Source organism: Eubalaena glacialis, chromosome 3 (assembly GCF_028564815.1).
Source record: "Eubalaena glacialis isolate mEubGla1 chromosome 3, mEubGla1.1.hap2.+ XY, whole genome shotgun sequence".
Classification (NCBI taxonomy): domain Eukaryota; kingdom Metazoa; phylum Chordata; class Mammalia; order Artiodactyla; family Balaenidae; genus Eubalaena; species Eubalaena glacialis.
In genome coordinates this window covers 111,212,339-111,500,696 of record NC_083718.1, presented here as the reverse complement: position 1 = coordinate 111,500,696, position 288,358 = coordinate 111,212,339, and the positions used below count along the sequence as shown (strand labels likewise).

The following is a 288,358-nucleotide window of genomic DNA, read 5'->3' as shown; positions in this document are numbered from 1 at the left end:
CTCAGCCCACCAAACTTCTCACCTTTGAGATGCTACTGAGACTCTGTCAAGTTTGCGATAAGCAGGCAACTCAGTTTTACCTTTTCAAAAGGTAGTTTTGGCTGTATTTTTGGAGAGCCAGAGTTTAACAAAGGATACGCTGAGAAATAGCACCTGTTTTCTGAGTCTACTAGGATATTCATGCCCTTACCAGAAAGGCTTCTTTTCCTTTACATCTTTTTTCTCTTCACATTTACCTAATTTGTGGCGTTTTGTGTATTCCTGTACACCATCCCCAGGGTGTGGAAGGAGGAAGGTATTGTAGCTGATGCTGTCAGTGTCCCACCTGGATCCCCGGGACCACAGGTCCTGCCAAACACCAACTGCTAGAATCTGCATTTGTGCCTGAGGGTTCTCCCCACTCCCAATTTAGATCTGGGGAAGGCTGCATAATCCGTGCTTCCTTCAGCAGCCAGGGATGCTAAGAAGTAACACATCTCCAGCGTGAGCGCTCAACCAGGGCCTCTGAATTTAGCGCATAAATATCCCAGCTCCCTGGCCCTTGGGTGGAGTACGTTTTCAGGCATGTGTTTTACACCTTGTCTCAGAGTTTCCCCTCAGGATTAAGCTTTAGTGGCTTACTGTGGTAGCTGACTACTTGGCTTCCTTTCCTTCCCTGGATCTCTTTCCCACTTCCCTTTGAGTGTTACCTCTACTTCCCAAATAAACTATTTCCACTTGAATCTTTGCCTCAGGGTCTTCTTCTGGGAGAATCCAAACTAAAACAGGTATCAATAAACACAAAGGAATATAAACCAGTAAAATGTCTTACACATTACAATATTCAAATAAATGTTTATTACATTAAAGAGACAACATTGCAAAATATATTCACAGTGCTTAGCTCAGAGCTGGGCACATAGTAGGTATTCAACAAATGCTTGGAGAGAAAGAAAAAGAGCCTAGTCAAGCATAGGTTAGATGATCACCTGGTGGGAATATTATAGAGGCGGTTGAAGAATCATTAGCTAAGTAGACAAGACAACCTTTAAGGACCATGCAGATTTATTTCCTTGGCTGTGACTGTTGACACAGTGGTGGTGGGAGCCTCCTGGGTGCTAAGAATGGGGGCTAGCCTGGGCTTCTCCGTTAGCCTCTCATTTCCCTATTGAATTTCTTTGGTCCCATAAAATTTAAACAGCTTTATTGAGATATAATTTATATTTTATAATATTCACCCCTTTAAAATGTAAAATTCAGTAGTTTTTAGTGTATTCACAAAGTTGTACAACTATTACCACGATTCATTTCCAGAATCTTTTCTTCACCACTTCCCCGCAAAAACGTGTACCTGTTACCAGTCACCCCCATTCCTCACTTCCCCAGCCCCCGGCAAACACTATTCTCTTTGCTCTTTCTGTGGATTTGTCTATTCTGTACAGTATGTATAAATGAAATCATATAATATGTGCTCTTTTGTGACTGTATTCTGTACAGTATGTATAAGTGAAATCACATAATATGTGCTCTTTTGTGACTGGCTTCTTTCACTTGGCATAATGTTTTCAAGGTTCATCTATGTTGTAGCATGAATCAGTATTTCACCTTTTTTTTATTGCCAAATAGTATTCCATTGCATGGATATACCATATTTTGTTTATCCATTCATCGGTTGATTGAAATTTGGGCTATTTCTACTTTCTGGCTATAATACTGCTCTGAACATTCCTGTGTAAGAGTTTGTGTGATCAAATATTTTCATATATATACACCTAGGAGTGGAATTGCTGGGTCATATGGTAACTCTGTGTTGAACTTTCTGAGGAACTGCTAAACTGTTTTTCAAAGGAACTGCACTATTTTACATTCCCACCATCAATAAAGGAGGGTTCCAATTTCCCTCGTCCTCATTATTCTTGTTATTGTCTTTTATATTATTGTCATCCTAATGTGCATGAAGTGGCATCTTATTACAGTTTTGATTATATTTCCCTAATGACTAATGATGTTGAACATCTTTTCATGTGCTTATTGAACATTTATGTATCTTCTTATGAGACATGTCTATTCAAATCCTTGGCCAAATTTTAAATTGTGGTTTTATATGTTCTGGATATTAGACCCTTATCAGATATATGATTTACAAATATTTTCTCCCATTCTTTGGCTTGTCTTTTTACTTTCTTCATAGTGTCTTTGAAGCATAAAAGTTTTCAATTTTGATGAAGTCCGACTTGTCGATTTTTTGCCTTTGGTTGCTTGTGCTATTGGTGTCACATATAAGAAACCATTACCCAATCCAAGGTCATGAAAATTTACATCTATGTTTTCTTCTAAGAGTTTTATAATGTTAGTTCTTATATTTAGGTTTTTGGTCATTTTGAGTTAATTTTTGTACATGGTATGAGCTAGGAGTCCAATTTCATTCTCTTGCATGTGGATATCCACTCGTCCCAGTACCATTTGTTAAAAGACTATTCTTTAACACTCCCACTTACCATTGTAACAAGAAGAATAAAATACCTAGGAATAAACCTACCTAGGGAGACAAAAGACCTGTATGCAGAAAACTATAAGACACTGATGAAAGAAATTAAAGATGATACAAACAGATGGAGAGATATACCATGTTCTTGGATTGGAGGAATCAATATTGTGAAAATGACTATATTCCCCAAAGCAATCTACAGATTCAATGCAATTCCTATCAAATTACCAGTGGCATTTTTTACAGAACTAGAACAAAAAATCTTAAAATTTGTATGGAGACACTAAAGACCCTGAACAGCCAATGCAGTTTCGAGGGGAAAAAATGGAGCTGGAGGAATCAGACTCCCTGACTTCAGACTATACTACAAAGCTACAGTAATCAAGACAATATGGTACTGGCACAAAAACAGAAACATAGATCAATGGAACGAGATAGAAAGCCCAGAGATAAACCCACGCACTTATGGTCAACTAATCTATGACAAAGGAGGCAAGGATATACAATGGAGAAAAGACAGTCTCTTCAATAAGTGGTGCTGGGAAAACTGGACAGCTACATGTAAAAGAATGAAATTAGAACATTCCCTAACACCATACACAAAAATAAACTCAAAATGGATTTGAGACCTAAATGTAAGACCGGACACTATAAAACTCTTAGAGGAAAACATAGGAAGAACACTCTTTGACATAAATCACAGCAAGACCTTTTTTGACCCACCTCCTAGAGTAATGGAAATAAAAACAAAAATAAAGAAATGGGACATAATGAAACTTCAAAGCTTTTGCACAGCAAAGGAAACCATAAACAAGATGAAAAGACAACCCTCAGAATGGGAGAAAATATTTGCAAACGAATCAACAGACAAAGGATTAATCTCCAAAATATATAAACAGCTCATGCAGCTCAATATTAAAAAAACAAACAACCCAATCCAAAAATGGGCAGAAGACCTAAATAGACATTTCTCCAAAGACATACAGATGGCCAAGAAGTACATGAAAAGCTGCTTAACATCACTAATTATTAGAGAAATGCACATCAAAACTACAATGAGGTATCACCTCACACCGGTTAGAATGGGCATCATCAGAAAATCTACAAACAACAAATGCTGGAGAGGGTGTGGAGAAAAGGGAACCCTCTTGCACTGTTGGTGGTAATGTAAATTGATATGGCCACTATGGAGAACAGTATGGAGGTTCTTTAAAAAACTAAAAATAGAATTACCATATGACCCAGCAATCCCACTACTGGGCATATATCCAGAGAAAACCATAAGTCAAAAAGACACATGCACCCCAATGTTCATTGCAGCACTATTTACAATAGCCAGGTCATGGAAGCAACCTAAATGCCCATCAACAGATGAATGGATAAAGAAGATGTGGTACATATATACAATGGAATATTACTCAGCCATAAAAAGGAACGAAATTGAGTCATTTGTTGAGACGTGGATGGATCTAGAGACTGTCATACAGAGTGAAGTAAGTCAGAAAGAGAAAAACAAATATCGTATATTAACGCATGTATGTGGAACCTAGAAAAATGGTACAGATGAGCCGGTTTGCGGGGCAGAAGTTGAGACACAGATGTAGAGAACAGACATATGGACACCAAGGGGGGAAAACAGCGGTGGGGTGGGGATGGTGGTGTGCTGAATTGGGCAATTGGGATTGACATGTATACACTGATGTGTATAAAATTGATGACTAATAAGAACCTGCAGTATAAACAAACAAACAAAACAACTAATACTAAACTTTCATTGGGTTATTTGTATGGAAATATGTTAATATAAATGTTTCAGACATTACATGAAATTTCTAAAAATCTTATATGTTCTGGTATAATGTTATAAGTCATAATCCTAGTTATTACTTTAAAATGTATATCTCAGAAATAACTAATTTTCTTGTCAACTGCATTATTATGAACTTTCATCAAATCTTTAACCAGGGTCATTTTTAAGTCTTTTGTCATTTACAGACAGTTCTGGGTGTACTCTGATGCTTTTGTGAATATGTTCCTATAAAAGGGTTTCATCTTCAGGAAATTCATGGAAAAGACTCTGACAAGTACAGGTTTCTGGTACCTGACTGTACTGCTGAACTGAATGAATAAGCATTTTCAGAACTCTAATGAAAAACTGATGAGCTCATAAAAGTGCTAACAAAAGATCAAGATGAAAAAAAAAAATTAATTACATGGGACTGAGTGAACTGATGAGGATGAGTATAATTTTTGTGACTTTCTGTTTGAATTTAAAAAAAGAAAAAATCCCACAAGGACTCAGAGGCAAAGAATATACAAATCAATTTTCATTGCAAAGTAAAGGAGCTGTTACAGTGGAGGATTACTGGACTGAATGTCAATATTATGACATAGTATGAGTGTGTTTCATGTTTGGTAATTGCAATCATCGTTGCTTTTGTTGTGGTCATCCATGTACAATGCTTGGTGTCAGTCTATTTATCTCTTGTAAAAATAAAATACAGTGTGTGTGGAAAAAAAAAAAAAAAAAAAGACACATGCACCCCAATGTTTATTGCAGCACTATTTACAATAGCCAGGTCATGGAAACAACCTAAATGCCCATCGACAGATGAATGGATAAAGAAGAAGTGGTACATATATACAATGGAATATTACTCAGCCATAAAAAGGAATGAAATTGGGTCATTTGTAGAGACGTTGATGGATCTAGAGACTGTCATACAGAGTGAAGTAAGTCAGAAAGAGAAAAACAAATATCGTATATTAAGGCACATATGTGGAACCTAGAAAAATGGTACAGATGAACCGGTTTGCAGGGCAGAAATTAAGACACAGATGTAGAGAACAAACGTATGGACACCAAGGGGGAAAAGCAGTGGGGGGTTGGGGGTGGTGTTGTGATGAATTGGGCGATTGGGATTGACATGTATACACTGATGTATATAAAATTGATGACTAACAAGGACCTGCTGTGTAAAAAAGTAAATAAAATAAAATTCTAAAATTAAAAAAAAAAGACTATTCTTTCCCCTATTGAATTGTCTTGACATCCTTGTCAAAATCAATTGGCCGTAAATGTAAGAGTTTACTTCTATACTTTCAATTCTATTCCACGAATCTATATGTCTATCCTCATTCTAGTACTACACTGTCTTGATTACTGTAGCTTTGCAGTTTTGAAATCACGAAGTATGTCTTCTAACTTTATCCTTCTTTTTCAAGATGGTTTTGGGTATCCTGGGTCCCTTGCATTTCCATATGAGTTTTAGTATGTTCATCAATTTCTGTAAAAAAAGCCAGGTGGGATGTTGCTAGGGATTGTGTTGGATCTGTAAATCAATTTGGGAAGTGTGACCATCTTAACGATATTAATCCACTTCACAAACATGGGATGTCTTTCCATGTATTTAGATCTTCAATTTTCTTCAACAATGTTTTAAAATTTTCAGTCTTGCAATTCTTTTGCTAACTTGTTCCTAAGTATTTTATTCTTTTTGATGCTATTATAACTAGAATTGTTTCTTAATTTCATTTTTGATTTTTCATTGTTAGTGTATAAAAATGCAATGGATTTTTTATGATCCCACAAAATTTTAAAGTCTGTGTTTTTCCCTTCAAAATCAGGAATCATCATTTTCAATAAATATTCTCTGCATCCTAAGGCATGAGATTCTTTGAGGCCTGCTACAGAGCACTCAAAGCTTGCTGCTGTTTTTGAGACAAAACAGGGGAAAAAAAATATCTGGTGTTGGGAAGTGAAGTGTGTATGGTTTCCTTAGCATAGATAAGGCAGGTTTATAGGGAGTCACGGACTTTAAAAAATGAGAAGTCTTTGAGCATCAAACATAGATCTGAGGGTGCTACAAATAGGTTATAAAATGAAATATTAAGATCCAAGAGCTGGTGGTATAATAAGGGCAAAAGAAATGCATGTTAAAAACAACAACACATAAAAACCCTCTCAGAAAAAATGAGTATATGCCTTCTAGTACCAGCTTTGGACATTGGCTATGAAATTTAGAGCTTGGAGGGATCGTAGAATCATCCAGTCCGCTCCTCTGAATTTACAGATGAGAAAACTGGGTCTAGAAAAGTGAAGTAGTGTGGGGTACTATAAGGGAGGAAAAAGCCAAGGGTTTGGAAACAAATGACCAAAGTCATCACTCCTAGGAGACCTTAGGAGGGGTTACTTAGTCTCTGTCAACTTCAGTTCTTCCTCTGTAAAAGGGGAAAAAATGCTTGCATTTTAGGGTGGTTTTAAGGACAATTATTCAATGAGTTGTAGTCTTTCCCAGAACCATGTGCCAGGCTCTGTGCTTGGTGCTGAGGACAGAGTGGAGAACAAGAGACACAGCCCGTGACCACCAGAAGAGCAGATTTAGGGTGAAGATGAAACGAGATAACACAAGCACAAGGCTCAGCATTGTGTTTCTCTGTCTCATTCCAAGTTCCAGTTAAATTTCCCAAGGGCCGGGGGCTTAGTGCCTTCATTTTTGAGTCCTGAGTGCCGAGTACAGTACCTGACACACTGAAGGTGCTCAGTAAGTGTTTGTTGAACGAAATAAAATTTTTTCTTCTTACCCCTAGGCAAAGGAGAACTTTAGACACAAAAGGGGAGAACAACATTTGCCAGGCGAGAAAGCAGAGCATTTCAGGAGGAGGTGACGACCAGCATGGAGCTTGGCGTAAGACCAGATCCTGGGCCAAAAGAAAAGGCAAATATTATCAGTTGAGCCAGGGATTATTTTATTTTATTTTTAAAAGAAAGCTTTTCTCTTGATAAGTTAAAGTGAAAACAAACAACAACAAAAAAACCTCTCTGGTCCCTTTTCCCTTCTAGTGACATCCACATACAAATGTCTTTTCTCACCAAATAAATCAGTTATTCTTAGCCAGCAAGGCTAAGTTTTAAAATAGAAGTAAATGCAATTTATGTCAATATTACTCTGAGGGAAAAATAAAAGCATTTCTGTGCATACCATTACAAGTTTGAGCCCACCCAAACTGGGATGGTAAGAAGGATGAGGGCAATATATTGTAATTACAGGGAGAAGGGAATAACTTCAGGCTCTGGATCAGGAATTCAGGCCCGTGGGCATCACTGTAGATTTCTGCATGGGGAGGACCCCTCATTCTTCCTTCTGGGTCCACAATAGCTTGAGGCATGCAGTCCTGCTGGGAGGGGGGAGAGGGAGCAGGAACCAGGCAGGGACCACCAGAGCAGCTGATTCCCGTGAGCCATGTGTCAGGCATTAGATAGAGCCAGCCAGCTCCCTGGTCTCTCCTTGCCTCACTAAACCTGCCCTCTTCAGACCTTATGAAAGAAAGCAAAAGAGTTGGTGTTGAAAAAAATAGGTGGAAAGCTAAAGGGCTGGATTTGGAGTCTAGTTCTGCTTCTCATTGGGGTACAGTCTTGATGGGGGCACCTCAACTCTCTGAATTTCAGTTCCCTCATTTGTAAAATGAGAAGTTGGCCCTAGATCAGGCATGGTAAATACCCAAGAGGCATGATGCTCCTTTACTGCATCTCATCCACGCCAGACATTGCTAATCGATCTCCCATCACTTCCTTTCCCACCCAACTGCCTGAGACTCCTTCACAGACATGCTACAGGCAGCCAACACCAAGCACTGGAACAAGTGCAGGATACAACCTACTTTCCGTCCTCCACCAGACAGTTGGGTAAGGCCTTTTTACCCTGCCATTATGTGATTCTAAATCATTTTCTGTAGGCTTGCTCAGACTTCCTACTAAACTTGTCATAAGGGAGAAAATGATGATTCCATGAAGTCAAGAAACAGCCCATGGTGGCTCTACACAAATGCAAGTGTTGTGAATACCAGTATTTATGTGAGTCCTCCCGACAAAGCTGTCACACAGTCAGGGCTTTCAAGTTGCTGAGGGAACTCCCTGCTGAGCTTGGTCCAAGATGGTCCCTGGGGATGGAGTAGGGCAGACAGGGAGAAGGAATTTGAAAGGTTTTTTTTCTGAAATATAAACTTCTATTTCTATGCCAGGATTAATTCCATTCCATACAAGAATGGCTAGGGCAGTGTTGCTAGGAAATTAGCAGCTGTTTGTCTGGATGATTTTGGACAGGAATGTGTCACTTGTGCAATGCAAACAGGGAAGGGCTTTGAAGTGTGAGAAACTGGTGTCTGTCCAGTGCTGTTTAAGGAAACACAGCGCAGGGCATTTTAGACGGAGCCAAGGTGGAGAATCTTTCCCAGTGTGATCTAATTCCCTGGGGCAATGAGCACTGCCCCAGGGTCTCCTTCCATCTGCCCATCTGGTCAGTGCTCATCCTCACAACTGCTGCCTAGCTTTCGACCCTGAGCCTGTCTGCTGGGCACCTGGGGCCAGAGTGACCACTGAGCTGGAAGATGACTCCTCTTTAGTAATGAGCCCTGGAAGGCTAACTCACCCCCAAAGAATCCAGCCTTTGGAACTGTAAAGTGGAGCCCTCAAGAATACCCCGACCCTCTGATGATTCCACTATATAAAGTTTAAAGACAGGCAAAGATAATCTATTTTATTAGAGATCAGAATAGTACAGACCTTTAGGGGAGAGGGAAGGAGGAGTGATTGGGAAGTATCTTAAGGAAGCCTTCTGAGGTTCTGGTTATATTGTAAATGTTGGGCACACTTATATTTTCACTTTGCAATAACTCACTGAATTGTACACTCATGACTTTTCTATGTGTATGCTATACTTCAATAACTTTTAAGTATCTAAAAAAAAAAAAGAGAGAATACCCTGACCCATCTCTAGCCTCACCTCACTCCTGCCACTCTGCATTCTCCTTCCCTGGTTTATTTTTGTCTATAACACTCACCTCTAGTTAACATCCATTTCGTTTTCAGGATTTATTAATTAGAGTCTCTCTCTCCTTTCTAGCATGGACGCTCCATGAGGGCATGGATTTTTGTCTGTTTTGTTCACAGCTATCTCTTCAGTACCTAGAACAGTCTCTGGAACATAAGAGGCACCCAATAAATATTTGTTAAATGACCAAATGCACTCATCTATTCAATATTTTATTCAACCAGAAAAATGGATTTGTTTCATCTAAGAAAATTTTTATAGAATACCTTCTGAATGCCTGGAATTATTCCCTGGGTTTGGGGTTGAGGTCTGGGAGAAGTTTGAGGAGAAAAACAAAGCAAAACAATGCAAGTGCTCTCTTCATTGTTTATATATGTCTCAAATCACCCTTTTGAGGTAAGTAGGCTTATCTTGGTTTTTTCAGAGGAAGAAATGGAGGTTCATAGAGAGTAATTTTCCCAAACCACAAAGCCACTAAGTGGTAAAGGCTGGACCTTTTATAAAATATACAAATGCCGCCTACAGCAGCTGTCACTGGCCCTCCTTTCTTCTCTTATTGTCTCTCCAGTTAGCTGCTTTCCAGAGTGGCAAAGATGTTCTAACACTAAGGTTTTGACACAACTCCCTCAGAGAACAGAATTCTGTGTAAACAACTGCAAACTTCTTTTTTAAAAAATCTGCCTTGGTTTGAGATTTCTACTACTATAAGCTCTAAAAAGCAGAGTGATGCATCATGACACTCACAGGATGACAGAATGTGCCTGGAGAGGGGACATTTAAGTTTAGAATCGAATTTCCCAAGCAACGACAAAGGTTCTGGAACCTCCCAGAATATACTCGGTAGGATTCCCACTGGATTTGCAATCTCATTTTTAGGGAATTCCTGGTTTGCACTATAAGTGAAAATCGAATCCATTTCCCATCAAGTTTAGGCTTAGAGATTCTTAGTGATATACTCTCCTTTCCAGGCCCCCAGGAATTTAGCCTTCTAATCCCCAAACTGCAGACTGGGAACACTTTGAAATTCTTATGATTGAGAAACTGAGGGCTCTAAATAAACCCCTCAGCAGTCAGGAAACATCCTGTGGGTCGGTTAGTCGTCATGAGATCTCTCTGAAGGAAGTTTAACTCCTAGTTCCAAGAAAATGCCTGTTTATCTTTTTATATTACAAGATCACTGGATGTCCGGGGTGTCAACTGAAAAAAAATGTCCAACCTAAAAGTTGACAATTATGTTTTATCTGGGGCATTACTGAGAACTATAGCCCGGGATGGCAGCCTCTCAGATAGCCCTAAGGGACTGTTCCAAAGAGGTAAGGGAGGAGCCAGGATATATAGGAGTTTTTGCTAGAAACAAAAACAAACAAACAAAATCCCTGTGTAGTCGAACATCAAAAGATTACTGCTAATCACAAAAAAACCCAGACATCTCAAGTTAATGATTTTAGTGCTTTTCTGTGTATGAGAAGATACAAAAGTCTGGGCTCATTGAAATGATTCCTTCCATATGCATCTTAACTAGGGCCAGTATCCAGTTTTTCTCCATCCTAAATTCCCCTCAGAATGCACTATCAGGTCAGCTGCAGTGGCTGATGGCTTTATGGCCACAACATCCTTTGTTTACTGAAATGGCAGGCGACATTCTTTGTCCACAGGGACAGTGGTGCCACTCATCATGTACAGGAGGGTAAGGCAGGCCAGTGGGTTTCACTGCAAGTAATTATCTTTCTAGAAAGTATTTAAATAATAAAATTTCTTCCAATAGAGTTTCTCCTATACCTTATTTATGTTAGTTTATTTTCTTTAGCTACTCACTTAGTTTGTGAAATATCAATCATTTTGAAACTTTTTAAGCTGTTAATTTCCTTTGCTATGCTCTCAGGCAAAAACCACATCTGTTGCAGAAAGAGCCTACATTTTGCTCATACTCTGATAAAATATGCACTTCTTTAGGCTTGATAGGAAGGAGTCAACAACATTGTTGTAAATACCATCATGTCCTGGTATCCCCAGCCTGGGGACCCAAAACCTGGCAGGACCAGAAAGTGACAGATGAAAAGATGCTGAACATCATTAGGAAAATACAAATCAACACCACAATGAGATACCACTTCACACACACTAGGATGGCTAAAATAAAAGAGACATTATACAGAAAAGTGTTGGTGAGGATGTGGAGAAATTGAAACTCTCACACATTGCTAGTGGGAGTGTAAAATGGTGACGTTGCTTTGGAAAACAGTTATTAAAAAAATTTGACATTGAGTTACCATACGGACCAGGCTACTCTACTCCTAGGTATATACTCGAGAGAAATGAAAGCATCAGTCTACACAAATATGTGTACACAAATTTCATTGCAGCATGATTCATAATAGCCAAAAAAGTGAAACAACCTAAATGCCTATTGACTGATGAACGGATAAACTAAAGTGATATACCCATACAATAGAATGTTACTTAGCTAGGAAAAACAAAACAAAACTATTGATACATGCTACAAAATGGATGAACCTTGAAAGCAGGCTAAATGAAAGAAGCCTATCACAAAAGGCCATACATTGTGAGATTCCATCTACATGAAATGTCCAGAAGAGGCAAATCCATAGGAACAGAAAGGAGATTAGTGGTTGCCAGGGGCTGGGAGAAGAGACTGGGGAATGACTGCTAATGGGTATATTTTTCTTTCTCAGTGGATAGTGATGAAAATATTCTGGAATTAGGTAGTGCAGATGATTGCACAACTGTGCCAATATACTAAACAGCACTGAATTGCACACTTTAAAATGTTGAATTTTATGGTATGTGAATTATATCTCAATTAAATAATCTAGTGGTGGGAGATATATCAAAAGAAAGTAATAGGGAAAAATCAATAGTACTGTTAAATTACTCTCTTTGTGTCCATTGCAAGAGCTCAGTGGATTCTTTTCCAAACACAGCACACTGAGAGTATTAAATTATGAATCAGGGACGAGTACATTATTCTTTACTCCCATTTTTCTCTCTGTAGTACATCACACCTTGCCCTGTTCCTGGATGCCCATTTTTGCCTTATAGTCCAGGGTTTCTTAAAGTGTCAAGTTGTTCCCGTTGCATCAAAAATCTCTCGTAGTGCTTGTGAAAAATTCACAAAAATTCAGTGGGGCTCACTGAAACAGAAACTTTATGTGTATGACTCTGGACTTGGCATTTTTAACAAGTCATCTAGCTATAAAGACAATACTATTATTAATAATAGCTTTTACCTATAGAATACTATGTGCAGGCACTATTCCAAGTACTTTACATTAATTAACTCATTTATTCCTCAGTACAATCTATGATTGGGTACTCTTATTATCCCCATCTTACAGATGAATAAACTGAGGTACAAAGAGATGAAGAAACTTTCCCAAAGGCACATAACTAGTAACTAATAGAGTCTGGAGTCAAATGCAGGCAGTCTGGCTTCAGATTTCAAGCTCTTAATCACTTCACAATACTGTCTGCTATGGTTAGAATGTTTGTGTCCCCCCAAATTCATATGTTGAAATCCTAACCCCCAGATGTGATGGTATTAGGAGTTGGGGCCTTTGGGAGGTGCTTAGGTCATGAGGGTGGAGCCACATGACTGGGATTAGTGCCTTTATAAAAGAGGTTCCAGAGGGATCCCTAGCCCCTTCTACCATGTGAAGACAGAGAGAAGGTACCAGCTATGAACCAGGAAGAGAGCTCTCAACAGAACATGACCATGCTGACACCTTGATCTTGGACTTCCCTTCCCAGCCTCCAGAACCGTGAGAAATAAATTTATGGTGTTTATAAGCTACCAGATATGTGGTATTTTGTTATTGCAGCCCAAGTGAACTAAGATACCACCTCTTCTCCCCACTGATTGTTATGCTTAAATTTGAGACTCACTGTTACAGTTATTAAATACATCACTTTCATCTGCAAAGTAAATATCTATATTTCTACCTTTGATGTGAACATTTACAAAAATAAATTTTCTTAAAGGGAATGCCAAACTGGGTTGTTAGATTGTAAATTTGGAAACAGGGACATGAGAGGCTATAGCCTTGGACAAGGGGCCATGCCCACCCCTCCTGCCCCCTCATTAATTAACTCCAGTGAAGCCAACTGCCCAGAGAAGAGGCCTGGCTCCTGCAGAAGAAACCTGGCCTGGATTCCATTCCCAAAGCCTGAGCCAACCTTCCCCCACGGGGTTTCTGACTCAGAGACAAGGAGAGGAGCCTTGCCTGAGGGTGTCATTGTTCTTGTCACAGAGCTGGGTCAGGCCTGTTTGGAAGCCCTGGCCAGCTCTGGGCTGCCTACTGATGGCCCTGACCACTTCAGGCTGGAACTGGGTCCGCAGCTTCTGGCTGGCCAGAGTTACCCACCATGTGCCCAAGGGCCATGGTTGTTTCCACATCATGTGGGACGTTCTGTGGCAGCTCTCTGGGGGGCCTGCAGTGTGGCATAGTGGAAAAAGCACAGGTACAGGGTCTGGATCTGCCCCTGGGGCGGGCACGTTGGTCCTGCAGGCTCTCTCTGACATAGATCCTTCACCTATAAAGAGAGATCATCGTTCCCAGATGACTGGTCACAATGACATCGGTGACACTGCTTCCTATGGCGTTATGTTAGCATCATCACTCACTCCCAGCCTGGCCTCCCTCATCCAAAAAGGGTTGGTGTCCACTCACTCATTCAACAAATATTAATTGAATGAATGTGTGACTTCCTTTGTAGACAACTTGCAGAATTGCAGACTGGCTAACAGGCATCTCAAATTTAACGTCATCTTATAGTCAGAGTCATAGAGGAACTCTTCATTTCTCCCCCCCAACCTGGCCCTCTTCCAGTTTGCCCCATCTCGTAACCAGTGCCCACATCCATTCAGTTGCTCAAGCCAAAACCTAGGAGTCATCCTTGACTTTCCTCCTCTTTCATGCCGTCCGTCAGCCAGGCCTTCAAACGATACCAGAGTCCCTCCCCCACTTGTACCATTTCTGTCCTCATTCCCTGTGACACCGCCCTCCGGCTCGCCCCTGGCCATGCCAGTCTCCCTGCTCCTCTACAGGCCGTGCTACACTCAGTAGTCAGGATAAACCACAGCCCACCACCGCTCCCCTGCTGGGAAATAAAACCCAATGTTCTTGCCAAGCCAGCAAGACTCAACCTGGACCTCCCAGCCCCTTGCCCACCTCTCTAACCTTGTCCCCTGCATGGTTCCCCCTTGCACTGCATTCCCGCCACACCAGCTCTCTACTCTCTGTCATCCTGAGGCAGCCTAGCTCGTTCCCATCTCGGGCCTTGGCACTGGCTGCTCCCTCGGCCTGGAACTCTCCTTCCTCCTCCGAACATTGAGTGTCTCTTTCTCATCACCTTGGTTTCAGTTCAAAGAACATGTCCTCAGTGAAACCACCGTTCCTGTCCTGAATTACCCTCTCCTCCTTTATCCGTTCTAGTTTCTTCACAGCCCCTGCTGCAATTTGAATTTATCTGGTGTGTTTACTTACATGTCAAGTTGTGTCATTTTCCTCAACGGTGACAGAAGCTTCTCGGGGCCAGAGGCTGGCTGGTTATCCCCAGCTCCTAAAGCCCACACATAACGGGCTCTCAATAAGGATTTCTTAAATGGATGACATGATGTCACTGCTACAGCACTGGTTTCAATGTATTTGACTTGTTCTAAGAAGAATATAAGGAGGTTTATAGAGTTGAAAATAACAAGATTTGTTAAATATGGCCTGGGAAATTAGGTTTAAAAAAGGAGGGTGGGATGCTTTGGTGAACTCTTATCTTTGCAGTGCCCCAGGGCTCTGTCCTTGGGTGCCCCTGCTCTACCTGCATTCACCCCAGTGGGCATCTCCTCCAGTGTCCTGGCTCCAAGCACCGTCAGATTGTTTACATCCAGCCAGAACTCAAGCTCGCTCATCCTCACTTGGTGTCTAACCAGCCCCTCAATCCTGGCATGTCCAAATCTACTGCCCCATATTCTACTACCTGGGAGGGCATGGAGCTCAAGACAGCTCCAGCCTTCCAACAACTTCAGAGTCACCCTTAACTCTTCCCTTTCTTTCATACCCTCATTGCATCTGTCAACAAGTCCTATTAGCTCTACCTACAAAATATATCCAGAAGACGACCCTTTCTCACCTGCTCCTACTACCAAGCTGGCTCAAGGCACCATCACCTCTGAATCCTTGTAATTGTCTCCTAATTGGTCTCCTGCTTCTACTCTTGTCTCCTTTGTCTGATCTCAACTCATTAGTTAGAGTGACTTTTTTTTAACCTTTGTCTCTCCTCTGCTCAAATCCCTCGAATGGCTTCTCATCTGATGCAGTGTAAGGTCCAGGTACCTCACAGCCTTCCAAAGCCCAACATGGTCCTGCTTCTGGATCTGTCTGACCATGTCACTACCCCACCCACTGGCCCCACTCCAGCCACACCGGCCTTCTTGCTGTTTCTTCAATATGCCAGGCACATTCCTGTCTCAGGGATTTTGCACTTGCTATTCCTTCCGTGTGAATGTTCTTCCCCCAGGGATCCACACAGCACACTCCCTTGCCTCCTCAGGCTTTGCTCAAGTGGCATCTTCTCAGAAAATCCTTCCCAGATCTCTACTCTATTTATCATTCATCTCCTCCCACTCTCTTCCCCTTCCCTGATTTATTTTCTACTTCTTTATCACCATCTAATATAATATTACATATATGTAACGCAGATATAACATTACATATGTGCACGTATGTAATTTGTTTATCATGTATTCCCCTCACTGGAATGTAAGCTTCCTGGGGGTAGGAACTTTTGTCTGTTTTATTCAGGGTGGTATCTAGAAGAGTGCTTTTGGCATATAGAGAAATTTGCAGGTAATCTATGAGATGGGGCTTTCCTGGAATATTGGGGATGCTGTACCAATACAGCTTTGGAAGTTCCACTGTGGTCCATGTAAATGGCACTCCTTGGAGTCATGTAGTGTACGGCCTGCACAACCGTATGAGGCATCCCTGTTTATGAGGCTGCTTATGTGTAGAGCCATAGGTTTTAGCCAGCAGCCAAAGCAGAGGAAGGTTTGCCACGTTTATGAAGGTTCCAGTGCCAGAAAAGGACACATAACATCTCACTCACTGCAGAAATAGACTAAAGGAGCAGCACTGGGCAGGACCAAGATGCTCGGGAAGAAAGAACTTGAAGTTTGATCTAACACAGAGAACAGCCACAGAGAATGTTAGTCTGAAAATTTTTAAAGCAGGTGAAACAAAATATATCCTCCCTTGCCAACCCATACCCACTATGAAATATCTCAGCAGGCCTCCCATTGACCAGTTCACTTGAGCAGTGTGGTTTTCCCTTCAATGCACAAATTGTAAAATCAACACCATGGTAGATGAGTGAATTACACTGCTCTTTGAGATTGGGATTAGCCATAAACTAGTTAAATAGGGGCAGTTACCACAACTAACCACTGCAGCAAGTTTTTCCACTACGAAATCTGATTCTATAAACTTAACGCAGAATAGAAATATTCGCTCCACTGGGCACCCCAGTCAGCTCTTGCACCCAAGGCTCTTAACTTGCACACGACAGGAGAATCCACATTTCTGTGTCCATGTGTAAGAAGCACATTTCTTGAATTTTTGTGGTGAGTCAAGGATTTTTATGAGAGTTAATTTTCACACACCCCCAATACACATTTTTTCTTTCATTTATTGGAAGATATGAAGAAACTGGATGGTAATTAAGCTGAAAAATATGTAGCGGTGATGACTAAGCAAACACCTCAGCTTTCATGATTGTGGCTGGCTGAAGATTCCAGTAATGCATTCACTCGGGGCAAACCCTCCCGGAGAGCCTACCATGTGCCAACACCATGGGAAGAAATGTCAAGAAGACATGACCCTTGACCTCAAGGGGCTCCCAATCTGGTGGGGGAGTCACAGCTTTCTCACCTGCAGAGTTATCCAGCCCTGCAAGGCAGTGTGTGCAGTGTCCACTGAGGAGAACTGACCGTGTGTGATCCCTGTGGACAAGAGGGATCCAGGGCCTCCAAGAAAGGTGGGCTCTGAGCTGGTCTTAAAGAAGAGCAGGATGTGGAAAATTAAGGTTTCACAGAGCAGAGCTGCTCACTAGCCTCCTACCTCTAGCTTATGACCACTGTTAATAAGAGAGAAGTTAAATTTGAACACATTTGGGCCACTGTATTTTGGGGTCTCTTTGTTACAGCAGCTTAGCCAATAAGCCTAACTGATACATCTGTGGAACAGTTCTTGAGCTTAGCTCCTCTGAACACATCCAGCCCAGTATGACTCCATCAGCAAGAAGGAAGGAAGGGAGCCAACAGCTCCTTGGCTACATCAATTCTAACCTCCCACTGACCTGGCCAAGCAGGAGCTTTCACTTTCTTCTAGCAATAAAGAAGCAGAGGTGCAAAGGTTTTCCAAGGTCACACACAGCTAGGAGGCAGCAAAGACGAAGAACCCAGATAGTTCTGACGCTCTCTAGGATTCACGCATAATCAACTGTAGGCAGGAAGAGCCTCAAAGGACTGTATCAGGTATGCCCCAAGTATTTCTTCACTCAAGAGGGCAACATACAGAATCCCCGATGTTCTACTGAATCCAAAGAGTTTAGCAGTCTTTTAGCACTAGAAAAGAACTTGGAAAATTTCCAGTTTAACCACTCATTTTACAGATGAAGAAACTGAGGCCTGGAGGGGTTAAGTGGTTTGTCCAAAATTCCATGTGCCTACATAGTTCATGGCCCTATTCAGCATAGCACACCGTGAACCTTATGTCCATGGCTTCAGGGACAAAAGGCAAATTAGGGTATGTGTTTTCTTGAAGACCTTCTTCGAGTCTCTCTGAGCTCAAGAAGCAGACAATGACGGAAGGTGCCCTGCATGGATGGGGGAGGACACGGGCAAAAAGGAGCCTCGGTTACTGTGGTCCAGAGCTGATGCTTGACCGAATTCTAAAGTAGGTCAACCTTGTTCTTATCCCTAAGTTTCCCTTTCTGGGCCCTTTGCTCTCCCCCAGGTACTGACAGGTGACAGCTTGGTAGTAATGTAAGCTGTATCCTGGGGTATGTATGTTCATTTAGGGTCTCTCTCCAACCATCAGTGAAAAACTTTGTCTTCGTCAGAGAGACTTCAGGCCCAGCCAGCAAGCAGGCACAGGGCGTTGCGAGAGGAGGAGGGAGGAGGGTTGCTGGGAAAATCTGATATGCATAATAAGGAGGCCATCTCTGCAAGCAGCCTTGGACCCTGAGGATTGTGTCCAAGCTGGTCTGCGTGCTGGAGCTCAGCACCGCCTTTCAGAAAACATGTTCCGGTGATGAAATAAGAGCTCTCATATCTGTTTAGGGAGCTCGCTGCATTTCTGAAAAGCTCCCGACTTGAGCAGGCTGAGTCAGGAGTGGGCATGTTTGTTAGATAAACCCAGAGAGTTATTGATTTCTCAAGACTTTGTAAACTGATCCTGTGTGGGAGTATTTCCCTTTCCATATATGGATCATTAGGGAAGACTGGACACAGATCAGGAATTCAATTTCTAACCAAACAAATTTCTGCCCACGCAGACAACTCAACTCGTTTTAGTACAGGCAACATCTAATAAATAAAATATTTTCTTCATCTTCGAGACTGATTTGTCATTGGAACCTAGGTGAGGGTCTACATGGGTCCTTTAAGTGTCCCTGTCTGGGCTGCTGTAATCCAACAAGGTAACTTTTTAAAAGCACCACATTAAAAAAAAAAAAAAAAAAAGGGCACCACATACACAGGAGAGCCTTTAAACCTAGATATTCCCATTAGCTGTTTGCACTACCCCAGGGATGAAGACTGTGGATCATGTTATTATTCCCACTTGCTAGATGTGGAAACTGAGGCCCAGAATGATGAAGAACTGGTCCAAATTCACACAGCAAGAAACAAACCATCCCCTTCCATTGCCTTTTCCCACTTTCATACAGGACGTGATTTCTTGGGAGATAAGTCTGAAATGTCACAGGTTAAAAGAGAGAATGGAGAAACCATCAAGGACCCATAGATAGTGCGTTCATTTGTTCATTCATTTAAAAACTTTTACTGAGTGCCAGCTGTGCGTCAGGCACCGTTCTCAGTTATGGGGATGCAGCAGTGAATAAAGCAGATAAGAATCCCACAGCTATTCTAGTCTTGTTCTTTGACTCTTGTCCCTTTCTGGGTAATAACACCTGGCATTTACTGAGAGCTTAACAGTTGACAATGCGCTTTCCTGTACCAGCTCCTAAGACCTTCACAACCATCGTCAGAGAGGCTAGGTGTGTTACCTGCAGGCACATGCAAAGCTGGGATTCTGATCCAGCTCTTCTGACAGCAGTGCAGCAGTGCCCTTGCAGGTCTTCTGTACTTTCTTCTTAAACAACTAGTCAAGGGTCACAGCTGCTAGAGGGGGCACCAAGGAGCCTCCGAGCTACTCCACCACTTCCCCTGCACAGTACGAGTGGTGGGGAAGAGGGTCCCCCAAGCAATTTGTCAGTTCACAGTTTGCAAAGCCAAAGGACCTGACCATAGATGGAGAAAGGATACAGGAGTTAATGCCCTTGTGACCTGTACATCATGTGGGGAAAGACCGGAGAGGGGCTGACTGGGAGGAGGGGCCACAGGAGATGGAGATGGGGGCTTTGCAGTATTAGGCTGGGGCATGTGCACGTCCACAATTCATATTTATTTGCCCAAAAAAGCAGCACTTGGCCTCCTGTGAGCGGTGAGCTTTCAGGGAGGCAGTGTCCCTCTAGACCCAGGGTGGGCTTAGCCTGAAGGAGGCAGGAAGTAGGAATTGAGAGGCACACTTTTTTTTAGGGGCCTCCTTACTGTTTTCCATAGTGGCTGCACCAATTTACATTCCCACCAAAAGTGTGTGAGGGTTCCCCTTTCTGCACATCCTTACCAACACTTGTTATCTCTTGTCTCTTTGATGATAGCCATTCGAACAGGTGTGAGGTGATATTGCCTTGTGGTTTTTGCATTTCCCTGATGATTAACAATGTTGAGAATCTTTCCATGTGTCTGTCGGCCATCTGTACTCTTCTTTGGAAAAATGTCTGTTCAGGTCCTCTGCCCACTTTTTAATTGGCTTGTTTGTGTTTTTGATGTTGAGTTGTATGAGTTTTTTGCATATTTTGAACATTAACCCCTTATCAAATATATCATTTGCAAATATCTTCTCCCATTCAGTAGGCTGCCTTTCCGTTTTGTTGATAGTTTCCTTTGCTGTGCAAATGCTTTTTAGTTTGATCTAGTCGCATTTGTTTATTTTTGCTTTCTGTTTCCCTTGCCTGAGGAAACATATCCAAAAAAACATGACTAAGACAAATGTCAAAGAGCTTACTGCCTGTGTTTTCTTCTAGGAGTTTTATGGTTTCAGGTCTTACATTTAAGTCTTTAATCCGTTTGGGGTTTATTTTTATATTTGGTGGTACATGAACTTTTAAAGGCAATATTGCCAATTTTCTGTCCAGAAAAGTTGCACCAAATTTACCTTCCATAAGCAGGAGTTAAAAGTAAAGATTTGGGGACCTTTGTAACTTTCCCATGCCTGTTATTCTTATTTGCTCCTATGGTGATTAACAATAAAACCCATAAAAAGACAAGGAGGCCCAAGAAGGATGTCAGGGAACCACAAAGAGGACATTGAGAAGTTGGTCCATGTTCCCAGGCTGTGGAAAGGAACAACAGGAAATTGGATAGATGATAAAAGCTTTAAAAACATCCTGAGGGATGGAAGAAAGGCAAATGTTGGGGGGACCCATGGAGGTACCGCCCAGTGTGTGTTTTGACTCCTGAACTAAACAGAAGGCTCCCGGGGCAGGTCAGTAGCTCTGCTTCCTTTGCACTGATATCTGAGCACACAGTGGGGCTCACTCACACGGGACTGGAGGAGCGTCTGGAGAGCGGATTTTAAAAATGGACACCTGCAAGAGGAAGGGAGAGTGGAACTGCTGGGTCTGGTCAGCTCCAGGGGCAGCTAGGCGAGGTGTCGGGTGGAGGAATCCTAGATGCCTGCAGATAACCAGCCAGCCCTCAGCAACCTTGGGATCATTCTCAACGAAGCATAGAAAGATGATGATCCAGACCTTCCGGAGCGTGTCACCTAATCCGCTTTCCATCAAGCCATCAACCAGCTTTCACTGAGCAGCCGTTGAACACAGCCCAGCACTAATGCAGGGTCACAGATGAAGTGGAAGCAGTACACCTGCCTGTGAGGAACTTGCGGTCTTGGTGGGGACGCAAGACCAGCGTGACCAGGAAAGCACCACAATCCACTCAAAAGACCATGGCAAGCGAGCGTCGGACTGTGCACTGGGAGCGAGGTGGTGCGGTGGGCGTCCCGAGGACAGAGGAGGGGTCGGCAGGACGGAGGGCTTCAGAGAGGAGGTGAGCCTCGAGCTTCGGCAATCCCAGGGTGGCCACCTTACGTCCTTGCTCCTGTGATCCTTCTGAGAGGAGGAAAAGCGTCATCTGGCACTTTCTGGATCCCCTGTTCCTCCCAGCAGCCGCCTGCTCCAGCATCAAGGCTCAAGGGCTACCGTGAAGGGAAAGGGAAGAAAGGAACGGACAGCAGTGGGAGAGTAAAAGCACACTCCTGCCCCTCCCGCCGGCCAGCGTTGGTGTCTGGGCCCTGCTGCAAAACAGGCTCTGCAGGCTGACTTGCCTTTAGGGGAAGGAGTATGCCTTTTTAGAGTCCCTAGGATCAGGCAAAAAAAACCCCCCAAAAAACCCAACAAGGCTACAGGGTCTATCAACATCCCATAGTTGGATAGCTGAGACGCTGGCATATTTACCCTGTTTAATCACCGCCCCACCCCTCCGAGGAAAAAAGCTGATTTCAACCCCTTGAGTTGAGAGAGAAAAAAAAATAGCGGTAACCTCTCTGCGGGACTGATGATAACTCGCTCCTTATAAGGAGCAAACAAACAAAGAGTCCAGCTCAACGCTCAAGAATGCGGGCCTCCGCGTGTGTTCTTCCTCACGTTACCTGGCGATGGGGCTCCACACCTGAGCGCAGCATTTCCGGGACAGCAGAACAGGGGGTCTCTCTTCTCACCAAGCCAAGAGGGTACTAATTGCTAGAGATAATCCTAACTCTAAAGCTTCTGAGTCAGCGCTGCACTTGGATTTAATGGGGCTAATGAGTTGTTTAAAGAAAAAAAATTTTTTTTTACTAATTGAGAAACAAACTTCCTAACAGCTATATAAACACCTGCCTCACAGTGGGTTATTATTTAACCCCTAGTAAAAGAAGGGTCAAAATCTGCATAGCTCAAAGTCCGCATTCCTCCAGGAGCTAACAGAGTAATCAAACCATCATAATTTTAGCTATTCTTTACTTACAATGTCTCCTCTACGTCAGATGCTTCATTTATGATCTGTTAGTTCCTATAGTAATCCAGGAATCATGCCACTTTACCAAAAAAAAAGGATGTTGAAGCTGGAGGAGAGGTTATGTCACTCGCCTGAGTTCACACAGCTAGCACGTGGAAACAGGGAGATTTGAACCCGAATCTTTCTGACTCCAGAGCCCACAGAGTTCTTTCAACGGGAGCCATAAATGTCTAATGCCCACGGAAGACCAGGGCCCTCTGGGCTTTGAAGTGTGAAGGAGTTTGGTCACTCCAACTTGTCCTGTTCCTCGTGAGGATTTCTCAGACCTTCAAGGAATACTTGAATGTTGTGTTGCTTTTCATTCCCATCCTGTTTCGCTCAGAAAAACAAGGAACCTAAGTCAAATCCCTGGGTGCTGTTTCTGCTCGACTGGAAGAGCCAGGCCAGCAGGGTGGTGCAGGCCTTTGTGTGAGATGCTCCCAGGCTGGGCCTCCTTCTCCCTAGCCTCTGGCTGCCCTCCCCACGCACCCAGGCTGTGTCTCTCTGGCTCCCAGAGCTAATCAGCTGGGCCAAATTCATCCCATATTTAGTGGGGCTGCCCAGACATTCTGACCCCCCACCCCTATTATTCATTCAAACGAATGTTTCATACCCATTATATATCCAAGCACAGTCCTAAGGTCTTGGGGGATAAGAAAGAGATGTCCCTGCCCTCTGGGAGCTGGCATTCAGGAATGTGGAGTCAATAACCAACTAGTTACTCAATTACTTGCTTACCTCCAATTCTGCAAAGATTGAAAAGTTGCTAAGACAGAGCATACCTGGGTCGGGGTTGGGGGTCCTGACCGGAAATGGGGAATCAGAAAAAGCTTCCCCCAGGAAGAAGACAAGATGGCTGGATGCAGAGAAAGGGCCAGAGGTACAGTATGAGGCCAGAGAGGTAAACAAGGTCCCATCTTGAGGGCCCTTTATAGATCTGGACTATCTTTGGAACGATGAGACTCCTTTGTAGGGCGTAGGTGATGAATTATATGTGTCTATAAGTCAGGGAAGAAGGGAATGACACCTATGCCAACAAACTTTATAAATCAAGTTGAGAACTAACAACTGCCTTTTTGGATCTTGGTTTTTCTAAAACAGTAAATTTGTCGTAAGTTAAGGACTGTCAATTAAAGGACTTGTGGTAAATGTTTCTTCTTGACAATGATGATTTAAGCCCAAGCAATCCTCTCAAGAGGATGTATTCACCCACCCCTGCCAGCAGTCTGAATCTGGAAGGGTCATCCTGCATAGCCGTATTCGGAGGTAGGCCCCTCAAGGCCTATTCAGAGAGGTGGATTTGGGGGCAGGGGGTTGGGCGAGAGAGACAAAGGCAAAGAGTAGATTGGTTCTGGGATCTCAAGGATGATCCCCTCCATCAGGGCTGTCCATGTGGGCTTGCTCTCCTGGGTTCTGGGAAAGCACTGAGGGACCCCCCAAACAGCATTCTCAAAGTCTGCCCTGATGTCCCCACTGAAGACTGAGGCCTTTGGTCCTTAAGCCTTTTTCCATGTGTACAGTGAAGCCTTGCCCCAGAGGATCCACTGAGGTTTCTTCTCACCCTCATAGTCTGTGATCTAATCACTTTATAGAGACATGCCTTCCCCAGCTGCCTCCCTAGGACAGTGTTTCATGGGGGACAACTCTGAGAGCTAGCTGGGCCCCAGAGAGGGACGGAAGGAAAAGGGGGAGAGGTGGGATATCAACAAGGACTTTTTGATCAATCGATTGGTGGGAAGGCAGCAAGACAGGACGCAACCTATGGCAACAGTACGATTCTACCCAGAGACAGTTCTGCCTTTGAGAGCTTGACTTGTCCACTTGTTCAGAAGTCACGAAGACTTAAACACACGTACATGCGCGCGCAGGCGCACGCACACACACACATTCCATACATGTCCTCTTTAGGGGAATGTTAACATTCCTTTAAAGTGTTTTTCTTAAAATTATATTTGGAGACCACATTTTTTCAACTTGTGAGACTATATCTACAAAATCGCAATAAATTGTGATTTGTTTTTAAAAAAACCTTCTTCATACCATAACCAAATTTACTGTTAGCAATCAAAACACAGCAACTTGCAGCATTAGCAGCCTGGTTGCAATGCGTGTTGTGTCAAAGCCCTTTTCCTAGCATTTCGTACATTACCATACCTCTGCAAATTTTCCACTGAGCTTGTCCTCTCTGAAAAGTGGGGATTTCCGGGGACGTGTTCTTTATACAAGCGTATTGTTGGCCGTGTGTAGTGCTACTATCACGCATAGAAAAGAATGTGAGAATAAAAGAGATAATGTCTGAAATGAAAAAAAAGTGGGAATTTCTAAACCATGTAATCAAATGTTGCCAATTCTGCTTTCCAGCTATCATGATTGATAACAAATTATCAAAAGGCCATAATTATGTGCGGCCTGGGCAATGGCCACATCCAAGAAAAACACGTCTCCAGATATCTCCAGCTCTGTGGTTTCCAGTCCAAAGCTTTGTAGACTCTCTGCCTCATGATGGGGCCCTGTTGCCAAAGGAGTAGGAGGAAACGTTTCCTTGTCTGGTCGAGTGGCTTGTGCCCTGGCTGGAACATTAGGGAACCGTTCTAGTCCAGCCAACTCTTCTCATTAATAGCTGTGTGCTTTGGCCCAGTCTCCTAGCCCTCTGGAGTTGCTATTTCTTATCTCTAAAATGACAGCAACAACTCAACAACCTTTGACTGAGGACAGACTGTATGTTGGGCTGGACGGTATGTGTTAAGATATAGCTATCCAATATTAAAAAAACAAACAACCCAACCCAAAAACGGGCAGAAGACCTAAATAGACATTTCCCCAAAGAAGATATACAGATTGCCAACAAACACATGAAAAGATGCTCAACATCACTAATCATTGGACAAATGCAAATCAAAACTACAATGAGGTATCACCTCACACCGGTCAGAATGGCCATCATCAAAAAATCTACAAACAATAAATGCTGGAGAGGGTGTGGAGAAACGGGAACCCTCTTGCACTGTTGGTGGGAATGTAAATTGATACAGCCACTATGGAGAACAGCATGGAGGTTCCTTAAAAAACTAAAAATAGAACTCCCATACGACCCAGCAATCCCACTACTGGGCATATACCCTGAGAAAACCATAATTCAAAAAGACACATGCACCCCAATGTTCATTGCAACACTATTTACAGTAGCCAGGACATGGAAGCAATCTAAGTGTCCATCGACAGATGAATGTTTAAAGAAGATATGGCACATATATACAATGGAATATTACTCAGCCATAAAAAGAAATGAAATTGAGTTATTTGTAGTGAGGTGGATGGACCTAGATTCTGTCATACAGAATGAAGTAAGTCAGAAAGAGAAAAACAAATACCGTATGCTAACACATATATATGGAATCTAAAAAAAAAAAAAAAAAAAAGGTTCTGAAGAACCTAGGGGCAGGACAGGAATAAAGACGCAGACGTATGTAGAGAATGGACTTGAGGACATGGGGAAGGGGAAGAGGAAGCTGGGACGAAGTGAGAGAGTGGCATGGACATATATACACTACCAAATGTAAAATAGATAGCTAGTGGGAAGCAGCCGCATAGCACAGGGAGATCAGCTCGGTGCTTTGTGTCCACCTAGAGGGGTGGGATAGGGAGGGTGGGAGGGAGACGCAAGAGGGCGGAGATATGGGGATATATGTATATGTATAGCTGATTCACTTTGTTAGAAAGCAGAAACTAATACACCATAGTAAAGCAGTTATACTCCAATAGAGATGTTAAAAAAAAAGAAGATATAGCTATCACTTCAAGGGGAGTGAAGTAGTGGACACAAAACACTGGGTGAGTGCTGAGGGTGAGGTAACTCTGAATAATAGAGCATCCCTATTTACCCAGTGAGCATTTAAGATAAGATTTGGTTGATGAGAATACAAAAATGTGTCAGGATATAAATGAAATAGACACGTCTTTGTACAACAGTTCATGCGTTGTTTTAATTACATATACATACTTAAAATCACGATATGTGTTAATTTATAAATAGTGATTAAGAGGTTAATAGTTTAAATCATATATTAAAAAATCACAACAGGGTTATAACGTAGAAATATTGCTTTTACCGACTCACAATGCAGTACTTTTGATCTAACTCTTCCAACGCACCTTTGACATTAGCATCTTGGTCTTCACTAGTTGTGGAGGGAGAAGGAAGATGACAAGCCACATTATTGAGAGGCCAGCAAACCGTTACAAACAAGGAAGTCTACTTCAGGATCTGAAGTCGGTTGTTCTGCTCGGATGTAACCCCCTCCACAGCTTCCTTGTGCCTTCAGGAGAGTCTGTTTCACAAGCATTCACACAGGTTGGTAGGAGCAGCTTTCTTAGGGGAAACCAAGGGAAGGGGCTGCGTTCCACAGGGTCACTGTGATGTAAAACCAGGACAGCAGCTACAGAACAGGGAGCAGAGTCAGACATGGAACTAATTCAGGGGAAGCAGGAACTCAGAGACAAGGCTGCCCATGAACAAGCCTCCATAGAATTTGCAGATATCTTTGGGGGTGACTTGTACTTTCCACCGGTCTTGGAATGGGTATTTGAGCCAAACTTGATGAGTCTTAAAGGACAAGGTGGGATTCTTTGGGTGTTGTGCACATGGCACATACTGGACAAACTCAAGCAGTTTGTCCCAGCATCTTCAGGGCAGCCCTGCTGGAATCTGAGGAGTGTCTGCCCCTAAAGCAGTACACTCTGTACTGTGTAAGCCTGGAGATAACCAGCACCTTCCCCTGTAGCCTGGCTCTCTCCCAGAGCAGTTCCACCACCAGCAGGCAGAATTCTTCAGTACAGTAATCCTTTTTCCTTTGCCCTGGGTCTCCAGTCTTCCTCAGGCTTTGCATCAATCCTGTCCCCCTGAGATGGAAGCAGTCAGATGGTGGGCCTCCCTGCCATCTGCAGGGGTGTCCAGACACCTACCCTCTACCTTCAAGACACAGAGAAAGAGTCCCAGAGAAGTTTAATTGCAGGTCCCAGAATCAGAGGGAGCCTTTTCCTACTAATCACGGCATCCTCCCCCGGCCCAATCCTAACTCCCGTTTTCCAGAGACCAGCTGGTCAAAAGAAGACTGTGGGACTTCTTTAGGGTGTTTACCTCTCTCCTCCGCCAGAGACAGTATCTGGCTTCTCTGTATCACCCCGATGTGTGATTCTTAAACAGGGTCTCTTCTTTCTCCAGACATTCAGGTGGGATTATAAAATAGAAGTTGCTGTGGTCACGGCCATAGAACCCTCGGCCTTAGACCTGGGCTTTGTCTCTCCTCCAGTTTCTCCTCTTTATCACTGCTTCCCTGGGGAATGTTTAATAGAAAAGAGCCAGGACCCCGCACGCTCAAAGGCTCTGATGTGTCTTGACTCTCAAAGCCTTTGCAGGCTCCCCTAGCTGTCAATTTGCCCTTTTTAGGATCCTATAAGATTTCTGCCTCCTAGGTCTTCTGATCTGCCCCCTCTACTCTTCTGGGGACATTCCCCATTCCCTGGCTTTCCCCACTGGAACCCTTTTTGACAGAACTGTTGGCTTGAGTTGTTGCTAAGCCTCTGGGAACATGAAGACAAACATAGTGAAAAAACCCTAGGTTTTAACTCCCCCCTTACCCTACCCTCCACCATCAACTTAATCTCTACATGCCCAGTGGCTGGGGTGTTTGTAAAGTGTCCCCAGAGCCTGGTTTTGGCCTCTGACACATTTCTCTGCCCTTTGGGGAACTCCCCTTTCTCACTACCTCTTTAGACTCTGCAGATTTCACTGTGGTTCTATTCAGAGTCCTACTTTGCATATCACTAGCTAAGTTGCACTGGGCACATTGTGTGTGCCAGGCACCATGCTAAGCACTTCACGTTCATTGTCTCACCTACGGTAGGAACTATTATTATTCTCTCGCTTTACAGAAGTGGAAACCGAGGCACTTGAGAGGTTAGATAACTTTCCTACATGGCTAGAAAGTGACAGAATCATGATTAAAACACAGCTAACTCCAGAGCCTATGCTCTTTATGTCTATGCTATACTGCATCTTACTGGGCCTTAGTATGTCTGCCAGCTATTTCCTTTACCAAAGAAAAGAACTACCTACTTCCTGCCCACCAAGTGAGTAGATGGGTATATGTGGCTGACTGTCCTTGGCCTGACACATGTAATGGGTATCAAGAAACATTTGGTGGATGGATGGATGGATGAATGGATGGGGGGCAGGTGAAAGGATGGGTAGAGAGATGGGTGGGTAAGTGCATGATGGGTGGATTGCCACGTGATTTAGGATCTTTTGTGCAGAAAAACATTTTGGAACACAAGGAACTCAGATAATCCGGAGCTATACACTCTCTGGATGTTTTGTTGCTTCTTTTCTCCAAATCCTACTGTTTGCTGTTCTGTTTGCAAGAGGAGGGCTTTCTGTCGGTACCTAATCCCACAGAACAAATAGAGCAGCTGTGCTCTGCTAACAGTTATTTCTGCTGCATTTATTTTCTTAGATGCTTCCTGCTAACTTTGGAATTCAAAATAGATTTGCTCAGGGAGGCTCGGTTTCTAGTAAGTAAGTCTGCTGTTCCCTGATCCTAGTGGGGTCCCGCGGCCCAAGCCTGACTCAGGCTGTGGGATTTGTTGTTTATGTTGAGAAGTCTGAGGCACTGTTGTACAGAAACAAGGAAATCCACCTCTCCCAACTCACTGCTGCAAAACAGAGGCTAAGACTGGACATAGCCTGACCTTTTAACCCAAAACAAGTTCATGAAAAAGGTGAGCTTGCAGGAGGGGGACAAACTTACCCATCAAGCCCTCTCCCCCCTTCACTTCCTGTTCCCCCACCATCATGTAACCCAGCAGGACCATATGACGCCTTCCCAGGACAGACCCCTCCCCAGATCCTCAGCTGTAGCTCCTCTCTGAAGTACCCAGATAGAATTTCATGCATATTTCCTGAGTTTTTCAGATGCTAGAAACCACCACCAAATGGAAGAAATTAACTACTCGATGATCATGAGCACATAGCCCCCAGACTTTCTGGCGCCTAAGGATTGATCACCGTCAACCAATCAGAAAATTGTGCTCGAACTGATCACATACCCTGGGACATCTCTCCATCACCTGACCTTTAAAAATGCTTTGTGGGGTACTTCCCTGGTGGTCCAGTGGTTAACACACCGCGCTTCCATTGCAGGGGGCACGGGTTCGATCCCTGCTTGGGAAACTAAGATTCCCGCATGCTGCGCGGCCAAAAATTAGAAAGAAAAAATGCTTTGTGAAAACCCTTTGAGGAGTTTGGAGTTTTTTAAGCATAAGTAACCCATTCTCCTTGCATGGCCCTGCAATAAACCTTCCTCTGCTCCGAACTTCAACGTTTTGGCTTGTTTGGCCTCACTGTGTGTCAGGTACACGAACTTGCGTTTGGTAACAATCATTCCAACCCTCATACAACTTCCAGACCTCTCTTCTTGTTCCCTTGGTTCCAGATGACAAACTCACTCTTGCTAAGGTATAGTGACCTACTACATTCCTTTCCCATTAGAAAGAAGTTCCTCAAGAAAAGCAATGTCAAACTCAAAGGTGGAGCTGCTCAAATTGCACCGAGCAAGTGATACCCCCGGGCCTGTCATTCAGGCTAGCTTGTTCATTTGTGATATTAGTTTTATGTATTTGTTTATTAATATTATTCAATCACATGGATCTGGAGAACAGCTCAAGGCCAAGTTCTTTTCTCATTTCTCTAGTATGTCCAGAGAGGCTCGTCCTGTCCTACTCAGGATGAGGGTCTAGGGCACAAACGTGCTAAATGCTCTCACCAGCCTCAGGCCCCTCAGTCTATGTGTCACTGAAGCGGATGTAACTTACCAGAAGTGGCCAGCCCTGTCCCTTACATGGGGTCTATGTGCCCCTTCAGAGTGACCAAGAGGCCCCAGCCATGAGGCCTGGGCTGCAGCGTGCCTCTGGCAGAACCCCACCTTCACCTTCAGGTACTTGCAGTACAGGGAGGAAAAGTTACCTCCACGCAAAGTTCTCAAGATGTTGACTACTCTGTATATTTTGGCATGGGCATAAGAAAAGAAGCAAAGAAAAATTATATTTGCTTTTCTTTGGTCTCACTCTAAACTTTTCAATAAACTCTACATGCCCAGCTCTAATCTCTTTGTCTGATTGTGAGCTAAGTCTACAGCTAAACTCCATGAACTTTCTGCATGAATCAAAAGTGCTCCAAATCCTTTTCGTCACTGAGAGGACAATGAGAAATTTAGTTGTCATATCTAATCAGCCTATTTAATGTGAAAACAAATTAAATCTTTATGCCTCGTGAACTGTGAACAAACCTACCCATTACAGGTGTGTCCCAGGTCCTGACAATCATTCATGCTGGGGCCCCAGGCTCCTTTTTAATTCACGTGGGAAAATGATTAGAAAGGAGGGAAGGTGCGTTCCCGGCAGGAGAAACTAGTCAGTGTGGTGCCTGTGTGAAGACTGGAGAAAGGAAGCCTGTCCTCCAGGTGGGCGCAGCGGCTCCTGGGCACACAGCTCAGCAAGCAGAGCGCAGGCTGATTTCAGGCCCCGCTCGGCCCCTTGGAGGATGTGAGGCAGCCCCAGCCCCTGACCACAGAGCTTTGCTGGGACGGTCTCTGCCCTGTTCTGGAGAGGGTTACTGGTAGCTTAGATCTTGGAATGCTTGCTTCAGATTTGCCCACTGTAGACCCGAGAACAGCCACCATGTCGGAGATGGAGCGGTGAGGGTGACTGGAGTTCACGGGCTGGCCAATGGCTGCATCACCCGCTGTGTACTGAGGCACTCGTCACCCATGCCCACTCAGCAAAAAGAGCATTGAATCTCAACCCATGCAAACTGCAAACTTTTCTGAAATCTTCCGTTCGAAGCAGCTCTTAGGTATGTAAAACATAATTGACAGAAACTCAAAGTCAGAAGCATCTTTGAGAGGCCACCTGGGTCATTCCTCAGCCTTTAGGCAAAACCACCTCCAAACTATCCTAGCTCTCTTGGCAGCTGATGGAAAGTTTGTAGGTTTAAGCCTTCCTCGCATAAAGATTTCTTATGGACTCTGACGTCTTCCTGAATGCTTGTATTTTTATTTTTAATTATACTATGGAATAGAAGAAAAATCCTCTGTAAAGTCGGACATCAGCACCTCGCCACCACCACTATCATCCGCCTCCTCTTCCTCTTTGGTCTGTTCCCTAGGAGACCACTCTGAGAAATAGATAAACAAGCAAGAAGGTGTTTGAGGTGAGTGCTCAGGTCCCACACCTGTAAGGGAGTAAAGGAAACAGGACCGGGCAGAGGTAGAGGCCAGACTGCAGTGCAGTTGTCGCAGTGGTCACCTCAGCCTCAGCCTCAGCTTAACCCAGCAGGAAGTGCTTCTCTCCCCAACATCAAGGTATCAGTCTCAGGAAAGGTCTGTGATTGGTGCAGGTTGGGTCCTATGACCACTCCTTGGTTCAAGATTGGCCTGTCCTCCATCACGTGGCCACCAAAAGGAGGGTGATGGAAAAGTTTGCTAGAAAGACAACGTCGATAGCTACCACACACCCCTAAAGCTATGCACCTTCCAAAATTGCCCAAAAGATGAGGGAAAATGTACATAAGTGCCTAAGAGGAGACACTCAATAAATGGTCATTACTGGTTCCTCCATCGGCATCAACAGTACTAATACAAACAACCTTTCTTCTAAAGTCTCGGAGCAAACAGGTGCTGATAAAATCCGCGTTGGCTCCAGCCTCAGCCCCAAATTTGAACTCATCCTGAACTTTTATGAAGAACTGAGACTGTTTAGCAAATATTTTCCTCCGGCGTAGCTCATCTTTGTGAGTCCTTGAACTTCCTGAGCCAGAATGGGCCTGGATCACCAGAACCATCATAAGGATGCTTATCTCCCTGATGGCTTAAATGGTCTGAAAGTATTTCCCAAAGAAGACAGTCACCAGTGTTTTTCTGACCTTTTTGTAGAGCCAGAGCATTTGGATGAAGTGGGGAAATTCCTGTCTGTGACCTGTTGGCTTCTTGCAGGGTCTCTTTCCTAATGATGGGTCTTGTATGTCCTTCCCAACCCTCAAAATCGTAAGCTTCTCCAGAGCCTCGTGATGAGTTAAGGACAAAGTTCTGGGCCCTTGGTGGCAAGCCCACCAGCCCTACTCCCCTGTTCCAGCGCTGCACTGCAGCCAACTGGGTGTAACTGGATGTCCAGACGCTTCCCGAACCCCAGGCACCCTGCCCTCTGCATCCTTAACATGCTGTTCCCACTGCGGAGAACATTCTCTTCCCACTTCCTACCCGTATAACCCACCCCTCAAAATTCCACCCATTTTTCAAGGTCCACCTCAGTGCTATCTCCTCCAGGAAGAATTTCCTACCCCTTCAACCATCTGTGGTCTTGACTACATTTTAATCTCTGTATGGAATATCTATTGTGCCTTACGCTGTGTTGCCTTAAATGATAAGCTTCATAATTCAGTTAAAAGACATTTATCAAGAACGTACTGTGTGCTGTGCCAGACGCTGGAGATAGAGATGCATGAGAAAAAGTTAACTCAGCCAACATGGGGCTCTTAGCAGCCCAGGTAGTACCTATTTCAACTGATGAATTTCCAGGATTTTAAAATTTATTGCCTTCTCCTAGTTCATTCTTCAGCTAATCCGTTCACTACCTGCTCAGAGTTTGATGTCCTACCTGCTCACTACCTGCTCAGATGTCCTCAACTACAAAGTAAAAGCTTTGGGCTACAAGGTCACTGAAGATCTTTTCTCACTCAACAATGAATCTCTTTTACATGCTGGAGCCACCTTGTCATCACTTCAATGGCCACTTTGCTCCTTTATTATCATCCAGCAATACAGTGTCCCTCTGAGCTCAGAGAACTGGGGGCAGAAGTTTGGAATTAATACGTCATTAGCATATTTTTATTAGCTGCACATGGTCAGCACGTCGGTCAAATTGATAATGAGCCATACCCTCTATCTAGAGTGTAATCTCATCTGTAAAATGGGATGGTTGGAGTGAGCCCCTTCCAACTCTGATGTTCCATGATTTATAATTATTCTTTCTCTTGCTCCCGCAAAGAGCATATCATGTTCTACAAGGATCTGGCCGCCAAGCCACCTGGCAGTGAGAAACAAATACTCAGCTACTCCCAGCCTCACCCCAGGGTGAGCTGAATTTTGAGGAGGAGGCTGCGACTGAGCCCAGAGGCTTGAATTTTAGTCACTGGCCCCCATTCTTAGCATAAGTTGTTGTGGGAACCAGGTGAACAAATTTAATCTCTGGAGAGGAAAGGGCAACCTCCGACGCTACTTGATGGAAAAGCTCACCCTCCTCACCTCACGTGCCAGCTCCCTTCCCCTGCTTGCTGCTTCTGGTCCCAGCCACGTGCCCGTGTGTGGAATGAACTTCAGTCTGCGGGCACCACATCGACCTTCCCCAGACTCAGCACGCTTGTTGGCCAGGTACCCATCACTCAAAGAATTTGATGTAAGAGGAAAAATTCAGTCAGCTAATTCAAATTTTCCCAAATAGAGGAGCAGCTTTTGTAACTGACCTCCTCCTAGCCCACTACATTAACCACGCTTTCCACCTTCCTACAAAACATGCTGGTGGATGCCCCACACTCGGAGGCTGCACCATGCCCTTTGCTCCCACCAGCTGAGCTCTGGGCTCACCAAGAATCTCAGCCGTGCTTGTCTCCCAGTCTGTTTATGGTAGCAGTCCTTGTAATTGCAGTGAGGCGATTTACTCAAATGCTATATAAATCAATTAAATACAAGTGCAAAACAGAGAGCTGTTGGTTATATAAAAGCCAAAGCGTTTAGCTTATAAGGAGTAAACTAAGTTAAATTCCTAAAGATATTTGCAGTCAGTTTTGGCTTGTGGAAAAAATTTTGGTGTTTGGTGAAAATAATAAATATATAGAAAGATTCAGCACTCAGATTGCTCTGTAGTGTCTATATCTTCTTGTTCCACTTTGAAGAAACCAGAATAAAAAATTGTAGATGAGGCACTATGGCTGGAATCTATGTAAGAGAAACAACACAAACGCCACTCAACAGACCCCATACTCAAAAAGAAAAAAAAAACCTTTACCCAATATCAAAACATTGGCTAATATTGTAGGTTGTAAGTTAAAATACAATACATAAGATATGCTCAAATCAGTTACTTTTCACCTATCAGACCTAATAAGATTTCAACCAAACATAGGTGAACAGTGTTCAGTCTGGGACCCAAATATTTGATCAAGTTTTTCATTTTACAGTTAACATTCAGTTCTTAGGGTGTCTCCATTGTTTTTATCACTATTATCATAAAAAATTTCAAGCATGTATAAAAGTAGAGAGAAAAGCAAATTTCCATATTCCATCATCCAAATTTTGCTATCCATGCTTCATCTATTTCTTTTTTTTCCTTTCTGATATATTTTAAAGAAAATTTTAGCTATTGTGTCATTTTATCCCTACTTTAGTAGTTATCTCTTTAAAATGTGAACATTTTCTTGTCTAACCACAACACAATCATCATGCCTAACATAATTAACAACAATTCTTTGCTGTCATCTGATCCTTTGTACGTACCCAGTTTTCTCAGAATGCCCCCCAAATGTCTTTTTACTGTCAGTTTGTTTAAATCATGATACAAAAACAACACCCACATTACATTTGGTTGTTATGTCTCATGTGTTTTTAAATTTAGAACAATATTCCCTCACATTTTTTTTTTCTTTCTGCTATTAACTTGTTGAAGAATCCAGGCTTTTTTAAAGAGAGATGTGGAAAGTTCAAAGAAGAGCAATTGACAAGGGGTTAGTGGTGAGGAATCTCAAAAAATGACAGAAAGAACCCCCAGTTTTCAGGGTGGTCAAGGAGTTGATGCTGTCATGGCTCAGAGAAAAGTTTCCACTCCTCTGGGAGCCAAGAGCAGGAGACTGGGTTGAAAGAAAAAAATGTTTAAAGTTCTAAAACAGATTTAATCTCTCAAAAACAAAAGGTCAAGCTATCAAAGAAATGCAAATCAAAGCCACAATGAAATAGCACTTCACACCCAGAAAAAGACAATAAACAATGGCTGTTGAGGTTGTAGAGAAATTAAAACCCTCACAAATTGCTGGAAAGAATGCAAAATGGTACATTGAAATTGTGCCTTGGGAAACAGTCTGGCAGTTCCTCAGAAGACTAAACAGAGTTTGCCATGTGACCTAGCAATTCCACTCCTAAAGTATATACCCAAGCGAACAGAAAACACATGTCCACACAAAAACTTGTCCATGAATGTTCATAGCAGATTATTCACAATAGCTCAAAGGTGGAAAGAACCCAAATGTCCATGATGAATGGCTAAATTAACGTGGTACATCCACACGATGGAATGTTTTTCACCATAAAAACGAGTGAAGCGCTTTTACACGCTACAACGTGGATGAACCTGAAAACTAGTATGCTAAGTGAAAGAAGCCAGCCTGAAAAAACACATACTATATGATTTCCATTTATATGAAATGTTCAGAATCAACAAGTCTATAGAGATAGGAAGCAGATTAGTGGTTGCCTAGGTCTAGGGGGTTGGGGAAGATTAGAGGGGGTGATGGCTAAGGCGTGTGGGATTGCTTTTGGGGATGATGAAAATATTCGGAATTAGAGAGTGGTGATAGCTGCACAGCCCTGTGAATATATGAAAAGCCACTGAATTGTACACTTTAAAGAGTGAATTGTATGGTAGATGAATTATATCTCAATAACGCTGTTAAAACACACACACACAAAGGTTCAGGGGTTGGTTATCAGCCGGCTTTGAGCAAGTACAAGGACCCAGCCTGGGAGAGACCCACCTCCACAGAAGGCAGGCGGCCACCTGCTTCACTGCTGCTGGAAAGTGTGACTCCGCCCACGCGGCCATCAAGGCAGCGCTCACACGGCCTCCCTGCCGGCCCCTGCAGTCCTCTGGAGTGGATCGGTCCCGGGTTATGAACTAGGCAACCTCTTGACCCTGGTTTCAGTAATACCATGAACGGAAACCCAAGAGGAACGTAAAGGAGATTCATTTTCACTTTCGCCCACCTGATTTCCCTCCAGGCTGACCGTTTCCTCTCAGGCCTGTGCACGTCCTTGGAAAACAGCAAGACCAGATGCAGGTCCAGGTGCTAAACACTCAGCAGAGGAGAGAGCGGGGAGAGGCTGCAGGTCAGCCGGACCTCCATGGCAGCCTCCTTAACCCCCCGAGAAAGCGGGAAGAACCCAGCCCGGAGGCCGAAAGCAGGCTTCCCAGGCAGCGGGGTGAAGATAAGATTTCGTTTCCACGTGGTTTTGGGATGGGGCTCCGGGTGACTGGTGGGACTGTTGAGCAACATCCAGCATGAAGCTATGGCCAAGGAACAGCGGGAGATTGATACGGAGGTCTCCTTGCCTGACTCTGAAATTTTCTCCAGGCTGTTTAAACTGCTGCTCTTGTCAGATGTGGACATCTGCCCGGCCCACACATCTCCAATTACCCCTCCGGCCACAGGATCCTTTGCCCATTCTGGCAAAGACACGGGCCTCAGGAGAAACATTTGGACCCACGGAAATTGCAGAGGACGTGGGTCTGCTGACACGCCTCTGGGTCTGCTGTTAATAGGGAAAGCTCCACTGATGGAAGGGCGCCGTGGGTGGGCCAGATTCCCACGAGGCCCTGAGCATCCTCCTGGCCACCCGCAGGCCTTACAGGCCCCTCCCTTCTTGCTCCCATTGCTCCCAATTCCTGGTTCCACTCAGAGGAAAAGAGGCCACAGGCCACGGCCCTTCTTAGCAGCTCCAAGAAAACAGGTCAATAAACAGAGAGAAGACAGACATCAAAAGAAAGAGTGCAACTTACAAAGCACATGTTTCCAGGGAGAAGAATCCAGAGAAAACATTAGATGGTTGTCTGGAGCCCTCACCCTAGAAGCTAAAGAAGTGCCCTCTTTCACCCTGGGGGACCTGACACTCCATCCCCTTGTTGCTCTCGTTTCCAGCCCTGTGAACCCAGGAACCATCCTCCATGCCGAGCAGCCAGGAGCTGGTCTCTCTGTACATCTTGCTGCCAACATCTGTCCTCTGTCCCCTCCATCTCACCTTCTTCCTTCCCACGCAGTACCCAGACCCTGCAGCCAGGCAGGTGGGAGTTAGAATCCTTGCTGGGCGACCATGGGAAAGTCTCTTGACCAGTGTACTTCCCATTTATGTCTGCATGTCCTGGGGGTAATAATAGCACTCCCCTCCTGCAGCTGTGGTGAGCGTTGATGAGAAAATGTGTGCACCCAGCCCAGAGCAAGTGCAGGAGATACTTAAAAATTTTCTTTTTTCTCTTCTCCTTCCCTCTTTTCATTCTTTCCACAATCTTTCCTTCCTTCTCCTGAAGTTAAGTCTTCCAGGCTCAAACCTCCATCTCAGCTTCAGTGGTAAGCTGTGTGTGTCCCATTCCCAGCTGGTTTGCAGGCTGCTGTGCAACACACTTCTGAACCCCAGTGAGGGATCTGATCCTCACTCAGTTCCCAGCTCTGCCCAGCTCTGGAGCACACTGCACTGCTCTCTCAGGCCAGCCGCCACACAGGAAAGGGGTCCTGGCAGGATTTAGCCCGTCATCACTGGCAGCCCCACAGTGTGACCCGCAGTAACTTCTGCATTAGATGACACTCACCGTGTCAGGTAACGAAACAAGGGTCTCCCTTAGCTGCCGCCTTTCCAGAGCTTGAGCACCATCTTCCAGAGCAGGCAGGTTCCTGTGAGGGATGCAGCTCTAGTTTGCTTCCTTTTCGACTCATTTGGGCCTGCAGCTTATTCGGGCAACAGCACTGTGCACCTGTGAGGTGTCCTGTGACTGCTCTATGGACCCATTTTTGTCCCTGTGAAGCACCTGAGTAAGCAGGAAGGGGTTGGGGGAAGGGAGGGTCCTTTGGTCAATTCTAGAACTCCATAAAGAATCCAATCCCTCACTTTGGAGCCCACACATCACAGTGTACCAGCCAGGCCTTGTAACTACCTCCTGAGTAAGAAGCAGCGTCCTGTGGAGAGGGTGGTAATCCCTTCCCAGGTGCCTAGAGAAAGCCTTGGCTCTGGAAGGAGCTACTCACCAGGTAGGTTTCATGCATCAAGGCTGCTGCCTGTCACCATGATGGCTCCTGACTACATGGCACTCTCTGGCCAGCTGGTGGGAGGCAGCGTGCCCTGCCTTCGCCCCACTCCTGCAGTGAGTGATGGAGGTCACCGGTATCAGTCAGGGTTCTGCAGAGTACCAGAACCAATAGGATGGATGGATGGATGGATGGATGGATGGATGGATGGATGGAGAGAGAGACAGACAGATGATAGAGTAGGGGCGGAAAAAGAATTCTTTTCCTTCTACCCTTCAAAATTCTCAGCTGGGGTCCCTGTAACAAAACAGATTAACAAGAGAAAGACAGAAGTTTATTAACATGTATATCTCATGTATACATGGGAGACACCCAGAAACTCTAAAAGAAGTATCGTAGAATTCAGGCTTAAATACCATCTTCAGCTAAATCAAAGGTGTGGGGAGGCCAATTATGAGGGAGATCAGTAAAAGTATGATAAAGAAAAGCAAAGTTTGTTATACAGATTTGAATCGATGTCTTCGCCATTGATGTCTCTGATAATTCAGTCATCCTTCTCTTTCAGGTACAGAGAAGGAAACACCCTCATAAACTGAAATGTTTTCAAAATAAATGCAAATTTCCCTTACCGAAGAGTAACTTCTAGTCTGTTTTTTATAGCTTCTCCTGTGTTTACTATTCCTCAAAATAATCTCTATTTCAAGAGCATGTTTTGGGGTGGCCTAGTATGGTCTCCTACAAAAGGGAGATAGAAAGACATTTATTTATAAGGAATTAGCTCCTGAGATTATGGAGGCTGACAAGTCCCAAGATCTGCAGGATGAGTCAGCAGTCTGGAGACTCAGGAGAGGCGATGGTGTAATTCCAGTCCAAAGGCTGGCAGCCTCAAGACCCAGGAAGAGCCAATGTTTCAGTTCAAGTCTAAAGGCAGGAAAAAAAAATTAATATCCTAGTCTGAAGGCAGTCAGACAGGAAAGAATTTTCTCTTACCTGGAGGAGGGTCAGCTATCCAGGCCTTCAACTGATTGGATAGGGTCCACCCACATTAGGGAGGGCAATCTGCTTTACTCATTTACTGATTTAAATGTTAAGCTCACCCAAAATGCCTTCATAGAAACACCAAGAAGAATGTTTGGCCAGTATCTAGGTACCCTGTGGCCCAGTCAAGGTGACACATAAAATTAACCATCACACACCATTTTCCTGAGCTTCTAGAGCAGCTTTCCTCAAAATATGTGCTGCATGGAGTCCAGTCTTAAGAAATACTCCACCAAAAGAGAGAGAGAGGGAGAGGGAGAGAAAGAGAGAGAGAAACACCATATGGTCAAATATGTTTAGAAAATATAATACAATATATTTCTTCCTACTCTTGCCCCACTTCCTCTTGGGGAGTCTTACAGTGTAGTAGCAGATAAAGAAAACTGAGAGGTCCTGTAATTAAGACAACTGTTTAAATGCGTTTGACCCACTAGCTCCCAGAACAATGGAACACAGGTTTTTTGTTGTTGTTGCTGTTTTTTAAGATTTTTTGATGTGGACCATTTTTAAAGTCTTTATTGACTTGTTACAATATTGCTTCTATTTTATGTTTTGTTTTTTTGGCCCTGAGGCATGTGGGATCTTGGCTCCCTGACCAGGGATCAAACTCTCACCCCCTGCATTGGAAAGCAAAGTCTTAACCACTGGACCACCAGGGAAGTCCCTGGGACACAGTGTAAGAAATGCTGCTTCAAGAATGGTTTTGAGACCTGGCTGGACATCCACATCACATGGGGAGCTTTGAAAATGCCAGGTCCCATTCTCTGACTGGAGGGGGACCTGGCAGTCCTCATTCCTAAACACTCCCTGGACTCTTCTGGGTCCTGCCTGTGGATTGGGCCGGGGTGGGGGAGCGGGAGCCGCTCCATTTGGCAGTCATCCCATTCACTTAGATGTGTCCAGGGAAGGGGAGCCACTGCCAGTTAGACAGAACTCCCCCTCTTTGGCCTGACTCCCTACTTTGGTGAGGGCAGCGTGGGGACTAATCCTTCCTGGAATCACCCCTATTTTCCTCCTAAAGCAATGTGAGAAGGCTCTACCTGTTTTAAGCCCCAGGGAGGCAGCAGGATTAAGGAGAATAATAAATTAAGGGGCTGGGTACACATCCAAGGTGTTGTACACAGCAGTGGGTCTAAGGCCTGGCCTGGCCCTCTGGGTCCTGTCCAGCCCCCAAAGCCTCTTTCTGTCCTGGGCACAAAGTTGCATTTAGCTGTCTCACATGCTAAATTGTTTCACTTCTCTGTGACTGCCATCACTGTTCCCTCTACTTTTTTACTTAATGCCCACCTTCCTTTACTTGGATAACTCTTTCTCCAAAGTGTAGCCCAGGTACTGTCTTCTAGAAGTTTACTCACATACCAGGTTGGGCCCAGTGCTCCTGTAATGCTGCACAAGATCCCATTTTAGCATTTAGCGCGTATGTGCTAAAATGATGTGTTTATTAGTCCACACCTTCCCAGATCCTAACCCTACTCACTCTACTTTAAAATTGAAGGTGTGTGTGTGAAAAATCTGAGGTTCCATTTCATGAACATTTTGGCTAAAAACTGGTGTTCTTAATCTAAACTATCCCTAATTCCCTAATTCCTAAGTAGCACTTGCTGAGTACCTACAAATTCATGATTTCCAAACAAACAACTCACTCTTCTCTCCTCCTCTTTGTGAAGGGTTAGAACACTTCCACTAGGCCTTCAACTCTTTAAAGTCAGACGATATGCTTTAAACGTCTTTGAATCCCCAGAGCCTATATATTATAGGCTTTCAGTAAATGGTGGAAGTTAACTGAACGGTTGATAACCTCTTAGAAAACAGATTTCATTTATGTGATTCATTATCTTCATGATTCCATACCCAGAAACCTAAGCCAATGACTTTTCTTCTTTGCCAGACTTCTATATTAAGGACTCAGAGATTTCTAACTCTTCACCAGGGGGAAGAGAGGACAGCCAGCTGTCAGGAAATCATGAATTTGTAAGAACTCAGCAAGTTCCTGGAAGGAATTAGGGACAGGCAGGGCATTTGGGAGTAAGAAATGACACTAGTTTGTAGCCAAAATCTTCGTGAAATGAGACCTCATATTTTGCCAAAATAAGTAAATGAATGAAAAAATTTTTAATTTAAAAAAGTAGATAAAAGATAAATAGGCATCTGGAAACATTTGGTGTGCCAAAAATTATAATTCTTGAAGGCTTACCACCAATGTTTCAAATCTAGGGCTCAGAATCCTGATTTTAAGAATTCCAGTTATAGAGTTCTGGCAACAATTCTCAGAACTAAATTTGGTATCAATCAGCTCCACCTCTTTCTACCTCCAATAGGATGTGGTGAAATTCTGCTTAATTTGTATCCATAGCCAAGATGCCTTTTAGAATATTTTTGCTGGGAGAGAGGGGGGGTGGAGAGGAGATGCTGGATGCTTCTAACATCACCTGATGATGGTCAGAAACTCTTTGGGTATGAAAACATTGGGTGATTGTATTAGAATGTTTTTGGCTCTCACACAACAAGGAAAATTTCTTATTTTGCATAACAAAAAGCCCTGCAATAGGATGGCCCCCAAGTTAGTGACATCATCAAGAACCCAGCTTCTCTCCACGTTTCTGCTTTACCATCCTTAGTGCAAATCCACTGGCTTATCCTTAGGTTATCAACTTGTGGTTATAAAATGGCAGCCACTGCTATAAGTATCACTTAAAAACACAAAAATGTCACATAAAAGAAATATCCCTGTCTCTCTTTTAAGGAGCTAATCTTCTCAAATCCCTTCAGCAGACTCCTCTCATTTCTTATTGGTTGGAATTGTATCACATGTTCAGGCTTAAACTATCCCTAGTAAGAGGAACAGGGTCATTCGATGTGGCTTAACTTCATCAAGACCCAGCCTCTGGAAGCGGGGGATGGTCCCAGCCCCCCTGGAAGCACAAGTGCCTCACTAAGGAGGGGATACCGAATGGAACTGGGGTTCAGTTAGGAGGGAGGGTGGGTACCATGCCCATGGGGGGACCTAACAGTGCCCACTGCAGACATCTAGCCACATGCCTGAGAAAGTGCAGCAGGTTTAAAGACCCTGGTAGGACGGAAGGTGATGGGCAAGTCAATAAACTCAGGGCAGGATGTTTTTTCAGGGATGCTGCCGCCTGGTCCTCATTCTCCACACAGATATGGGGAGCTCTGTTCTAGGAGACTGGGGGGAAAACAGACAAAGGCAAACCTAGTGGATGCCCTTTCAGTACATGCTTGCATATGTAACATAATGTTATATTTTTATCTGTATAAATATCTTAAAGTATGGACCTAAAAGATGTATGTATTTTACCTGTGTAAGTATCTTAAAAGTATGGAGTTAAAAAGATGGAAGGGATAGAATTCTCAAGTCAAGCAATCGGGTGTTCTCTAGTTGTGCTGTATACTTTCCTGTGTTCCCTGGGAATGGCCTTCTACAAACTCTGACTCATTAGATGACTATGTTTCAGATGACTGTACTAATTCTTAGTTGAGAACATATGGTCCCCGTACCTATGAGGAAGCCAAGAGCTTTCAGGTGAAGTTTCCACATCATCATAAACTATCTCCAGGTGAAAAGATATGTTTGCCTTTCTGGGTCCCACCTAGTCCTGCTGCCGCCCATGGCTGGAGGACTGTTATTTCATGAAGTCTAGACTTGTTATCCCAGCCCAGGCACACACCTGCTCACCTGTGACTCAACCACCAGAGAGCCGCCCGACAGCCACTTGGCCTCCCACTCCAGCCCGCTCTTTGAGAGTCACTTACAGCCCCCTTTTGCCCGTTCTTGTCCCTTCTATCACCCTGAAGTTGGACTTACCGACTTTATGTTACAATTTTTAGAGTGGGTTTCTATAATATTTAGGTACAGGTAATTTTCCAGAAATGCAAGTTATTAAGACAGATGAGTGATCTCGCCAGCCCAATTGCCAGTCCTTTCATGAGTAAAGGCAACATTTTCTCAACCAAGGGGCTATTGGCTGGGCTTAAGAGGGCAGCAAGCCAACTTTACCTTGAAAGGGTCAAAAATGAAACATCTTAGATGCATGTTGCTAAGGGGGACATTATTGTTCATTGGAGCCCTCCTGATGTCATTTGTTAAATAAATGAATGGGTCCACCAGTAGCAGGTGGCCTGTCTGTCTACTGGTAGCATGTGGCCTGCTGGGTTAAAGCTCTGCTTATAGCCGGCTACCCTTCCTTCAAGGCACTAATAGGGCCTCTCCTTCTACAGAAAGGTCCTATTCTTCCAGGGAGGCAGTACCATTTAGAAGTTAAGGGCTCTATGCTAGAGTTCCTGCATTCAAATCCTGGTTCTGCCACTTACCTGCTGTGGGATCTTAGGGAAGTTATTTCACGTCTCTGTGAACGTGTCCTCATCTGCAGGATGGTACAATAAGGGTGTCTACTTCATATGCGTGTTGTGACTGTGACATGTAAAGTAATTGGTATATAGCAAGTGTTCAATAAATGTCAGCTATTATTATTTTTAAAATGTTTATGCCCTTTAACCCAGAAATTCTGCTTCTAGGAATTCATTCTAAGAAAGTAAATCATGGACTTATACAAAAAAACTACCCTTCAGCATTTTCTTATAATAGCAAAATCTAGGTACGGCCTAAGTATCCAAGGACAGGGAATTGGTTGACTAAATTATAATATGCTTATAAAATGAAACATTATTCAATAATTAAATACCAATGTATCTCTGGATATGACATGGAATGATGTTCATGAAATATGATTAATATGTGATAAAAACAAAAATATAAAATAATATGCATAGTAGATACATAGTAGATACAGTGTATTAAAGTGTTTATAAAAACAATGAGCATATTATGTATGCCAGGAAAAGAGTATACCAAGATGTTAATAGTAGGATTTAGTAGTTATGTTAATAGTAGATTTAGTAGTTTAGTAGGATTTAATAGTTAGGATTTTAATCTATTTTTTCTTATCTACACTTTCAGTTTTTCTATAATTACAAGTAATCCATATAAAATTCAAAGAATTCCAAACCGTCTTGTATTATTCCTGTCCTGAGCTTGGCTGACTGACCTGAACCCGGGTGCCTGCTCAGCAAAGTAGAGTGAGGCTGTAAGAGTAGGTCCCTGGTCAAGGGCAGCTCACCCTTGGGTGGGTCCAGTGACCCACGAGGTGTGAGGGCCTCTGCCCAACAGGGGCACAGGGAACATCAGGCAGAGCAGCCCTCGTGGGATCTGGACAAGAGAGTGGGCAATGGGGTGGGCAGCCTGGCAGGTGAGGAGAACAAACCAGGGCCTCCGAGATGGGCCAGAGGCTCTGTAGGAGAGGGAAACCATGGGAGAAAAGGAAAGGAGGGGGTTCCCAGTGCTGCCCTTGGCTCCTGATGCCTTACTGGTTCTTGGACCTATTTTAGTCCACAGGTGTCCTTAAAATCAACCCCAATTTCTGAGAGTATGTTTTTTTAATTATTAATTTTATTTATTTATTTTTTGGCTGCGTTGGGTCTTCGTTGCTGCGCGCAGGCTTTCTCTAGTAGCGGCGAGCGGGGGCTACTCCTAGTTGCAGTGTGCGGGCTTCTCATAGCGGTGGCTTCTCTTGTTGTGGAGCGCGGGCTTCAGTAGTTGTGGCTCGCAGGCTCCAGAGCACAGGCTCAGTAGTTGCGGCACACGGGCTTTGTTGCTCCACAGCATGTGGGATCCTCCCGGACCAGGGCTCGAACCTGTGTCCCCTGCATTGGCAGGAGGATTCTTAACCGCTGCGCCACCAGGGAAGTCCCCTGAGAGTATTTTTGAGTGAGTCTCTGTGTCTCACGGCAAAACTACCTGAACGGCCAGGGCTCCCAGCGCTGTCTTCCCAAACGGATCATGTGTTTCTTTAGAGTAAGCAGCTTGTTCTCCACACCGTGCTCATGCTCATGTAGCTCAAGACTGGGCAGAGTTTAGTTTTTCATTTAATGCTTCATTTTTTCGTTTCTACACTCAACAAATATGTAATGCGTATTTATGATGTGCTAGGTATGCTTCTGAGCACTGAGGATATAACAATAAACAAAATAGACCAAAAGGGGCTTCCCTGGTGGCGCAGTGGTTAGGAATCCGCCTGCCAATGCAGGGGACACGGGTTCGTGACCCGGTCCAGGAGGATCCCACATGCCACAGAGCGGCTAGGCCCGTGAGCCACAACTACTGAGCCTGCGCGTCTGGAGCCTGTGCTCCGCAGCGGGAGAGGCCGTGACAGTGAGAGGTCCGCGCACCGCGATGAAGAGTGGCCCCCGCTCGCCGCAACTGGAGAAAGCCCTTGCACAGAAATGAAGAACCAACACAGCCAAAAATAAATAAATAAATAAATAAATTTATTAAAAAAAAAAAAATAGACCAAAAAAATCCCTGCCCCATGGATTGGCAAAATATAATAAATAAAATATATAGTATGTTAGGTCATGACAAGTGCTCATGGAAAGATAAAAGAAGAGAGGGAGCACCAGGGTGGAGGGATGGTAGGCAGAAGGAGTTGCAATTGTAAATAACACAGTCAGAGAAGAAAGAAACATGGGAACAGAGTCCTAAAGGAAATGAGGAGGCATGTCATGTAATTATTTGGGGGAAAAGCATTCCAGGCAGAGAGAACAGCAAGTGTAAATGCCCTGAGGCAGAGAGAGTCTGGTGTGTTTGAGAAAGAGCAATGACACCAATGTGGCTGGAGCAGAGCGAGCAATGGGGACAGCAAGGGTGTCCATGGGAAACGGGCCCATGCCTAAAACAGGATGAGATCGGGGGGCAAGGGAGGTGCAAGAAATGCAGAGGTTGTTTCTGGAAGGGACGTGCTGAGGTGAAGCCTTGACCTCCAACCTAAGACCTGAAAGTGAAGTCTGAGCCCTTGCTTTGGGTCCTATCTTTAGGTAGGAGAGGAGGTCAGCGAGGGAAGGGAGGGGCCAGATCGCATGGCCGGATCACGGAGGGCATGGAAGGACTGTGGCTTCTACTCTTAGTAACGTGGGGAGACACGGGAAGCTTTTGAGCAGAGTAGACGCATATGTGACTTGGGTTGTAACAGATGATCCAGGCTGCTGCATGGAAAATGGCCTGCAGGGAGGCCAGGAAGCGGGCTTTTGTGGCAACCAGGGGAGAGATGATGGGAGTGCAGATGAGGGTGGTAGTAACAGCCATGGTGAGAAGAGGCAAGACCACATTCCAGATGTGATTTGAAGTTGGAACACTGCAGCAGACATGATATCCTAGAGAGATACGGCCCAAACCGAAGGCTCTGGCTCCAGTTCCAGGTTTAGGTTGGAGGTCAACATGTCCCTCCCAGGAACAACCACTAACTGTTCTTGCACAACATGACTCATTTCGGTTTTAGACAATAAGGCGTTTTCATGGGATGAAATCTTGGATGAATCTTCTTTCTTAAACGACTCCCAACTTTCCTCCCTTCTGACTGTTCACCACCAAATGTCTGAAATAATTGAAAGAACCACATTGTCCTTTTTGAGATCTTATCAAGTCTTTGGCAAGTTCAGATGAAATAGCAAAATTCTCCTTTAAAATTAATCTACACTTTTTCTTTGAAGATGAAAAACAGATTTCCTGTAGCCTGGGAAGCGAGCAGGACAGGGAGACAGTAAGGAATGCTCAAGGCCAATGTTCCTGGAGTAAAGTTGCCCTTGGGTTGAAAGTTGAGAAGAACCTCGGGGGAGTGATCAAGATACCTTCTGTGTCATGAATCACTGCCGAAAAACATCAAACAGCGCCCTGTGGCCTCCAAGACTTGACATGCTTCCAAATATAGCTAATAAGTTACTGGGAAGAATCTTAGCCCCTTGATAAACATCTCACTGAGGCTGAACAACATAACTGCTGTGAAATTAATAACCAGCTCTCCTCCCTCACCTTCACCCCCCACCAACTGAACACTGTTCATCAAAGAGAGACCAGACAGTTTTGAAACATATATTGACCCTGTCTTTCTAGCTATGACCAAAGCATTCTAAGGATGAATTAATAACAGGGAGAAAATTATGCTCGAAATCATGCCAGGAATAGGGCTGTTGAGTTTCTGAGTCAACCAGAACCAGAGCTAATGTCTGCCCATGTGTGTGGTTTAATTGCTCAAGGTCATTTTCAAGGACCTGTACCAGAGGCTGACGAGCTTTGCTGGAATTACTGGAATTTTTTCAGGCTCTGTCGTGTCGGCCTACTTCATGTAGGAGTCAGATGAAATGCCAGTGGTCCGACAGCCTAAACTCCAAGTAACATATTTTCTACCCTGCCTGTGTTCACTAGTTTTCCCTAAAGTGCGTTGACTTTGGGGTTAAATGATCTGGTGTTGAAATTTAACTTTACTATTTCTAGCTGTATGGCCTTTAACAAGAGGCTTAATTAACATCATTCAACACATATTTATTGAACACCTACTGTGTTCCAGGTACTGTAAACACTGATGAGTATACAGTTCTTTGAGCCTTGGTTTTCTCATATGTGGATGCCACTAACATCCCCTCCTTTGAGAATAAGCTTAGTAGAGAGCAGGGTTAGTGAGAGGATTAAGTGAGATGTTTGCTAAGGAAACAGCACAGAGTAGGTACACAGTGAATGATATTCATTATTGTAATTTTAAGAAAACATTCAGGTTTTACAACGGAGTAAGGAACATTTTCTCAACTGGCAGATAAGAAAACCTGGTCCTCTTTGAGAAGGTAATCAGAAGTCCGCTCCAGAACTTCACACTCTTTTGAAATAGTCTTTCACTGGTCCGTGCCTATGTTTCCATGATGATTAATTTTATGTCAGCTTGATTGGGCCACGCAGTGCCCAGATATTTGGTCAGACATTATTTTCGGTGTTTCTGTGAGGGTATAAACCAAGTAAAGCAGATTGCCCTCTTTCGTGCTTGTGGGCCCATCCTGTCAGTTGAAGCTCTGAATAGAACAAGAAGGCCGATCTTCCTCTGAGTAGGAGAGAAACCTTTCCTGCCTGAATGCTTTCAGAATAGGACACCAGTTTTTTTCCTGCCTTCAGACTTGAACTGAAACATCGGCTCTTGCAGGGTCTTGAGCCTGCCAGCCTTTGGACACAAGCTACACCATCAGCTCTCCTGGTTCTCAGGCTTTTGGACTTGGACTGAAGCTAAACCCCCAGCTCTCCTGGGCTTCCAGCTTGCAGACTCATTCAGCAGATCAAGGGACTTGCCAGCCTCATAGGTGCAAGGCTGTAAGAGCTTATTAATTCATGTATGGCGTGGTATAGAACACGGAAACAATAAGAAGTTACTACCCCCATTAATTAAATTTGCCTTTAAATTTTTTTCCAGTTTACCATTTTCAAGATAGCCTTAGCTTTTAAAAAAATCATCTCTTGGACTTCCCTGGTGGCACAGTGGTTGAGAATCCACCTGCCAATGCAGGGGACACGGGTTCGAGCCCTGGTCCAGGAAGATCCCACATGCCAAGGAGCAACTAAGCCCGTGCGCCTACAACTACTGAGCCTGTGCTCTAGAGCTCACGAGCCACAACTACTGAAGTCTGCGTGCCTAGAGCCCGTGCTCCCACTACAAGAGAAGCCCCCACAATGAGAAGCCCACGCACTGCAACAAAGAGTAGCCTCTGCTCGCTGCAACTACAGAAAGCCCGCGCACAGCAGCAAAGACCCAACACAGCCAAAAATAAATAAATAAAATAAACTTATTAAAAAAAAAATCTCTTTGTTTCCAGAAAGTGGATAAAAATATCTTACTATTCTAGATTAAATAAATCTCTCCACAGCTAAGCATGTATCAGGGAACTGCATTCCCTTTGTTTCAGCCTCTTTAAACATACCCACCTTTAACAAATGTGTGGATTAAGCATTGCACATGGTATAATGTTTCAGTATATTTTAGCTATGAATTGCCCAACACTTTATCAGGAAAGTAAATAGCACTGGGATTAAAAAACTTTAAGCAATCTGGGTAAGCAGAACTTTCATTGTACAGGATCGTTTTGCTCACACAGCATTGCTTATACATCATGTACGATTCTGGGGTCCGTACATCGAGTCCTGGCTTCAGTTTCCTGGTGTCAAGGACACAGTCCCCCTTGCATGGCCCAGGTTCATCACCAGTGGGAAGAACACTGTCTTGTTTTTCTTCTCTTCAATAACACCTAAACTCACATCCCACGGGACCTGTAGAAGCTGTGTCTCAGCTCAAAGCAAAGGACAGTGACGTCTCCCACACACCTGCTGAAAACCCATCTGGATCAAGGTGAGGGGAAGCCCTCCTCAACCTTCCCAAGGACTCCCTCCACCTCCCCTCCAACCCCGTCGTCAGTCCCTGATCCCAGTCTGACTTCAGGGGGTCCCAACCTGGGCCAGTCCTGGAAGAAGGGTTGCTTTTCCCTGGGGGAGCATCGAGAAGGCTAGCTGAGGCCCAGATGGCCCTGACCCAAGAGAACACACAGTACCCACAGTCGTCTTTCGATGACCTTTGCTCAGGGAGGAGGCAGGATGTGAAAAGTCCCCCAATCCTTCCTCTTTGGCTCTACGATGTGTTATCTTATTAATTCCAGATATTTTTCCTAATATTAGTTGTTTGATCTAATGTAAGAGTGAGTCTGTGTTCGCTGAACACACAGTAGACAAGGGGAAATAATCTAGAAAAGAGTAAGAAAACAGAATATTTGGAATTAAATACATTTTTTGCCTGGATGATTCTCACAGTTCATAATCCACCATGATGGCATACATATTGGAAAGGAACAAATAAAACTATCCTTATTTTCAGACGACATATGGCCTATGCAGAAAATCCCAAAGAATCTTTTTTAAAAAGCCCAAAACAAAAATGAAGCAAGCAAACAAACAAAACCCATCTAGCACTAAAGGCTTAGCTAGGTTGCAGGATACAAGGTCAACATTCAAAAATCAATAGTATTTCTATATACTGTCAATGACCATGTGGAAGCCAAAATTAAAAACATAATACCAGGAGATAGGGCAAGATGGCGGAAGAGTAAGACGCGGAGATCACCTTCCTTTCCACAGATACATTAGAAATACATCTACACGTGGAACTGCTCCTACAGAACAACCACTGAACGCTGGCAGAAGACATCAGACCTCCCAAAAGCCATGTGGATGAAAGGCTCTTGGTGCTCCAGCCAGGCATCAGGGCTGTGCCTCTGAGGTGGGAGAGCCAACTTCAGGACACTGGTCCACAAGAGATCTCCCAGCTCCATGTAATACCAAATGGTGAAAATCTTTCAGAGACCTCCATCTCAACATCAAGACCCAGCTTTACTCAACAACCAGCAAGCTACAATGCTGGACACCCTATGCCAAACAACTAGCAAGACAGGAACACAGCCCCATCCATTAGCAGAGAGGCTGCCTAAAATCATAATAAGGCCACAGACACCCCAAAACACACCACCAGACGTGGACGTGCCCACCAGAAAGACAAGATCCAGCCTCATCCACCAGGACACAGGCACTAGTTCCCTCCACCAGGAAGCCTACACAACCCACTGAACCAACCTTAGCCACTGGGGACAGATACCAAAAACAATGGGAACTACGAACCTGCAGCCTGAGAAAAGGAGACCCCAAACACAGTAAGATAAACAAAATGAGAAGACAGAAAAACACACAGCAGATGAAGGAGCAGGGTCAAAACACACCAGACCTAACAAATGAAGAGGAAATAGGTAATCTACCTGAAAAAGAATTCAGAATAATGATAGTAAGGATGATCCAAAATCTTGGAAATAGAATAGACAAAATGCAAGAAACATTTAACAAGGATGTAGAAGAACTAAAGAGGAACCAAGCAACAATGAAAAACACAATAAATGAAATTAAAAATACTCTAGATGGAATCAATAGCAGAATAACTGAGGCAGAAGAACGGATAAGTGACCTGGAAGATAAAATGGTGGAAATAACTACTGCAGAGCAGAATAAAGAAAAAAGAATGAAAAGAACTGAGGACAGTCTCAGAGACCTCTGGGACAACATTAAACGCACCAACATTCAAATTATAGGGGTCCCAGAAGAAGAAGAGAAAAAGAAAGGGACTGAGAAAATATTTGAAGAGATTATAGTTGAAAACTTCCCTAATATGGGAAAGGAAATAGTTAATCAAGTCTTGGAAGCACAGAGAGTCCCATACAGGATAAATCCAAGGAGAAACATGCCAAGACACATATTAATCAAACTATCTAAAATTAAATATAAAGAAAACATATTAAAAGCAGCAAGGGAAAAACAACAAATAACACACAAGGGAATCCCCATAAGGTTAACAGCTGATCTTTCAGCAGAAACTCTGCAAGCCAGAAGGGAGTGGCAGGATATACTTAAAGTGATGAAGGAGAAAAACCTACAACCAAGATTACTCTACCCAGCAAGGATCTCATTCAGATTTGATGGAGAAATTAAAACCTTTACAGACAAGCAAAAACTGAGAGAGTTCAGCACCACCAAACCAGCTTTACAACAAATGCTAAAGGAACTTCTCTAGGCAAGAAACACAAGAGAAGGAAAACACCTACAATAACAAACCCAAAACATTTAAGAAAATGGGAATAGGAACATACATATCGATAATTACCTTAAATGTAAATGGATTAAATGCTCCCACCAAAAGACACAGACTGGCTGAATGGATACAAAAACAAGACCCATATATATGCTGTCTACAAGAGACCCACTTCAGACCTAGAGACACATACAGACTGAAAGTGAGGGGATGGAAAAAGATATTCCATGCAAATGGAAATCAAAAGAAAGCTGGAGTAGCAATCCTCATATCAGACAAAATAGACTTTAAAATAAAGACTATTACAAGAGACAAAGAAGGACACTATATAATGATCAAGGGATCGATCCAAGAGGAAGGTATAACAATTGTAAATATTTATGCACCCAACATAGGAGCACCTCAATACATAAGGCAAATACTAACAGCCATAAAAGGGGAAATCGACAGCAACACAATCATAGTAGGGGACTTTAACACCCCACTTTCACCAATGGACAGATCATCCAAAATGAAAATAAATAAGGAAACACAAGCTTTAAATGATACATTAAACAAGATGGACTTAATTGATATTTATAGGACATTCCACCCAAAAACAACAGAATACACATTTTTCTCAAGTGCTCATGGAACATTCTCCAGGATAGATCATATCTTGGGTCACAAATCAAGCCTTGGTAAATTTAAGAAAATTGAAATCGTATCAAGTATCTTTTCTGACCACAACGCTATGAGACTAGATATCAATTACAGGAAAAGATCTGTAAAAAATACAAACACATGGAGGCTACACAATACACTACTTAATAATGAAGTGATCACTGAAGAAATCAAAGGGGAAATCAAAAAATACCTAGAAACAAATGACAATGGAGACACGACGACCCAAAACCTATGGGATGCAGCAAAAGCAGTGCTAAGAGGGAAGTTTATAGCAATACAAGCCTACATCAAGAAACAGGAAACATCTCGAATAAACAATCTAACCTTGCACCTAAAGCAATTAGAGAAAGAAGAACAAAAAAACCCCAAAGCTAGCAGAAGGAAAGAAATCATAAAAATCAGATCAGAAATAAATGAAAAAAAATGAAGGAAACAATAGCAAAAATCAATGAAACTAAAAGCTGGTTCTTTGAGAAGATAAACAAAATTGATAAACCATTAGCCAGACTCATCAAGAGAAAAAGGGAGAAGACTCAAATCAATAGAATTAGAAATGAAAAAGGAGAAGTAACCACTGACACTGCAGAAATACAAACGATCATGAGAGATTACTACAAGCAACTCTATGCCAATAAAATGGACAACCTGGAAGAAATGGACAGATTCTTAGAAATGCACAACCTGCCGAGACTGAACCAGGAAGAAATAGAAAATATGAACAGACCAATCACAAGCACTGAAATTGAAACTGTGATTAAAAATCTTCCAGCACACAAAAGCCCAGGACCAGATGGCTTCACAGGCGAATTCTATCAAACATTTAGAGAAGAGCTAACACCTATCCTTCTCAAACTCTTCCAAAATATTGCAGAGGGAGGAACACTCCCAAACTCATTCTACGAGGCCACCATCACCCTGATACCAAAACCAGACAAAGATGTCACAAAGAAAGAAAACTACAGGCCAATATCCCTGATGAACATAGATGCAAAAATCCTCAACAAAATACTAGCAAACAGAATCCAACAGCACATTAAAAGGATCATACACCATGATCAAGTGGGGTTTATTCCAGGAATGCAAGGATTCTTCAATATACGCAAATCAATCAACGTGATACATCATATTAACAAATTGAAGGAGAAAAACCATATGATCATCTCAATAGATGCAGAGAAAGCTTATGACAAAATTCAACACCCATTTATGATAAAAGCCCTGCAGAAAGTAGGCATAGAGGGAACTTTCCTCAACATAATAAAGGCCATATATGACAAACCCACAGCCAACATTGTCCTCAATGGTGAAAAACTGAAACCATTTCCTCTAAGATCAGGAACAAGACAAGGTTGCCCACTCTCACCACTATTATTCAACATAGTTTTGGAAGTGTTAGCCACAGCAATCAGAGAAGAAAAAGAAATAAAAGCAATCTGAATCAGAAAAGAAGAAGTAAAACTGTCACTGTTTGCAGATGACATGATAGTATACATAGAGAATCCTAAAGATGCTACCAGAAAACTACTAGAGCTAATCAATGAATTTGGTAAAGTAGCAGGATACAAAATTAATGCACAGAAATCTCTTGCATTCCTATACACTAATGATGAAAAATCTGAAAGTGAAATTAAGAAAACACTCCCGTTTACCATTGCAACAAGAAGAATAAAATATCTAGGAATAAACCTACCTAAGGAGACAAAAGACCTGTATGCAGAAAATTATAGGACACTGATGAAAGAAATTAAAGATGATACAAACAGATGGAGAGATATACCATGTTCTTGGATTGGAAGAATCAACATTGTGAAAATGACTCTACTACCCAAAGCAATCTACAGATTCAAGGCAATCCCTATCAAACTACCACTGGCATTTTTCACAGAACTAGAACAAAAAATTTCACAATTTGTATGGAAACACAAAAGACCCCGAATAGCCAAAGCAATCTTGAGAACGAAAAATGGAGCTGGAGGAATCAGGCTCCCTGACTTCAGACTATATTACAAAGCTACAGTAATCAAGACAGTTTGGTACTGGCACAAAAACAGAAATATAGATCAATGGAACAGGATAGAAAGCCCAGAGATAAACCCACGCACATATGGTCACCGTATCTTTGATAAAGGAGGCAAGCATATACAGTGGAGAAAAGACAGCCTCTTCAATAAGTGGTGCTGGGAAAATTGGACAGGTACATGTAAAAGTATGAAATTAGAACACTCCCTGACACCATACACAAAAATAAACTCAAAATGGATTAAAGACCTAAGTGTAAGGCCAGACACTATCAAACTCTTAGAGGAAAACATAGGCAGAACACTCTATGACATAAATCACAGCAAGATCCTTTTTGACCCACCTCCTATAGAAATGGAAATAAAAACAAAAATAAACAAATGGGACCTAATGAAACTTAAAAGCTTTTGCACAGCAAAGGAAACCATAAACAAGACCAAAAGACAACACTCAGAATGGGAGAAAATATTTGCAAATGAAGCAACTGACAAAGGATTAATCTTCAAGATTTACAAGCAGCTCATGCAGCTCAATAACAAAAAAACAAACAACCCAATCCAAAAATGGGCAGAAAACCTAAATAGACATTTCTCCAAAGAAGACATACAGATTGCCAACAGACACATGAAAGAATGCTCAACATCATTAATCATTAGAGAAATGCAAATCAAAACTACAATGAGGTATCATCTCACACCGGTCAGAATGGCCATCATCAAAAAATCTAGAAACAATAAATGCTGGAGAGGGTGTGGAGAAAAGGGAACACTCTTGCACTGTTGGTGGGAATGTAAATTGATACAGCCACTATGGAGAACAGTATGGAGGTTCCTTAAAAAACTAAAAATAGAACTACCATACGACCCAGCAATCCCACTACTGGGCATATACCCTGAGAAAACCATAATTCAGAAAGAGTCATGTACCAAAATATTCATTGCAGCTCTGTTTACAATAGCCAGGACATGGAAGCAACCTAGGTGTCCATCATCAGATGAATGGATAAAGAAGATGTGGCACATATATACAATGGAATATTACTCAGCCATAATAAGAAATGAAATGGAGGTATTTGTAATGAGGTGGATGGAGTTAGAGTCTGTCATACAGAGTGAAGTAAGTCAGAAAGAGAAAAACAAATACAGTATGCTAACACATATATATGGAATCTAAGGGGAAAAAAAAAAGGTCATGAAGAACCTAGTGGCAAGATGGGAATAAAGACACAGACCTACTAGAGAATGGACTTGAGGATATGGGGAGGGGGAGGGGTGAGATGTGACGGGGTGAGAGAGTGTCATGGACATATATACACTACCAAATGTAAAATAGATAGCTAGTGGAAAGCAGCCGCATAGCACAGGGAGATCAGCTCGGTGCTTAGTGACCACCTAGAGGGGTGGGATAGGGAGGGTGAGAGGGAGGGAGATGCAAGAGGGAAGAGATATGCGAACATATGTATATGTATAACTGATTCACTTTGTTATAAAGCAGAAACTAACACACCATTGTAAAGCAATTATACTCCAATAAAGATGTTTAAAAAAAAACATAATACCGTTTATACTATCCCTCTAAATAAAATATATAGGCATAATTATAACAAAAGATGTACAGGACTTGTTTGCTGAAGACTACAAAACCCTGATGAAAGAAATTAAGGAAGATGTAAATAAATGGAAAAACATACCGTGTTCACAGCTTTGAAGACCCAACCCAGTAAAGATGTCAATTCCCCCCAAATTGATCTATAGGTTTAACACAATTTCTGTCAAAACCCCAGCAAAATTTGTGTAGGTTTTGACAAGATTATTATAGATATATGTGGAAAGGCAAAGGAATTAGAATAGCTGAAACAATTTTTGAAAAGAAGAATAAAGAGGAAGGAATCACTCTACCCAATTTTAAGATTTACTATATAACTACAGTAATCAAGACAATGTGTATTATGGAGGAATAAATACCCAGACCAATAAAACAAAATAGATAAGCCAGAGATAAATCCACACCAGTACAGCCAACTGATTTTTTTTCCAATGGATATTTTTATTATTTATTTAATAGATCACCAACTTCATCTCCCCCCCTACCAACAATTGGCATTTCATTTTGTTTCCATGCTGAGTGGTGAAACAATGACAAAGCTAATCAGAATAAGCTACTTCATAAAGAGAACTAAGCTAACACAGCTCACTTTCTTTTAACAGGCATAATATAAATATACACACTCTAGAATGTACAATGGTTTAGTCTCTAAGAAATTCAAATGGGAACTTGAAGAATGTAGGCAAATCCAGGGTGCAGTAAAGGTGAGTTGAGATGCCATACAACTATTTAAGGGTTCCTGGTGCTATATCTCTTGGCCACTAGCCAAATCTTGATATGGGGGAAGATATTAGCTAATGCCAAGTGGAGATGCAGGAAGCACTAAGTTGACTTAGGGGCTATGCACAGGAACCAAAAGGCAGGAAAGTACTAAACATTGCTGAGAGCATCCACCACCCCAGGAAGGGCTTTACCTTCCAGGAGCTCTAAACTGGCACCACCTCCGGTGCTCACATGGCTGACTTTATCCTCCGTGTTTCATTTGGCACAGCAAGTAGCAGTGTCTCCCCCACCTATGATGGTGATGCAGCCCCTGGAAGTGGCTTTCACCACCTCATCCATGAGGGCTTTGGTTCCTCGGGCAAAAGCTTCCCATTCAAATACGCCCACAGGTCCATTCCACATGATCTGCTTAGCCCGACCAACAGCCTCAGCATACTTTTTGCTGCTCTCAGGACCGCAGTCCAAGCCCATCCAGCCAGCAGGTATGCCAGAGGGCACAGTGGCTTGGCCAGTCTTGGCATTCTCATCAAACTTATCAGCAGTGACAAAGTCAACAGGCAAGGTAATCTTCACACCATTCTTCTCAGCTTTGGATATCAGGTCTTTGATGATCTTGGATCCCTCTTCGTCAAACAGAGAAGTGTCAATCTCCATGTTGCTGAGCACATTAAGGAAGGTAAAGGCCATTCCACCACCAATAATCATCTCACTGACTTTGTCCAGCATATTATTGATCAGCTGGACCTTGTCTGCAACTTTAGCTCCGCCCAACTTTAGATGGCCAGGAAGGGTCGCTCTGGGCTCTCCAAGGCCTTGGCAAAGTAGTTCAGCTCCTTCTTCATCAAAAAACCTCCAGCCTTCTCTGGCAGATTTACTCCCACCATGGAGCTGTGGGCTCGGTGAGCAGTGCCAAAAGCATCATTGACATAGACATCTCCTAGCTTGGAAAGCGAAGCTCGGAAGGCTTCTATTTTGGCTGGTTCAGCTTTAACCTTGTTCCCAGAAGCATCTTTTCCCTTCCCTTCTTCCTCCACATGAAAGCGAAGGTTCTCCAGCAGGATGACAGACCCAGCAGCTGTGTCAGCACAAGCTTTCTTCACTTCTGGGCCCACGCAGTCCTTCAAGAACAAAACATCCTTGCCTAGCAGAGATTTGAGTTCTACAGCAACTGGTTGCCAGGAGTACTTGTCAGGCATGGGGACACCAACAGGCAGGCCCAGGTCAGCCAACTGATTTTTGACAAAGGAGCAAAAGATACTCAATGGAGAAAGGATAGTTTTTTTAAAACAGAAAACGCTGGAACAATTCAATATTTATAGGCAAAAAAAAAAAAACTTCAAACCAAACCTCACACCTTATACAAAATTAACTGAAAAATGATCATAGATTTAAATGTAAAATTATAAAACTTTTAGAAGAAAACAGAAAACCTTCAAACCTAGGGAAAAAAGAGTTTTAAACATGACACTACAAGCACAGTCCATAAAAGAAAAAATTAAGTTGTACTTCATCAAAATTAAAATCTTTTTTTCTGCGAAAGACCCTGTAAAGAGGATGAAAAGACATGCTATAGACAAGTAGAAAATATTTGCAAACCGCACATGTGGCAAAGAGCTCATGTCTAGAACACCAAAAACTTTCAAAACTCAACACTAGCCATGGGTTGGGAGGTGGGGGGTGGTGACTATAAAGGTGTAGCACCAGGGATATCTTTGTGGTGACAGAACTGTTCTGTATCTTGACTGTGATGGTTGCTACGTGAATTTACACATGTGAAACGATTTTGTAGACTCATATGTAAAACAAAGGAAATCTGAACAAGGTCTGTGCCTTTTACTAATGTCAGTTTCCTGGCTGTGATATTGTCCTGTAGTTATGTAAGTATTACCACTGGGGGAAATTGGGTGACGGTACACACAACCTCTCTGTACTATTTTTTGCAACTTTCTTCGAGTCTATAATTATTTTCAAATAAAAAGTCTTTAAAAATGGTTGCCTGGATGGTCCTTACTGGATGATAATCCTCAGGATAACTGACTTTCTTCTCCCACTGTAGACAACAGATCTTCCCAGGGACGGACTGAGGCTTCTACCTCTTTGTGACTTCCAATATGCTGACCACAGATGCGTTCAATATGTTTCTAAATGACGGCTGTCCTTGACCTCCTTTGGTTCCCTCCTCCTACTGGGATGTCTGCCCCCGTGCCTTTACTTACAACTGCCTGAGGTTTCCATCAGCCAGGCCCTGATGAGCCCCACTTGTTCCAGATTCTTCATATCCCACCAGTGACAGCAGGCTAGTCCGAATGAATATTCCATTCTGTACTATTCTACACCTTCCAAGGGAGGGAAGTTCTTTGAGGTGGGACCTCCTTCTGTCATGTGCACCCCTATATCTCCATCCTCTAGAATAGTGCCCAGAATAGTAGGGACTCAGAAAATATTTATGGACTGAGGGACTGACTATCCATTAAACAAATACAAAAATGAAAAGAGCAGAAACAATCTTGCATGCCAAATTAAATACAAATAGGGCTCTCCCCAGGAAGGAGGCAGCAACCTCCTTTACAAGCATGTGTCTTATTCAAGGCCACCTAACACACATTCAAGGGCCACCTTGTCTGCAGCAATTGCTCCCTCAGGATTCCTACAAATACTGCAAAGAAGGGGCACTGTGCAGTGCCCTCTGTTAATTCTGTTCAAAAGCATTTACTGAGGCATACTGCCTGCAACGGGGATTCAGAGGTGAGCAAAGCCTGCTTCCTGCTCTGAAGAAGTTCCTGGTACAGTTGGGGGAGACAGACACGCAAACAGATCATTCCAATAGGTGAGCCCAGGGTGCTAGGACACTGAGCAGAGTGGAATCCCAATCTAGCCCAGGGGTGACAGGGAAGGTTCCCCAAGGCATAAGACAGATGGGATATGGGCAGATAATCACTCCTGAGAGCATAGTCTCTGTCAGGCTCTGGGCTAAACACCTCGGTGAGCCCTCTACTACACCAAAAGGAAAGTTTATTCTTTCTACTCACCTGAATCTGGAGAACAAGTAGCATTAGGCAGCTAAGAGGACGGGAAAGGGTGCTCCCAGGCCAAGACAGCATCATGAGAAAAGGCAGGGAGGTGTGCTCCACCGGATGTCCAGGGGCCCGCCAGCACAAATCACTTGTATCACTGGGTGACAACTTGACTGTGATTAAGGAGGGAAAGGAACCAGAAGTAGTTGACAGGAGCCAGACCCTGGAAAGCTTCATTTGCTGCTCCCACGAATGCCGATGGCCTTCAGACTGGGCTCTGTGGAAGCCTGGCAATCGCAGGGCTAGGCCACGGTTGCTGCAAATGTTTGGTTCAAATTTCATTCAGAATGTTTTTAGGAGAATGTTGTAGCAGATGCTGTTGGTGCCCTGCCCATATCTCCTGCTCCTTAACATTTCAGGGCACACCTGCACACTCTAAAGGGCCAGCTCTTGCATTTCTTTGATTGAGAGTTTTCTCTGACCACCAGGGTCCACTGTGCCTGGCCGCATGGCTGGTTGCCCACACCCCACAGCCCTCAAACAATGCAGTTGGTTATAAATTACTAGCCTCATTTCCCCACAGGAGAAATAATACTGGGCCACGTGTCCAATGCTGGCTCCCAGAGTTCCCCGGTGGCATTACGCTCTGTTTGTTCATGGTGGAATTTACTCGATGATCTTCCCTTTATTGGCTGCCTTCCCTCCCCATTCTCATGCCCCCAGCCCCTGCAGGAGTTTCCTGGGAGCTCTTCCCAGATAAATAGCTTCATTTAAATCCTTGTGTCAAGGTCTGTTTCTAGGGTAGCACAAATTAAGACACACTCCCCCACACACAGAGAATGTCTCTGTTAGGATTCAAAGAAACTGGTAACAGTGAAGAAAAATACTGGGGAGAACGATACTGGTCGAGGATGAGGTGGAGGGAGATTTATTTGTCACTAAATATCCTTCTTTTACCTTTTGGCTTTTGGATTCTGTCCATGGATTTTTCTATTTTTTTTAAAAAGCTACCCAAAATATGTACTTTAAATCATTAAAAAATCAACTGTAATTTTATATCAACATAGTCACATGTGCTTTATATCAAATGCTAACATATTAGAGACCACAAATGCACTAATTCATGTCTCCGGGCAAATGCTCTTGATACAGTGAGAATTGATCTTTTCTTCTGATTTGGTTCATGATTTTGAATATTTAATAAAGGTGTCACTGATTAGAAAGACTGTAACTCTGTATGGGTGATTTCTTAAAATCCAGGTCTGTGTATGCCCTCTTGCATCAATTTGTACAGATACAGGACCATGGTAAACTGAATAGCCAAATGCAGGCTGACAAAACCTAGGTGATCACATTCACTCCCCACTACGTAATGGTTAGCGGTGCAGTCAGGATAATACTGCATGAGCACCTATCTTAAATTTGAGCTACTTCTGATGTGAATTTTACATTTAACATAAGCAATGAAAGCAGTTAGATATTGTTAATGATTCAATATTAGACTCAACATTTTCTCCTACTCTGTATTCAAGATCTTGGATTTGTTTAATTAAGAGCATCCCGAGATGGCAAGGCAAGATATGCAAAAATAAAATGTAAAGATGTTGCTAGTTTTATTACTTATATCTTGAGCCAAACTTTCTCAACACTGGGCAACAGAAACAAATACAGGAATAAATCGGATGCTGAGGCTGATCTAAAACTGCAAGTGCACCATAATCAAAAAGTCTACAAATAATAAATGTTGGAGAGGGTGTGGAGAGAAGGGAACCCTCCTACACTGTAAGTGGGAATGTAAAGTGGTGCAGCCACTATGGAGACCAGTATGGAGGTTCCTTAAAAAACTAGAAATAGAGTTGCCATATGATCCAGCAGTCCTACTCCTGGGCATATATCCAGAAAAGATGAAAACTCTAACTTGAAAAGATACATGCACCTCAATGTTCATTGCAGCACTATTTATAATAGCCAAGACATGGAAGCAACCTAAATGTCCATTGACAGATGAATGGATAAAGATGTGGTACATATATACAATGGAATATTAGTCAGCCATAAAAAAGAATGAAATAATGCCACTTGCAGCAACATGGATGGACCTGGAGATTATCATACTAAATGAAGTAAGTCAGACAGAGAAAGACAAAGTATATGATATCACTTATAGATGGAATCTAAAAAAATGATACACGTGAACTTATTTACAAAACAGAAATAGACTCACAGACACAGAAAACAAACTTATGGTTACCAAAGGGGAAAAGGGCGGGGGAGGGATAAATTAGGAGTTTGGGATTAACAGATACACACTACTATAGATAAAACAAGGACCTACTGTATAGCATAGGAAACTATATTCAATACCTTGTAATAACCTATAAAGGGAAAGAATCTGAAAAAGACCATATATATATATATATATATATATATATATATATATATATATATATATATATATGAATCACTTTGCTGTACACCTGAAACTAAACTAACATTGTAAATCATCTATACTAAAATAATTAATGAATTAAAAAATAAAAACTGCAAGTGCATCCATGACCATAAATGTCAAATGTTTATGCTTTTGAAAACAGCCTCATTATTCAGAGTGGCTGGCTTTAGAGCAAGGAAATGTTATAAACATATGCCTGTAAAGTACATGTCTACCAATAAAATAACTTCCCATCTTTCTTCTACTGGTGTTCAATGCAATATTTTACTTGAAAAACAAGTTACATTTCCAGATGCTTGGACCTCTGTTGTGGATAACAGTGACCAGTGGAGGCTCCTGGCTAGACCAGGGCTGTGGTCAGATGCGTGTGTTTCAGGCAGGCCACCCCAAAGGCCGGATGGAGAGGGGGTTTCAGGGAGTGAGCCTGAGGTCCTCTGCATCCTGGAAAACCACCTGGGAGGTAGCGGAAAGTCAGGCTGGAGACTGATTTGGCATTGAAAGCTTGACAGAGGGTGGTGATGTCTCGGGTGTGGGTGGGACAGTCCAGGGAAAACGCATTGAATAAGAAGAGAAATAGTCAAGTGTAAGGCCTGAGAAGCAATGCCATGGTGCCACCGACCCGTCTCCCCACAGGCATAAGCACTGACTTCACAGCCAGACCAAAATCACCTCCAGGAGTAGGATTTTGGATTCAACCTCCTTGAATAAGGAGGCCCTAAAATAAAACTGCATATATAGCAGCTGTGCTATAAATGCTTCTTGGTTGATTTATTCCAAAAGACAAAGGATTGTATTACAACAAGAGTCCCATTCAAACAAATTAATCAAAATTTCCATATCATATCCAGACTTGCTTAAATGTGTCTACCTAGACAAAGATAGCAATTGGCACTTTAAAGAAAAATTATTATGATTTTTTTTTAATTGGGAAGGGTCTACATACACCAGCTACTTTTAAATGGGATCTTTTCTCATCAATGAATGAAAGAGAGAAAAAAGAGAGGGAGGGAAGGAGGGAGGGAGGAAGGAAGGGAGGGAGGGAGGGAGGAAGGAAGGAAGGAGGGAAGGGAGGGAGGGAGGGAGGGAGGGAGGGAGGAAGGAAGGAAGGAGGGAAGGAAGGGAGGGAGGGAGGGAGGGAGGGCATAGTTCGTATTTAACCAGGCCCCTCAGAAGCCACATCACGTAGAGGAACATAATGACTACTCCCCCGAACATCTTGGTTTCTTTCCCCACAGCTAATAGTTCATAACTGGACTCTGAATAATTCCTTTCTTCTCTCTCCCCGCCTGCTCCACTCCTGTCCGCAACCCCTTCCTGGTTTCCAAAGCAGAGCCTGGGCCTCCCTGGGTGGTGCTCACCAGCCAGCTTAAGAGAGTCCCCCAGCTCATCTTCTGGGACCCAGCCCCGTGCAGCTACGCCCTGAAGGGTCACAGTGGGGGGCCTGGGGGAGGACCCCGGCCTCCTTTCATGTTGAGTGTGCACTTGCCCTCCTGGTTTCTTTTCCTGGATGGGGATGGAACCACAAAATCAGAGAAATGTCCTCTGCGGAGACGTGATTCCTGTCCTTCCCCTCCTAGGGGGACATCCCTGCCACCCTCACTGTCACTGTGATCCCTGCTGGCTGGACTCTGACCCATGTGGCTAGGCTGGGGACACGGAGGTCCCTCAGGTCCTCTCTCTGTCGCCATTGCTATCTGTGCAAACACTGGTTGAGATGGATGTCACAGGAAGCTTGGACCAGGAAAGAAGTCACAGAAGGGCAATGCTGTAGGGGAGGAAGAGAGGGAGGAGGGTGCTGCCTTGGGGTGAGTGGGGCCCTCCGGAGCCATCCCAAGCACAGGCCTCGGGTCCACAGCTCCACCATCGGGGAGTTAAGGAACCTAAGCTTCAGGGACCCTCGCTTGCATTTCCAAAACCCTGTGCTTAATTTCATATTTGTAATTTCATATTTTTCCTTAAAGAAGGCATTCCCACATTATGAAGACTTCAAGGACCCCCAAACCAGAGCCAGCCCTTGCCACCAGCTGATTTTGAACCACTTTTCTCCTGCTGCCACCTGCCAGGATTGCTCTCCGCACCTGGCCACTGCTAGTTTCCCAAATCACTACTTCCCCCACTCACTGGGTTCTAGGCACTGGTCTCCTGATTCCTTGAACACACCAGGCGGTGGCCAAGGCATCAGGGCCTTTGCACTGGCTGCTCCCCCTTCGTGGAATGTTTCCCAGCTCCCCTCCCAGGTGCTCACCTCCTTGGTGTTGACTCAGGTGGTACATTCTCTGTGGACCTCCCTGTGGAACCTGCTGCTTCCTTCCCCCTGCACTCACCCTTACCTCTTTACCCTGCCAATTTTCCACGTCATTTGTCATCTGTTTACACACTTCAGAATCTAGTTATTTACTTTTTCTGTCCCCCCTACCCTCCCCACACTAGAATGGAAGTTCCATGAAGGAAGGGAAATTCAACATTGGTTTTGTTCATTGGTGAGTTCCTAGCACCTAGTACATAGTACATAGTAGTCACTTGGTTAATATTTGTCTTATAAATGCATTCAGTTGCAGAGCCTGAGGCAAGGACCCTGCCTGCTGTAGTTGGGGGCTGGCTCTGGCCAAATGAGAGAAGGTTGCTTCTCAGAGGTGACTTGGCTTTATGGGCTGGGCCAGGGCCCGGGCCCACAAGCTGAGGCCATGGGCACCAGTACATCCTGAGCCTGCCTGTCTGCTGCAGGAGGCATCGTCTGGCCCTGGACAGTGCTGCCACCTAAGAATGAGTGTTCCCCAGAAACGGTGAGGCTAGGATGGGGAGGGGCTGGAGCATGTGTGTCTCACTGGGGCTGGGAACCGGGGGACTTTCAGGAGCGTGTCCACTCCTACAAAAGTACAGCCAGTTATCAATAGAGCAAAGTGCAAAGATGTTTATTCAGAGCTGGCGCTAATTTCCTGCCTTCGCACATCTGGCAGACACCGGCTGGCCTGACTGCGGGGGGTGCAGTGGTGAAGCTCCCAGGAATGAGGGCCTTGTGTCATTTTAACCCCCGCCCCGAGGACACATCACTGAGTGGTATTTGATCCTGGCGCCGGGAAAAGGGCGTGTGTCTATGAGGTACAGGGAGTGGGTGACACCAAGATGTCCGCGGAGCCCATGATCCCCAGTCAGCTAGTCAGGACCCCCTCCCCCTGCAGACAATGCTGATGACACGATCCGGGTTTTATATAGCAGTTTAGGGTTGCCAAAGCTTTTGTCATAGCCTCTTTCATTTCGTGCTCATCCAAACCTGGAAGAAAGACAGACCAGGAAACATCATCCTGTTTTCCACAGGAAGACCGTGAGGCTGAGTAGTGAAGGGGTGCGGGGGTCACAGAGTCAGCACACGTCAAGACCGGACAGGCTGCACCCTGTCCTGTGTGCTCAGCAACAGGGGCCTCTGACACTCCGGGTTTAACACTGGTGGCAACTATTTCCCAAAACCTCCAAGCCACCTGAGTGCAGAGACTTATCCCTGGGGCTGCATGAGGGGTGAGTCACTCCACAGGCAGAAGAGCGACACTGGCCTCTCAGCACCCAGAGCACACCCGCCAGCTATTCTCTAATCCCTAATGGGCCACGGTGATTACCAAAAAAGAACAAAAACAAAACCACTGTTTCTTTTTGAAAAATGGTCATCAACTGAGAGTCAGTAAAAATTGAAGAGGCAATCATGGGGTGAGGGTGGGGGTGGTAATTTCATGATCAGGAGAAGCATGGCTGTGATGGCAGGAGCATTTGCAGCTGTCTTCTCTTCCGCACTTGCCAGGGGTCAGACCTGGTGCTACGTGCTTGACACATGTATCTCATTTACGCCTCCCAACTGCTCCGTGACTGGGTAATATTGTTATTACCATTTAACAGATAAGGAAACTGAGGCCTAGAGATGCATTCCGTGCTTAAAGCCTTACAAGTGTTAAGTGGTGGAGCCCAGACTCAAATTTTGAGTCTGTGGCAAAGCCTGTGTTCTCAAAGTCTACATCGTATGCATTGTATGGCCCCTCCATGCAAATGTCTTCTAGCAGCTGTGTGGGCTCCCACACTTCTGAAGTCACCCACAGATGACAGCAGTCTCAGACTGCATCCTGTCTCTTCTCTCAATTCATTCTGTCTGTCTCTGTCTCTCTGTCTCACTCTGTCTCTGTCTGTCTCTGTCTTTCTCCTCCCCTCCCCTCTCCCCACTCTTCCCCCTCTTATCTCAGGGCCTTCTTCTCCTACCTTCTCTTTCTTGGGCTGACTGGGAAAAATCAAAATTCTCTCTCCTGATCATGCAGAATAATCCATTCATTCAACAGATGGTTTGGGGTGACTGTTTTGTGCCAGGCCCTGTTCTAGACACTGGGCACATGGCAGTGAACAAAACTGAGGTGAATCCCTGACTAAATGACGTGATCGTGCTTGTGGAGAGATGGACAGAAAACACATACGCGAGGGCAAGTCAGGCAGGCGCTGCTGAGGGGGAAATAAGGCAAGGGGAGGTGGAAGGTCGGGATGGGGCCATGTTTTGAGATGTGGGGATGAGGGGAGGCCTCCCTGAAGACAAGGCATCTGAGCCAAGGCCAGAGTCCAGTGAGGGGGGAGTCATGTGACTGACAAACATCCCCAGTGACGGGAATGAGCTTGGCATTGTCACCAGATTTGGCAAAAAAAGAAAAGAGAAAGAAAGCAAAAGTTGGACACTCTGTTAAATTTAAATTTCAGATAAACAAGAAGTAATTTAACTTGGGACATACTTATACTAAAAAATCATTTGTTGTTTATCTGAGACTGAAATGTAACAGGGAAACCTGTATTTTATCTGGCAACCCTAGCCTTGGATGTTTAAGGAGCAGCAAGAGACCAGTGTGGCCAGAGAGGAGACAGCAAGGCGAGGATGGAGGAAGGTGACGGAGGGGGAAACTGGTAGAGGGGAGGGTGGTTGGTATTTCATGCCCAGAGAAGCCATCCAGATATGCTTCCAGATTTTCCAGTGCAATTTTCTCCCAGCTGTTCAAGAGAAAAACGTGTGCTAAGAGCTGTGAAAGAGGAGATGGGAGAGAACGCATCGCAGGGGGAATTAATCTAGCCTGTGTCATAAAGATGTTTATGTCTGCAGCACCTGTTCTCCAAAGAAGGTGAAACCCCGGGAAACCCCCAGCATCAACGTGATGTTGGTCTTTTACCCAGCACAGAAGCTGGATCCCAAGCAGACTAACTGAAGGGGACGGCATGGGGTGTGAACCGGGAGCCCAGAGATGAAGTAGTAGAAGGTCTGGGGCCTCCCCACCTCTCCTCATGATGGGCTACGGTGGGGAGGTGGAGTTGCAGGTCGGCCAGGCCTCCTGGGCCCCTGGTGGCTGTGGGCAGCCGGGAGTCGAGTACTTGCCATTGGCGGGAGCAGCTGATTTGGGTATCTGAGCTGGGAGGAAACCTTTGGGACTGATCTGAGCTGTAAGTATTAAGGCTGAAAAACAGAAAACACCCTTTGAGGTTAAAATGTAAATAACCCAAGGGGCCTCATCCTGGCTGACTCTGGGATGTAGAGAGCAGCCAGATAGATCAGAGTAGACATTTCAGGGAAATTCCACTATAAACCCAAATACCTACTTCACAGATCACCTTGAGAATTAAATGAGGTGATGGATGTAAAGCACTGGGCTTGGTACCTGTGACATTAAATATTCGATGTCCCTTCTCCTTTCTAACAAAAGGAGTTACCTCCCTTCCCAAGTCCTGGGACCTGCGTGGACCTGGAGGGCCTCACAAAAATAAAAAACAGTGAAACTAATGTTGGATCCCGGGCAGCCTTGAAGCTCAGCACCACATCTGGATCTCTTCCCTTTCCTGTAAATAATCCTCATGTGACCCCATGAGATTAAAGAACATGGCATACAGCAGCTGCCTAATACGTTTTGCTCAGTGAATAGCATGGAAATAAATGGCCTCCTTCTTAAGGTTCTCCTGTAGTTGGATTTCTCACATTCAAACCATCAGAAGAGGAAGTAGAGCCGCCTGAGTGGGGCTATTAGAGAATTAAGAGCAAGCTGTCCCCACCCTTCCCAGTTCAGGGACGTTGCTTCACCGCCCCAGTGAAACGCAGGCCAGGGAAGCCACGGCGCCGCAGTTGCCTTATAAGGACATTCACCAAGCCTGCCAGGTGTGTCATCCCGAAGTCCAAGAGGAGGCCGATGACAGCCCCAGTGAGCCAAGGCCTGGGTGAGTGAAGCAGACTCAGAAAGCCACATGGGTGGCAAGTGAGAGTTTTCTCACTTCCCTCCCCCCTTACATGTTTCCATATGTTTTAAATTATTATCTCATTTACCTTGGCAATTGAGAAAAGGATTTCTGAGTTTAAAAAAAAAAAGGGTCTCATAAGCTATCACTTCAGTAGTGAAGGAAAGTCTCTCTCTACTTTTTTGGAAGGCGTGGAGAACAGGGGCGTGGCAATGAAATAAAGAAAATGAAGGTCTGTGGAGAGATCCCCTTGAGAACTAACACACAGCAGCGCCTCCAAGACAAGACAATATCCATAGTGATAGAGAGCCTCACCACAAGGGCGGCCACAGGGAGACCCAGGCTCCTCCTGTTGTCTCCCAGCAAAGACCAGCCAGCGATGGGTGGCCTCGGAGAAAAGTGGGCCTTTTGAAATATACTAAGGGGAACAAAGGAGCAGTAGGCCTGACCAGAGGTGGCATACAGTCGTAGTTAAGAGATTGGATTTTGAAATCATACAGATCTTGACTTTACCACTTTAGCTGGGTGAACTTGAGCAAGTTAATTAATCTTTCTAAGTCTTACTTGCCCCTTGTGAAGTATCTGTTCATTTAACAAACATCTACAAAGCATTCCAATGCTTTACATTAACTCATCGAATTTTCATAAACAGCCTGTGAAGTAGACCCTATTATTATCCCCATTTTCCAGATGAGGAAAGTAACCTGCCCAAGGTCACACAGGCAGTCATTGGCAGAACAAGAATTTGACCCCAGATAGTTGGGCTCCTGGGCCTGTGCCTTAAAGCCCTAAGCTCTGCTGCTGAGAGTTTATTCAGCACCTGGGGTTGGGGAGCGGGGAGTTCTGGAGGATTCAGTGGACCTGGTAATGTAAGAGTTCTCACCACAGTGCCCTGCGCATGGTAAATGCCCAGTGAATGTGACCTATTATTACCCCCGCTGTTAATCTCCCCGTTAAGTAGTGGGAGATTACCCAGAGCAGACTCTGAGAGGAAGATTCTAAGGGCAGGTGGTTTAGTAAGACCGGCCCTGGAAGAAACTGATAGGAGAGTGAGAGAAGCAGGCCATGGAAAGGGAAGGACCCAAGGTTGTGAGATTTCAGGCGGAGTCTCACAAGGGAAAGACTTGTGAGTTTGTCCCCATCAAGGCAAGGAGCTGGACTTCATGCTCACAAACTCTGTCAGCCCCTGGCTAAGGGGGGCCCTGAGGAAATGGAAACTCCCAGGCACCTCTGGGCTCTGCACCTGTGGGCAAAGCAGTGTAGTTACCAGGTGGCAGTCTTCCAAAGAGAGTGGCTGGTGTGGGACCATTAGAAGAAAAGCAGCCCCCCAACTCACCACTGCAGTTGGTCCCTAGGTTGGAACTGATATTCATCATCTCCTTCCTCCACCATTCTTTCTAGATTGCCCCCACTCTCTACCAGCACTTCTACTGGTCTAGGTGGCTTGTTTGCTGAAATGGACAGACTTTTATCCCTGAAGAGTCTGAACCCTTGGTTACCATGCTCTTATCAGTTTGTAGCTGTAATAATTGCCCGTCTACCGCTAAAACTGGGCACCAAGATATGGTCCCAATAAATCCTCTAATTTCCAGACCTATTCCTTCCTGTCCCCATGACGCAGCAGCAACCCTACCTCCTCATGAAGATCAGTGTCATCTGCTCTGCCGTGATGGGTATATACGTTGTTCTCATTTCTGTAACCATGGTGATTCCATTTCACGGGCCCATTGTGCTGGCACTGGGAAGGCTGAGAGCAGGTCACGTCATCCTGTCCAGCTGATTGTTGAGTCCCTGATTCTGTAGTAGATTCTCTCTGGTGGGCATTCATAGATGATGTAACAATCCCTACACTTTGGGCCCCCTCTGTATGCTCTTCTCCCATATCATCACCTCATCCCCAATCTTCCAGTCTTGCTCCATCCAAACCCCTGACCCACCAGCCGAACCACTTGCCACAGCTCAGGACTCACAGCATAGTCTTAGCTAAAGCCATTTCTCTCTCTTCACAAACTGGAAGACTAGTACAGTGCCTGCAGCTCTGCCCATGGGGAGGATTTTCTCCTGCCCTCCTATTCTTTTCAGAGTCCCCTGAGTGGAGCTGTAACGCAGAACAGTCTGTTTTCAGCTCACACCAACAGACCCAGTCAACCCCTCCATGAGTTAGGCCTGGATTTTCTTTTCTTCCTTTGCCAACTGGTCATAGGAAACCCCTGGCCATCGGCATGAGCTTAGAGAGAGGCATCAATGCAACATAAGCAGGTGATATGTGAGACTGTTCAACTTGGTCAGTTAGTGTGCTCCTGCCCTCTGGACCTGCCCAGGCCCACTCCTAGCTGCACCATGATCACTTTAAGATGAATTATGCTGGGCTTCTCCAGCCTTATGACTCGGTGGGAATGACAGCCCTCAGTCCATGATAGGTAGCTCTGGATGCACATGTATTTGATGACTTCTGGCAAGATGCTCAGTCTCTTCCCAGGTTCAGTAGCCTGCCAAGAGCTTCCATTCAAAAAGTGCATAATTTCTTGCAACAGATAGCATGTCCTTGCTCCAGAGCCTAGAGATCTGCACTGCAACTCCCCCAATGCAACTCGTCAGAGACACCACATGGTGCTCTCATTTATCACAAGACTCCTCCAGCACTATGGGATTTTCCAGTTCACATAGTATAAGCAGGACAGCTTATACTACAGCCTGGACCTGCTGCAGAGCCCCCTCTTGCTCTGAGACCCAATCAAAATTGCCAGCAACATGAGTCCTCTGATAAATGGGATGGAGCATTTGTCCCAAGTGCAATAGATATTGCCTCCAGCACCTGAAGGACTTCCGAAGAGCTGCTTCTTTCATGGTTGTAAGAGGTGCAGATGCATTCACTGGTCCTTTACCTTGGAGAGAATGTTCAGCATAGTCCAGAACACTGGAGCCTAAAAACTTTACCAGTATGGCTGGCCCCTGGAATCTCTGTAGGGTTTATTTCCAACATTCTAGAACACATGTATCCTCCCAGGACATCCAGAGATGCCACTTTCAGTTTACCAGGTCCAATCAACATAAAGACATCAACATGGTGGACCAAAGGGCAAAGCACTTACAGTTTCCTAAGAAGGAAAAAGGATGAAGTTCCAGGAGCCACTGTTAGATGAGCATGTCATCAACGCCAAGGAAAAGTGTAAACTTGTATTAGTTAACCTTTTGTGATTAGGTAGAAAAGAAATTAGTGATCAATAGGAACCGGCAAGGGTTCTCTAAGACCAAGTCAGGCCAAGAGCACATGGGGAAGAGCAAAATAAAAACCGGAAATCAGTTCACTTTGTCTTGGTAATGAGTAAATAAAATAAAATGATGATTGAGAGTATAGGTAGAAGAGAGAAAACGAATGGATAAAATGTTTATTATTTGCTGATTTCATATACCCACACAATTCTTAACCACTGATAGTTGGAAATTAAATGTAATTTGTTCCCCTTTACTGGCACAGGAATGGACTGTGAAAATGTTATCTTGTGTTTCTTAGGAGTTAGTGAAAGCTGGGGTCAAAAACGCAGGACAAATTCCATACGATGCAAGGCTCTGCCATCAGGGGCTAATCCACCAAACCAAGATGCCTCATGATGAAAAATTATCCCATATGGCAACGTGTTCCCCAAATGCCAGCAGAGATAAATCTCTCATATTGCTCTTTCAATCAACAAGAAGAAAAACTTTCCCCCTAACTGGCATTACCTATGGTTTTTGCTGTTTCAAGAATAATATACTCACTGCTCACTGTAAAATCTTCAAAATATGAAATAGAGAGTGGAAGTCACTAAAAAGTCTAACTTGATCCAGTGATAATTACTGTTAATGGCTTAATACTACTCTTTCACTATTTTCTTGCTGAATGAAAGAATGAAAGGAAGGGTGGATGGGTAGATGGATAAAATGCTTTATAACCTGCCTCTTTCACTTGATATATTGCGCGCATTTTTCCTTGTAGAAACACATATCTAGAGATTTGCTTCTCTTCTAACAAGTGCATAATATTCCATTATATGGCTCTACCATGATTTATTTAACCATATCATTATGATAAAAGCTTGACTTATTTGCATTTTTAACTATTCTATTATTAATGTTGCAATTACTATTCTTTCACATAAACTTGGTACCCTTATCTGATTTTTCCTAGAGGACAGAGTCCTGGGATTGTTGGGTCAAAGATCATGTAAATTCTAAATTTTGAATTATTATTGCTTAACTGCCCTCAGGAAGGGTTCTACAAATTTACACTCCTGCCAACAGTGCAAGTCGCTGTTTTCCCCACCTCCTGCAAACAGTAGCTTTCATTTTATACATGGAGATTAAGCCTCTGCCACATGTTTCATGGCCATTGGTATTGTTTCTTTTGTAAATTCTTTTGTAAATTGTCTATCATCTTTGGTCAACTTTTCTCTTAGGGAATTTGTCTTTTTATTATTGATTCATAAGTGCAAAATACTCATTAGGAACATAATCTTTGTAATATGGGGAGATATTTTTAGAAAGCTATTTTAATGAAATAAATATTCCTGGCTAATGGGGAAAGACATAATATTGTGATTTAATAATTGGCCATTCATATACCGAGATCGTCCTCTGCCCTATGCATAGAAGATATGCACTGCACAGAAGGTACAAAGAAGATGCAGACAGATGCATCTTCCCCGAACTCGGGTTGCTGATTTTTTAAAGTAAGAGATAAACCAAGTGATAAATAAATAAATAGATGCCACATAGTATGAAATGTCATAAGAGAGTTACAGGCAAGGTTCACTGAGGGCCCAACAGGCTCTGGTCTGGAAGAGCAGTAAAGGCTCGAGCTTTCTTCCCTGGTTATCCTGGTTATCTTCTGTCATTGTCATAGGCTATTTGTATTTTTCTTTTCTTTTTTTTTTTTTTTTTCTTGTTTTCAGCACAGCATTTTTTTAATGGAAGTATAGTTGATTTACAATGTTGTGTTAGATTCAGGTATACAGCAAAGTGATTCAGTTATATATGTATATATGTATATATTCTTTTTCAGATTCTTTTCCCCTATAGGTTATTTTCTTACTGATTTGTAAGCAGGTTACTCTGATGTACTATCTTTAGAAACAGCATCTTGGACTCTGCTGGGATGTTCTGAATTCAGAAACATGGTAGAGTGCGGGTGTTGGGAGAGGTGGTAATTTCCATTTAACAACTTCACCTCGTCCATCTCCTGTTCCTGTCAGAGAACGCACAGGCCTGGAGGGAGGTTCCCGTGAGAGCCAAGCCTCAGATCACTGGAGTGATACACCAGGCCCAACTCAGGAATGGCGCTTTACACTGAATGAGTTTAGGCTGAATCCCCAAAGCAACTGGCAGGCTTCGAGGAGCTTTAAGGAGGGGAGTTACCCCTCCTTTTTGTGCTGTGGAAGCACTTTAGCTGCTGTGTGTAGGGTGGGTTCAAGGGGAGCAAACTGGAAGGCAGGGGGACCCCTGAGAGCTGCTATAGGACAGAGATGCAGGGCCTGAACTGAGGTTCACACATGGAGTGGAAAGACATGGAGGGAACTGGTGACTATTTGCACATGGAGGATGGTGAGGGTGAGTGATGGTGCCATTCACTGAGTTAGAAGGCGGATGGGGAGAAGCAAGTTTGGGAGGAGTTTAGTTGAGAAGAGGTACCCGTGGGACTCTGAATGACGACACCCAGGAGGCAGCCACATTCGCGAGTCCAGAGCCTATGGCCAGCTCCCAGCTGGAACTCTAAGGCTGGGATTAACAGATACACACTACCGTATATAAAATAGATAACTAACAAGGACCTACTGTATAGCACAGGGAACTCTACTCAATATTTTAGAATAACCTATAAGGGAAAAGAATCTGAAAAAGAATATATAATACATATATACATACTGTGCTACACACCTGAAACACAACATTATAAATCAACTATACTTCAATCAAAATATAAAATTTTAAAATTAAAAAGTAAAGTTGTGAGCCATCAGCCCGCTGCTAGACACTGAAATCTTGGAAAGGTATTACCCCTTGCAGCAGTAGAATGAGCAGCAGAGGGGCGCAGAACCGTAGGGAGGAAACCAACAGAGGAGGAGACACAGTGGGAGACAAGAATCCTGGGATAGATGCCGCCTCGCCACAGGCTCTGAGATGCCGCAGTATGAGTCAACACAAACCCAAGATTCATTCTTCAGCCCAAGCTCAACATTTTAAAATATTGTCTCCAGGGCTTCCATTCCCTGGTGTCATGGCCCCAATTCAGTCAAACTGTGTTTCTCACAACTAGTTCTTTATGCTTGAAGTAACCAGCCTCAGGGTGTGTGGTGTCTCTGTCACCAGGTTCATTCACTGACTTTTGCACAATCCCAACTAGCCCTCTCTTTCTGGGGCTCTGCCTGCTCACCATACATCCTCTTCAGCCCATGCATAGCCCTGTGGAGAAATATTTCAACATAAGGAAGCATGTTATGTGGAGGAAGAAAAAACACACCCTCTAAGTGTAGATGCTTTTGCTGAAATGAGGCACGTCCACCAGCTGCACAGGGCTCCCGGCTGGGGGTGGGGCAGCTAGGGCCGACTGGGAGCCAGACGGTAATGACTTGTCCGCCAGGCAAGTGTTTCTGACCCTTGCCTGACAGAGAAGTAATTTTTAGCAGTGGTTAAGGAGGATTTGCTCTTCCTTTAAGATGATCCATTTTTCCACTAGGCAAGACTTGTTCAGCTGCCCTCCCAGAGCCCTTACTTACACCCTGGTCTGAATCACACTTTGGAAAGTTAATTATTCACCATCTTGTATCATCAGTTGTGTCCCCAAATATAAGTTCCCTGAGGAGGCCAGAGGCCATGATATTACTTCTCGTGGAGTCCCCAGGTGCCCAGGGCTGGCCAGCATCTGCGGGAGGCCTCCATGAAGGGCAGTGAATCAGGGAATGGGAACACTGGGGCCCATAGGCCTGCTCCTCATAAGCAGGGAAACTGAAACCCACAGAGGTTCAGCAGTGTGCCCACATAGCCAGCGGAGCAGAACCAGGACTGCTGAGCAAGGAAGTGAGGTGAAGCAGGGCAGTGACTGGTCAAGAGCACGGCCCTGGCCAGGCCTCCTGCACTTATTAGCCATGTGAGCGGGAGCGAGTTACCCGCCTCTGTCTCCTCTTCTATAAAACAGAGACAGCAGGAGAGCTCAGGGCTGGTATGAAGACTGAGTGGGCAGATCCAGGGAAAGCAAAGAAAACCATCTCAGTTCAGTGAAGTATTTGGGACTTCTAAGTATTTAGTACAAGTTTGCTGAATAATGACATTTTCAATCTAACTCTACCCACAGTGCAGTTGGGAGCTGGGGCTTCTTGTTCCCCAAGCACAGGGCTGTTCTCTCTGGAGACAGAGGCCCACAAGGCTCTGGACACTGTCCAGGCTGCACTGAAACTGAAGCATCTATTGTCGGGGCAGTGACCTACGGCCAGGCCCCACAGCCGGGAGTGGAAGTGTGAAGTCACGCAACCAGAGGCAGAATGGAGACGGAGTCTGCACTGCACCGCGAAGGAAGCAGCATGAGGTCCACAAGAACCACACTGGGTGCCGGGTGGTGGGAGAGGAGGGACAGGTTGCCTCACTCCCCAGAGCCCCTCCTACTCCTTGGACCCATGCTGTGTTCTCTTGTAATAGGGAAGAACAGATCTGACTCCATATTGATCTGTTTCTTTTACTTTAACCTCTGTATTCTATTGCTTTTGCTGCAAGTAAAGCATGTTGCTTATAGCCTGAAATATACAGGATGGCCCATTCTCAAGGCTCTGACCTTTAAAGGTGTAACACTTTTCCATTCATATAGAGATGAAAAGTTGCAGAACAGAGAATAACATTTGTCTTGCTGGAGGTTTACAGGAACATTGTGACATGACCTACCTGGGCAGCTGCAAGAACAAAGGATTTCCACACCAAGAAGTCTGCAGCAACCAGCCACACCCCCTCCCCTTTTAGTATAAAAGAAGCCTGAATTCTAACTCGGGTAAGATGGTTCTTTGGGACATGAGTCCACCATCTTCTCGGTCTGCTGGCTTTCCGAATAAAGTCACTACTCCTTGTCCCAACAATTTGATCTACTGGCCTCTCTTGCAACGAGCAGTATGAGCTTAGACTCAGTAACACTCCCAGTTACACCTCTCTGCTGAGTGTTAATTGCCGTGATCTGTTTATGCCACCCCTGTGTGCTCTTGTCCTCACGTCCCAGCCCATCACGACAGGCTCCTCCTATGTCCAGAACTTCAGCCACTGGCACATCCTTTTCCCCTTCAATCATCATTGCTGCTGTCATCATATAGGCTTTGTACCTATCTGTTTGGTTGTTTATTTGTTGGTTGGTTTTAGAGTATGATTCGTTAGCACAGAGTTCAAAAACTAGCAAACTAGACCATATCTGCTAAGGCATGTATATTTAGGTGACAGTACTACAAAGAGCACCCATACTACCCAAGGCAATGTTCCAAGCACTACACACATATTAACTCATATTTAATCTTTTAAACAACCTCATCAGCTTGCATTCTCTCATGATCCTTATGTCACAGATGAAGACAGTGGGCACAGAGAGATAAAGTATTCTGCCCAAGGATACGCAGCAAGTGAGTAGAGGAACCGAGAAGTGAATGAACACCTTCTGCCTCCAGAATCCATGTTCTTACCACTGCACTATGCTGCCTTGTAAAAAAAACAAAACAAACACACAAAAAACATGGGAATGATTGTTCCAGAAGTCAGCATAGTAATTACCTTCAGGGGGAGGCAAGGGATAGAAATCAGAAAGAGATGAAGGGGAGATGGCAGTGGTCCCCTCATGTCCTAGGTGGTGGTTACCTAGGATTCACTTTGTAATTACTTGTTGAGCTTCAGGTGTCTCTCACACAACATATACTACTGAGGGCTAGAGGGAGGAGCGCACTAAGCCTTGAAGTTGTGGTTTCTGCTTAACGTGGGTGAAAGCGGGAGGCTACACCTCAGGGTTTGACTTCTCAGCCTGTTCCGCCCCACGGTGCAGTGGGGTCCCCGGCTTCATGTTGTCGGCTCTGTGGCACCACAGTGCCTCCTGGGCACCGAAGAAGCCGGAGTGCCTGAGGGGCTCACATCACTGGAATAACCGCTATCCTGGGCTCCCTCATCCCTGGGGCCTGGACCTGAGGGACCTCCAAACTTCCTGGGAAGTCTTCCAGAATAATCCACCAGGAAGGCCAGAGCAAGGCACAGCCCAAGGCAGAAAGGGCCAGAGCCATGGTGGGTCCGGAGGGAAAGGGCAGGGCCCTCAGTCCTCCACGCGCTCATCCTGCCCGACTGTGACCTCCCAGGCCTTGACCCTCTTCTCCACACCATCTGAGACACCCCAGGGCAGAGCACCCCTCAGACCTCTGCTTCCATCACTCTTCTCACCTACTCTTCACTGGCTGGTGACAAAGAGCCATTGTCCACTGCTGCCCAGAACGAGGCTCCAGCTCTTTCATGGGATTTTCAAGTAGTGAGGCACGGGACTCAGGAGTCCCACCCTAATCCGGTCTGAAGTACGTGGGACCCTGCCAAGTTACAGTGTTCTTCTCCTGGCCCCTCGATCCTCGCAGGGGGGCGCCCACGGTGTCATTCCTCTCGGGAGTAATGACCTGTGGCTTTGGAGAGAGTCTGTGTCTGCAATTCTTCTGCATTCTGGCACTGGTATGCTGATGATGACACCAGAATTCCCCTTCTACTCCCTAATCATCCTTCAAAGTCCACCTTGCTTCCTGGCTCCCCCTCACGGGGTTCATCCCCGAGAAATCGGCAAGGTCAGCAGAGCCCCCTCCCCTCACCCCGCACTCTGCTCACTCCCTCTGGGTCAGTACGCTCACTCCCAGCTCAGCGGTTCTCACACAGCCCTGTCTCCTGACTGCTTAACACTCTTTCCTCTGCTAATACTCAGTAAAGGCTTTACGGCCGGTTTGCAATATGGCAGACACAATGTCAAACTCTTCTATAAATTCTCTCATCTAATCCCCATTTAAACACAGCTCCTGGCACATGGGAGGGGGTCCATAAATATTTCTTGACTGGATGCATCCTCACAAAAATCTTTTGTGGGAGGTACTATTAATCTCTCCATTTCATAGATGAGAAAATTAAGGCTTAGAGATGGTAAATAACCAGTCCAAGGTCACAATGACTAGTGTCAGAGCTGGGATTCCAAGGGCTTGTTTATTCCTAGGCCTTATACACTCAGCCAGTTGATCTTCTGCAGTTTATTCTTTCATTTAACAAATATTTCAGTTTTTACTATGCACCAGCAACCATTCCAGGTTCAGTGATGCAGCAGATAAAACAGAGAACATTTCTGCCTTACAGAGTTTACATTCAAATGAGGGACACAGACATTAAATGTGATAAATAAGTAACATTTACAGTATGATTAATAGTGGTAAGAGCTGGTGAAAAAAATAAAGAAGGGAAGGAAAGAGTGGGGTGTCATTTTAGATGGAGTGAGCAGGAAGTCTTCACAGAGAAGGGGTAGTTGAGTAAAGACCTGAAGGAGGTGAGGGAGATAGCTCCTCAGAAATCCAAGGGAAGAGTACCAGGTGCAAAGGCCCTGAGGCAAGGAGGATTCCTGGTGAGTCCCAGGAACAGCAAGGAGCTCAGTGTGGTTAAAGCAGAGTCACTGAGGGAGAGGGCAGTGGAGCTCAGAGTAGCAGGGCCAGGTCGCATAGGACCTTAGGCCATTGTACAGAGTGGAGTGAGTGCCGTGGCATTCACTGGAAGACTGTGAGGGGAGGCATGCCATGTTCTTTTAACGAGGTTATTCTGCCTGTTGATTGAGACTTGAGAAAAAGCAAGGCAAATGCATCAGCAAAAAAACTAGCTAGAAGGCTGCAGCGATAATCCAGACAGGATATTATAGTGGTTGGATTAGGAGGTGGCAGTAGAGGTGGTAGGAGACGGTTGATTCGGGATACATTTTGTAGATGGTGCCAACAGGATTCCAGACCCCTGTATCCACTTGCCTGCTGGACACCTGAAAGTTCCCTAGCACCTCAGACTCATCAGGTCTGAAATTGAACACATTATCTTCCCCCAAGATATCTTCATTCCTCCTACACTTCCATCTCTGGTAATATCACTCCAACTGGACAGTGGTCCAGCCAGAAACCTGGGCATCACCCTCGATTCCTCCCTCTGCCCACCTCTCACATGCAATCGGTCACCCTGTCCCATCCAGTCTGCTCTCTCCTCCTTCATTCCCACGTCCTCTGCCTCATTCAGTGCCGCGTCCCTCTGGCCTGGACTCTCTCAAGTTTCCCTCCTCCGGCCTGGGCTCAGCAAACTCTACACGGCACCAGATGGATCATTATGGGAAGCAGACCATATCTGTTTAAAACTTTTCTAAGACTCTCTGTTGCCTGTTGAATAAAGTCCAAATTCTCTGGCTCAAAGCTGTCTAAAAGAAATATATTGCGAGCTACACATGTAGTTTGGCTTTCTCTAGTAGCTGCATTTTTAAAAGTAAAAAAGAGAACAGATGAAATTAATTGTAAATATGTGATTAACCCAATATATCCAAATATTATCATTTTAATATGTAATCAACACAAATATATTAATTATATATATTCATATATCTATTAATTATATATAATATATATATTTACTAAGTCTTTGAAATCCAGTGTATAATTTACACTTACAGCACATCCCAATTTGGACCAGACACATTTCAAGCACTCTGTAGCAACTTGTGGGTACCAAACTGGACAGTGCAGCTCCAGCCAAAGCCCTCTCTCATGGTCTTTTCTACCACTTCTCCTGTCTCATCCCTGTTCCCATTCCACCTTACCCTGACACTTGTTCCTTGTGGTCTAGCAGATCTTACCAACCTAGAGTACCCCAAACACACGTGCTGTTTCCTGACTCCCTGCCCTTGTACATAAATACAGTGGTGCACAGCAGCAGGCCTGTACCCGCTCTCAAGAGCCAATTTTGCACATCTCTTCCCCACGTGCCATTCAGTGAGCCATATTGGTAGCGTGACATTGGCCATCGTGGGAGTATTTATGCCACAGAGACTGGCAAACACTGTAAACCAGGCTTTTGGGGAGGATGGAGACCACCTGCTAAACATATCACTGCCTATCACTGCACATAATACTCACCCCTCCATAATCCTCTTCTCCCACACCTAGTTCATCTGATAAACATTTCATCCAGTTAGCTGTCTGTGTAGGTTTGCCCTCCTACTAGTCTTCAAGTTTGAAACAAGAGCCTAGTTTTCTGTATGCAATTAGTACATGAGGTCCTCCCTCCTCCTCTGTTTTTTCCCTGAATACCCTATCATAATTATCACTGTATATAAGAGACCATAAAAAGAAGAAGTTTAAAGTATAAGTTTAAAAATGAAACCCATCTGGGTATGAATCCTGCCTCCTCCTCTTACTGGTGATGTAGCCTCAGTCAAGGTACTTATTTATAACGAACACTGGTTTCCATACCTGAAAAGAGGTTTAAAAACACATCATCACAAGATTATTGTGATGATTAAATTATACAAATTGCTTAGTCCATTAGCTGGCACATACCAGACACTCAAAAATATTTAGATATTAGTAAGTCTTTCAGTATTTATCATTTGTATAAAGTAGTTGCTCAAAACACTTTTGTTAAAATAAATGTTGAATGAAATTTCAGAAATTCCTCAAGTCCAATTCAGAGAGTGTATGAGTCAGAATTCCAGCTGGAAACAGACGGCACATACACTCAAAGGGCTGACTAAGGGAGGGTTTGTTAAAGGACTCTTTACAAAGGTCTGAGCAGGGTTGAGGAAAGTCCAGTGTTGGCAACAGTCTGTTACCACCTGTAGGCATGAAGGTGTGATGGGGGACCATGTCCCTGAACCCGGTGAGAACTGTAGCTGGAGGAAAGGCCACCCAACGGGAGCTATAGCCTCAGTGAAGGAACCTAGCAGGTGTCAAACCATCAGGACGGGGGTTGAAGAGATACTCCACCTCGATTTTCTCCAGCTTATTTGGAGGACGCCCTGCCAGTGCTTCCCACTGGCTGAACCCAAGTCAAGCCAAGGGCAAGCAGTACTCACACAGCTCCTGAAGGTCAGCCTCTTGGGCAATGAGCTGATGAGGAAGATGGAAGATGGGCTGGAGGCCCAAAGGGAGACTCGAGAGCAGAGCCTTCAAGTGGGACTGAACCTCCTTCAGCCTGCAGGTGTCAAGTCTTGCTTACATACCAGAGATAATAATCATTGAGACTGGGCCTTGAAGGATAGAATCAGATAACAAGCATTCATATGGGCCAATTTTGGTTACTTTATCTACAAGTTTGTTCTCTTAAATGTAAGAAAGCTGATTTCATTCTGTAATCCTCTACTTGGTTGGCACCTAACAATTCTTAGAGTCAGGAAGTCCATTCCTATGTCTTACTTAAAATATTCCCACCACGACAGAAATATATTGTATTTTAAACAGTTCTCTGTAGAGAGGGGAAAGAACTGGTATGCAGATGGATAAATAGATAGCCTTAATTAAATCACCACTATAGTGTTTTTACCTTTACAATTGATCATCATAGTTCTTTTCATTTTTCTCCTATGGTCCTCTTTTCTGACTTTCTAGTGGGTCTGTAGAAATGACCTGTTGAGTATCCTGCTGATGTCAGAAGAACTGTTAAAATGCCGGTTGTGATTATCTTTGCTGTTGTTGTAGGCCTGGATGATTTTCCTGGAAAGGCCTGGAGGGAGGCTGTAATCATCTCCTGGCTTTATTGTGGGGCCTCTTCAGCTTCTCCACAAGTCCCTTATTCTGGACAAAATGGTTATGGCCAGACCAATTCTACTTCCCTATCTGTCCTAAAATTTGGTGTTCTGAGTCTTCCCTTCCCAGCTAACACTTTCTAAAAGTACTGGCTGACATGAAAAGAAATGACATTGAGTTATTTGTAGTGAGGTGGATGGACCTAGAGTCTATCATACAGAGTGAACTAAGTCAGAAAGAGAAAAACAAATACCGTATGCTAACACATATATGGAATCTAAAAAAAAAAAAAAAAAGGTTCTGAAGAACCTAGGGGCAGGACAGGAATAAAGATGCAGATGTAGAGAATGGACTTGAGGACACAGGGAGGGGGAAGGGTAAGCTGGGACGAAGTGAGAGAGTGGCATGGACATATATACACTACCAAATGTAAAATAGCTAGCTAGTGGGAAGCAGCTGCATAGCACAGGGAGATCAGCTGGGTGCTTTGTGACCACATAGAGGGGTGGGCTAGGGAGGGTGGGAGGGAGACACAAGAGGGAGGGGATATGGGGATATATGTATATGTATAGCTGATTCACTTTGTTATACAGCAGCAACTAACACACCATTGTAAAGCAATTATACTCCAATAAAGATGTTAAAAAATAAAATAAAATAAAAGTAGTGGCTGAAGCCCATTCCACAGGAAAGAGGTCCCAGGAAGGGGTAAGCAGTGAGGGATCCAGACTCAACCAACATTCTGATTCCTCCAGTAGAACGTAAGCCCCATGAAGACAGGAGCCACGTCTACCTGTTCACCGGTGTCCCCAGTGCCTAGCCTGCTGCCTGGCACATAGCAAGTGCCTAATGTTTTTACAGAATGAATAAATGAATGAATGCACACTATGTGCCAAACTCTCATGTACAAAATATTGGAGATATTATTTTTCACATGTGAAAACTGAGAGGCCAATGTTATTTATGTCAGCAGTGGGCAAGGCCTCAACCCCAGACCTTCTGGCTTTTGTAGTCAAACGCACCCCACTGCTTCCCATCCAAGATGCCTCCCTTCAAACAAGCCACTTTGCTTTACCTTTGCTGTTCCCTAGCCCAAGCTCAGCTTTTCAGTAATAAGCCTGGACCACAGGGGTTGCCATGATCAAGAGCTCCTCTCCCCACAGCTAATTAACCCATATGTGTTACTGTCTCTTTAATGTTTGCCTTGACCCAGGATCTTCCCCTTCTGATCTTAGGATCTGCAGCCACTTTGGGGGAGATTCTGAGTATATCCCAGAGGTTTCTCTCTTTTTTTCTTTTTTTTTTCTTTTAAAGAGACAACCTTTATTTTAAGGATTTTTACACTGAAGACTTCAAAAAGTGGTAGGTTTTTGGAACTTATTGACCTGTATTTAAAAGGAACTGTTGACAAAGATTCACCAGAAATAATCTGAACAAGCGGGAAAATAGTTAATACTGCTGAAACCTACTAAAATAATTCCAGGATATATGGTTTATCTGACATAACGTTACCTCTAAATACTGTCACTGATATGAAACTGACTGCTTCTTACTTTTCTAAACACACAGTGGTATAATTAACAATATTCAATCACTTCTGTTCTTTCCCGAATATATAAAAATTAAAATACCAATTAAAAAACTAATACATTCTTTTCTTTAAATGTTTCTTATAGATACAATTTCAATATTTTCATTCAATAGTGCTGTGGTTTAAGAGATTTTTCATTCACAAGTCAAACAACAATCCACCCAAAGGGAACTGATAGTCTGCAGGCTCATAGTGCAAATAAAGAGTTCGGGAATGCAGCAACTGACATTCCTAAAATACAAAACAGATAAAATTCTTAGAAGATACATGCAATAAGCTCTACTAAGCAGCTGGCCACAGAACTAGAACATTTGATAATTTTCCCAGTGATTTCAATGGGACTCCAGATGTTTCCAAATTCAGCTTGAACTCTTATCTTAGGCTTTGTATTTTGCTTTTCCAGTTTCGCTAATGACAAACATGATTCAAATCCCTGAAGTATTTATTATAGTCAAGGGCATATCCTACAACAAACTTGTCTGGAATTTCAAATCCAACAAAGTCTGGTCTATATCCAACACTTTGAGGGGTCCTTTTCACCAGCAAGCTTGCAACCTTGACCATCTTTGGATTATGCTGCTTGGCCAAGGAAAGCAAGGTTTGCGTTGTTTTGTCAGTGTCAATTATATCTTCAACAATCAAGATATTCTTACCAGTTAAAGTTGAGAGATCATCTCCACCAATTACTTTTATGTCACCTGTTGACTAGTCATTACAGTAGCTTTTCAGTCTGATAAAATCTACAGTCATAGGTATAGATCTATCACTATTTCTGTTCAGTGCTTTGATGTAATCCAGCAGGTCAGCAAAGAATTTATAGCCCTCCTTGAGCACACAGAGGGCCACGATGTGACGGCCTCCCATCTCCTTCATCACATCTTGAGCTAGCCGTTCGGTCCTGTCTATAATTAGTCCATGAGGAATAAATACCTTTTCCAAATCCTCAGCATAATGATTAGGTATACAAAATAAATCTAAGTCATAACCTGGTTCATCACCACTAATCACGATGCTGGGGCTGTGGTCGCCATAACGGAGCCGGCTGGCGTGTGGGCTGAGGGCAGTCTCCAGTGGTTTCTCTTTGAGTAAACTATTGTTGAGATACAGTAAGTCCCCCACATGTGAACATTCAAGTTGCGAACATTCAAGTTGCGAACTTTCAAAGATGCGAATATGCGTTTGCATGTCCAATCAGGTAAGCTAGTTCACGTGTCTGGCATACATTGTCACGTGCGTGCATCCTCCACAAGGGGTTGTGCTTTTGTGCACTTTACTGTCATCTATGACAAGAAAAAAAGAGCTACTACCCAGACATCACTGGATCATTTTTTCAAGAGGGTAGATAGAATTGATCCAGCAAGGAACCAGAACCTGTGCCATCAATGTCAGGCGTGAGTGAAATACAGCTTGCCCTCGGTCTCCTATTGCTGACAATCCTTCAGCTCTACCATCTCCCACCTCCTCTCCCTCCTCCGGTCAGTAACTCTTATTGCCTGTTCACTCAATGCCAGCCAGCCCCTGTATGCCAGCTGTTGTACTGTACTACTGTACTTTTCAAGGTACTGTACTGTAAGATTAAAAATGTTTTCTTTATTTTTTGTGTGTGTTTGTTTTTTATGTATTATTTGTGTGAAAAGTATTATAAACCTATTGTAGTACAGTACCACATAGCCGATTGTGTTAGCTGGGTACCTAGGCTAACTTTGCTGGACTTACAAACAAATTGGACTTAGGAACATGTTCTAGGCATGGAACTCGTTCGTATGTGGGGTACTTAATGTATTAGAAACCCTGGCTGCCCCAGAGCCACCACCTGCCAGTAGTGAGCTCCACGACCCAGTGGTGGTCTGGCAGCTCCTGGGGCATCCCTGGTCGCGGTGGAAGCCTGTCTAGTTTCAGGCTGCCCCAGGGTACCCACATCAAGCTGTAACCTGGCTCCAGACTGAGTTTCCCTTCAGTTTTTCCCTCCAGTCATCCCCACGGACTCCTGGACATCCCTGGATTAAGGGCCCCAGGGAATGGTGAGGACAGTGTCTTGTTTGGGTCACCCTCCCCTCTTCCCCCACGATGCAGTGCCTCACTATCCAGGACATCTCCTCCTGGAGACAAACACAGCCAAAACTACCAGCTCTGGGACTTCTGTTGCCTCTGCTTGCCCTGGCTGTGTTCTCTCTGGCAGAGCCAGCTGTGGAGCTAGCAAAGCCCTGAGTGAAAGACACGCTTGATCTTTTTGCAGTCCCTTCTCCTCCACTTATAGGTATACCTTTTACAAAACTTGAACTCTTGTGTGTGGGCCTTGGGACAGTGTCACATTTCAGAAGCACAGGACAATAGCCAAAATAGATTAAAAGGAATTTCTTTGCTCATCCCTCATGCAAGTCATTATGGAAGCTAGACAAAGATAGGAACTCATAAACATTTACTACATTTTCGTTTCCATCTCCTTTGCTCAGAGTTGCTCTGAGAGGCTCTCCTCCTATCCCTGAAGAAAACTTCTCTACTCTCTGCCTCCACCTCCATTCTCCTCCTCCCCCAGGACTGGGTTATATAGCTTGACTTAGCTTCTCTCCCAGCAACAAGGATCCTTCCTCTTTGGAAGTGGGGGAGAAGTCAGGAGTGTACAATTAAAGAATTCTTTTTACATGTTGGGAAAGAGGGAGTAGTGAGTACTTACACAGAAATCAGCTCTGGTCCATCACTTAGTTTTCAGAATAGGCATAGCCTCATGATTTTATTCTTAGTCACTAACCACTAGAAACATGTTTCCTACTGATCTTATGATGTTTAAAGTGTCATGTGAACGATTACCATCCCAGCTTGGTAACTGAGCCGACTGGCTGGTGAAAAGCAACAGCTCTGTGCTTGAGACTGGCTCATGAACAGATCTCTGATGAGTTCTAGTTGGTCAGTTTTATCTGGTAGAGGTAGGGAAGGCTGCAACTGCATCATGGCTCTACCTTGTGTGGCAGAGCCTGTTCACCCATTCATTCATTCACTCATTCATTTATTCAACCAACCAAGATTTTTCTGTGCAGCCATTACTAGTCCAGCTCTGTGCTACATGCAGAAGAGAAAGACGAATAAGTCTCAACCTTCACCTTCAAGGAGCACACCTCAAACTGGGGAGACAATCATGTGACCTCATCAATCATAACACAGTTTGGTGGTATAATAGCAGACAGAGAAGCAGGGACCAAAGGGTCACCGGGACAGAACAACTAACTCTGACGTGGGATAGAGATGGATCAGTCTAAGAAGCCTTCTCAGAGGAGGTGATAATTGAGCTGGGTCAAAAGAAAAAGAAGAAGCACTTCAGATGAAGAATGAAGTACAAGCATCTCAGGAAGAAGGCACAGAACAGGCAATGCCACAGTTACATGAAAGGGGATCCTAAGTTTGGGCAAGAATGAAAAGCTTAGAATAGCTGGACACAGAGTAGTGGGAAGGATACTGGGAAGTAGGTGGGGGCAGAATGTGAAGGACCTTGGAAAGTTTTAAAAAAATATTGGAGGAAAATAGAAAAAATTAAAAATTACCTATACTCCCCATCCTTTATTAATGTTATAGAAAGTACAACACAATGGAAATTTTCTCTTTGCCCATCCAAAATCACCATACCAAGGAAACCTCTGCTAATAGTTTAATAAATGTCCTCCCTTTTTCCTAAATTTATGCAGGAATTTTTATGTATACAAATTTAAATCACATTTTAAAAGATCCTATACGTATTGACCTGCATTTTTCCCCCAGTTAGTAACATAGGAGGTATGTTTACAGATCAATTTATACAGAACTATTTTGTTATTTTTAATAGGTAATGAGGAACCAGTGAAGGACTCTAAGTTTGGGGGTGAGTGGGTCAGATCTGTTTTATGTGGAGGCTGGATGAGAGAGAAGAGGCCAGGAAGCCCACTCAGGAAGGGTAAGGATGAGAACCCCACTGAAAAGGCCACAAGGATGAGATGTAAGAGAGGTTTCTGAGGTAAAATAAGCAGGTTGCAGTGACCAGTGTTGGCTGGGTTGTGAGAAAGTCTTGGTGAAGTTTCATTTTGTTGTACGTAATAGAAGCTACTCGAAGTAGCTTCAGAAGAAACATTTTAAAAGGAGGATTCAAGGGCAAGAGCTACAACCAGGCCTGAGGGGGCTTGGAATCCAGAAATAGAAAACTATCATGGGTCAAGATCACTGTCTACTCTTTCTAGAGCGAGAGTTTCTCATTCCAGTTTCTCTCTGAAGGTCCACCTCATCCTCTGTGTGTCTGCTTCTCTGTGCACTTGTGCCTAGCTGCACTAGGAGGGTCTGCAGAGCAGGCTGTACTACAGACAGACCAGGGGTGTGTGTGTGTGTGTGTGTGTGTGTGTGTGTGTGTGTGTATGTGTGCACACACTTTCAGAATTACCTGGACAATTTCAACACAGAGCAAAGGTGAATAACCTATAGTAGTGGGACTTGTTCTGTGTCTCTGAGGCCCATTTCCAAATTCCCAGGAAAGGTTGTGATTGGCCCAGCCAGGTCAGGTGTTCGCTCTGGTCCAATCAACTGTGTTCATGGTGGAGCGCCAGGCAGAATAACCAGGACGGTAACTCAGCCTCAGGGACAAGGAAGTGGAGGGGGAGGCAGGAGAGCCCATGGCTTCAAGATTTTGTGGTTCCACACGACACAGGCAAATCAGATTTCACGTTTACCTCTTGCTCCTTCCCCTGGGGACAAAGCCTTTGCCTGAGTGAATAGAGTACTTTGTGTCACTAGCACGGGTGCCATTACACCGTCTCTGCTTGAAAGGACAAAGGGAATGACTTAGTCCCTCGGCTTCCGCCGCTGGGGCCGCCGGGCCGCCCTCCTCCACGGGAGCAGTGCAGCCTGAGTGCGCGGGGCTCAGGGCCGGCTAAGCAAGGCCCGGTGGCACAAAGTACGTCTCCCCGTAAGTAGAAGCGGAAGCAAACAGCTGTGAAATGATGCTTCATTGCAATCAGCTTCTTGCTTGTGATTAGGATGAATAACTGTGGGTAAACTGTGGCTTCATATTTCCCTCTGGGTTTGGGGGAGGAAGCGAGTCGGGCAAGAGCTGACCAGTGGCAGGCAAGCCTCTAGAGCCTGGAGCTTGCTGTGCTTTCCCCGCTATTTACCGCTATTTACCGGCGTCGTCAGGCCGCTCCTCCCACTCACCTAAGCCTTCTCCCTAGATGGAGAACTCCTCACCCCCGCTTGCTTCCCGGGGAGGAAGGGGTACTTGGCGACGTGTGAGGGGACTTCCTAGCCCAACCGCAAGTGATTTCTGTTTCCTGCTCCTCCAACTCAAAGTCAGACTCCTCCCCGGGGGCGTGGGTCCTAAAATAATTACAAACCTCAAGAACAGCCCACGCTCGGGTGGGTTTGAGGCCAGGAGCCTCTTTGTTTTTCTGTCCTGCAAGGTCTTATCTTGCCTTTTAATATCCTACTCTTGACTTTTCAACCGTGTTTCTATACTTCCGCCAACTCCGTAATTTATGGATGTGTTTGAGTGATTTTCTTCAGGTTTGATTTTACATCTCTGGAAAAGCTAAGGGGGTTATATTTTTATGCCAAGACAGAGGACTTGCTTGAGACTCAGGAGGCCTTAAGACAAGCCCCAGATCTGCCAATTACTAGTTTTGTAACCTCTGGCAGATGACTTCAGTTCCCTCGCCCATTCTCCCATGGCTATGTTTATACTTCTATTATTATATGTATCACTTCTCTGTGCTCCCTAGGAGATTCTGAACTTCTCAAGACTAAGCTTTTATCTGTCTGGGTAACAACCACAATACCTAGTACAGTGCCTGACACATAGCAGATGTCCAAAAAAACTAAAATGTAACCTCTGGAAGTCTATAAAATTGGGATAATTATACCAAATTATAAACATTAAATAAGGCAATTCATGTGATTTATAAACTATAAAGAATAATAATACATATTCTAAAAGTTATAACAATGCCATTATAAAATTTGTACAGCTTTTAAAAATATGGTTCTATTAAATTAGTCTTACTTCATATTTGAAAAGCTTAGGGTAAGGGACTGATGAGGAAAAGCTAAGATTTCTCATTTACAGTGACTTTATTAATCACATGACTTATTCTGTCTCTAGCATAAGCCTCTGTTCTCACATGTGGTGTTTTTTGTTTTGTTTTGTTTTGTTTTTATTCAGTGAGTTACGTTGTTTAATGGTTGATACATTTGGTATAAAGGATGATAACTCTAACCCAGGGTTTCTCAACCTCTGCACTATTGACATTTTGAACCAAATAATTCTTTGTTGGGGGTTGGGAGCTGTCCTGTGCATTGTAGGATATTTAGCAGCACTGCAGCTCCCCTCAACCCACCAGATGCCAGTATCACCCTCCGCCCCACCAAGGTAACAACCAAAAAAGTCAAATGTCCCCTGGAAGGAGATAGGGGGCAAAATTGCCCCCATCTCTTCTATTGCTCTGAAGTTTTGACTCATGCTTTTTTTCTCTTGCATCTTTAAGTATTAACTTTCTCAATATTTGAAATGCATGAACTCAGGTCTCTTAAGTGCTGCAAAATAAGACCAGTCTGAGTCCTACTCAAAGCATTTTTCACTGACTTGGATTTGAAGGTACTCATGTCCTTCAACACATTCGATTAGCCAGAGAGAATTTCCTAGCTTGCCAGAGAAATTCCCTCTTTCTCCCTTATTCTTCTTCCATACTCGGGGTTGGTACAGCCTTAATATCTATCCCTTACACCAAGACTTTGAAGACCAATCCTACAATTCCATCACCTTTTCTTCTAAGGAGCAAGTAGGCTTCTTACCCCTAGGGCCTGTGATGGCCTGACTTCTCAGAGTTCCCCCAAGCAGACACATAATCAAGGCCCCTCTGTGAGCCTCACTGCACTTGAGGGACCCTAGGTCTATAGCATGTATACATTTGGGTGTGGACACTTTATATTACCACCAAGAACAAGTCTCTCCTAAGTGATCTACACCTATCTTCCTTTTTACACGTGTATCTTTGCTCCTCACCTCCCTCCCTTCCTCTGCATTTGGTGTCTTTGTGGACTTACCCCAATTCACAGGCAATGACGTAACTTTTCCATCCCCCTGATGGCTGGGGCCAGTGTCACAGTCCTCTCATTGCAGACGAGATGCTTGCTTTCCTCCGCATCTCCTGTCTACCCTCCTTTGAAGAGCACAGCCTATGGTTTTATCTGACATTCATTTTCTCCAAAGTGCAAAAGCTGTTATTAATAGTCTCCACTTGTTTGCCTATGAACCTGATAAGCATGAATTTACCAAGTACAAATGCTCTGATCACCTGTGATGCTGGCACTCACTTAACAAATGCCTCTCTCCCACACAGAAAGGATGCTGTCTCATGAATTGAAAATGACCCTGCGTACCATGCACACAGTTTTCATTCCTCCTTGAGAAACCATGTTCTTGTGGACAAAAAAGAATGAGACTCTGTCATCTGATTGCATTATGCCTGCATTGGATGCTCAGCATCTGGCACATAACAACACTTTTACAGTTGTTTTTGGCAAGAGAGTTTGCTAACTCAAAATTATCTTTACAAAGTAGTATAACCAGCTAGTTTTAAAGTTAATTTGTGAAGATGAGTTACATCTTAGAAGACAGGAGAGTAGCTAATTAGGAACTCATCTGAAGAGGAAATTTTGAAAGGCTGTTTATTGCATCCAGTATGTCTCAAAATAATTCTCTACACATTGACAACCACCATCAACACCACTGCTTTGAGCTCCTACTTAGTGCCTGATGTACATTATGTCATTTAAACCTCACAACAACCTGGTGAGGTTTTCTTGGAGACAACTATCCCCATCTCACAGATTAGGAAACTAAAACTCAGAGATGTCGTGTGAACATGACCAAAGGCACACAGTCATTAAGTAGCGAACTTAGGATCCAATCCAAAGCCCAACAAAGTGAGATGTTGGATATCACTATTCAGTATAGGGATTTCTACAAAACTCTGAAGCAGAGTAAAGAGCTTCTTGTCTAATCCCAACAAGTATCACACTAAGAAGTCCTAAAAACATCTCACAGAGTAGTATGAAAAAATAAAGATTAGGAATCAGATCTGGATCTTAATCCATACTCTTTACTACTTTCTAGTGGAATCATCATGGACAATTGCCTTATCATTGCTGAGCATCAGTTTCCTCATCAAAAACAGAGATTAAGGGTTTCTGTGAGTAATTATGTGTTAACTCTTATGCTCTACAAAAATGTAGTTTGACCATAGGTATTTCCCAGGAGCCTCATCACCAAATCACGGGAAGAACCTGGCTTCCCTACTCAAGTTGGACGGCCATTGCCAAGGCTGTCCAAAGGCAACGGTGTTCTCTTTCCCATAACATCAGCGATGACACAGGGAGAGTGAGCATGTCAGGCCACGGGGACTGCCTCTCTAATAGGCTGACCACATCTGGAACACAAACAGAGCCTCTTCTGAGCAACCACAAGGAGAGGCCAGGCAGACTCAAGGGTATGCCTCCAAGTGGCTGGCCAGTGTCCATGGGCTTTAGAACACTGTGGTTAGCCTCAGACTCTGCCAGAAGGGACAAGTCCCAGCTCCCAAGTTAGTCGCTTCCACAACAGTAAACCAAGATGAGTCATGTGAGGATGGAGAAACCTCTAGAGACAGCCTTCCATGTGAGGATCACTATAAAGAATTAAAGCTGGAGACGGGAGAACTCTAAGAACCTGGGCGGCTGATGTTTCCATCTTACTGAGTCAATATGTGAGATGTGGCAGGACGTGAGCATGTGTGTGTACCTGTTCACACTCGTGTTCAATAAAGGAGAACCTCTGTGTATCCTTCTGCCTCCTCTTGGTTTGCCAGCTGCCACTCAACAGCATCCTTGTGGATTGGAGACTTATTACACAATATTATTACTTGAGGGAGAGTCTGGTTCTTTTTAATATTACAAAATTGCTCTTTCAAAAGTTTGGACCAGGGCTTCCCTGGTGGCGCAGCGGTTGGGAGTCTGCCTGCCAATGCAGGGGACACGGGTTCGGGCCCTGGTCCGGGAGGATCCCACATGCCGCGGAGCAACTGGGCCCGTGAGCCACAATTGCTGAGCCTGCGCGTCTGCAGCCTGTGCTCCGCAACAAGAGAGGCCGCGATAGTGAGGGGCCCGCGCGCCGCGATGAAGAGTGGCCCCCACTTGCCGCAGCTGGAGAAAGCCCTCGCACAGAAACGAAGACCCAACACAGCCATAAGTAAATAAATAAATAAATAAAATTTAAAAAAAAAAAAAAAGTTTGGACCAATTCATTCTCACTCTTGCAGAGTATAAGAGGGTCTATTTTCTTCACCAATTTCAACACTTGGTAATAGTATTATTATTTCCAATTTTAAAGTAATACTGACACATGATGAAAATTACATTTAAATAGTATATAACACTGTGAAAAATCTCCTTCTCCCCCTCCTTACACTGTTCCACTCCCTATGCTAACCAACTTTAGCCAATTCTGATTTTAGTTATTGTGGTGGTCGCCACAAAATACTAAATAATATGCTTATGCCTCAGTTTCTTGATTTATCAACTCTCTACAGTATTTACTGACTCCTGAACAGAGATTTGTGTTAACTTATCCTCTCACTGTCTCTTTTCACCTTCATAATTTTAGACAGTGTTCCCCTTGATTTGTCACTATGCAACTGAAGAAACAGTCCCTCTACTCTTTCCCCCACCCTTTCTCCCCACATCCTTCACCTCCTGTCTTCTGCCATCACTGCTCCATTCCTTTTTACATTTATTGGGTTTGCAATAGTTATATTCTATTCTGAAACCAAAATTAAGCCTGTCATACTTTGTCTAAAAATTTATTCTAAAAATTGAAGATCAATAGGCAGCTTTTATAATTCTGTAAATATATAAAAATTATTTACTGAAGAATCAAGTAAGGAAGAAAATAATCCTAAACCACTCAAGAGAATGTTCAAAAGTCAAAATCAAATGAATACTCTTTCCTTAACCTAATCAGTTTCTCACAACTATGCCTTAATTTAGGTTGCTTCTTATTTGGATTAAGAGTTTCCCTCTGATTTTTGTTTTTCCTGGGGTTTCTATTTGCTTTTCTTTTTTAACTAATTGACAGTAGAAATATATATGATCATTACCATATGATGATCATCCAATTTATTAAACATATCATTTTTGAATGGTTTAATGTTGCCTCATTGTCTTCCAGGTATGCACCACAGTTGCTGCCATGTTTTTTTCATTTTAATTACAAACTTATTTATTTCTAATATGTTTTAATCCCATGACTTCCTCTTTGTTGTATTCCTCTTTCATCTTATTGGAGTGTACACACAAGTAATCTTTCAATGCTGTGGTCTGAATGTTTGTGTCTGCTCAAACTCATATGCTGAAATCCTAATTCCCAATGTGATGGTATTAGGAGGTGGGGCCTTTAAGAGGTGGAGCCCTCATGAAGAGAATAGTGCCCTTATAAAAGAGGCTCCTGCGAGCTTGCTTGCCCCTTCTACCATGTGAGGAAGTCGGCAGTCTGCAACCCAGAAAAGGGCCTTCAAGAGCACCCAACCATGCTGGCACCATGATCTTGGACTTCCAGCCTCCAGAACTGTGAAAAATAAATTTCTGTTGTTTATAAGGTACCCAGCCTCTGGTATTTTGTTATAGCATCCTGAATGGACTAAGAGACCAGATAAACATTTGTCTTTGTTTTGTCTATAAACAAAATTAATTCTGAAAATTGAAAATCAATTATCAGTTTTTGTATTATTATAATTGTATAAATATTATTAACTGAAGGTTTGAGTAGTGTGGTTCTAAAAAAGCTCTTTATTTGTCCCAATGCTTGGTGAAGAGTTTGGTTAGGTTGATAACTCTAGACAGAAAATCATATTCCCTTGACACTATGAAGGCATTGCTCTACTAGGTTACTCTTCTGGCACCCAAAATTACTGACAAGAAGGCCAAGGCCATGTTAGTTCTTATTCCTTTATGTTACCCCATCTTTACTCCCTGGAATCACTAAGAATCTTCTCTTTATATTGCATGTCCTAAGTTTTAACACAATGTATATGGGTCCTTAAAATTTTTTTTTTTTTTTTTTGGCTCAATCTCCAGTGGCTCCTTCCAATTTGAAAACTCTTGCCTTTCCTTTGATAATCTTTCTCCCTTGTGTTCTCTGTTCTTTCTGGAATTCCTGCCAGAAAGATGTTGGACTTCCTGAATTGATCCTCCATGTCTTTTAATTTTTCCCTCATATTTTCCATCTCTCTCCTTCTAGTCTACATTCTGGAATATTTCCTCAACTTTTCTTCCAGCCCTTCTGTTGAAATGATTAATTTTCAAGGACTCTGGCTGTCCTTGCTTATCCGTTCACATTCACGAGTATATGTCAATAAGTGGAGCACATGGACTTTCACTGCTCACTTTAGGTAACGGGGTAGAAATCAGGCTGATGGGATGCTCCCCACACCCTGTATGCCCCCTTCTTGGGGCCAAAACAAGGAAAACCTCACCCTGGAGGGCCAACCCTCACTCAAGGAGCCCTAGACCTCCCCAGACAAACTGCTGAATTTCCCTGAAGAGCAGACTCATCTCTGAAGGCAACCAATACATGTTGCAGCTGCTCTGCATCTGTGGTGGGGATATGGTGGGAGTGAGGGTGGGCAACTGGCTCAGCTGCTCCACAGATCATCGTGCAAATAGTCAACCTGATTGCCAGTCTGCTTTCCACCTCTACTTTCCCTTTCTGTCAGCTCAGAGCTTTGCACATCTTCCAGAGCCCCCAGGAAGATGGCTCCCCTTCCCAGAAATCGGCTCTCTCTCCATTGCAGCATTCTCCCACACCTCAGATACTGCTTCCCCCGTTTCTGGGTTATTTGACAATTCAATCTCATTTGCTTTCTATCTTCCAGAGAATTATCAAAAACTCTGCTGATGTCCCCACCTACTGTACTCTGCACCGCTATGGATGTATTCCCTTTTACACATCTCTACTGCCATTTCAATAGGCCTCTGTGCAGGACGGAAGGAAACATGTGGGTCCACTTCACCCTCTGAACTGGGAACCCAAAGCGGTACTGTTAAACGTTTAAAATTTTTTCTTGGAGGCAAAAAAGCATATATCATCTTTAACCTGTCCTTCTGTAACTTTTAGTGAGGTTAAGTATCTCTCATATTTGATTGGCCATTTAAACTCCTGTGGACAGCCTGTTTTTACGATGAATGGTTCTAGACATCATTCAAGTCCAGCAGAAGTTTTACTTCAGCTCCTTGCACAGACCATTTTAGGTTGCAAAGACATGCCACTTGTGAACTCTCAATCCTGTGAGTACTAACTCATAATTCTTTTAAAAAAAAATTCTTTTTTTGATGCGGACCATTTTTAAAGTCTTCATTGAATTTGTTACAATATTGCTTCTTTTTATTTTATGTTTTGGTTTTTTTGGCCCCGAGGCATATGGGATCTTAGCTCCCCATCCAGGGATTGAACCCACACCCCGTGCCTTGGAAGGCAAAGTCTTAACCACTGGACTGCCAGGGAAGTCCCACTCATAACTCTTTATGAATTATTAATCCACAACAATAGAACTGTCAGTTTAAAAATCTTGATAGTCTTCTTTCTCTAACTTTCCCTCCTGCTCCTCCTTCCTCACTTCATTGAGAAATTGAGGGCGAAGAGGAAAGGCTGCACCACACTGTGTATTCTCTCCTTGAGTCAGGTTCCATCCTGCGACCTACTTGAATTGTGACCCTCACAATTTCTCTGCTCTCAGAGTTGACCCACATGAGACCTGTGGTTGGAGCCACCTCTGTTTGCCCAGAACAATCCTCTGGAACATGGCGGGCTGGCAGCCCTGCCCGATATTCCACTTCCCAGCAGGACATAAATGTGAGATGGAAGGTTCTGTGAGTGGCAGCTGGTGGACACACTGGCAGGTACCAGTGCCCACTCTGTCAGCAGTCCAGGGGCTCTCACCTTGGCTTCTATAAGCTGAACTCTCTCCATCCCCTGCAGCTCAGAACCATACTCATGGCAGCTTATTTCAATAACTTGAGCACTCTTTGAACAAAGTATTTTACTTGGGGGCATGCATCAAACCCTTCCTGAAAATTAATCCTTGAAAAGTCATAATGATGCTGAGAAAACTTGAAGTCATATATGTGCCTCTTAGGAGTTTTATTTTAAGTTAAGACAAGGAGTTTTAGTACATTCATGCAGCAAACTGGGAAGATCTGGGGAATTCAGAGCTCATGTTCCCGCACCCCCAGCCTGGCAGGGGCCACTGGGGATGTGAGTCTATTTACGGCAGAAAGCCTGTGCAGCAAGAGTTTGAGAATGACTCTTCTCCCATTTACTGCAGAGGTGCACGAACTTCTGAATTTAGGAGGCAGAAAGAGGAACAGGAGGGAGTGGCTTTTAATGAAGGATGAAGGGTGCCTTCTCTCAAAAATTCTAGAGAGCCACCATTGTATCTCAAACCATAGTGTCACAGAAAGAAATGCTACCTAACGAGACTCAAAGAATGGGACTCAAACAGGAAAATCCCTATGAAACCATGGGTCCCTGCAAGGGATCCTCTTTTGCAAGCCCCAAAGGCAAAGGACTCTGCACACAATGGATATTTGTTAGTCTGCTGGGGCTGGCATAACAGAACACACAGGCTGGGCGGCTTAACAGCAGACATTTATTTGTCCCAGTTCTGGAGGTTCGAAATCTAAAATGAAGGTGCTAGCACGATTTGTTTTTGGTGAGGGCTCTCTTCTTGGCTTGCAGAACTTCTTTGTGTGTCTTCATACGACCTTTTCTCTGTGTGTATATGTGGAGAAAAAGAAATCTCTCATGTCTCTTCCTCTTCTTATAAGAATACCAGTCCTGGGCTTCCCTGGTGGTGCAGTGGCTAAGAATCCGCCTGCCAATGCAGGAGACACAGTTTCGAGCCCTGGTCCGGGAAGATCCCACATGCCGTGGAGCAACAAAGCCCGCGAGCCACAACTACTGAAGCCTGTGCGCCTAGAGCCCGTGCTCCACAACAAGAGAAGCCACAGCAATGAGAAGCCCGCGCACTGCAATGAAGAGTAGCCCCCCGCTTGCCACAACCAGAAAAAGCCCGCACCCAGCAACGAAGACCCAACGCAACCAAAAATAAATAAACAAATAAATAAATTTATTAAAAAAAAAAAAGAATACCAGTCCTATCTGATTAAGGTCCCACCTTTATGACCTCTTTTAACCTTAATTATTTCCTTATAAGCTCCTATCTCCAAATACAGTCACATTGGGGGTTATTTAACCTACAAATTTGGGCAAGGACCACAATTTAATCCACAACCGTATTGAATAAACACCTATGGTTAATTAATTAACTATTGATCTATCTGTCTGCCTTCTCAGATATGTGGAGCCCCTCCTTTTACCCACATCCTTCTTAGTCTTCCTCAAGGCAAATGCCATTGCCAATATGCTGGCACTACCCAGGTCATCAAGGGTGTAGTTTTTACAATGTCCCTATGAGGTGACAGGGCCTCGTTCATCCATTAATCAACAAACACCCACATGTCCACGACCAGACACCTCCATCCCCACCCTGCCTGCACACTGGGTTCTCCTGGCCCCTTCTCTCTATTTCTGTCCCTCTGACACTCTCTCTCTAGCCCATGGAGTGCGAGAGCCTGAGATCTGTATTCACTATTAGGGGGAAATAGGAGACCCCACTTCAGTCTAGCTTTAGACCTCTGCTCTGAGGGGAGGGGAGTGTGGGTGGGAGAGAGTAGAGTGAGTCTTGTGCAGCACCCACAAAAAATAGCAGTACTTTCTTTCCCATTTGCTATCATCCCCCCCACCCCTCTATCATACACACACACACACACACACACACACACACACACACACACACAGCAAGAAAGGCATCACTGACAAGGAGAATATGGACATTCCCAGGACCTCTGTCAAAATGTCATCAAAATCTAATCTACATCTTTAATGAGGACCATGAGTTTGTTGTTCTAAAAGTCTGCATGTTCCATCATATAAACATAAGGAAGCTCTGGTTTCAAGCTATAAATATATTTGCTCACCGCCCGAGCATGTAACGGAATGACTGTGCTGCATGAACAGACCAGAGCTGTACAAGAATGATCCCCCCGAGCATACGTGACCTAGAGTGATTCCTCAAGATGTCATTTCCCTTCTCGAGTAGTCCCAGGTCATGTGTTGTATTCAGGGCTGTCCTCGCATTCTCCTGACTCCCTAGGACATCGCAGCTCAACATCTTTCTTTGTTCACTGTCCAGGGGACCTATCTAGCTTGTTCATTTCCTCCCTAAATCTGTTGACTCTCCAGAATATCCCTAACAAACACATTTACAGTTTGCAAAGTCTTTTCACATGTCATCATTTAATTCTCACAGATACTCTGTGAGGTGACAGAGACTCAGTCACTCATTCATTCAACAGACACTGACGGATGGTTCGGCACCATGCCAGGCACTGGGGAGACTGGGGTGGCTGAGGCATACTGCCCACACAAGAGGAGCTCACAGAACCCTGGGGGAAATAGGCAGCACCACTCAGTATGCTAGCTGTCTGGGAGGAGGTGCCTCAAGACAGTGCATTCTAACTCAGGTGGACCAGGGAGGCTTCCTGGGGGAGAATATGGATCTCACTCCTGATTGGGGGGGAGCAGATAGGGGTTGGGCAGGAAAGGAAGGGGGCCAAAGGAATGCCAGGCAAGGGAGCAGGACATTCAAGTTATAAAAGAGCAAGTCTGGCCCATTTGTGGCACTCTGAGTAGTTGAATGTAGTTTGAGATAGAATGTAAAATGGGGTAGGGAAGGTGGGCAGGGAAGGAATCAAGAGAGGAACTCAGGGGCCAGATCACAATATTTCGGGACATGTTAAGGAGTTTGGATTTTTACCCTAAGGGGAATAAATAGGTAATCACGAAGGGTGTGAAGTCAAAGAGGCACATGATGAGATTTGCAGTTTAGAAAAAGTAATTGGGCGGTGGCCAGACTGAGGGTGAGGCAGGAGGATACTGACATGGTCTGGGAGAGATAGACGCTGAGATTTCAATTCAGGGCAGTGGCAGTGGGGCTGGGGAGGAGGGATGGATTCAAGAGATATTTAAGGGTATGGGATAGGGAGGGTGGGAGGGAGATGCAAGAGGGAGGGGATATGGGGATATATACATACAGCTGATTCACTTTGTTATACAGCAGAAACTAACACAACATTGTAAAGCAATTATACTCCAATAAAGATGTTAAAAAAAAAAGAGAGAGATTTAAGAGGACTATACAGTACTTGTGACTGGATGAATGTGGGAGGTCTGGGAGAAGCTAAGGCAAACATCCAGCTTTCTCTGGGGGCCCATCGGTGGGCGACATTGTCATTCACCTAAGTGTGACTAGGAGGAGGAGCGGGTCTGGAAGGAAAGGTGAGCAGATAGATTGATGCTAAACTCCGGGGGCCTGTGAATCCCAAATAGAGACGTTCAGGGAAGTTTGGATTCAGGCCTCATGAATTCAGAGGAGGGGGCTGGGTTGGAGATCTGGATTTGGGAGATATTGGCATATTAGCAGTAGCTGCTATAACAGGAGTATGTGAGGTCACCCAGCGGGTGGATGCAGAAGCCTGATGTCATTTTTTCACCAGAGCTGTTCCAGGTTTTGCTCAAAACCCACCAAACCCCACCTTTAGCAGGAGCTAACATAAGTCTTTAAGTTAAAGGGTCCAGAGATTTAAAAAAAAAAGGAAGCTACAAAACAAACAAACAAAAAGAAAACAGATGGAACCAGCTGGGACAAAGATGGCGACAAATCTAACCTCCAGCAGGCCCTGAGTCTTATTGCACACTGATTTACTACATTAGCATATTAAATGACACACCTACCGGTGGCCAAGACCAGACATTAAGAAAATAAAAGGGGGTGGCACCCTGCTTCCTGGGAAAAAGCCCTGTCCCTTCCCCGGTAGACTAATGCATATGCCTCCCCATCATTAGCCTCACTCCTCCTCCCTGTCTTTACTCTGTAAAATTAAATCCCTCTCACCACATGGGTGAGAAGTTGTTCTGTGAACTTAGGTCCCGCTTCTCCATTCTTTGGCCACTGAATGAAGTTTGTGCTGTGTTGATCTCAGCTTAGGTCGTTATTCGGCTGCTCAAACCCAAAAGGAAAAAGAAGCCTCCCTCACTGGGGCAGAGAGCCTTGGCCAGGCTAGGGCCTGAGTAGGGTCCGTAAGACTTAATTTGTTAACAGTCTGACAAATGAGGAAACTGAGGTTGGCCCAAGATCTCTCAGTGGGTACATGGTATTGATGGGCCTGCAGCCAAGTCTTTTGACTCCAAGCCCAGCGCACTTCCTGCCACTCCAAAGCCTCTGAGGGAGGCCTGGAAATGAGCACAGGCTGCACCTGGGGCCAGCAGGTTTTACTTCTGTGGTTTTCCTGCTTTATCAGTAGGAAGCAGCCCTAAGCAGCAGCCCCAGGTGGGAGAAGTCTTCGCGATGTTGCTCTCAGGAGACTGGGAAGATAGTCCAAGTCCTCGTCCCATTAATACTCTTGTATATGGTAAGGCAGAAAATGCACACATTAGTCATCATGTTCACACTCTCATTTGATTCTTACATCTGCCCTACAGGACCCCTCTCTGCCCTGTCTCCTTCCCTAGACTCTGCCCCATCAGGTCCTTTGCTTCTCCTTCCTTCTCCATCAAAATTTGCTTGTCTTAGATCCCATTCTATCTCCACCCTAGAATCTAGGTTCTCAGCTAGCCTATGTGATCAAGCCATTCCTGCTAAGACGGGTACTAATAGGTTAGTGAGATATCCATCCCATGGTACTCGCTCCTTTTAACCAGAATTTCTGGAGACATGTAAGTAGCATTATTAAAGGCAAGAATTTCAAGCAACTTGGCAGATTATTGAGGAAGGGACAGGAGCGTGAGCAGGAGAGGAAGCAGGGAGAAAGTTAGGAGCTAGATCACCATGGGTATATTTCATAGCACATTAAGGTATTTGGATTTGAGTTCATTCAACATGGCAAAGCAGGAGTCTGCTAGTCTACAAGCCCCTTTTTATCGTTACAGTTGACATTCTATTTCACCACTGGGCAAAATAATAGATGTGCCCTTGCCCTTGACTGTACACACACACACCCCCCACACCACAAGCATCTCTCGCCTTCTGGTCTGAAAAACAACAGAAGCAGAGACAGGGTAGATTTCAAATCAAGGCTACAAGTTCGAAATCTTCTTTCTGAAGTGCTGTGAGTGCTCTCATTGGTAGATCCAGTGCTGGGCCAGCCTAGAAACCCACTCAGAGCAGTGTTTACTAAGAGGTGAGTTGAAAAGAAATCCTCCAGGTGAGGGATTTTTTTTTTTTCCCGCTCTCAGCAAAATATAATTTGCTATTTTCAAGTCAACGAAAAGGGGAGGAAAAACACGACTGAAAGGTCTTTTAAAGGAAGTACAAACTTGGACAGACTAAGAACCACTTACAAAACAGCCTGTCCTGCTGTCCTGTTCCAGCCTTGCAAGACTCCAGCCACAGTGACTCCAGGGTCATAGAAAGAAGAAGCCCGCAGGGTGGGGATTTGGGGAGGAGTGGTGTCAGCACTTGGCTTGGAGCAGCGGCTTATGTCCAGAGTCTAAGATCCTACAGCAGGCCCCAGGGCATGCTGCCTGTCTGGGTAGCAATCAGCTGCCAGCTCCTCTGACATACCTCCTACGAGGAGCCCTGGGCAGCAGGTGGCCAGGCAGCCCAGCCAGCCTCCCAGCTGCAGACAGGAAATGCCAGCACACTGGGAATTACGGGCAGCGGAGTTCACTAAATCACATGCTCTCCAGCTGGAATGGAATTGTAAGGTTGTCCCGTCGCACTCCCACCAGTCGGCATCTGAATTTCCTCCAAAACATTCCCATCAAGTGCGCCTTAAGCCAGAGCTTGACTAGCCCCCATGGTAGGACACTCATCTTTCAAGGAAGGCCACTTTATCTTTGGACAGTTCAGGCTGGAGTGGCAGTTTTGCCAACACTGAGTCTAAGCGCCTCCTTAACTTTAGCTAATGGGTGTGAGGTGATCCTCTGCAGTCACACAGAATATGTTCCTGCCTGTTCCAAGTGGCAGATGTTTGACTGTCTGAACACCTGGGTCTGCTATCATGCAGATCAGACCGGTAAAAACTAAAGAAATTTCAATAAAGTATAGACTTTAGTTAATAATATTTTTAAATTAATGGAACAAAAAGAAAAACGATGGGAAAAAAACCACTGAAACCCAAAGTTGGTTCATTGAGAAGATCAATAAAATTGAAAAAACTCTAGCCAGACTGATAAGGATAAAAGAAGACACAAATTGTCAATGTCACAAATGAGAGAGCAGTATAGCTACAGATTCTACAGATATTTAAAGAAATAAGAGCACATGAACATTATGCCAATAAATTCAACAACTTATACGAAATAGACAAATACTTCGAAAGACACACACTACTAAATCTCACTCAAGAAAATATAGATAACTGCTATATCTATTAAAGAAATAAAATTTACACTCAAAAACCTTGCCATAAATAACAAACCAAAACCAAAAAAAAAAAAAAAAAAAAAAAACCCTTCAGGAAGAGATGGTTTTACTGGAAATTCTACCAAATATTTAAGGAAGAAATAATACCAATTCTACACAAACTCTTCCAGAAAATTGAAGAGGGAAATCTTCCCAACTCATTCTATTAGGCCACCACTACTTTGATATAAAAACTAAACAATTTTAAAAGAAAACTACAGATCTATAACTCTCATAGTCATAGATGCAAAAATTAGTAACAAGTATTTAACAAGTCAAGACCTAGAATATATTGGAAAAAAATCTACTATGACCAAATGGAGTTTACCTCAGGAATGCAGGATGGTTTACTATTTGAATACTAATTAGTGTAATTCTTCATATTAACAGACTCCAAAAGAAAAACTATGATCAACTCAATAACTTCTCAGTAATAAGATAAACGATGTCTGAGGATCTAATGTATAACATGGTGACTATAGTTGATAACACTGTATTGTATAATTGAAATTTGCTTAGAACTTAAATGTTCTCACCAATGCCAACAACAAAAAAAAGATAAATTATAAAAAGATAAATATGTGAGGTGATGGACGTGTTAATTAGCTTAATGTAGGAATCCTTTCACAATGTATACATATAGCAAATCATTACAATGTACACTTTAAATAGCTTACAATTTTATTTGTCAACTTTACCTCAATAAAACTGAAACAAAAAGGATAAAAAGAAACAACAGAGTGAATGGTTAAACAAACTGTGGTGTATCCATAGGGTAGAATACTACTTAGTAATGAAACAGAATGAACTATTGATATACTCAGCTTGTATAAATCTCCAAGAAATTATGCTGTGTGAAAAAAAGCCAATCTCAAAGATTATATACTGTGTGATTCCATACATATGACATTCGTGAAATGAGAAAACTATAGAAATGAAGAACAAATTAGTGGTTGCCAGGGATCAGAGATGAGTTGTCAGGCAGGAGGTAGGTGTGGCTATAAAAGGGCAACAGAGAGATCCTTACGGTGATGGAATGATTCTATATCTTGACTGTATTGAGGTCAATATCCTGACTGTGATATTGTACTACAGATGTTACCATTGGGAGAAACTGGATAAAGGATACACTGGGTTTCTCTGTATTATTTCTTACAACTGCAGGTGAACCTACAACTATCTCAAAATGAGAAGTTTGATTAAGAAACAAAACATTTAAAAATCTGTTTATGCACAATGAAGAATTAGGTATTAAAATGAAAATCAATATTATTTATAATAACATTAAAAATGTTAAACACTTTGAGATAGATCTGACAAAAGCTGGGTAAGGCACACAAAGAAAACTATAAAACACTGCTTATAAAAATTAAAGAAGATCTAAATAAAGACAGAGATAAACTGTGTTCATAGATTGGAAGACTCAATGTTGTTAATTCATTAATCTTCCTCAAATTTATCTATAGATTCAATGCAATCCTAATCCAAATCTCAACAGGCACTTTTTAGAAAATCACAGACTGATTTAAAAATCCATGTGGAAATGTGATGGTCCTTATATTAGTTTGCTAGGGCTGCCATAATAAATATCACAGACTAGGTGGCTTAAATAAGAGAAATTTATTTTTTCACAGTTCTGGAGGCAGGGTTGTTTCTTCTGGGGTCTCTCTCCTTGGCTTGTAGAAGATGGCCATCTTCTCCCTATGTGTTCACAGGGTCTTCCCTCTATTTATACCTGTGTTCTTCTCTTCTTATAAGGACATCAGTCATAGTGGATTAGGGCCAACCCGTATGACCTCATTTTACCTTAATCACTTCTTTAAAGGCCCTACTTCCAAATACACTCATATTCTGAGATACCTGGGGTTAGGATTTCAACATATGAATTTTGTTGGGGATATAATCCTCTAAACACTCAGCCTGTGACAGACCTAAATAAACTAAAACGGCTCAACTCTGAAGAAGAAAATCAAAGTTGGAGAAATTACACTACCTGACTTTACGACATTACAAAGCTGCAGTATCCAAGACAGTGTGGTACTGGTGTAAAGATAGACAACTCGATCAATGGAGCAGTACAGAAAGTTCAGAAATGGACTCACATGTAATGGTCAGTTGATTTTCAACAAAAGTGTAACATAGAGACAGTTCATGGAGAAAAAATAGTCTTTTCTACAAATGGTGCCAGAACAAATTGGTTATACATACACACAAAAAAAAACTGAACTTCAAAACATAACTTTTACAACTAACCAAAATTAACTTAAAGTGGATCATAAGCCTAAATGTAAAACCTGAAACTGTAAAACTTCTAGAAAAAAAATTAGGGGAGAAAAACTTTGTGACCTTTGGTTGGGCAGAAGTTTCTTATAACATCAAAAGTGTGATCCATGAAAGAAAAAACAAATAATCGAAACTTAAAACTCAGAACTCTTAAAAGACAAAATTAGGAGCTCTTCAAAAGACACTGTTAAGAAAGTAAAAAGATAAGCCACAGGCTGGAAGAAAATATTTGCCAATAACATATCTGATAAAGGACTTGTATCTACACTATATAAGGAATTCTCAAAACTCAATTAAAGGAAGACAACACAATTTTTAAAAATCAACAAAAGATCTTAACAGGAACTTCACCAAAAAAAAACAACAACAACAACAACACAGATGACAAACATATGAAAAGACATTCAACATAATTAGTCATTAGGGAAATGCAAAGTAAAACCACAATGAGATATCACTATAAACCTACTAGCATGTTTACGGTTAAAAGGACTGATCAAATGTTGGCAAGAATGTAGAAGAGCTAGAACTCTCATATACTGCTGGTGAAATGTAAAATGGTACAACCATTTCGGAAAATAGTTTGGAAGTTTCTTATAAAGTTAAATGTATAACTACCATATTCTCCAGTCATTCTCTTCCTAGATGTTTACCCAAGATAAATGAAAGTATATGCCCATAAGAGACTTGTGCACAAACATACACAGCAGTTTTATTTGTAATAGCCAAAACCTGGGAACAATCCGAGTCCATCAGCAGGTGAACGCATAAACATATTGTGATATAGCCACACAACTAAATACTACTCAGCAATAAAAAGGAATGAACTATTGATAAATGCAACAGCATGATGAATCTCAAAATCATTATAAAAAGAAAGTAAAAGAAGCTAGACAAGAAAGAGCTGGAATTTGTATTAAATTCTTGGAAATACAACTAATCTATAGTAACTGAGAGCAGATTGGTCGTTTCCCGGGGACAGAGCAGCAGGAAGGGCAGGGCAGGAGGGAGAGGTGACAAAGGGGCATGAAGAAAGTTTGGGGCACGATGGATACGTTCATTGTCTTGATTTTGGTGGTAGTTTCACAGGCATATACATATGTTAAAACTTGTCAGATTGTATACTGTAAATATATACAGTTTATTGTATACCGTATTTTTTTTAAAAAACCTTTTAAAAAATATACGCACTCCCAAGACCCAGAATCAGAATCTTCAGGGGTGAGACACAGGAATCTAATATACGACATGGATTTGAAACTACTGAGATTGGATACAATAGGAGGTAAGCAAACAGAATCGAAGCAAATAGGAGGGACTAGAGCGTAATGAGATGTGATGGTTCGGGCCTTGAAATTCTTGCTAAAAAGTTTTATGGTGACTTGCAACACAAATACGTATGATTTCTGAGAAGGGAAGTGACATAATCAAAACAAAGCTGCCATAAACTTGAAGCTTGAAGAAGGTTCAGAAGTGGTGGTTCCTGCGTGTTCACAGAACAGTGATGACTGGTTGACCCCTTGTGAGTTTCAAGAATGCCAAAGGCTAGTCAATGTTTTCTTTGCCACCTTAATAGATAATTTATTTGCATCATATGATTCTATAACTCTGAATGGTGACTTTTCTAAATAATTTTATGTTAGATGTTCTTTATGTTGGTTAATATATTCCTGGTCTCTACATTTCAAATATTCTGCCACACATGCAGAGAAGATTTGAGGTTTTATCCTGTCATGATTTTTAAAGAGATGTTAGGAGGTGACTGTCTAGCCCGTGACCCCTTCCCTGAGAACTGTCACCCTGTCCACAGCAATGCACACTTTTCAGCAGCTAGGCTTGTGCTGTAGGACCTTGTTCATCAGGCTGGGCCAGAGACCACAGGCAGTTGGAACTGGGATAGAAAGACAAGATCTGGCTGTCTCTGGTCCCCTGCACTGAGCACAGACCATTTGGGTGCTGTGGGGTGGCTGAAACAGTCAAGGTCAGCCTGCAGAGAGAAAAGGCAGCTGATAGAGAGAGAGGCAGAAGCAGGGAACAAAGCAGGGCTCTCAGGACTCAGTAAGTCTCAGTCACTTTCTGTCTTGGGTGACCCAAGATGCCCCCATAACCTACCAATACACCCTTTTTTCTGGCAAAGCTGTTTTAAGTGGCATTCTGTTACCAGCCACCTCTAGAGATTTGTCCTTGATAGTTCTACAACCCAAACCCACTTATTCCTGCTACATTCAGTATGCTTATTTTAAATTAACAAAGGAATTTAGCACAGCTATTTCCAGTGGTGAATCCATGTCCATGGCTTTGTACAACAGTGATGCTGACTTTTCTGGGTTAGGAGGAAACAACTGACCAAGGAGAGACTGAGCTAGGTTTTTAGTATGGGGGATGGAAGGAGGCACACCTCCCCATCTCCAGGCAGTGACGCAAAGATTGGAGCTCACAGTAAAACGTCTCCTGCTGTTGGGTCCCCACTTGAAAATTCTTTCTTACCTCTCCTCCACATTCTTCAGACCTTAACTTGACCCATTTTCTGAAGAGATCAGGGAACAGTTGTCATTGGTCTCTTTCACACTCTCATTAAGGTGCTGGTCAACCTTCTTTCTGAGCTAAACAACCCCATTTCCCTCATCTTCACCACCTGTCACCCAGATTGTTCTCCTATTCCCTCTTCCATTCCCAGTTGTTCCCACCTTGCCCAATTCCCACACTGGAGTTGGATGTAGATAAATGTAGATAAATCTTCTCTTTCCACCTCCCAAGTGTTTCCTTAGTCTCTTTTCTTCCCTCCCTTCCATTCTCTCTGGCACTTCCAAAGTTCAGGGCCTCAACAACTCTGACCTGCATTTTGTAGCTAATACCTCTGCTCTCTCCTGTCTTCCTGCATCCTGCATAGAACTGCCGACAGACTCCCTCCTTGACCAATTCCTTTTTCTAAGACCTGGCCATGATCATACCGCTCTTTTTCTTGACTGCCTTCCCTTCCTCCTTGCATATGAAAGAAAGCACAAACTCTGTAGTCTCCCATCCAGTCTACATCTTCCACTAGCTGGCCCAACTGATCTCCCATGAAACTGCCTTTGGGCTTCCTATGGTCCAATAAAGCATGCCGATTGCCTGACATGATGCCCTGAACCTGTATACATTTTACAGCTTCCTCACGCCCTCTGCCCAAACTTTCTTTCCCTTTCTCAGCTTTTCAAAGTCCTACTTATTCTATTTTTTCTTCCAAAGCCTAACTCAATGTGCCTTCCTTTGCAATTCTCCCCAGTCAGAAGGTATTACTCTGTGCTTAACGGTCACACGGTTTATACTTCTGTTTATAGTTTAGAAAACTCTTTAAGATTCAACTTGTAGTCCTTGAATATGGACCTGTCCTCCCTGCTAGAAAGCAATATCTTTGTGGACAAAGCTGGACCTTACCCCTTCCAGTAAGTTCCAGGCCCCTAAGTCAATGCAGGGCATGCAGTGTGTGATCTGTGAAGGAATATTAGTTGATCAAGTTTGCAAAAATATGTGCCCACAGGCAAGCAGTGGGCCCACAAGTTTCATCTGGTCATGTGACCACTGTCTCAGAAGATGCATGAGCTCAAATGACTCAGCAAAAATTTACTGACGGGAAATAAGAGCTTCAGAAGCAGACGCTATTAATACTGATCTAAAACACATGTGTCTGGAGCCCCAGCTCAGGTTTTCCATAACACATGCCAAGGGTCTGCAGCCTAATACTGTGCCCCCGAGGGGCTGATGAACAACAGGCTCCCTCCCTGCCTCACTGAGGGCACTGAAGAGGCCTGCAGAGCTTTGAGCCTGCACACGGAGTTGTGCCTCCCTTATCCAAAAAATCTATCTGCCTGGATTTTCCAGATCGTGGAAATTTGTCCCTATAGACACCCAAACTTTTCAAATTAAAATTCATTTTGATAAACAGTTTCCAAAAGGAAGAACATAATCCCACTTTCCCCCCTTCTTAAGCTTTCATGAATGTTATTTGATCACTTCTGGCTAGCTCTGGGTTGACATCAGATCTATCAGTTCCTATTTTTCCCACAGGATTGCCCAACCAACGACTGCCATTATACCAGCAGATAATAATACTACAACAACAGCAGCAGCTACCATTTATGAGCGCTTCCTACGTGCACAGCACACTGAGAGGCACTCTGCATACATTATCTTACTTCGGCTTCACAACAGCCCTAAGAGGTAGATGTTATTTTCGGGTGTGAAAAACTGAAGAGCAGGGACGTTAAGGCACTTACCCACGGTTACATGGCGAGTGAAATGATGGAGACAGGCCCTAATCCAGGTGGTCGGCTCCAGAGCCCGCACGTGGCAAACCCTTACTCTGCTGCTTCCCTCGGCACAAGTTGGCCAGAAATAACGTGACTGACTTGTCTGGGGCTATCCTGGTTTTAGCACTGAAAACCCTCCATCCGGGAAAAACCACAATAGTTGGTCACCCTCACTTGAGAGCAAGAAAACACTCACCATAACACTTGGCTCTTGGAGACCAGATGTTCCACTGTCAGTGGTCCATCCCTAGCCGCTGAGGACAGGGAAAGAACCGTTAACCAAGCAAGTCAAACCAGTAGGGCCAGACAGACACAGGGGCTCCCAAGACAGTTATAATGTCACTCTCCTTGAAAGCAGATTTTGTTCAACACAGTGAAGGTTAGAAAATTCTATGAATAAAAATCATATACTTCTTTCTTCACATTCAAAACAAGAGAATGGCTACTTACACTTATTGTGGGCGATTTTCTAAGCTAGACTGTTTATGAGGTATGTTAAAGAGCTTATCGTTTAGGCAATAAAAGATTTTTTTAAAACCTTCATTTCCAGGAAACAGCATCTTAGGAGCCACGCATTATTTAGCTTCACAGGTCAGCTGACGGAAATGTGACTCCAGTCTTGACCTGTGGACACAAGCAGGAGGAGGCTGAGGCCGGCCTGCAGTTGTGCCCCGCTGCCTGCATGGAGGCATCACAAAACTGAATGCTTCATTGAGAAGACCCTTCCTTGCAACAAGGAACCTCTTACTTCCACTGAAAAGCTGTAAGTGAAAGCCTGAGTTAACTGACATCACATTTCTAGTTTATTCCACTTGGGTTTTAGTACTCCTTCAAAACCAGTATCCTAGGCAATGTCCGTACCACTCCTGGGGCCTCCTCCCTAATCTGCCTGGTCCACTGGCCTGAGAAAAGTGGATAGGCTTTGTGACCACCTTTTCCTCAAAGACCTTTTCCCAATATTTTGTGGCTGGGAAAGCTGAGGTCAACAGCAATCTGGCCTCCAGAATGGTGGGGTTGCTGTATTTCGAGGGTGTTGCTTCCACAGAATTCTAAGTGCTCCTTTGAGACTCCAAGGTTAACTTCCTGGCAAAACAAAGTGGAGTGACCTTCTGCCCTGTTTCTTGTATCTACACAAGCCAGGACATTATCTTGGCAGGAACACTTAATATTTTAGGGAAAGAGAAGAGGCAGAGGAAAGCTGACCACCCTAATGGCAAGATCGGTGCTGCCCTCTCTCCTGGAGCCCCTTGGCTTGTCTTGGACTTGCTATGCAGCAGTGTCCAGCGGGGACTGGACACAGAGCCATGCCCTTGGGGGTGCCCTTGAGCCTCCCCAGAGGGATTCCCAAGCTCCAAGCAGGCAGTGGGTGTTTGTTGGGGGAGCTGGGTTTACTCTTCAATGAGCTAAATGACTCCTTTAGGAATTAGAAACCAAATAGTTTGAGGCTGCCAGAAAAGATGACAAATTTGCTTTTCCTTAACGAAACCAAAAACTGTTCCTTGGAAAATTATAAAGGCGTTTTTAAAGGACATTGGGGTTCACATTTCTGTTCATTTTATTTTTCATTTTCTTCTTAAATTTAACTTAATTTAGCTATTTAGGAAATTGCTTATTAAAACCAAAAGATCAAGATGTTTTTCTCCCTTACAGCCAAATGTGATCTGTTTTCCTTCATGGGAAGAAGTTTTCTTTCATAGCATCTTCAGGAGGGACGTGGTCACCTCTCCTCGGTGATCTAGTGCTGCTTTGGCTCAATCTCCATAAATACTATTATTTAGTTTGTGCTTTTCCCAACTTCCACCTACCTGGCCCATTTATGGGCTTTTAAACCTTCCAGGAAATTTCTGTAAATTGCCACTGACACAATATTGAGAGCCTGTACGAACACCTTTGTACTGTGGCGGGATTCTAGGTGGACTCAGCTATGGCCCAGAGCAAAATTAGACCCTGAAACACACTGCAGAAGTCTATCTTCCCCGAGGGTGGTAAAGGGGTACCCCAACTTATGTTCTGTTCGATGACCTCAGTGTCCACGTAGAAAAACCTGCTCAGACCATTTGATTTATGGGACTATAGGAAAAACATGCTAACCAAAGAGGACAGACTCAGAAATGGTCAGGCGTTTTCAAAGTAATAAAATCTGATTTCAAACTAAGTAAGCTATAATTTCAGTTATTTGTGCAAGGTGTTAAGCCCCAAAGTATTGATGACATCTTGAAATTAAAAAAAAAAATACTGAAGTTATGGCCCCTTCCAAATGGACGTACAGAGAAAAAGCTATAAAACCCTTCTTCTCTGGCCCTTTACATTCAGTTTAAGGCAAGTTAGATACAGTTATGCTCATCGTTCAGATTCCGTATTCTCAAATTTGCATACTCGCTGAAATTTATTTGTAATCTCAAAATGAATACTCTCTGTCCTTCTGCGGTCATTAGCAGACACGCGCAGAGGAGAAGAAAAGCTGAGTCACCCAATGCACGTATCTCTAGCTAAGGTCTGAGCAAGGAGAGGCGGACAGAACAGGGGGCTGCTCTACGCTCTCTTACTGTAAACAAGCCTTCTTTTCACGGTCTATTTAGTGTCACGTTTTTCACGTTTTCGTGCCTTTTTTTGGTGATTCCACTGTTTAAGGTGACTCCCAAGCACGTGCTGAAGTGCTGTCTAGTGTTCCTAATCAGAAGACAGGCTGTGATGGAGAAAATGTGTGTTAGATAAGCTTCGTTCAGGCATGAGGTGTAGTGCTGTTGACCATGAGGTTAATGTTAATGAATCAGCAGTATATCATAAATAAGGTGTCTTTAAACAGAAACACATAATAGATGGTTATATATTGCTTGGATGATGAAACTTGTGATCAGAGGCTCGCAGGAATCTAACCCTGTATTTCTACCAGGAGTGATGGTTCAGTATTCACTAATTCGATGTTCACAACAACTTTATAGAACATAACTACCACGAATAATGAGAATCGACTAATTCCTCAAGCTTATAACTGCCCTTTTAAGGGAATTTAACTTATATAGTATCCCTTTGTTGCTAATGTCTGTTCACCCTCACTTATTAGGTATCTATTGTGTGGAGAACATCATGATAGGACCTTAGAGGGTCCAGAGATGACCAAAGCTAACATCTCTGCCCCCCAGAAGCTTCTGATCCAGCAGAAGAGAGAAGAATTTGGATTGATGGAGCCTAACAGCCTGAGTTAGGAATACAATCACAATCTTCAAAACTGAAAAATCTGGTTCATTGCCCCCTCCTTCAGCGCTTTTCTCACCTGGCTTCCAGGACGCCACACTACATCCCTGGCCTATCCCTATCAGTCTCATTTGCCCCACTTTTCCTTCACTGCTAAATGTCAGGTGTCCTAGAACTCGATTCTTGGATCACATTCTTTTCTGTCTACACTCACTTCTTTGGTCATATTATCTGGCTTTCTGATTTTAAATATTAACTATACATTGGTGACAACCCCTGACCTCTAAATTCACAGATCCACCTACCTGCCTGACTTCTCCATTTGAAAGTCCAAGGGGCATGTCAAACAAAATTATCTCAAACTCCTGATATCAGCTTCTGATCTCAAACCACCCCAACCTGCTCCTTCTATAGTTTTCTTTATGTCAAATAAATGGCCACTCCATCCGTGGCGAAATTTATTTTCTAAAACCAAATCCTGCGACAAGATATCTACTCCTGCGTGCTCTTCCTACTCCCCCATCAAGAGAGGGAGTCTATTTCCCTCTGTCTGACTCTTGGCAGAACTCTGTAACCGTCTTTTTTTTTTTTTTTTTTAAATTTATTTATTTATGGCTGTGTTGGGTCTTCGTTTCTGTGCGAGGGCTTTCTCTAGTTGTGGCAAGCGGGGGCCACTCTTCATCGCGGTGCGCGGGCCTCTCACTATCGCGGCCTCTCTTGTTGCGGAGCACAGGCTCCAGACGCGCAGGCTCAGTAGTTGTGGCTCACGGGCTTAGTTGCTCCGCAGCATGTGGGATCTTCCCAGACCAGGGCTCGAACCCGTGTCCCCTGCATTAGCAGGCATATTCTCAACCACTGCGCCACCAGGGAAGCCCTCTGTAACCGTCTTGATGCAATAAATATGGCAGAAGTGACACAGACTGCCATGGTGAGGTCATAAAAGTTGATACAGCTTCTACCTGGCTTGCTCTCTTTTTGGGGCCACTCACCCTTGGACCTTTGCAACCCAGCAACTATGTTGTGAGGAAGCCAAGCAGCCACATGGAAAGGCCACACAGGGGTGACCCAACCTCAGCTCACAATCAGCATCAATCACTGCACATGTGAGCAAGCAAACTTTCAGATGATTTCAGCCCCCAACTTCAAGCTGCCTCAGCTGACTCAAGTGAGCAGAGACAAACTGTTGCCTCAGAGCCCAGCTCAAATTGCAGATTTGGGAGCAAAATAAATGTTGCTATTGTTTATTCCGCTAAGATTGGCTTGTTATGCAGCAACAAAAACCTAAAACACTGTTCTTCGCGCTGCCCAGTCCCGAAACTTTGGAGTCACCCTTGCCACCTCTCTGTCTCTTGTAGCCCAATTCCAATCTGTCAAAAAATTCTAACAAAACATGTCCAGGATCTGACCTCTTCTTAACCACCTCCATTGCTATCAAATTTTCACCATCGTTCCTCATATGAGTTATTTCAATAGCTTCCCAACTAGTCACCCTGCTTCCAGGCTTGCCCCTCTTCAATCTAATCCTCGACACAGCAGCTAAAGTGATCCTGTTAAAGTGTAAGTCGGATCATGTTAACTCTCTAATCAAAAGCTCAGATGGCTTCCCATAACACTATACAATTTGCTGCCCCCTCCATAACCTTTCCGTCCTCATTTCCTACGGTCCTCAGTCCCCGGGTCCCACTGGCTCCTTCATGCTCCTCACACACACATGTCTGTTCCCACATGGGCCTTTGCACATCCTTCACTTCCCCACCTCCTTCAAGTCTTTACTCAAATGTCACTTTTTGGGGGAGGCCTTCTCCCACCACTCTATCCTCCTTCCCTGCTTTATTTTTCTCCATCGTACTCCTCGCCACTCACATCAGTTTAATTATTCATCTGGTTTCTCACTTGCCACCACATTCCACCACCTCCCTCACACACAGAGACCCACAGAACACAGAGGAAACTGTTAGCTCCACGGTGACAGGGATTTCTATTTACTCACTATATTGCATCCCTAGTGTCTTAAACAGTACCTGGTACCTGGTTGGCACATTGAAGGCCATTGATAAACATCTGTTGAATAAATGAATGGGATTAAATGCTTTGGTTGAAGTCATATCATCTAAGCAGCTTTGGGAGAATCTGAACCCAATTCTTTTGCTCTGGCTTTTATACCAAGTAATATAGTTTCAGCTACAATAATAGAATAAATCAATAAAGAAAATGTACTATCTTATGAAACAAGACATTCAGAAATGTTTCTAAGGTTTATTATTTCAGCAGCACAATTATGGTATCAAGGACCTAGGTTTTTTCTATCTTTCCTCTTCACATTATCTTTAATGTATGTTATGGACTGAATGTTTGTGTTCCCCTAAGATTCATAAGTTGAAACCATAACCTCCAATGTGGGGTTCTCGTGATGGGATTAATGCCCTTATAAAAAGAGGGGGAGACATGGGATCTTTCCCTCTTTGTGCACCTACCAAGGAAAGACCATTTGAGGGCATAACCAGGAATAGGGCCCTCACCAAGGACCTGACCGTGGTAGCACCCTGATCTTGGACTTCTAGCCTCCAGAACTGGAAGAAATAAATATTTGTTGTTTAAGTCACCCAGCCTATGGTATTTGTTATGGTAGCCAAAGTAGACTAAGACAGTGCAGCAGATTGTATTTCACAAAGATGGCCACACCTATATATTTCTCCAGATCTAGGCAGGGGATTGTGACCATCCCAATCCAAAGAGTAAGGCAGAAGTGATGCTATATGAGGCTAGGTCACAGAAAGGATTCAGCTTCCCCTTGGCGCTCTCTCTTTCAGGATGCTTGTCTGGGAACCATGTTGTGAGGAAGCTCAGGCCACACGGAGAAGCTGACATGGGGAGGAACTGAGCCTCCCCTCCAGCAGACAGCACTATCCCAGCCATATGAGTGAGGCATCTTGGAAGTGGGTCCTCCAGCCCCAGGCAAGTCTTTGGATAATTACAGCTGTAGCCAACATTAATTGCAACCTCATGAGAAACACCAAAGCCAGGACCTCTCCCAAATTCCTGGCTCACAGAAACCACTGGAAAGTAATAAATGATTGTTGTTGTTTTAAGCCACTAAATTTCGGGGTAATTTGTTAGGGAGCATTACATAACTAATAACATTCAACATGTTGGCTTTCGTCCTTCATAGTTAAGGCAAAGCTGCTATAGCTCCTGATATCACATCATCATGTCAGAAAATGTGGCAATATTCTAGGAGCAGAATTCAATTAATCTTACAATAATTATCGAGCAACCAGAATCTTCTAAATTCAAATTTGGACACAGGAAGCTCACCAAGAGCTACCGAACTGTCTGGTTTTTTATACTCTTTTCAAGCAAGGGCTATTCTAAAATATTTTAGACAAGCCACATATCTTTACAACTAGCAATCTCGCTATTGAAACCCCACTGGTAGCATCCATTATGCCAATTAAAAAGCCACTGCTTTCATCAATGGAAACCTATTTCTATGCCAACTGGTAAAGCAACTGCTATTGATCAGAGATAAAGATCATGGAAGCTCTTATAGTAGCTGCTTCTGGAATACAGGCCTCCTAATTAGAATGCTGGCTTGCCACCTTAGGGTGTGAATTCCCGATTAGGGCAAATGATTGTACCTAGAGTATAATGTAAACTACATGCATGAGAGCACACTGGCTGTGACGAAATATTTTAAAATATATTTCAGACCTTACAACACCCAGTGTGGCTCTTTTTTCTCAAGTTCATTCCTACATCCCCTCTTAAGCATCCCCTGCAAGTCTCTACATTAGTTTTCACTCACTTCTAAGGAACCAGATCCACCCAAACACAGGAATGGGTTTCTTTTCTGATACTCCCTCTAGAAGGAGCTGCAGATACCCTGTCTAGGCTCTTATATCAGCTAAATGCAAGCCCATTTCCCAAGCAAGGCAGTAATCCTTGTAGGCAGTTCAGTCCAAACCTATATTCAAGAAGGACATACGCTGTATTTCTTTAACTGCCTCATCACTTGCAATCAGAGTCAGTGATCCTCATTATGGGTACAGGTAGGATTTGATCCCTTGGAGCCAACCACATTAAGGCCAGGACCGTGTTACTCCTTAATGGCTGTCTTCTGGTTTTCACAGGAGACATTGAAAAATTCCCACCAGGTACCTACGTTTCCCTCAGTCTCCATCTGGGGGTGGACAGGAAATGTCCTCTTCTCCCAGTGGCAGAGGTCAGCTGAGGTTTATCAAGCCATGTGGATGCCTTGGCGTTGCTAAGGAACATGGAGAGGACAAAAAGCTGAGCCGGCAACAGCAGGGGCTGTGAGGAGTAACCCCGGGAGACAGCCTGTATTCCAGCCCCACTTCATGGTCTTAGACCTGCTCCTTAACTTTTCTTGGCCCCTACATTTCCTCATCTATAAAACAAATGTTCTCTAGATCCTTCTTCGCTGGATAGGCTAGTTCTAGCTACATTGACTATTACTTCTGGACAAACCTGGCAGTGCTCCCTTCTTAGTTGTTCCCATTATTATTTCCTCCCTCTTTCCCCTCCATCTCTCCCTCTCTTCCCCTATCCTCCCCTCCTTTCCCTGTCTTTTTTTCTTTCCACATGTATAGAGTATCTACTATGACCTCAGAACAGCCGCTGTCCTCTAGGAACTCATCATCTGGTAAAATACATATCAATAATAATTACTATTATTTCAGTGAGAATAAATACTAAAATGCACTAATATTTACTGAGCTCTCACCATGTGCCAGATATCATGCTATGTGCTTTTCATGCATCAGCTTCTTTAATTGAATTCTCACAGCACCTCTCTGTGGAAGGAACTGTTATTCCCCTTTGACTTTCAGAGAAGTCAAATGATGTACCTCAAGTCTGTCTTGCCCGACAGAACTTTTTGAACAAATGAAAAACCACAGTGCAACATGACAAGTGCTATCTTAGTGGTATGTACAAAAGCAGAAAAGCTGACAAGAAAGAGAGAAAAAGGATCTCCCCCTACGTGAATCTGGAAAGAAGGTACACGAATGGTACCTTCGAAGAGGGACCACTGAAGAATGAGAGGGACTTTACCTGATGGAGAAGGACCTGAGTGCCAGATTAGATTAACTCATAACTTAGAAAATGATAAGGAAGAAATAAAAAATGTCGCTGTCATCTAATAATATCACAATAACGGAAATTACTGGGGTTTTCTTTAGGCTAAATATTAACACAGATGTTGCACCATTTTTTTGGCCAAAAAAAATAACCACTTCATTATTTCAATTCTTGCCTCATTTCCTCCTTTATTCTAAGTAATGCTGCCTATTTGTTGAAAGGATATGAGCCTTCTCTCTTAGGTTCCTGCCTGCCCTTCTCCCAGTTTCCAGGCCATTTGTTTGTTAGTCACGTGATTATTTTCCAGTGCTAAGCGCTTGAGCATACTTTACTTCTTAAGAAACATTCTAGAGCAGGTCAGGGAAACCCCTTCACTTTCTAGGAACACTGCAGCTACGTGAAGACCTTAGGTGACCGGTTCTTCATTGAAATTCTGGCTTTGACTTACACCCAGTCACACATTTCAAGTCAGAAAGTGTGGAAATGTGACTTTTTTGCTGCTCAGCACTCATGCCCTTTTCTTAGATGAAGGGAACTCAGTTTTTCTTGGAGAACCACTTCTCCCCCAGTCTCAGGCCAAGGGCTTGAGAGTAGTTACCTGCCCCAGGCCTAGCTGATCAAGGTCACAGTCATACCACCTGACTCATGCTGAGCCAGTGAGCATCACCAGCCTTGGAACTGTCACCGGTCCTCCTGGGAAAGAGAAAAATTCTTCCCACTTTGGTAACAAGCTGGTGGGATATGAACGTGGCATCACCAGCGCTTATCTTTGTCACCGCTTGGGCAGAGCCAACCTGAAAATGAAGCTAACCCAGTGTCATCTTTCTGCTCAGGCTGGTTAATGCCCTTCATGGCTTTCTCCCTCCCCACACAAGAGGCTACAAGTGTCACTGCAACTGGTCACTAGCAGAGGAGCCCCTGATAGGGGACACAGTGACCACTGATACTGCCTTTATTGAAGAGGTCAGTGCTGTCCCTCACCCTACCTTGATTCCCCACATCCTGGTAGAGATTGCATAACCTCTCCTACTACTTAAAAACCTCTCTCTTGCTTAGTGCGTTACAACACTGTCCTTATGCCCTGCCAAGACCTGCTAGCCCCTTCTTCATGTTCCAGGAAGTACATCTGAGCAGTCAGTCTGGAATTCTCTCCGAGCTGATATCAGCCCCTCCATCAGCAGGGTGGCACAGTCTTATAGCCAGAAGGCCTTAGACTCTGCACCTTCCCCTGAGGCCCCAGGGTCCTCATGCAGAAGAACAAGGTGCCAGGCTTCTGCCTGGATATCTGTGGCCTCAGCACAGATGTCATCTGAGACTGCCTGCTTCTCACAAACCCCAACCTCCAGGAGAACAAGTCGGGGTGCCTGAATGAGCCTACATGGAGAATATCCCTTCAAATCTGCATCATTATGCAATAATGCTATTTGCTGTGTGTGATAGCCCAGCCATCTCTCAGAGCTGATCAACCAGCCTCATGTCAAACCTTATGATCTTCTGTGATGTTACCCTGATTTTCTCTGGTTCATCTGCATCTTACTGAAACTCGTGACTGCTGGTGGCCACCGGGATGTTTCTGAGTCACACTCTGCTCAGCCAGAACATCTAAGATATTAACATACCTGGAAGGACCTCTCCCTGGCCCATTGAAGATCCTCTGGTCTTCTTGGGACACTTAGGAAAATGTCACAACTGCAAAGTGGTCTACAAAGTCCAAGTCTACATTCCTGATACCACACCAACGCTTCCTGCCAGGAGCAAACCACAAGAATAAAGGCCATCGGGTTTCCCAGCAATGCCTTATTTGTGGACATATTGCTAAACAGCCACAGCTGAACCAGAGTTTCAGGCAGGTTTCAACTAAGATTGGTTTGTATTTCCCAAGGTCACTTATAAGCCAATTCTTGGGACTCAGATGCGTTTTCAGTGGAAACAGTGTGACAGACTGTGCAAAGGCCTCAGGTCAAGCCATAAGTGCCTACAGTAACTGTGGTGCCAAGAGTGCTATTTCAACTCTTTCCAGTCACTATTAATTCTATAACTTCTTAAAAAGTGCATGTCAAGCTCCCATGCAGGGTTCTCAGACATGTTTCCCAGCCCTCACATCTTGGCAGCCTAAGAGAATTACCTCCACTGAGCAAACATTCATTCATTCCTACAGATGTTTATCTGTTTTGCACCAGGCACAGCTCTTGGTGCTACAGATACAACAATGAACAAAATGCACCCCCCAGATATTCCAAAATGGGAAAACAAGGTCACCTGCTGCTATACCGGCCAGCATAATGGAGGAAGGGCCACCTAGCCGTTTCTTCAAAAATGACTAGGGTGCCCCAAAGGTAAATTTCCATTTCTACCCTTGAATGCAGAAATGCAGACTCTCAAAGTACCAGTTTTCTACCTTAACAATGTTTAGAACTAGTCTTCTTTTTTTTTTTTAAACAAAATGTCCCAATAATTTAATGGCAGATCTAGAAGATAGCATTTATAGCTATTCCGGGACTCTCCAACAAAAAGCTTTTCCTGGATGCACAGACATTCATAATACTGATCACGCTCAGTCGACAGCTCTGGCTTGTACACGTGGTCACGACGCCCTTCGTACAGCAGAGGAGAGCACGACAGGGTGCCCGGGAGGCATCTGGACAGCACACAGCAAAAGGAAAGGCTGAACTCCCCCCCACAGAACCCCATTAAAAAAAAAGTTTGTCTATTACAAAGTCACGTTTTCCATTTTTTCCGCTTTTTTTTTTCCAGCGATGCTGGAGGGTGTCTAGCGGAATCCGTCCTCCAGGAATGAGTGCAAAAGGGGAGCGCGAGGCTCAGGGACGTCCCCTCAGTGAGCAGATGAAAGGGCCAGCCGGAGACCTCCCATCCGTTTTGGACAAACACACACATACAGAAAAGGATGATTGCCAGCTTGTGTACTTTCACAATGTGATTTTTGTATTTCGAAAGCTTGAATTGTCCTTGATGCTGTCGGTGTGGGTTTTGTATTCCGTAATGGTGTTGGGAGGTAGGTTAAGCACTCGCCGAAGCGTATCCCGGATGCGGGCTGTGGTGGCTTGGTCACTGGCAGTCTTATTCCATACTGAAATAATGTCCTCCCAAAACCGGACAGAGACCACAGCCCCACAGATCTCCTCCCCAACCATGAACTGTTCCCCCAACATGGCCAGGATGAGAGTCTCCCAACAACGGGATGCCAAGCCCTTCCGCAGCTGAATAATCCACTTGCCACCATTTCTATTTGCATCATCCTTCCACATGGGTTTAATTCCTTCTTTGAAGAGATGGAAGTCACTGTGGCCTGTCAGGTCCCCGGGACGTACCATGTGGCTGTAAAACCTCCAGAACTGCTCCACAGAGGCAAAGATGCCAATCTGTTTGATATTCTGTTCGTAGCTCTGTGAGCTGGTGGGACGGCCAGGGGTTCTCCTGGAGTACCAGAAAGTGTAGTTATACTGCAGGGGGTGCTCTGCTGGCCCAGGGACAACAGCCTTCCTCTTGCTGCTGCTCTGACTCTTGTCTCGTTCCATTTTTTCCTTCTCACCATCTTTCCGTGTGCTGTTTTCTTCATTCTGATCCTGGTCCCCACTGTCGTCATCTTTCAATGCGTCGAACTTGTTGTTCATCCTCTCGCCGCCGCCGTCGCCACTGCCTCACTTAGATCTAGTCTTTACATCCCTTTTTCACCTTTGGCTGTTGACCCTTAAATAAACTAGAAGCAAATCATCGAACTAAGAAATATTCCTTCTTCTTCCATGTGTCAGAGAAGATCCTGGGAGATACACAGAGTCTCAGTGAGCTTGACTGGCTTGAGGGCTTCAGGTTCCTTGGGAATTATGAAAGGGCAAGGGTGGGGAAGGGGAAGAGCAGGGTGGGGAAGGGGAAGAGCAGGGAGGGATGGCGACGCTCCTCACACCAGTGGAACCACCAGACCAGGGGATTTCCAGCTAGTCCAGATAGTAAGAAGGAAATGGCATCCTTCTTCTTCCCCACTGCTCTGGGAAAACCTTCTGGGTAGAATCATCTGGACTCTAGCTCTCTAACCTTTGCTCACTTCCTTATATAACTGAGCATCCCTCTAGAAAACTAACTGCAGAATGGAGTTTGCATATTTACCCAGCTCTTTACTCTCTCTCATTTATTCACTCAGAGCACTCAAAGTGTTCCTAAATTTAAAGGAATATTGATAATTTTCAAGTGCTCATTGCTCCTTATAAAGTGGTCCTATGGGTACATCCTCCCACCACGTTTAATGGGGTTTTTTTGCAATTGGTTTTAAAAACAAAACCAAAAAAACCAACCTATTTCCTTACAGAGAGAAAAACAAACTCCAAGAATAACAAATCTCTGTGACACTTTGTAGCTTCTCCTGTTTCCTTCTTAATAGGTTTATTTATATGGATTACAACTTGCATTGACCTTTTTTGGTTTTTTGATTTGCAAAATATCCACAATAAAAACCAGTGACTTCCCAATGGCATCATTAGATCATGAGCTTCCTTAGAACAGAGAGTGTCTTTAGTTCTATTGAGGAGTGTATGATGAAGGGCAAACAAAAAGTAATAACAAAATAAAATCCACCAGTTATACAGATAGCGCTCAAACACTGGCCCAGGCTTTCACGACCAGGGTGTCACATTTTTCTGTTGACCTGACACCAGAAAAAGCAAAGCAATCTTCTGAAGACATGGACAAAATGTTTCTAGAATATGTCTGTTTAAGATTATGGGAGGGGAAAATTATACTTGTTTTATTTGGCAATAATAATTCGACCTAGACGTGTGTAGAGGATAAAAAAATTCCTTCTCCATAACTTTTATTCCCATAGAGAGTGAATTCTCAAAGGTCACTAGAATGAGTTCAGAGACTTGGTGCTGGTAAATAGCATCCCTCTTCCTCCCCGGAGCAAGTGCAGCTGTGTTCCAAACCCCAGCACCAGAAACTTGAGACCATGTGCCAACCCATCACACCAGAGTCCAGCCCATCCTCATTGCTGCAGCTCATGGTGACAAACATTGAGAGGGCAAGTGGAAGTGGCTGGATCTCCTCTGCTTCTTTTTCACCCTTCCATGGGGTAGGATATGGAGGTGAGAACGTGAACAAGTGTTCTGCTGTCCCCGTTAGGAGTCTGAGCGTGGAGAACAGAAGCCCAGCATCTGGCAGGAGATGGCGGCTCAGTGGCCTTTATCCCTGGGAGCCCTCCTGCCATGTCTTCAGACATTTCTGGATTGGAGGGCTTATAGTCAGCCAATTTGATTCCACGTTCTGCAACACTCTACCTTATGACTTTGGACAAGCAACTGAGTCTCACTCTTCTCATTCATAAAATTGGGAATAATATAATTTCACCACTTAGGGCTGAGCACTGAATGAGTTAATAGGAACACCATAACTGACACATAGAAAGCAGGCCACAGTGGTAGCTAATATTCCAAGGGATGTTACTTGGATTTTACTTATGTGAAACTACAAAGCCTGTACTTTCTTCCCCACCTTAGAGATGATGCTTTTCCATTTAAGCCCAAAAGATCCAGAGACTTTACAGTAGTGGTGATGCCCTGTACTCAGCATGATGGCCAGTAGGGGAATTCCAGCCTCTGTGTGAAGTGTTGTGCTAGACCCTGAAAACAAGTTTGGTTTGTTTTTTCTGTTCAAGAATGAATGATATCACTGCCCCATTCCTTGAAAACCGAATGTGGAAGTCATGGAGGATGCCTTGCAGTGTTTTCCCACACACTTCTAGTGCATTTCCTGCAAGCTGACATGACAACCCACAGCAAATCAAAAGTTAGGCTACACTTTTCCTAAGTATCATCTGCATAAAGACCACTGTGCTATGGTTACAAAGCCACGAAGGGTTGGGGGAAAGAAGGTAATAAAATACCCAGGGCTGAACATGAGCATGGAGGCAGTGTGGGCTAGTGGACTGAGCACTAAGCTGGACGTCAAAAAGCCTGGGTTCTGGGTCCATCCCTTCACTAATAACTGTGTGCTCTCAGGCATAACGTCTCTGGGCCTTTGAGCTCAATGCATGATGCAGGGTGGGCTAAATCATCCCGAAGGTCCCTTCCAGTCTGTGGTTCCAGTGAAGGAGGAGCCCGGAGACATGAAAATATGTGAGATAAATAGCAGATCCACTTCTCACTGCACCCCAAATCCTGAGAAGGCTAGACTAGAGCAAAGGGATCATTGATCGGGTAGGAAATTTAAGTGACCACTTTCCCCAATTAGTTTTCAGTCCTTAAACTCTCCACTTTCCTCAGCTTATCAGAGGGAACTACTGATGAGAACATTAGTTCACTGGGACAGAAACCTGAGCTGCTGGTGAGAGTTGGACACCCCGGAAATGTGGTAACTTGTAGGAGCCTCAATAAGAAAATGGGCTACTCATTAGTTTATGGTGACGATGGTGGTACAAAACCCTGTATCAGCCTGAGTTAGAAAGAAGGCTTTACCTCCCAGGTGGGAGCAAAATGATCTCACGGAGATCCATGCCTTATGGTCTTTTCACCTGTGAGTAAAACCCTGCCCATGCATCATTTTACAAGAAGAATCAGTGTCAACATAAGCAGACCAGCCTTGAGGGAAACAAAGCAACCTCCTGTGCTGAGGAACAGGCTGATCTGAGGGTGTGTCTCTCCCAGGCCTACTGCCCAGTGGTCCACCCTAAAGGTAAACTGGCCCAAACTGTCTAAGGCCGTGCTCCTTCACAAGCCAGCCAGAGGGCAAGCGTGCAACCCACTGGACTTTTCCACAGAGGTCTCAGACATCAGCGTCCAGAGGAGGCCAGCCAACCTACCCATTTCAGCCCCTTCTAATTCTGAAATTCTGGGAAACCCCAAGGTTTAGCCCACTCACCTCTCCCAGGCCCTGGGCACCCCATCCTAGTTCCCACCTCTGTTGACAGGGATTTGGCAAGAGGTCTTTCCATTTCCAAAAACTGAATCATAAATATAGCAATACAGTGCTCTTTTGGGATCCCTGTTAAGGAAGTAGCTGGAAATGGAGTGCCTTCTCATCCCCCCACTGGCATCAGCTGGCCAGGAGTGTGGTTTCTCAGAATCACACTGGGTAACCACTCTTGCAGACACTCCAAGGTGAGAAAGCATTGTCACCTGGAACAAACAGTAACCACTAATCCATATACACACCCTAAGAAAACATGCAGAGATGGATTCCAGACTTGCTGGGAGTTCTCACACCTTTGTGGCTTTCATCATCCTGTCCTCTTCACCTAGAACAGTGGTCCCCAACCTTTTTGGCACCAGGGACCAGTTTCGTGGAAGACAATTTTTCCACCGATGGGGTGGGGGGAGATGGTTTCGGGATGATTCAAGCGCATTGATTTATTATGGTCTCTGTGCAGTCAAACCTCTCTGCTAATGATAATCTGTAGTTGCAGCTGCTCCCCAGCGCTAGCATCACTGCCTCAGCTCCACCTCAGATCATCATCAGGCATTAGATTCTCATAAGGAGTGCACAACCTAGATCCCTCACATGCGAGGTTCACAGTAGGGTTCACGCTCCTATGAGAATCTAATGCCGCTGCTGATCTGACAGGAGGCGGAGCTCAGGCGGTAATGTGAGCGATGGGGAGCAGCTGTAAATACAGATGAAGCTTTGCTCGCTCGCCTGCCCATCGCTCACCTCCTGCTGTGCAGCCCGGTTCCCAACAGGCCACGGACTGGTACTGGTCCGTGGCCCGGGAGTTGGGGACTCCTGACCTTGAACATCTTCTTTTGCTTCCTAATTTGCATTTGTCCTTCAAGACTTACTAGAGATCCTTAGGCCTCTCCCTGAGCACCTGGTCTGCTTCCAGGACATACACACACACACACACACACATACACACACACACACGGTGTCCTCATTACCACACGCCTCAGTGTCTGCACGCTGGATAGCCTCTGAGTGGACTCCCATTGCCTGGCTTGGGGCATGGAAAAGAGAGCACAACAGAAGATTTTAGACAAATGATCCAAGACCAATGGTGGCCTTCAAAGGGCTTCTACTTCAGGAGTTCCTTGAGATAGTTTCTGATCTGATTTTCCTTCGTAACACAGCAATGTCCCAACTTCTGTTTGGGGTATAAATTAAGAATTTTATTGGGTCTTGTGAAAGATAACATCTCCTTCCAATTAATACATGGGTGGGGAAAGAGAAGAAATTGGCCGTGGCATTGTGGAGCCTCTGGGAGAGTGCTCTCCAGCACACCAGACTGGAACCTCCATGGGGACAGCAGCATTTCCCAAGCATCAGCATTTCCCAAGCATCAGCATTTCCCAACTTTTAGAAGGGCAACTGATCCTTGAGAAAGGATATATTACTCCCATTTAATTAATTGGCAATTGAGGCAAAAAGTGGCCAAGTGTCACAACTGTGCAGAATTGCTATGAGAAAGACTGTTTTTCATTCATTACTTTAGAACCTATTTGGCGAGGGCCTCCACTGTGCCAGGCAATTTGCTAGCACACAGGTGTTGAACAAAACAGATTTGGTATCTGTCTTCAAGAAATGGAGCATGGGATGGGACTTCCCTGGTTGTCCAGTGGTTAAGACTTCACCTTCCAATGCAGGGAGTGTGGGTTCAATCCCTGGTCGGGGAGCTAAGATCCCACATGCTTCTGGGCCAAAAAACCAAAACATAAAACAGAAGCAGTACTGTCACAAATTCAATATAGACTTTAAAAATGGTCCACATCAAAAAAGAAAATCTAGGGGGCTTCCCTGGTGGCGCAGTGGTTGAGAGTCTGCCTGCCAATGCAGGGGACACGGGTTCGAGCCCTGGTCTGGGAAGATCCCACATGCCGCGGAGCAAGTGGGCCCGTGAGCCACAATTACTGAGCCTGCGCGTCTGGAGCCTGTGCTCCGCAACAAGAGAGGCCGCGATAGTGAGAGGCCCGCGCACCGCGATGAAGAGTGGCCCCCGCTTGCCACAACTAGAGAAAGCCCTCGCACAGAAACGAAGACCCAACACAGCCATAAATAAATAAATTAATTAATTTTTAAAAAAAAAAGAAAATCTAAAAAAGAAAAAAAAGAAAAAAGAAATGGAGGGTGGAAGAGGGATAAATTGAGAGATTGGGATTGACATATACACACTACTATACATATAATAGATAACTAATAAGGACCTACTGTATATCACAGGGAACTCTACTCAACACTCTGTAGTGGCCTACGTGGGAAAAGAATCTAAAAAAGAGTGGATATATGTGTATGTATAACTGATTCACTTTGCTATACACCTGAAACTGAAAAAACTATACTCCAAAAAAAAAGAAATGGGTGTGGAAGGATTGACGTTGAACAAATAAGTATATACATTGAACCCATGAACAACACAGGGGTTAGGGGCGCTGACCCACCACGAAGCCAAAAATCTGTGTATAACTTATAGTCAGCCCTCCATATACATGATTCCTTCTTATCCACCGTTCCACATCCTCGGATTCAACCAACCGCAGATTGTATAGTACTATAGTATTTACTACTGAAAAAGATCCGTGTATAAGTGGACCTGCGCAGTTCAAACCATGTAGTTCAAGAGTCAACTGCCTGGTGCATGGCGTGCTAAGAGGAAAAGCATAGGACACCAGAGAAGTTATGTAAAGGGGGAGGGGCTCTGATTGGCTGGCATTTATTAAGAACTCACTGTGTGTCAGGATTCTGCGATGTTCAGACTTGGCTCGTGTGACCATAGTCCTCAAGAACCAGCTCAGGGCACAGACTCAAGATTCTCCCACAGGGAAGGTCCTATGGCTTCTCTGCAGCCCCAGTTTCCCCACCTGTCAGAAATAGAAATAATAACACCTTTACTACCTGCTTCACATCTGAATGTGAAAAATCAATGTTCAAGCACTTGTCTTTTTAAAATACAGGGTGAAATTAATACTTGAATAAAATCTTTTACAGAAATGAGCAGTTATTTCCTTGCATTCAGATTTATACTCAACAAGCAGAACTCATTTCCTCAACCATGCCAACTCTAATTTTTATACTGTAACTTTTTTAAACTATGGCACTGCTAACAGGTAAAACCACGTGGACGCTATGCATGCTTCCTGAGGGGATGCAGCGTAGGAAGGCCACCTTTCCTCCCTTCCCCAAGCCTTCTCTGAGGTCTGAGAGACAGAGCTTCCTGTCTGAGACCAGCTGAGGGAGCCATTGGCCTTGTGTTAATTTGAGCGCTTCTCCTCCTCTCGGGTCCACCTCACTAGGAGAGGAGACAGCGTGAGAACTACACAGAGAATGAGCTAGAAACTGGGAATCCTCCGGAGCTGAGGGAGAGGCAAAGTGAGGCCTCCACTCCAGCCCCTCCCCACCTACACCCTGACTGCAGCCCTGCACAATCACCTCCATGTGAGTCAGGGAAGGAGGGAGGAGTTGCCTGTCCTCATGCTCATGTGACTGAAATGAGGTCCTGCTAGACAGGACAGAGCATGGCAGGCCTCTGTGGGCCGCCTCTCAGGAGGCTCAGTGCCCCAGGGCCAGGAGCTGCAGGGGGCCAGGAGGGCTGCCCTGGTGGCTGGGACTGTGTGGCAATAAAGTAGAGTTTGGTTCCAGCTCTGCCTCTCCCCCCAGGTCTGACTTTTCTCCAGCACAGCCTCCTTCCTGCCTGGGGCAGCTGGGAGCTCAGCTCCAGCCTCTGCCCACAAGATGGAGGGAAAAGGAGACCCAGCTAGTGTTCTTGTGGCACTGGTGCAGGAGACCAGAAGGGCTTCCTCTAGAGAAGAAGCTGCACGGGAGAGGCGTCTGTAGAGCAGCAGGTCTGAGGCTGGCCTCCTCCCTGATGGGGGGAGAGCATGGCCGGTGTGACTCCCAGGGCCCAACATACCTGCAGCCCCATTTGATCTGCATTGCCTTTAGGCAGGTAAGGCACCTGAGCTGCCTGTCACCTCACAGGTGGTGATGGACTCAGCCAACTGAGCATGTTTGCTGTTACACTGCTGCCTCCCCACGGCCTGGGGCCTCCTGCTACAGAGAAGGGAGAAAATGATTCCCTGAATGCTCCTTCCATGGCTGTATGACCTGCCTTCTCCCCATCCCCTCCAAAATTTGAGAAACTAGTTCTCAAAAGCCCTGAACTGTGAATGACTGACAAGCCCATCTCCCAGCATACTTGTGATTTAAAGGAACAGTGCCTTGATACAAAGGAATAGCTTCCATAGTAGACCATCAGGCAAGAGATCCATGGAAGAGGTGTTTGAGGGCCCATGGTGAAGGACTTTACTCCTTTTCCACCAGGTGGCAAGCTCCTCCTCCCAGGGTGGGTGGGCTACATCTGCTCAACCCTGTGTCTGTGGTGCTCAGCAAAGTGCCTGGTGCATGGCAGGTTCTCCATAAGGTATCTGATGATGGATGAATGAATGGATGGATGGATGCATGGCCACCCCCAAACCTCCCAGTAAATGAACCACTCATTGGCTTATTCAAATTTTACTAAGAACCAAGCCTGCACCAGGCAATAAGCAAGCACTAGGGATATTGCTGTGGACTAGACAGACATAGCCTTGGCCTCACAGAGCCTAGAGTCTAACAAAGGAGATTACCATTAAACAAACAGTTTATGGTTGACACTATGTGTGCTATTAAGGCTGATGGTAACAACTGCCAGTTCTGACCATTTAGGTATCCAGCTACTAATCTGTAATCTAATTTTACAAACTGGCCATTAAATTTATAAAATTCTAGTTTTGCTTTTGTTTTTTTTTAATTCTAGTTTTTTAAAATCCACTTTAATGTTGTTTAAACACAAACCTATGTTATAATTTTTTTTTTAATTCAAAAGATTTATATTTAAGGTCCACAAAGGAAAGCCAAGGCACATAAATTAAAGCTCTAGGGAATTAGGTTTAAGTTCCAACAAACTAAGAAATTTCCACCAACTTATCCAAAGATTAGTATTTTAAAGTTCAAAATAACTTCTACAGTGATATTATAATTATATAAAAATTGCGGACTTGAGAAGAAGATGGCGGAAAAGTAAGACACGGAGATCACCTTCCTTCCCACAGATACATTAGAAATACATCTACACGTGGAACTGCTCCTACAGAACACCCACTGAACGCTGGCAGAAGACGTCAGACCTCCCAAAAGGCAAGAAACTCCCCACATACTTGGGTAGGGCAAAAGAAAGAAGAAATAACAGAGACAAAAGAATAGGGACGGGACCTGCACCAGTGGGAGGGAGCCGTGAAGGAGGAAAGGTTTCCACGCACTAGGAAGCCCCTTTGCGGGCAGAGACTGCGGGTGGCGGAGGGGGGAAGCTTCGGAGCCACGGAGGAGAGCGCAGCCACAGGGGTGCGGAGGGCAAAGCGGAGAGATTCCCGCACAGAGGCTCGGCGCCGACCAGCACTCACCAGCCCGAGAGGCTTGTCTGCTCAGCCGCCGGGACGGGCGGGGGCTGGGAGCTGGGGCTCGGGCTTCGGTCGGATCGCAGGGAGAGGACTGGGGTTGGCGGTGTGAACACAGCCTGAAGGGGTTAGCGCACCACAGCTGGCTGGGAGGGAGTCTGGGAAAAAGTCTGCAGCTGCCGAAGAGGCAAGAGACTTTTTCGTGTCTCTTTGCTTCGCGGCTCGCAAGGAGAGGGGATTCAGAGCGCCGCCTAAACGAACTCCAGAGACGGGCGCGAGCCGCGGCGATCAGCGCGGACACCAGAGACGGGCATGAGACGTTAAGGCTGCTGCTGCCGCCACCAAGAAGCCTGTGTGCAAGCACAGGTCACTCTCCACACTGCCCCTCCCGGGAGCCTGTGCAGCCCGCCACGGCCAGGCTCCCGTGATCCGGGGACAACTTCCCCAGGAGAACGCACGGTGCGCCTCAGGCTGGTGCAACGTCCCGTTGGCCTCTGCCGCCGCAAGCTCGCCCCGCATCTGTACCCCTCCCTCCCCCCGGCCTGAGTGAGCCAGAGCCCCCGAAGCAGCTGCTCCTTTAACCCCGTTCTGTCTGGGCGGGGAACAGACGACCTCAGGCGACCTACACGCAGAGGCGGGTCCAAATCCAAAGCGGAACCCCGGGAGCTGTACGAACAAAGAAGAGAAAGGGAAATCTCTCCCAGCAGCCTCAGAAGCAGCGGATTAAAGCTCCACAAACAACTTGATGTGCCTGCATCTGTTGAATACCTGAATAGACAACGAATCATCCCAAATTCAGGAGGTGGACTTTGGGAGCAGGATATATTAATTTTTCCCCTTTTCCTTTTTTTGTGAGTGTATATGTATATGCTTCTGGGTGAGATTTTGTCTGTATAGCTTGGCTTTATAATAGCTTTATTTTACTTCACTTTCTTTCTTTCTTTCTTTCTTTCTTTCTATTTTTTCTCCCTTCTACTCTGAGCCGTGTGGATGAAAGGCTCTTGGTGCTCCAGCCAGGCATCAGGGCTGTGTCTCTGAGGTGGGAGAGCTAACTTCAGGACACTTGTCCACAAGAGACCTCCCAGCTCCACGTAATACCAAACGGCGAAAATCTCTCAGAGATCTCCATCTCAACATCAAGACCCAGCTTCACTCAACGACCAGCAAGCTACAGTGCTGGACACCCTATGCCAAACAACTAGCAAAACAGGAACACAGCCCCATCCATTAGCAGAGAGGCTGCCTAAAATCATAATAAGGCCACAGACACCCCAAAACACACCACCAGACGTGGACGTGCCCACCAGAAAGACAAGATCCAGCCTCATCCACCAGGACACAGGCACTAGTTCCCTCCACCAGGAAGCCTACACAACCCACTGAACCAACCTTAGCCACTGGGGACAGATACCAAAAACAATGGGAACTACGAACCTGCAGCCTGAGAAAAGGAGACCCCAAACACAGTAAGATAAACAAAATGAGAAGACAGAAAAACACACAGCAGGTGAAGGAGCAGGGTCAAAACACACCAGACCTAACAAATGAAGAGGAAATAGGTAGTCTACCTGAAAAAGAATTCAGAATAATGATAGTAAGGATGATCCAAAATCTTGGAAATAGAATAGACAAAATGCAAGAAACATTTAACAAGGACGTAGAAGAACTAAAGAGGAACCAAGCAACGATGAAAAGCACAATAAATGAAATTAAAAATACTCTAGATGGGATCAATAGCAGAATAACTGAGGCAGAAGAACGGATAAGTGACCTGGAAGATAAAATGGTGGAAATAACTACTGCAGAGCAGAATAAAGAAAAAAGAATGAAAAGAACTGAGGACAGTCTCAGAGACCTCTGGGACAACATTAAATGCACCAACATTCGAATTATAGGGGTTCCAGAAGAAGAAGAGAAAAAGAAAGGGACTGAGAAAATATTTGAAGAGATTATAGTTGAAAACTTCCCTAATATGGGAAAGGAAATAGTTAATCAAGTCCTGGAAGCACAGAGAGTCCCATACAGGATAAATCCAAGGAGAAACACACCAAGACACATATTAATCAAACTACCAAAAATTAAATATAAAGAAAACATATTAAAAGCAGCAAGGGAAAAACAACAAATAACACACAAGGGAATCCCCATAAGGTTAACAGCTGATCTTTCAGCAGAAACTCTGCAAGCCAGAAGGGAGTGGCAGGATATACTTAAAGTGATGAAGGAGAAAAACCTACAACCAAGATTACTCTACCCAGCAAGGATCTCATTCAGATTTGATGGAGAAATTAAAACCTTTACAGACAAGCAAAAGCTGAGAGAGTTCAGCACCACCAAACCAGCTTTACAACAAATGCTAAAGGAACTTCTCTAGGCAAGAAACACAAGAGAAGGAAAACACCTACAATAACAAACCCAAAACATTTAAGAAAATGGGAATAGGAACATACATATCAATAATTACCTTAAATGTAAATGGATTAAATGCTCCCACCAAAAGACACAGACTGGCTGAATGGATACAAAAACAAAACCCATATATATGCTGTCTACAAGAGACCCACTTCAGACCTAGAGACACATATAGACTGAAAGTGAGGGGATGGAAAAAGATATTCCATGCAAATGGAAATCAAAAGAAAACTGGAGTAGCAATTCTCATATCAGACAAAATAGACTTTAAAATAAAGACTATTACAAGAGACAAAGAAGGACACTATATAATGATCAAGGGATCGATCCAAGAGGAAGGTATAACAATTGTAAATATTTATGCACCCAACATAGGAGCACCTCAATACATAAGGCAAATACTAACAGCCATAAAAGGGGAAATCGACAGTAACACAATCATAGTAGGGGACTTTAACACCCCACTTTCACCAATGGACAGATCATCCAAAATGAAAATAAATAAGGAAACACAAGCTTTAAATGATACATTAAACAAGATGGACTTAATTGATATTTATAGGACATTCCACCCAAAAACAACAGAATACACATTTTTCTCAAGTGCAAATGGAACATTCTCCAGGATAGATCATATCTTGGGTCACAAATCAAGCCTTGGTAAATTTAAAAAAATTGAAATCGTATCAAGTATCTTTTCCGACCACAACGCTATGAGACTAGATATCAATTACAGGAAAAGATCTGTAAAAAATACAAACACATGGAGGCTACACAATACACTACTTAATAACGAAGTGATCACTGAAGAAATCAAAGGGGAAATCAAAAACTACCTAGAAACAAATGACAATGGAGACACGACGACCCAAAACCTATGGGATGCAGCAAAAGCAGTGCTAAGAGGGAAGTTTATAGCAATACAAGCCTACATCAAGAAACAGGAAACACCTCGAATAAACAACCTAACCTTGCACCTAAAGCAATTAGAGAAAGAAGAACAAAAAAACCCCAAAGCTAGCAGAAGGAAAGAAATCATAAAGATCAGATCAGAAATAAATGAAAAAGAAATGAAGGAAACAATAGCAAAAATCAATGAAACTAAAAGCTGGTTCTTTGAGAAGATAAACAAAATTGATAAACCATTAGCCAGACTCATCAAGAGAAAAAGGGAGAAGACTCAAATCAATAGAATTAGAAATGAAAAAGGAGAAGTAACCACTGACACTGCAGAAATACAAACGATCATGAGAGATTACTACAAGCAACTCTATGCCAATAAAATGGACAACCTGGAAGAAATGGACAGATTCTTAGAAATGCACAACCTGCCGAGACTGAACCAGGAAGAAATAGAAAATATGAACAGACCAATCACAAGCACTGAAATTGAAACTGTGATTAAAAATCTTCCAGCACACAAAAGCCCAGGACCAGATGGCTTCACAGGCGAATTCTATCAAACATTTAGAGAAGAGCTAACACCTATCCTTCTCAAACTCTTCCAAAATATTGCAGAGGGAGGAACACTCCCCAACTCATTCTACGAGGCCACCATCACCCTGATACCAAAACCAGACAAAGATGTCACAAAGAAAGAAAACTACAGGCCAATATCACTGAACATAGATGCGAAAATCCTCAACAAAATACTAGCAAACAGAATCCAACAGCACATTAAAAAGATTATACACCATGATCAAGTGGGGTTTATTCCAGGAATGCAAGGATTCTTCAATATACGCAAATCAATCAACGTGATACATCATATTAACAAATTGAAGGAGAAAAACCATATGATCATCTCAATAGATGCAGAGAAAGCTTTCAACAAAATTCAACACCCATTTATGATAAAAGCCCTGCAGAAAGTAGGCATAGAGGGAACTTTCCTCAACATAATAAAGGCCATATATGACAAACCCACAGCCAACATTGTCCTCAATGGTGAAAAACTGAAACCATTTCCACTAAGATCAGGAACAAGACAAGGTTGCCCACTCTCACCACTATTATTCAACATAGTTTTGGAAGTGTTAGCCACCGCAATCAGAGAAGAAAAAGAAATAAAAGGAATCCAAATCGGAAAAGAAGAAGTAAAGCTGTCACTGTTTGCAGATGACATGATACTATACATAGAGAATCCTAAAGATGCTACTAGAAAACTACTAGAGCTAATCAATGAATTTGGTAAAGTAGCAGGATACAAAATTAATGCGCAGAAATCTCTTGCATTCCTGTATACTAATGATGAAAAATCTGAAAGTGAAATTAAGAAAACACTCCCGTTTACCATTGCAACAAAAAGAATAAAATATCTAGGAATAAACCTACCTAAGGAGACAAAAGACCTGTATGCAGAAAATTATAGGACACTGATGAAAGAAATTAAAGATGATACAAATAGATGGAGAGATATACCATGTTCTTGGATTGGAAGAATCAACATTGTGAAAATGACTCTGCTACCCAAAGCAATCTACAGATTCAATGCAATCCCTATCAAACTACCACTGGCATTTTTCACAGAACTAGAACAAAACATTTCACAATTTGTATGGAAACACAAAAGACCCCGAATAGCCAAAGCAATCTTGAGAACGAAAAATGGAGCTGGAGGAATCAGGCTCCCTGACTTCAGACTATATTACAAAGCTACAGTAATCAAGACAGTTTGGTACTGGCACAAAAACAGAAATATAGATCAATGGAACAGGATAGAAAGCCCAGAGATAAGCCCACGCACATATGGTCACCTTATCTTTGATAAAGGAGGCAAGCATATACAGTGGAGAAAAGACAGCCTCTTCAATAAGTGGTGCTGGGAAAATTGGACAGGTACATGTAAAAGTATGAAATTAGAACACTCCCTGACACCATACACAAAAATAAACTCAAAATGGATTAAAGACCTAAGTGTAAGGCCAGACACTATCAAACTCTTAGAGGAAAACATAGGCAGAACACTCTATGACATAAATCACAGCAAGATCCTTTTTGACCCAGCTCCTAGAGAAATGGAAATAAAAACACAAATAAACAAATGGGACCTAATGAAACTTAAAAGCTTTTGCACAGCAAAGGAAACCATAAACAAGACCAAAAGACAACCCTCAGAATGGGAGAAAATATTCGCAAATGAAGCAACTGACAAAGGATTAATCTCCAAGATTTACAAGCAGCTCATGCAGCTCAATAACAAAAAAACAAACAACCCAATCCAAAAATGGGCAGAAGACCTAAATAGACATTTCTCCAAAGAAGAGATACAGATTGCCAACAGACACATGAAAGAATGCTCAACATCATTAATCATTAGAGAAATGCAAATCAAAACTACAATGAGGTATCATCTCACACCGGTCAGAATGGCCATCATCAAAAAATCTAGAAACAATAAATGCTGGAGAGGGTGTGGAGAAAAGGGAACACTCTTGCACTGTTGGTGGGAATGTAAATTGATACAGCCACTATGGAGAACAGTATGGAGGTTCCTTAAAAAACTAAAAATAGAACTACCATACGACCCAGCAATCCCACTACTGGGCATATACCCTGAGAAAACCATAATTCCGAAAGAGTCATGTACCAAAATATTCATTGCAGCTCTGTTTACAATAGCCAGGACATGGAAGCAACCTAGGTGTCCATCATCGGATGAATGGATAAAGAAGATGTGGCACATATATACAATGGAATATTACTCAGCCATAAAAAGAAATGAAATGGAGGTATTTGTAATGAGGTGGATGGAGTTAGAGTCTGTCATACAGAGTGAAGTAAGTCAGAAAGAGAAAAAGAAATACAGTATGCTAACACATATATATGGAATCTAAGGAAAAAAAAAAAAAAGGTCATGAAGAACCTAGTGGCAAGACGGGAATAAAGACACAGACCTACTAGATAATGGACTTGAGGATATGGGGAGGGGGAAGGGTGAGATGTGACAGGGTGAGAGAGTGTCATGGACATATGTACACTACCAAATGTAAAATAGGTAGCTAGTGGGAAGCAGCCGCATAGCACAGGGAGATCAGCTCGGTGCTTTGTGACCACCTAGAGGGGTGGGATAGGGAGGGTGGGAGGGAGGGAGATGCAAGAGGGAAGAGATATGGGAACATATGTATATGTATAACTGATTCACTTTGTTATAAAGCAGAAAGTAACACACCATTGTAAAGCAATTATACTTCAATAAAGATGTTAAAAAAAAAAAAGAAAATTAAAAGGCAAGTCACCAATTGGGAGAAAATAACTGCAAGTCATATTTCTGATAAAGGACTTGTATGCAGAACATATAAAGAACTCTTACAATTCAACAATAAGACAAACAACCTAATAGAAAACAGGCAAATAATTTGAACAGATACTTTACCAAAAAAAGATATACACATGGCTAATATACACATGAAGAGATTCTCAAAATTCTCAAAATTTCATTAGGGAAATGCAAATTAATACGACAATAAGATACTTAACCCACTAGGATGACTATAATGAAAAAGACTGATTATATCAAGTCATATAGTGTTGGTGGGAAAATAAAATGGTACAGCAAATTTGGAAAATATTTTCAGTTTCTCAAAATGTTAAACATACACTTCCCACATGACCAAGCAATTCCACTCTTAATTATCTATCTATGAGAAACGAAAACATATGTCCACACAAAAACTTGTAAGCATATAATCACAGCAACATTATCAGCAATAACCCTAAACAGAAACAACCTAAATGTCCATCAAATAGTGAATGAGTAAACATACTGTGGTTTGTCCATACACTGGCATACTGCTCAGCAATGGAAAGGAACAAACTGCTGACACATGCAACAACATGGATGAAACTCGAAACATCATGTAAGTGAATGACGCCAGACACCAAAGATTATGTACTGCACAATTCTATTTACATGAAATTCCTAGAAAAGGCAAAACTATGGAGACAGGAAGCAGATTAGTGGTTGCCTGGGGCGGAGGCTGGGAGTGGGGATTGACTGCAAATAGACAAAAAGGAATTTGGGGGGATGATGGAAGTATTCTAAAACTGAATTGTAGTGATGGTGGCAAATCTACATAAATTTACTAAAATTCATCAAACCACACAGTTACAGTGGATGAACTGTAAATTACACTTCAATAAAGTTGTTTTTAAAAACTGGACTAATTCTGGTATTGAGTTTGCAGATTTAAATTCATACCTATTTCATCAGTTTTAGTTTTCCCCAAGAAGATATCATCCTTTTTACTATGAGAATCAGTTTGGACAAAAGATGGTCACCTGCCTTCATCATCCTGTAATTTATTTTGAAAATGCAAAAGCTTCTGTTACATGCCTTTGATTCCTTCTCCTTCAAAGCTTTTGCTGCTTTGCAATTATTCCACTTGGGAAGGGCTCAGTCATCGGGTCAGAACACAAGAATCCACAGTAATCATAAGGTCCAGGTAAGTTTCCATCCCCTTATGTACCATCTTTCTTCCAAATCTATAGCAATGATTACTTGAAGCCAAGATTACTGCATTTTAAAGACTGAAAAACCAATAAGAAGACTTCTACTTTCTAATTGTATTGAATCTTCCTCCCATTAACATAGAGATGAAATTATTGGGAAGCCCCTATCTGGAGCTTGTTCTAAATGTAAGCCTTCCAGACTCAGTGCCACCCAGGATCTGAGTTCTGGGATCTTGGAAATGCTAGGTAAACCTCCCTGGCCCCTTTGGCCACACTTTGCAAATCTTCTATACTTGGAAAGTTCTGTGAGTGACTTAAAGATTTTAAAAATTTTCACAAAACATAAAACCCAAATCAAATCATGTTTAGAATCTCTTTCTAAATCTATAAATTTCAACTTAATTGAACTATTGATGAAATTATCACTCCAAAAAATTCAGCTGGCTAAAAACTGAACCAAACTATACCTACCAGTTTGTGCAATGAAATTCTGAGCAAAATACACCCACAATTCTGAGGAAAGTTGCCCAAATCCAGTAGCAGAAAACCCATGGCTCTATTTATAAATATTTCTCCAATGGGAATAATGATAGTTGTATCTTTAAACTTGTTTTTCCTTTAGAGGTCACCAGCTCTTTCCAGCTATTGTCAGCACTGCTTCCCAAGAAAAGGAAGTGTATGTCATTGAGTTTTTATTCAGAAGATTATTTTGGTCAAATCTCTCTGAGATTCTGGGAAGCTGAAAATTTGTCTCCTAGAAGAAACTTATCAGACCTAGCAGCGTGGTTATAGAATGATATAATCTCAGAGGTGAAGGAGACCAGCCACCTCCTCAGGAATCATCCCTAAAATTTCCCTGGGGTTCATCTGTGTAATTCTAGTGACTCTCAAAGTTTGGAAATCCGTATTCTAGTCATCCATTTTCTGTTTTGTTTAGCCATTTGTATACTTCAGGATAAGGAATCAGTTCTGGCTGTGTGGCTGTGTTTGATTAGGTGACTGGACTTCTGAATCTGGGGAGACTTATACCAAAAATAAAAAGCAAAGGTCATGAATTTAAGTATCACAAAGAAAACTGTTCCTTCCCTCTTCCCAGGATCATCCTATTCATGGTCCCCCAGTTGCTTCATTTGCTAGACCTCAAATACTATCTCCAGATGCCACCTCCTGCCTATGGGAGGACAGAGGAGCATGCAGAGGTCTGCAGTTTCTGTTCCTGGTTCACAGCTTGTATTTTTATGAGACAGTGATAGAGAGATGCTTCCTCTACCCAACTCAGTACATCTAAACTGTGAGTCACTGTACGGGAAGTAAAAGGAATTCCCCAAACCATATACATATATCCTTTGGGGTTTTTTTATTATTATTAAATGAGGTTTCACATATCACAAAATAACATGCGCAATTTGTGTAAAAAACAATTCATAAGCCTTCCAAAAAAGGACTTAGAGTGATTATCTGCCATAAGCATCATCTTGCCAGTTATTACTCATGGGGCTGAGGGTGCCTTGCATTCTTTTTCAAAATAGATCTTTCCATGAAAAAGCACAATATGTTGTTGCTGTATGAAGTAAAATTACAAAAGAAGTTATTTTTATCCTCCAGGAGGTTAACATTACATTCTGAATGGAATCAACCAGGTTACAAAAGAAGAAGAAAAAAAAAAAAAAAAGGAACCGACATATCCGGAAACTCAATATTTTTTTCTTTTCCTCCAGTTTACATTTCTGAAATACCTCTTCCTATTACATAAAACCATACTCTCTAAACAATTACGTGTGTTAATGAATGTCCCCAGCTTGTAGAAGGTGGTGACGGTAAATCCAAGCTGCAAAAACGAAAGAAAGTAAAGAGAGATCGTATCATTCAAAGAATTAGCAGCCGACTCTAAAACATGCCTTCTTTTTCTGTCATTTCTGTCCCAGGCTCTGCATTGAGGCAGTGCAGTGTTGCAAAAGAGCCTAATCTGTTCTTAGAAACATCTACGTAATTGCCAGATCTCCGTGGGAATAGTAGCTCCATCATTTACCAACTGATCTTGAGCAAGATAATTAATCAGTAGTATCTCAGCCTCCTCATCTGTTAAGTGGGGATAATGGTACCTCCTTTATCAGACAGTAGGATTAAATGAGGTATGTGAGCAAAGACCTCAGCACCTTTCCTGTCACACAGCCAGCACCCAGGGATTATCAAGTAGGAGCCTCGCTCTTAGATTTACACGGGATTTTGAGGAAGGAGTGGCTGGGAACAGTAAGAAATAAAATGAAAAGAAAGAAGTGAAAGGACAATAACAGGCCTGGTGACCTGCCCAATACTGAGGTCCTTTAAGTGCTGCAGCATTTGATACCACATCTTTCCATCTTGGTGAAACTGAAATCACACACCAGTTATTTTTCCACTCAATATGTTTGGAAGGTGACTAGTCACCCACTCCCATTTTTCATAGGTCGAGCTGAAATACGAAAACGATGAAGTCCCCATGGGCAAAGCCAAAAGGAAATCCACAACTTACTGTGGTCTGTAACTTACTTCTGTTGCTCTGTCCATGAGCACCAAAAGTGGGTCTAAATGTCATTTCTTTTTTAAAGAACATCTCTTATTCATGAATTTAGGTGAAGACATAAAATACTTATGACGATACATAAACAGGTTAAAAATTACATATCACAAGAACTAGAAGAGCACATGGACAAATAAAAACACAATTTTATTTTGGGCTAAAATTATATGCAATATTTGTGTTGGATTTCCATTATTGAAAATTTTTATAATAAAACCTACACTACCCATGCATAGATCTTAGTAGTCAATATCATTCTTTTCTTTTGCTTTCTTTCTATCTCTTTCTCTAAATACTAAAATCTGAAATCACTAGGTGATAGGTGAAGCCTTTAGCAGTCTTACCTACCTGGAACGTTCCCTCGCATCTAGTTCCATGATGCATGGATATTCTTAAGAGATAATTTCCTAGAAATTGTGGCCCATTCCTAGCACAATTACTTACCATAGAGTAAAGGAAATTCAAGAAGAAATTCAGCAAACCATTGAGTACTGATTGCAAAGTACATGATTTTTAAATCTTAAAGGCAGATTCTTGGGACCAGCAGCCCAAAAGTTTGAGCACCACCATCTTGAATGCTTGATTTATCGTAGACACACTGCAGTCCTGAGCTACTGGATAGCCCAGAGCTGGAAGAGGCCTCTCACTTCCTGAAGGACGCTAATTATCAACATAAAACCCGAGAGACGGCAATTGCTTTCTGCTTAATCCCACCCCCATGCAAAGCAGCATGGAACCATTGTGTGATCATTATCCTGACTGAAACACATGTCAGAAAAGGGGACAAGAAAGAGAAGATGAATAGGAGCAGTGAAGGTAAAAAGAAAGAAGCAGAAGGGACTTCTGACATTCCTGCGTCCAGGAAGCTCTTCTGTCAGCTGAGGTAGCTGAGTGAAGGAATGACAAGCTGTGTTTTGAGCGAGGAGCGCCGTGCACCAGCAATTCCGCATGAGCCAGATGCCTCTCACGCAATGACTATGGGCTTCTTGCAACTGGGAAAATCCATCCTTCCCTTTGAGAGAGACAACAACATTTCTATTTCTGGACATGATCCATAATCTCATACTCACTAGGACTGCCATTGAGAAATTCCCAACATTACATTCCTATTCCTAGAGGAAACACTCAGTGCCCTTGTGACCAGTTTCCAGACGGCAAATAGGATATTCTTCTACTTCTTAGATGGGTATGGCTACAGATTGAGTACAGTCATATAATAAAAAGTTGGCTTTTAGCCAGTATTATTTCACAAGAAGCTTGAGGTCTTCCAAAATCATGATATATGGACTTTGATTTGCAGTGTCTTAAAAAAAATTACATATCAATACACACACACGTAGCGTGCAAATGCCTCGTAAGCGTCATGTTTTTCTAACCATCTTGGTCTGCTGCCCCACTTCCTGCCTTCATGAACAGGATGTGACCCAACAGGATGTAGCTGTCCCGTTTTCCATTTTCCAGCTCTGAAAACCTGATGTCTGGGTTTGATGACTTGATCACTGACCTCTAGTGACCATGGCCAACAAGGGGAAAATCCACGCTCCAATAATCTGAGCCTCGAAGACTGTTAGACTTCCTGTTCTTTTCCTAGGTGACTAGTAGTCTCCTCTCCAGAAACAGGTGAAGAGCAGGTAAAAACTGAACAGCTGATCCATCATCTGACTGGATCTATAACGGTTCTGCTACCTCTCCGCCAAGGCTGTGCTGTACCGAAGGGTGATCATTTTACACTGCAGGGGAAGATGGCAGGGACCACATGTGAACTCACAACCCACCCAGCACACCCCAGCTCCTTTACTGGACACTCCATTTGCTCATCTGAGATCAGCTGCATGCGTGGAGGGGGTCTGATCCTCGTCATCAGAGCTGGCTCCTTCTAAAGAGCTGTCATTCATCCAGTTTTTATAGATGATTTAACTGAGGCATAGAAAGGTTAAGTACCTTGCTCAAGGACGAAGCTTTTTCTACCACAGCACACTTCTAAGGGAGCAGTAATAGAGGAGCCTGGAGACGGGAATTGCCAAGTATGACCAATAGCAGACTAAAGACCAATGCCATGGGAGGGCATGAATGACCCCTCTCGACTTCAACCCCCCAGCTCCTCTTAGTCACCTGCCGTTCACCAATTTGTGGAACACATTTGGAATTCATCTGTATCTCTCACCTGTGCCAGCCCTCAGAGTGACACCCAGTGTAGACGTGCTACTCTGCTGGCTTCGCTTCTCCAGGACAGTCCTGTGACCAGAGGCTGGTCCTGGTGGCCCTCTGAGAGCCTCCTGTGAGCATCCCTCCTCTCCTGAAGCCCCCTCCATGTACAACAGAGAAGCAAAAGCTGGAAGCGGGAGGGGGAAGGGTGGGGGGAAGCTGTCCCAGGCTGGCCTTCTTGGGCTTTCAGAGCTGGAATCTCAGTAGTCAGGCCTGCAGCCAGCACTGAGGCCCACAGACCACCCACAATACCCCAGCCTGGTTTCCCCTTCTTTAACCGAGGAGACAGCATGAGAAATGTAAAGTAACCTCTGTCCTACTGCAAAGCACACGATTGTCCACTGTGCCACAGTTGGAGGAGGGAAGATGGGTTTGGGGAAGAGGCAAGAAGGAGCTAAGAACTCTTTTGGGGAGATACATTACATTTGGGGTTCCAGAGGACCATCTAGGTGGACTGTCCAGTAGGCACCTGGAACTCTCTGATGGAACCCTGAAATACTAAATAGCACCATGGTTCTCCCATAACATGATTTTATTCATGAGAATCTAAACCATCTTGCATGAGCTTCCTTGTCATAATTCACCACTAAATTAGACTTAAACAAGCATAACTGTGATTTGTGCAGCTAACAGCTCATAAGCCAAAATTAGAACCCTTTCTTTAACTCCATACTTAAGATGGAGTGAAATCATACCTTCAGATGACTATGATATTTTTAAAATATGTAATGTTTAAAGGGCAATCATACTCTATTTGAATCTGGCTAAAAGAGTTTCCGAATTTTCCTGTTGCTTTTGGTGTAAATAACATAACTGTCATAAATGATCTATACTATGAGGATATTAGAAACATAGGTTTTTAATGGTATTATTTCTAAATTCCTATGATCATGAAATTACCACTCTCTCCCTGGCATTATAGTTACTTGCATGCCTAGGTTAGGGTACCTATTACATGGTGAGCTGCCAGCTCACCTTCTAACTCCACACATCTGGGGCTACGCTTTGCACACAGTAGGCTTGAAAAAAATATAGGGGACTTAAATTTAAATAAAAAGTGACCCTTGGAAATGACATGTGCTTAATAGTCAGAACTCTTACAACTGAACAAAACATTTTAGAAAGTTAATCATATTTATTTGTTTAAATGCCTGCGGGGTAAATTTTGAAATAAATATCAAATTCAAAGGGATATCAACCCAAATGCAGTTTTATAAAGTGACAATCTAGTTATGTCGTGAACAATGCCATCACACAAATCTCTAATTTACTATAACCATCTACAGCATTTACTCTCAGCCTTGGCCACAAATTTTGATACCTGAGCCCAATCTCTAGAGATTACTTGGTCCAGCAATTAATTCAAGAATGTGATTTTTTTTTAGTTCTAATATGCACTGGAAGTTGAGAAACAATGAATTATAGATTACTCTCTTCAAAAACATGATTTTCCAAAATGTTTAGCCTCGAGTAATTGAAGAAGTCAAGATAGAAACAATAGCATGCCATTATCTCAGATTATCAGATAGGCAAATACTAAAAAGAATGTTAATATCCAAGCATTGAATAGTGTTTTTTCAAACTGTGAGTTACTACTCATTCGTGGATCATGTAATTAACTTAGTGAATCATATCTGGCATTTAAGAGAATTTTGAAAAAGAAAGGAGAGAGAGGAGAGAAAAAGAGGTCATTGCATCTAGTGAAGAAAATAGAAATGTGTGTTTATTTAATGTGTGTGTACTGAATCACTATATAAAATGCATGTCTTACAGTAAGTCAAGGTGCAAAAGTTTGAAAAACACTCTAGAATGTAGAGAAAAATATACTCTCCTGTCTTGTCAGGGGCAAATGTAAATGGACACAATATTCTTGAAGGCCTTTTGGCAACAGGTATTTAAAACCTTGAAAATCTTCACTTTGACCCAGAAATTTCTTATCTAAGAATTTATCCTAATAAAATACTCTCTTAAGTGCACACTTGCATGTGGGAATGTGCATTCCTTTGCTGTTTACAATAGGAAAAAATGTTAAATATCCAACCATATGGATTATGGTTAAATACATTATGAGACGCCCATGCAATAAAATACAATGCAGCTATTAAAAATACTGATGTAAATTTATCTCTACTGATTTGGAATGATGTTCAGATACATTAAAAAGAAAAAGCAGGTTACAAGGTTAGGTGCAGTATAACCCCACTGTGGTAAATATGTATTTATAAAGATATTGAAGCTATGGAGAGAGAGGTTAAGTGCACAGACTCAGAGTCGGGATGCCTGTTCCACATCCTGGCTCCGCCACATCCCAGCTGCATGGTCTTCGATAAGAAACTGAACTTCACCAATGCAAAGTAATTATTGTAGATAATTAGATAATTCTCATTCTCTAAGACTGAACTTAGTTAATACATGTAGAAGTCTCCAAGCAGAGCCAAGCACTTGCTAATCACTCAAGAAATGTTAGCTCTAGCTATACCAGAGAGAGAATAAGAAATCTCACATTGTACATCCTAACTAACAGTGGTGATTCTCCGGGTGCTGAGATTACTAATGAACTTCATTCGTTAATTTACACATTTTATATATTTAAAATTTATAACCAGAAAAGACAATACACTGCATAAAAATTAAAAGTATATAATTGTATCTTCGGATTCTAAAATGTCTTTAATTTGATGACTTCTGGCTAAAAAATAATTATTACTAAAACAGAAATGACAGTAACAACATGTTTCAATTGGATTTTTCTTACTTCTTAAAAAGATAAGGTTTGAGCGATTTCTTTGTCCAATCAGGCAAAGAATTCTGCTCTGGAATTCGCATTTTCCTGATTTTGGAATTTCTGTAACGTCTGTGACTGGTACAAAATATCTGCTTCCTCACTCCCTTCTCTGAAGGTGTTCTGCTTTCTCTCATTTTATCAGTCCAAGCAAGGCCACTGACAGGAATCTACACTAAATTACCCCCTTATACAGCCCCCAAAGCTGCTCCCCTGACCCAATAGCATACCTTAGGCAATTGCATTTTTAATGAAATAAAGATGACATCATGTCCAAAGAAAACAGTTCAAACTGAGCTGTCCTTTGCGTTGATCCAAGAGTTATGAACAGGGACCTCATATAGCATTGTGTGTAGGTGGGGAAATTCACTATGAGAGAAAGCCGGGAATTACAGAAACACATGGAAAAAAGGATTTTAAAAAAAATAAATTTATTTATTTATTTATTTATATTTTATTTTTGGCTGTGTTGGGTCTTCGTTGCTGCATGCGGGTTTTCTCTAGTTGTGGTGAGCAGGGGCTACTCTTCATGGCGGTGCACAGGCTTCTCATTGCAGTGGCTTCTCTGTTGCGGAGCACGGGCCCTAGGTGCACGGGCTTCAGTAGTTGCAGCGTGTGGGTTCAGTAGTTGTGGCTCGTGGGCTCCAGAGCACAGGCTCAGTAGTTGTGGCACACAGGCTTAGTTGCTCCACAGCATGTGGGATCTTCCCGGACCAGGGCTCGAACCCGTGTCCCCAGCATTGGTATGCGGATTCTTAACCACTGCGCCACCAGGGAAGTCCAGGAAAAAGGATTTAAAAAGCATCCATTGTTTCTCCACTCAAACTCCCTTATTAACATGTTAGTATATTTCCTTCTGGTCTTTTTCTTTATAAATTTTCATAGGTTGCTGTAGTCATATTACAGACACAATTAAGTAAACTGCTTTTTCCCCTTGGTTTTATATCATAGGCATTTACCATGCTATCACATAGTTTTCAAAAACAAGGACTGCATAAAGTTTGCTTGAGTAAATATTAACCATTTCTCTTTTAAAGGGCATTCAGATTATTTTCAAGTTTTAGCTATTATAGATAAAACTATGAAAGAATTTTGTGAATGAGCTTTTTATGTATATAAAAGTGTTGCAGATTTTTTCACTTGTGGAGTCAAAAAATGAAATTACTGTGTCAAAGTTAATGAGTATTTTAAGTCTTAGGATAGATGCTGACAAATTGCAACTCACTTTGTGTCTAATTACTCTCCTATATTGGAGGTGGCAGAATAAATTTATACAATTCTTAAAGAAGGCACTGGCAATACAGATTACTAATTTACATGCAGCCTTGTTCCAAAAAGGATTTGAAGCAATTTACAAAAGCAAACACAGCTAAACAAATATTTTTTAAAAGTGGGAGAGTTAAGGTGAAGGGTGAAAATAAGAAAAGTAACAACCAGCATTTATTGAATACTTATTGTGTATCAGGCACTGTATTAAGTCCATCATATATAATCCCATTTAATTCCCACAGCAAAGAGGGAGGTATTAATATGCCCATTCTACAGATAAGAAAACTGAGGCCTGGAAAGTTAGTAACTTGCCCAATTTTACAAAACCAGTAAGGCACAGAGTATTTATTTAAACTCCAGAATTTGAGCTCTTATGCTATACTTCATTTGGGGCTTCACAGAGGTGTCTTCATTAGGTGTAAGCCAAAATAAAAGTCTGCTTTCCAGTGGTCTATGCAGGCAGGGAGACAGGAGACATTAGAAGATTCATAGTGTTCAAAAGATAAACACAGAGCTTCAAGATGGCGGAAGAGTAAGACGTGGCGATCACCTTCCTCCCCACAAATACATCAGAAATACATCTACATGTGGAACATCCCCTACAGAACACCTACTGAACGCTGGCAGAGGACCTCAGACCTCCCAAAAGGCAAGAAACTCCCCACATACCTGGGTAGGGCAAAAGAAAAAACAGAGACAAAAGAATAGGGACGGGACCTGCACCAGTGGGAGGGAGCTGTGAAGGAGGAAAGGTTTCCACACACTAGGAAGCCCCTTTGCGGGCGGAGACTGCAGGTGGCAGAGGGGGAAGCTTCGGAGCCACGGAGGAGAGCGCAGCAACAGGGGTGCGGAGGGCAAAGCGGAGAGATTCCCGCACGGAGGATCGGTGCTGACCAAGACTCACCAGCCCAAGAGGCTTGTCTGCTCACCCACCGGGACAGGTGGGGGCTGGGAGCTGAGGCTCGGGCTTCGGAGGTCGGATCCCAGGGAGAGGACTGGGGTTGGCTGCGTGAACACAGCCTGAAGGGGTTAGTGTGCCACAGCTAGCCGGGAGGGAGTCCGGGAAAAACCCTGGAGCTGCCGAAGAGGCAAGAGACTTTTTCTTGCCTCGTTGTTTCCTGGTGCGCGAGGAGAGGGAATTAAGAGCACCGCTTAAAGGAGCTGCAGAGACGGGCGTGAGCCGCGGCTATCAGCGCGGACCCCAGAAACGGGCATGAGACGCTAAGGCTTCTGCTGCCGCCACCAAGAAGCCTGTGTGCAAGCACAGGTCACTATCCACACCTCCCCTCCCAGGAGCCTGTGCAGCCTGCCACTGCCAGGGTCCCATGATCCAGGGACAACTTCCCCGGGAGAACACATGGCGCGCCTCAGGCTGGTGCAACGTCACGCCGGCCTCTGCCGCTGCCACCGCAGCCTTGCCCCGCATCCGTACCCCTCCCTCCCCCCGGGCCTGAGTGAGCCAGAGCCCCGGAAGCAGCTGCTCCTGTAACCCCGTCCTGTCTGAGCCAAGAACAGACGCCCTCAGGCAACTTACACACAGAGGCGGGGCCGAATCCAAAGCTGAAGCTGGGAGCTGTGCAAACAAAGAAGAGAAAGGGAAATTTCTCCCAGCAGCCTCAGGAGCAGCGGATTAAAGCTCCACAATCAACTAGATGTACCTGCATCTGTGGAATACCTGAATAGACAACTAATCATCCCAAATTGAGGAGGTGGATTTTGGGAGCAACGATATATATATATTTTTCCCTTTTTTTTCTTTTTGTGAGTGTGTATGTGTATGCTTCTGTGTGTGATTTTGTCTGTATAGCTTTGCTTTTACCATTTATAGTGGGGGTCTGTCTGTCCAATTTTTTTTTTTTTAGTATACTTTTTAGCACTTGTTATCATTGCTGGATTTGTTTTTTGGTTTGGTCGCTCTCTTCTTTCTTTCTTTCTTTTTATTACTTTTTTTAAGAATTATTTTTTATCTTTTATTTTAATTATTTTATTTTGTTTTGTTTTATTTTATCTTTTCTTTCTTTCTTTCTTTCTTTTTTCTCCCTTTTATTCTGACCCATGTGGATGACAGGCTCTCGGTGCTCCAGCCAGGCGTCAGGGCTGTGCCTCTGAGGTGGGAGACCCAAGTTCAGGACACTGGTCCACAGGAGACCTCCCAGCTCCACATAATATCAAACAGCAAAAATCTCCCAAAGATCTCCTTCTCAACACCAAGACCAAGCTCCACTCAATGACCAACAAGCTACAGTGCTGGACACCCTATGCCAAACAACTAGCAAGACAGGAACACAACCCCATCCATTAGCAGAGAGGCTGCCTAAAATCATAATAAGGCCACAGACACCCCAAAACACACCACCAGATGTGGACCTGCCCACCAGAAAGACAAGATCCAGCCTCATCCACCAGAACACAGGCACTAGTCCCCTCCACCAGGAAGCCTACACAACCCACTGAACCAACCTTAGCCACTGGGGGCAGACACCAAAAACAATGGGAACTACGAATCTGCAGCCTGCAAAAAGAAGACCCCAAACACAGTGAGTTAAGCAAAATGAGAAGACAGAGAAACACACAGCAGATGAAGGAGCAAGGTAAAAACCCACCAGACCTAACAAATGAAGAGGAAATAGGCAGTCTACCTGAAAAAGAGTTCAGAATAATGATAGTAAGGATGATCCAAAATCTTGGAAAGAGAATGGAGAAAATACAAGAAACGTTTAACAAGGACCTAGAAGAACTAAAGAGCAAACAAACAGTGATGAACAACACAATAATTGAAATTGAAAAATTCTCTAGAAGGAATCAATAGCAGAATAACTGAGGCAGAAGAATGGATAAGTGACCTGGAAGATAAAATAGTGGAAATAACTACTGCAGAGCAGAATAAAGAAAAAAGAATGAAAAGAATTGAGGATAGTCTCAGAGACCTCTGGGACAATATTAAACGCACCAACATTTGAATTATAGGGGTCCCAGAAGAAGAAGAGAAAAAGAAAGGGACGGAGAAAATATTCAAAGAGATTATAGTTGAAAACTTCCCTAATATGGGAAAGGAAATAGTTAAGTCCAGGAAGCACAGAGAGTCCCATACAGGATAAATCCAAGGAGAAACACGCCAAGACACATATTAATGAAACCATCAAAAATTAAATACAAAGAACAAATATTAAAAGCAGCAAGGGAAAAACAACAAATAACACACAAGGGAATCCCCATAAGGTTAACAGCTGATCTTTCAGCAGAAATTCTGCAAGCCAGAAGGGAGTGGCAGGACATATTTAAAGTGATGAAGGGGAAAAACCTACAACCAAGATTACTCTACCCAGCAAGTATCTCATTCAGATTTGAAGGAGAAATTAAAACCTTTACAGACAAGCAAAAGCTAAGAGAATTCAGCACCACCAAACCAGCTGTACAGCAAATGCTAAAGGAACTTCTCCAGGCAGGAAACACAAGAGAAGGAAAAGACCTACAATAACAAACCCAAAACAATTAAGAAAATGGTCATAGGAACATATATATCGATAATTACCTTAAACGTGAATGGATTAAATGCTCCAACCAAAAGACACAGACTGGTTGAATGGATACAAAAACAAGACTCGTATATATGCTGTCTATAAGAGACCCACTTCAGACCTAGGGACACATACAGACTGAAAGTGAGGGGATGGAAAAAGATATTCCATGCAAATGGAAATCAAAAGAAAGCTGGAGTAGCAATACTCATATCAGATAAAATAGACTTTAAAATAAAGACTATTACAAGAGACAAAGAAGGACACTACATAATGATCAAGGGATCAATCCAAGAAGAAGATATAACAATTGTAAATATTTATGCACCCAACATAGAAGCACCTCAATACATAAGGCAAATACTAACAGCCATAAAAGGGGAAATCAACAGTAACACAATCATAGTAGGAGACTTTAACAACCCCCTTTCACCAATGGACAGATCATCCAAAATGAAAATAAATAAGGAAACACAACCTTTAAATGATACATTAAACAAGATGGACTTCATTGATATTTATAGGACATGCCATCCAAAAACAACAGAATACACTTTCTTCTCAAGTGCTCATGAAACATTCTCCAGGATAGATCATATCTTGGGTCACAAATCAAGCCTTGGTAAATTTAAGAAAATTGAAAGTATATCAAGTATCTTTTCTGACCACAATGCTATGAGACTAGGTATCAATTACAGGAAAAGAAAACTGTAAAAAATACAAACGCATGGAGGCTGAACAATAACTAATAAATAACCAAGACATCACTGAAGAAATCAAAGAGGAAATCAAAGAATACCTAGAAACAAATGACAATGAAAACACGATGGCCCAAAACCTATGGGATGCAGCAAAAGCAGTTCTAAGAGGGAAGTTTATAGCAATATATTCCTACCTTAAGAAACAAGAAACATCTCAAATAAACAACCTAACCTTACACCAAAAGCAATTAGAGAAAGAAGAACAAAAAAACCCCAAAGTTAGCAGAAGGAAAGAAATCGTAAAGATCAGATCAGAAATAAATGAAAAAGAAATGAAGAAAACGATAGCAAAGATCAATAAAACTAAAAGCTGGTTCTTTGAGAAGATAAACAAAATTGACAAACCATTAGCCAGACTCACCAAGAAAAAGAGGGAGAAGACTCAAATCAATACAATTAGAAATGAAAAAGGAGACGTAACAACTGACAGTGCAGAAATACAAAGGATCAGGAGAGATTACTACAGGCAACTATATGCCAATAAAATGGACAACCTGGAAGAAATGGACAGATTCTTAGAAATGCACAACCTTCCAAGACTGAACCAGGAAGAAAGAGAAAATATGAACAGACCAATCACTAGCACTGAAATTGAAACTGTGATTAAAAATCTTCCAACAAACAAAAGCCCAGGACCAGATGGCTTCACAGGTGAATTCTATCAAACATTTAGAGAAGAGCTAACACCTATCCTTCTCAAACTCTTCCAAAATATAGCAGAGGGAGGAACACTCCCAAACTCATTCTATGAGGCCACCATCACCCTGATACCAAAACCAGACAAAGATGTCACAAAGAAAGAAAACTACAGGCCAATATCACTGATGAACATAGATGCAAAAATCCTCAACAAAATACTAGCAAACAAAATCCAACAGCACATTAAAAGGAGCATACACCATGATCAAGTGGGGTTTATCCCAGGAATGCAAGGATTCTTCAGTATATGCAAATCAATCAATGTGATAAACCATATTACAAATTGAAGGAGAAAAACCATATGATCATCTCAATAGATGCAGAGTAAGCTTTCAACAAAATTCAACACCCATTTATGATAAAAACCCTCCAGAAAGTAGGCATAGAGAGAACTTACCTCAACATAATAAAGGCCATATATGACAAACCCACAGCCAACATTGTCCTCAATGGTGAAAAACTGAAACCATTTCCACTAAGATCAGGAACAAGACAAGGTTGCCCACTCTCACCACTATTGTTCAACACAGTTTTGGAAGTTTTAGCCACAGCAATCAGAGAAGAAAAAGAAATAAAAGGAATCCAAATCGGAAAAGAAGAAGTAAAACTGTCACTGTTTGCAGATGACATGATACTATACATAGAGAATCCTAAAGATGCTACCAGAAAACTACTAGAGCTAATCAATGAATTTGGTAAAGTAGCAGGATACAAAATTAATGCACAGAAATCTCTTGCATTCCTATACACTAATGATGAAAAATCTGAAAGTGAAATTAAGAAAACACTCCCATTTACCACTGCAACAAAAAGAATAAAATACCTAGGAATAAACCTACCTAAGGAGACAAAAGGCCTGTATGCAGAAAATTATAAGACACTGATGAAAGAAATTAAAGATGATACAAACAGATGGAGAGATATACCATGTTCTTGGATTGGAAGAATCAACATTGTGAAAATGACTCTACTACCCAAAGCAATCTACAGATTCAATGCAATCCCTATCAAACTACCACTGGCATTTTTCACAGAACTAGAACAAAAAATGTCACAATTTGTATGGAAACACAAAGACTCCGAATAGCCAAAGCAATCTTGAGAAAAAAAACGGAGCTGGAGGAATCAGGCTCCCTGACTTCAGACTATACTACAAAGCTACAGTAATCAAGACAGTATGGTACTGGCACAAAAACAGAAATATAGATCAATGGAACAGGATAGAAAGGCCAGAGATAAACCCACGTACATATGGTCACCTTATCTTTGATAAAGGAGGTACGAATTTACAATGGAGAAAAGACAGCCTCTTCAATAAGTGGTGCTGGGAAAACTGGACAGCTACATGTAAAAGAATGAAATTAGAACACTCCCTAACACCATACACAAAAATAAACTCAAAATGGATTAAAGACCTAAATGTAAGGCCAGACACTATTAAACTCTTAGGAGAAAACATAGGCAGAACACTCCATGACATAAATCACAGCAAGATCCTTCTTGACCCACCTCCTAGAGAAATGGAAATAAAAACACAAATAAACAAATGGGACCTAATGAAACTTAAAAGCTTTTGCACAGCAAAGGAAACCATAAACAAGGTGAAAAGACAGCCCTCAGAATGGGAGAAAATATTTGCAAATGAAGCAACTGACAAAGGATTAATCTCCAAAATTTACAAGCAGCTCATGCAGCTCAATATCAAAAAAACAAACAACCCAATCCAAAAATGGGCAGAAGACCTAAATAGACATTTCTCCAAAGAAGATATACAGATTGCCAACAAACACATGAACAAAAGCTCAACATCATTAAGCATTAGAGAAATGCAAATCAAGACTACAATGAGATATCATCTCACACCGGTCAGAATGGCCATCATCAAAAAATCTACAAACAATAAATGCTGGAGAGGGTGTGGAGAAAAGCGAAGCCTCTTGCACTGTTGGTGGGAATGTAAATTGATACAGCCACTATGGAGAACAGTATGGAGGTTCCTTAAAAAACTAAAAATAGAACTCCCATACGACCCAGCAATCCCACTACTGGGCATATACCCTGAGAAAACGATAATTCAAAAAGAGTCATGTACCACAATGTTCATTGCAGCTCTATTTACAATAACCAGGACATGGAAGCAACCTAAGTGTCCCTCAACAGATGAATGGATAAAGAAGATGTGGCACATATATACATTGGAATATTACTCAGCCATAAAAAGAAACAAAATTGAGTTATTTGTAGTGAGGTGGATGGACCTAGAGACTGTCATACAGAGTGAAGTAAGTCAGAGAAAAACAAATGCCGTATGCTAACACATATATATGGAATCTAAAAAACAAACAAACAAAAATGGTCATGAAGAACCTAGGGGCAAGAGGGAATAAAGACGCAGACCTACTAGAGAATGGACTTGAGGATACGGGGAGGGGGAAGGGTAAGCTGCGAGAGAGTGGCATGAACATATATACACTACCAAATGTAAAATAGATAGCTAGTGGGAAGCAGCCGCATAGCACAGGGAGATCAGCTCGGTGCTTTGTGACCACCTAGAGGAGTGGGATAAGGAGGGTGGGAGGGAGACGCAAGAGGGAGGAGATATGGGGATATATGTATATGTATAACTGATTCACTTTGTTAAAAAGCAGAAACTAACACACCACTGTAAAGCAATTATACTGACAAAGATGTTAAAAAAAAAAAGATAAACACAAACCAATTTCTTCTAAGTGTGAGCATACCTGTTAGATCACCCTCTCTCCAGCAACGGATCATTTTATTTTTAAATGCATGTATTTAAAATGTTTACATCAATGAATGTTCTATACCTGCAATTTCATTTTAATATCAGGCGTTGGCATTTTTCCATATGTGTGTTTATTCCTGTGCTTGTGTGTCTTCTGCTGTGAACTGGCCAATTCTTTCATTTGCCCATTTTTCTCTAGAGTCTTTATGATCATACCTTAGAATAAGTATACCAAGGGTTTTAGAAACTCTTTGCAGCAAATATGACAATCTCTTATTTAATTTTGAATTCAGAAATTTTTTTTTACAATGTTAGCCAATATTTATTTATTTATTTATGGCTGAGTTGGGTCTTTGTTGCTGTGCACGGGCTTTCTCTAGTTGCAGCGAGCGGGGGCTACTCTTCGTTGCAGTGCACGGGCTTCTCATTGCGGTGGCTTCTCTTGTTACGAAGCACGGGCTCTAGGCACGAGGGCTTCAGTAGTTGTGGCACGTGGGCTCAGTAGTGTGGCTCATGGGCTCTAGAGCTCAGGTTCAGTAGTTGTGGCGCACGGGCTTAGTTGCTCCGTGGCATGTGGGATCTTCCCGGACCAGGGATCGAACCCGTGTCCCCTGCATTGGCAAGTGGATTCGTAACCACTGAGCCACCAGGGAAGTCCTGAATTCAGAAATTTTACATTATGTTCTGTACTCAAGTATTTTCCATTATGATTTTCTTTCTACCACTTGGAAACTCAGTCTTTCATCTTCTAGAAGTTTGACAAATATTAAAACTTACATCCATGAAGTTGTTCTGTGATGTACTATCTGTTTAACTTGAATTCATCAAGAATGTATTTGAGGGGCTTCCCTGGTGGTGCAGTGGTTGAGAATCTGCCTGCCAATGCAGGGGACACGGGTTCGAGCCCTGGTCTGGGAAGATCCCACATGCCGCGGAGCAACTGGGCCCGTGAGCCACGACTACTGAGCCTGCACGTCTGGAGCCTGTGCCCCGCAACAAGAGAGGCCGCGACAGTGAAAGGCCCGCGCACCGCGATGAAGAGTGGCCCCCGCTTGCCGCAACTAGAGAAAGCCCTCGCACAGAAACGAAGACCCAACACAGCCAAAAATAAATAAATAAATTAATTAATTAATTAATTTAAAAAAAAAAAAAGAATGTATTTGGGGCCATGGTGTGAGATGAGAACTTATACTGATTCCTTCTCTTTATTTATGACTATTATTTATTTGTTTATTTCATATATTTGTTTACTTATGTGCAGCCTTGTTCCAACAAGGATTAATTTTATTTATTATGATTTATTTAGTCTTTCTCTTTGTAATACATGTTGAATTCACGTACATATAACATGTACCATCGTTAGGCCATCGATTCTGCTCCCAGAACTGTAGCCTTCCACCCCATTACTATTTCTGTGCTACCCTCTGATGACACCAGTGCTCCCTTAGTGGTGCAGTCTCATCCTCCTCCTCTTCTTTAGAATTTGATGTGATCTTGTCTGAATATACATTTAGATAAATTTTGAGACTTTAAATTTGCCAAGACTTCTCCCTCACAAATAATCCTATTGGATTCAGTTTGAAATTGCATCAAGCCTATGAATTAATTTTGAAAACAGTCTCACTTTCACGATGGTTCCTTTTCTCAACATGCGGGGGCCTTCTCCTTCTTCCAGCCTCCTTTGCATTGCTTAGTAAAACTGGTGCTTTTATTTCTGTTTGTCACATTTGGTCCCCTTTCTTCTGGTCCACTTCAGTTTCACTCTGTATCCTCCTATTTCCTTGCGTACATCCAAATATAACACAATAGGACTTTTATTTACTGCAGATGAGGAATCCTGGATCAGTTCTCATTTACTTAAACAATAAGCTAACAAAGTGCCGCCTAAGAGGCCCGAGCTGTAACTAGAAGGATAGCATTCTCTAAGCTGTTCGTTTTATCCGGTTAATAACCACTTAGAACATGAGAGGCATATATTCTTTTTAAAGTTATTTGGCTCCATCCTCAGGGTGGAATTCTGAGTATTTGGACTGAGGACATTTGGAAGTTCCCAGAGACAGACAGGACAAGAGTGAGGCAGGTGCAGTGCCCACGGTGCAAAATTTCAGGAGGCACGGGCTCCTAGACCCCCTGGGTGCCTCACTCTCCTCACCCTTGTCCTGGCCGCACCCCAGGGGGCTGGCTGTGGGGTGCCAGGTAGTGACCACACGCATTTGGGAGATGGGTCCCATATGTGCTTATCCAGGTCACTTTTGCATTTTGATAGTAAAAACAAACAAACAAACAAACCTAGAACAGTGTGAGAGCCTGACACCTACTGGAGTGCTCTTACAGGCTCCCTGAAGCCCATCGATTTCAATCTGAGAAACACTTTGTCTGAACTGCTTTACTGGTCAATGGAGTCATGACCTGCACTCTGGCCTTTGGCACCCTTAACTGTCTAGAACAACCACTGACCCAGAAGCACCCAGAAAAGCCTTGAATACAAGAACAAGAGCCAGCTAAAAATCTGAGAACTAGAGATAAACAGATGAAAGCAAGTATAATAAAATGCACTGTAAAACTGGCCTCTGGAGGCTACATATATGTGAGGCCTGATTCTATAGTCTTTGTATGCTATTCAAAAACATACAGCAAAATGGCTTTGGTTTGGGGCAAGGACAAATTTATTTAACGGTCTTAGTTAGCAATGCAGGACACATTCTCATTGGTTAGAAAAGGCTCTAAAAACAAAGCATCTAAGATAATAAAATTCAGAATGAGAGAGGAAAGGAAAGAGAAGAGAGAAGATGGAAGAGGGCATCAGAGAGCAGAAAGGTGCCAGGAGGGGCAAGAGGCTCACACAGTGACAAGAAGACCCTGGGACGCCCAGACGGTCACAGCACCGAGAGGGCTGAGCCACTCAGCGGGGGGCAAATGCACCTGCCCACCACCAGCCACACAAATTACTCACAATAAGTCCCAAGATGATCTCACAGTACAATATTTATGTTCCTAATAATGACCTTCTGTCATTAAGAAAGTTGAGACACACATGCCCCCATTTGAAGCAGCCATACTACTCTGTTTCATTATAATGCCATTTGTCTCTGAAATAGTAAGCTATCAAAGTAAATAGAGATGCCAACCCATACAGCAGATGGCAATCTATATTCTCCCATGCTCTGAGCTCTGTCCTAAGCTCTGTGACAATGACAGCTGTGCTCACTGGCAGTGAGTGCTGACTTGCATCTGCAAATGCTCTCAGCCAGGAGCCCTCTGCTGCCTCATCCCACACTGACATCCAACACTGTGTGTGGCTCACTTCACTGTGACCTTGTCTCCTGTCATGTTACTTGTATCCTAGAAAACCGCTTTGACCTAGAGAAGTAGATCAAGTGTGCAGAGCGAGAGTGTGCTGGACCTTCCACCCAAATACACATACATATGTATGTATGTGTGTATACACATTTGTAGACATATAGATAGCTGTATATTCACGGGTTTTGGCACCTTAAGTTGCCTTCAATGAAAACATTTGAATGCATGCCACAACTAAGAGTTCACATGCCACAAATAAGGAGCCCATGAGCCACAACTAAGGAACCTGCCTGCCACAACTAAGACCCAGCACAATGAAAGGAAGGAAAGAAGGAAGGAAGGGAGGGAGGAAGGAAGGAGAGAGAGAGGGAGAGGGAGAGGGAGAGGGAGAGGGAGAGGGAGAGGGAGAGGGAGAGGGAGAGGGGGAGAGAGAGAGAGAGAAAGAAAGAAAGAAAGAAAGAAAGAAAGAAAGAAAGAAAGAAAGAAAGAAAGAAAGAAAGAAAGAAAGAAAGAAAGAAAGAAAGAAAGAAAGAGAGAGAGAGAGAAAGAAAGAAAGGAAGAAAGGAAGAAAGGAAGGAAGGAAGAAAAAAGGGGAGGAAGGGAGGAGGAAGGGAGGGGGGAGGGAGGGAGGAAAGAAGGAAGGAAAGAAAGTAAGAAGGAAAGAAGGAAGCAAGGAAGGAAGGAAGGAAAGAAGGAACGTTTGAGGAGGAAGAAACAGGTAACTTGATATTTTGAGGGGCATCATAAATGTCATGGGAGACTTGAAAGTCTGACGACAACTGTGTGAAGGGCAGCGGGAAGAACGCCCATCCACACAGGTCCTGACTGAGGGGACTGATGGCCCTCTTCTCGGGAACCTTGCTGTGTGTGGAGAGCTCGTCCAGCTGGGTCTCCCAGCTCCACACACCGTGTGCTCTATTCCTTGTGTTCAGCGTACTGACAAAGACAACCTGAGCCTGGGACCTAGGAAGCCATCAACAAGTATTTGTCGAATAAATAATTTCCATCAAAAATGTTAAAATAGTGTAGACATTTAAAAAGTTTAAACTTCAGTTATCTAGAACTGTCACTCACCAATCTAGAATTATCCTTTTCTGACTATTTCACACAATAGAGATGACACCTTATCACTATCATGGCAGACCCATTCATTTTTTTAACATAGGTTGTAGGTTTTTATAGAGAAATAATTAACATATAACACAGTGCAAGTTAAGGTGTACAACATGCTGATTTGATACATTTATATATTGCAGTATGATTACATTAGCTAACACCTCTATCGAGTCATAAAATTATTTCTTTTTGGTGATAAGAACATTTAAGATCTAGTCCCTTAGCAACTTTGAAATATATAATACATTATTGTTGGCTATAATCACTATGCTGTGCATTAAATCTCCAGAATTTATTTACCTTCTAGTTGCAAGTTCAAGACCCATTCAGCTGCAATTGACTTGTGAAAGATGAGTGACATGCGGGGAAACAGAACAGAAGGAACCAGAGCTGTCCTTTAGTTTTGTTTTTCCGATACCCAATAAACAAATTAAAATCACATATCATTCAAGTACTACAGAAATTAAGCTAAGTTAATACAATCCCAACACTAGTCTGTAGGAAATCATGCTCTAGGTCAGAGTTATCACATTTTTATTCCCTACAAACAATATGGAGAACTCATTTTAAAGACACATTCTGTGCCCCATCTCCAGAGATTTTTAATTTAGTAGGTCTGGGTGGGCCCAGGAACCCACCACTTGTTTAACAAACATCCCAGGAGATTCTGTTCTGGGAACCATTGGAGATGATAAAGAAATGCCATCTGGGTGGAGTGCAAAACAAGGGCCCAATATCCACAGTCCCCAAGTCAATTAGCTAATTCATGGAATAGCACAGGTGCACTCTCCCTATTTGTTATATTGATAAATTAACAGAGGTCTGTTTCACATTTCATTGTTAACCTCAGCTTGTAAAAATTACGTAACACTAGCTAGAGGTTATTGAAACTGTCTTGAGCCAAGATATACCGTAGGCATAGAATATCAATTTTCCAAATTAGCCATTGTTATCTCCATTTTAAAGATGAGGAAACAGGCTTATAGAGGATAAGAAATTTGTCCAAGATCACACAGCAAGTGTCCAAGCTGCATTTCAAACTACTGAGTCTGTCCAACCCCAAAGCAAAAGTGATTCCTAGATAACTAAATAATGCAACACTTTCAATTCTACAGTAATAACTTGTGTTCAGTGATTTTGAACATTCTCTACAGGTAATCAATTCATTTCAGATTCATAAGTTCATAACATATTGAATGTCTTCCATTCTAAGACAATATTAAGATTTAATGAGAGGCAACATCGTTTTGATAACAGCTTTCAGGGGGCATAAAACTCTACAGTAAATCCATATGTTGAGTGAAAGATGCATCACAATTTTGGAAATGTGAAAGGAAGGGAGGGAGGAAGGAAGGAAGGAAGGAAGGAAGATGGGGAAGAGATCTTAGAATTAGTGGGGAAAAAAAAACATGCTACAACTTAGGGCTGGTTTGACTACGCAGCCACTGGCTTACAGTGCCACCTGTTGTAAGAAAGTGGCAACGGCATCAGCCCTCAATACCAGGGCTTTGAGGTTATAATCTCTTTATTACCCCAAGTTTCTAACAGAGTGAGTGCCAGTATCAGGTATAATACGTGGCTATGGAATAAAGGTGAAATTAAGAATAAATATAAATTTTTAAAGGAGGAAAACCAAGGAGTAGGGAAGAAAAAAGGAAAGCAACATAGGGAGGAGGTGTCACATCACCAATCATCGTGTCATTAGTATCTTATCTCTTATTACGCACCGGGTATTTTGCATATTTTATCTCCAAACTATTTTAGTTATGATCCGTCTGACACAGACCTGCCTTTTTTTCTTTTTTCAGTCTTTTCAAAGACTAAGCTTTTGGGACTTCCCTGGTGGTCCAGTGGGTAAGACTCCACACTCCCAATGCAGGGGGCCCGTGTTCAATCCCTGGTCGGGGAACTAGATACCACATGCCGCACCTAAGAGTTCGCATGCTGCAACTAAAAGTCCGTGTGCTGTAACTAAGAAGTCCACATGCCACAACTAAGAAGCACACATGTCACAATTAAAAGATCCCGTATGCTACAACGAAGACCTGGTACAGCCAAAATAAATTAATTAATTAAATAAATATTTTAAAAAATAAAAATAAAATAAAATTTCTTCATCTATTAAAAAAAGAATGTTTTTGTTTTTATTGACCATCTCTATGATATTTTCATTTCTACTTCACTTATTTCTGCTCATCTTTGTCATTTGCTTCCTTCTACTTACTTTGGGTTCTTACTTTCCATACCTCTACCATGTAATTTTAAATCACAGAATTTCAGAGCTGGAAAGAGACAGAACGTGGCCCTCCTCTCTCATTTTACAAAGAGGCCCAGAGGGAAAGAGCACTTGCCTAAAATCCTACGGCTGGTAACAGAGCTTCCACATTCTCCATCCACTGCTTCTCCCCTCACACCACCACTCTCCCACTCCCTTCTCTCTCTCCTTTCCTGTTCCTCTTTCCCCAGCCCAGAAGAGAAAAAGATAAGATTTTTGGATTGATAAAATTCAGAAGAAATAGGCAAATGTCTCTCTCAAAAGAGTTGCATGTAAGAACTTAAAAATCAGAGCACATTTGTGTTGGTGGATTTTTCCAACCAACAACACAACGTGGCCCGTTTAATGCAAAGGGACAGGTTACCTGTTGAATGAGAAGACAGAAGTGTCACGGGTAATCATATACAGTACAATTTTATAAAACAAAATTCAATCTACCTTCTAGAAGTTTATGCTTGTATCGATTAACAATTCTGATATTTATATCAGATATTTGGCAAGAAGCAAAAATAGACAGTATCTTAATGAATCGGATATTGCTGTCAAAATGCAAAGGTAGTCTTATATTTCAGGTTAAACAGATGAGGACTTCTAGCCGTAAAATGTATTGAATTGTGCATAAAAATCACTGGCCCTGAACGGGTTAAAAGGAAGCTGAAGTTTGACTTCTGGGCTCCTGTCCTGCCACCCCTGGGACTTCAGAAGCCCTGGTGGCTTTGAGGTCCGGGTCTCTTCCTCCCTCTACCAAGACCTTGGATAAGAAAGGCTCTGATGTTAGTCATTCGCATTAGTAAGGAGATATTGCTCAAATGCCCTCTCCAGGGCCATTTGTATTTGGAGTTTTCCTTCAGTGTAAGCTAAAAGGCTTTCTTTTCTAAGAAATGTGAGGGAGCATTGATCAGGTAGGTAGGTATGGGGAAGGAGGGCTTTCCAGGTGCTTGAAAATAATTCCATCCATTCTAAGACCCTGAATATTTCAACACAAGTTAAGTTTGCCATGTCCTCCAAAAATGTATAGTCCCTAACAGCACTTCCCAAAGCAGTGTTATAGTTGTTAACACACACACACACACACACATACACACACATACACACACACACACACACACTGTGGTCCAGTCTCTGATACACTGGTGCACAGCGTGATGCTCCGAGAGGGGTGTAGAGAATACTTCCAAAACATATCCAACCACGGGACATCTCCTTCAAGTAGCATCTGCAGGTCTGTAGTGGGTAAATAATGTCACCCCCTCCCCCCAAAATAAAGACGCATCTACCTGGAACCTCAGAATGCGACTTTACTGGAATGAAGATAATTAAGGTAAGAATCTTGAGATAAGAAGATTCTGAATTGACTAGGGTGGGCCCTGAATCCAATGATGGGTGTTCTTACAAAAGACAGAAAAAAGACACATGGCGACCCAGAAAGGAAGGCCACGGGAAGAGAGGCAGAGATTGGAGAGATACAGCCACAGCCAAGGGACACTAAAGCCACTAGAATCTGAAAGGAAGGGTCCTCGCCTTCTAGAGCCTTCGGAGTGAGTATGGTCCTGCTGGCACCTTGATTTCAGGCTTCTAGGCTCCAAAACTGGGAGAAAATAAATTTGTTGTTTTAAGCTACCAAATGTGTGGTAATTAATTGCAACAGCCCTGGGAAAGTAATACAAGGCCTAATGTTCCTCAGAACACGCAAGAGGAATCAGGTCATAAACTTCCTTCCGCTCAGTCTCCAGCCCCATCAAAGAACCATTCTGAAGGCTTTCCTATGGCTTTGCCGTTAGAACTCTCAGTATCCATTATAAGACACAGAAAGAAGGAAATGGTTTCTGAAGACCTGCATGGACATAAAAGGCTTTGGCAAGAGGTGTCCTAGAGACAGGTACAAACGCTTGGTGAGGGGAAGCAGAAAGTGTCTCAAAGTCATTCATAGGATGGCTCTGCACCGCACAAACATAGAAACCTGGGAGGTAAGAGATCTGATTACTATACAAATAACATTACAATCAGACTAAGTGAAAGTGGTGGGACAAAGGAAAGCCAACAAATGAGACCAAGCAGTCAGCCCCTAGCAGCACAAGCATTTTATCTTCAACAGAATTTGAGAACTCGGGAATCCGATTGTCCTGCTCTTCCACATTACAGTCAGAAAGTCTGTGCTTAAATTGATTAAGTCTATGAAGAACCAGCCTCAATTTTAAAACCAAGCATGAAAAAAAAAAAAAACCCGATTATGAGTGAAAAAGTTCCAAATAACTCTATACCATATACCACCATTTCTATAATATCCCCTGAAAAGCAAACTAAATTATAATAAGGAACAGGAGAATGTGAGATAAGTAGGCTCAAGCAAGAGATTGATAAACAAAATTCAGAACATTGGTTACCTCTGAGATTGAAGGTTTGGCAGGGGTGTGTTCAAGGAGGAACATCATGGTAATATTGTAGCTCTGAGATTGGCTGGTGGACTCTGAGTGTCCATGTTAACATGCCTTAGAACTCGCACATGTGAAATATGTAACATATATGTGTTACATACAATTTTATTATGCAACACTTGAAACATACAAAAGAATACATTAGGGGCTTTCCTGGTGGTGCAGTGGTTGAGAGTCTGCCTGCCAATGCAGGGGACACGGGTTCGAGCCCTGGTCTGGGAGGATCCCACATGCCGCGGAGCAACTGGGCCCGTGATCATAGTTGCTGAGCCTGCGCGTCTGGAGCCTGTGATCCGCAGCAAGAGAGGCCACAACGGTGAGAGGCCCACGCACCGCGATGAAGAGTGGCCCCTGCTTGCCACAACTAGAGAAAGCCCTCGCACAGAAACGAAGACCCAGCACAGCCATAAATAAATAAATAAATAATTTTTTTAAAAAAATTGCAGTTATCTTTAAAAAAAAAAGAATACATTAAAACAATGTAATTTAATATATATAACTTTTTGTAATAAAAAAAAATATAACCAAACTGAAAGCCCCTCGGGCTTGAGGACAGCTGTGTTCCAAGGACCACATTTCGTTGGGAGCCTGGAGCCTGTACTGTCTCACTTCCCCACGAGAGTTTTCTCACTTGGTTCTTGCTGCCCTCACCAAGCCCAGCCCCAAGATTGTCCCTCTTGCTCCCGGCTCTGCTGAGGTACAAGGAGAACACAAGCCCCCCTCCTTCCAGTCCTCTGAGCACAACCAGGGCAGGGCAGCACTCTCTAAAAGCTGTCCTGCAAAGTGAGGGTGAATGGGAAAGATACAAGCACAGAAGGACAAGCAGCTCCTTGGTGTGGCAGGCCGGGCCTGACACTCTCTGCCGTTAGGCTCACCCCACCCTCCTTCCCTCGCTGACGCCCCTCCTCCAATCATGCTACACTACTTGGGGTTCTCTGTGTGGTTCCACGCAGCCAGGCCTCTATCCCTGCTGTGTCCCCTGCCTGGAATGCCCTCCCTACCTTTCTGTGCCTCGCCATCTCTTACTCATCCTTTGCCCCTCCACTCAGGCAGCCTTTCCCAGGAAGGCTTCAGGAAACATCACGCTGGGCAAAGAACCCTCATCACATGTCTCATATCTCATCACCCACCCCCAAGTAAGCGTGACCTTGAAGGGCCAAATCTTCCTGCTTGGTGTTTGTGCCCCTAGGGTTGGCCAAGTCCTGGTACAAAGTAATGCTTAGTCAATCCTTGCTGAACAGAGATGGGCTAAAAAGAATCAAGGTCCCAGAGACCAGACTTCTGTCCAAAGATTTAAAGGAGAAAAGAAAGACTTTTCTGAGCCGCCAACTCTATCATCCTGAAATTACCTCAACCCAGCTCCAAAGGGCTGAGACTCCTTTGCACACATACCTTTCTTGGCTCCCTTCTCCCACCCCCTTCCCTATCTCATAGCCAAATGGCCCCTTGCAGCCCCCTTATCTGTCAAGTGCATCTTGAAACATTCCTGGACCAACTACAAAGACCAAAGTTCAAACCCAAGACCCCTTGTATCCATCTTACTTCTGGCTTCCAATCTGAGGGATGAGTCTTCACAACTGACAGGAAAGGCAAGAATGATGAAAGATCCCGCAGGCCTGCGTTGATGGTCCTGGCCCCTCTGGAGCCTCTACTAATTGCCTCTCTAAGGTGAGCCGTAATTCCTGGAAGGGAAATTGCTTTATCACACACAGTCCAACATCACAGTATTTTAACCATGGGGTGTCAGGCTATGGTTCAAAGCATGCTGAGAACTCAGCCACAGGAGCTGGTGAGGAAGGGAAGGAAGCTTGAGAAATGTGGAATGAAGGCTGGGAAACCAGACCTTTCCCAGGTGCTGGCCCCAAAGCACAGCATCAATAAGACACACCGGCTTAAGCTTAGCTCAAGCCTTAATCTGCACCTGGAGTACCTGACCCAAAGGGTAATGGTCAGACACCTGAAAGCAAAGCAGGCGACTTGAGTGGTTCTAGTTGCATCCCCGGCTGCACTGGGACAGGAGCAAGGGTCCAGGATCTTTGGCTAGAAGTTAAGGAGGGTGCCAAAGCCTTGGATTAGAACATCAGGAAAGACAAGTGCGAGAATCATGAGAAACCTAGGGATAGATTGGCAAAAGAGGCAGCGTGGGGGAGGGGATGAAGAGATTCACGTAGAAGAGGAGAAAATGTTACGACCAAAGTGCTACAGAAGGACTGGGGGCCCAGATGGGGTCGGAGAGGAGACTGAGGGGGAGGGAAACCATGAGAGCTGGCACCTTGGCTATGCTAATAGCCAGACACAACCATCCTAAGGACCAGCAGGGAGTGTTGCTCCTGAGGAATGGATGGGCTCAGGTTGAGGGAGTAGGGAGTAAAAAAGGAGAGAAGGCAAGTATGTTCAATAACAGGTATATGCCTACGGTGTTAGAAGCTTCCTATGTGGAGACTAGGAGGTGGCACGCATCGTTGTTTTCTGTGTGTGTGTGTGTGTAACATATAAAAGTAGAAAAAATAATTTAATGGACCCCCATGTATACTGCCCCCAACTTCAGCAAGTATCAGTTGATGGTCCATCGTGTTTTCCCCACACCTCCATCCATGGCCCTTTGCCCTGGATTTTTAAAAGCAAATCCCAGATATTGTATCATCTTGTAAAAGTTTCAGTATGTAAATCTAAGAGATAAGGACTTCCCTTTTTAAACTTGACCCCAATGACATCATCAGATCCCCAAATTCCTTAATAGAAGTTACTTAAAGTTATCAAATATCCAATCGGGATTCACATTTCCTAGATGGTCCTCTGAATGGTCTTCTTTCCTTTTATTTTTCCAGTTGGTTTAATCTGGATCTAAACAATGGCCATACATCGTCATTAGTTAAAATATCCCCCAAGTCTCTTTTAATTTACAGGTTTCCCCTCCCTGTCTTTTTTCTTATAATCTTTTTGCTGCTGCTGCTACTGTTGTTTTTGTTGTTGATGTTAAAACCCTAGGTCGTGTGTCTGAAGATGGTCCCATTCTTGGTTTTGCTGATGGCATCCCTGTGGTGTCATTTGACTTGTTTCCTCTATTCCCTATATTTCTTATAAATCGATAGTCAGATTCATGTGAACTTTTCTGGCACAATTCTTTCACAGGTGACAGTGTGTTCTTCACTGAGAGGAGGCTGATGTCTGATTGTCAGCCTTCCAAACATTGTTTTGTGATGTTTGGAAAACTGTGAGGTCCTAAATTCTATCATTCCTTCTGCACTTAGAAGCCAGAATACTTCTATAAAGAGAAGTCTCCTTTATCAGTTATGTGATTACCCTGATGTATGGTTCAGGTAAAAGAGACAGAATATGTGCTTGATTCTTTCCCTTTATTTACCAGTTTTTGAAATAATAAGTTTGTCCCCTAGAACCTTCTAAGGGCAGTCAATGCGGCTTTATTTTTATTTCGTATTACTGTAAATTCATGAACATAAATATATTTGATGTGTTTCAAGAACAGGATATTTATAAGATTTTTAGGGTCTGGTATAAGATGGGTTTTTCAATGCAAGGAGGCTGATTAGATTGGGCAAGTTTGTCATTCAACAGTTGAGGATTGGTGGGCACAGCAAGGGGCAGGTTTGAAGTGAGCCTTGAAGGGCACAGTCATGGGATCACCCAGTTGACTGATCTATGGTTCTGAGGAGAAGCTGTAATTCTGATGAGAATTAGTTGGGTAGTCAGTCTATTGCTCCAATGAATGGATTTTTAAGAAATTCCTAAAACAATAAAGATATTTGGCTTGAGACTTGCCCTTTCAATCTGAGGTTTATGTCTTTCTTTCAACCTTGAAATTTATCTCCACAGTGTCTTCAAATATTTCCTCCTCTCCATTTTTATATCATTCCCTTTCTGTTCTAGTTCTATTCTTGATATAAATAAGAAAATTGTAAAATAGGCTGCCTTATTTGTTTTAACCTTTTCCTGTTGCTTCTGGAGAGCTGCTGAAACTACTCTTTCCAAGCACTGATTCCTCTTCAGCTGCATTTATTCTACTATTTATCCCATGTTATTAATAAATAGCATCAATGAATATTCATTCCAGTTACCATATTTTTCATGTTTAATGTTTCTATTCATTTTAGTTTTATGATTTTTTTTCCTGATTCATATTGCTATTGTCATTCCTCACCTTCTTGAATAGATTTGTCATGCTTATTTAAAAATCTTGGTCCATCAGTTCTAATAATTCAGTTTCAGATGGTATGCATTGTTCAATTGTGGTTGTTTTATAGTAGTTGTACTCCTCACAGGTCTAGTTATTTGGCCTGTGAATTCATGTTTGCTTGGAGTTTCAGCTACTCTGATGAATATGCATCCAGAAGGCCCAGTGAGTTAGGGGTGGGAGGGCGGTGATGAGCCCAGAACTGAAGTCTCAGGCACCAGAGAACCACCGTCTGTCCATCCCACTCTCTGACACTACACCAGATCATTCCTCAGCCAGGTTTCTCCCCTCAGGGAGAAGCAGTGCTGAAAAGAACCAGTAACCTAGCAGCCCTGGGGGTGTGGATGGGGAGGAGTAGAGAGTGAAAGGGGGTAGGGGGCCCCTTTTCAGTTGTTTTAATGTCTCACCCCAATAGCACTTTTGCGCCGGTCAGCTATTACCCGAAGGACTCCTCCAACAGTGGCTTCTACAGTGGATATCATTTCAATTGTGAACAGCCTGACAATGATTGTCCCATTATTGGGACAGAGAGGTGAGGACAGAACCTGAAATTCCTTCATCCCACCTAACTTTTTGGCCTCTCCTCCCGCCACCCACTGCCCACATGTTCACAGATTACGGCAGTCCTCAGACTCCCCAAGCTTTTTATTCTTGTTTTACTTCCTGGAACCCGTGGTTCCTCCAGCTGCTTTAGTTTCTCCAGGTCACGCGTTGGGAGAGAGCCAGCAGCCCCTGGCCGCCATCCTGATAGACAAACACCTCGACAACTCCTCGAGTGTCGTGGCGGGGTTAAACTCCTAGCTCTACAGTTTTCTCGCTGTGTGTCCCCGAGCAAGTCACATGGCTGCTGTCCGTGCCTCAGTTTCCCTCATCTGTAGACTGGGGATAAAGGTAGTTTCTGCCTTTTTGATTGTTTAATAATGCCTTAAAGCCGTTAAAACAGAATCAGGGGCAGGGTAAGGGCACTCACCTGTTAGCCATGTAGATGTAATTCAGCACCCCACCCTGGCCCGCCCTCTGGAAGGGTTTGTTGAGACTTTCTCGGCTTCCTGCTCACTGCGGTGGCCGCCCGCTCATTAGGCCCCAGAGAGGACGCGCCCAGGGTCGTGGCGGGGCCAGCGGGGACCTCGCGCTTCAGCGGGCGACACGGGCTTCCCGGGCGCCGCACCGCGCGGAGGTTGAGGCGGGCGGCCCGGGTGCTCGCGGCGGCCGGGGGCCCCTCGGGCCAGCGCCCGGGGCGAAGTCCGTGGCGCTCGAAGGCGGCCGCGGGGCGGCGCTGCGCCCCTTCCCCCCGCTTGACTGCCGGGCCCCGGGCCGGCCCGCCGCGGGCTCTGCGTGGGCTCCCAGTGCGCGGCCCCTGGGGCGGAGCGCAGGATGCAGTGCCTCCGCGCCGAGCACCTGGTAAGGCCTGCGCCTGGCCCCGGGGGAGGGACCGCGGGGGAAGGCTCGGGCCCCTCCAAGCACCTGCCCGCCCGGACGCTTCCGCCTCCCCGGATCCCCTCGGATCAATACCCACCGCCCCCCCACCCCCCCGCTCCCGGCGCCGCCGCCTCCTGGGGGCACCTGGCGGGGAGGACCTCGGACCCCACTCCTGGGGCGGAGGCGCGGGAGAGGCTGGCCGCCCAGCACCAACTTGGGGCCGCCTCTAGGGGCACCTCCAGGTAAGGACTCGGCGACTGGGACCTTAACATCCGCTCTGCACAGGACAGGTGTTTCAAAGGCTCCATGAGAGCTTCAGGCGGCCACGTTTTTAAAACAAACAAACAAAAAGGAATGGGTTATTCTGAGCAGTCTTCAAGTAAGTTTCGATTCATTTTCCAGGTTGGGACCTATATGATTATCCTCTTTTCCTCAATACTCTTCCTTCTTTTTCTGGAAGGTTTCCACGGAGAGAACCCCCAGGCAAAGACGGTGGCGACCTCAGATTTATAGGAAATGCACAGATAAGGCCTGGTTGTTCCTGTTCTTTCTCTTTTGGGCTGGTTTGGTAAGTGTGAGCGCCTGGCAGGGAAGAGACCAGAGTATGTGTGTGTGTCCCGAGATAGCTGTGCCCCAAATGTAAATCGCGTCCCCAGGGCCTTTCCTGGGGAGAAGGCTACGGGTGGTACGAGGTTAAAGTTTGTGCTTCAGGGAGCGATCTATCTGCCAGTACCGCAGAGTAAACAGCTGTTCTCAGAAATTCCTGTCAGGTGTCTCAACCTCCTAGGCTCGGTAAATTGGAGAGGCTGGCTTATTGCCGTGAGTCACGTTCTAATGCGACTCCATTAGGAAATGAGAACCACCGTTTGCAGTGGGATTGTTATTTAATAGGCCAGTGTGTGGTCTCTTATTATCCCAGCTCACTGAGGGGAAGTTCTTTTACCATCTCATCTCGGCCCCCCAAATATTGATAAAATGTTCCTCTAACAAAGGGAAATCCAGTGTAAGCCTAGAAATATCAATAAATTCTTCTTACTTTAGCTGAGTGTAACGCCCTCTCCATATGTTGTGTTTAGCAGCTAATAGGTAAACAAGCCTTTGCTATAAACCCTCTAGTTTGATAGGTAATGGGATTCCCCCTTCCTACTCTAGTTTCCAGGTGTGTCTGATTGATGGTAGACCTCATCATGCTGTGCCATTTTTGTCCTGGGAGTGTCTCTTGGAAGCTGAATCTTGTAGCCTTTGTACTTATGTTAGAGTCGTAGGTAACAGCAGAAAAAAGCTCACTCAACTTCTTCAAAGATTATGTTCATGAAATCATCCATTCCAGACTGAACCATGCTATTTGCTGCATGGTAAATGATCAATCTATAAAGCTGGACAATAGCTGTCACATAATTACCTCTGTTGAAAGGAAACAAATTTGAATAAACCCTAAAATATATTTGTTCTTCTTTACAAGTAAGAAAGGCATTTATTCAGTTGTTGACTTACCGACTGGTTTCTCACAGGCAGATGGGTAACAGGCACAATGGAAGGTTGGTCCTTAAAGGCATAATTGAATGTTCTGTGTTGCCTCTATTATGACCCTTGGAGCTCTTCTCTAGGAACTGCGAGAAACTGTACCTACAACACCTCCGCCTAAACTTGCCCACAGATACTGGTATTTCTCTCTGGCTCTGCTACTGTATAAATGCAGGGAGCAGCTGTTCTGCCAGTACCTGGCACCTTTGAACTTGGGCTGTTAATGATCTTCCCTAGCCCCTCTACAATTCAAACCTAGTGCAGCACTACCAAACCTTCAACAACGGCTTTCTGGGGAAAGGATTTGTAGATGGCCCATCACAGCCTGAAGAATTAAGAACCATCTGAGAGGTGGTACAGAGCTAGAAACTGCTTTAAATTTATATGTCCTTTGCAAAATAAATCTGAAATGCCCACATTCTCTTTACTATATTAAATTTGAATAATGATAGTTCTTCCTTAGGTGACTAGCTTTTAGTATCTTTGCAACATTTTTTTAACCACAGCCAAGATAACAAGGAGTGTTTTTTCTGCCTCTCTGCTGTTCGGCTTTCTGGTCTTTCTTGTGACATCCTGACCAGTGACAAGTCACATGCGGGATGGGATTATTGATAGTGCTGCCCTGAGTTAGGGCTAGACAAAGGAGGTTTGGGGTGAGGGGCCAGAATTACGAGCAGGGACAGTCTATTATAAACAGAAAGAGTGCCAGCCTTTCTTTATATGTGCGTAAGACACAGAACAGAACGGCTCAAATCCTGGACCATCTCTGCCTCTACTACCTCTCCAGTGTCCTCTCCCACCTTGCCTTTTCTTACTCATCTTTCAAGACTCCTTTTTCCAGATCTCCCCCAGTACAGTTGACGGTGACCTCCTTGATAACCCCACCATAACTGCTATACACGCCTACTGTTTGGAATTGCAATTGTGTGTTTGAAATTGGAAAAAAATTTTGATGGTTTAAAGTAGTAGTAGTATGACAGGGACTCGGGATTACCCAAATCTGTTCCCCCCAGAAACCCCCCCCCCAAAAAAAGCCTTCCACTCCTCCCCACAAGCTTCCCAAGGAGGACATTAACATAAAGAATGCTGATAAATGGGAAATATCACTTCATTATTAGATCTCTGGTGAGCCGGGCAGAAGCCCAGGACTCCTTTCCTCCCTCTAAGTCCAAAACCAATCAGGATCTGACCACACTCCAGAAGGAAGGGCAGGAGAGGAGCACCCAGGGGCTGGGTCAGCCTATCACGTCAGCCACATGGGCCCACGGTCACACCCAGAGCCACAGCCTCAGAGTAAAGGGTAAGGGGTCTGTCCACCGGCAAGGGTGACCCACTCGTCCTGGAGTTTGACCTCAAGACTGAAGAGGTGCTGGCAGAGTAGGAGGGGCAGAGAGCCTCCTTCCCCAGGAGGTCAGCTGTTTATAAGCCCTGAGCCCTGCATGTCTTCTAAGCCGAGTTCCTCAGGGGCAGGGGTTCGGTTGTGTTTGTTTCTATGTCCCTCAGCAACAGAGTCTCTAGCACACACTGGGCACTTTAAGACTGTTATTTTGATTCCTACATTAGTAATGAATGTAGAGTATCTGAAACATATTTGACTTTGGGACAACGTACCTTTGGAACATATGGTACCAGTGCTATATATTCCAAGTATTAAATGGTATTCTACGCATTGTAGATTGAGAAACTTACAACACTAAACTTATGTTATGGGAAGATACAGACTCAATCCGAGTAGAGGGCCCGTCAATGCATATTAAGGGAACAGTCATTTGAGCTGAATATTTTAAATATTCCACATTCATCATTCCACATTCAAAAGTGACTATAGATTGCATGATGTTCTTGTCCAGCAGAATTCCTGAGATTCTTTATCTTGTGTATTTTTAAGGACTTACTCCAAAACACCATTTTCTCACTTGTTATGGACAGAGGGTTAGAATCCCCTAAATACAAGACAAAAAGAAAAGTTGGGGGAAGGGAGTAGGAGGAGAGGGAGGTGGAAGGAAGTAAGGGTTGGACGGATGAATAGAACCTCAGGGAAGGTAGCATAGCCTTGCTTATGACCTTAGATAAAACAAGAACCTCAAGTGGAAAAAAATTGAATTATCCTGGTGAACTTAGACCAAGAAGAAAAAAATGACAGACTCTTGGAGAAGAAGGTGAGAAGCACAAACTGGTGAGAAAATAGAGAGGAATCTGCTTCAGTGTTTTAGAATGTCCTCCCTCCCTAACCTGTTAAAGCACGTATTAGAGGAGCAGCGCGCTAACTGCTCTGATTTGCTGGTATTACTGATGAAGGAGGAAAGTGCAGTGATGCTGGGGAGATTCGTTTCCACCCGGTTCCATTTTATATCAAGATCCAAGGATGTGGGGGACCAGTTTCCAGCCCTTGGCCAGGCTCTCATGGCGACTACTTGGGTTTTGCCAGGTGTTCATCATGGGCTACTCAGTGACGGCTGGGGCCACAGGAAGACTCCTCTTCGGCTACGACAGCTTTGGCAACGTGTGTGGCAAGAAGAACTCCCCAGTAGAAGGGGCCCCTCTTTCGGGGCAGGACATGACCCTAAAAAAGTAAGTTTTCAAGTAAGTCCCCAACCTACAGAGGGGCTAGATTTCAAAACTTTGTATAAATTAGTCGTCTGAGCCTGGAAACTGTTTTCCCACTCAAAACTCTGTCCGCCCAACTCATGAGAGGGAGGCATGTGTGTGGTAGTAAGGACACAGGTTTTAGAATCAGCCAGTCCTGAATTGAAATTGGGCAGAGTACTTAACCTCTCTGAGCTGAGTTTTCATCTTTTTAAACTGGTTATTAGACCCATCTCACAAGATTGTTTTAAGGATCCACTGAGACACTGCGTGAGCTAAGGCTTAATAAATGTTAGTTGTCACTATTATTATCCATAATGTATCAGAATCATGTTACTAATTATACACCATCCACAGTATTGTTTCTATGTAGAAATACCTGAATCCCACCTGGGAATGCTGGGGACCTGTGTCCCACTCCCTCCCCAGCCTACACTCTCAACTATGGCACTCTCAGCTTTGGTGTCTCACTTTTCTCCCACCGACTCTAACACAGAAACAAAAAGGGGAGAGAAGAGACAGGAATCCCCTGAGGGGAGAGAAATCCCTGGCCATGATTTTCTAAGATGGATACAGCTTTGTGATAATTTCAAGACTTGATAATCAAAAGCAGCTCCTAGGAAAGAAATCTTAAAGGTCTAGATAGGTCCTGAGTATAAGTTTGGAATCACCAAATACAAATCTCTGACCAGGCCTCCTCTACCCCTGAATTTGCTCTTGAGGAGGGGGCTTTGCACTGCTGAACATGGACTGCCTGAGGGGCATTTCCCCCTGCACTTGTGGGTGTCACTCACAAAGAAGACAGGAGAGGAAGGGGCTCCCCAGATGCACCTGTGCTCCTGTTTAGACATTGTATTCATAATGCAATGCTGGGAAATAGTCATCCTCTTTGAAACGAAAAATACATATTTTATTATTCTCAATAGCCAAAAGGTAGAAGCAACCAAGTGTCCATCAGCAGATGAATAAATAAACAAAATGTGTATATATATATACTGGGGTATTGTTCAGCCTTATAAAGGAAAGCAATTATGACACGTGTTACAACATAGATGAATCTTGAGGATATTATGCTAAGTGAAATAAGCCAGTCACAAAAAGATATTTTATGATTCCACTTATATGAGATATCTAGAGTAATCACATTCATAGAGACAGACAGTAGAATGGTGGTTGCCAGGGTTTGGGAGTGATGAATTATTATTAAATGGGTACAGAGTTTCAGTTTAGCAAGATGAAAAGAGTTCTGGGTGGTAGTGATTGCTGCACAGCTATGTGAATGTTCTTAATGCCACTGCACACATAAAATCTTTAAGATGGTAAAATTTTATGTGTATTTTACTACAATTTTTAAAAATTAATAAGTAGAATAAAGTATGTATTTATCATACACCTAGGAAATCTGTTACCCCATCTCCTGTTACACCACCCACCTTTCTCCCAACCCCAATTGTAGGGAAAAGAAGCTTCTGGCACCCCTTCTCCGGTCCCTCCCCTGGAGGACTGCCTACAGGGCTCTTGGTCTGACATTCCTCTGATCTCAGCAACCCAGATAAGTGTAGGGCATGGGCCTGAGAGCTGCCACTGCCAACCAGCATGTGACCCTGTTAATGTCAACAACCAGTTTTGTTCTTGTGCCCAGTGGCTGGGCAGCTGCAGCAGGAAGGGCCTCATGAGTTTCCTGTCTCAAACTGGGAGGCAGGGGGAGGGGTAAGCCTTTAATTCACAGCCTCAGCCTCCTCCTCTCCACTTCTCACTTCCCTGGGTTCAGCTATTCTCTGAGGTATAGTTGAACACTCTTGGGTGCAAATATGCTTTCTGTGGACTTCATGAGTAGTTCATGCACTGGCCTCGCCTAGCAAACCAGGGACAGTTTAATCAGTCCTTTCCCTTCCTCAGTGACTTCCTCCCTAGTGTTATCAACATCCCAGAAAATGCTGAATCTGGCAAAGGGAAGTTTTGTTAACATTTGAATATGGTTCCCAAGCTGCACAACTCCATAGATGAACCCAGGTAGGCATAATACATGTTAAATTATGTGGAAGTATTTGATGATGAAAGTTTGCCTTAATTATTCCCACATTTGATAGCGTGTGGATATTTTTAAGTCCCACAATCAAACTCAATGACAGGAAATGCTCTACGACATTCTTCTCCTGTTTCATTTGTCTCCTAGACACGTGTTTTTTATGAATTCCTGCAACCTGGAAGTCAAGGATGTGAGGTTCAGTTCCACCATTCTCTGTGTGTCCAGCTGTCCTGAAGAGCAGCTTAATACCCTGGAAGAGGTCCAGCTTTTTGCAAACACTAGTGGTAGGTACCGAGGGATGGGGTCACTCTTCCTTCTGAGGCTGGGGACCACGGCAGGGTAACCTGTGCAGACCTAGATAACTTGCCCTGCTCTGGCTTTCTCTGCAAAACTGGAAATTGTCCTTCCTGTGGGTGCCTCTGCTTGTGTAGAAAGGGCCATAAACATTTTCTCCTGAGCTGTTCAATTTCATTCAGGTTTATCTGGAATTCATCTGAAACCCTAGCTGTTCTCTGCTCACTGCCAGGGACTGGTCTGCGGTAGAGAGCGGGAGGAGACAGCAGACATTTAGGGCCCAAAGGCAAGGTCAGATGGAAGTCAGAGAGCTCTGTGCACTTGGCACATCCAGTCCTAGAGAGGCACCCACAGGCTTTGGGTTGAATTGCCGACAGGTATGTTCTTTCATTAAGATGTTGGGGCCATGGATAGTTTCACTGACCAGTGGGATAGCCGTTAAGCTGTTCCAAAAGCATTTGTGTAACTTGCTCTGAGCCTGCTTTTCAGATTTATATTTTAAGCATTAAATAAGCAAAGGAAAGTAAAAAGAAATTCGAGACAACCCACTGCAAATTTCATCTGCCTGTGAAATGGGGTGCCAGAGTTTTAAAAACTGTTTGCAAGGCTGGGTTAAAAATATGAAGCCTATATAATAACTCATCTTCCTATCGTTTTAGTACCAATGATATAACTTTCAGTTTCGAATTTGGCATTTTGGAGAGAGAAAAAGAGAGGACCTAGCTCAGTCTCAGTTTTGATGCTGATTCTTTTTGTCTTAGGTCACCCAGAGACCTGTTTTCTAAACCTGAGTGATTTATTCTGGGTTTTTTTTCCCAGTTTGGTAAAATGACTATGGTTTCCTTACTGGCTCCCCTAGAAAGATAAACACAATGTAGGAAGGTGGTACAGTCTGTGTGTCTTCTGCTTCCAGGGTCCTTCCTGTGTGTTTATAGTTTGAATTCCTTCAACTACACCCAGAATCCAAACGCAGACTCGCTGTGCCCCAGGCTACCAGTTCCTCCAAGGTAAAAGCTTCCATATGTTTTCCTTATCCATTAACAAAAGTTACTGGGTACTTGGTGGGAGGCTGTTACTCTTCTGGGTATCACAGAAAGCAGCGCAAAGGAGATATCCAGTAGAGCCCCTGCCTGCAGGGAGCTTACAGTTTACAGAAGGCCAGGGATAAACAAGGAGGGGCTATTTGCAATATACATATTGGCTTAGGACTATGGATTAGAAACCAGACTAAATAAGGAGAAAACTCAACAAACAGTAAAAATACACGTAGTCTTCAAATGACAACCCTGGAGCTAGCAAAAAGTACTATATGAATTATTACCAAATAAATGATTTTATAAAGTAGTTGGTGTGTTTTTTCTACTCCAGCTATTTATTATAAAGTAGAAATCATTTACTTTTGCTTTTTTATTGCAACCAGACATTGTTAGTTTTTTTTAGCTCTAGATTTCTCCCTAAGAAACAGGCCTTGGTGGGCAAGGCCAAATGGGTCCACACCTTTCTTCTCAATGAGAACAGAAAACAGGTCGTTCTCAAGAACACCACTCAGCGAACTGCTTTCAGCGTCTTATTCATCCCTATCAACTAGGGCAGTACTTGGCACAGAGGAGGTCCCCTGTAATTAAAGTTGTAATGGTGAAGCAGTAGTTACACTGCCATGGTAAATGGCTCACGTGTGAGCCATTGAGAAGACTAAGGGGAAAAATGCAATTAATAATCATTGCCACCATCAGGATGCTGAGATGTACTGAAGGAGGACTTGGGTTTATTTTGCATTACCATTCTTTTGAAAATTGTACATATGTTTACAGTGAATAAGACCTCTGTGCAAAATCCCTTCAAGATAATGACAATTTAAGTAGAACCAAGGCATCGTGCCAACCCCCTACTATAGTGTTCATCAAACTCGTGACTGGGACTCACAGTAAGACATGTATTACATCACAACCCCAGTATACATACCTTCATACATACTTCTGTATATGGAACAGAAATAAAAGTCTCACAAAACAAGAATTCCCCTTACTGCATATGATTCACACTAATAGTTTCTATTCTATTTCACTTTTTTTAAAAGTAATCTATTTCATAATCTTCTAACAGGTTGCAAATGCAGCTTGAAAAATGCTGAGATAGCAGGTGCTAAAAAATCAGATTTTAACAGAATAGGAGGAAAAATATAGTTAACCATCCTTGTGCCCTTCTTTTCTAAAATAAATACTTCATGTTATAAGTAATTGAAAGAGGGGAGAATTATTTCCAGAGGAGAATACCATATCATTTTTCTATAATATCTTATTTTTTTAATTCTGATTTTTGTTAGATGTCATAAACATGTCTCAGTGAAACATAACTAAATCCAGGGAACAAAAACAAAAATGTTGTAGTAACTTGAAAGAAAATTATTTAACAGGTGGAGAGAAGTTTTTTTTAACTTTGTACCCTTTGACCAACATCTCCCCTTTTCCCTCCTCCCCTGTGGTGACTACCATTCTCTGCTTCTGTGACATTAACTATTTTAGATTCCACATATAAGTAATGTAGTGCAGTGTTTGTCTTTTGAGAAGGATTTTTTAAAGAACACTATTTGTAACTGGACCTGCAGAAGGAATTGAAAGAGAATAGAATTTTTAAAGCTGTAATTTAACCAGAGTTGGATAAACTCTCCTCTTACTGTAAATGGGATGGTAACTGTAATTCCATGGGAAGCTTATATCTTGATATTGATGATGATAACAGCAAACATCTATTGAGCTCTGATACTTGCCAGGTACTTTTCTAAGCTCTTTACATGTATTAATTTACTTGGACCTCATAAAACCTCTGTGTTGTAGATATTGTTTCAACCCTATTTTACAGCTGAGAAAGCTGATGCAGAGGTAGGTTAAGGTTGCACAAGTGGAAGAGCTGGCATTCAAACCCAAATAGTGTCCAAATTTGTTCCTATAACCCAAAACAAACAGTCAAGACTTCGTTGGTTTTATTTTGCCTGGCAAATGTCCTCCTTAGACCCACACCAAGCTTGTGGGCGGGGGTGGGGGGTGGGGTTGGTGCGGGGAGGATGGTCCTGTACCCTGTGTCCTCGGGGCACATCTTTTCTACCACTCAAGCTGATCCTACTCCTTTCACCCCTTAAATGCAGACCTTTCCAACACTAACTTTTCAAGTGAAGACAAAACTGCTGATTGACTGGCTTTTCTTGGATGGAGTTAGGGAGATAGAAATAGGCTCGAGGGCTCCATTTCCTTTTCCTACACAAGCAAGTGGTTGTTTTAAGATGGAAATTATCATATTTATCATGGAAGAGCAGTGCCAAGAGTGAAAAGCTTGAGAACATGAGAAGTGTGGCTATACGGCCAAAGCACATTTTCTAAATACCTCTTTTTGACTAAGCCAATTGTTTCTTCTTTCTGGGTTGGTCACGTGAGGTATAACATACCCTTTTAGAGCAATGACTGAATATCAAGAAGATTTGTATACCTAGGAATGAGCTTCTAAGAGCAGTGAAAAAATACTGCAGAAGATAACAAGCAAGCATATCTTTTTCCTTTTGGTGTTCTGTGTAATATTGTATTTTGAGTCCCCCATATATTTAAAATGTAAAAGGCTTGGGCTTTTCCCTCCAGTAAATTCTGTTTCTAGCCTCTCACGTTGGTGCCTGTGCATCTCACTGCATTGTTTGCTTGAATAAATTCCATATAGAGAGTCACCTAAATATACAGTCAGCTCTCCAAATTACTTCCAGCATATCTGAGTGGCTTTGCTGGTAGGGAGAGGAAAAGCAGAAGTGGGGAAGAAACCACAGTTTGTGGCCAATAGACGCATCCCCTGCCCCAGCTAATGAGGTACTCCGTAGGCAGCTACCTGGTCAGCCACCTACCAGCTAGCTGGTCACCAGGGGTGACCCACACTTTACATGCCTCTCTCCATCACTCTCCGGGGTAAGATGGGTCATTCTTTACCGGTACAGGGAAGTTAAATGCCTAAAAAGCACCATGTTTAACAAACTATGTTGACAAAATTAAGGTCTTAGGGAAAACTATGGGGAAAAATAAAATGACATTGATTCTATATATCTGACCTTATTTTTCAGAAACACTAAATGAAAGTTCAGAAAACATTTTCTTTCAAAACAATTCAGATTCTTTGGTATTAAGACTGTTTAGTAAAAGCAAAGAATAAGAAAATAGAGGTTTAGAAGTTGGAAAGCAGGAGGTAAAATTATTACTCTGTAGGTGGTAAGAAAATTAACTGAAAAACTACAAATGACAAGAAAACTTTGGTGGCAGGGAACAAGATAAATATACTGAAATCTGTAGCATTCATATGTTTTTTGAAAAGACTCCTTTTACCACAGCAAAAAAAAGCACCTACAAAAACACAAAAGTGCCTAGAAATAAATTTAACAAGAAATGTACAAGAGCCACAGGAAGAAAACTTTCATATATTCCTGAGCTACAAAGAAAGCTTGAACAAATCAGAAGACAGAAATTGTTCTTGACAGTATGACTCAACATTATAAAAATGTTACTTCTCCCTACATTATTAAGATGTTATTTCTGTCTAAGTTGAGCTATAGGTTTATCATTATTAAAATAAAAATAATGGCAGGATTTTTTCAGTAGCTAGATAAGCTGATATAAGTCTGCAAGGAAAAAAGTTTCTTAAATGGCCAAGAAAAATCTGAAAAAGAAAAACAATGAAGGAAAACCAGCCCTTCCAGTTTTTAAAACAATGTTTAATAATTAAAATGCTGGGTACTAGTTCATATGTAGAAAGACCAGTGAAAGATATTATATAATCCAGGAATAGACCCAAATTCTTACAAGAATTTAGTAAATGATAAAAAAAATGGCATCTCAAATCAGTGACAAAATGATGGACTATTCAACATGTAGATTGGGAGAGCTGGGTGGGCATCCAGAGGGAAGAGCTGGATCTATACCTCATGGCTTATATGGATAAATTCCAAATGGATTAAAGATTTTAACTTATAAAGTGAAACCAGGAAGTACTAGAAGGCATGGGAGAATTCTCTTATAGCCTGGAAGTAAGGAAGGCTTCTAACCATGACTTAAAACTCAGGAGACATAAAATTAAAAATTCATTGACTACATTAAAAACAAGTATTTCTGCATGACAAAACACTAGAAGCAAAATTAACAGGCAAATAAGTTGCTATTCATATAAAAAAGATTAATCTCTAATTTATGAAAGGTCTTACTAGTCAACTTTTAAAAGACCAATATCTCAATATAAAAATGAAACAGGAATATGAATAGATGCTGCAGAGAAAAAGCACAATATTTTTTAAGGATACTAAAAAAGAATGAACCTCCCTCACGATAGGGGAAATTCCATTTAAGACTCTAATGTTTTCACCCCATAGACTGGCAACATATTAAAAAAACACCCTTGGCAAGAGTGTAGGGAAATAGGCACTTCCATACAATGCTGAGGCAGGATCCTAAGGAGGGTAATTCATCAATATTCATCAGTCATGAAGGTACATACATTCATTAATTTTTTATTGAAGTATGGTTGATTTACAATATTGTGTTAGGGGACTTCCCTGTTGGCACAGTAGTTAAGAATCCGCCTGCCAATGCAGGGGACACGGGTTCGAGCCCTGGCCTGGGAAGATCCCACGTGCCGCGGAGCAACTAAGCCCGTGCGCCACAACAACTGAGCCTGTGCTCTAGAGCCTGCGAACCACAACTAATGAAGCCCACTAGCCTAGAGCCCGTGCTCCACAACGAGAGAAGCCACCGCAATGAGAAGCCCGCACACCGCAACAAAGAGTAGCCCCCGCTCACCGCAACTAGAGAAAGCCCACACGCAGCAACGAAGGCCCGATGCAGCCAAAAATAAATAAATAAATTAATTAATTTTTAAAGAACTCTTAAAAAAAACAATATTGTGTTAGTTTCGGGTGTACAGCATAGTGATTCAGTTATTTTTTTCTGATTATATTGATTATATGTTGTTATAAGATATTGAATATAATTCCCTGTGCTATACAGTAAATCTTTGTTGCTTATCTATTTTATGTATAGTAGCTTGTATCTGTTAATCCTATACTCCCTTTCTCTCCCCTTTGGTAACCGCAAGTTTGTTTTCTATGTCTATGAGTCTGTTTCTGTTTTGTATATAGATTCATCTGTACTGTAATATTTTTTAGATTCCACATTATAAGTGATATCATATAGTATTTGTCTTTGTCTGGCTTACTTCACTAAGTATAATATTTTCTAGGTCCCTCCATGTTGCTGCAAATGGCAGTATTTCATTCTTCTTTATGGCTGAGTAATATTCCATTGTATGTATATACCACATCTTCTTTATCCATTCATCTGTTGATGGACATTTTAGGTTGCTTCCCTGTCCTGGTTATTATAAATAGTTCTGCTGTGTACATTGGTGTGCATGTATCTTTTTGAATTAGAGTTTTCATTTTTTCTGGTATATACACAGGAGTGGGATTGCTGGATCATATGGTAGCTCTAATTCTAGTTTTTTAAAGGAACCTCCATACTGTTTTCCCTAGTGGCTACACCAATTTACATTCCCACCAACAGTGTACAAGTGTTCTCTTTTCTCCAGACCCTTTCCAGCATTTATTATTTGTAGACTTTTGATGACAGCACTTCCAACTGGTGCAAGGTGATACCTCACTGTGGTTTTGATTTGCATTTCTCTAATAATTAGCGATGTTGAGCATCTTTTCATTTGCTTGTTGGCCATCTACATTTCCTCATTGGAAAAATGTCTGTTGAGTTCTTTGCCCATTTTTTAATCAAATTGTTTATCTTTTCAGTATTGAGTTATATGAGGTATTGGTATATTTTGGATATTGACCCCTTGTCAGTCTCATCATTTGCAAATATTTTCTCCGAATCCATAGGTTGTCTTTTCATTTTGTTGATGGTTTCCTTTGCTGTGCAAAAGCATTTAAGTTTAATTAGGTCCCATTTGTTTGTTTTTGCTTTTGTTTCCTTTGCTCTAGGAGACAGATGCAAAAAACTATTGCTACAATTTATGTCAAAGAGTGTTCTTTCTATGTTTTCCTCTGGGAGTTTTTTAGTATCTGGTCTTACATTTAGGTTTTTAATCCATTTTGAGTTTATTTTTGTATATGGTGTTAGAGAATGTTCTAATTTTATTCTTTTACAAGTAACTCCAGTTTTCCCAGCACCACTTATTGAAGAGACTGTCTTTTCTCCATTGCATGTTCTTGCATCCTTTGTCATAGATTAATTGACCATAGGTGTGTGGGTTTATTTCTGGGCTCTGTATCCTGTTCCATTGATCTATATGTCTGCTTTTGTGCCAGTACCATGCTGTTTTGATTACCGTAGCTTTGTAGCATTGTCTGAAGTCTGGAAGGGTTGTACCTCTAGCTTTGTTCTTTTTTCCCAGTATTGCTTTGGCAATATGGGGTCTTTTGTGGTTCCATATACATTTTAGGATTATTTGTTCTAGTTCTGTGAAAAATGTCATGGGTATTTTGATAGGGATTGCATTAAGTCTGTAGGTTGCCTTGGGTAATATGGCCATTTTAACAATATTACTTCTCCCAATCCAAGAGCATGGGGTGTCTTTCCATTTCTTTGAATCTTCTTCAGTTTCTTTTTCAATGTTTTATAGTTTTCAGCATATAGTCTTTCACCTCTTTGGTTAATTTTATTCCTATGTGTTTTTTTTAATGAGATTTTAAATGGGACTTTTTTTAAAATTTTTGATATTTTGTTATTAGTGTAAAGAAATACAACAGATTTCTGCATACTAATTTTGTATCCTGCTACCTTGCTGAATTCATTTATTAGTTCTAGTAGTTTTTGTGTGGAAACTTTAGGGTTCTCTACATAGAGTATCATGTCATCTGCAAATAGTGACAGTTTTACCTCTTCCCTTCCAATTTGGATACCTTTTATTTCTTTTTCTTGTCTGATTGCTGTGGCTAAGACTTCCAATACTATGTTGAATAGAAGTGGTGAGAGCGGGCATCCTTGTCTTTTTCCTGAATTTAGTGGGAAGGCGTTTGTTTTTCACTGTTGAGTATTGTGTTGGCTATGGATTTATCATAAATGGCTTTTATTATATTGAGATATGTCCCCTTTATACCCACTTTGGTGAGTGTTTTTATCATGTATGAATGTTGAATTTTGTCAAATTTTTTTGCATCTATTGAAATGATTATGTGGTTTTTGTCTTTTGTTAATGTGGTGAATCACATTGATTGATTTGTATATGTTGAACCTTTCTTGCAACCCTGCAATTAATCCGACTTGATCATGGTGTATGATCCTTTTTATGTATAGATGGATTTGGTTTGCTAATATTTTGTTGAGATTTTTGCATCTATATTCATCAAAGATATTGGCCTGTAATTTTCTTTTTTGGTAAAGTCTTTGTCTGGTTTTGGCATCAGCATGATGGTAGCCTCATAGAATGAATTTGTGAGTGTTCCTCTCTCTTCAACTTTTTGGAATTGTTTGAGAAGGATGGATATAAGTTCATCTTGACATGTTTGGTAAGATTCCCCAGTGAAGCTGTCTGGTCCTAGACTTTTGTTTGTAGGGAGTTTTTTTTTTTTTTTTTAATTACACATTCTATTTCACTTCTAGTAATGTCTGTTCAAATAATCTGTTTCTTCTTGACTCAGCCTTGGCAGGCTGTATGTTTCTAGAAACTTTACCATTTCTTCTAGGTTGTCCAATTTGTTGGCATATAACTGTTCATAGTATTTTCTAATGTTTTAATATTTCTGTGGTATAAGTTATTTCTTCTCTTTCATTTCTTGTTTTGTTTATTTGGATCCTCTCTCTTCTCCTGTTGGTGAGCGTGGCTAGAGGTTTGTTGATTTTGTTTATCTTTTAAAAAAACTAGCTCTTGGTTTTATTGATCTTTTCAATTTTTTTATCTCTATTTTATGTATTTCCTCTCTGATCTTTATTGTTTCCTTCCTTCTGCTAACTTTGGGTTTTGTTTGTTCTTTTTCTAATTCTTTGGGTGACCGGTTAGGTCGTTTATTTGAGATTTGTCTTGTTTCTTGAAGAAGGCCTGTATCACTGTGAACTTCCCTCTTAGAACTGCTTTTACTGCATTCCATAGATTTTGTAAGGTTATATTTTCATTTTCATTTGTCTCAAGGTATTTTCCAATTTCTTCTTTGCTTTCATCATGGCCCATTTTTTTTTGTTTGTTTGTTTTTTTAGTAGGATGTTGTTTAGTATTTTCCTCTTTTTCTTTATGTGGTGGATTTCTAGTTTCATACTCTTGTGGTCAGAAAAGATGCTTGAAATAATTTCTATCCTCTTAAATTTGTTGAGGCTTGTTTTGTGACCTAGTACGTGGTGTATCCTGGAGAACATTCCATGTGCGCTTGAAAAGAACGTGTATTATGGTTTTTTTGGATGTAGTGTCCTGTAGATATCAGTTAGTTACAACTGGTTTATTGTGTCATTTAGGACCTCTGTTGCCTTATTGATTTTCTGTCTGGATGATCTGTCCATTGATGTCAGTGGGGGGTTAAAGTCTCCTACTATTATTGTATTCTTGTCCATTTCTCCCTTTATGCTTGTTAGTATTTGTTTTATGTATTTAGGAGGTCCCATACTGGGTGCATAATATTAAAGAGTGTAATATCCTCTTCTTGTATTGAACCCTTTATCATTATTTAATGTCCTTCTTTGTCTTTCTTTATGGCCTTTGTTTTAAAGCCTATTTTGTCTGATATGAGTATTGCTACCCCTGCTTTCTTCTTGTTTCTATTTACATTAAATATATTTTTCTATACCCTCATTTTTAGTCTGTGAGTGTCTTTTGCCCTGAAGTGAGTCTCTTGCAGGCAGCATATTGTAGTTTCTTATTTCTTTTATTCAATCTGCCATGCTATGTCTTTTGAGTGGAGCATTTGGTCCATTGACATTTAAAGTAATAATTGATAGGTATGTATTTATTGCCATTTTAATCCTTGTTTTCCAGTTCTGTAGTTCTTCTTCATTCATTTCTTCTTCTTTTTGTTTTTCCTTTTGTGATTTGATGACTTTCTTTTGTAGTATGCTTGAGTTCCTTTCTTTTTTGTTTTTTGTGAATCTATTCTGTTTTTGATTTGTCGTTACCATGAAGTTCAAGCATGTTGACCCGCAACTATATCTATTTACTTGCTTTAAACTAATAGTCATTCAAGGTCAAACACATTCTAAAAGATCTACATTTTTATACTCCCCCCTCACATTTTGTGCTTTTGATGTCATATTTTACATCTTCATGCTTATCCTTTTACTATTTATTGTAATTACAATTGCTTTTACAGTTTTTTATTGTTGTTTAATCTATGTACTGGCTTATTTAAGTAATCTTCAACCCTTTTATATATTTGCCTTTTGTATTGTGATTTTCCCTTTCCTATAAATTCTTGCGGCTTTTCTATTTAGAGAAGACCCTTCAATGTTTCTTTTAGGGTAGGTTTAGTATTGCTGAATGATTTTTGTTTTTGCCTGTCTGGGAGATCTTTATCTCTCCTTCTATTCTAAATAATAATCATGCTGAGTGGATCATCCTAGGTTTTCCCCTTTCAGGACTTTGAATATATCTTGCCACTCCCTTCAGGTCCTGCAAAGTTTCTGCAGAGAAACCAGCTGATAGCCTTATGGGGGTTCCCTTGTAACTGACTCTTTGTTTTTCTCTTGCTGCCTTTAGAATCCTCTCTTTAACTTTTGCCATCTTAATTATGATATGTCTTGGTGTGGGTCTATTTGGGGTCATATTGTTTGGGACCCTCTGTGCTTCCTGCACCTGGATATATGTTTCCTTCTTAAGGTTTGGGAAGTTTTCAGCCATAATTTCTTCAAATACATTTTCAATCCCCCCTACCTTCTCCTTCTGGAACGCCTATTATGTGTAGGTTGGCACATTTTATATTATCCCATAGATCTCGTATGTTGCTTTCATTTGTTTTCATTTGTCTTTCTATCTGCTGTTCTGATTGGTGATTTCCATTATTCTATCTTCCAGTCACTTATTCATTCTTCTGTGTCATTTATTCTGCTATTAATTGCTTCTAGATTGGTTTTTATCTTGGCAGTTGAATTGTCTCTTTTTGATTGGTTCATCTTTATAGTTTCTAGCTCCTTGTTACAGTGATCTGCATTTCTATCAATAATCTTTCTTAATTCAGTTATCATTTTTATTGCCAACTTTTTTAACTTGGGGTGTAGTGGATTGGAGAGGTCTGTTTCATTGTTTGTTCTTTCAGAGGATTTTTCTTTCTCATTTAATTGGGAGTAGTTCCTTTGCCTTTTCATTTTATTTAACTTTCTCTGTTTTTATAAATTTAGGAGATGCAATTATCTACTGTGGTCTTGAAGGGGTGTTTTTATTTGGGAGCATCTCTGTGTAGACTGTGCTTGTCCAATGTCTTTGGTGCAAGTTGCTGGTTTGGGTATGGCTGCCATCCAGGTCTTTCCTCAGAGTTTGCTGGCCATTATCCCCTTGATAGGAGGTGTAGTTTGTGTTGTAGTTTCTAGACCCTGTGCAGGATATGAGGTGGGGCTTCCCTTCTGCTCTGTGGCCATTGTCACCCTGTCAGGGACAGGGTCTGCTCCCCAGTTGTTGGATTAGAAGCCCTGAAGGTCAGGTTCAGTCAGGCTCTATTGCCCTTGAGTGCGTGCCCCACCCCTAGGGAGGTGAATACTAAAGCAAGTGAGGCCCGTGCGGTCACAGAGGACCTGTGGGCCCCCATGGCTCTGCTTAGAAGCAGCCCAAGATCGCATCCCTTTCTCTGTTGTGTTCATCCCAGATCTAGTGCAAGGCTGTGGTGTGGGGTGGGCTGGGGCTGCAGGTCAGGATGTTGTGGCTGCAGGAGTTTAGGTGGCTGTGCTCCCGCCTGCCATCTATGCTGCTTTGGTGCCAGTTTACTACCAGGACCTGTCTGCCCCAGGTCTAGGGCTAAGCTGTGGTGTGAAGTGGACTTAGCTGGGGCGCTCTCACTGGGACGTAATCTGCTACTCCTGAATGCACTGACAGTGGCCATCACCGCCCCACCCGGACTGCATTCCAGGCCCTCTGGGCTGTCTCTGTGAAGCTAGATGAGTTCCCAGGGCCTGTCTTCCCTAGATTCAGCCCTTAGCCTCTGTGTGCTCTTGTGGCATCTCCCTGTGCTCACCCTGACAGTGGCCACTATGGCTCCACTCGCCCCATCCATGCGCAATGGCCTCTGTGGCTTCACCTGGATCACACCCCAAGTGACCTGGTCTGGTTCTGCATAGCTAAACTGAATCTTTGCCCTGATCTCGCAGCAGGCTGTGGTGTGGAATGAGCAGGGCCAGGGTGTTTGCCCCTTCTGATTAAGAAGTGCGACGAGACAGCAGCCACCTGTACATGGCTCTCTCCACCCTGATTGTCAGCAAGACAGCAGTCACATACTCCTTGCAAGCAGAGTCTAGGCTTCTCTAGCCCTTCTGTCTGTCGCAGCAGATTTTCCAGCAGGAAAGGGGGCTTGTCTTCTCCACACAGGAACTGAGGACTTGGATGCCCAGATTGTGGCTTGACCTGCTTGCTTCTCAGGGGCACAGGTCCCAACCCAGTGCCTTTTTTGTCCTAACTGGTTATGTAGAAATCTTTCTTGCAGCCTTGGTGGTATAGGAGTTCTTCTGCTGGTTTCCAGTTAGTTTTCCATGAGAATTGCTCCACATGTAGATATATTTTTGATGTGTTTGTGGAGGGAGGTGAGCTCCACATTCTCCTGCCCTGCCATCTTGATCCCCCTCCCTACATTCATCGCTTTTTAATCAAGCATTTCTACTTCTAGGAATTTAATCTTCAGGTATACCTGTACCAGTGTGAAATGACATTTGTATAAGGGTATTCACCACAGCGTTTATAATAGCAAAATAATTAAAGCAATCTAAATGGCTTTCAGTAGAGGGCTGCTTAAATAAATAATGGTATATGACTTAATGTAACACTATTTAGCTCTTTTTTTTAAATAAGAGACTAGCAAGCTGGGAATAGCTGAGAACTTTCTCAGTCTGATAAAGGGCATCAATGAGAAATCTATAGTTAATATTATACATAATGGTGAACTATAAAATGCTTTCCACCTAGAATTAGGAACAAGGCAAGGATATATGCTCTTACCACTTCTACTCACCACTGTAATAGAGGTCCTAGGAATTGCAATAAAGTAAGGGAAAAAAATAGATTGGAAGAGGCAAAACCATCTCTATTAATAGATGACCTAATTGTTTACATAGAAAATCCAAAGGAATCTACAAAATAATTACTTAGTGAATTTAGCAAATCTGCAAACTACAAAGTCAAATTACATTTCTATGTATTAGCAGCAAACAATTAGGAAATAATTTTGAAGTCCATCTTCAGAACTATCAAACAAGCATAGAATAACTAGGAATATATTTAACAGAAAACATACAGGCCCTCAACTGAAAACTTTAATAAGATATTGCTGAGAGAAATTAAAGAACACCTAAATAAGTAGAGAAATATACCTAATTCATGAATTGGAAGTTTTAATATTGTTAGGATGTCTCTTCTCCCTAAATTGTTCTATAGATTCAACACAGTGCCCCAATATAATTTTTGTAGAAATTGACAAGTTTATTCTAAAAAATATAGAAAATGCTAAAGACATAGGTTCACACACACACCAAAAAAAAACTTGAAGAAGAAACAAGTTAGAGAGTTCATAACACCTGATTTCAAAAGTTATTATAAAATTACAGTGATTAAGACAGTGTGGTATTGGAATGACGATAGACAGATAAGTGGATCAGAATAGAGAGCCCAGAAATAGAGTAACATATACATGGCCAATTGATTTTTAATGAAAGTGGCAAGGCAATTTCATGGGGAGAAGAAGCCTTTTCAACAAATGGTGCTAAAATAAGTGGAAAGACATGGGGGGAAATGACTTGGTCATTTTGATTGAGGACTCTTACCTTATACCACACACAAAAACTAATTTTAGATAGATCCTAGACCTAAACCTAAGAAGCTAAAACTATAAAGCTTCTAGAAGAAAAATAGAAGAATATCTTTGCCGCCTTGAAGAAGGCAAAAATTTGAGAGGGCACACAAAGCACTATACATAAAAGAAAAAAAATGATACATTGGACTTCATCAAAATTAAAAACTTCTATTCATCTAAAGATACCATTAAGGAAATGCAAAACAAAAAAAAAAGAAGCAACAGTCTTGGAGAAAATATTCACAGTATGTATATATGACAAATGCTTAAATCCAGAATATGTATATAAAGAATTTCTTTAAATCAGCATCTGCAACCTTTTTCTTTAAAGGGCCATATAGTAGATATTTTAGGCTTTGTGGACATTATCATCTCAGTAGCCACTAGTACTTAACTCTGCCAGTGTAGGGCAAGGGCAGCCATAGAAAATACATAAAGAAATGGATTGTGCTGTGCTCCAATAAAGCTTCATGTACAAAAACAGATGGTAGGCTGAATTTGGCTGATCCCTACTTTAAATCAATAACAAAAAGTCAAACAACCCAATAAAACCAGGCAAAAGACTTGAACAGACACTTTTCAAAAGAAGATAAACAAAGAGCCAATAGGTACATGAAAAGATGCTTAACATTGTTAGCCATCACGAAAATGCAAATTGAAAATACCATGAGATATCACTACGTGCTTACTAGAAGGGCTCCCATTTTAAAGGTGAACCATATCAAGTGCTGGTGAGGCGGTGGAACAGCTAGAAGTCTCAGCCGTTGCTGGTGGGATATAAATGCTGCAGCCACTTTGGAAAAAGTTTGGTGCTTCTTATAAAGCTAAACATACACTTTCCATATGACCCAACAATTCCACTTTTAGGTAGTTACTTGGAGAAATGAAAATGTATGTCCATAAAAAGACATATACGAATGTTGCTAGCAACTTTTTAAAAATTATGTTGATGATGATGATGCATCTTTTTTTAACTGAAGTATAGTTGATTTACAGTGTTTCAGCTGTACAGCAAAGTGATTCAGTTATATACACATATATATGTATGTGTATATATATTATTTTTCAGATTTCTTTTCCATTATAGGTTATTACAAGATATTGCATATAGTTCCCTGTGCTATACAGTAGGTCCTTGATAGCAGCTTTATTTTTAATAGCTCAAAATTGTAAACAACTCAACTGGCAATCAACAGGAGACTAGACCAACAAGTGGTAGTATATTCATACAGTGGAATAGTACTCAGCAGTTAAAGGAATGATCTGCTGATACATGTGACAGCTGAGTGTAAGAAGCTGGACACAGAAGAGTGCATACTATGTGATTCCATTTAAATGGGATTAGACAAGAGTCAAAACTAATGTTTAGTTATAGAAATCAGATTAATAGTGCCTGTAAAGGGATAGAGATTGATTGGAAGGGGGCATGAGGGATCTTTCTGGGGTAAAAAAGCTGTCTGCACCTTGAAAGGGCTGGTGGTTACATTGACATATGTATTTGTCAAAAGCCACTAACTGTATGTTTAAGATCTGTACATTTCACTATATGTAAATTTTACCTCAGTAAAAATAAGAGGAATCTCTTATATTCTAATATGAGCAGAGCTACAAGATGTATTAAGTTAAAAAAAAGCAAACTATAAAGCAGTATGCAGTGTACCACCTTTTCCATAAAAAGGAAATATCATAAGTGTGACTTATGTGTTTATATACATATAAGTATGTATACGTGTGTGTGTGTATATTTGCTTGTATAATCATTACATCAAACATAACCTATAGGATGTAGTTAGAAAGCTGCTCTAGTTTTGTTTCTCTGTCTCTTTAAATTTATTCAGCCAGACTAGTTTTTTCTCTACCCCTGAATGAAAACACAGTTCCCAAGACTTCTCTGGTTACTTTTAGGTAGTAAGGACTCAGTCACTTTAAGTGGTAAAAGACACTTTCAATTCAGGAATTAAAATGTTCAGCGCAGTGTGACAGACTTCAAACTTGACCGGAAGTTGAAGCTTCTCCCTCCCCCAGGTTGTGTCAGGAGCAGGGGGATGGCTTGGGTCAGGGGAGGTGCAATCCTCTGCTTCTCTCTCCTCTCCTGCTTACTCACCCCTTCCTTTCCCAGCTTGCTAAAACGGGCTTCTGACTCTTGGGGCTGTCACGCCAAAAGTGAAGAGAAGACAGAAGGAGCCAGGAGCATTTTTACTTGACTAGTACTGATTCTAGGATGAGTCTTCTGGGCTTGGGAGGTGTTCCAGCCAGCTTTCTCCATGAAGCACTTTTCAGGTTATTTGGAAAGTTCCACCAATGGGCCTTCTCACCAGCAGTGCCCCTTACAAGGTCGAGTGCATCTCTGCTCTGGCTGATCATTTCCCCATTCCTCTGGTCGGGCCTTCCCCTTTCCCGAGGCACTGAGCAGCTACCCACAGCTTCTTTCCGCTAAGGTCCCCACAGTCGTCCATGTAGCCGTCCTGGACACTAGCCCCACCCCGTTCTCAGGGCTCAGACCTTAACCCACGGGTTAAGGTCTGTAAAGCCTCTGAGTTTTCCAGGAAACACTTCTCATCTGACTTAGGAGTAGTATCCCTCACCCTAAGGGACAGTGATATATTCACATGGCAGTTCTCTCTCTCAAAACAAGAACAAAACCATCTCTTTAGAATTGCTCTTGTACATGAGTCTATGCACTTGCCAACACCTGTACACAGTCAACTGTATCCAAATAAAAAATACAATCAACCAAGGTATCAGGAGATCTCAGGATAAAATGTAGACTACAGCAAATGAATTTAACTTATTATAAATGTATGACATAACCTAACTGAAGGGGGTAGAGAGAAAAGGAGCTGGCCTAAGTAACTTTGGGAAATAACCCTGTGACTACATACTGTAAGCTAAACAAACAAAAAAAAAAACACCAAAAAATTTAAAATACTGTACATAAACACTGTGCTCTAGTTGGTAAATTTGTTTCTCACGGGGTACTATTTAGCAATTTTGAAGCTACCTACTAGGGTTGATGATAAAGTAAATATCAATGAGTCCATACTTATATAAATAAATGACTGATTGTGTAAATAAATAAATGGGAGAAAGGGGATAAATCTTTACAGAGGATCTCAGATAATGTGTGTAGATATTCCTCCTCCAGGAGGTGGAACTTAATTTCCCTCTTCTTGAGAGCAGGCTGGATTTAGTGAATCACTTCTAAAGAACAGAGTGTAGAAAGAGAAAAATAGTCACATTCCAGTGGAGAAAACTGGCAGGTACCAACCACCTTAACCAAGTGATTTCGGGCAACTTTAGCAGTGGTGTCATGTTGCTGTCATGTCCCCTGATGTGATCCTCTGAGAATAGCTCTTTGCCTCTGTGGTTTTCTTCCTATAAACCCATAACTGCAGCCTAATCATGAGAAAATGTGAGGGTCATTCTATAGCTTGAAGGACATTTTATAAAATACCTGACCATGAATCTTCAAAAGTGTCAAGGTTATGAGAAATAGGGAAAAACTAAGAAACTGTCACAGACCAAGAGAGACACAACCAATAAATGCAGTGTGGTATCCCGGAACAGAAAAGGAATTGGTGGAAAATGGTGACTTCCAAATAAAGACTGTGGTTTAGTTAATAGTGTAGCACCAATGTTGATTTCTTAATTTTCACAAATGTACTGTGGTTATGTCAGATGTTAACATTAGGTAGAGGTGAGTGAAGGTACATGGGAACTCTGTGTACCATGTTTGCAATTTTTCAGTAACACTAAAGTTATTCCAAAATTAAAAGTTTATTTTATAAAATGCTCTTCTAATCTCCAACTTCCAACACTCTTATATTCAGTGTGGGTGAAGGATTTAAGAGAATAACCAGTTTTCTCCTACCTCTCTTTTGACAAGCCCTGCTTGGTGGGGTCTGGCATCTCATTTGGGGATATAATTTTTATTATCTTTGAGCCTCAGCAGCAGACTCCTATTTAAATTTCCTATTATGTTCGTGTATGCTAAAAACGTCTCTAGAATGATATACAAGAAACCAAAACAACGGTCGCCTGTGAGGAAATGTACTTCCGTGGCTCAAGGAGAAGAAAATGCAGTTTCTCACAGTTTATCCTATTGTACCTTTTGGAATCTGAGCTGTGTGAATGTATCACACTTGCAAAATTTTTAATTTAAAAAAAACAACGGCTCGGTTGTATTACTCTTCTCTTAAATCACCATTCAGTGACTCGGGAACTCTTATATACTCTTGTGACGCCTGAGAAAGATCCTTCCGTATGTTCTGTGTTGAGCTTCACTGGGGTTTCAGAAGCCATTTTGCCTTCATGGCAATGCGATGTTGGTGACTGCCTAATGTTTTAGCAACTTGTCAGATAATTTGGCACTTCTTGGGTCAGGATTATTTCCACTGTTTGGGGCCCACAGAAGGAAAGAAGAGCAGGATGCTGTGAAGGTATGTGTGGCCTCATTAAGATTCATTAGGATGAACATTCCTGGGCATTTTTCCGTTTCAGGAAGGGCCCCAAAAGAGGTCAGCTTTCTCATCTACCGAAGGTAGTTATCAACCACAGCTTCATTCATACATTTATCACTCATTTATTAAGCACTCACTCTGTTTGTAACAAAACTCTCAAGGCTTTTACATCTTCTTAAAGAGGATAGAAATAAAGCTGGTGGTTTCATTAGTACAGCTTTTGATTGAGCCAGTCCTTATCTAACAGTTTCTAAAAGAAATGTGATTCTTGTGTTGGAGTTGGTAGTTTGTTATCCAGGAAGGGCCAAGACATGAGAGTCAGAAATGTCACTCCCCAAGATTAGGTTTCTGGTGTCTATGGGTCTCCATAATCAGTTTCCCATCCAGGCATCAGCTGAACACTGGCAGCACAGATGCCTGGTTTTCTAAGGTGTAGACTGCAAACAAGATGTTAAACTTCTTTTTATTACTGTAGATCTTATACATTTTGGTTGCTGAGAATTTTAAATAAACATCTTTTTTTTAAGATAAGTAATTAAGTAAACATCTTTGCCACTTATTCTTTTATTTTTAGCAAGTCTTTTCCCTTGTTTAATCGATGCATCCCTCAAACGCCTGAGTGTTATTCCCTGTTTGCATCTGTTTTGATCAATGATGTTGACGCCCTCCATCGAATTCTAAGTGGAATAATGTCAGGAAGAGACACAATCCTCGGTCTCTGTATCCTCGCCTTCGGTAATTTTCAATTAATTTTATTTCAGTGACTATTTATACCAAAGTTTCTAGCACTTATGTATGTTGTACAATGGAAATTAGCCTCTTGACTTAAATACAAAACTTCATTTCATATATTTTCTTTGTAGTTATTTTCAGTGTTTCAGGTTCCAGTGGAGGAGGGGGCAGTAAGCCTGGGGAAAGGCCAGCTGGCTCTCTGCCCAGAGGCCTCACTAGGTGGGGCTGCCTTAGAGAGTGACCACGTTCCAGGGCCTGCTCCTCAGCTCTGCATAAGGATGGATGTGCAGAGCAGATTGCCACTTTGTGAACTGGCCATAAGTACCAAGAACGCATGTCCTCTGGCCCGTGTGCCCTCTTCCCCTAGGCAAGCCCGATCACAAGGCTGCTTGGCGAGCAAGGGAAGGAGGTGTGTGCATCATGTTAAATAGCATCAGAGGGCATTGGCCTGATGTATCCAGCTCCTCCTAGGAACAGGCCTGCTGGGTTGTAGGAGGGTCAAGGTCTAGAGCCAGATCATGACTTTTCCCGGCCTTTCTGGAAGCAGCCCCCCAGCCGCTCGTGACCGTTTGACTTCCCATTTGCTGTTTCAGCTCAATGAGCCCCCTTAAGAGTCGACCTTCTCTTTGAATGAATTAGTGCTCTCTGCTGCTGTAGGCAATAGTAGTGGCCTCTTATTTACCCCGTTATTTACAGCGGCTGCCTCCCAACCTTGGGAGGTTGAAAGAAACTCTTTGATCAGCCATTAACATAATTTTGCCAGTTTACAAATTGAGTTTTCCATAATTTCATTACCCAAAGGTTACTAATTCCTGAATGCTTGGGGATGCTTAACTAGCCACCATTATGTAACTTCCAGACTTCTTATGACCCAGATGTGCCAGACATCGTGCTTGCTGTTAACACATTAAACCTCATCAGAACCCCATCACCGTTTGTAGGAGAGGAAGCTGAGGCTTAGAGAGGTCTGAGGCTTGGCCAAGCAGAGGTGCAGAGCTGAGACTCAGCCCAGACCTATCTGATTCTAAACCCATGTTCTTAACCACTACACCCAGATATCTATATGTAATCTTGAATTCTTGTTTAGAAAAAAAAGTATTATAGTATTTATAAATTCACTGAAGTACTTAGAATAAATTCATAGGCTTAAAAACCCACAAATTGGAAACTGATGTGCAGATTTTTATACATACATCTTATAATTATAATCATAAATTTTTCATTTTTAAAGGCATTCATCTTTCATATTTAATGAGAGTATCTGAGAACACAAAATTAGAACTTTAGATAAGTTATGAAATCAAAAGAGTTAAGTTTGATAAAAAATTTTAGATGGTTCATTTGGACTTAAAAGAAAAAAAGAAAGTTTAGGGTATTTGGGAATAATACCTGCTTTAAAATAAATTTTTTTAATTCAGGAAGAATGCTAGCACTTTCAGGAAGTGGCACTGTCACAGACCTAACTTGTGTATGCTTCAGAGAGCGGCCTGGGTGTGTCTTGTTCTTTTGTTTGGTAGATGTCCAGGATATTTAGAGACTGAAGGAAGTCCTCAGCCCTCACTCCTTTGGAAGGTTTAGGCATTCCAGCCCCATCATCATCCCCCTCAGGCCTTGGTGGATGTTAGAATTTATATGTTTTGCTTAATTTTCTAGCCTTGTCTTTGGCCATGATGATCACCTTCCGATTCATCACCACCCTTCTGGTTCACATTTTCATTGCACTGATTGTTTTGGGATTGCTGTGTAAGTATTTCCACTTGATTGATTTCTTCTTGATTAAATGAAAAGCCTTTCCATGAAGTGTAGAACTTAAAAGCTGGCATTTCTGAGCTACATGGGGTCTTAGAGAGTCTCTCGTCCAACTCCCTCATGTTACATAGAGGAGACTCAGGCCCAGAGAGGACAGGGAGGGCCACAGGATTGCTTCTGTCTCACAGATAACAGCAAAGTTCCTGCCCAGCCTTCTGTCTCTTCTGCACTGTGCCGCCTCTCAGATGAGCCGGCCAGGTGAGTGGTACTGGTTTCCACACCATTAAAAGTCAGTTCCAGTGCCTGTTGGAAGCCCTTTAAAGCAGAGGTCCCCAACCCCCGGTCCGAGGCCTGTTAGGACCCGGGCTGCACAGCAGGCGGTGAGTGGCAGGCGATTGAGCAAAGCTTCATCTGCCGCTCTCCATCCCCCACCCCGTCGCTCGCATTATGGCCTGAAGCATCCCCCCACCCCCCACCCTGTGCGTGGAAAAAGTGTCTTCCACGAAACCGGTCCCTGGTGCCGAAAAGGTTGGGGACCGTTACTTTAAAGGATGTCTTCTGAATTTTCACATCACCTGTTGACACGTGGGTACCCACACTGTCATGCAAAGACTCTGGCCAATCTGAAGAGACGCAGGCCCTGAGCTGGAGCAGGGTCCCGGAGACCCTGCCCGGTGCCCACTGTTTTCCTTTTCAGTGCTGGATCCTGGATCCATCCAAAAGTTGTCGGGGAAGAAGGTCCAAGGGGCAGAGGCATGCAGGGAGCTCAAGGCAGAAGCTGTTTCCGAACTAGTATAGGATAGTTTAATTTTTAATAATTAGCATGACCAAATAAATAAATAAATAATTGGCATGACCGTAGGTGTTTCATCCCCTAAACACTCAGTTCTGCAGATCACAGGTGCCCAGCGTGCAGGTGCTGGAGGACATGCACTGTGGCTTATGAGGGTGCCTTCCCCACCTACGTCTAGTAAAGATGACTGTGACCTCCCTGTCGTCACTGTGGATGCGGTACAGGTGGCACTTAGTACCTAAATGCAGAGCATTTGCAATGTCGGGGCATCCGCCCAGTTTTGTAGGTGCCAAGCCAATATCCAGGCTGCCCCTGGAGTTGTCACCCGCAGAGCTCATTTGGAAATTTTAGACTTTAGACTCTAATATTGTTCCTCTCACCATCCCAGTCGGTTTAGTTTCCTCCCTGCTCACACCCAGCCCCACCCATGGGCTAGGCTGACAGGACACATCTGTGTTCCGGAGTCACCTCCCTGCATCTCCCAGAGACAGGCAGCCACCCCAGGTCTGGCAGGTCCTCAGCTGGCCCCATCCAGCTGCTTCAGAGGGCCGGTCATTGCCTGCAAAGCCCCAGGGATTTGGGACCCACTGCCTGAGCAGGGCCGCCTGGTGTGAAGGGAGGGGCCGGTGGTTAGCTCATGGCATGCGCGCTGAGTTCCGCTGGTGTTTTGCTTTCCAGTTGTCTGTGGTGTCTTGTGGTGGCTGTATTATGACTATACTAATGACCTCAGCACAGAATTGGACACAGAAAGGGAGAATATGAAGTGTTTGCTGGGGTTTGCTGTTGTGTCTACAGTTATCACGGTAAGAAGCACCCTTCCAGCAGTAGATCAAGTAGCCGGCCAGAACTCTGAAATCCAAATAATTAGATTTTAACCAAAAACAACGAGCACTTGTTTTTCTTTCACTGCAGAATGTATATACATGTTAGTGTAGTGAGTGTACATACATGTCTAGTGCCTTTGTGTTTTATTTGAGATACCTACATAGGAATGCATTGCAGCCTTCAAAAAGATGAGTAAACGCTCTGACTTCGTTCCAGGTCACTTCCGCCATCTCAGAGGTTGGTTCGTTCCCCTTGCTGACTCATTACCCTTGCACACAGTAGAACCGCTTTCACCCACAGGCGGCTATAGGGTGGACGCTGCAGCGTGGAGAGGGAGCCAGACATACAACAGTTCCCATTTCCTGGTTTGCGGAGAGTCGCCACCCCTCTAGCCAGTGGATGCTCCGCTCTCAAGGCTGTGACAACTCGCACTGCCCTTGAACACAGAGAGCCCTTTGTTTCCAGACGTGCGGCTGCTAGGCTAAGTTGGTTTGAGAGAACCGCCGCCTCCTTGGTGAATTCCCTGGTTGAGAGCCGGCAAACAGAGAACATTGAGCCTGGAGATACTGGTTGTTGGGGGAGGGTGGTTGGCAACTGAAAATCATTCTGGTCCCTCCCCTGGTGCTGATAGCAGTTCTGGAATCACAGGGCTCCGGAGAGGGTCGGCAACTGATTTCAGGTGGCCCACGGGCATCCTTTAGTGTGTGGCTTGCAAACCGTTTCATGGAGGCATGGCAGCCGGGGTTTCCACACGCCCATTAAATCTTTCAGCAAGGGCAGATTCTATCACCAGCTCAGCTCTCTCCTCTAAGGGAATCCTTCGGTTCTCACATTTGGTACAGGCTTCTCGTTTTCTCCTTTCTAGTGAGGTGTCAGGTTTGTGTTTGTCACGTGAACTGCATCTCAGTGAGCAAGTATCCGATAAAGCAAAGCTCCTGGTTCGTCCTGGGACCAGGCCCGTAGCTGAGCCAGGGCGTGTGCAGGAGGCTGGAGAAGAAAGGCCCCCCTGCACCCCAGGCGGCGTGCTGGGCTGCTGGGCACTAGGGGCAGGGAGGAGCAGGGCTGGGAGCCGGGAGAGCTTGCTTCTCCCCCTTCCCCCACCCCCAGCCCTCCACAGGGCTCCCTTTGTCTTCACACACTGAACCATTAATGGCCGCCAGATGCCAGGGTCGGGGGAGTGCTCTTCACCAAGTGTCAGGCTAGGGAAGGGGTAGGCTGTGAGAGCAGAGCGAGGAAGCGCCCCACGGCTCGCACACCGTTCATTTAACACGTGTCTCACTGCTGCTCAGTCTCTACCAAGGACTGGGTGCTGACGCGCTTGTTCTCATAAGAGCCCTAGCTTCTCTGTCACCATCACCATTACTGAGCGCCTGTTATGCCCAGGGCCCTGCACTAAGCAATGCACCTGGCAGGACAAAGCACAAAGATAACACACGCCCCACGATGAGGTGAATTACAGGGCTAGCAACGCCATGACGTGGTACACGGGGAGAGAGGGCGGCCTATGAGGGGGGCTGCCTAGGAATATTATTTCAGTGGTTTCAGTAAAACCACTAGCAGCGATGAAGAAAATGGGACGAATGGCATCGAATGCTCACCTCAGTGTTTCAGCCTAGGGGCACAGGCTGAGGTGCAGCAGTTTGCAGCTTAGAGCCCAGAAGGGTGATGTTGAGGCTTGACCCCTGCGGTGAGTCAGCTCTGCTGTCCACCCCGCCCAGCCCGCACCCCTAGCACCATCCCCAGTGGGTAATGCTGATCTCCCTTGAGACTGGGGAAGTGACGGGTTAGAGTTAACTCATCACTTGTGGTCAATATCCTGGTGTACTTTGAACGTGAGGGGAGCATTTTATACATATATATGTATATATAATATAATTGAAAAACACACGCATTGAAACACACACATTTTACCATTCCACTCAGGAGCTAGAAGCCAAGTTTATTTGCCTAAAGATTGTATCATTTTGCCTCATTAGAATTTTTAGTAAAAAATGACAACAACAAAATATGTCCCTCTTCCTTGTTGATTGTGCTAGGCGTTGAGGACACAGAGATGGAAATTCCTACTGTCTCCTCCGGGCATCTTCCCTGGCTCCTCAGGCCAGTCCCCACAGCTACAGCAGGAGGCCCTGCTCCCAGCCCCAGGAGCAGTTTTGCACAGTTTATCCCACTGCCCTCTGACTTTCCTCCACTTGATTATGAGGTCCCTGAGGGCAGCAATGCCCAAGCCCAGCTGGAAGAGGAAGGGCATCCTAGGCCAAGGGAGTAGCATGTGAGGGGTCGCATAGACAAGAGAGGAACCTGCAGGAAGTTCCCTCGGCAGGAAGGGACCATGCCAGGAAGATCCTGATTTACAGTGATGATGATTTCGATCTTTATCCAGGAGCTTTGGGGAGATGTTGAAGGATTTTGAGCAGGGAGATGATATCCTTGACTCTACCTTTTACAAAGATCCCTTTAGCTTGGGTTGGAGGAGGGATTGAGGCAGGGGTAGGGGGCTAAGGGGATTAAAAGCAGAAGGTTGTGCGGAGGCTATTGGGGTCTGGGTGAGAGACATTGAGACTTGAGCTGTGGCATCAGCGTGGGAATAGAGAGGAGAGGATAGATTGAGAGCTCTATTGGGAAACTGAGTCCGAGGTGATTGAGATTGTGCTGTGCGCTGGGACTGTGCCAGTCCTTAACAATAACAGACGGCCCTGCCCTCAAGGAGCATGATGTAATGTGAAATGCAGACAATAAACATCTACAGTAGAGTATGTTGAGTGCTACAGTAGGGTAAGTATGGGATAAAATGGAAGCACACAAGAGAGGAACCTGATTTTTTCTTGGAGAGTCCAGGAAAATTAGGGCCACTGGAGTAGGGAATACAGGGGAAATAAGTTTTTGTATGAAGATAATGAATTCGGTTCAGGACAAGTTGAGTTTGACACACTGTAGGACACCCAAGGCCTGGTCAGTAACTGAAGTGCTTACTCATCCAGCACCTAGAGAAAGGTGAGGCTGGAGATTTTTTTTTTAATTGGCTGCAGGATCTTAGTTCCCCAACCAGGGATCGAACCCGTGCCCCCTGCAGTGGAAGCGTCAAGTTCTAACCACTGGACCCTGGAGATTTTTATTTAAAGGTTATCAGCATCTAAGAAGGATTCTAAAACCACAGAGGAGTAGGAGAGACCACCCAAAGGATCCCAAGAAATAGCAACTGAAGAAGTAGAAGGAGAGCCAGAGGAAAGAGCAGTCACAGAAGTCAAAGGAGAAAGTTTTAGGAAAAGAGGAGGGGACAAGAGATTCACACGCCATGCTGAGGTCAAGCAAGATCTGGAATGTTTCTGTGGGATTTGACATTCAGGAGGTCAGATGAGGTGACCTTGGGGAGAGCAGGTTTCAGGAGAGTCTTGGGGTCTGGAGGTTTACAGGCAGCTGAAGGATGAGTGCAGGTATGGACGTGCAGATGGCTGGTGTGGACCAGTACTTGAAGAAGCTCGCCTGTGAAGGAGATGAGAGATGACGGTGGCTGGACCGCGGTGTGAGGGTAGAGGGAGGTTTGTTTCTTTCATATGATATTTATATACAAGGAGGCCAAACCCAGCAGAGGAGGAGGCACAGAAGGTTGCTTTGAGGCACGATCACTGTCCTCTTCCCTCATACTTGTGTCCCCTTGACCTTCTGCAGTCCTTCAGCATTCTCTGAGCATCTTGGGTGCTGTGGAGGGAAAAAGAAATAGACAGTTCCCTGACCCCAGAGGACCTTATTCTCGTTTTCTCTCATTCTCTGACCAGATTGCAAGCTCCTTTAGAGCGGAGGCTGTGTCTTGTCCACTGTTGTAGCAGCAGGATCTAGCATAAGTATCAGCACATAGTAGATGCTCAGTTAGTATTTAAGAATATGTCTATTCTATTATAATAAAAGTAGGGAGTAACTATCTTAAAAGAGTTGTTTGCCGAGATGTCAGTAAAATATTAGGGTTTGTTTTCAGCTCTTCTCAGTTCTTCATTATTTTGAATAATTTAACCCCTTTCTCACCAGGCAGTTCTGCTCGTCTTGATTTTTGTCCTCAGAAAGAGAATAAAATTGACAGTTGAACTTCTCCGAGTCACAAATAAAGCCATCAGCAACTCTCCTTTCCTGCTGTTCCAGCCACTGTGGACGTTTGCCATCCTCATTTTCTTCTGGGTCACCTGGATGGCTGTACTCCTGAGCCTGGGAACTGCAGGTAAGGGCAGTGGGAGTGGGGTCCATCACCCTAGAGTCATGCACGGAAGGCCCCACCGTTCTGGAACCATTGGCCTGTTTTTGTAAGGACCAAATTTCCCATGCAGCTAAAGGCATCTGATGGCAACAGTGACGGTGCTTGGGGCTCTGTCATGGGAGAAAAAGCAGGAAATTCTTTTTCCTCCTTTGTATCAGTATGTGAAAAAAAGAACCCAGGAAAGACCTTGTTAATATGTTGTGCTCAGAAGAACGAGCTTAAGTTTAAAGCAAGTGTGCACAGATGTTCACATTGCTTTGCTCCTGGGAAGACAGTACTGTCTTCCATTCTGCTGTCATATCTATACAGTGGTTTTCCACCAGAGATATTCCTCAGAATCTGCTATGGTGCTTTACTAAAATACAGATGCTTGGGCCCCATCCTCAGAGACTCTGATTCACTTGGTTTGTGGTAGGGTTATATTTTTTTGGATGCCTATAAGAGAGCAACCACATTCTAGAACAGTGCTATTCAAAGGGTTCTCTGACACCGGATAAGGAGCTTATGCCAGAATGTATATCCCTCCATCACTTCCTCCGTCAAGAAAGTCTTGCTGTGAAAAAAAAAAATGTCAGCAGAACGAGACGATAGGCCTAGTGATGCAGCTGACCTACCTTCTGGCACAAGCTCCTTATCTCACTGTGGACTAATCACATACAGGGTGAGCCCAGGCCGCTAGTCTATGGCCCCCAGTTTGAGTGATACTGCTCTAGATCTTCTCTCACTCACTCCTCGATTTGATTTAGTTAAGGCCCAAACTCACACTCTGATGTGAGTACAAAAGAGTAAGTTGCTTTCGGAGACTGTCACCAGGTAGATAAGAACCACAGCAGATGTCAAAGCAACAAGGCTAACATAATTTCTTAATGGTTTATCAAGTTTATTCTGTTCCCTGTAGGCTCCAATTGTATATGTAGGAATAACTACATGTAGTAGATTCTTAGTAAACTAGGTTCTCTTACCTCTCTTCTGGAGTAAACTGACCCCGTGGAGATTACTTCAAGATGGGCAGGCAGCCAGCTCTCTGGAGGTCCAAGCCCTTGGAAGCCCATGTTTCCAGCTTAGAGATGCTCTAGGGGCAGTCTCTTCTGTCGGGGGTCTCTGGAAGCTTGCTGAAGGCCTGCAGTGCACTTCCGATAATTATCCAGCAGGGAACCTTGTTCAAACAGGCACAGGACAGTAATCAATCAGGATGAGGTTTGTGTGAGAGTGATGGAAACCTCAGAACAGTGGCTTAAACAAGATGACAGGTAATTTCTCTCTCATGTAAATGGAGCCCACAGGAGGAGACCCCATGCCAGCATGGGCTGCCAGAGGTCACAGACCCACGCGCCTTTTTTCTTGCTGCACAGCCTACCACTTGCTTCCACCTCATAGCTGAAATAGACACTCGAGTTCCAACCACCCTGTCTTATTCGGGCTGTGAAGAAAGTAGCAGGGAAGTCATGACAACAACACTTCCACCTACAGCCATTGGCCAAATCCCAGTTACATGGCAACTCCTATGTGCAAGCGGGGACAGGAAATGTCATTTTGTTGGTGGCAGCCATGCACAGCCTAAAAATGAGAGTTTCTGTAAATTGCAGGGCAGTTGGAAGTCTTAACTAGGGCAACACTGAACAAGCATCTTCCAGCTCATTTCCTTGACGTGGTCTTAGTCCTGGCGGAAAGGGAAGCAATGGCCTCGGTGCCTGCAGGAAAGCAAGCATTTGGTGAAAATTTCCCAAATTCTAAGCTCGGCACTAGGTGCTTTCTTATGTTCTCTCCTTTAAGTGTCGCAACCCCCTTTCGATGCCTGTGTTGTTATGTTCAAGTTACAGGCAAGAAAACTGAGGTTCTGAGAAAGCAATTTGCTGAAGGTCCAGCTAGAAAGTGTGATGGCTCTTACTGACTCCAGAGCTCTAGAACAGAACCTGTGCTCTTTCCACTACCTCGCATGTCCCTTGTGTCTGGGATACAAAGCTAGGAGATCAAATTAGACCTCCTCAGGTTTGTCTGTTCAAGTTGAAGCAGTATTGTGACGACAGCAGCTGGCTGGTGAATGCAGGCCTGTAATGTGGTGTTTGGGACCTGTGGCCAGAGGGCAACATGACAGGGCCAGAGGCTAAAGCCAGATTGGGCTGGGAGTGAGGTGTGGCAGGAGGTGGCAGGGCTTGACGCTCTGGTGGTGGACTGTGGTGCTGGGCCCTCGCCCTAAAGAACCACAGAGGAGAGGTGAGGCCTCGGGAAGTACAGCTCAGGACCAGGGAGGGACCTTCCTACTCCAGCCTCCAGGGCACAGCTGCCCGCCCCACTGTCGTTATGGGCTGTGAGTCTGGGTGAAGGGAATTGTCTCTGTGGTTAAACCCTCAATGATTTGGAGCAGGACATGTTCTTTCATTCTTTAATGCACAGACGTTAGGTGAGCGCTGGGGGGACGAGGCCCTGGCAAGGCACTGGGGTAGAATGGTGGCCTCTCCCCACGGCGAGGATGGCAAAGGCTGATGAACATCGCGAGAGGAGACATTTGGGGAGCTATGGAGCGGCACAGTGGGGCTCCAACCCCCTCTGTGAGTCAGGGAAGGCTTCTCAGAGGATGGGCTGTAAATTACCAGAAGATCGGAAAGTACGGAGAGAGGCAGAGGGGATTTAGTGGGGTCATGTCCAAGCACAGGAGGGAACCTGCTCACAGGGGACAAGGCGAGAGCTGGTCCTGAGAGTTGGGGATGTAGTCGGAGAGGAACACGCCCCAAGGCCAACTCGGGGGTGAGCTGCTAGCAGGGCTCTCCTTCATTTCCCCCACTTTGGCCCCAGCTGGGCCCAGGGCCTGGGGACATTACACAGCCTCAACCACAGGACCAAGAGGAGGGGCAGGGAGAGAGTGGGCTGCTCTGTAGGGCCGAAGGCAGCACACCAGAGGGTCACATATTAAAGCCCAGCCCTTCTCTATCTGTGGAAGGGGCAAAACGAGCAAAAGTGAGAGGAGTTGAAGGGCAGAAAAGGAAACCGGGTGCCCAGGACCTACCGTAGGGGCCTGTGGGCAGGTGGATGTTCGGCTTCGCAGGAGAGGGTGTCGCACAGAGTGACTGCCTTCCCCCCTTCCCCGGGGCTGGGCATCATAGAAACCAGATCCGCTGTCCCCTTAGGCCACCTGCCTCTCCTTTCCACTCACCTGTGGGCCGACCCAGGTGCACAGAACTCCCTTTGACTTCAAAGGCCTTTTCATGCAGTGCCAGGACGATGGGCTCTGGGCCTGGGCAGGTCATCTGCTGCTTGTTTTGATCTTCAGCAGATGCCCAGGTGATCCGGGTGGTGAGAGATGCCTGCACAGCACCTGACTGTCTCATTTCATGTCCCTCAGGAAGTCCCAGAACCCTCAGGCTCTCTCTTCAGTCTCCACCCAATGTTCCCAATGCTGTGGGGTGTCCTCAGTGGGTAAATACTGTAAGACTTCTATTGTGTCAGATGATTGAATGAGTTAATATTTTAATGTATAAAAAAGAAAAGAAAATGCAGAAAAAGTGAACTTTAGGTTGATCATTTTTTGCCATTTTTTTGATGAGCTATTTCTCTAGTGACTGTTAATCAGTCTCTTAACTAGTTGACAGACTCTGGCTTGTTTGAGGATTGTTTCAGTGGAGCATAGCCAGGCCCTCAGTAATGACAGCAACTAGTCAGCTGGGACTTGTCTGCCACCAGCAATGTGACAGTGACTACTAAATCCAGTGAAAATAGTAGTTACAGGAAAACGGAAATAACCTTGGGAATCCAGTAGGTGCGGTTGGCAGGTTGGAAAGAGCCCAGTTGATCTGATGACCCCCAGTTACCATAAGGTGGTTGGGATGCCCCAGAGTCGGAAGAGTAGAAGAAAGAGGCCCATTTGGGGAAGGGGGGGCTTTCTCTCCCACTGGTACTGCAGTTAGAAGAGGTCATCGCAGGGATGTGCTCAGCGTGCTTAAAGGCAAAGGACCATGCTTGGAAAGGAGGCAGCAAGGTCGGACAGAGGGTCTCCCATCCAGGGACCTGGGATCCAGGATGGCTCTGGCCTTCGTTGTATGTTAATCCTCTGGGCTTCCTGTTTTCCTTTTATACAGTGGAAAAATGGTGCTTTCCCCAGGCTGCCTCATAAGGCTGTTAGGAGGCTGAGATGGGACCAGAGCTTTGCTCTGCAAATAAGGGACAGTATGTGTTCCTTATATTAGGAACTAATGTCAACTAGAGAATGTCTAGTACTAGCTTCAGCTTTGTGGTTTATTCTCTGCTCTGCATGGCGTATTTGAGAACACAGTCTAAAAGAAAATTGTCCTTTTTTTAAGTTATTAGAGATCTAGAAGATAATTGAAGTTACTTCACAAAAGTTTCCTAGTGGCCCAGTCCTGTCCTAGGAACAGGGGGAAGGGAGATTGCTCAGGAGAAATTTAAAACAGCTCCTGCTTTCCAGAAGTTTATGGTCCCTGTGGGGAAGTGTGAGGGAAAACAATCTCCATGAACATCTAGGTGCCTTTGCACCTGCTGTGGTCTTTGTCTAGAATCTGCTCCTCTTCCAAACTTTCACCCCAACTTTTTCCCCCAAACTTCATGGAAAACTAGTCATTATTCAAGATTTGTTTTGAGTAATATATTTCTTGGAAAATCTCCTATAAGTTTCCCAGGCATACTTAGATATTTCTTCTTCATTTTTCCCTGCATTTTTTATATTCTTCATTCTTTCAACAGATATTCATCAAATGCCTGCTATGTGGCTTGGGTACTGAGATACAGCAGTGAACCAGATAAAGGTACTAGTGAGTGGGGAAAGAGAGCATAAATAAGTAAATAGATTATGTCAGGTAGTGATAAGGCCTATAAAAAACAATAATGCAAGATAATGACTTGTGTGTTGTCTTCCCTCAAGAGAATGAACATCTGGAGGGCCTGGACTGTGTCTTTTTCTTTCTGTCTCTATGGTCAGTGCACAGCCCTTGAGTGAGTTCAGTAAGTGTGTGCTGAGTCAGTAAGTGAATTCACATCAATGTTGTGTTCAATGAGATGTATACACAGAAAGAACGAGGTGAACCACAGGTGCGCTGTCAGTGAGATTTTCTTCTCTTTTGCCCTAATCCTCGTGCTGTCAGAGCAGAAGCTGAGCCAGCAGGAGGCACAGGCAGGATGGGTGTCAGCAGGACACTGAGCCAGTTTGCTGGAAGAGGCCAAGTGCACAGAATGTGCCAGAATATAGAACCCTTTTAAGTCGGGCCTGCATCCTTTGGGAAATTATCCCAACCAACTGGACTGCCTCCCTTGAGAAACTGCCATTTACATTGATCATTAATATTGATATCAATATCACCTCATTAATATGATATCAGTATCACCTCAGTCTTTCAAAATGCTTTAAAGCTTGCTTGTAATACCCAGACTTATAGCTAGCTGCATGATGCATTTCCTCCAGGCTATAATGATGATCTCTAGGAAGACTTCTAGAAAGTTGTCTCGAATCTCTATGATAGGATGTATTACTTGAGGAAGGTTGGTTCATTCATTCATACAATCATTCATTCAACAAATATTTATTGAACATTTACTATATCAGACCCTGTTGCAGATGCTGGAGATACAGCTCTCCTTCTAGTTTGGAAGCTAGAGGGAGATTGGCATTAAATGAGTAAGTGAATTTTATAGTATATTAAAAGTTGATAAGTGGTAAGGAGAAAAATAAAGCAGAGAAGAGTCATAGAAAATGCTTAAGGAGGGGGGTCCAATTTTGAATTTAGTGATTGGGGAGGGCCTTGTTGAGAAGATAATTTGTGAGCAAACATTTGAAGGAGGTGAGGGCAGAGCCATGAGACTATGCAAAGGAAGGGGAAATGTTCTAGGCAAAGGGAAGAGCAAGAGGGAGAGGTGCTGGGGACACAGGAAGGAGGCCCATTCAGTGAGAGTGGCCTGATTGAGGGAGAGAATGGTTCAGGTGAGTGTCAGAGAAAGCACAGGGTCAGATCCTGGGGCATTGTAGGCCATTATAGGAACTTTGTTTCTGAAATGGGAAGTCATTACAGCATTTTAAGCAGCATAGTGGCATGATCTGACTTACATTTTCATGGCAGTGCTCCAGGGAGGAGGTGATGGTGGCTTAGAACAGGGTTGTAATGGTGGACATGGTGTGATATATCAGATTCTGAAGGATTTCCTGATATTAGATGAAGGGTGTGAAAGAAAGAGGAGTTGGGGATAAAACTGAGGTTTTTTAGCTTGAGCAACTGGAAGATGGGATGGCCATCAGCTGAGATGGGACAAGACTTTGGAGCGTTTTCGGGGAAGAGCAGAAGTTCTTTTTTAGTTGTGTTGATTGAGATGCCTTTTAGATGGCTGGATGGAGATGTCAAGTAGGGAGTTAGCTGTTTGAGTCTGAAGTTTCTGGAGAGGGCCAGCTAGAGATCTCATTTGGGAATTGGGGAACACATGAACAATATTTAAAACCATGAGATTTGAATGAGTGTAGATAGAAAAGAAATTCAAGGACTGTGCATTGGGGCATGTCAATGTTAAGAGGTCTTGGAGATGAGGAAGAATCAGGAAAGGAAACTGAAAGGGAGTAGCCAGTGGGCAGGAGGAGAAAAATGTGCTGTCCTGGAATTGGGGTGAAGGGTTCAATGTGTCAAGTGCTGCTGATAAGTCAGATAAGAACTAAGGATTGACCATTGAAGTTAGCAACATGGAAGTGAAACAAAACAGTTTCAGAGAAGTGTGGGGGAATGGATCACGATTAGAGCAGTTTAAGAGAAAGGCGAAGAAAAAAGAATTGGAAAGAATACGAGACAGTCTTAGAAGTTCGGCTGTAAGTAGGAACAGAGAAATAGGATGGAAGCTGGAGGAGGAAAGGGAGTCAAAAAGTAGGGTTTTCTTTTTTTAAAGATGTGAGGTGATTAAAAATGATTCAGTAGAGAGGAATATTCTGATGAAGCAAGAAAGAGAGGGAAAATTTCTGGAGTGATATCTTCAAGTAGGTGAGAAAGGGGATCTAGTGCAGGGGTTGGCCTTAGGATCACAGACAGTTTATCATATTAAGGGGGATCCGATTATGGACACATGCTGATAAGGGGTAGAGATGGGGTAGGTGCTAGCAGAGATTTTCCGATTGCTTCAGTTTTCTCAGAGAAACCGGAAGTGAGGCCACTGACTGAGCATGAGGATGGGAAAAAACTCTTAGAGGTTGGAGGAGGAATTATAAACAGTCCAGAAGAAGGGGAGATGAATAAACTAATGTAGCAAATGTGGTATTCACTCTGATAATATCTTCTTTCTGATTTTTGTGTTTGCCTTTTTCATTTTTTCCCCTAATAGCTAATGTCCAGCATAATTCTAGCATGCAGTATATGCTAAATAAATATTTGCTCATTTCAGAACTGGAATCATATCTACTTATACCTCAACTATAGCTAACCTTATATTGTACTCACTGTTCTAAGCACCTACCTGTTTAATCCTCATAACAGCTATGTGTATGGCTTTTAGAGCCGTGAGACTAGATGGAATCAACAAGGGAGTGGTATTAGTGTGGTATTAGTGTCTTCAGATTACAGATGATGAAGCAGAGATTTTAAAAGGTCCCACAACCTCATAACTTGCCTGAGGTTGGTCAGCCATTAGGAGACAGAGCAGAGATGTGAATCTCAGCCTGCGTGACTCTCAAACTGTATAACTACTGCCCTGGAGTTCATCTTGTCTTCCGTCTTCATCTTTACAATAAGAGACCCGAGGCCCAGGTTGCTTATCACAAACGTCAAAGCTGAGATTGGAACCAAGCCCTCTTCCAGTTCAGTGTCCTTTCTACCACCATCCGCCTAGATCAATCTTATCTTGGGATCCAGTTCCCATGCCCGTTAGCTACACTTAGTGGTAGCTATATTGTAATGGTCCTTAGTAACCAAGCAACTGGTATTTTGATGAGAGGCTCTTGCCTGCACTGACCCAGCCGTCCAGGAGAGGGCAGTCCTGTGTGCATAAACACGCCTGCCCCACCCTAAGCTTCTTCCTGAAGCCAGAGCGCCTGATTCTTCAGAGAATGTTTGCTTAAAGCAGTGGTTCTCAAGCAGCAGTTCTGTCCCCCACATGGCATTTGGCAATGTATGGAGACATTTTGGGTTGTCATAACTGGAGGAGGGGAGGGAAGAAGATCCTGGCATCTAATGGGTAGAGGCCAAGGAAGCTGCTAAACATCCTACAATGCACAGGACAGGCCTCCATCCCTCCCGCCCCTAACAAAGAATTATCTGACCGCAAATGCCAGTTGCTATGTTGAGAGGTTGAAAAACCCTCCCCTAAAGGAAAACCTTTAAATAGTCTGGTATAATGGAACCAGAAAAATAAATAGATGATGGCTTCAGTAAAGATGTTCAAAAACAAGTAGCCAGTCAAGAATAATTTATGAATTCTGCTTCTGTGCGGAATGCCAAGGGCGTGAAGCCCTGTGTGGATCATGATTTATCCCTTTAGCCATTCTCTACTTGCTGACTGTTGCCATCAGTGTGCCAAGCTGGGATGTATGTGAATGTGCCACTGGCAGCACAGGGCAGCCCCAAGGAAAAACGATCCCCCCTTAGCACCCAGGGCCTTTGTACTTACTTGCCTTTTGTCTGTCAAGGAAATCTTCCCTCCTGTTCTTTGGAAACGTCATCCACCCCCGAACCATGTGTGGTGTTGTAGACCTGTTCTTGCAAACTGTAGTCTGTCCCCGTCACTGGCGACCTTGTGGGGGCATCAGTGTGCATGTTGACTGGCCCCATCACTTCTGCTATTCCAGGAGTGGCTCTCCAAGTCTCCACTCACCTGATCTACCTACACTTGCTTGTTAGTTGTGAGGGGTCACCTCCTTTGGGATTGGGAATGCTTTTCTGAAACACACCCATTTTGGAAAAGCATAAGCATTTATCAGTGCCTTACCTGAACCAGAGATTGCTTCCAAGCCAGAATGAGCCCAGTGTTCAATAAAATATTAACTTCTCTCTGTAAACCAAGCTGCTCCACTATTTCTCACAATGTGACTCTTGTTCAGCAGAACACAGAGCGTGAGTTACTAAGACCAGCCTTAGTCTGTGGAATTAGTTTGCTCTACAGCATGATTATCTTCTCCCACTTCGTTTGCACAGACCCTATTGTGAATGTCTAAAGACACATGAATTATGAACCTAAAAGCAATTTATAGCTGTGAAAGGAAATATGAAACTATCTTTAAATGTTCTTCAAGTTGTAGGTTTTGCCAAAGACCAAAGTGCCATCTTCTTTCTTACAGTAGTTTATTTAAAATACACAGCAGAGGACATCTAGAAATCAAATGCAGTTGCAGAGCTGCGATTTGGTTTTACTAGATCCAAATGGAATTGAATTGAATTGCAGAGCTCATTCAAAGGCTTCTTTAGATGAGAGCAAATAAAGCAGGGTATAACCAGTGAATGGCAGAGCATTGCTGGGGTTACCTCACTGGCCTTGGTTTAATACAGTGTTGTGCTCCTGAAATTTAACAATAATAATAAAAATCATTATCACTTACGTAGCGATATTTCTTTGGGCCAGCACTGACCAGGTAATCCCACTCTACTCTCTCTTGAACTACCACCAGCATATGGGTATTACAGATAAGGATACTAAAACTCCAAGAGGCCAAATAACTTGCCCCAGGCTACCCAAAAATGGGTGAAGCTGAGATTTGAACCTAGAAGGTTAACACTGAGGCCCAGTAGATATTTTAAATGTCCTAGAAGAGTTTGCTCTTGAAATGAAATCTGAAATGAATCCCTTTGAAAAAATGAAGATCCTTGTCTCTTTTATTCAGTCTAAACTTTTGGTGAAGTGGGGTTCTATAACAGAGTCCTAATGGCTTTGTGTGCTTTCATCAACATAAGTTTTGTTTGCATCACTAAGTGTTGTGGTAGAAAAACCATGGGTTTTAGAGTCCAGTGTGTCCAGGTTTATATTCTCCCTCCACTAGTCATGAGCAATGAGACTTTGCAAAAGTCACTTGACCCTTCCAAACCTCAGTTTTCGTATCTGTAAAGTGGGGTGAGTATAGGTCAAGTGCCTTGCAAATTACCTACCAATCAGTCATCATAATTATCCCTGTTAATATTATTCATAAGTTAAATGTGTGTTCTCAATTTTTAGTTTTGCTATGAAGATCTTATATTATGGTGGGTATTTCAAACTTTACTTTGGCATCTGTGTTTTGTGTAATGCCAAAGCCCAGGTATGAGGAAGCATGGCCTGTTGAACCTTCTTCCATACTTAGGAAAACATAGGTATAAAGCATGTTTGTGTTTTAAACTTTAGGAGCTGCACAGGTCATCGAAGGTGGCCAAGTGGAATATAAGCCTCTTTCGGGCATTCGGTATATGTGGTGGTACCATTTAATTGGCCTCATCTGGACTAGTGAATTCATCCTTGCATGCCAGCAAATGACTATAGCTGGGGCAGTGATTACATGTTATTTCAACAGGTAGGTCTAGCATGTTATTCCTATTGATTTGTCTATGTGCTTCATGTTGTGTATCTCAAAAGATATTTTGGAATTTTGACATGACCTCTCGAAAGGGATTGGCAAGAATAAAAGACCAAGCTCAAAATTAGGCAGGATGTTCATTTGGTAGTAAAAAGAAATGTTATATCTTAAATCTGTCACATTTCCAACCTCTTTTACTTTAAGCTAGAAAACCCAGAAGGAAGCCCAACAGGGAAGTATTTGTACAGCTTAGAATTGAAAGATATCCAAAAGAAAGGGTTGACTTCTCCTGTAAATATCCATTCTTACTGACTTCAAACTTTAAAAACATCACTGATCTATTTGGAGCACACTTCAGTAAATTCTGCGAGCTTCATTTCATCCTCTGCAAAATGAGGAGAATGTTTTCTTGGAAAACAATTTTAAACCCTAAGGGAATTGTACATGACTATAAAATATAATTCATGTTCAGATAGTTAAGTGCTAGTGAATTAATTACTTGCTTCTCTGTTTGCTATGATACTTATTTAAGTGTTTATCCTCCTTTACCTCATCAAAATAATTGAGGACACACACACACACACACACACACACACACACACATACACATCTCAACCCTTTACCTTTTTTGTGTGTGCTACTCTCCATGAGGCAAAGATAAAGCCACAGGCAAGAAGAACACAGCCAGTAGAATGACAGGGTTGGACTCAGAACAGGAAGTTTACTCCTATGGGGCTGATCCTCCTCTAATCTCTCAGCCTAAATGAGCAGAAAAACATGAGGGTTCGTGGGGGTAAGAAAGTCAACCAGGGATGATTCATGCCATTGAGCAATTACCTCCTGATGATAAGGAGTACTGTGGGTTTTATTACAGAGGTGCTGTTGGGAGCCTCCATCATTAGAGAACCCATAGGATGCACAAAGGGCTGTAGCCCTTGGCATTGAGAACCTTTGAGCCGTTGGAGGGGGTGGTGTGTGCTGCTTACTCCTGAGTAGAGGAGCAGAGATTATTCTAACCAAATTGGCCAGCAGGTCATATCTCTCTGACAGCAGTGATTTTGTGCTATTTTAGTACCACAAAATCAAAGCATTTTCAATGAGAGCTTTTTATTTAACTTCCAGTGAAGTGACTATCTCCCTATCTCTGTGCATTCCGTGGGAGAGGAGGCTGGTTTGAGCCACAAAAACCTAGAGAGGCTCAGTGTAAAATGTGCTTCCAAAGATTAGTTAAAGGTCTTCCTAAGGAGCAGTTGGGCCCCAGGGCCCCTCCTTCACACCGACAGAAGACAAGACGGGAGCTTTGCTCTCAGGAGAAGTCATCAGAGAGGGTCTGGACGTGGGGCATCTGGCACAGCTGAGGCTGGGGCAAGGCTCTGCACTGAAAGAAGGGGGAGCAAGTGAAAGTCTAAATACTGAATAGTATTCTACCTACTACCAACCCACACTCCACAGCTTAGCCTCCAGGATGTTGACAGCCAGGTTGATATTTCCTTGGCAGGAGATTATCGGATTCTTCTTTGGAGAAATTGTCTAACCCAAAGAAAGGACCTACAGATGGTGCCATGTGGGGGTCCCCCAATGAAATGGCCTGTTTCCCTGACTCTGAACCAGGTCGTGAAACTCACCGGTCAGCAGTCACCCTCGTATAGAACCTCTAATTCACTTTTCAGTGCCTCACTCTTAAATGTGAACTGATAACCAATGATTGTTAAACATTAGAAGAAGCCTCTAGTGAAAGAAAAAGATCAAAATGAACAAAACAAACAGAAAGAACTTAGGGAAAATAGGGACAATGCAGGCAGCAGAAGAAAACTACAACAATGACAACTATAGTATCCTCAGAAAGAACCAAGAAATGTTGCTTCCATAAAATAAGAATAAAAAAAAAAAGAATATTGAGAGAACAAGAAAGACCTCTTTGTAGTTAAAAATATGATTGCAAAGTGATATTTTTCTATTGAGGGATTAAAATATAAAGTTGAAGAACTCTTTCAGAAGGTAGAACAAAAAGATAAAGAGGGGCTTCCCTGGTGGCGCAGTGGTTGAGAGTCTGCCTGCCAATGCGGGGGACACGGGTTCGAGCCCTGGTCTGGGAGGATCCCACATGCCGCGGAGCAACTAGGCCCGTAAGCCACAACTACTGAGCCTGCGCGTCTGGAGCCTGTGCTCCGCAACAAGAGAGGCCGCGATAGTGAGAGGCCCACGCACCGTGATGAAGAGTGGCCCCCACTTGCCACAACTAGAGAAAGCCCTCGCAAAAAAAAAAAAAAAAAAAGATAAAGAGATGCAAAATGGGAGAAAAAGGATAAAAAATCAGAGGCTAATTTAGGACACCCAACATCTGACTAATATGAGTTCCAGAAATAGAGAACAAAGAAAAAAGAAGGGAAGAAATTATCAAAATTTCCCAGAGCTGGAGGACATGAGTAAAGAGAAGATCCCAGAAGCTTTACAGAGAAAAACAGATCACAGGCAAGATATCAAGAACTAGAATGGGTAAAAGACCTATATACTGAAAACTATAAAACTTTGATGAAGGAAATTGAAAATGAAACAAATAAATGGAAAGATATCCTGTGTTCATGGATTGAAAGAATTAATATTGTAAAAATGTCCATACTACCCAAAGCAATCTACAGATTTAATGCAATCCTGATCAAAATACCCATGACATTTTTCACAGACGTAAAACAAATAATCCTAAAATTTATATGGAACCACAGAAGACCCCAAATAGCCAGAGCAATCTTGAAAAAAAGAACAAAGCTGGAGGTTTCACACTCCCTGACTTCAGACTGTACTACAAAGCTACAGTAATCAAAACTACAAAGCTACAGTGGCATAAAAACAGACACATAGATCAACAGAACAGAATAGAGAGCCCAGAAATAAACTCATGCACTTATGTTCAATTAATTTATGACAAAGGAGGCAAAAATATACAATGGGGAAAAGAAAGTCTCTTTAATAAGTGATGCCAGGAAATGGACAGCTACATGTAAAAGAATGAAATTAGAACATTTTTGCACACTGTATACCAAAATAAACTAAAAAGGATTACAGACCTAAATGTAAGACTGGAAACCATAAAACTCGCAGAAGAAAACAGGCAGAACACTCTTTGACATAAGCCATAGTAATATTTTTTGGATCTATCGCCTCAAGCAAAGGAAACAAAACCAAAAATAAACAAATTAAACTTAAAAGCTTTTGCACAACAAAGGAAACCATCAGCAAAATGAAAAGACAACCTACTGAATAGGAAAGATATTTGTAAATGATATGACCAATAAGGAGTTAATATCCAAAATATATAAAGAAGTCATACAACTCAATATCAAAAAACTAAAGAACCCAATTTAAAAATGGGCAGAAGACCTGAATAGATATTCTTCCAAAGAAGACATACAGATGGCCAACAGGCACATGAAAAGATGCTCAACATTGCTAATGATCAGAGAAATGCAAATCAAGACCGTGAGAGATCACCTCACACCTGTCAGAATGGCTGTTGTCAAAAGGACCACAAATATCCAGTGTTGGCAAGGACATGGAGAAAAGGGAACCCAAGTACACTGTTGGTGGGAATGTAAATTGGTGCAGCCACTATGGAGAACAGTACGGAGCTTCCTTAAAAAACTAAAAATAGAACTACCATATGATCCCACAATTCCACTGCTGGGTATACATCCAAAGAAAATGAAAACACTGATTCAAAAAGAAATATGCACCCCAGTGTTCAGGCAGAATTATATACAACAGCCAAGATATTGAAGCTACCTAAGTGTCCATCAGTAGATGAAAGGATAAAGAAGATGTGGTATATTTATACAATGGAATATTAGCCATAAAAAAGAATGAGATTTTGCTATTTTGAAACAACATGGGTGGACCTGGAGGGGATTATACTTAGTGAAATAAATTAGAGAAAGACAAATACTATATGTTATCACTTACATGTGGAATCTAAAAAATAAAACAAATGAATGACTATAACAAAACAGAAACAGACCTACAGATTTAGAGAACAAACTAGTGGTTTCCATTTGGGAGAGGGAAGTGGAGAGGGTCAAGGTAGGGATAGGGAATTAAGAGGTACACACTACTATGTATAAAATAAATAAGTTACAAGATATATTGTACAACACAGGGAATACAGCCAATATTTTATAATAACCTTAATGGAGTATAATTTTTAAAAATATTGAATCACTGTGTTGTACACCTGAAACTAATATTGTAAATCAACTGTACTTCAATAAAAAGTAAAATTAAATTTAAAAAAAAAAACTAGAATGAGATCTGATGTTCAACAACAACTCTGAAGCAGGGAGACAGTGGGACAAGGCTGTCAAAATTCTAAGGAAAGATTATTTCCAACCTAGAATTCTAGACCTACTCATACTATCAGTCAAGAGTAAAGGAGGATAAAGTCCTGTTCAGGCATACAACATCCCAAAAGATTTCCTCCCCACATCCTTTCTCCACTGAAACTAATGAGTAAGCCAGGGAGGAAAGCATGAGTTTCAGGAAATGGGCTCCAACACAGTGAAGAAAAGAAGGGAATCCCCAGGAGGGTAGCTAGTCAGCAGGTATAGAGCACAACCAGTCCAAGGAGGAGCTGGAGAGCAGTGGGCTCCAGGAGGGATGTCTCCAAGAAAAAATAAAAAGGAAGCTGAGAGAATATCAGATGTGTTGTTTGAACATGTGGAGAAAAAATTTATACTTTGGTGAAGGATTTGGTGAAGTCCATGGAAAACCAAGCAAATAAAAAATGTGAAACATTATTAACTTAAGGAAAAACCAAAAGTTGTACAGAAAAGGAAATATAATCAGAATACACTGTTTGAATTAGTTGTATTAGTTTTTATGTACTGATTTTATTTTATATATGTACTGATAATGTAAACCCTAAACATTAACTAAAACATAGTGGTGAAAGATTGAAAGTTTTTTCTCTAAGATCAGAAACAAGACAAGAGTGCCCACTCTTACCATTTCTATTCAACATAGTACAGGAAGACCTAGCCAGAGCAATCAGGCAAGAAAAAGGGGGGGAAAATGCATCTAAATCAGAAAAGAAGAAGTAAAATTACCTTTGTTTGCAGATGATATGATCTTATATATAGAAAATCCTAAAGACTTCATTAGAAAACTGTTAGACTTAAATCAATGAATTCAGTAAAGTTTCAGGATACAAAATCAGCATACAAAAAATGGGTGCATTTCTATACTCTAACAACAAAATATCTGAAAAAGAAATAAAGAAAACAATCCCATTCACAATAGCATCAAAAACAATAAAATATTTAGGAATAAATTTAACTAAGGAGGTGAAAGATCTGTTTACTGAAAAGTACAAGGCTCTGATGAAAGAAAGACACAAACAAATGGAAATATATCCTGTGTTCATGGATCAGAAGAATTAATATTGTTAAAATATCCATATTACCCAAAGCCATCTATAGATTTAATACATTCCCTATCAAAATTTCAATTATATTTTCCACAGAAATAGAAAAAAAATCCTAAAATTTGTATGGAATCACAAAAGATCCCAAATAGCCAAAACCATACTGAGAAAGAAGAACACACCTGGAGGCATCATACTTCCCAATTTCAAACTATACAACAAAGCTATAGTATTGTATGGTACTATATGAACAGTATGGTACTGGCATAAAAATAGACCCATAGATCAATAGAAGAGAACTGAGATCCCAGAAAGGGGAAAGGATAATATCTTCAATAAATGTTTCTGGAAAAATTGGATAACCCCATGAAGAAGAATAAAATTAAACCCCTGTATTACACTGTTCACAGAAGTTAATTCAAAATGGTTTAAAAACTTAAAACATAAGAACTAAAACCATATAACTCCTAGAAGAAAACATAAGGGAAAAGCTCCTTGACATCAGTCTTAGAAATGATTTTTTGAATATGACACCAAAAGCACAAGCGACAACAGCAAAAATTAGTGAGACTACCTCAAACTAAAAATCTCTACACAGTAAAAGAACCAGTCAACAAAATGAAAGGGCAACCTATGGAATGGGAGAAAATATTTGCAAATTGTATGTCTGATAAGCTGTTAAAAAACAAAATATATAAAGAACTCACACAACTCAATAGTAAAAAAAAAAAAAAAATCCAGTTAAAAAATGGGCAGAGGAACTGAACTTCTTTTCCAAAGAAGACATACAAATAACCAACAGGCACATGAAAATGTGCTCAACATCACTAATCATCAGGGAATGCAAATCAAAACCACAATGAGATATCACCTTATACCTGTTAGAATGGCTATCATCAAAAGGACAAGAGATAACTGTTGGCAAGGATGTAGAAAAGAGGGAGCCCTTGTGCACTGTTGGTGGACATATAAATTGGTACAGCAATTATGGAAACAGTATAACAGTATGGAGGTTCCTCAAGAAATTAAAATCAGAACTACTATACAATCCAGCAATCCCACTTCTTGGGTGTATATCCAAAGGAAATAAAAAAATTATCTTGAAGAAATATCTTCACTCCCATGTTCACTGCAGCACTATTCACAGTAGCCAAGGTATGGGAACAACCTAAGTGTCCATCGAAAGGTGAGTGGATAAAGAAGATGTGATATATATAATGGAATATTATTCAGCCATGAGAAGGAAGGAAATCCTGCCATTTGCAGCAACATGGATGGACCTTGAGGGCATTATGCTAAGTGATATAATTCACAGAAAAACAGTTACTGGATGATATCACTTATATGTGGAATCTAAAAAAGCTGAACTCACAGAAACAGAGTAGAATGGTGGTTACCAGGGGCTGGGGGTAGGGGAAAGGGGAGATAACTGGTTAAAGGGTACAAACTTCTAGATAGAAGATGAATAAGTTCTGGGGATCTAATGTACAGCATGGTGATTATGCTTAATAAGACTGTATTATATACTTGAAAGTTGCTAAAAGAGTAGATCTTAAATGTTCACACCACAAAAAAGAAACAGTTAAGTATATGAGGTGATGGAGGTGTTAGCTAACGCTATGGTGGTAATCACTTTTCAATATGTAAGTGGATCAAATCAACACATTGTGTACCTTGGACTTACATAATGTTATATGTCAATTATATCTCAATAAAGCTGGGAAAAAAACATTAAAAACTTCAGTGTAATTATGTTGAGAAGAAGAGGGGTGGGAAAATGAGTGTGTTGGGGAGTTTAGGCTGTGTAGGAGAATGAAACCTGCATCTTCCATGGTGGGAAGTCGGTTGACAGTCTCTGAGGCTGAAAAAAAAAATCAAGAAATAGCAGTAAGAACAAGTAATTTAGAAGTGTGAGGGTGAGTTCCAGAAGAAACAGTTAAAATATTACCTCCAGGGAGAGAAAATTAGTGGTGGGGAAAGAAAACTGTTGTTTTTCCTGTTACGCCTAGCAGTACTATTTGACTTTTTAAGATATTTCATATATTTGATAAAAATAAACAAACTAATTCAAAATAAAATGCATGCTGATTTATTTTTAGCACTACTATTTCATTTATTAAAGAGTTCTGCATTCTTTTTGACCGTGTGCTAATTTTGAAACCTCAAGGTTTTTCCTTATCTCAGGGCTCACAATTCTTTGATCTCATGTTCTAGCCTGCACGCAGGGTGAGAATTAAATATAGCCAGAGTGCATTCATCTCTGTCATTCATTTAAGCAGTAAGAGGGCTGAAGAGTTCATACAAAGACCATCAAGTACCAGGACATGGGCAACCTGTGTAATTTCCCTTTTACAACCATTTGCTTGAAGAGGGGTCAACTGAGAGCCATAAAGATGTGGCTGAGGTGTGATAGGAAGGAACCAGCACCGCTCAGTTTGGAGAAGGGACGCGTGAGGCATGACTTCATCCTTTGCAACTGTACAAAAGATGGCTTCCAGCTGCTTTGGATTTGCTGAGGAGGAAGTGAGGAAGTGGAATCACAGCGGAGCCTAAGGAATTTAGGTAGGAGACAGATGAGTTTCCTAACCCTGACAAGAGCTGCCGAGGACCTGTTCTTCATAGCAAAGAGCTTCCATTTTCTTTGGGACTGGAAAGATGAATCTCACAGCTTCCCCACAGTCATCACCATCCCATCTTGCAGTAGTTTTGCCGAAAGAAATATCAGGAAAGGACAAGGTCTCTGCAGGGACACACCATGCTCCTTTTCTCAGGACCAGATTGACATTGGAGGCCATCCATCCTGTGCAGCCTGGTCCTTGTCCAGGAGCCGTAGCACAAAATGCATTTTCCATACTGTTGAAGAGTTCTCAGTGAGCGCTAGGCTGGATCTAACCGGAGCTAAAACGTGCCTCTAGGACCCCGAAGTCGCTGGATTCGACTTATGCTCTACTGTCCAAGCAAATAGTAGTTGCAAAACAGCACTTACGTACCATGACTCAGAGGCGCTACAGACTTGGATGAATGGAACCATTAAATGCTTTGCCCAGTGACTTGAGCTGATGCAATGTCCTGGGGCCCTGGCTCCACTGCACAGGGCCAGGCACCTTTAGCACTCAGCAGCCACAAGTTTAAAAGTAGGGGAGCTAGGCGTGTGGGGCGCATCCTCGAATCTCCTGCTCTCTCACACTGCCCAGGGTCTTCCTACTGCCACCACCCACAGAACCCGGTGGAAGATGCTCAGCACACAGTACTCCCTAGAGACAGAGGCGTAGGCCTGACGGGAAGCCCTAGCATCCTCACAAGCCCATCACTGAGCTGCCCAATACACCCCTCGCTGCATTGCAGTCCCGAACGCCAATTCTCAAAATATGGTCAAGTCTCAGTTTAAGCTTCACCAGGTGTAATCAGAGCCTCTTCCTGAAGGCAGTTTTTGCTGGTTGTGAAGGTAACAGAGATGAAGGCCCCAGCCACATGCATAGCGGAGGAGGGATGATAAGATGATGTTACCTTTGAACATGGAAAAAAGGTCTAGGGAGAGAAAGTGGGGACTCCAAGACCCTCCACTGATTGACCTTTCCCTGTAGGGTGGCATTTAGTTCTCAGGGCGGGTATTGAGTGACTCCTGGCTCCACAAGCTGGCCTGGTCTGTGAGCTGGCCTTCTTTTCAGGTTTTCTCTCGCATGTGGTGACTCAGCTTTTGGAATGTCTACATCTTCTTCCAGCCAAGCCCTGGAGGGGCTGGAGCCGTCACTGGGGTGCAACATGGATGAGGGCAGTCCAGACAATGCAGACACTCCTCTGCCTGAAATGGTTAATCCCATCCCAGCAAAACCTCAGAAAGCGGATGCCTAACCCCAAACTTCAGTACCTGGAGGACCAGCCCCCAAGGCCCTGTTCACAATGGCCTGTGAATCCTTTGTTTCCCTACCAGATGGAAAGCAGGTGCTGCCCTCTTCTCCCTGCATCCCCTCTTGAGCACCATAATATGTTCTAAGGCACATGAATCTCCTAAATGGGAAAGTAAACATTCTGCCTTTTAAAAAAAAGAATGAGGAAAGGGAAAAAAAAATGTGTCAGATTTTCCTGGCTGTGCTACTTTTCTAGTTTATCAGATCTAAATGAATTCATATCAGCAATAGCTTCCCTGGTATTTCCTATTTTCAACAATATTGAGTTGAAACACACATCGCCCTTTTTGTGGCACAACTGGATTGCAGTTATTCTGCTCCCAATATTACTTTCATATTCTCTATCCCTTCCTGGATGATTTAAGTAACAGCAAAATACGGCTGTTGCCAACTCTTGAAACATTTCTGGCCAATTTCCTTTTCCTCCCTCAAAACCTAGATTCTTGTCAAAACCTTAATTCATAGTGACTTATTAGCAACCAGAGCAAGTTGTAGAATAATCCATTATGAAGAAAGCAAGCTTCACTTGGAATCAGTGAAGTAGCTTTTCGGAAAGGGCCTCATTTTCTAGAACTGGCATCAGAGGGTCGGGGGAGGGGTTGCATCAGCCCTCCCTCCTTTGTTTTATCTTACAGGTTTGAGTAGGGGATATGCCCATTCTGTTCTTTTTCACTTTTTTTCCTGCCTGTGAAACTGACTTTTGCATTCTTGAGAGCTGTGTCATGACAAGTCCCGTAAATGATTCACAGTGAAGTGACCTTTTCAGAGCAGAGTAGAAATCAGCTGGGTTTCAGGAGCTTGGAGCTGTGTGAAAGCCAGAACGTTTCCTCCCTTCACTGTAAGCTGGTTCCTCTCTGGCTGCCAATCCTGGTCATGTGATTTGGTGGTGATTTTAATCACCGAGCTAATACTGGCAATATTTACAGATGCATGTGTATAATTTAAACGTTGGGGATTATTATATAATTAAACTTCTGAAAATGAAAATGGGATCAATACGCAATTTAATGGATTGGTGGAGGTGGTAGGCGTGGTAAAGAGGAAAACTTATTTAACTCATCAGTATTTTTTTTTAATTTTCTGTTCCATGTTTGTAACATTGAGCGCCACCAAAAGGAATTAACTTCGTCCAAGAAATCATTTAACCTTAGCTACCAAGGAGTGTAAAAATTTTGCCAAATGCGGATGACGTCCCTGCTTTCTAAATTGTTAGTACCACAGATGATTGGAACCAGAGAGAAGTTTCTCGTTTCTTTCTAAATAGTGTTTTTTAAATGCTGTCTTTTTTTCTCCTGTTCCCAGAAATAAAAATGACCCTCCTGATCGCCCGATCCTTTCATCTCTCTCCATTCTTTTCTGCTACCATCAGGGAACAGTTGTCAAAGGGTCATTTTTAATCACTGTGGTGAGGATTCCAAGAGCCGTTCTCATGTACATCTATAACACTCTGAAAGAGAAGGTAAGGCAGCACCCTAAAACAGAGTGCGCTCCGTGTTTGGGTTACAGAAAAGTTAATCGCTGGAAAACTACACTGGGTCCCGGGACAGGAATGTGACCTGTGCCAGTGGCCGTTCAGAAAGCTCCAGTGTTCTTCAGGTCCCATCCCCCCACCCCCAGCAATCTTTTTGTCCCTGTCCCTGTTTTGTTCATAGCTTTGTTTGTTGGATTTTCTCCAATGTGGTGGCAGAGGTGGGGTGGAGAGGGCATAACTCTGAGTTTACTGGTTTTCCTTCTTATTTAAATGCTGAACAAATGGGAGGAATTCTTAAGATGCAATTTAAGCAAGTTTTTACGGACATTTATCCTGCTTTATTTTTTAAAGAAAGAAAAGTACACTATAAGATAAGAATAATGTTTGTTTGTTTCTGTTTTAATGCTAAAATATTCCCCACCTTTTCTGTTTCCTGGAGGGTGACCTGGGGAGTTGCTGGGGTGTGTGTGTGTGTGTGTGTGTGTGTGTGTGTGTGTGTGTGTGTGCGCACGCACGTGCTTGATAGTTAGAAATGGGCAAGCTGACCTCAATCTCAGCTCAAAAGACAGAAAACTGTGGGGCTTTTGTGCCTGGGGGCTTTTCTCCTCCCTGGTTTTTATTTCCATGCACATTTGGTTATGAATGGCAGTGGAAACCAAAACACCAGGAAAACAGCTGTTCTCATGGTATTTCTGGCCTGCCAAACAAGGGAAGGTTGGACTTTCCCCAACTTTTCTGTTCTCACACAATGTTAATCTCCACCCCATCCCCACCTCAGCGTTGGTGACTCGGTCAGAGTTTCTCAAACGTGCCTGAGTCCAACCTTTTGGGTATACGTATGTGCTCTTAGTTAATTGGGGAAGTTTTACATGTGGGTTCATAATTATACTTTAGAATTGTTTTTGTTTGCTCTTTTAAGCAGAAATCTGAATTGTTGATATTTAAGTCTGTAATCAAGATTTAAGATTAGTATATTAATTAGGAACAATTGATTGAATTTCGCATAAAATTATCTAGCTTCCTCATCTTGAAATGCATGCTAAGCCGTTGCCCCTGATCAGAGGGTATTTTCTTGTATTTCTGCTGAAGTACTGCTTAGCTACATGTCTGTGACTTGAAGAAGCATTTGCACATCCAGGACAAATCAAGCTACTCCGGCTCTTGCATTTTGAAATTGATCCTTCAATCTTAGGAAACTTGGGAGAAGGATTTCTTGAAGAACAGAGCAGCTTTTTTATTTTAAATATATTCATATAGCTTATATATATTAAATATATTCATATTTAGGTATTATAGGTATATGTATGCATTAGTAATAGATACTCACAAATTAATGAGCAGTAGGGGACTAGCTATCTCCCCTAGAGCTAAACACCTGAAATTCTTTGGGGAAACAGCCTCCATAAATCTGAAAGAGAAGTTAGTGGGTCATCCTCTCTGGCAGAGGTCTAAAAGGTTATTTATCACTCGCCAGATCCCATAAGGACTAAGGGGCCAAACTCCCTTTTAGTGGTGTCACTGTTGGAGAAATGTGTCCTTTCTTAGGTTAAAAAAAAATGGTCTTCCTCAGCAACCTGACAGCCCCATACTGTACCTACAATTTAAACATTTCACACGGCCACTGTGAGACCCTTCTTACATTAAGTGGCTTATTTACAACCATGGCCAGGCTGAAAAGTATCCAGGTCAAATTTCATCCAATTGAATTAACATTGGGACAAGAAAATGTCCATGTAAGGCTGAGTTATTCCTGGGGTCCTCAAAGAGAACTATTTCAGGATTGTTTTCAGGGATCCTCCACTCTGGGTCTGGGCACATTCAATCACCCCTTCCCCCAACAAGTTTCGTTAAATTATTCATTCCTGAGTTATACACAAGTTCAAGTTATATTTCGAAGGACTAATTTATTCCTAAAAATTTAGCCCTGAAAGTCTCACTATAGGATGTATTTCCAAAAAAATTAAACTTGACTCTTTTTTTATGTGGACACGTAACTAGTATCTACAGTGCATTAGTTTTATTGTCTCAGGGATGTGAATTTTTCATGAATACAGACTTTGGTTTGAAAAAGCAGAGTTTATAATTGAAGACACTTAGGGGAAGGTGAAGAGGGAAGAGAGATTCTTTTTTTTTTTTACTAGAACCAGGAGGTCTAGTTCACCTTTGCTAGTAAATATGGACTAACCCATTTCCCTTTCTGCTGAAGTCAACAGCAGTCCTAACAGGTAAGCCCACAGGAGAGAAACCTTGCTCATCAGTAGTAGTAATGATAATAATTAGTAGTAGGAGTAGCATATACAGAATAGAAGAACTTCTCTACCGAGTGAGAACTGCTGCAGTGCTTCCCCAGGTACGTGGGTCTCCAAGTAGGAACATGGTATGTTCACAGAAACTGCCTGCTTACCTCTTTCCTGTGTTGTTTCTGACACTGATCCTTTCATTCTTAACCTGACCCCAGCAGCACGGTGCCTGGTCGAGTTGTGTGTCTCGTTGCTGCTACTGCTGCTTCCGGTGTCTTGACAAATGCCTGTGCCATTTCAACCAGGTATGTCTCCTGCCACGTGCCCCAGGGACACAGGGAGGGGCCTGCCAGTGGGCATCATCTCTTAGGTCAGGGATTGGCCAATTTTTCTGTAAAGGCCAGATTGTGTAAAAGTTTTCAGCTTTTGGGTCATTCAGTTTGGGTCACGACTACTCAGCTCTGCTGCGGCAGCAAGAAACAGCCATAGGCAAGATGTAACAGGATGGGTCCGACTGTGTTCCGGTAAAACTTTACCTGTGGGCACTGAAATCTGAATTTTGTATTTTTCATGTGTCAAGAAATATTCTTCTTTTGAATTTTTCCAGCTATTTTTTTTTTAAAGTAACTATTTCTTTTTTTCTTTAATTTTATTTATTTATTTATTTATTTATGGCTGTGTTGGGTCTTCGTTTCTGTGCGAGGGCTTTCTCTAGTTGCGGCAAGTGGAGCCACTCTTCATCGCGGTGCGCGGGCCTCTCACTATTGCGGCCTCTCTTGTTGCGGAGCACAGGCTCCGGACGCGCAGGCTCAGTAGTTGTGGCTCACGGGCCCAGTTGCTCTGCGGCATGTGGGATCTTCCCAGACCAGGGCTCGAACCCGTGTCCCCTGCACTAGCAGGCAGATTCTCAACCACTGTGCCACCAGGGAAGCCCTCCAGCTATTTTTAAAATGTGAAAATTATTCTTAGCTCTGGCCAGAGGGAAGCACTCTGTGTCTGATGAATCTGGCTCCTCAGCTGTAGTTTGCAGACCTTTACCTTAGAACTTTAGGTCATTAATGCCATTCTTCAAATTCTGAAAGAAATGTGTCTCTCTTTTCAGAAATAAAAAGAGGAGGGGCTTTAGAAACTCTAACACAAGGCGTGTGTATCAACTGAGAGCTAATTTTCAATGTCTTCTCCAAGAACTATAATTTTCCTGAAATAGGAAAAGAATTGCCTCCCTAATTTTTATATATTTTTGCCAGCCTTTCCCTTTCAAGCTATAAATACTCCTTTGAAAATCAGAAAAATTGCATATTGTGATTGTTTGAATTTCAGATTTTTTTTCTCCTGAGTCTTTCAAACTGATGGAAATTTAAATATATGTTTTATTTTTCTGTAGATAATTTAGGAAATTTTAATAACCCTTAGTAAAATTTACACAAAGCATTATTTTTATAAGTCAGCAGGCTGTTTTATACTTTGTCTCACTTAGAAAAGTACTTCTTATTATTGCCCCTCTTCCTAATAAATATACCAGTAGAAGTAAAGGGACTAATTAGGCCATCTATGTTTAATGTCTTGTAAGTGGCATTAAGAATATCTTTCATTGTTCAGGGGAGATTGTAGTCGTCTTGTAGTAAAACCCTATATTTAAGGCTCTTCTTAAGAATCTTGGAATACATTTTAGAGTGTATTTAGTTTTCACTTGGATCACTTCAAGCCAGCATGTATAAAACACAGTAAAATACCACAGCACCTTCAGAATGGTGGGTCCTGTAGCAAAGTCAGGCCAAACTCTATGAGTGTCTTGTCACAGTGTAATATGCCAGTCTCTCTCTCCTAGAACTCTGTGCACATATCCAGATACCAACTTATTCCACAAAGATTTTGAGATGCATTACAAAAAAGTACTGTGATAAAATATACGTACGTGAAAATCAAGCTAAGAAACATATAGACAGACGAAAAAGACAAAAGCAGTGGGACCATTGATATACTAATATTTTGGCCACATGGCCCTTTAAGAACTGAAGGTTGAGTTGCAGTGCCCTCATTGTATTATGTAAATTCAGGTTCTTTCCATGTCCCTCGTTCACTGCCCCATGGAAGCCTAGGGGCTCCCTGTGGGTGCTGCAGGGACCACCACTTCAGGAGGGGAAAGAAATGGGTGAGGAGGAGGAAAGGTGGGTTCTGGGCCCATACCACCACCAACACCACCACCACCAGCACCACCACCACCACCACCACCACCAGCACCACCAGCACCAGCACCAGCACCACCACCACCACCACCACCACCACCAGCACCACCACCACCACCCACCCCTGCCTTGCAACCAGAGCAGCTCCACTTTTATCTGGTTTAGGAGTGAGATTCCACTGAAGGTTTCATTTGAAGACAGGCTCTGCTGCTTGAACATGTTTGAAAGCCACTGTCTCATACCATGTTCATGTTTGTTTTCTCTGCCCTCTTATCCTAAGTGATGTATTTGCTGCATTCTGAAGTTTCAGCACCTTATATTAGCCCAGTACCTTTTCTTTGGGGAGTTCAAAATGTTTCCAAGATCCTAAGTAGTGTTAGTATTAATCACACTATAATTACCATTATAAAGGGGAGGAATCCTTATAACAGATTTACAGTGGGAATGATTGTCCCTGAATCACAGAAAGGCTCAGCTAGCCTCGGGGATCCAGCTCATAGTGAATCAGTGTTGCAAACAGGGATAGGTCTTCTGGATTCTGTTCATGGTGCCCGTGCACTAGGCCTGGGCCTAAACCAGCTGTCGGAGCAGCTTTAACGTGGGGTGACTCCTACAGGACTAGGCACTGCCAGCTGATGTGGGCACCACTGGGAGGCCTAAGGGTTAGGAGATTGAGAAAGAAGAGAAGGAAGAATGGAGAAGAAAGAAAGAAGTGACGTGAATATTGGCGGGGAGGGAAAGGTCACCTCTAGTCTAAATCAACTACTGGAAAGCAGAGTGAAATAAAGATTTGTAAGAATAAAGATAATTGTTGTATAATGGTAGTCAAAGCTATTGTTGATCTCATTTGGCAGTAGACAAAGGAAAGTGAGCTCAAAGTGAGAGGAATTTAGATTAGCCTCTTGAAAAATTTCCTGGCACGGGAATGAGTTGCTAGGAAAAGATTTTCTCTGGAAATCAGATTTATAAGAGTTGAGGCTTATTTTTTATTTTGCTAGTTTTGTGCAGAAGGAACTGGGAAATGCTAGAAGAGAATGAGATCCATTTGTTACCAACAGAACCCAGATGCTCTTCTTTACTTAAGATCAAGTAGCCGGCTGTGTTTCAGCATTGCTGCTTAAAAGCCTAATCCGTCTTCACTGGTCCTGGGAGGGAGGCTGGTGGCAGTTGCCACATTTGTCGACACCCAGCCTAAGGCTACATGGTAATTCACTTGCGGGGTGGGGGATGAAATCCCACATCTCATCATTTTTCATTACTTGTCGCTCTACATCATAAATACCAAACGTGTAGATAGCTGAAAATATTGTGTGTGTACACCTCACACATTTATTTATCCAACATCTATTTGTTTATGCTGTATTCAAGCCATTTGAGCCAGGTGTAATGGGGGAGGGGACTGTGGTGAAAGAGAGTCAATATAAAGCAAGCCAGGCCTTCCAGGAGCTGACAAGCTAGTGTGGGGAATGAGGAAGATCATGAGGCACTTGCAAGAGATGTTTAAAGAACAATATGTGCTGGAATGAGCACTGCGAAGTTCAGAAAAGGGGAGTCTTGGTATGGGGAGGTACTTTGACCTGATGATTAGGAGAGCTTGCACAGAAGAGGTTGGATTTGTCAGGCGTGAGCATAGAGCACCACCGGAGGTCACCAGCTGATAGCGACAACAGTAGCCGCGGCCTCCTGGCACTCACTGTATGGCTAGTTGTGTGCTCAGCACTTTCCCTGCATTGGATCAGTTTTGAGTTTGAACTGCAGCCCCCTGAGATAGTTATCTCCAATTTATAGATGAGGAAACCGAGGCTTAGAGAGGACGCATAGTTAGTCAGTGGCATAACTAGGGTTTGAATCCATATCTGTCCTGCCTCTGGGACCCAAGCCCATACTTACTGTGCATTTTGAAACAGTCAGAGAGGGAGTCACAACCGCTGTCTGGGGTGGATCGCTTGAGCGCCTGCCCAAGCCAGAGTGCAGACAAGTCAGTTGCTGGCTGTTGAGCAAGGCTGGCTTCAGACAGACTTTTGTAGAGGAGGACAGGCAAGGTGTGGGGACAGTGAAGGCATTGAAGGCTGGATCATGCAGAAAAGGCTAGTCAGGGTGGTCTGAGCCCACCTCCTCCCCTCAGGCAAGTCAGTGTCAAAGCTTCTGGGAGGCCAACTGGCCTGGGTGTTCTCAGAGATTTTCGGACGAGGGGATCCTGCAGCCTCCCCCTCCCTCCCAGCACTTTCCAGGAGCCCGACTGAGAAGTCCCCTCATGGGACCCTGGAGGCTAACCCTTCGGCAGGAACGGCCTGCCCCTTATTCTTACGGTCCACGCACGGTTCCTCGTGAAATGTCTCCCTGAGTGCGCGTTCTGTCCACGGAGGACACAGATGTCTGTCCCAGAGCTGACGGTGGCTTTAGGTCAGTGTCCCTCTAGGTGTGAAACCCACTGGTGGGCCACAGGACTCTTCCTGATGATTCCAAACTGATTGAATATTCCAGAGTGTTCTTTCTTCAATTCTTACAGGCACATTCATTCTTCTTCAATTCATGGATTTTCATTTTCGCATACAACTAAAGGCTTTTTACCAATCAATAAAGTGCATAGAGTGTTACTTAAAGCTTACGGAAATGTGTCATTTATGAACCAACATTGATGTTTTACTTAGTTTCCTGAGGGCTCAAATTCATAATTCTGTTAAGATGTCTCTGACTGCCAAGGCAATGCCTGGTGACCCTGCAATGCTTGTGAATGAGCCCAGGCAGAGCTGGGATTTTGCAGACTGGGGAAGGAACCCTTTGCTATGAGTGCCACCAGAGTCGCCTTGGATTGGCTGTGTTGTTCAACTGCAGTTATACTTGCCTTGTTTACCACTTTACTTCTGGTGAGTATTTGGCTCTTGTTTAATGTGTTGTATTTTTATCATGGTGAGCATTGCCTTCCTTTTCAATTCTTTGTCCTTCCAGCAGAAGTGGGAATGGGTATAGGAAGTGAGCTGTGGGCTGAGGTCAAACAAGTTTGAGAACGACGATTTCCATTCCGTCTCCTGGGAGGAACTCTTAGGTAAAGGCAACCCCTAGTCAGGTGTGGCAGCGGCTGGCTTCTGCCGTCTTTGTGGAACTTGGGTGAATCCCTCCACCTTACTGAGCTTCTGCAGAAGAGGATCAGCTTAAATGACCTGAGGTCCTCGTGGGGCGTGCTCAGCCTTGCCCTGGTGCCGGCCAAGAGCTGGGGCACGCGGGTACCATGTTGCCGCATCATATCCGTGACCCGCTTTGTGCGGGATGTGGGGCAGGATGGAAAATGCGAACTGTGTGTCCTCCCACTGTGTCCTGAATGGCAGGATCTTTTTTTTTTATGTTGGTTTTCTTATCCATGGTGAGGACTTACCCTGGGATCACGAAGATTAATGATTCTTTACGTTGCCCGGATCTCAGGCCTCCAGAATCTTTGTTGAGTGGACTGAGCATGTGAGTGGACCGCTATCTGCATCCCCTTCCGGCGATTCTCCCAACACTGCTGCTGTAGTGACAGCAATAAGTACATTGAACTGGTGATGAGATACTGGTAAAATGCCAGTCACCTCGGTCATTCTCAACAGTGGAGAGTAATGTCCAGCAGCTTTCACCTCCCATTTCTGCCGTGGGCCATTATGCAGGGCAGCTGGGTGCCCAGTGGATCTCTGCTGTATCTCCTGGTCAGATCTGCCTTAATGCAGCCTATCAAGCTGCCAGTCTGCTTTACTGTGGCGTCCGTCTAGTTATGAGATACCAAGAAGTACATAGATTTTTGCCTCTTGGCATTTGATTTGAAATGCCCATAGCTTCCTGGCTTCCTAACTAACAAATATACTGGTCAGAAAGGCTCCAGATAATCTTGTCGAGTCCAGTGCAGAGAAAAACTTGCTGCTACTAGGAAAATATACACATCTCTCCCCTCCCTGCTTCATAGCCCACCCCTACACCCCAGCCCACACTGCCTGCCAGCGCTTGTTTCTCAGGGCACGTAAAGTCGGTCTCTGTCTTCGAAGCCTTTGTGGCTGACTGGACTCTGTAATATCCCAAAGCCTTCTCTCCCGCCTCCACTTCCCTTCCAGTTAGCTCGATTTCAATGCTTCTCTCTCTCACAGTCCCTCAGGAGCAAAGGCACTGGGTAACTTTTCCATGTCTGATTCTGGTTCATCGTCAGCCAGCTGGCAGACCTCCAGGAACTCCTCTCCTCTCCCCAGAAAAATGTGTGCAGCTCAGAAAAGAAAACTAATGAATATTGTGCAATTTCTCGAACTCGATTATGAACATGATGTAAAGGTTCTTAAGAGGACACAGTTCTTGGGGTAGTTGACATTGCCTCATCACAGAGCATGCAGACAGCTGTTCTTTCCATGACAGCAGCGGTTCTGAATTCTCCTGCCCCCACCGACTGGCTTAGAGCTATTCTGGGGCAGCCAGCTGATGCTGAGAGCCCCGGAGAGACGACTCCGTGTGTGCATGCTGTAGAAGAAACTCGCATGTGTGTCAATATGATAGTTTACATTAAAGTCCATTTCTAGGTGATGGTAATCCTCACAGCCCAGCTGCTTTGTGGCAAATGCTACTATCCTGACTTTAGATAGAAAGGAATTGAGATGCCTATTTGTCAGAGACCCCAGGCTGTCTGGGAGAAAACCAGCTGTATCCTCATGTTTCTTGGTGCGTGGCTCAGAACCTGCTGGGCTTAGCGCTGAGGCTTTATGTGGCTTCCTGGAGAGCAGCCTCTCTGGAGCCCGGCTCCCACCTGCTGCGGGTGGGTTGCAAGGCTTGGGGCTCAAGAGGGCGTGGCCCTAAAGCCCTCTGCCCTAAATGGGCCTCGGCAGCCTCTCCTCCTTCTGGAGAAAGGCCCAGTGTGCAGCTGGCATCTGTCCTTTCTGACTTTAAATTCTTCTACCTTCTCGGAGAAACAGTTAATGTTTGTTGAATGAATGATTGCCTCACTATAGGGAAGGGAGGGTGAGTTTTGCAAGGGGCCCTCAGCTAATCAGAAAACCTCTTGGGAGGCAACTGTTAGGCTCTCTCCAAGGTGTGCAGCTCCTCAAGACAGGAATTCCTACCACTTATTGGGCATTTCTGTGCAGCAAGCACCATGCTAACTGCTTTACATGTATTAACTCCCTTCATCCTCACAAATAATCCTGTGAGAAAGGTACAATTATTACCCTTTTTCTTTTTTTAATAGATGATGACACTTAGGTTCAGAGAGGTTAAGTAACAACCTGCTCCAGGTTAGACAGGAGGAAAGTAACAGAGTTGAGTGTTAAGGTTTGGGAGACATAATAAGTCATCCCCTCTTCCTCGTAAAGTTCTGAACAACTGAGAGACCCAAGAGGCAGCAGATGAAGATTAAAAATATCACCTTGAGTACCTAATGGCCGGGTTGGAAAATACATTGTAGGAGCAGCTTATTAAAGTTTCACCCTTGAAATGGAGAGACCAACTCGCCCTGTCCCAGGCCCAGCCAACAATGTAGACCTGCCCCTGGGGTCTCCCCTGTGAACTCAGCTGATAAGCTGAGAAGGTGTGTCAGTGCTAGGTAGATCCCAAAGAGAATGACAGAGGGCTGCGCCAGTCTGTGCTCTGCTTTTCCCTCCAAACTCACCCTCAAGTCCTTCAAGTCCCTCAAGTCAACCACCTCCTCTGGGAACGAATGGCCATGGAAATACAAACACAGGGTTACCTCCACCAGGATTTAAAACCAGGTCTTTACCAGTCCACCAGGGCACCCCTTCCCCAGGGAGGAACTCAGACCCCAGAACTTAAGAGATCATGGAAGCCCTGCCCCTCATTACAGCAGAATCTGGGGTCCAGAGGGCTTGAGTGCTTCAACCAGGCTTACACAGTGGGCAGGGCTCTTTTCTGATTCTCCTCTTCTCTACCTTGCATCTTCTCTCCCCCCACCCTCCCGAGCTTCACGGAGACACTGGGGACAAACAAGTATGTCACAGTACACAGAATGTTGATGGGAGCTGCCCCGGCTCACCTCATGAACAGAACTATACGTAGATCACCCCACTCCCTTGGGCAACATGGAAGTCAGGGCCCTGCTCACAGGGCAGAGGGTGGGGAACACTTGGATCTAGGAAGGATGGGATCTCACCTCTTATTAATGGTACCAATCCTCCAGCTTCCTTCTCCAAGCATCCTCCCTTCTCCTTACACCTTAGCGCTCCCCTTCTTCTGGAAGATATTTGTCCACCTCTTATGAGAGCTCCTCCTTCCTCCCCCTCCTCCCTCTCTGGACCTGGACCATCTGTTCATTTCCCAGTGGTGTGATGGAATGGGAAGAAGGCAGACAGGTTGGGGTTTGGATCATAGCTTCTCCACTTACTGTGTGGCATTGGACAGGTCACTTCACCTCTCTTACTTAGCCTTGGTTTCCCCATATATAAAGCAAAGTTCCTAACACCTACCTCATAGGCAGCTGAGAGGGTTAATTAAACTAATACACATAAACATGGTGTGGTGTCTGGCTCTTAGTACGTGCTCCATAAATGTTAGTTTCTTCTGTGAGGGGAAGGAGAGGCTTAGTTATTCACCACATACTGGAAGTCTACCATGTACCAGACAAATTGGGTATAACAATGCCTGTCTCCCAAGATTATTATAAATAATTGAAGAGATAATGTTTGCAAAGCTCTTGGTTTTGTGCCTAGCATGTAGAGGTATGTGCTGAATAAATGGGAGTCATTATCATTATCAACCCGCTAAGTGTACAAGCTCTGATTCTATCCTGTGCACTTAGAGCAGTGCTGGGTTCCTGGGGTTATTATTCAGCCAGGGGTATATCAGCATCCACAGGGAACGTCTCCAAAAACACCTTTCCTTCCCCACTACCCTCAGCCAGAATCACTGCACTCATGACTTGCTGGGGGGAGTTGAATTGCTAAGAGCAGCCCTTCTGGTCCTTGCAGTCCAGGGAACTTAATGACTAAGTTTCCCCTCACAAAGGATGATGGTGAGGGAAAGCCAGTACTCAAATCCAAACCCATGACCAGAAAATGACTGTGGCCCGAGGTTAAGGAAACATCCCCTGCATAGCATATCGGTTTGGCCCCCTCTTTTCTGCATCTAGCATTCATTTTCTTCCTCTTCACTCCCATTTTCAAGGGTAGTTGTGTCACTGCCTAGGGAGGATGACTGGGACTGTTTCCAACAACACTGGTTCAAAAGGTCATCTGATCCAAGGAATCGCCATTTGCTTATCTGTAAGACTCCTTTCATAAGTCTGAGCTCCATGCAGGACATAAAGCAAACCCTAATGCTCTTTGTCCTTCCCTTCCTGTCATGATATGGTCTAGGTATGCTGCAAATATGCTGAGGGGGATTGCCTGTGTTTTTAACTTTGATCTATGAAAACTATCTTTGGAGTCAGCAAAATTCAATTTCCCCAGAAGTAAGGAAGCAGGTGACCATGAAAACACTGTGTTCTGATGGACAATGTTCCACGTGGGGCTGAGGCAGCTGCCCATTGGCTCCCCCTGTGTTCTTCTCGTCCGCAGCCTAGTGTCCGCTGTGGGCGCCATTTTTACCACCGACGCTGGCCCAGCATCTGTGACGGCAGCCAGGGTGGGGGCCGGGTGGGGGCATGGTTCAAATGGAAGATAGAACTTTCGCAATCCAAGTTCTCAACATTACCCTAAGTGCTTAAGAGATGGAAAGACTGTAGATTAGTTTCGACATTTCCCAAATTCATTTAGTGTGGGAAATGAAATTAAACCATTAAATAGCTCCTACCCCAAATCTAATCTTCCTCGTGATGGAGAACAGGTTTCTTCATGTCATTTCTCTTTATCTGCATCTGCTTCTGGAACAGAGTCATTGTCAGAGTGGCCACCTCTGAAGCCCATGCTTCATCCCCTTCCATACCCTTCTAAGCAAGACACTGACTGTGAATACGGTCCTCAGCTGTCGCTCCCCAATTGTCTTTGTCTTAGACATTAGACTTGTTGGGAGAAGGTAGTGATTGTTGGCCAGAGACTAGAGAATGCATTCATAAAAAGGTTTTAAAAAAAAGGAAGGCGGTGTGAGTCACAGTGGTCAAGGGAATAAAAGCCACTTTGATGCAGCGGCTACTGATTCCATGTTCTGCTAAAAGCTAGAGTCTGACAGTGCTCTGTGCCACCACTGCCTGAGTCTCATCTCTGACTGACTTCCACACAGATGTGAACCTCATCCACAATCTCAGATGTGCAAGAAATACTGTATCATGTCTCTCAACCTAATTTCTGTCTGTGAACTCCCATTCCACTGGACTGGCAGGAAGTTTAATCCATTATTCTTGGGCTATCCCCCCATGGGGTTATATGAGGTGTCAGGTAGCCCCAGGCATTAGTACACACAGGTTGCCCTTGAGACATCCATCTTCCCATCTTCATGGCTGCCTCAAGCTCTGCTTGGGAAGCAGGAGTCTTTTGGAAGGCCACCTATGGCCCTGTCTGCCTAGATGTGCTAGTGGTAGGGTAACCAGCCCTCCTGCTTTGTCTGGGACTGTTCTGGTTTTAGCAATGAAAGCCCCCCATGTCTCTGGAACCCCCTCACTCCTGGCAAACTCAGACCCTAGGAGTGGGCACTCCCCTTTAGAGTCTTGCCACTTTTCCATGCTCTGCTTTAAAAAAAGCAGAGCTGGACGCCTGGTCAGAACCCACAGATCTCTAACCCCCCCTTCTTTCCCCAGTGGAGGGGAGTCTCATTTTCTAATCCGGGGGTGGAGGAAGACCTGCACACCCACCTGTTGCTCCCAGACTCGGGTCATGTTGGGAACCCCTTTCCTTCACCTTCTCCACTGGTAGGAAGGGCCTGAAGAGCTTAAAATTTTGGAAATCGAAAGCCAGTAAGAATTGCAGACTGGGTGTCTTCTCCTGCCCCCCGCCAGCTCCCTCCCCTCACCTGGGGGAATGAGCACAGGGCCCCCGAGTCCTGCAGGAATGAGGTGGGCAGAGAGGCAAGAAAGGAGGAAGTACATGAGGGAAGCGAAACAGAAGTCAGGATAGCAAAGTGAACCATCACACACACACACTGGGGATAGCTGGACAGTCCTCCTTCCATTTAGAGTCTCATCTCTATAGACATTTCAGAAACGAGGTCTGTGGAAAATAGGAGAGGAAGTGACTAAGAGAATTTTGGCTCAGTTAGCATTCTTATCTAGGCAGGACTAGAAAGTTCCTAAAAGTTTCGGCAATTGGATCCAGTCTTTGATGTTCTTCAAGTGGTTTCATCTTCCCCCTCCTTTTGCCTTTTATAGAAGGCCTCAGCTGGCATAGGGGTGAGGCAGAGAGAAGCATTTGCTAGACTTGCATTCATCCAAGCAGTGAGACAGCTGAGGCCAGATGACTTCATGAGGATGAATCTCAGTGGGGGTGAGAAGGGCCCTCTGGGCCTGCTGGCCATGTCCACGTCTTGCCTCCATCAAGGCGGCAACAAAAACTTCCTGAGATCCAAGAACACAAGCCTGTCGGCCTGGCTCAGTGCCCTGTGCCCAGCCCCGAGCTTAGTAGAGGCACACCCTCCATACGCGTCTGTGGATGGAAGGACGAGCCCCTACTTTCTCAGCCCAGCCCTGGTTCGTGCTGCCTTCACAGAGCCTGGAGCATCTGCTAAGAGTAGCAGGGAGACAATAAAGAAAAGGGAAATACAAGCTCAAAGAGCTGCCCTTTCTTGTTGGATCTGCCCTAACAACACCTAAGACTGACTGCAAGAAAAGCTGCTTTCCAAGCAGAAGTGCCAGTGGGTAGAGAAGGCCAGAATGGAAGGGCCGATAGTCTTTGGAGCTTCAGAAAGAAGAGTTCTGTTATTACAGCCAGTGTCTTTAAATAAATGCATTTTTCTTATAAGAGTTTTCATTGCATGCTGGGCCAAGCCATGCACAGAGCAGTAATTACTCCCAGCAGCCTGCGACCTTTCAATCGACTACCAGGCTCTCTGTCAGCAGGCCTTTCTCATGCAGCCTAACAGGTCGGCTGTTGCTTCGCCAGCCCCACACCCATCAACAGTGTGTTCATGGAGGGACACACACCTGACTTCAAAAGTTATTCCCCCAGATGTGCAACATACGAAAACATGTAAACAGTCCCATTTCTGCCCTCCATCTCCCTCTTGCCGTTTCCTCGGGCTGAGCTTCAAATCAGAGATATTTGGCATTCCTCTTAACTAAAGAACCAACCTTCTCAGGTCTGTAAATAACATAACCATTTATTGAGTTTTGAGGGTCTGCCAGGCACCCTGGTACACATTTTACATATGCGGTCTAAGTTTGTCCTCTCAAGGACTCTGTGTGTTAAGTGGGTATTACCCCGATTGTCCAAATGAGGAAGCTGAGGCCCAGAGGCTGAAGAGCTTATCTAGAATGCTAGCTGCTCTGTGGGGATCCATATGACTCCAGGTCTGTAGCCTTAATGGCTTCATTGTGCTGCCTGCAGTTCCTTGTCAAGGGTAAGAGTAAGGAGGAGAGGAAACCAATGGTCTTCACTCACAGGGGACAGCCCATCCATTTAGTCTTCTTTCTAATAAAGCCTAAGATCAAAATACAGTCCGATCATTTCCCATCCCCTGCATTTCCTATTTCACAGGCTGCAACTTTAATTTTGCCTCATGGAAGCCCAGGCCTCCCTTCACCTCTCTCATTTCCTCCGCTGATTATACCCAGGTCAGATGAGGTGAGCGCAGGGAGAGCCCTCTGTGGGCCTGTGGGGAGGCAGGCGGCACTCGCTGCGCAGCCCCGTATCCAGATCTGCTCATCACTAAGCATCACATCCTTGTCCCGGTGGCTTTTCACTGGGAGGGCGGAGATCTGCTAGCACATCAATGATGGCCAAGTTCAGCAAGATGCAGGGGCCTCCTTGGCTTTTTCTCGATTTTGGGGAGGAAGGGGCATGGCTGTGAGTATCTGATTCACGTCCATCTTGGTCACCTCTGTCTGGTCACTTAGCCTGTTGAGACTTCCATTTCCTCATCAGTAAAACGAGAGGGTTTTCCTGGGTGACGTCTGGGGTAGCCTTTTAATCCTAACATTCTACTGAAGGAACAAATGTACCAATGGATTGAATTTGGCTTTGCATGAAGAAGTATTATTTGGAGGCCATTCTTGGTTTGCCAAAGCATCTTCCTGTATCCATTCAATGAGCATGAGCCTCACGGGGAGGGCATCTTGGCCAAGGAATCCCACCCCCGCCACCACGTCCTGCAGGAGAGTGTCAGAGCAGCTGGCACAGAGCAGGAATGTAAGGCGGCAGGCACAGTGGCTGTGCTGGGTACACTCCATTAAGTAACTAAAGCCGTCACCACAGAAGAGGCTGTAAATGTTCAAAACCCTGACAGTCAGAATAGTAACGAAACGCAGTAAATTCGGGACGTGGGAGAAAGCGTGAGACAACTAACTCATCTTTCACCATCCGTGCTGCTAAAACTTAAGCCACAGTGTTAAAAAAAAAAAAATAAGCACTCTAACCTCTTAATGTTTTTCATAATAATTTTAGAAAGTTTTCTTTAGAAACCTAGGTCTTGTGTGTGAAGATACATTTGTCTGACATTCAAATATTCCTTCAGTTTCAGTTTCTTTTGCTGAAGTCAAATTCACATTCGTGCTTTTACTTAAACCATACTTTTTGTTTCCATTTTTATAACTGTTGCTTGCCTGCCCATACTTCCTCCCTCTGTCTGTCTCCCTTCTGTGTATCTTTGCAGGGAAACATTGGGGTGAGGTCCACGTGATGTGAGCAGTGGTTATTTCTGAGGGGTGGGATCAGAGCGATTTTCTTGCTTTCTTCTTTGTCTCTATGTTGCTTGATTTTCTTTAATGATGAGCATGAAAATGATAAAGCCGTTATTCTAAAAAATAAGCAAAAAGGAAATACATTTAAAAGGAGCAAACAGGACAGCACTGCCGAGCGCCCGGCTTTACAGTGCCTCCACCCCACCTGGTCCCAACCCCGAGGGGCCGGCGGGTTCCCCCACCCGCCGTCTCACCGGACTTTTGCAACTGGTGAGCGGTGAACTCTTGGGCTGATCCAAGCAGCGAACGCCAGGTCTGGAGGTTGTGCCCCACCTCCCTCAGCATGTGTTTGTGATAAAAACAGGGCTGAGATGAAACTAGCTTGTGATGGTTCCTGCAGGTTTTACCAGAAAAGACCCTTGGATGTACGGAGATCACTCTGGGCTCAGATTTCACTGTATTACTTTTGGTTCTGAGGAAAGTATGAATACCAGTGTTATTTATTCATCATCCAGTTTCTCAGGTTTGTTTTCGTAGTTCTTGTTTTATTTTGAGTTAATAAATATCAGAATTTTGTTAGGAAGGCATTCCAGAAATAAAGCTGGCTATTCACGGCATGGCTTTTGGCAAATGCCTTTCCTCCTGTACGGAGGGAAACTCTGTTTACCTTTTTGAAGAGTCAACAGAAGCTCGGGTTCACAGTTCTGCCACCGAAAGAAGGGCCCGCTTCAGTTTCGTGGGCGGACGAATGGCTGCCCTTCGCTGATGAAGGACACAGCGTGGGCTGGGCTGGCTTCCGGCTTGAGTTAAGGAGGAAAAATGTTCTTTCTGTGTAAAAGCTGCAATTAACATTCTTGGACAACTCTCAAAGTAAAGAGGTAATCCGACTTTTCTGTTACCTAAAAGTACACTTAAATCTCTTTCATTTCTCTTCAAAAATTAGAATTTTCTGTAAAATGGGAATAATATACCCATGGTGATGATTTCAGTGAGTCGTGGTGAGAAGCAGATCAAGTAAGATAATAGCAGGAGGGTGCCTAGTGCACTTTGAAGTACTGCACAAACGTGAAGCATCTTTAGCTAGAACCTGAGGGCTCGTGTAAGTGCGAAGTGACATTACTTAGTGGAAGCCATTCAGCCAGTCTTTGGAGGCAACGTGATTGGAACCCAGCCTCTTTCTACTAAACCGTCCTGCCACATCCTTGGCTCTTTTTACTGACACATCTCCTAAGAGCACCACTTTATTATTTTGAACCTTTTGGAAGGAAAAGCACAGAGTACAGCTCAAAGTAAATGTTTTCCTGATGGGCCTGAATGAGTCAGAGGTCCATTTCTTGTAAGTGATGCAACTTCTGTCGCATGCGTGTGCCGGGGGTGTGCTACCCAACCTCTCTGCACTCTAGTCTCTGCAACTACTTCATCGTCCAGTTGTGGTTGTTAAGAGGATTAAATGCATTCAGGGGAATATAGAATAGGGCCTGGCACATAGTATGCACTCCGTGATTCTTGCCATTATTAGTTACTATTATTATTTATTTACACACAGAAGTTGCACACCTGCCTACTGATAGCAAAAGAGAAAAAAAGGCCACAGGGACAAATTAGGAAGCCACTGCCAGGTCTGTGGCAAGCCATTCGGGACATATCACTAAGGCATCTCTTAAAGTGGGGTGGAAGGGAGCAGAGCACCTGGAAAGAGTTACAATTCCTAGTACTCTTTTTTTTTAATTTATTATTTTATTTTTGGCTGTGTTGGGTCTTTGTTGCTGTGCACGGGCTTTCTCTAGTTGCGGTGAGCGGGGGCTACTCTTCGTTGTGGTGCGCGGGCTTCTCATTGAGGTGGCTTCTCTTGTGGAGCACAAGCTCTCGGCACGCGGGCTCAGTAGTTGTGGCTCGCAGGCTCTAGAGCGCAGGCTCAGTAGTTGTGGCGCACGGGCTTAGTTGCTCCGCGGCATGTGGGATCTTCCCGGACCAGCGATCGAACCTGTGTTCCCTGCATTGGCAGGTGGATTCTTAACCACTGTGCCACCAGGGAAGTCCCACAATTCCTAGTACTCTTATTTTCTCCCCACAGAAGAGCTCATTTTCTTTGGGCCTGGCCCCTGGCTTATGACTGCTTATGACACCAACGTGCTCAGTGTTTGAGTGGTCACAGGGCATTTATGTGCAACTCAAGCAGAGCCCAGGAGGCGCAGTGGAAGTGCCTGGGGGGCTCCCCAAGGGCTTTGGTGAGAATGAGCTTTGGGAGGTGCAGGGCTTTGTAGCTCAGCGTTAGACGGTAATGAGAGATCTGCCCTGAACCTTCACAGGGCAGCCTGGGAGAGCTTCCAGAAGCACAGGCTGAACCTTCCTGTCGTGTCCCTTGCTCCACAGCATGGCGTTTCAGCCCCGCCGAGATCTGGGTCTGGAGGAGTCCCACCACAATTCTCTGCTTGACCCCTGAGTCTCAGTTCACTGCCTTCTGCTGCTGCCGTGGCCCCATCCACCCCACGTTCCCTGCGGGGGCCCAGCCTAATGCCACTTCTGTGACGTCTTCTACCCCCTCCCCTCCCCCATGCTCTCTCCTCTCCCTCACCCCAGGCCGGGCTTCCACTCCACGTTGCTCTCTCACCTGAGCTTGAGTTTTAGTTCATCGTTCACGAGTCCTCCCAGCCACACAAGACCTCCACCCACCCGCCCCTGCAGCTTGTGACAGACCTTGGTGGACAGTCCATGGGAATCTGAAAGCAAAGCCACCTGTACGTGCAGGGAGTCCTCAGTCCCAGGCAAAGGAACGAGAATGCGACCTAGTGTTGAGGTGCTTCCATTGTCAAGCAGGGAATCCTTCCTTGTATCGATTTTGTGTTTTCACGGGTTCAGTCTCAGGCACAGATGTGTCCACTTGTTTGGTGATGCTAAAGAAACAGGTACACTGAATTTTGTCTAGTAATAAAAGCCTGGTACCACTACCTCCTTTCTCCTTGCTTCAGGATCTCCTGATTAACCTTCACAACCAACAAAACGTGTTCCCTGTTCCTTATATCTATCCTTTCCACATATTGTTAGGGTCTGCAGATCGCCTTAGCGTTCTGTCATGCCAGGCAAATGCAAATGCTCCGAGCCAGGACTTACAACACTGAACATTTACTGCAGTCCATCTTCCAGCTGCCTGGCAAAGAAGCACTTCTCCTCAGAATAAGTATAAATTAGCTAATGCTGAAACTGCAGAAATTCTCAATCCATATCCTGTGTCATGAGCAATTCTTCCCTCCTCCAGTTCTTCATTCAGACATTAATTCTAGGTCTCTCTGCGGCAATCAGGGTTGAACCTGTGGTAAAATACTAGTGGTGTAGTAGCTGCAGGAAGGCATATATATAATTTCCCTGTCAGAGTGGTTTTAATGCCATCTTTCACTGGGCATGATACATTAAAGAAAAGATAAATGGTTATGGGCCCCCAAGATCTGTGGAGTCAACACATGCATGAGAAAGTACTATTTTACCTTTAATCATTTTAGCCAGGGAGCAAAATCTATTTTTATTGCTCATGAGCAGTTGTGCTAAACTGACTATGAGGTTATGATCTGTAGGTAAAGGAAGTCCCGCAGAAACTCTATTCCCAGCCTGAATCAGGAAGAACACCAAGAACCTCAGTTCAGAGGGCAGAAGTGGGGCCGTGGGGGGCTGGGGGCAGAGCCCGAACGCAAAGAAAGAGGCTGAGCGGCGTGTGGTGTTGCCGTGGAGCAAGACCACGTGGGGGCCTGGGACGTGGTCTGGGAAGCAGGTCCTACCCCTCCTGGGTCCCTGAGAGTGTGAGGGATTAAAGTCTACAGATGAAGAAACCACGGGTCCTTTCCGCACCTCCTCCGCGCTTAAAGAATGGCCTCTGTGTTTCCCAGTTGTAAATGAGTTCATCGTTGGTGAGGTCTGGAGGAAAATAGCCACCCTTTATTACATGCTTTCTATGTGCCTGCACTTTGCTAAATGCTTTATAGGGAATGTGTTCTTTAATCCTCCCAACATCCCTTTGCAGTAGGTGCTATAACCACTTTACAGATCAGGACATTGAAGTCTGAGAGGGGTTAAATCATTTGCCCAAGACCGACAGCCAGTCGGTAGTAAGAACTAGGATTTGTGGGACTTCCCTGGTGGCACAGTGGTTAAGAATCCGCCTGCCAATGCAGGGGACATGGGTTCGAGCCCTGGTCCGGGAAGATCCCACATGCCGTGGAGCAACTAAGCCCATGCGCCACAAATACTTAGCCTGCGCTTTAGAGCCCGCGAGCCACAACTACTGAGCCCACGTGCTGCAACTACTGAAGCCCACGCACCTAGAGCCCATGCTCCTCAACGAGAAGCCACGACAATAAGAAGCCCACGCACCACAACGAAGAGCCCCCACTCACCGCAACTAGAGAAAGCCTGCGCACAGCAACAAAGACCCAACGCAGCCAAAAATCAATCAATCAATCAATAAAATTAAAAAAAAAAAATAGAACTAGGATTGGAACCCAGAGACTGGCTACAGGGCCTGTGCTTACCTTAACCACCATGCTTTTAAATAGCCTTTTGTTCTAATTAAAGTTGCTAGTGTCATGTCCATAAAGTTAGAATGAAAAAAAAAGTTCCCTGATTTTCCAGAGCACCTGGGGCAATGCCTTTGACCTTGGTTTCCAGTCTGTACCTACCCACCCTGCACATATGTCTTCAGGATGATGAGCTGGTAGTCAGGGCTCTGAGAACCTTAGATGATCAAAGATGCTTGATCAAATAATGAGCAATGAGTTTCCACATCCCCACTCAAGACTTAAGTCCACCAACAGCCAGTTTGGGATATTAAAAGCAATTTCACATGCATTCTACATAAGTCAGAAATCAAAAGTTCTTGTGGAATACCATTAAGGCATTTCTGCAGGGACCTCATCTGACATCTGACTGAGAATATCCCCTCTGAGGCAAGCAGGGTGCCCTGTGTGGGGAGGTGAATACCCAGCCTTTCATCTTTAACAACAAAATATTCCTCTCTAGTTGGCCCTGGGGAAGAGGGGGTTACCAAGAGAGGGTCAGTTAATTCCATGGCCTTAGTCTCCTTCTCCTCTGTAACTCAGCTTGCTTAAGACCTGCATCACTGGGGCTAAATTACTGCAGTAGACTCCAAATTGGTTTCTTTACAATGTTTTTGAATGGGTGTATGAAAGGATTAGTTTTATATCATGAGATTAAAAAAACTTTCATCCTTTAAGCCAAAAGGCAAGGCAAAACCCAAGCAGGTAGCATTCCAGTGTATTTTCCCAGGGAAGTTATAAATTGTAAACTGCAGTGCAAGTAGCATTTTAAAGATTTCAAGGGAAATGTAAGAAATAGATGGTTTTGAAATTATCGTATAGTTATAAGGAAAAGGTATTTTGGAAAAATGACCAAAGAAATCTTCTTATATGAACACGTATACCCACTTGTCCTCTTTGACTTAGTAATCTCATTTCTGGAAATTTATCCTTAAGAAATTATCCAAAATCAGGAAATTAAGATGTTCATTGCATAGTTATTTATAATAGCAAAATATTTGAAATAGTCTAAATATGCCCTAGCCACACACACACACACCCCTGATAAAATATGTATTTATTAAAAATTAAAATTATAAAAGCCATGGAGCAACATGAAAATGCTTATTTTCTGTATAAAGGAAAATAAGTCAGATATATAACAATGACACTGAGCCATTTAAATTGTATATCTTTTCATTTCTAGAATTTCTATTCCGTTTGTTTTCTACACTGCCTCTTCATTTTTTATACCGTGCTGTTCATTCTTTATGGTCACTCTTCTTTCTATTATCTCCATAACATCTTAAACATACTTCCTTGAATGCTTTATTTCAGATTGTTCTCAAGGTGCAGATTCTTTTGTTTGACGTCCTGTTCGTTTTCTCGAGTCACCTGTACATTTTTCCTGTGAAGGCTTCTTCATCTTCTTCAAGGAAGGTTGTCTGTGGGCCTCCACCATTCCCTGGCCTGGGGGGATGTGGTTTTGCTCTGCCTATGGCCAGACCCTAGTAATTTCAGTGGTCCTAGGCAGATGTTGCATTTCTTTACCACTTTCCTGGAATGGCTGATTGAGTTTGAATATAAATTCTGTATTTATGCAGACAGCTCAGTTTCCTGGTATGGGCCTGAGCGTTGTTTCTTAGCCCCAAGGTGTTAAATCCCCAGCCCATCACTTCTAACCTTTACTGATTCCCTGCCCATTAAGTCTTTGGGTTCAGCGCTCACCATTAGCTAGGGTCTGCTTTGTTTCTAGCACCTAAACTTCTTTTCCTCCCCTCAAACTCTGCTGTGCATTAAGATAGTTCTGCTTTACGCATCATTTCCATATGTTTGTAATGGTGATGCTCAATCCACCATATTGACCAGAAATACTTATTTATCTTTTCCATTTATTACAATTATATGAAAATATATGTGTATATATTCCAGAGACTGGAAGGGACTTTGAAAATGAAATGACCTGTTATGGGTAGAGATAGTGGGTTAATAGTAACTATTTTTCTCTATTTTGCAAATATTCTGCATCGGCATTATATTGTCTTTACAACAGTAAGACTCATCATCTTTTTAACTATTGTCTTTTGTTTTCAGAATGCATACACTACAACTGCCATTAATGGGACAGATTTTTGTACATCAGCAAAAGAGGCACTCAAACTCTTATCCAAGAATTCAAGTCATTTTACATCTGTTAACTGCTTTGGAGACTTCGTAATTTTTCTAGGAAAGGTGAGATGTCTTCACTAAAATAATAAAGGAACTTGCGATCCAAAAATTAAGCCATACAACAAGACCGTGAAGGACAACTACTGTTTCCTGAGTGCTTACTCTGTGGTAGATGCTGTGCCTCATCCTCTCATTTAATCCTCAATCCTGTGAAGTAACCCTGTTTTGCAGATGAGGAAACTAAGGTTTAATAACTTGTCCAGGATCCCACAATAGGTAGAGCCAGGATTCGAATCCTAGTCTAACTCTTAGCTATGATCATTTCTTTCTACCATTCTGAATCCTGCTTTCTCATATCTAAAATGAAAATGCTACTAACCTCAGACAATGAATGTTTTATAGGGGTTGTTTGTCATAAAAATATATGGAAATAGTATTGAAACCTGATGATTTTAAGAGCATTGAATCCGTAAATATAAAGATAGAATGGTTAATGTCCCAAATGGAGCCAGTTACATTCCTGCTGTCATCTTTTTCCAAGGAGTTGTATGTGGTCTTGTGAAAACCTCATTTTTCCAATCTGTGAACTAAAGATAACACAACCCCTTTCTGGGTTACAGGGAAGAATCCCTAAAAGAGTGATGAAAGCGGTGCTCCAGCCCCTACTTGGCCATGCCTCAAGTTGAAGGTCCTTTATACTGTGCTAGCGTCTCTCTTTCCGTGTCACCCACTGGGCTTAATTCCACACACCTGTTTGATCCTATTTCCAGTTGACTGCCCTTCAAATTCTTGACCACAGACATCCGACCCTCTCTCCACATCTTCCCTCTTCTAAGCTAGACACCCTTGCTTCTTCCAGCCAGTCCTCCACATAGGACACGAATGCCGGGGACTTTCGTGGTGCCCTAAAATGAACAAGATATCAGTCTCCAGTTGTGCCAATGCCAAATATGGGAACTCTTGGCTCCTCGTTTAGCATTTTGTTTCTGTGGCATTTGGCGTATATCTCTGGTGCGTTACTATCATGGTTAGCTGTCAGTAACAAGTTAGAACATGCATGGACTTCACAGGTGTGTGTTAATTGCACATATATTTTAAGGCACAGCTGGGCCCCGTGGGACAGTAGCTCTAGAAGAACAAACTGATTACGCCTTTCAAAACAGCCTAATAATCTAAGTTGTAGTTGTATCTAAGTGGTATTGTTTACGTTAGCTTGGTAGGATTGTGGATGATATATTTTGTAATAACTACTTCCAAAAATTTTTGGAAGGAGGTTTCATTTTTTCTTTTTTTATAAATTTATTTATTTATTTTTGGCTGCGTTGGGTCTTCCTTGCTGCGTGCGGGCTTTCTCTAGTTGCGGCAAGCGGGAGCTACTCTTCTATAACAGACTTGTATTTTATTTTAGGCAGTAATTCATTTTCCTATATTTCCCAAAAGCAACGCATAATTGCTGATTTTTTTTTTTTTTTTTTTGAATGAAGTGGCATGCAGACATTCGCGTCCATCTTTATGGATATCCAAGTGCAGTGCGGGCTCCAGAGGGGCTCCAATTTGTCTGTTAAACAGTTAGGTACATCATGGCCTGTAATCATATTCCTGGAAATATAATAATTACATGTAGCAAAAGCCTATTATCCTATTATCTCCCTACACCAGCATTGGAAAGCCCATCCACTTTAATCCCCAGGGTAAAAGTACTCACATATTAAACTACAGTATATCCACTCACTGGATTGTTGTGCTGTTGTTTTTAAAAATAGCACTTATAAAAAAAATTTTTTTAATGAAGATGCTTTTTGTAGCGTTTAGTGAAAAACACTAAAAATTTTGTGAGGTACCGTTACATCTGCATAAATACAAAAACTGGGTACAGATAAAATGAAAGTATATATACTCTTCTCATCCTCCAAATCAGCTGGGTTTTCTTTTGGTATCATAGCTTTTCATTTTTCTTCTTCCTATTTCATTGTACCCAATTTTCTGACAAGCACTCTTTACAGTAAGGCACATACACTCCCACACATGCACATACATGGAAACTATTGCTTATACCTGACAAATGTCTTTTCTAAAATATCCTAACCAACCAACTTATAAACATTTTCAACAAACTCTTGTTCTGGACAGGTGCTAGTGGTGTGTTTCACAGTTTTTGGAGGACTGATGGCATTTAACTACCACCGTGTGCTTCAGGTGTGGGCAATCCCACTACTATTGGTTGCTTTTTTTGTCTACTTAGTAGCCCATAGTTTTTTATCTATGTTTGAAACTGTGCTGGATGCACTTTTCCTGTGTTTTGCTGTTGATCTGGAAACAAATGATGGATCATCAGAAAAGCCCTACTTTATGGACCAAGAGTTTTTGGTAAGTAAACATCTCATTTCCTGTTTTAGACTCCATCCTCACAATCTCAAAAGTGTTGAAGACTCACACATAAAGGAGGCTGGTTCCCAGCTTATTTTCTCTTCCGGAGGGCCACATGACCCAAATGTCCTGAGAGTGAGATTTGGGCTGTATTTTCTGAGGTTGATCCCACCTCCCTTATTGAAACCTTCTCCCTGGAAAGAAGTGAAGCTGAGCAATTATCACTAAGCAAATGACTCAGGGTAGGAGGGTCTGGGTGGAGTAGCAGTGCAAGTCCCCTTTGGTGCTAATGGCTTGGTCTGGCCTTTTGGATGGTCTGGAGATTTCACAGTTGATCTTTTTCTAAGGCATTTTTGCATCCCCAAGCATCGTGTCATACCCGTTGTATTTTAGGGAACACCCACTCCAGTGTAGACCAATCACCTTCAGCGCCAGTATGACAGATCTGCGATTCTGAGGCCCTTTATTAACCACAGCACACAATGTTGAGGAATGCCACACCCTCATTAGAGCCCCCATACTGCTATCTGGAAATAGCAGGCAGCTGTTTCCAATAGCTTTTGCAACACAGTTGTTGCTGATTTGCCTTATCCTGCGTAGACAGGCATATTTTAACAGCTGAATGAAGTCTCTCATCTCTTTCTGTTGTCAAGTGACATTTTAACAATTTTCTTTCATTCTGTTACCCTAAAACCTAGGCCCTTTTGCTTTTAAACAGAGCATGCAAAGCACTCCTTAGTCCAGCCAGGCACTGAAGTTTAACAAGCACTTCTACAGTTTTATAATTATGTGTATCCTCATTCTTCTCCAAATAAAACATAAAAATACAGTAGCACTTTAACATATTTGGTATGTACTCCAAAGAAAATATTTCTGATGGTGGTAGGAAGCTAACTAGGTCTTCTTTCTCCAACTTACACTTTTCTGATTAAAAACCTACTTTGAAATCTACCCCCCCCCAAGATATTTTAGTTCAACAGGGAAAACTTTAAGGATTAAATTCCCCGAAATAATATGGCCAAGTAAATGATTGCCAATCTGTGCAGATACAGAACACTGGTCTAACTCATTCTTTTGTTTTTCAGAGTTTTATAAAAAGGATCAACAAATTAAACAATGCAAGGGCACAGAGAGACAAGAACTCATTAACGAATGAAGAGGGAACAGAACTCCGGCCTTTGTAAGATAAGCGCCCATCAGGTATTTGTACCTGGAAAAAGTTTCCTTCTCCTAAGAGCCGTGGGCAGAATAAACGATAGGGCCCGACATGGACCCTATTCTTCCTCACTGTTTTTGTCCCCACTATTTGACCACATTACAATACTAGAACCATAAAAGTATACAACCTTTTTTGTACCGACTGGGACTGAAAAACCTTTTAACAACATGTTTACGTGGTCAATTAAAAAGCACATTATGTAAAAACTAATTTAAAGGACAATTCCTCACTCACAACCAATAAACCTTAGCAAAAATCTCTGGAATGTTGCCCTAGTACAGAGGACTTTTCCCTACTCTTCCACGCCTGGAAATGTGCTAAATATGTTACAGCTTTTCAAAGTACAATTCTTAGATTTAGGGACAGTTAAAACCGAAAGTGTAAAAGGAACTACCACCTGATGGGCGTGGTATAGAACGGGCAGAAGATTAACCAGATGTGAAAAGTTAAATTTTGTTAAAAGTACAAGGCGACATCTTACAAATTAGCAAACGTTCTGCAGAAGCGGTTTTCAACCACAGCCCCACTTGAGATTGCCCGGAGGAAGGTTTAAAGTCCTTCTGCCTGGACCCCATTCCCAGATTTAGATGCAGTGGTGGGTCAGCGGAAAGGGCCACGGTGGGCGTGCACTGGAGGCTTTTCCTTTTTAAAGCTTTAAACAAATAGGAACATCTAACGTGTTGATTGGCAGCCTCGTTTCAACTAGATAACAGGTAAAATGAATTACTAACTCTCCTAACAGGACGCCCAATCTGGCTTATTTGGCAGGGCAAGCAGTGCAATATAAGGTTTCCCTAAACCCCTCTTCCTGGAGGGAAGGAAACAGCAGGCTAGCTCAGGTCTCCTTTAACAAATGCAAATTACAACTTTTTTCTTAAACAAGACTATTAGTTGAGCTCTCACAGTCTCTTTTAGGAAAAGGATTTACAACAGAGCAGATTCTCCGAGGCATTAACCTTAGTCACTGCAGCACGATGAGCAAGTCAACTGCGCTTTTGTGGGTTCATCAAACACCCCTATGTCCTCATTATCCGCCTCAGCAAAAAACAAGCAGGCACATTTCACCCCCAAGGCCTAATAGAACCAGTGCTATCAGAGGAAATCACTTGGCTGAGAAAATGTCAAAAAGTGTGTGAGCGACTGAATTTTTTATCATTACAACACTTAGCTGTTTGACCTCCTCTAGGTCATAACTGAAGGTTAGGTTTTGCTAACACTTCCTACTATAAATCCTGGTTCATTATCAAACAGCGTGTCCTATTCCTGATCCAGTATGTTTCTTAATATTTATTCACGCTAGAATATGAATATAAAATCCCCCCACCCCATCCCCACCAATGTTCCCCAAGATGATTTTAAGATTATTCCAAGTTGGATTTAGAATGAACTGGAGGCAGATGAGTCACAATGGAATAAGCAAAGGTCAGATGATTGATAGTTTGAATCCTGGCTGGCATTTCCTGTGTGCAATGGGCAGGTCCCTTCGTTTTTCTAAGCCTCCTTCTCAAGTACTCAGTGCACTGGTGTATAGATTCAGTAAAGAAATGTTCAAGTATCCTATAACAGTACCTGGGAAAGAATACTTAAAAAAAAAAAATCTGACTCTACCCATCTGGAAGTTAGCCAGAAAATAATCAGCCTGTGGCTCATAGGAATGTTCAAAAAAAATATTTATTTATAAAAAATACAATGGGATAAGTTTATGCTGAGAAATGCAGCAATAAATACAGTGGAAGAAAACAGAGCAACTCTACATCGATACATTGGCACAAACAGGAAGAGCAAACGCACCCCCCAGACCTCGATGTCTGCAGGCCAGCTTTGTACACACTCCTTTCGAAACACCACTCGGAAAAGATCTTGTCGGCTTAGGTAAGAATGAGTACACATATAATCACAAATGCACACTGATCAGGACTTTATTTAAAAATTAGCAAACAATACTGTAGAAACATTGATATATAAATTTCTAAAATGCTGCATCTTAAATTTAGTTGGCAAAGACCACATTTAGCTATAAGCATGGGTTTAGTCTTCCATGTAGAAACCAGATACTAAACTGTAAAAAAGCTTCCTATTGTTTGAAAATACCAATTTAAGTAGAGGATTGTAAAAATGCATAGATCTTTAATAAAAGAATTGACTGTACAAGAGTACTCCCCTTTCACAGTATTCCTTTTTACTTCATATGCGAGTTATTGGTTATGCTGTAGGATTTAACTGTTACAGCACTAAAAGGCAACTATTTAGGGAAGAGGCAGAAAAAGGAAAAAGGAATGTATGTAAGGCAGTATTTCCTTTAGGTACAATAAGCATTAATAGTGTTTTAGGAAGACAAGATAAAAATTACTCAAGGCTAGCTTGGTTCTCACTGAATAAAAACAACGGGCTAAATACTGAGCTCCTCTGTGAATCTAATAATCAATGCCTTGGTCTCCATATTGGTAATCTGTGGGGTAGTCATCTTGGTACTCGCCATGATGATATTCATCTGGGTATTCTGCCTGATAATCACTATCACTGATTTCCGACCCATTTGTTCCGGTCCCTTGGCTTCCATTGTGAATGACAGGTTCTGTGGGAGCAGCACAGTATTTGGGGTCATATACTTGCCGCCCAAGCCCGTACACACTCATTCCTTTCTGGGAAGCGACTTTGTTGGTACCCATCTGTAGAGAAATTGTCGAGTTGTCCACGGGTTGTAATGTTAGCTTCTGATCGTAGATGTCTCTTCGGGTACCTGGTGCTAACATCCCCGCCTGGTATTAAAACATAGTATAAAAGTTAAAACAGCAGCTAAAATCTATTCTTGTTTCTTGTGTATTTTATAAATTATGAAATTCCCATCGAATGTGAACACTAATAACTTTCATTCGGTTCAGGGGTAAAGCTAGCTCACCAAAATATCCTGATGCTGACTCTCTTACAAAGCAATATTCACTGGCTTTTCGAGCTAAGGTCAGCCCTTCCTTCAAATCCTTGCTCTGCTATAAAATTGCTATGTGGCCTCAAACAAGTTAACTTACTTTTAGTTTTAGGTTTCTCATATGCAAAATGGAGACAATACTACCTACTTTGGAATAAGAAGATTGGACATAACGAATATAAAAACAAAGCATAATGCTGGCATACCTGAAAGCTACATCTGAATGCCTATTATGACCATACACGCTATCCAGGTTACCAATTTCAAAAGTCTGTAATACATTCAACAAAAATTATGCTGAGCAGTCCTTAAGGACTTGAGTCTTTCAGAAGGCTCTGAGACACCAAAGAGCCAGCTATTTCAGAACAACTACTCCCCTCCTTTTCAGAGTACTGTAACTCACCTCATTTCTCCACTTATGCCAAGAACATGCTTTCAGATTTAATCGATAAAAAAGCAAACCTGAGTGGCAGCTCTGAGACAGTGCCCCATGTGGCAGGACATATTCCATAAAGGGTAACACCACCACACCTCATGAGGTCATGATGAAAAGCTTTTTCAAACTTTATCCCCACTCTTGTTGGATGTAAGACATGTCCCGCTCTGATATGGTTATGTGCACACCGCCTTGCGAGGTGCTGGTGATCTATTTATTCTTCACAGGAAATACTTCCATCTTGTGTGGTGGTAGGATACTAGCATTCTCACCATGCTGTATTTCCATCTCCTTAGAGTCACACATTTACCATAATGCTAGCTAGAGTTCTTTGTAAAACACCAGATAATTTTACCCACCAAATTAGTTGAGGGCTTCTTTAAAAATAAAAGAAGCATTAGAATGAGCAATTCACTTGGATTTGGAGCAAGAATACTGTAATAAACATATCTTTTTCTTCTGGTTAGGTAGAAAGGCCAGCTGTTCTAACTGCCAATAAAAGCCATGGGCCACACCATACTTGTGTGGCTACAGAAAAGGCCCTTTGATTCTTTTGCTTTCTCAGCAAATCTTACTTTCCTGAAGGAATATATATATATCGTACAAAAAAATAACCGCTTTGGACTCAGTTAATAAGAATAAGGTAAGTGTGAATTTAAATAGCCCTTTTGTACTCTTTGAAACAAGTACAAAAAGGTATTGCTTACCTGGCTGGCTCCTTTGTTGGTGCCCATCTGCAGACTAATCGTGGTCTGATCAAAAGGTTTGTCAGTTTGCATTTTGGGATCATAAAGATGCCTCCTAGTCCCATAGGCTGTCATACCTGCTTGGCTGGCGCATTTGTTGGTTCCCATCTTTTAAGTTAAAAATAAAATCACTGATTATCAGAAATCAACAATATATATGACACAAACAAAACTTTCTGTTCTACTGGAAAGATTTCTTAGAAGGGATGCAATTGACAAGTCCCTTCCAATGCTGAGGCTGCAGTCAACTAGATACAAAATCTATGCTTTTACAAATAAATTTCAAGGTGCTCACTTTAAAAAGAAAAATTTCAAAAACTTCACTGGATATAAAGCCTCACAACATAATTCATCAGATACAAACATGCACATAGAAAGAGAAGGACAGACACACAAAAAGTTATTACAGTGGCAGAATTATGAATAATTTCCTCTCCAACTCTTTCCCCTACCCTCTTTAGCACAAATAACCAAATTTATGGGTACCTGCTTCAGCCATTTAAAGGGACAGAGCAATCTTTGGCTAAACAACATGCTTTTCTACTCCAAACATATTTTGCATAAAATGTGACAGTAAATGCCAGGTGTCTTCTCTGGCAGCTTAGCAAGGGCTTAAGTTTCATTAAAATCACCAACATTTTCATGGGAAAAGAACCACATTTTATTCCTCTAACTCTCATGTCACTAGACAGAGTCAGAGAGGGGCAGAATGAAGAATCTGAACTTAGCAATATTCAGAGGAATAATAATTAACTTTTATTCCCCATTGAGAATAACATGGCTTCAGGACCAACCAGTACACCTTGTTCTACTGGTTGGGGACACATTTCTACTGCTGGTCTTTTTTCCTTAAAAAACAAGATTTATTAAAGGAAAACTTTATTACCAAAAGTCAAACCTGTCACTGGAGAAGATAAAAAAAAAACACATATAAGCAAAAAGGAAGGGAGGGGGAAAAAATCATTGAAATCCTACCATTTAGACATTCATTGTAAAGATTTGTGTATAACCATGTAGCTTTTTTAGCTTATGTTTCTGTGTACATATCCAGATACACATACATATACATACAAAAATATGCATGTTCATTTAAAAAATAAAGTTGGGATCACACTGACTATATAGTATTGGGTTGGCCAAGAAGTTCATTTGGGTTTTTTGTAACATCTTCTGAAAAACCCCAAACAAACTTTTTAGCCAACCCAATATTTTATGACCTGATTTGTTTTCCTTAATCTTTGAACTCTTGTATATCATTTTCTTCATTACTAGTTCCTTTTATGGAGCTCTCACAATTTAAACAACTGATTACTGTCTGGAAATTCAGGTTTCCAATTTCTCGCCACTGACATGATTTTGTACTGTATAAAAATAAATCCATATGTCAATTATACCCCGATAAAGCTGAAATAAATAAATAAATCCAACTCATGTAGACTCAGTCAACAGTGAGGCATCGTATCCAGCAGGTATCAGACAGTAAAGCCCTTAGCATATTAGGCATTTAGCAGTGGTGTTTTTGTGACACTCTGCAGGGGAACAACATGAAGGGAAAAAAATACCTGAACAAAGTATTCCACAGGACGGATAAATCATGCTTTACTAGGATAAAAAAATGACTTTGGTATTGAGGTTTTCTAAAATTGCTTCATTTGGTCAATAACATTTAGGAATTTATAAAGTATATTTTCTTAAAAAAATAGGACAATGTAATTAGGAAAAAAAATCATTTCCTGGAGAAACAATTACTAAGTCAGACGGCACGCCTGAGGTTTCTTCTAAAACCATCATCGTCTCGGGCTTTAAATGGACATAAATTGTATAAACCACAGAGCCATGCCAAAATATACACTATTGTATATCTATCTGTTCCTTACTTACGAGAGATGCTTTGCATGGTAAGAATTAATGACATTGAATAAGTAACTGATATGCAATACCACATTACTTACCTGCAAACCAATTACACTTTGGCCAGCTTTTAATTTTCCTTCATCAAAACGTCTTGTTTGTTTTTCTGCGTACTTAACTCCAATGTCAATGGTTGTATGGAATCCTTTTGTTTTAGCCTAGACAGAAATATGCACACTAACTAGTGATTCTGCCAACAGAGTTTTACAGAAGGAACAACAAAGAAATGATACTGTCCATAGATGAAGGTTTCATTTGTTAAGACCCAAGCTAGGGGTAAAAACACATCTAAAGCCATTCAAAAACACCCCAGCCCTCTGAAATGTGAGTATTCTGATTAAGCTATCCAGTACTAGGCAGCTGATGTCGGCAGCCTTTCCACAAAGCTAATAATTACGGAAGAGACAGGCCTAGTCTGTCTAGTCTGAACTATGAGAGCAAAGATGCAATTAATCACCAACATAGTGGGGGGTTTTTTAACCAGTCATTAAAGACATATACGTACCAGACCTGCTAGGGCCACCAGTGTGGTCTGAACCTGGGTCATGTTTCCATTCTCAAAAAGATCATTTGCTTCAAATATGTCATGTGGCTTCATACCATAAGCCTGAATAGCTTTGATAAAGTTGCCAATATTCTCCAACTATAAAGAAAAAAAAGCATACAACTTTTGGCGCTAAATACTGACGTTCATATTATCTAAGAATTCTAAGGCTTTATGACTAGGTACAAGATGCCAGGCAGAAAGCTACTTGGCAAGGATTCTCAACCAGATACGTGGTAAGCGTAGCTCTCTCTGGAAAAGGAAGAGTATTTTCATAGTTGGTCACATAATGGTCTTTTTAATATTTTTAAGCAGTCAAGTTTTTTCAGTTCTTTAAAGTCAAGATCTTCCTTACATGTTTTAAAGAATTCTGTGCCTGACCTATCCAGGGCTGGAATTTTCTTTGTCAAAAGGTACAAAATTATATTAATGCACAATTTATTATGTTTAAATTTTAATTAAAAAAATGTGTGGTTACTAAGTGTTTATCCTCATAACTCAAAGCATATGCTCAAGACAAAATATCCAATTTTACTTTATCATACACATTCATGAACTAAGACTATGCTTAATACAGTGCTCTACAGTCAACCCTTAGTTGTTATGTTAAATTCCTTGCTTTTTCCTTCATTTATCCTATGTTCTAGGACCTAGACCATAGGTTGTATTTCTCTATGTAAGCTGTGTCAAATCCTCTCTGAGAGTATACAGACTAAATACGTAATAAGAAAACTTCTAAGCTAAACATCTAATAATCACAGAACTAACTGTAAGTAATTATGGAAACATTAAAAATAACATTGTAAAAAACAATATAGTCATGTGCACAAATTTCTGCTAAAATGTCTATTTTTAAATTGTTATCAAGTTCTCACTGCATAAAGAGTAAGCGACTGGAATCAGGGGTTGCTGGTTTGGCTGTTACCTGAGGCCAGTTTAATGAGGACTCATTGACCTTCTTCACTGAGCCTGGCTGTAGCTTGTTTATGAGTCTGAAAAGAAAAGCATAAGTGATACCATATTTATTGGAACAACAAACAAGGACTGGAATGTAAAGTTGGTTCTTCTGACATCCGTAAAGGAAAGCATTAAAGACATGTGCAGAATATCAAGGTTTGACACCCTGGACTGGCAAGGTGGGCAAGACAGAGGCCCGTGGAAAGGACTGGAAGAGGGGCCACATCAGGACCAAAACTTACTCGCAGAGGATTATGCCATCTTTTAGGCCCAGCTGAAAGTTGGTGCCAATGCTCATGCCGGTCACCTCTTCTATCCAATTGCGAAGATCTTCTTCTGCCTGATGATCATACTTGGAAGCAATCTGAAATACAAGTTAACTAACTTTAGAAGTTTCACTAAAGCACCCAAAACTGCTGGTTTCTTCTGCTTTAATTATCCATTAAGACCACAGCTGTGACCTGCAGTAAGTTACACTCATTGGAGTTCACTGGCGAACCTAACCATTACAGCTTGAGTAACTAATAAAAGTTTTTGGTTAAGGAGGTGTCATACAAATTTTGAACAACACATGGCGGGAAGCTGGGACTGAGGGGGAGAAAATACGGCTCAAGATAAAACAGATTCCCATTCATGACACACAGGAAGTGACAGGGGCTAACAGTGTATTACAATATGGCACCAGCCACAGGAAATGTTAAAGATTAAGTCATCAGTTACCACATTCCAAAAAAGAGTGAGAGGGAGTGAGACCGGCAGGATTCTGATACATCCAACGATTTTACACAGTATTGCAATACCTACCAGTCTAATAGTTTTGTTGCCCGGAAAGCTCTGGTGTTTCTATGCCTTCTATTCAGCCAAATACACACTGCACCCTACACACACACACACACACACACACACACACACACACGCTTTCCTTGTAATAATCATTGTACTTACACTAGAATACTGAAATTCTGCTTCTGTATCATATTAGACTCCTCACAGGAAGGAAAAGCATTTGATTCACTTTTGGACCCTTAGTACCTACTCAGCATTGCATCTAACACCCAAACATTTAATAAAGTTAAAAGTTGTTAACTCTTTACTTACAGAATTCTACGATAAAGGCAACATTACCAACACAGATGCTTTACTATCATACATGCTAAAAATACCTGCTAAACACAGGTTTTGAAAGATCCCTTCATAATAAGACCATAAACCTCAATTAAAAAAATAATAATACAATTTAAGTACTGTTAAAGATCACATGCTCAAGTTCTTATGCTATTCCTTGTCCCAGGGTCAGTCCTTATCAATCAGAGTTATTAGGGAGAAGAACACACCTGGGAAGAAGGAAAGATTATGTGTCATTTTTCTTCTCATTAGCACAGGTGAAAGTGCCAACAACACACAGACAATGCCCAGGGGGATGGTAATCACGGTGAGCTTAGGAGTCAGCTGCAGCGTTGCTGGAGATGGAAATAATTAGTAGAAACGTTTGCTTCTGTAACACACGATTAGGTTTAATTACCGAAAGAAATGAGATGGCATGAGGACATTTTCGTCATGAAGAGGCCCTCCAAGTTCCAGTCTACCCCAGTCACAGAGGAAACCTTCCCCCTGCCCCCCACCAAGTGTGGAGGACAGGCCTCTGCTTCACCAGAGGGCAAATGACTTCACTAAGTGCTGTGTCATTTAAGGAGACAGCAAGTCCTCACCGTGTGCACTGCTTTCCAAGTTAGAGAAATGGGTCTACACCTTTGAAGAATAATGGATAATTTATTTAAGCTGTAGATTTAGTTAACCAGCATCACAAATGGAAATTCAATGCGTTTATATTTTCATGTTAAGATAACTAACACTGTGCAATGTTTCCTGGATCAAGTTTTGGTTTGGAGGTTAGTTTATGAGAGAGCTCAGGCAAATGTTAATGTGTTAATTTCCTGCTCCCGGGACCCCCGACCCCTGAAAATCGCACATCTATTCTGACTTCCTGCCAGTCTGAGTTACACTGGCATCTGGATGTGTGGACGGGGAAGGAGGAGGTAGTGATGGACGAAGCTTCTGCCACAGGGACACGCAGCCTCTGGTGCGCAGGAGGGAGCCATCGCTCCTGTTACACCCCAGACAACAGTCCTGAATGATGTACCTCCTCAACACATCAAACACATCCACTTACATACGGCACCTTTAGAAAACGGATAAATAATAGATTAGAAAAATTTAAGACGGCTATATTTTTCACACTGGAGTCTTGCTCTAGGTGGCTAGAAAAAGAAATTCTCTCTATATGAATTTGGGGGTAGGGGGAAACAGACAGAAAGGCACAGGCAAGGAAGAAAAGCAGGAAGTAGTACTCCTTAAGCATCAGCTATGAAAAGCAATATCTAAGAGTGAGTTGAATTTTTTCCAAAAGCAAAGCACTCTCAACTAGGAGATGCATTTCAATAAATCTAAAGAAACACAATATGCTAGGGTAGGAGGGGCTCTGCCTTGGCTAGAGCCTGGCTCCCCCCATCTTGCTATGGGACACTGGTTCATTCGTCTCACTTCCGAACCAGTTCCTGTCTGTACGACAGGAAGGCTGGCTGAATAAGGGCACTAGGTCTCCTCCCATTCTAAGCTGTGTGTTAAATAACTTGGTCAATCAGCAAAAATTGTAAAGAAATTCTTTCTCTTCATTTTTTCAAATGTAGAGTTGGAAGTTATGTTGGAGCTTTGTCTTTCTTGGGGGGTGGTGGTTAGTGGGGGTGGTAATTCTCAACCAAATGAGACCCATTTTTATTCAACCAAAAAAACATAAAAGCGTATTTATGTTTCCTTTGTTCAAAATGTTTCTGACAGGTTCGGTGCCGTGCCCCAAACCACGGAGTGATTACAGATCTAACATGAAATATCCGAGTAGGAACGCCAGGGAGAATTTTCATCTCCTCTGTTCACTGTTCTAATCAAGGGAATGATGAAAGAAAAATCAAGGACTGGACTCAGATGAACCCAGGTTCAAACCCTGACTCTGACTAGTTACATGTGGGGCTCTGGGTGGCTCACTGACTCAGTCTCTGAGACTTAATGTAATAGCACATGGACAGAAAAAATTCTTAAGCACGGACATGCAAAGCCAAGAGCCCAGGTGATAAACTAAAAATGAAAACTAGGTATGCTTCCACATCATATAACTATTGGTTTTGACTTAGAGTTTTCTTTTAAGTCAAGGAGCAGCAAGGATTTTTCTACCCAAATACTGCTAATAAGTGAGCTTTCTGAAGTCACGTCAGCTAAGTAGAATTCAAGATTTAGGAATGTGTCCTTTTTTTTTAAGTTCAAAATTAAAAAAGAAAAAAATTCTTCAAAATCATCTAGGGAAAAAATCTATTTCAAGTTGTCTCTTAGCTTCTGGCCTGCAGCTCTGCTCCATAGGATACAGAAATCTTAAGTTTCCTTTAAAAGTATACTAGAATACAACCCAAGCTAATATAATTATATTCTTTAACTACACAGGTTATTTTTAAATTGTTTGTTATACACATCTTTTAAAATCAAGGGACTGAGAGCAATTAAAAATAAATGTAAGCTTTGGCCAATAAACTTTATTTACTATTTTCATCTAAAAAGCCTTAATTACTGAACATCAGGCAGGAAGTAAATGCTGGTATTTCCTCCTCAGAACAAGAAAGTTAGCTTCAAAAATTACTTAATCTTATCTCATTAATACCTCATGGAAATTTCACTCCAGTCTGTTTAAAAATCACTCCTCCAAGTTGTTTATAAACATTCACTTCTTTACTATTCTTTAAGATTTATTTTATTTGACCTTCCTAAGTGGATTTCAGAATTTCTGCCTGGTGCGTTCAAGTCCACAGCAGCCCCTTGTTCCTCACACGGCCCTGCCTCCTTGCCTAAACACCCACGAATTCTCTGCAGCGGGGCCTCCCAACTCTTCTCACATCAAGACACACTTGCAAATGACTTTTGTACGGTCGCTGAGAACATCTGCTAGAGGCTTCTCGCTAAAGCTCACCAAACACCCCCACCCCCACCCCAAATACAATCAAAAAGCAAAGAAATGAAGACTGAGAAAAAAGCCTCTAGGGCATCTGATGGGATTGACCATCCTCCTGCCATCCAGTGCTTCTGAGCCCAGGGCCCATGCCCAGAGTGGCTGCAGCCTCTGCTGTCCCTGCATTCTCCTCAGAGCAGCTAAGAGCACCAGTCTGGAGTCACCCTCCACTACAAAGGCCTTTCTTCTGGATTTCTAAAATAGCACTTGTTTATTTTTATTTATTTTTTTAGGCCACCTGTTGAGGACCTCTTTTTTTTTAAAATAAATTTATTTATTTTTGGCTGCGTTGGGTCGTCGTTGCTGTGCTCGGGCTTTCTCTAGTTGTGGCAAGCGGGGGCTACTCTTCGCTGCGGTGCGCTGGCTTCTCATTGCGGTGGCTTCTCTTGTTGCGCAGCACAGGCTCTAGGCGCGCGGGCTTCAGCAGTTGTGGCTCACGGGCTCTAGGCAAGCAGGCTCAGTAGTTGTGGCACACGGGCTTAGTTGCTCTGCGGCATGTGGGGTCTTCCTGGACCAGGGCTCGAACCCGTGTCCCCTGCATTGGCAGGTGGACTCTCAACCACTGCGCCACCAGGGAAGTCCCATAGCACTTGTTTTAAAAAAATTAAACAGGTATAAGTATGTAGAGCACGCGTTCTCAGTGGGGGCTGATACTTCCCCCCAAGGGAGTGAAAACCACCTTAGATATTACAATAATTTGTGACCCTCCCCAACAAACTCTGTTCCTTTGTTTTAAATTTGGTGGAGGTCGGGAGGCAATTAGGAAAAACGTCTAAAAAGACTCTTTGGGAAAGAGACGCGGAAAACAAAGTTGAGAAACACTAGACAGAGTAAAAAAGTACAGGTCTCTCTTCACCCCTCGTCCAAATCCTACTCCCTCTCCCACCTCCCCAGAAGTAAGCTCCTGTCCTGTCTGCCAAGTCTTCTTCCAGACCACACGCACGTCTTATAGTGAATCGTGTACAAAACAGCACTAGAAAAAGATCCCCTTCAACAACACAAGCCCTGAGGGCCTAAACTCCCTAGCAGTAAAGGGAGATGCTAGATCAGAAAAAAGCCCGCTCCTTCTGGCTAAGGAGCTGTTAAGAATTGCCCAGCCCTTCCTGGCACTGAGGTCTGAGAAGTTTCCCTCGCAGAATCCCTAAGAGGGGATACTGCGTAATGAGGGAAACCGAGCTTCAAAAACATCTCCACAAACTGACCCAAACAGTGCTGTTTCACACTGTTCTATGGAGCATTTGGCCAAGACGCAATTTAGTAGAAAGATGGGGCTGTACCTGGCATGAGGCAGAGTGATGATCATATATGTAAGAGAACTGTCTGACAGCCGGCTTACACCCAGGATATTGTAGAATCTGTTAAAGAATTAAGACATGTCTTTCCCCTATACTCCTTCCCACAATACATTTTTTATCCCAGCAGTCGTTAAAACCTGAAGCAGACAGACAGGTTACTGTCTCTGGTGGTTACAAGAGTGTCCCCCAAATGTCAGTCGTGCCTGAACTCTCACTAGACTCCATTTTGAGCCACCAGAATAATCCAGCATTACCCCAAACTCTCTAAGTAAAATCATATTCAGTGTCCGCTTCCCTCTTTCGAGTGATCCTTGTGTGTCTTGGATTCTTCCTTCAACTTCTATCTGCATTACTCCTTCCTTTTGTCCTTCATTCAAATGGCCACTTTGTAACAGGCATGGTTCAAAGGCAAAGTCTCTGTCCTAAAAGCTGACATTCTAGGGCTTCCCCAGTGGCGCAGTGGTTGAGAATCTGCCTGCTAATGCAGGGGACACGGGTTTGAGCCCTGGTCTGGGAAGATCCCACATGCCGCAGAGCAACTAGGCCCGTGAGCCACAGCTACTGAGCCTGCGCGCGTCTGGAGCCTGTGCTCCACAACAAGAGAGGGCGCGATAGTGAGAGGCCCGCGCACCGCGATGAAGAGTGGCCCCCGCTTGCTGCAACTGGAGAAAGCCCTCGCACAGAAACGAAGACCCAACACAGCCATAAATAAATAAATAAATTTATTAAAAAAAAAAAAGCTGACATTCTAGTGGAAAGAGACAAATATTAAATAAGGTGTGTTAAGACATTCGTCAAAAAAAGAATAAAGTAGGGTATTTAAAATAAGGGGAGACCAGAAAGACTGGGACCACCACAGACTCAGACAAGAAACGAACAGTAAATTTCCATCTGTAACATCAAGATGCCGCTTCCCTTCCTTTGCTTTATCACTTGTCCTTGTTGATATCTCACGCAAGAGAATGAACAGGCTTTAACAGGGTTGACCTACCTTAAACCCTTCCCCCAACAGATCCTCCAAACATGTTAAAATACCTTTGCAAATTTTTAAGTATTCATGTTGGGGATACAACAGACCAAAGATCACATGCTTTGAAGTCAAACTTCAAAAACTTCCAAAAACTGTGTTCCCAGTTCCAGAGTGACATAAGTAAGTAACTTAACCCTGGTGACCTCATTTCTTGCAAGTTGTCTCCTTCCTTCCAGGGCCATTGTGAGGAGGAAGCCCATCTCAGTGTCTGACACACCTCAGAATTAACACTCGCTATTTATATCAGCTTGAGTACGGAACTGGTATGAACCAAACCCCACTGCAACCTGTTCCCTTTACCGTCTACAATTCAAAAAGAGCATTCCACCACAGACAGGCTCACCTCAGATACTGCCCATCCCCCTGTCCATTCCCATCACCACACATCTCCACTCTCCTTCCTGCCTGTGTTTGCATCCCAAATTCTCATTCTCTTCCAGATTACTTACTGCTGGTGAAAGGGATGAAGTAACTTTTTTTTTTTTTTTTAAGTGAGTCTGTCAAAAAAGAAGCAGACTCACAGACATAGAGAACTAGTAGTTATGGAGGGGGCAATTTAGGGGTTGGGGGTGGGAGGTACAAACTACTGGGTGTAAGATAGGCTCAAGGATGTATTGTACAACATGGGGAATACAGCCAATAATTTGTAAAAACTGTAAATGGAAAGGAACCTTTAAAAATTGTATAAATTTTTTTTAACTTTTTAAATAAATAATAAAACTAAAAAGTATAAAATTAAAGAAAAAAAAACAGTAGCTAGTACAAATGTTCAGTCTACTATCATCAACTTTAACCACTGGATTAAAATCAGATCCTGTGGGAATGATAAATACCAAATGTAAGACAGCAGTTTCTACAGGGAAGAAAGAATGGGATCAGAGAGCAATTGTATTTTTAATATATATTTTTTCTTTAAACTGGAAAAAAAATTTTTTAATTTAAAAAATTAAAAGTGGGTTTGTATTTTACGGGGAGTAGGGGGTAGGAATTCTAGAGAAAATCACTTTACATTGATGTCAAGGTAGATTGTGTGCCTTCTTCAAGTTCACTATAGAATCTGAGACTCATTCTATGGCATGAACTTACTAAATATTTGAGAGGAAATGACTATATATTCCAAAACTACGGAAAATCACATCTGCCTGGGGTAAACCAGAGTGACGTCTAAGGGCATTTTAAATTTTGGCCCTTCTCTGAGAGGTACAGCCAGATCTTCAAATCAAGGTATCAGCATATGGCACCAGCACAAATTTTTCCCTCCAAACATGTATAGTCAAATAAATACAAAGATACTATGACTCAACGTATGAATACTGTGAAACTGACAAGAAATGAAAGATGTTAAAATAACTTAAGAGGAGTTGGTCCAGTGCCTAAAGCGAATACTATAACTAACAAATGGTAGGAAAAATGCAGAAACAATAGATGGTCAACTTTGTCTTCTCTATCTAGAAAATGACCATCGGACTACAAAGCTTAGAACATACATAGTTAAAGGTGGATTTTGAAAGTTGAAACTTAAACAGTGAGGAAGTAATCATAGAGGCTGGATTCCCAGAAAAATCTAGACTCAGAAATAATGATTAATAAAGATGTGCACACTGAATAGCTCACCATGTGAGAAATCTTGGCAGACAGTAGTAACAGGAACCTAGAGATGGGCCCACTCCTGCCCACTCCCACCCGAAGTCAAGGGTGTCTCCACTACAGGCTGAAGAACCTGGCTGTCATGCTCGAGTGGACTACAGAGAGAGGGTGTGCACTCGGAGGGGCAGGGTAGTCATCACCAGGAGCCAGGGTAGGTATGCGAGGCATATCCAAGAACACCTGCCTATGTCTTCTTGAGGTCAAAACAGGCTTCATTCATCTTTCTACCCCTAGAGCCCATGCCTGACCCATAGTGGGTACTCAGTAAATGATTTTTTATTTACCGATAGTATTACCAGACTAGGGAAATGCCACAGATCTAAAGATCTCTCTTGTTACGGAAAGGCATCTGCATTTGAATGCTTGGTTTTTATGGGCGTCACATCTCCTAGATCTCATCTTAGATGGATCACTAGGGACATATCTGTTTTACTTTCTGATAAAAGTCCCTTATGTCTATGGCACTCCTGAAGTCCAGTTTCGTAACCCTAGAAGTAGGGCCTGGTCAGAAGGAACAACCATGCCCACTGTGCTGATCTACGTCAAGGGAGGAGGAGCTCCTAGGGATGTGTACCCGGAGGCTTAGATTTACATCTGTGCTCTTCTGTTCTGGTAGCTAACAATTTGAAACTATCGGACATACTTAATAAACTTATAAAAAATAAATTGGGAATAGTTAAAAAGAAACAAAATTCAGATTCAGAAAGATCCTAGCTTAATAAACAAATTCTTCAAGATATACGTAAAATCCTGACCAAAGTTCTAGAACTAACTAGTAATGCTAACTCAGTGAGCCTAAAAAAGCTAACGCTATCTTGGTCTGCACAGGTCTACAATTATTTATAAAATACTATTGCTCATCTTACTTGTTCGATGGAAACAGCCTCATGAGGTAATCAAGGAAAGGATTATTTAAATGAAACAGGTGTGCGAGGAGTATGTGAACTATAAAATCTTAGGCAATTAGTCACCTCTAGACTCAGAAATCAACTTGCCAAAGCAAGGATTGGAATCCTCCTTCGAACCACCTCACCAGGTGATGACACTGATCAAAACAGAATGAGTTAGTGCTTTGTAGTCAAACAAAGGAGCTAGTTAATAATCCCACTGTACCCTGGTAGTCAATTGTGTGGGCCACACTCTAAAAGGGGACATTACAAACTGGCATCAGTTTTGAGAAGGAGCAAACTGGGTGGAGAAAAGATTAGGAGAATCATACACAGCCTATCGTGAGAGACTGGTCAGCCAGGAATGGCTACATATGGCCTAGAAGGGACTTTGGGGGCAGGAGAAACAGCTTAGTACCATCTAACTATTTAGATGGAAGTCATACAGAAATTCTGAATGCCACACATAGGGCAGACCATGGATAAAAACGCAGAAAACCTAGGGAGCCGATCAGAGAGGCACGCAGGAGTGGAGAGAGCACGTGCGCCAATGCAGCAACGGTGGGAAGGAGACCCATGAGAAAGCTTGCTGGAGGACATCCTCTCACTCGGGAAGGAGGCCGGCTGGGTCTTGAATTTTATGTCACTGTAGAGATCTTGCTGAAAGGGGATCTTAACGAAAGCCCCCAGAGATAAAGGAAAACAGAGATGCTCTTCAAGTTTTTGTTTGCTTTGCCTCACCTCTAGAATATTTAAGGGTCTACACCTCACTCATCACAGTATTTGCAGGTATCCAGATTTTTTGCTGCTATCCAGGTTTTCAACACTTGTCTCCTCAGCAGGACTCTAGATGCCTCCTAAATAATCTGAGTTGGGCATGTGAATAGCACTGAAAAATCTTCCTTTCTTTCTCCATAATTACAAGGAATATCATGGCAGTAGCTTTTTTGTAGCTTGGGAATGTCTATTCATTCCTCATCGATTACTTGGCAAGTCTGCTTCATAGGATGAGTCTCAGAGTCCATTATGACCTGAGGAAGAAGGCATGAAATCCACCCCCACTGTCCCAAGTGTCAACCGTAAACTCGTCTCTCTGGAACTGGGAAACCCTTTCCGCTCCCAGACCACTGACCACATTCATCCAAGTGCTCCCAGCTGTCTACCCCAGAACAGAGTCAAAACACACATTGCCCCCTGACTGAACTACTGATGAGACGAGGGTGGAAAGGAGGCCAAGGAGGAACAGATCCCAGCATCTCAGTCAGCTTTCAGTACATCTGGAGCTCCTCTTGGGGATCCTCTTCTGCTTACTACAGCTGAGTCTGCCCACTGGAGAGATGGCTTTATCCAACCAGCGAAGAACAGAGTTGAAACACCTCCTTTAAAATGTAGGATAGATGCTGGCTAGAGAGATTTCACGGGAGTCTTACAGAGATATTAACTGTGCTAGATATCACTGCCGTTTTCTCCCCAATGAAAACTAGAGGGTGTGAAATTTCAGTGAGGTCCATGGCACTCTCCACATCTCAACAGTAAAAACTAACTCCACATTTTACCTGATTGTAATGTCATCTGAGAGCACAGAAACGTGGGGAGAAAGTGAGTTCCTCTGGAAGCACTGCACCCTCCATCAGAGTGCTGCACCGCAACACCAAGGTCCCCTGGACATTGTGTCATGAAGGCTTGCTAGGGGACACCCAAGCACAAAGAACAAAATAAGCCCAGCTTCGCATCCTTTCCAGGTCAAGGGCCGAGGGACTGAGGAAAGAGCAGTACCCAGGCTGCAAAGGGGCCCCAGCAGGACTCAGCAGAGAGAAGCAACTGAACCAACAGTGTATTCCACGATCAGGCCTTGGCCTGGACCCTCTCCTCCTACTCCTGGCTGCATACGCCATCACACATCAGTGGTTCCATGAGAAGAGGAACACAGCACTTGCAACAGAAAAGGGGATGTCTTATCCACCTCAGTTCTGTTTTCCTGGTCCTTTTCCTTTTACTTTCCCAGCTTTTCATGGTGAAGAAGCTTCTTTGCTGCTTTGCTCCCACCCACCATGTGTACTGAGCCCTTCCTTTATTTGGTCCATCAGTGGGCACAGACTACCCCCTATCTTGTCTGAAACAAGCACATCTTTGAACCTGCTGCCAGCCTCAAACACTGTCCTGTTTCTCTTTTATTTCAAGACAAACCTCTCCATTTCCTCACTTAGTACTCCTTCCTAACCCCCACCGGAAATTGGCTCTACTGAAAACGATCTCTTAAAAGGTCACCAGTGATCTCTCTGTGGCCAAGTCCAGTGGCCCGTTTCCTCTTCCTGGCCTCTCTGCAGCACTCCTGCGGCCCCCTCCCGTCTCTCTTCCCTCTGGCTTCTTGTTAAAGGACCTGGAGCTTCCCTCTCTGGTCTGCCTTCTCCTCCTCCCCTGAAAGATGTCGATTCCCCAAGTTTGGGCCTCAAATTAAAATGGTTAGGGGCGTGGTCTCTGGAAACTGAATGCTCTGTTTAGAATTCCATCTCCACCATGCCTCAGTTTCCTCACCAGTAAATCTGAGATCATTAATAGCGCTTCCATCAGAAGGTGCTGAGAAGAATCAATGACTTAATTTACATAAATCTTAAGAACTCAATAAATGTCCACCCCTAACCTTCTATCTACACTTTGCTGGCCACTTCTGTCCAGATACTAGAAAGATTTCCTCTTTCAAATCCAATATACCATAAAAACCACTTACTTGATACTACTATTTGATAGCTATTTTGATAAGAGATCATTTTGATGCTGTCTGAGCTTTCTATTTAAAAAATTATCTCATCACATAATTTATAAGAGATGCCCTCGCCCCATTCTTTGGCCTCATCTCATTGCCAACTCCCACTTGAGTCTGGTGGGGGTGACACATGGCGTAGGGGTCACAAATGTCACTGACTCAAGACTTGAAAATAAAGAACTAAAGCAAGTGACTTGAATTTTGACAAGGCTGCTTTGATAATTTTATTTGTTCTTAACATCAAGAGGAGATCTTCCTTCTCTTCTGAACCACTGGTGGGAACTATACAACTGTTTAGACAGCAAGTTGGTAATACCTATAAACACATTTAAATGTTAGGTCAAAACTTACACACTTTTCCACACAAGTACTTTTTAAGGCAATATCCACCAGTAGGGAAGTAATGAATAAATACATAGCGGAAATCCACACAATAAACTATAATTCACTTTCTAAAATGTTCAAATGATATTTAAAGTTGTACAAGCAGTTGGGTGGGGCTAAGGGATGCAGGATACTTTCACTTCTTTACTTTTATATTTTGGTACAGTTTGCATTCTTCTTGACAAATATTTCATTCACAAAATAAGGATCAAAAAAGAGAAGAGGTTCTCATAGGCAAGGAAGGTGGCATCCCAAGGTAGATGCATCATCTTCATGCAGAGATGACTTGTCCGTGGTCATGGGCTCAGCAGGGATTCGGACCCAGGTCTGGCTCCAAAGTCTAAGGCTTTTCCACCACTGGACGTTCTCCCTCTCCCACCCCTCTAACCAAACTGAGATAGGAACTCTCTAAGCTATACACAGAGAACATAGCACGGGCAACTACACCGCTTGCAGACAGAGGATCAAGAACCAGGAACGGGGTGGTGGCTTAGACACTGTGGCTTAACATAAAGTCCTTCCAACACATGGAGAAATGAGAGTGCAACCAAAAGTAACCACCACCACCATCACTGTAGCAGACCGATACACCGTGAACTTGCTGCGGCTTTGATTCAAACCAGCCCTGGAATCTGTAGTCTCAAAGGGCGTTGCCAGCATGGTTCAAAAGTTCACAGTAAGAGATTTGGCAGAGATGCCTCAGACTTTAATTCTTCCCCTGGCCCCTATAAAAAGGAGCTTCCTACCGCATGCATGTTTTAGAAAATGCTGTAAGACCGACTGCAGAAGAGGATGTCAATAGCAGAGTTGTCACTGAAAGGAGAAAAAGAAAATGGAAAAACGAAGCCCAGAGAGGAAGAAATTTAGGAACGAAAGCCTGGCTGGCAAAGCCCATGCCTGTGTTTGTGTGTGTGGCCGAGGTGAGGTTGGGGGACGGGGGTTTATTCAACATCCAGGCCTCTGAAGAAAGGGAAAAGAAGAGACAAATGCATGTCCATTCAGGGGGAGAGATCTGGCTGTGTGCGGACTCCGAAGAGCAGCCCTAAGGTTCCAGCTCAGCTGCTAAGGGCTGAGGACTCCAACAAGCTCAAAATATGCTATTTAATATAAGTATAATTTCTATACTCGATTAGAAGTATGATTGCTGTTGCTATTTTTGCATCCAAAGTAGAATCACATGTTTGAATTCTGAGAGACTCACTACACATGGTACTGATTATTTTCTCTACTTCCTCCCACGTGAAACAAAAGGAAGGAGGGAAAACTGCAATGATAAAGCACTCTCTCTATCCATTTGTAGAGCCTTCTGCAGCGCTAAGCAGGCAGAGAGGCTTGAGATAATGAAGAAAGATTAGTGTGCAAACATTTGAGAAGGGGAGAGAAGAAACAACAGTGATATCATAGCCAGCATGCCTAGCCACCACTCAGCAGCTAGGATCCCCTAGAAAATGTGTGGGGGAACAGAGGAAAAGGGCCATAAATGCTTAGCTTATGACTTGCCCAGAAGAGTCCTTCCCAGCCCAGAGCGCCTTCTCTTTTCTCTGCACTCACATCCCTAATTCCTGGCCTTCCCATGGCAGATGTGCCCGCCCAACAGTGCCCGTGCTCACACCCTGAAGCTTCCTGGTCCTGGGAGGAAGGAAGATGTTGAAGAGGTCCCCTCCCTACCACCCGGGGGAAAGCTAGGAATTAGGCTTCTCTACTCATGGACTTGCTTCACACAGGTCTAGGTAGATCCTTCCAAAGACCATTTAAAAGTGAAGGCCTCCAGTGACAACACTACAAGGTAAATATGTTTATCAGTCCACTGTGGAGGAATACGAGCCCTGTCTGAACCAAGAAATGAAAGATGTGTCTTGTCTAACAGAAATCGACTTCTTAGGAAGAAAAACCCAAGTAAGCACGCCCAGAAAACAAGGCCTCTAGCTCTACACAGAAGTCCGTGGCCCTGTGGGCAATGTGGACAGAGTGAATACAGGCAGAGAGACCCTGGGATTTCACTGCAGTAGTGCATCACAGGCTGCCGGGGGAGGAGGCTTGGACTAGGACTCTGGGGGCAGATCACAGTCCTGACACAGAAGCGAAATCGAGAGGTACTGCTTGGCTCTGTGGTCCCCTATTTGCCAGAAGCCTCATTCAGATACAAACAGATTTGTGCCTGAATGTCCAAGTCCTGGCGATAATCTCAAAATCTAGAAGATAAATCAGGAGAACACGGGACCGAACCTACCCAGCAGAGCAAAATGGAACAATTGCTAACATTTACATAATGTGTACTTTTGGTTCTAGGCATTATTTGAAACACGTTACGTGGATTGTCTATCCTGCTTATTTCTCCCCAAAACCCTATAGAGGTAGGTACTAGCATATCCTCATTTTACAGATGAGACACAGACAGGTTACTTGCCCAAAGTCACAGGGTAAGAGGCAGAACCAAGATTACAACCCAGTCAGTCTCCAAGGCCACCAGGTTCTACTTTCTCACTGAGAGGAACCTAGAGGGGACCTACCCGACATCTTCAAGTTCACAAAGATTCCCATGGTCATGTTTTTATAAAATGTGCAAAATTCTTTTGTACTATTTGTAATGATAAACCCTAAACTATATAAGCTTCAGGCCCCACAAACAGTGTGGATCAACCCCAGGCTCAAAAAACCCTTAAGAAAAACTTGAGCACAAGTACATATGAATAATAGCAAAGAGCCCACCATGGCTACGAGTTCAGAGTTAAGGAAAGCCAATGCACGTGGTATATGCTATAGAAGGCTAATGCCTAGAAGAAAATGAAACTTGCGGAAAATTCTAAGAACAAGCTCCTTTCCACCACCTAGTCATATTGAGATGAGAAATAAACATTTCCTCTCTCTCTTAGATATAATGGTCATAATTGGCTGAAAAACCAAAACCATCCAATTGTGCTTCTTCTTCTTCTTTTTTTAAATTTTTTTTAATGTAACAGATAATATTAACTGTGGTTCCCGATATACTGTTAAGTGAAAAGAAGACACTCACTAACCTCATGATTCCACCTGGAAGGGGAAAAGGCATAGGGAAATAGAGCATATGCCTCTGCTTGATGATGGTAGCAGCAAGGTCTTCATTGTCAAGCTTATTTTTGGAATCTTAAAGAACAGAGGCAAAGGAAAGAGTATAAAAAGCTGTAGATCACAGGATAGCGAGCTTGATAATGATCCCCATTACTATTCCAGAGTAAATAAGTCTGAGTATTTTTAAAGAGGTAGCATGGTACCTCTTCTCAATTCAGTAAACTGTCTATTTCTTTAACTGTTTTGGTCAAGACAGGAAAACAAACCAAGAAAGCAGGCAAACCACAATGGCACATCAGAAGGGGCCTCTACTGTTCCTCCCTAATCTGGGAGTCTAAGAAAGAACTTCAGCAACAAAGAAGGAATTATCTTACTGATAAGTTTTCAGTGTAATATTAACTAATAAAAGAAATTGCTCAAGAAAAGCAAACTATAAAAATCACCATGTCCTTCAAAAACATCACACTTGCACCACAGAATTCCTTTACACAGACTTGTCAAACATGGTTACTTTCCAGTTTCTAGAGATGGTAAAATCTACTCCTGATGGGTAAATTAATGAAATCAGCAAATATTTATTGGGCATCTACTATGTGCCAAGTTATATTCTAAAATATAGATCTTGATATATCTCATCAGTGAATAAGATGGAGATCTTATCGCTGGTGGAAAGAAACAATAAACAAAAAGTTCTGAATTAAAAACCTATTTCTGGGGAATTCCCTGGCGGTCCAGTGGTTAAGACTTCCTTCACCTTCCAATGCAGGAGGTGCGGGTTCGATCCCTGGTCAGGGAACTAAGATACCAAATGCCTTGCAGCCAAAAAACCAAAACTAAAACAGAAGCAGGGACTTCCCTGGTGGCGCAGTGGTTAAGAATCCACCTGCCAATGCAGGGGACACAGGTTCAAGCCCTGGTCCGAGAAGATCCCACATGCTGCAGAGTAACTAAGCCCATGCGCCACAACTACTGAGCCTGTGCTCTACAGCCCGCGAGCCACAACTACTGAGCCTGCACGCCTAGAGCTGGTGCTCCACAACAAGAGAAGCCACTGCAGTGAGAAGCCTGCGCACCACAATGAAGAGTAGCCCCCCACCCCCGCCGCTCGCCACAACTAGAGAAGACCCAACGCAGCCAAAAATAAATAAATTAATTAATTTTTTAAAAAGCAATGTTGTAACAAATTCAATAAAGACTTTAAAAATGGTCCACATGAAAAAAAAATCTTAAAAAACCTATTTCTGAACTGTAAAGTTAAAAAAAAAAAGCTAAAGCTAAACCCATCAATACATTTTTACCATGATTCTGTTCCTCTAGCAGAAAACAAGGCAGACCACCTTCGAACACAGTTTACAACAGGAGTCCACAGACACCCTGGGGTTACTCTGATCCACAGAGCAAACCAGTTGTCCAAGAGGCACTGGGCTGGTAGGCCGGCATGGCCTCATGGGACATTTGGTCCTATTTAATTATTACTATATGATTGTTTAACCTACTCTTCAATGACTTACAATTTTAGTAATAAGCCTTCCAAAATGGTTTTTATCTGTTGAGGGATACCATTTTGAAACCAAGATTCTGTGAGAAGCTACTTTGCTCAAATCAGACACTCCCTGGGAGCAGAAACTGTTAGAATGTGCATTCCAATTCCATTCTTCTTAGTATCTCAGTTAGACTCCTCCCAAGAAACATGCCCAGGTAAGATCATTTCAGCTTCACCCACTCCCGCCCCACAACTAATTTCCTCCACATTCCCTGAGACCTGTAAGAAAGCTCCCGGCACCATGTGCTCTAAGACTGGTGAGGGTATGCTTCACTGCATCCTCAGCTCTACAAGAAAGTACCCGACTCCAACATCTTGTTCAGAGCCAAGTGTCAGGAAATGCTGTGCTTCCTTTTGGGACCTGTCATGTTGCCATGGCTTATAAGGCACAGAGGTATTTACCTTTGGTCCCCAAGGTGCAGTCAAGGGCCTGGCGTAACCTATATGATACATGTAAGACCTTACTACTTTACGAGTGTTTCCATCCCTCACTCAACTATCTACACCAGTTTCTATATTCCGGACCTTCTACTCCACTATAGTCTTGGTAGATTGCAAGTTATGATCCTTTTCTTGTCATTAGAGACATACTGATTATATCGCAGGCTGAAGGATTCTACTTTTTTTAGGCTGTTTTCAAACATCTTCTTGCCTATTAAAAAAAAGTAAGTTTGTATGTTCTACCAGGTATTATTATCTTATCAAACAAGTATCTTAAATTTACTGACTTTTCCCTGAAATTTTACTAATTAAAACTATCTAAGATCAAATACTTCCTCAATTCAAATATAAAAAGACCAAAGGCTTTTTTAATAGAAATGGAATGCTTAAAGAGGCAGTGACATACAAGTCTAAGAAATATAATACCAATACTAGTTTTCTATTACTAAGAACTAATAACCACAACATAGTCATTGAGTACTTACTGCAAGCCAGACACATCTCAACAATGCAGAGTTTAGAGGTGGTAACTATCACTTCCCCCATTTTACTGATTAGGAAACTAGGACAGAAATACCAAATAATTTGCCCAACATCATTCAAGGCAGTAAGTGGCAGAAGGGGGATTAGAACCCACATCTGCATCACTCCAAGGTCCATTCCACACTATCTCCCCCCACTTTGTTAATGAGGTTTTAAGAAAAAAAATTAATATTTAAGCAACATATCAGTTATGCAATACATAAAGAAAAAGCAGGAAGAAATCAAAAGGTGTGCAAACCAAGCAATGACAAAGATCATGTTCCACAGACCCACTCAATCAGGTGGTTCTGAGCCCTCAATTGAAATGCAGTATCTCATACAAAGGACTAGCAAACATGGATATTTGATTTCCAAGCCCAGAAGAGATTAAAACAGCATTAAATGAATAATCATGATGCCAGGAACTGACAGGTGAACAGCAAAAATAGCGGGCAGGAGGGTGGACAATAGTGACATCTAGCAGAACATCCCTAAGTACCTCACTAAACTAAGATATCACTCTTAGAGTTAAAATTCTTAGAATATTCCAACATTTTTCTGTGATCTTGAGCAAATCCCATCTTTCTGAGCTTCAGCATCCTGATCTGTAAATGATGTTGGATAATCCCAGGAATCCTACCCACCTCAGAGGGCTGCTCTACTGCTGAGATCAAAAGACTTCCTATGGGGCTTCACTGGTGGCGCAGTGGTTGAGAATGCGCCTGCCAAAGCAGAGGACACGGGTTCGAGCCCTGGTCGGGGAAGATCCCACATGCCGCGGAGCAACTAAGCCGGTGCGCCTCAGCTACTGAGCCTGCGCTCTAGAGTCCGCAAGCCGCAACTGCTGAAGACGTCAAGCCTAGAGCTGTGCCCACAACAAGAGAAGCCACCGCAATGAGAAGCCCGCGCACCGCAACGAAGAGTAGCCCCCGCTCGCCACAACTAGAGAAAGCGCGCGCAGCAACTAAGACCCAATGCAGCCAAAAATAAATAAATAAATTTATATATATATAAAAAAGACTTCCTATGAAAGAATACTGTATGAAAGGGCCATATAAATGAAAGGGGTTATTAAGGATGGTTTGATGCTTAAAGGGATAAACTCACAGTTATATAAACCTAAAGTTTAACTTTCCAAAGGTTCTGAAAGCTGAGGTTTTACTATTTTTAAAAACGTATAATAATTACAATGATCTAGCCTCAGTCCACACATTTCCTTCAGTCTGCTCAATGATAAGTAGGCAAAGGGCAGAAGTTGCTTCATTAGTCAGCCAAAAGAAATTAACATGGATATGAACGTCCAAGAAAAGTCTCTAGAAGGACTGCCAAAGTTATCAGTACCTCATTTACAATGCAAAAGGTAGAGACTCAACTGTTGCCAGCCAAGAATCACAAGAGCGAATTAAAATTAATGTGCACGAGCCAGGCCAGGGTATCACATCCAGCAGTTTGGACATGCTGAGTCCTCTGAAAGGATTCCTAAAGCTCCGCTTGCAAACCTTGGAAAGAACGGAACAATATTCTGCAAGTTTTCAATTGGTGGGGTTTGTAATCAATCATACACAAACCACTCACTTTTCTGTTCTTTACAAAAATGTTCAGAAAATCGTTTTCTAAAATGGGCAACACACTTGACAAGGTAAAAGATCTAAATCTCAATTCTGGATACATAGACTAAAATAAACTCCTTGCTTCAGAGATTGTTTAGAACTTATTAACAACTGAATGACAATATGATCTGGAGACTATATAACGGGGTGAGAAGAGCCACAATTCTCCCTTGGGGTGTGACAATGGTGCGCTTCATGGCCTCTACATAATTCACTCCACAGCGCGTACACCCCCAACGCTGCGATGTTACAACTCTGACAATGCCAGTGAATTCTACAAGCGGTAGGACGGTGCGGTGGCAATCCTGACATGCTTCGGCTCCCGGGAGGTTAATGGGAATTAAACCACAGCAGCCCTCCTTTGTGGCGCTTTGGCCAGAACAGCAGAAAGGAGACAATGAGCGTTCTGTGCGCAGTTCCGCGCCGATTGGCTGCTCTCTCCCCCCAGAAACCCCTGATGTCATGGGCTTGGAATGCAGGGAGGGAGGAAGGAAGGAGAGGATTTGGGGAGGGGGACGCCTCTCATCTCTTTCCCAGACCGAAAGTACTAAAGATAAACCCAACGCATTCTTATGCTGGGCAAAGTGGCAGAACCGAGGTTACCAAAGCCCAATCACTCCAAACTACAGCCCGCCTCAGCAAATAAACCCTAACAAAAGCAACCCACGAAGATTTCCTTGATATCGTTGAAGTCTAACGTACTACAAACTTCTCAGTGTTTTATAAAAATAAATCTCAAGTCTACAGCAGATACTCCCAAAACGGCGCACTCAGGCTTTGTCTCCGCTTCCCGCAGAAGCAGCAGCAATTGGCACCGGTATTCGACAACCGTGAAGGGTTCTGGACGGCTCCCGTTCTTCCGGTGGTCCCAGAGGTCCGTGCGTGGGATGCTCAGCGGTCTCCCACCCGGGAAGAGGCGAGGAACAATGGGGAACCCAGTTTGGCCATGTAACCGCCTAACTTTACTCACACACTTGAATTCGGCCTGGGGTTTGGAGTAAGAAAAGGTTCAGGGTCGGCCAGGAGCCCGGGCCGGAGCGGGTGGCGGAGGCTGCTCGCTGGGTCCCTGGCCGCGCGGACTGACCCCACCTAAGGGCGAACGACCACGCAGGAGCGCCCCCTTCCCGGAAGGGTGCGTCCTGCAGCCGCAGACCCGCTCCTGGAGCCGAAGGCAGGCGCTGCGGGATTCCAGGAGCCCGGGAACCCACCGCCCGCCGCCAGTCCCGGCCCGCAGCGCTGGAACAAAGCCAGAAGAGAGCCCGGGAGCCGGTGCTTGGAGCCGGGGACAGGTCGGGGACGCGCGGCGACTCTCGCGCCGCCCCGACATCTCCTCTCCGCGAAGCCCGCCATAGACAAGGCGCACTGGGCGAAGCGCGGCCCACGCCACCCCCGTCCCAGGGTCCCCTGGGCGGCGCCCTGCATCCCACCTCTGGCCCCGGGGTCCTGCCCCACCCTTGCCCAGGCGTACCTTGTTCTTGACTTCGGCCGAGAGCCCATAGGAAGGGCCCTTGTTGAAGTGGGTCATGATGATTCGGTCGGCGGGAAGAGGCTGAGCTCTGGTCCGGGGGTTTCTCGCACTCGGCTTCCCCGCTCCTGGCCCCGAGGAGTGGCCGCACCACAAGATGCTCGGAGCTCGCTCCCCTGGGCGGCGCAGGAATCGCCCGGACTCGGCGGCGGGACGCGGGCGGTGCCTCGGCTACTCAGTCGGACGAGGTCCCGCAGAGCCTCCCGGTCGGCTCCGGAGTCCCGCACGAACTGCCCCCCACCGCCTCCTCCGGACCTTCAGGGATTGGCCGACTAGCCCGACCAATGGAGGGCCTCCTCCTCCCGCCTCTCCCGCGAGGGGGCGGTGCGGCCAATTGAAGGGCGGCGGGCGCGGCGCTCCCTCCCCGCGCGGGTCCCTGGACCCCGTCCCCGCCCTCACGCCATACAGGCCGGCGGCGAGACTGCCCCTCCTCCCGGCCCGGCCGACAGGGCAGCGCAGGCGGAGGCCAGGCCCGCGATGGGGGCCGGCCCTGCCCCCGCGCCCGGGGGCTTCCCAGCGGCCCGGAGTTCGGGTCAACTTCCAGGCATTCGCTCGGGGGCCGGCGGAGGGGAGCGAAACCCACCACGGCTGGCCCGCCGCCGACCCGCCGCCTCCTTCTGCCTCCTCCCCGCCTCCAGGCCCAGCGGGCGCAGGTGGCGGGCAGGACCCTTCCACCCGCTGCGGGAAGCACCAGGAGCAGCCTTGGGGCCCCTCTGCCTGAGAAAGGGGGCCCGTCCTCCGACACCTGCTTCTTCCTCCCATACCTAGCAGCTTCCCACGCCTGTTGGTCTGACCTCTCCCCTGCTGCCGCCATGGGAACAGTCAAGGCTTTGGGCCAAATTCGAGTTCACTCTGTGTGTGCCGTGCGGAAAAAAATGGGGAATGTGCCATGGCAGAGCCTGGGCATTTCAAGTCCTTTTCTGGATTCGCACAAGCTCCTTTTTACAAGCATCTTTATCCGGGGTTCAGCTAATCCAAAAACCCAGGTGGCTGTTCTTTTTTTTTTTTTTTTTTTTTAATCTGTAGGCTTCTTTGAACCAGATCTTTGTATAGAGATAAACATCCTTGTATCCTTTAGGCCAGAAGTGGCCTCCATTCTTTAGTGGTCCCGCTTCCAACCCACCACTTTCTTTCCCTCTGATCTCAAAGTAATTTGATAGAGAGGAGGAAGGGAACAGAACTTTCGTCACTCGCCTGAGCGCCTGGCACTGTTCTAGATGCCTTCCAAACACTTTGTCATTTACTACCCCCAAACAACCGGTAGGTAGACGTCATATCCGTTGTAGAGGTGAGAAAGCTGAAACTCAGAGACCTAAGTATCCGGGCCCAGGTCTGCCAGCTTCCAAAGCTGTGCCTCCTGCCATCACTTTCTCCTGCACACTTAGGACATGTTTCCATCCCTGAGACCCTAGTAGAAGAGTTTTGTTTAGCAAACACCAGCTACCGTGCCAGAACAGACCATGGAACCAGGTGTGGCAACCTGCTTGAGAAGAGGAGCCAAATATTTTACCGTAGTTGAGCCATCCTGGAACAGAAATGAATAAGTCAACTTTAAAAGAAAATGCACAAGACTGCTATTAGCTTTTCAAGGACTTTTGAATGACTGGGGGTGGAGGGGAGAAGGTGAAGGAGGCTAATAGGGAGGAAGGTGAATGATTTATATGTGATTTGCTAATTTAGTCAGGAGGTAGGAATGATAAGTAGGTCAGTCTTCCCACACAAATAAGACACAGTTGACCTAGGATTAGTGAGGCAAGCCATTTGGGCTGTTTTTCCAGTAGTGTGATAGTGGCCAGGTGTCATGGACAAGACCTCACCCACTTTTCTTTGGGAGTAAAGAGTGTGGGAAATGGTGGCCAGATCTGAGGTACAAATCACAGTTCTATCACATTCCATTCCTGCTATGATGTAAGCCTGTCTCACCACAGTGGCGACGGAGAACACAGGGTCAAAATCACTTTAATCTGCTTCAAGGTCATTCCTTTTAGAATGTACAAGAATCATATTCAACTTTGTCATGAAAACTTGACAGAAATGTGAGTTTTGTGTAACGGGAGTTATTGTTTAATGGGTACAAAGGTTTAGTTTGGGATGATAAAAAATTTTGGAGATGGATAGTGGTGATAGTCGCAAAACAATGAAAATGTACTTAATGCCACTACATACTTAAAAATGGGTCTTTTTTAATCCCTCCCTCTTTCTCCTCCTTGCTACCCAACCTGGTCAAGCAACCACGGATACATTTTCTGTCCCTACATATCAGTTTGTGTTTCCTACGATTTTATATAAATGGGACCATACAGTGTGTCCATTTCAAAAGGCTTCTTTCAGCAAAATTATTTTGAAATTCATTGACACTGTAGCATATATCAGTAGTTCATACCTTTTTATTACTGAGTAGTATTCCATTGTAAGGATATATCACTATATACATATATATATATATATATATATATATATATATATATATATATATATACCCATCCCCTTGTTGAACATTTGTGTTGTTTCCCATTTTTAGCTATTGCTAATAAAGCTGTATGAACATTCATGTACAAGTCTTTTTATGGATATATGCTTTCATTTTTCTTGGATAAATACCTATGAGTGGAATGGCTCGATCATATGAAAGTTATACGTTTAACTTTTTAAGAAATTGCCAACTTTTCCCAAAATAATTGTACTATTTTACATTCCCACCAGCAGTGCATGAGAGTTCTAGCTTCTCTACATCCTCACCAACACTTATTATGGTCAATATTTTTAAGTTTAGCCACTCTAATAGATGTGAGGTGGTATCTCATTGTGGTTTAAATTTTAATTTTTCAAATGAGTAATGATGTTAGGCATCTTTTCATGTGCTTATTTTTTCATGGAGTATTTATTCAATCTTTTCTCCATTTTTTGTGTTTTCCTATTATAGTATACATCTTTAACTTATCATTGCCAGGACAGATTTAGAAAATCCTGACCAAAGTCTAACAGTCAAATGTGTCAGCAAATGTTAGAGTTTAAGTAAAATTTCACATTACAAAATAGCTACCAGGATATGTCCCAACAATCTCAAGTATTTTAACTGGAGCCATCTTTAATATGCAGAACACTTTGAATTGAAATAAATGCTCTTAAAGAGGTCACTGCTACCTTTCCAAATACCCATTAATTAAAAGCAGTTGGTGGGGAGCTTTAAGAAAGTGCTTTCACAGATACAAATCTGTAGATCATATTGTCATGTACCTTCCCACCAGGACAATAGTAAAAAATGTTTTGGAGAATATCCCCTGTAAATACACAATGCCAGAGAATTACAAAGAAGTATAATAAGAAGGAAACAGTCAGTTCTATTAGAAGGCTCAGAGGAGGCTAAGCGACTTTTAAGCAGCTACTATGTGCTAAACAATATTAGAGGTGCATTATGGGCAGCGAGATCATACAATTTATCACCCACATAGGGATACTTCTGAGAGTGAAAGGGGGTACTGCTAATATTTTTTGTCTCAGGCAGTCCTGATAAGGCTCCTTGACAGTGTTCCTTTTTGCTCTCAAAAGTGTCCCTGTTTAGATGATAAATAAAATGGTCACTTCATTTATAGGCATCCCTCACAACAATCCTAAAATGGTAAATATTATCTATACCCATTTTATACTCAGAAACTGACTCAGTAAGAAAAGATACACAACCTGGCCAAAAGCAGATGGTTAATAGAGAGCAAAATTAGGATTTGAAACTGGGCTTGCTTTAGGATGATTTCTGAAGAACCAACTTCCTAGATACCTCAAGAATCTAAAATCACCCTTGTAAGGTGCATCTACTCCTTTTTAAAAATTTCTGGCTTCATCTGGGGAGTACCCACCACTCACTTCATGGGATACTGTCAGTCTCTTAATCTCAGAGCCACCTCCTTCCCCACCAGAGGCTTTCACGTGGCCGACTTGTCAAAGGGTTTGCCCTATCCCCCTGAGGCACGGTTACTGGGTCCAAGGAGGCACGTGATCCAAGCAGGGCCCACCACTGTTCTTTTTGGTGAACAGATACAGAAGCTGCACATTTTGGTTAGAGCAGACAGAAAACTAACTCAAAGTGACATAGACAAAAAATGGGCTTAATTGGTTCATCTGACAGAAATGGCTGAAGTCGTTCTAACTTTAGGCATGACTGGACCCAGGGGCTCAATCAAAGTGTATCACAAGCCAGTGTATCTCCATATACCTCTTCTCTTCCACTGACTCTTCCCTTTTGGTGTCAGATTTACCATCAGAAGGTTCAGGCTTACATCCTAACCTCTCAGTAGCCACAAAGAAAAGGAAAAAAAAAAGGCATAATAGAAAAATGAACCATTTCCCAACAGTTCCAACAAAAGTCCCAGAACTGAGTCTCACTGACCTGCTTTGGGTCACCTACCCCTCTCCACAGCAATCTCTTAGCCACAGGGAGAAAAGCCCTGACTGGCAGGTGTGGGCCTGAGATGGTATGGAAGGTGAGTAGGCAGCTCCTCCATCACCACAGGAGCTGAGAAAGGGGAGACGCATAACCCCAGAGGAAAAGGATGTTGGCAGGCCAAATAAAACGATGCCCATGTCATCTGCACGTGCTCTTCTTCCTCAGGTGTACGTTAGAAGGGCCCCCTCACTTCCATGGACCCGTTTCAGAACCTTGCACTTAATTTTTTAATTCATTTTAAAAATTCTTTTTCCCAAAGGGGGTCCCTAAACTTATATACACTTCAGGCAAAAAGTCTGGAGATACCCTGTAAGGGAGTCATCCAGAATCCCCTTCTCTTACCACCAGTTAGGCACCAAGATCTTGTCAATTGCTTACCTACATTCCCTTCTCTTCATTCCCAATAGCCTGAAGTTGAGGTTCTTACCATCTCTAGTCAGGGAATGGCATCCTGCCCACAGGCTTCCTCTCCCAGATTTATCTTCAAACCTGATGCCTTTCAGCATGGATTTCCTCAAAAAAAAAAAAAAAAAGAATATTTCTAGGAGTTCCCTGGCAGTCCAGTGGTTAGGACTCCATGCTCTCACTGCCAAGGGCCCGGGTTCAATCCCTGGTGGGAGAACTAAGATCCCGCAAGCCGTGCAGCACGGCCAAAAAAATTTAAAAAATGATAATAATAGAATATTACTATATGATCCAGCATAGAAACGATTCCACTTCTGTGTATACACCCAGAAGACTTGAAAGCAGGACCTTGAAGAGATATTTGTACACTCAAGTTCACAGCAGCATTATTCACAATAGTTAAGAGGTGAAAGCAACCCAAGTGTCTATCGATGGATGAATGGAAAAGCAAAATGTGATATATACATACAATAGAATATCCCTCAGCTTAAAAAAAATAAAAAGAAATTCTGACACATGCTACAACATGGACAAGCCTTGAGGACATTATGCTAAATGAAATAAGTCAGTCACTAAAGGAAAAATACTGTATGATTCCACTTATATCAGGTACCCAGAGTAGTCAAATTCACAGAGACAAAGTAGGATGGTGGTTGCCACGGGCTGGGGGGAGGGAGAAATGGGTTCTTGTTTAATGGGTACAGAGTTTCAGTTTTACAAGATGAAGAGTTCTGTGGATGAATGGTGTGATGGTAGCACAACAATGTGAATATACTTAATGCTACTGAACAGTATACTTAAAAATGAATAAAATGTATGTTATGTGTACTTCACCATGATTAAAAAATCCCTGATGCCTTAATCACTTTTCTAAATACACTATGATCATAGTATCCACCCTACTTAAAAGTCTAGTGGCTCTTCATTTGGCCACAGGGCCAAGCCCCAAGCTCTTCCGCTCACAGGGTTGTTGTAATGAGGATTTCAAGAAATCATGTGTGCAAGTGCTTAATTATATGGCAGTGTCTGGCACAGAGCAGTCACTCAATAATTGGGTGTTATCAACATTATCATCACCACAGTATTATCTGGCCTCTCCATACTTTTCCAGTCTGAATAGTCCATGCTGTTTCACGGTTAGGTGCCTCTACATAACCTGATTTTTTCTGCTTCTATTGTTTAACATCTATCCTTCAAAATCCAACTCAAATATCACCTTTCCCCAGAAGCCTTCCTTGTATCACAAACCTCCTGTAGATTTATTCCCTTTCCTGTGTGTCCTTTCTAAATATTTTGTAAATATTCCTATTGTTGCTCCTGACACAGTGTATTTAATTTACTTGTTTACATGCCAACCATCTTCCTAGACTGTGAGTAGATTTAGGGCAGAAAACTGTGTATTGTTGATTGCAGCATCTTATATTGAGGCTGGCATATACTCGATGGTCAAGATGCTTACTCAGTGAAAGACTACGACAAGCATTTTCTTACAAATCTTATCCCGTTGAATCCTCACGACAGGAATTTTAGAGATATAGTATTGTCCTCAGTTTTTTTCAGATGGAAGAAGCAGAGGCTCAGAGAGGTTAGTGACTTGTTCAAGGTTGCACAGCAGTGATATTAGAACCAGAATTTAGGGTTTTCTTCTGCTTCTGAACCCCATGTTTTTCTTACCACACTACACTACATCATTATAATCCATAGTTTCCTCAGGGAGGGAGTGTAAAGAAAACAGAAAAGTGAGAGCTAAACTCTGGGATTGCTCAGATTTGGAGGGGAAAAAAGAGATGGAGCAAGTGAAACAACGAAGAAGTGCAAAAAAGTCACTAAAATGAACCCAGAAAACAAGGTAGACGAGAGTTTTAAGGGCAAAGGTGAGTAACTATATATAAAATAAGTGAAGACAAGAAAAAACATTTTATTTTTCACTATGGTCCTTCTTGATGAGAAGCCCCAAGACCACGGTAGAAATCAAATAACTGGGTAAGACAGGGAAGGGTTGGTAAAGAAACGGGGGCAGCAGGAGTAGAAAACCCATCTCTCATGGGAAGAAGCGAAGAAGTGCAGCGGTCCTTAATAAGAAGGCAGGTGGGGAGCTTCTCTGGTGGTGCAGTGGTTAAGAATCCGCCTGCCAATGCAGGGGACACGGGTTCGAGCCCTGGTCCGGGAAGATCCCACATGCCGCGGAGCAGCTAAGCCCGTGAGCCACACGGCCCACGTGCCCGTGCTCGGCAACAAAGACAAGCCACCGCGATGAGAAGCCCGCGCACTGCAACGAAGAGTAGCCCCTGCTCGTCGCAACTAGAGAAAACCTATGCGCAGCAATGCAGACCCAATGTAGCCAAAAATAAATTAATTAATTAATTAAAAAAAAAGAAAAAAGGCAGGTGGGCTGAGAGAAGCAGAGCAAAGAATCCCTAGGCTTACAATGGAAGGGGCCCGGGAGAGCTGGACAGATTGACTGGTCATGGACCACAGGGGCCAGCCAGGAGCTGAGGGAGTAAGTGCTTCCTCTGGAGGTCCGGAGGGGAGGGCTGCCCCCCTCTCCCTGTCCCCCACCTCCTGCCTCGGTCTCCCTTTCTCTCTCTCCTTCCTCTCGTCACTCCCATATTCATTCACTCCTCATTCATTTTCTCCCCGTGTCTCCTCTGCCCTTCTCTCTCCTTTGGCCTTTATTCTTGCCTTATTCCTGCTTGAAGCCACTGGCTAAATCCCAGTCATTTTATCTATTGTCATTCAGGATCAAAGAAATTGCTGTTGAAGTTTGGTGTTCAAAATAAAACCAATCCTTCAACAGCTGCCAGAACTTGGCAGTCTGGGGAAAGAGTTTAGGAAGAGTGGTGAGGTCCCAATCAGGGATTCATAACCTTCGCAAGACTGTTATCCAGTGATTTTTGTGCATGTGCTCAGGGACATTTTTCTGGGAGAGGATCCTACTGCTTTCGTTGATTCTCAAAGGGAAAGAGGATCATAAAGTTTCGGAGTCTCATTGCCTTTCACCTTCATCAAATACAGTTGCTTCTTCTGAGCTTCTTTATCATAATTGTGTTCTTGATTTTGATAAGGATGTAGTTAAAAGCTTCTGTTTGCAACGAGTAGGGTTAACATCAAGAATCGCAGCTAAGCAACCATTTTGAAGCGCAAAATGACTCACATTCCAATCTTTGTTGCTTATCGGAAAGCTTAGATAATTTAAGATGGTATCAAAATACTAATGCAGTTTAATTCCTCTGTAAACTTGTTCACTCAGAAATGCAAAGACCAGAGCTCCCTATTGAAATGCAATTCCTTTTCGCTCTTTGAGGAAGCAGGAATCATTTTCTCAATGGTCTAAATTTCAGCACACAGCTATTCTAACAACGGAGAGTATTTCCACAGAAAGTTGCTTAGCACCTGTTTCTTGAAATAAACATGTTTACCTTTGGCAATGAAGACATTTGGAAAAGGGGCATTTTGTTCAATAGTATTAAAAACATTAATATAGTAAACTAAACTAACTGGTTTTTCTTTTACTTCTCATTACATTATAAACTCCAGGAGGGCAGGAACCAATCTGTTCAACATTGTATCTCCCACACTTTATACACAGTAGCTATTCAATAAATATCTAATAAATGAATGAAAAATAAGCTGATAACAGAATGTATTTTATAGAATGCATTTTTGAAGGCATGCCATTTGATCAATCCTTCCTTCGCTCCTTTCATTAGCTATTTGTTGAGTGCCCATCCTGTACTGGGGCCTCTTCTAGGCCCAGGAAATACAATGGTAAATGAGACAGTTAAGATCCTTCTTTTTATTTATGTATTTATGTATTTAGGCCGTGCCGTGCGGCCTGTGGGATCTTAGTTCCCCAATCAGGAATCAAACCCATGCCCCCTGCATTGGAAGCGTGTTGTCTTAACCACTGGGCAGCCAGGGAAGTCCCAATGGAAAAAGAATTTGAAAAAGAATAGAAAAAAAAATTTTTAAGTAAAATTTTTAGAAATTTATAAAATAA

The 288,358-nt window shown here is 43.2% G+C and overlaps 3 protein-coding genes, 1 long non-coding RNA gene and 2 pseudogenes across 10 annotated transcripts; 1 reads left to right on the top strand and 5 right to left on the bottom strand.

Moving 5' to 3' along the window:
- Positions 1–8,318: 8,318 nt before the first annotated feature.
- LOC133088391 (uncharacterized) lies at positions 8,319–38,902 on the bottom strand. The gene is made up of 3 exons (XR_009700516.1): positions 38,802–38,902; positions 9,308–9,443; positions 8,319–8,407 (listed from the first exon to the last, which is right to left on the bottom strand). It is a non-coding gene; the product is annotated as an uncharacterized LOC133088391 (long non-coding RNA).
- Positions 38,903–57,097: 18,195 nt separating this feature from the next.
- LOC133087083 (phosphoglycerate kinase 1-like) lies at positions 57,098–166,485 on the bottom strand (annotated as a pseudogene).
- On the bottom strand, positions 84,793–109,378 carry LOC133088964 (hypoxanthine-guanine phosphoribosyltransferase-like; annotated as a pseudogene).
- On the bottom strand, positions 121,770–122,501 carry LOC133088390 (eukaryotic translation initiation factor 4E type 2-like). Its single transcript, XM_061186298.1, has one exon. The coding sequence runs from the start codon at positions 122,474–122,476 to the stop codon at positions 121,772–121,774; it is 705 nt and encodes a 234-aa protein (XP_061042281.1). The 5' UTR covers positions 122,477–122,501; the 3' UTR covers positions 121,770–121,771.
- Positions 166,486–169,791: 3,306 nt separating the features above from the next.
- Positions 169,792–261,748, top strand: SLC44A3 (solute carrier family 44 member 3). 7 transcript variants are annotated; one of them, XM_061183845.1, is made up of 16 exons: positions 169,960–170,331; positions 170,810–170,917; positions 174,302–174,444; positions 176,636–176,772; positions 177,696–177,789; positions 195,810–195,970; positions 197,621–197,710; positions 199,188–199,312; positions 203,358–203,544; positions 213,862–214,027; positions 224,654–224,810; positions 227,281–227,367; positions 247,588–247,725; positions 249,793–250,029; positions 251,115–251,229; positions 261,604–261,748. In XM_061183845.1, exons 1-15 carry the CDS (start codon positions 170,305–170,307, stop codon positions 251,211–251,213), a joined length of 1,956 nt encoding a protein of 651 aa, XP_061039828.1. In that variant the 5' UTR covers positions 169,960–170,304; the 3' UTR covers positions 251,214–251,229; positions 261,604–261,748. The 7 variants fall into 7 exon arrangements, with proteins under 7 accessions (XP_061039833.1, XP_061039828.1, XP_061039829.1 ...); XM_061183850.1 differs by lacking the exons at positions 169,960–170,331; positions 261,604–261,748 and adding an exon at positions 169,792–169,821 and having other exon boundaries at positions 251,115–251,513; XM_061183846.1 differs by lacking the exon at positions 261,604–261,748 and having other exon boundaries at positions 227,284–227,367; positions 251,115–251,513.
- Positions 252,902–279,758, bottom strand: CNN3 (calponin 3). The gene is made up of 7 exons (XM_061183852.1): positions 279,456–279,758; positions 259,011–259,132; positions 258,737–258,803; positions 257,773–257,910; positions 257,309–257,425; positions 255,318–255,464; positions 252,902–254,007 (listed from the first exon to the last, which is right to left on the bottom strand). Exons 1-7 carry the CDS (start codon positions 279,510–279,512, stop codon positions 253,663–253,665), a joined length of 993 nt encoding a protein of 330 aa, XP_061039835.1. The 5' UTR covers positions 279,513–279,758; the 3' UTR covers positions 252,902–253,662.
- Between the last annotated feature and the right edge of the window lie 8,600 nt (positions 279,759–288,358).

What these genes read in the sequence shown, in the direction of transcription:
- LOC133088390 (XM_061186298.1), bottom strand. Translation starts at nt 122,476, where the DNA reads ATGAACAACAAGTTCGACGCATTGAAAGATGACGACAGTGGGGACCAG.
- SLC44A3 (XM_061183845.1), top strand. Translation starts at nt 170,305, where the DNA reads ATGCAGTGCCTCCGCGCCGAGCACCTG. An exon ending in TTGTGTCTACAGTTATCACG is followed by an intron (nt 199,313 to 203,357) that starts GTAAGAAGCACC and finishes CTTTCTCACCAG; the next exon opens with GCAGTTCTGCTCGTCTTGAT. An exon ending in GCCTGTGCCATTTCAACCAG is followed by an intron (nt 227,368 to 247,587) that starts GTATGTCTCCTG and finishes TTTTGTTTTCAG; the next exon opens with AATGCATACACTACAACTGC.
- CNN3 (XM_061183852.1), bottom strand. Translation starts at nt 279,512, where the DNA reads ATGACCCACTTCAACAAGGGCCCTTCCTATGGGCTCTCGGCCGAAGTC. An exon ending in CGGCCGAAGTCAAGAACAAG is followed by an intron (nt 259,133 to 279,455) that starts GTACGCCTGGGC and finishes CTTGTATTTCAG; the next exon opens with ATTGCTTCCAAGTATGATCA. An exon ending in AAAGTGTAATTGGTTTGCAG is followed by an intron (nt 255,465 to 257,308) that starts GTAAGTAATGTG and finishes TTAACTTAAAAG; the next exon opens with ATGGGAACCAACAAATGCGC.